Raw genomic sequence first — 242,624 nt, forward strand, 5'->3', positions numbered from 1 at the left:
AGTAGGAAGAATAAAGGCCTCTTGTTCTCGGAGTCTGTTCTGAGAAAAATGCCAAATCAGGATCCTCGGGGTGTGTGCTGGGGGGCTGGGATTCAAGTGGAAGGGAAAACATCGGTGTCTTCAAAGGGAGGGGAAGGCATCAAAGGATAATACTATATAATATGACTTAACTAGCATCAGGGTGGGTTTTGTTTGTTTTGTTTTTTTAAAGATTCTGGTGTATCAAACCTGAGAACAAGTATTAGTAGAGTGTAATATCAGTGCTGGCAATAAGTATGTCTACACCAAGTTAAAACCCTGAACAAATGTGGGGCTGGCTAGGGAGCAGCTGACTGTAGGGACCCCAGCCTGGGAGCTGCCAGTGCGATCAGCAGCTTACCAGACAGCACAATGTGCAGAGAGAGCTGCCAAAATCAACACCCCAAGGGGTATGCGGTGCAGATTAGGCAGGTAAGGCAATGGGATAGTGAGGATGAATGAACAAATGAACACTGTGTGCTGGGGAGGTACTACAGCTGGGGAGTGCTTAAATCCAGCTGTGCAAGAGGTGCTGGCTACCACTGGTTCCCTTCACTCTTAGGAAATGAGACCAAAGCCATGCCTGCTGGTAATTCCTATTCCCTGTGCAGTCCAACAATTTGCAGAGCACACAAAATTGGGACCTCTGAGCTGCCTCCCAGCTCCCTGGCACCACTAACCACACAAATGTGCTTGGCTTCACCTATAGTGCAGTACAACAGCTTGTCATCCTATAGGAGTCATTATGTGATCCCTGGGGAAGGAATTTTTAATCCCCCCTTAAGGTGTTAGCCAGGTTATTACTCACTTTGGACACTGGTGGTGGAGCACTGAGAGATGCAGGCTCCAGTGCTGATTGCTGTATCGTATGTGAGGCATGGCTAGCATTTTCTTCCCAGATCTTTGCAAGCCTGCAGTAAAATGAATGAATGGAGGGAGGAAAACGTAAATATCCCTGGGATGCATTTGTCCTTTACTAGTGATAAACAAGTGAGCCATGTGTGAGAGGCATGTTCTTGCTTCCTGTCTTTTGGGGGAAAAAAAAGCTTTGTTCCCTTTAGGGAAATGTATTTGTCCACCCTACTGAGCTGCCACCTGGGGGTTTCCATCCCTTTCCCCTGAGCTCTGGCAGTGAGCTGTGCTGGGTTCTTTCCATGCTTCCACACCACTGGAAAGTGAGGACCGTGCTCCTGACCTGGAGGGGCTGTGCTTGAAGCTTTCCAAATGAGCAGTAACCTCAGTGTTTGGCTCGTGCTGAAGAAATGGACAGAGATGCAGAATTCCCTCAGCCACGTTAAAACAGCAGTATTTTTTAATGGGCAGCTTCTCTGTGTTTACCAAGGATGGCACATGAGGTGTTACGCAGTGAAACACAGCATGTCAGCCTCTCAAACGTCCTGTCTCAAGGTGGGAACCTGGAGGTAGAGGAGATGGAATGAACATTTCTCAGGGAAGACAAATCCATTCACTCCTGTGAGAACCACTGCTGAAACACTGTGCAACTGGTGGCTGCTCGGCAGCTTTAGGAGCTGCTGGTGAAGGGAAAGGGAGCACTGAGTAGAGAAAAATTGGGATCCCATGGATAAAATAAAGAACATGTATAACTAAGGACAGCATCACACCATCACAGGTCAACCACTGTTTTTTGCTCCAGACTGAGTCTCTCTAACTGGATGTTGATCACCATGGCACGGGATGACCAGGCTCCTCCATTCCATGCTCTGGTCTCCATCCGCCAGCAGACTTCACAGAGAGAATGCTGGTCGCTCTGCTCCCCCTTGCCAGCATCATTTTCCTTCCTCGTGGAGCCTTTCCCCCAGCATCCTTGCTCAGCCACCCCATCCAACGTTTCCTGAGGGCTTTCTTTCCGATACGGGCTTCCCTCCTGTTCACTGCTGGATGCTGGTCTTGCTCTTCCCCTTGCAGCTCTCCCTTTTCTGCTGCCTCACAGTTTTATCCTGCCTGTTTCCTGGCTGCTTATCTCCCTTTCTTCCTCTCATTGTCTGCTGCAGCCCCGTTCCTGCAGCTGCAGCCAGCCTCCCACCGCTGACTTTTGGGCACTGGGGACGTCCGCTCCCTCCCTGCAACTTGCATCCAGTTTCAAGGTGGTCTGCGGGTGTCGCTTACAGGGGAATGTGCTCCATCTTCTGGGAATTTAACAACCAGACCCATCTGAGGAATGGAATTGAAATGTCAAAGAGCTCTTGGTACGTTGTTGACACTCACGATTTAATGTCAAATTCCTCCCCTCCCAAATCGCCGAGAGATGAATGTGCTGGAGCTGCTGCATGGAAGGACTGGCTTCTCCTTGCCTGTGTGGGTGGGTGAAGCTTTCTTCCCTAGCTTTGCCCCTGGAAATGACTGAATCTGAAAACCAGAGCATAACAAACAAACAAACAACAACAAAACCCCAGCCCCTAGCCAGCTGCTATTTAATATTTCAGGCTGTGCAAATATGCAGTGCTAAATATTTCAGCTCAGGAGGAAGGCTGGAGGAATTCTGGGCACCCATCAGCACTGTGGTGTGCAGAGCCCCCCAGGTGACTCCTAAATCCTGAGCAGCACACTGCCCAGCTTCCTGAGCGCAAAAATCTGGCACGGGCTGTTCTTAACACGCTACTTCAGGGGGAAAAAAAAAGATGTTAAAGAGTTTGCCAGTTGAATTTGAGTGGGCTTTAGCACATTTATTCTTGCTCAATGTCAGCATGTGTATGCAGCTGGAAGGAGGGCCAGCTCTGAGAAACACTAGGGAGGCTCCTTGGGCTAACAGCCCTGTTGCAGAGAAATTCCCATCAATCCAGCAGCACGTGGCTGCTGTGAAAACCACTCATTATCAGCTGGATCCCAAAATGTTCTTGTGCATTCCAGATATTTCTGGGAGCAACTGGGAAAGCCAAGATGTGCGTTTTACCTTAAATGGCCCTGAAGATCAGTCGGACTTTTGGGCCTGCCCCTGCTTAAAATCACATAGCAAAGCGTAAGAAATGCTGATGCCCACATTCCTGTCATCATTATCCTGAGAACAGGTTAGCTCAAAGGTCTTTAATCCTTGAATTTTCATGCCGAACCCCTGGTAACCCTCTCTTAGCCATTGTAAAGACTGTTAATTCCCAGAGCACTGATTGACTGCCTTCAGCTAAAACTCTTTTTAGCTTTTGATGTCCTTCCTAATGATTTACATCTTTGTCTTCTTAAGTATTTAGATGCCTCTGGAGCTTGATTTACATTTGCAAATAATGCTTTGTGAGTCCTGCTGGTTTGCTCCCATGGGCTATGCGTGATGGAGCCAATGGGAAATGGGTTTCGCAGGATTTTGCCACAAATCTGTACCTGTCCATGTGCTTGGAAGTAGGGGTTCTCTGCATCCCCATCCCTCTGCAGTCTGCCAGATGTTTAGCTCCAGGAGAGCTCGTTTGTCTTCCTCAGACACTGCTTGTTTGGGGTAGTGTTTCTCCAGCGGTCCTTGAATCAGATGAATAGAAATAACGGGAAGTCTCTGAGCATCAGCTGCATGAGGCTGATGGGGATGCGATGTGCTTTCAGGCCTTTTAGTGACAAGAAATGAAGGCTGGGCTTCATTGCTCATCCCAAACACCACTTGGGCATGTCTGTAAATCAACCTCTTGCCTCAACCTACAGAGGAAGCCCTGCTCTTCCCCCGCTGCTGCACAATATTTTACGAATGATACCAGACCTGTCGTATTTTATTTGAAGAACTCCCTCATTCCAAAAATCAAACTGGATGCAGACCCTGAAGACTGTTTGAAGTTTCTTTGCGCTCCTGCTGGCTGAATGGCTCTGAAATTCAGTGTGTGAAAGCTGCAGTTTCAGCAAGGAAGGAGTTAACCTTTCCTGCCTGGGAGCAAGGAAATTCTTGGTTTCAGTGCAGACATTTGTGCAGGGTTAGAGGGTTGGATCAACCATGGGGAATTAATTCATACCTTCCACACACTAGCAGAATGGTACAGGCAGTTGCTGACAAATTTGCCAAGGACAGTTTCCAAAAGAGCCAGGAGACATGTCTTTGCATTCAGCTGCATTTTTGAGTGTTTTGTTCCTGAAAGGTTGCAAGGAAAAGGTAAATGTCAGGGTATTTCTTCCTTTGCCAGCATGTTCTTGGAAAATCTGTTTAACAACCAGCTTTCCCCTTCACTGCTCTCAGTCCATGCTCCCTGCCCTGACCAAAGGCCACCAAGTCCAGTCTTTATGGGGCTGCTCAGCCTAGTTGTGGTGCTGTGCAGAGTGGGGAGCAAACGGGGTGGGGAGGCAGGAGTGGGCCCTTCCGCAGGCTGGGGAAGTCAGCAGGGGCTCGGAGGAAGAGTCCAGCAGCTTCCTCTCTTGTCCAGCAGACAGCAACAGTGAGTGATGCCTTCCCTTCAACTTGGCTGAGGGTTTGTGTGTGCTGCTTTCACTCTTCTGATCATCACACTGCACGTTTTGCAAAGGTACATCAAAGGAATTGTCTCCTTGTGTGTCACATCCATCAGACATGGTAGGCGAGGTCATTGCTGTTATTTTCCCAATCACCTTAAACTAGTTTATTACAGTTATTATAGTTATATTTTTACCTCTGAGGTGTTTCTGAATGTCTCTTACGGCATCTAAGACACACAGGCATGCCTATAGAAGGTAACTGCTTCTTCTAGTATCATTATCCACAGATATCTTCAAAAATGCCATTGTCACCTATGGGTAATGGATCTCCTGGACTTTCTGTAGGAAGCTAAACATGCCTCCTTGTCAAGGGCATGCTTTCACTGGAAAATTGATTCAGCAAAATGTTGAAGGTCCTCTTGGGTCTCCTGGCATGCTTCGGGTAGGCTTTCCATGCTGACATACTTTGTCGAATCTGAAGTGTGTTTGAGGTCTGATTCCTGCTCAACAGAGAACGCTGCAGTTTTTTTTTTTTCCTACTTGCATTCTGCTTTCTAAAGTAGCAACCCCAGCATCTAGTAAAATGATAGATATCATTTAACAGCACATTGTAAAACCCTTCTGGATCTCTATCACATTTTAAAAAGCATTTTGCTAAAACATTTGAGAACAGGAAATAGTCCAGGAAAGTTGCTGAGCTTACACTACAACCAACCCTGTGTTCAGCCCCTTCAGAATAGAGGCCTGATTTACATCTGATGTCAGCTTATGATGACTTCCACATGCCCCCTACTTTAAACAACTTAATCTGATCATATTCTAAGAGTGTTTGTTTGGACTGTGACTGATTCCAAAACTGTTTCATATCAGGAGTCTTGTTACATGATATGCTTCGGTGGTATGTGGAAGATGGTTGTGTGACCTACAGACCTATTTCTACCTATAAACGAAAATGATGTAGGTGGGTTTCATGCTGTTGTGAATTATGTGGTTTGGATTAATCTCCCCTTGCATTCCACACTCCCGATGATAGACTTCAGCTTTTGACAAAGAAAAAAAAAATATGTAAAGCATTGAAAGACTCATCTTCTGCAGTAAGTTAAGGAGTATGATGTGAATGACTCAGTGAGAGAAATGTGGGTGATCTCCAAAGTACAACAGCCAAGGATGTGTGAGAGTTAGGCATGGAACTCCCTGATGAGTGCATATTTGTCAGATGAGGGGTCCTTTACTTCTGGTGTCTATACTTTTTTGGAGATAGGAGAAAAACATGACTTGAAACAATGCAGTCTGGTCAGAAACTGAAGAAGGAATTATATGGCGATGAATTATTCCAGGGATGCTTGAGAGACAAAAAACTAAAAACCTCAAGTTGTTTGTTCTTCACTATCTGTAACAAAAAGGAAGTTTCAGCATGCCTGAAACCGGCCACAGCATCATTGTGCGTAAGATATACTTTACAAGCACTTCTGACTGTGGTAGTCATTGGGTTTTAATGTTGTTTTGGGGAAAGGCACGGGTTAACAACTAGCAGAGCTCTGCTGCTGGACTTTAGGGCTGAGGAAGTAAGGTTGGGGAGGAGGTGACTGTAGCTCAGAAGGCAAAATCATTTACGGTGAGTTATGCACTGTGCAGGCAACTTTGAGATAAACGGCAGCCAGCTCTGGGTGGGATAAAAGCTCAGGGTTGCAGCCTAATAAAGCAGGGATTTGTTACACCAGTGTCTCAATATATCTTGCTCCTTTCCAGGGAGACAAACAGTAAGTCAACATAATCAACACCAGCAGCACAGCCAAGCCTCATGGCCTCAGACTTTGCTTAAGATTTGCAACAGCTTTTGACAGAAGGGTGGTTACACTGAATAAACCCCACAGGAATTTCTTCCATATCGCTGTTTCTTCCATATTGAGCCCTGTTACATTCAGCTAAGACAGCGCTGAGATGAGGACTGCTCACATGTGGCATAACACATGCAGTTGGGGACCAGGTGAAAACAGCTCAAATGCCACGTTTTAAAAACCTCGTTTCCCAGCCCTCCAGGCTTCCTGCAGCCCAGAGGGGCAGGTCTCCTTTCCTTTGTTTGCTGGCTTGGTCTCAGACGGTTTTCTGTGGTGCAGGTGAGGCGAACAGGCTTGGGCAGGAGCCCGAGGAGTACCAGGGCATCCCAGGAACACGGCAGGGGTGTGAGCATGGATACTTGTTCACTCCACAATTGTTTAAGGACAACACTTGTATATTAGGAGAGGTAGTGCTGGTCTTAAAAGCAAACAAACAGAAATTTCACAAAGTGACCCGTATGGGGGAAACATCCCCATTTCCAACTGCTGTCGAAGTGCAGCTGAAGCTTTCAATTCCTGTTCCAGGTCCCTTTCTCTCCCACTATTTAATTTCCAAGAAATGCAATAAATCATAAAAAAGACACCTCATTTTCTAATTTTCCTTTAGTTAGCCCTATCTATAGGGCACTACTGACCCTTACTGCCAATCCATTTCAACCTTGCAGGCTTCCTGTGCATGGTCACTGAGCAGTGAGGAACAAACCAAGAAAAGCAGACACCTAACACTGCCCTTTTGAGCTACGGAAACTTGGTGGGAAGCTACCTGCTGCTTTTCCCAGGGCTGCCAGAGAAACAGCTAGGAAAATCACTTCATAACCCCGCAGGCAGCAGAATCCAGGGAAAGCCAAGCTTGTGAGCCAACAAAAGACACAAGAAGACAGTCTTCCCAAGATTTTCTGGGACGAAACCACGCAGTTATTCTTGTGACAATGACTGGCACCGCTACTGGAAAATCACTTGCTAAGGGTTGCCAGCCTTCTGCCGCCCAAGCTGATGTCCCACCTCAGGCATCTCATCTCTGACTACTTGTTTAGCCTAGGTAACAGTGGCATAAGCCTGAAGCCTTTACCATTTCTGTGCCGTGTATTAAGGATATATGTTGGGTGAATACACGTGGCTTTGTGCTATCACTCACTCGGTAAGTGGAAACAGGTATTCCATTGCCACGTGCCGTGTTAGAGGCTGCTAAAGCTGCTTTGCATTGTGCATCACCCACGAGGACAATGGCTCATTTCATTGCAGAAAGGTTGAATAAATTCAAAGTCTAACATAATCTCTTGATACAAGTGCTGCTGATTTTTGTTGGCCTCCTTTGAGTTTTTTTGGATGCTAAGCAGGATGAAAGCAAATACAAAATTGGAGTAACATGGACCAAGCTCTAAGCTATACACACACAGGTTTTTTAGACATACATGGGTATATAAAGTTTGCAGTGTTTGCAAGTGAAGAGTTTCTGTTTTCAGTGGAAAAGTTCGTAAATATTAGCTCAATGCCACTTTAACTAAAGAAGGGGGATGCAAGGAAATCTAAAGGTGGTATTTAGAAGTGTAGAGCAGATGAATCCTGACAAAGAGCATGTTACACGCAGTAGATTTACCACATCAAAAATGTGATTTTTTTTTCAATTCACCATGATGTATGTGACAAGAACTAGCTGTCACAACAAAGCTACTAGTCTCAAAAAGAGGCAGTGCAGATTCAAAAGGCAGTAATATCTTTGCAATGGACTTCCAAAGTGAAAAATAGAAGCTGAAGCTTCTGATGTTATGATGTTACCTCCAGTTAACCAGCAACTGAACTATTTGTATATGAGGAAGTTGTATGCTAACTTATTTCTTCATAAAAAAAATACTTTTTTAATCATTATTATGTTTTTTATGATAGATACATCCAGTTTTAGTGAAAATTTTGGAACAAAATGGAAGCATATTCAAGCAGTGACCTTTTCACAAGGCTGTGACAAACCATTATCAGGGAAAATTGCCTCAGAATAAAGTAAAATTGGGTAATGAGAGAGAATTATATTGAAAAGCCAGTAAATTGGATACCTTTTCTCACTGGGGTTGTCTTTTTGACAAACAACTGATGTTCTCCTGGAATTACATATTTCAGACGGTGCCCATTTGGGACTGTCAATGTTCAATGCTATTTATTACTTGACAGCTTGCTTTACAAAGAAAAAAGTTTGCTTATTTAGTTTAAACGTATTTTAAATAGAAAGACAGCAGTTTGCTAAAATATTTATGTTAATTTAACCAGGTTTTTGATTGTAGCAGTAATTTGGCTTTTAGGAGGAATGCTAACTTGTGCCAACTTTGTGCTGTTAGCTCGGGACTCCTAGCAGCTGTCCACAAAGCACAGAAGAGGTAACTCATTCAAAAAGGCTTCATTTGTTCATTCCACGCATGCGGCTTTTAACTTCATTGTAGGCAGCAGTATTTTCTGCTCCATCCACGAATGTAGAAGCAGTAACAAAGCAGGATGTTTTCCTGTATGATGATATATTTAGTCACAGATGGAGATGTCTTCAGGGATGCTAGGTACAGTCAGTTCTTTCCCAAAGGAAGCAGGTAGGCTATAATTTGTTTGGCATATTTTAAAGTCAAGTTAAAGAATTTCATTCAAATGGTAAGGATTACTCAAAGTGGGAAATGCTTTCCATATCTCTGCAATGATGATAGAGCCATTGTAATGGTATTTTTCAATATTTCCAGCCTGTCTTAACAATTATGAGCTTGATTTTTTTTTTTAAAACCAGTGTTTTGCCTGTGGGTTTAGATGGCCCGTACTGTGCATTTGACCAAAATGCAAAAAGCCTGCTCTGGGTTTACATTCCGGACCTCAAGCCTTGTGTCCTACAAGAACGTATGGTTTGCATCATCCCTCAAGGAAAGGACAAGCTCCAGTGACCTTTTTGGGACACTTGCCTGATTTACACTGTACAATTACGAGCAGCAAAACTTGAGCTTGCTCATCATTAACCTGCAAACTCTGCATCAACTCCCATGCCATAAAACTTCTCACAAAAAATCGTTGTGCAACTTAGGCTTGCTTTAGGTTACCTGTCTTCCCTTTTAATATGGGAGCTTTACTATTTCTACCCTTTTCACAGGGAGAGACAAAGAATACTCCTGTCAATAATTATAGAAAACAATAGCAACAAACAAAAGGCAAAAGAGAGAAATCAACTTTAAGCTGTAATTACACCCAAAATATCACAGCTAATTAAAGTTGTGCCCATGAAGCCAGGGCTCCAGCTGCTGGGAGCAGTGTGACGTTAAGTGCTACCAGCTTTGGCCAATTACTGGCCCTCCGAGTAGGACAGAAAAAGAGTAATTAGAGCAGTTTGCTAAAATGTAGATGGTATGGTGTGGCTGGCTTTTGCCTGTTACAATAACACATAAGGTATTGTCTTACTTCGTAATGCTGATTAGTTGCTGTTTGTTTGCTTTTTGGTGGTGTGTTTGGACCCTGTGTTTCCACAACTGTAATCTGTGACAAAGGTCTGTAAAAATGCAAGTCCCCTGCAAGAGGAGTTGTAAACATTTTATCAAGCTTGCAAATATTGTTCGTGAAAGTTATTCAGAAATAAATGCCAGGCCTTGTAGAAAACTGGCAGGTTTGGCTGACAGTCAAGTAACTTCTTGATTATTTTTTTTCTCAGTTTTTTAGATTTTATTTATGTATTTCTTCCTTTCTGTTGCAAGAGCTGTATTCAGTGTTAAATGATTTGTGTATGTGCAACAGAGCCAGGGAATCTGAATTTAAGATTTTGCTCTAATTTCAAGAAGATGCTTATTTTTGTGACTGCTGCTAAGAAACTGTGAATATACTGAATTTAATAGAAGGGGATTTTTCATTTGGGTTTTTGTTCTTTTTTGTACTGTCCTGCATTTGGAAAACAGTATTAGCAGCTTCTCCCTTAACAAATATTTGTTATCCAACCATAAAACTACAGAATTGTAAAGAGCTGACAGCAGGAGGGACTTTCAGAGGCATCAAGTCCAATTGCTTCCTGCACTTAGGCTGGGTTACAACATCAGATCAGGTTCATTGCAGCTTCATCTGGTTGGTCCTTGAAAAGCTTCAAGGATGCAGCCTGCTCCCCTGCCGCCTCTCCTCACGGTGGAAAAGATTTTTATATATCAGGGCCAAACTTCTTCTTGGGATAGGGGTCTGCAGGTTGGCAAGCCAGACTTCAACTTGTGTCTCTTCCAGGAAGTGGAGCAGAAGATATTTCCAAGGAGATGCACATAGCCCTGACCATGCTCAACTGCAGAGCACTGAAGAGTGATTTCCTTCTGGCTCTTTAAGAAGTTACTTCACCTATGCTTTGCAAGGGATGCCTAAAGTCTAGGGATATACACAGGCAATTTTTAGGCCATCAGTTACAAGGTAAGTTTCATATGAGCCAAGTAAAAGATATTTCTGCTATGTTCCTCCTCTGTCTGTTGCTTCTGTTTGCCACTTGTCAATATTCTTGGAATAGGAGGGTTGAGTTTTTGAGTGTTTTTTCCCCCTCCTTCTTGATCACTCTCTCACACACGCTCCCATTTGTTCCTCAAATATTTACTATTAGTCTAGTTTTCCCTCCTGTTTGGTGCTAACGTACCCAGAGTGGTTAAGCAGTAGTCCAGGTATCATTGTTATGCATGCAGAAGTCAGGTGCAGTATTTGAGACCACTTCAGAAGGTGTACATAATGAAAGCAATGGGAAGTCATGCTACCTGGAACAAATGGGCTGTGCTGTCCAGCTTTAAAGTGTCTTTCCTGACAGTGAGAAATAAGATCTGTACCCATGGCTTTTCTTCGTTTTTCCTGTTATTATGGCAAGAAAAAATGTTGTCACTTTCACATTTTAAGTAATTAAAGTTGGTTGTAATGGAAATACTCAAACACGTAGATCCACACGAAGTACACAGGTTTCTCCATTCATAATCCCAGAAACACTTAGGAATCCTACCTACTCAAAGGTCACCACCAGGACACATAAAAGAAATGCGACTTTTTAAACAAATAAAGTAACTTTTAGGTTAAGAATGCAAAGCAACTTTTTATTATGTGTTGTAATCTCTTCAGAGGAGAAATGAGCGCATAAACCAGAAGTACATCACCATTTCCAAAGGTTGATGTGATGCTGTTTATCTTGCATCTTTTAATTTTATTTGGAAAGATTGCTGAGGCCTCGGTGCAATGTGTGTCGAGATTCTCACTGGCTCAAAGTGGTTTTGCAAACAGGTCAGTCTTTGTGGCTGTAGTATGTCAGGTGTTTTTCTTTGCACATGTTAAATAAACAAATCTACTTTTAGGCATATGGATTAAAAATATGCTAAATATGCATTCCCAGATGACCTCATTAAAAGTTCTGCCCTTTCTATAAGAGGGGAGGACTGTAGGTTACACTACAAATTAAAGGCTTAGTTTGGAGTCAAATTTCCTTTCTCCCTGAACTTTCAAGGAGAATGACTCGCTTTGTGTTTCGTTTTACGCATCTGAATGGCTGCCTGTTTTTACATGTGTGATTCATTCTCTGAAGAAGATGTCAGAGCAGTATTATTTAACCAAATCTATGGGAATATGGCCAGATCATCTTGCTTGAGTCATCTGAGCGGTAACATTCCAGCAGGCAGACAGACTCGCAGTGTTTGGAAGTGGCAGAGAAGGGAGAAGAAAGGCCGAAGTTGAGTGCTCTTTGCCCCGTTGGTCCTATTGGTTCTTTGCTGTGAGCAGTGCTGTGGTGAGATTTTTCCCTGGTTTTGCTGTTTGCCACTAAAAGAAGAGGCAGGGGGAAATGTATAGTCTTGAAGAAATGTACTGGCTACTAGAAGTGCTTCCTACTAAGCTGCAGCATTTTGACATTACTGATATTACAGAGTAAACCACAAAATATCCTTTCTGAAGTGGATTATGAGTCCAGTAGCACAGACTAGAGCAAAATTTAGGAAATGTAGTTAGCTTTTTTTTTTTTAGTTTACATTTTTGTTAGATATGAGTTAACTTCTTCGATTTTACTTTCTTGGTTTCACTACAAGATCAGGAATTGACTGGAAGCCAAGGACTTGTCAGAAGTCCCAGGAAATTGGGCAATTCCAAAGCCAAAAATGTTCTCATTCTTAACTCCCTTCGTTCTTCTGACAGTAATGCAGATATACACCCACTGGCAGCTTGTAAGGAGTGCAGAAAATCCATTTTTGAGATCCCAAAAAGGATGACTCTAGAAATTTGGAGACATCTTGCTGCACGACATATCTTTTGTCTCCCAACGTGTTCTACTAGGTCAGTTCAGGGACCTATCTAAATAAAGCAGTTGTGATTTTTCTGCTTGCTTAGCTTCTGAGTTCCCTTAGTAAGAGTGTTTGGGTGATGGTCTCCAAACAGAGGTAAAGGAACTGTCCTTGTAGGGGTGTGAGAAGATCTAGGATGATTTTGGCTTGTTTACCTGCAGCAGGTGGGATGCGTAAGGGACTGGAGTGGGCTAGTAGGCTTACCACAGCTGAGCCGATACAGAATTACAGCACCTCTCTGTCCCCAGTTCCCAAGGTGGAGACCAGCTGAGTAGGCACAGGTATGCATAGGAGAAATATGGAGTAGGTTAATTTCAAACTGCGGAAGTACAAGAAAAGGGAGAAATGGTTCTAAAATCCTCAAGAACAGTGGTGCACACAAGCCTGCCAAGTCTGTATAGGACTGTACGCTTGAGAACAAAGACCCAAATCTTTTAATTTTCCCATGTTTCTCTGTCCGCTATGGTGACATGAATTTTCACAAAACATTTTCTATTGGAGCTACACTTGAAGGGAACATGAAAAACTTCGCCAACTTCCTATTTACCCTTCTAATGAAAACAAACAAGGAAACCCAACATTTGGCTGACCAGGACAATAGGGATTTTGTAAATGATTTTCTGGAAAAAGAGGTCACTTGTTTGCCAGTGTGTGTTTTCAGTATCCAGAAATATTCTACATATCACGCCATGTCATGTAGGGTGCCATAATGTTATGTAGACATCTTCACTTCTTCAAAACCTGACTGGAAGGTGGTGGGTTAAGAATTTGCCAGCTCTTTACAATGAGATAATTCTTGCAAAAATTGCTCTTATGACTTCTGGCATCTTCTACCGATGTCTGAATGTATAATTCAGATCTGAAAGGACTGCCTGAGGTCATCTAAGTCCCTTTAGAGTTTGCTCAGGCATTTGTCCACTGGAGTTTTGCTGTCTCCAAGGCGGGAGGTCTGCAGTCTGCTCTGGTATTTGACTACCCTCAAGGTGAAAACAGTTTTGCTCTTATCTAATGTATATGTGATTATCTGTGATCTTCTATGGCCTGCTGAAGCCTACATCTGGTCTTAATGCTGCAGTTTAACAGGATCCATAGCAAGTGGTGGATGTAAAATACGTTTGTGAATAAGTGAATGCAATATTGAAAACGCCCTACCCCAAAAGGCAAAGCAAACATGAAACTGGAGTGATTTTTTCAAGCAGTGGGGCAATGCAGTCTGTTGCTATCATTCGACATAAGCAATTCCCTTCAGTGCACTGGAAAGCTGTACAAGCAGCATGAATGTTCCTCCTACTTTATCCTGAAATACAGACCAAGATAATGGTATGATGGCTTGAGGGTGGCAGCAGTTAGTAGAGCTTTATTGTACATTCCTCTTGGTGCTGAGAAATAGCATGCTGCAGGAGGAGTTTGACACTGCACGGTTGCTGAAGAACTGCAGGTATTTATCCAGGCAAGAAAGTGGCATTTTTTTGATATGACCACTCTCTGGAATTCCAGCTATTTGCATAGAGATGCAAGCTACAATGGGCTTATTAATACTTTTAAGATAAATTAAGACACAATTGTGCAGACAAATAACAGGAACTAAAGAGAAAGGGAGGGAGGTGGAGGGGAAGCACTTGCAATCTTATACTTCCCTCCAGCATTTCCCAGATGAATTCTGTATCAGGCTGCTGAAACAACTTCACTCTTGGAGCAGGATACAGATACATGAAATAAAAAAAACCAAGCACAGACTGTGCAAAAGTTTGCTTATTTACTTCTAAAAATCTGGTGTTAATGTTACAAATATCCTTTAGTTGGTAACTGGTAGCTTGATCTACAATTTCAGGTGATAGATATAAATGAAGTGACAAAGGGATGAACAGTTTGTTATTTAATTAATGTTGTTTGAAGTTTGAATATTTCCTGTATCCCTACAAACATGATTGTGGCTCAAATACTTTGCCTGCACTTGTGTGCTAATGTGCCAAACATCTGTATTTATGGTTCTCCTGGTTGTAGAAAAACAGATCTTCGGTTCTTGCCTACTATTATAGTCAGAGTACTTGAGCCATTTCTTTCACTTCCGAGATGCCCCTTCTCTCTGTATTAGGCTGTGGATCCATTTACCTGATGTTATTCTCACGACCCAGGAAATCTCCCTGCTTTCCTCTGAAAGCTTATGCTTTCCTGTTGTCTGAAAAGATGATGTCCATCCAACCCTGCTGTCCTTTATCTATATCCAACAGATGCTTAAATTTGTGTGTGTAAATGGTAACCACCTTTTTAGTTCTCATGCAAGATTGTTTATTTAATCTGAAATAGCAGATGCTCCTTCTATTTTCATTGAAATATTGAGAAAGAACATTTCTCTCATTTGTTTTTCTTTATTCATAAAGTTCTTATTAGTCTGGTAAAATTTCTGAAAAATTGCATTAAAAATGTACCTTCTTTTTAAATACTCAAACACTAGTTTTATCTTAGTACTTGGTAGTATTGAGTATTTTGCACAAACTATATTTTCACCATCTTTTCCAGCCAATGGAACTGGATCCACAACCCAAAATGAGAGCAGTAGGCTACCTGCTCCCAGGCTGCAGGGTTTATAGGGTAAACTTCTAGGAAAAGGATAGATATGTGTAGTAAGATCTAACAGTAATGTATAATCAGCTAGGTAGAATATGTAATCCTAAAAAGCTTGTAACAAGTCCATGAAGTTAGGGATGTTTATGATTGACAGTAAGTTGTGCAGGCTTGCCAAGTGACACCGAGGACTTGGTTCAACAGCATGTTGCATGCCTTTGTCTTGGTTTCTCTGTTCCTTGCTTGTAAAAATCTTGTTTCCTTTTTCCCACGGAGGTGGGGAAAGGGAGAGAGAACAGCAGTGGTTACAGGGGAAATGACACCGGCATCGGCTCAGGGTAGAGGTCATTGATGTCAGCCTGTAGAAGGGGTACAGAGTTTGAATAGTGGGGGAGGGAGAAGTGGCAGGGTCTATCACCAGGTGATGTTCACAGCCAAACACAGGTGTAAACGACTCTTGCATGCTCTGCTTGAGCAGACAGCCATGGCTCTCACTGTAATATGCACAGTCTCTGGACTGACTGCTCTGTAGAAGATTTTTCACCTCCTCTGTAGCATGGGCTCACTCAGCTGTGTAACTGCTCCACTTCACCTTTGCAAAGGCAGTTGGGGGTCACAGTAAATGCCTTAATCTCCAAGGGATGAAAGAATTAGCTCAAGTGTTGGCCTGAGCAAGTATGATTTTCTTCAAGTGCTTTATGATCTTTTTTTTTCCTTGGAAACTGGAAGCTGGTTGCCTGTGACAGGCAGCCCCACAGATGAGGAGTCTCAAATATGGGCTGGACCTTGCTTTTTTCCTGCTCTTTTGTTATCAAGGCTGGAAGAGCTGGTTCAAAGTGTCATCACACATCAACTGCACCAGGGACCCCAAGGGGTGGATGTATCTCTCTTCTTGACACAACTCGTGGCTTAATTCCTGCTCTGTGAAGGGTGGTGGATCAGCCCATGGGGGATGCCTGGCTGCAGGCTGTGTCTCCCACAGTATTTCACCACTCACCAGACAAGATTTACATAATTGCACAAAAGGGAATCATCAGTGCTCTTCCTTCCCTCCCTTTGTCTCAGAAGTCTTACCTGATGCTCACGGCCACTTCAAGTGGCTGTGAAAGTTGGCTTTTCCTTCCACAGTTATCATTTCAACCTACGTCAGTCTTCCCACAGGCTAACTGAGTTTTAGAAAATAGCAGGCTTCTCTTAGATGACAGAACTACAGTTTTATTTGACCTGCAAAATTCAATGAGCAAATGCAAAACAGTACAGGAAGCTTTCCTCAATGCTACTTAAATTTTCTAACTATTGTTTAGCCCATACAAAACTGAGAGCTAGAGTATAAATATTTTGATGGCTAAGAGCTGATAAAGGGAAATTAACTGTCTTTGCTTGGAGCAAGCATGTTATTAAATATGGTTCACGTCGTGCAGATTTAATAATGTAGCTAATATCAAAGATGATATGATTTCTGTTTCAATTCTGCAAGAAAAACTCTCTAGGACCTATCTCAATTCATGTTTAATGCTGTGAAGAGGTGGGGATGGTGGTTTATGAGGAGGAGGAGGAGTTGGGCTTCATCAGCTGTCACTACGTGATGCTGATCCCAAGGAAAAGCTAAGAGAAAAGCTCTGGGTACCAAGCAAGATAACGCATGGTGAGAAGGACAGGACAGGGTGACACAGGCTTTTTCTTTGGCCAGAGCATGAGTCTGTCCTCCTAAAGCAGCTGCAGTGCTGGTGTACCTTGTGTTGCTGACTAGAGCCTCTTGGCCAGGTGTGAGGGCTGCATTTACACTAATGGGGTAGGTGGCACAAGGGCAGAGCCCCTGCAGAGAGCAGTGGTGGGCGCTGAGGACCTGACCTGTGCACTGTGTGTTTTCCAGGCTTTACTCAGACTAGCTCTAGTCTGCTCCTGGGGTCTGAGCTCACCGTGGTGATAGGACCAGACCAGTCAGTTTAATTCCATCCTAGAAGAGTCTGGTTTAGGTGCTCTGAGGCTGCCCTGCAATGTGAAACAACGTGCAGGAGCTGAGAACAACCAGAAGATCTGCTTCAAAGGTGGGAGCAAGAGAAGATGACCGCTCCAAATGCGTCCTGGCATTGCTGCTCTGTGTCCTCTGAATTTCAGCCTCAGGTGATGAACTTCCCCGCTTTTCACTTTGTCTCAGTGTGCTATAGTTTCTCTAAATTGCTAGTGGAGAAAAGAAGCCTGCATTGGTTTAACCCATGAATGTGAGGGAGCAAGTAAAACTTCTCATGCTCTTATGTGCTCACAGTACGAGGTAATTACCTTTTACAAAACCTTGTGACTTAGCTTTTTTTGTTCTTCTCTCAACCATGGCATTTCCTTGATTATTATTATTTTTTTTCCCCTTGTTCCTTAACAGGCATTTTTACTACTTAGCCATTACTGCGATGCCTTTTATAGAACAGTCCCAAATGTAAGCTGGTCCAGGCTGGTTTGGAGCAATCGCTGATCTTGATCTTGCCAGCAGTGAAATGGGACATCAAAGTAAATGCACTTTGCTTGCCACATTTGCTGTTTCAGCATCTAGTCTATGAATGCAGGTGTGTGAGAAGCAGAGAGAACATTGTCATGAGTTGGTAGAAACTTCTCTCCCCCCCCCCCCCCCCATACATACTGAGAGTGAAGACTGGTACTTCTTGAAAGAGAAGTGGGAGCTTTTTGTTGCTGTTGCTCTGTACGTTTCACATTACAATGGGTCTCTGCAAATCTTACTCCCCAGTGTGACTACTGCTATGGTGTAATTTGGATGTCCTTCTCACTCTGTGCTTCACTCTATTCATGCAGGTCTCCCTCTCCTGTCTGTCATTTGCTGATGTCTTCTCCTGCAGCAGGTTGCCTTGCCAGCACACAGGCAACAACCAGGACCAGTGTTTAGATCAAATGGAAATTTACTTCCACTGTTTTTGCACTTGCCAGTTCAGTTTAAACATTTTGTTCTGCTGGCTTCATTAGAAACAGCGCACTCTGCCAGCGTAATTTGGGACCCAGGAAACCCAAAATTTAGTTAGGTCTATCAGATTGACTCCACTGTGTTGCCCACAACCACCTCCTCTTTGGTACAGTCACTTAGACCTGGGGTTGGGCAGGCTACACACACATGGGACACCTTTATCAGCAAGCCAAGTTAGGCTATAGGATGTTCTGCACATACAGGAGAGGACTGATTTGACACTGCCTGACCTGTGCTTGTAAATGTGACACGAGCCCTCTCCTTGCAAAACATGGGAGGAATCTGACATCCCAATAAATGGTCTTCCTCATTTTTATTTCTAATATATCATTTATGCATGCATAAGAAATAATAAACTGCTGATACTGCTTAGGCACACTTTACATGTAAGCATAAGTAATATTTAATAGTCAAGTTTTTTCAAAACAAAATTCATGTTCATGTGGCGCCATCTATCACTAAGCATTGGTAGCTGCATTTTATAGAAGTAATGTAACCTTTTCGGCAACACTTACAAACTATTTCTTTGGGGGGGAAAATAATTCATAGATTTTAGTTTGTAGGGTGTTTTGTAATACTGTGTGCATTTGCAAGAACAGCAAGTCAGTGAGTTTGGTGAAGCTTATCTGGGTATGTACGTGGAGAAACCGGGCAATGGAGGGTGGGGGTCAGCAGAGAAACTGGAGAGCTATTTTGGCTTGCTCAGGGGACGGGAAGGCTCGAGTCAGCTGGAGATGGGCAATGCAAGCTATGACATGTTAGTGACTTCTTACAGTGTCACTGACTCATGGATCTATAGAATTATATATAAAAAAAAAAGTTGTAGGAGCAGATTTCCATAGTTTTCTGCCCTATCTTTTTGACCTACCCATTGAATTCTGACATTAAGTTTGTTTTTCCAAATTTTTATCTCAATTGACTACTGGGCTGCAAGTGCATTTCTGGTGCACCCAACCAAGGTGGCCACATGTACAACTGCTTCCCTGCTTGCAGCCCAGTGCGTGCCTCCTGGGGGGATGATCCTCCTGCATTTCAGGAGGCTCAGGCTAATTTCTGCCTACTTTCCAGAGGTGTTTGCAAAGCAGCTAGCTTGGAGGCATGTTCTCTGCCAGGTGTTAATCATTGAATGCTTAGTAAATGATTGGTATGGGGAAGTCATGGGTGACATATTAGCTCTCTGGTTTTTAGGTATAATAATTTGGTGAAAACAACAACCACCAGTGCCAAATGTTTATATCCCACGATGTTACCAATGGAACCTTTTGTTTCAAGACTTAAGAGGGGGGAAAAAAAAGGATTAAGTTGAAGAGGATTTGATTGAAGTTTGCTCACTTCATCATTATCTGCCATAAGTCACATGAAATTGTGGTTAGATTAGCTCTAACTCATACACATCTGGTGATTTTATTTACTTTTTTTCCCCTCATGCTTAGAGGTAAAGAAACGGATGAATCTAAACAAATGAAATGAGGTGTGCTGAGACCCCCATTCAAGGTCAGTGGTGGCAGAAGGCGTTTGGAGGTGCCGAGTGTCTGGCTGCATGAGGTTGTGGCCAGGAATGTGGCAGACGTGTCTCCCTCTAGGCACTTGAGTACAGTGGCTGCTGCTCTCCTCTGCTTAAGTAGCACCAGAAATAAGGAAGATGCAAAAAGCAATGTGATGGAGCACAGGAAGAAAGGAAGGGATATAATTTGCTTAGTATCTATTTGGTTATCAGTAACTGGGCCACCCTTAGCCCTTATGCACAGGCTGGGAAAGCAGCAAGGTTTCAGACTATTTCCACCTGCTGCTCAGTAGCTGTTGTGTTGCAGAACTTGCCGCTTCTCAGCAAAAGCAATCCAGAATGAGATCGAGAAACAGCAGGGTTTTTGGTCTTATTGCAGCATCCCTGCTGGGAAATCTGGCTGTGCTGACTGACTTGCATCATCCTTAGAGCTAATTGCCTTTGCAGGGCACGGAGGCATCTGAATTGCAGTGCAGCCTTCTCCAGCAGAGGAGGAGTTTGGTCCAGGTGTGGGTAGGGAAGGGTCACGTTGCAATAAAATGAAGCAAAGCTTTCAAAGTCCTCTCTACGAGGCAGGTGCTAACTACATCCTGCATTTCCCAGCTGAGCAAAGCTTTTAAATGCATGCTGACTTTAAGCAGGTTAATTACACACTCCCTGATGTGTGCTGCAGAGCAGAAGTGTGCTTCCTTCCATAAATACAGCTAAGTCTGCCCTTGAGTGCTTCTCCCAGCAAGTCCCTTAATATATTACTGGAAGGCCCGCAGCTACCATGATGCCATTGGCAGAACAGAAAAAGGGCTTATAACCAGTAACAGTGACAGTTATCCACAGTAGTCAATAAATAATGTGGCCTTTACTATGATGGACTCCTTTTTTTCCTGTCCAGCTGGCTGCACCATTAAATGCTAGAAATAATTTTCTTATTTTTTTTTTTTTTAGCTTTGCTGCTCATGGATGGTCCTGAGCAGAGGGGGAGGAAGGCTCTTGCAGTGATCTGCGTGCTGCCTGTGGCCCTGCGTGTCACCAGAGGTCAGCAAAGGACCTCTGTGCTGGCTGGCAGCTTGTACAAGCTGCGCACTGGTTTTGGTCCCCTCCCAGGGTTTGAGAGGAAGTTATTACTTCTTTCCCTCTGGAAAAGGGCTTTTAAGCACGTGAGAACAGATTTAAGAATAATATAAATCCCCAGTTCACCAAAAAGTGCGCTGTTCTGGGTTTAACAATGATTTTTTTTCCCCCCATGTGCTATACAGTTTAAATTATGCATAGCTCAGTATATTGCAGTATAATCAGTGCTAAGTACATACGCATACACAGAGCACAATAAATTATGGATCTTCCCTTAATATTTCATGAATAAGAACCATGGCAGGTATTGATTTTGTTTTGACCTGAGCATTCAACAGAGCATTTAAACATATTTCTATTTTTAAATCCATGAGTCATCATAATGGGACTGTTCACATGCTTTCTGTTAGGTAGGTACTTAACAACCTTGCTGAATGTGAGCCATAATGGTAATCGGATTAATATTTTGAATGAGTGCCCGAGGAAGGCAATAGGAGCCATTTCATCAACTTTATTAGTTTCTTGGCATAATCTTTTTGAGAAGGATCCTTTTTTTGGTATATATGTATAGAATATATGTGTGTGCATATATATTTAATGAAGGAAAATTCAAGGTAAAGCTTCTCTGAGGAAGAAGACTGTCTCTGAGTGCTGTCTGTCAGCACTTCCATGAGAACTGAAATCTCTCTGGCAGCCCAAAAGAATGAGGGCTCTGCTTGAACACTGGGGATGGCTTAGCTTCGACCAGACAGTAAAATTACAGCTTCCAGCTGTTTCCTCGTGCAGATGTCCAAGCTGCTTGGGAATAGTTCAGGCACCATAACAGTTTATAACGCGGTTATGCTGCACAGATATTTTTCATATCCTGTATCTGCAGTTTTAAACTATATGCTATGCCTTCTCTAAGACAACTCAACCACTGAGACAGAGTTATATCTTTTAATGGAAAAGTCAGAAAGGATAAATAAATCTGATCAAGCAAGTAGTTGTGTTGAATAGGTCATTTAATTTGGCCCAGACTGTAACCCTGTGGAAGTTGTACCTTCTAGAATGAGTAAGAGAGTTTTAATTACATGATAGCTGTAAATTGATAACATGGACACACAGTGAAGATTTTTTTTTTTTTTAGTATCAAATTTACCTCCTTACCTGCAATTGTTAGGAGTCATTCAGGACTCGCTATGAAATGTAATAAAGGAGATTTATAGCTGTTTCCCAAAGTAAATTTATATTCATATTCACCTTTTTTTCCCTCTTTCTCCAGGACATAGACAAAGGGTGGCGGCTGGTGGTTTTATCTTTAATATCTGGAAGCTACAGGATATCCTTGCTTTTTCTCTTTAACTTTTCATAGGTAAGTAATAACAATGGTTAATGGTCCACTCTGAAACCATCCCACGCATGAACGAGCTCTTACAAATTAAATAGCTTATGATTTATTGCTTTATTATTATCAATATCTATTAATAGCAAGGTATATAGGGCTTTTTTATTTTTAAAAGCCAACATAAATAGTTGAGTCAGTGTGTTGACAAACATGTTAATATATAAGCAAATACTGAGCCATTCTGGGTAAAACATCACCTCTAACGGATCTTTAATAATGCTGTGCTTTGCTTCCACAGGTGTTTTGGCAATGAACTGAGAAAACTAGCCCAGGCCTTCTCTACTAAAGTTTAGGAGTTGAGTGTTTTTCCTTGCTGTTGGAAGGATCAAGTTATATTAGGGTGGTACGTTGGGTGTTAGGGAAAAAGTAATTTTCAAATTGTGACTGTCAAATTCCAAACCTATGATGGGTCCCAAGCCCTCTGCCCTCTAAAACTCTGTTGTTGTATTAATCAACTGTAACTTTTGATATGCAAAACTAATTGATTTACCAAGACATTTTTTTTAGCTGGATAGGTGATATTAATGAGATTTAATGATGATATGACAATAGTTAATCTGTTTCATGTTCTGTATTCTTTTCATTTCTGAAGAAAACCTGGAGAGTTCTGTTTATCGTCTCATATAAAAAGGGAAGAAAACTAAAGTTAATTATTTTTCACTTACCTGGAGGAGTTTAGAACTTGTGGAGCTCACAGAGTAGAAAACATTTAGCAGGTTTCCATATCAAGCAGCAACTTTTCTTCCGCTCAGTTCTGTAGATTTTTAAAAAATGGTTTAGATTTTAAGGATATATTTCATATATCAGTAGCTGTTAAATGTCCAGTAGGAGAAAATCTCAAAAGACTTCCATTTGTAAATATAGTTCTTCTTATGTGGGGCAAAATACAAAGGCCTTCAAGCAAGCCAACATTTAATTGTATGATCTAATGGCATCAAAATTTAGTTATAGCTCCCTTTAATAAAATAAATTTGGAGACTTATATGATAATTCTAAAATCAGATCATGCTATACCTTATGTCTGTCAACTTGCTTTGCAAGATGAGGAAAGAGCTTTGCACACGGACAACAGAAATGTCTCTTTATTTCTTCTCTGGTGTTATTAGTTGAAAAGACTTTTAAAGAAACAGCTCAATTTGATGCATTGTTTAAATCACATTTTTTTTAAGGTCTCCCTGGTAATGAAAGAATTGTTCAGTCTGAAACAGCTACAACAGCCCTGTAGCAGACAGACAGTAGAAAGGAAAGCACTGCATGCTTAGGGAAAGAGTTTTTAAGAAGCAGAGGTTGCTTGCAGAGGTCCTATTCACAGCACCCCTTACAGCAGTTGGCTGCTCAGTGATGTCTGAGTGAGATGTCGAACCCCCTCCTTCATCCCTCCTGAATTTCTCTGTACTTTGGAGCCATCTAGGTTCTTCACCTTCACAGAGTCCTCTGTCAGTGAGTTCTGCGAATCATGTGTCCTCATAAAGATGTTTCCCGCTAGGCAGAGAATAGCCTGAGGCTAATGTCCCTGTTAGATTCTGTGTAAATCCTGATGGAAAGCAGGGAGAGCTGCAGAGTCACTGATGATAAAGCTAGTTCCTAAATTTGGAGTCAAGAATCAAACTTCAGGCAGCTCTAATGGGAAGTTTTTGTGATTTCCACAGCAAGAATAAAATACCAATTTCTCAACTGAGGTAAGATGAGCAAAACTGAATTCAAGTGAGTGGTGAAGTACAGGATCTTATGGCGCTGGGTTGGAAATCTCTGTGGTTCTGCATCTGCTATCAAGTTTCTGCCCAACCCTAAAATGTCTGCCTGCCTCCATCTGAAAGAGACAGAAATATTACTTTTAACCAAAAACTTATGCAGCTCCCAGCACATGGGGGCAGGCTACTTGTCACGTATCAACATATTTGTCCTCACTAATTTGGAGGACAAGATCTGTGACCCTGTCTCAGGTGGAAACAAAGCCATTTACCCAAGGTCAGCCTTTGAATCAATGCTCTCAGCTGCAGCTTGGTTTCTTAACCACTGGGCTGCTGTGCCTGAAGACCAGCCCTTTTGTAAGGTGTGACTGTGTTGTGAGGCTTAATTCATAAATGTTTGCAAATGTCTTCAGAAAAACAGGGTGATATTAGAAGAGAAGTGCATTAGCGCTTGGCTGGGCAGCAGCAGCTGGAATGTATCAGGGCTGCAGTAATATTTGATGGTGCATGTACTTCGCTACAGGAATGCTGCCAAATGGCATTTGATTCATACCTTGGAGCTCTGTTCAGATGAAAAAAAGTTAATTTCCATGCTTACTTGGCCAAAAAGTGCCTGCAGGTCTTTATATGGCTTGACCATGCTGGGACCAAGGGCCTGACTTGGAGCAAGCACTGTTTGGGCTGAAATTGTTTGTGCTCAGGCTTGGGGCTCTAACAAGAGGCTGTGACAAGGGTGAAGGTGGTGCTTCCCCAGCCCAGGACTAAATGAGGGGATTACAGCCTGACCCCCACCCCATGGCCCCAGAAAGAGAGAGCCTTCTGTTAAATGTTTGTTTATGTTAATAGAGGTTTTGGTTTGCCCTTCCTAATGATTTCTCTTCAGTCTCCAAGTTCAGTGCAGCAGTTCTGCGACCAGCTGTGGTTGGATTAGGGTTTTTCTCTCTATTTTGAGTGTTTAGAAAACTTTCCATATTTCTTCAGCCTTGCTGATGCTTTTCCACATTTCTTGTCCCAGCAAATGGAAGGCCAGGAGTTCCCCGCCCTGCAGATCACTTCTCTGGGCGAGACCCCTTCCATGGGTTTGTTTCTCAGCCATGGTGAGTGTGGACCTGCTCTCTTATCCTCACTTGCTGATTTTGAGCTTTAGGAATTTAATCTGAAGCCTGCTGAAGGCAGAAGAGGTTTTCCCAGCATGCTTAATGCACCCAGCTTGGAAGCATTGCCTTCCTCCTGAATTGCCTCCTGCACTCAGTACCTGTCGCTGCTATGTGCTTGTTTGTGCAGAGGTACAGCTCATTTTATTCCCGTTGCAGCAGTCCTCCCCTCAGCAGCACCCCCAGCGTCAGCACTGCCTATTAACTGCCTTGTTTCCCATCTGACGCTTTTCAGAGCCTAAATTTCTTTAGCCAGCAGCACACTAAGATGTGGGCAGTCATCAGGATTAGCTGGGGCCAGCGGTCCTGGTTGAGAGGACAGGTTTCAAGCGGGATAAATCACCCTTGCCACATTGCTCAGGCTGCCCAGCTGAGGTTACTGTTGCTTAGCTACAAGGCTCTATGAAAACAGCCCAAGCTGCGGCAGAGCAGGCACTGAAGCATTTCAAATATGACAAGACCCAAAGGATGCTCATCAGAGGACACGCAGGAACATTACAGGTCCCATATGCTGAGGTTTTAGTGACCGTGACAGTTGGCCTCTAGCTTACACGGTGCTGATTACAGGAGTGCACTGCCACTAGCTCTGCTTTTGCTGTAGCTGGGGTGTTTGCAGGCTGCGCCTGTGTTTGGGGGGGAATTATCAAATAAAAGCCCTTGAAAGGGGGAAATGAGATAAGAGAGGGACTCCTTGGGGGCTCCTGCAAGGAAAAGCCCTAATGATCTCTGCAGTTGGTTTCTGGTACCTATTGCAATGCTGTGGAAATGTCAGTAGCTGCATACTCCTCTGACAGGGCTACAAAATATTTGGGGGAAAGGATAAAGACTGCTGAAGAGAACAACCTGCTGTAGCCTGTTTGCGTTTCTGAGATTGTCTTGGCTTACACAGTCAGCTCTGTCGTTGCTTTCCAGAAATCAGTTCAAACATAGTTGGAAAAATAGCGAGATGTACAGCTTTTGGCTTGACCCGGCACCTCCCCACCCCTTCTATAAATTCTTTTATGAATCATTAATTGGTGGAAGCAGGTTCCTATGGCTCAACAGCAGAGCAGTTAAAAAGCAGAGGTCTCTAGGATGAAAAGTGAAGTTTCTTTTTAAGATGCCTTTTAAATTTTGCAGACTTAGAGGAAAATTTGCCCTGCAACCCTCCATTTACTTTGCTGCTGACGTACAACTCCCAGTAGAAACATTGATTCCCAGTTAAACCCCGGTTACTGGAGCCAGGCTACATCACGTGCTGGCAACGCGAGCTACAGAGCTGCCCTTACGTGTTGTGTGCCTATCGGTCTGTCTGTACACAGCGCTGATGCCTTTCAGCTTTTCCCTGCCAGTTTGCTTTGGTGTTCCGTCTTATAGCTCTACTAACCATGGCTGCGTTTTTGCAGTGTCATGAAAACGAACATCTCTGAATGCCCCGGATATGTTTCTGGGTCCCAGAGTGGCTGCATGCAAAAGACAGGAGTGTTGTGCTTTGAACACTAATTAACAGTCTGGAGGTGAGGTCTCAGCTTGACAGCTAAATTTAATCACAGTTATCTGTATGCAGGAGAAGGCTGCTCTGAACCTCCACGAGGATCTGGGAGGACTGTGAACACAAGGACTTAAGCGATAATCAAGATTTTTGGAAGAGATGCAATTTGTCATTTTCCAGGGCATAAGCCAGCCTCTCAACAGGAAAGGGCTGCGTGAAACTTGCACCGCTGAAAATTTTTTTAGGCATTATGGCATTACGCACGGTTCTCACATGCCTGTCTGTCTGTAGGGAACACGCACCAAAAGAGTGCTGACTACTTCTATCTTGAGCTTGCCCCTTATTTTCCAAGCTTGATCTTGTCCCTGTGGACACCAGGACCTCCTGTTACATTGCAGAAGCACTTGCTGACTTCTGCCATAGTGTGCTCTCCAGGTGGCTGAGGAGAGATGCTGCACAGATGAGACTGAAGCAGAGCTGTGCTCAGACAATTCTACGTCTCATTTATGCCGGAAAAAAAAAATAAGTCAAGAGAGCCATAAAGAGACAGGACATGGCGATTGATTTGGCATCAGCAGAATTACGTTGGAGAAACGAGAACAGACTTGGGCCTGCTATCTTTCAATGCCAGCATAACGAGAAGTAAGTCTTATCAAAATGAAGAGATGTACTTCAGAGCTCCCTCCTGCTGCAGCTGGGAGGGCAAAAACCACCTGTCTGCGCTCACACTTCCCCTCTGGGGTGACCGCAGTGGCTGGTGTGCAAAGCGTTTCTCTGGGCTCAGCTGTCTTCTGTGTGAGTCGGCAGCAGGAGGTAAAGGAGTGGAGCCAGCACCCTGACAGAGCTGTGCTGCTGGGCCTGTCCGCAGAGCAAAGCCACGAGGAGAGGCTCGAGTGGCTCTGGGCTGGAGAAGCTTCCTTAGAGCTGCTGGCCGTGTTGGTCTAGAGCTGGAAAGACACCAAGTCTTTGTCCACACCTCTGGAGAGATGCCAGACCGAGAGGACTTACAGGAAGGCCAAGGATTGGAGTTCTGGCTTTCTGCTTATCTACAGCTTCTCTAAAGATTGTTCTTGGTGCTTCCATTGCAGATGTGAGTCTGGGAGGACACTACAGCTGACTGTAGAACTGGCCAACTTTGTTTTCCCTGATTTATGGCAGAGAAACCAAGTGGATCAAACTTCATCGGTTAAGAAGAGATCCCTATAAAACATTCTGCATTCTATTTCTGGTTCGTATTCAGTGATGCAGCCCCACTGAGAGAAGGTACGCTAAGGGTGACCTCATATTATTCTTCCTTCTTATTGGTAACAGCTATTTACCTTAAACATCCATGTCAGCAGTGGGGAACAAACCTTCCCTCTGAAAGTTTTGGTGCTTGACCCCAAATTCAAAGGCGAGAGAAGCTCTCAGTGAAATGCACGGTAATGTGCCTAATCTGTGCAGAGCTCCCTTTAGAATAACAGAGCAGAAAATGAAAAGTCATAATCAAATTAAACAATCTTATGTTGTTGCCTAATAATAATAATAAAAAGCCCTGCGTGAATGTATGGGAATTCAGCTCTCAGATCTGTGCTGTTTATATGAGATTGTTCTAACACCAAGAAAAAAGCAAAAGTTTGAAAACAGACTGGACTGCTGCCCGGGTTTTTTACTTGATTTCCTGTGCATACACTAGCCTGTCACTTCTAAACCTGTTTTGCCTCTCACTTAGCAGTGGAGCTGTGCCTGGATAAAAGCATTAAGTGTGTGCTATCTAAATATTAGCTTTATAATGTGGATCTGTTGCTTGCTCCCAGGGTATCTCTTAAAAGCAAGTTGCTCTGTTTTGTTATGTTGTCTATTGATCACTCCTTTTCGCTTTGGTATTTTTGATGTTGCCGTTGTTGATTTGCCTTGCTCTTGCAGAAAGTGTTGCCAAGCATTAGGAAACTGAATTATTAAACCTGATTGATTTTCCTTGACCATGTAGTTGATGCTATCATGTAGGGACCTTTGCCTTAAGCTATGCAAGCAGGGTTTTGGTAAGTGCCTGACAGCTCTCCTCATCCCTTGGATTCATTATCTTCCCTCTCTTTACTCCACCATCATTATGAAGAGGAGGACATTCTGAAAACCATTATGCGGAGTCACTTTGTTTTACTGTCAGCCTCCCTTTGCTAACAACTCCACAAACGATGGGATTTGTCTTTCTTTTCGTTCTGTAGGTGCACAAACAGATCAGCCCATTTACTAACGGCCTCAGCGCTGACACCACTGTATCCATGGCAACACAGCAGCCTGCGCAAAGCATCCACAGACACTTTGAAAATCAGAAATATCAAGTGATGACAAGGAGTCGCTGCAGACAATAGATGTTGATGCGTTTCACAACCACCTGAAATGCTTCTCTCTCCACCCATCAGGTCTTTGATTATAACATGCTTTGCATTTCTCTTACAGCTCCTTTGTCAGGATACAAGACTCAAGGCAGAATTAATCCCAATTCTGACCTTTTTTTTCATTCGAACTGCTGGCTGAGGTAACTTACAGGAATGAGCACCCCGAGTTGCTCTGTTGACTCTCCTCTTTGAACTGGACTGGAGCACAGGCTCTCCGAATGAAAAATCCAAAGTACTAGTTGAAAAAGATGTAGCTTCTATTAGCCCAATGTGTTTCAGAGCTAACGCAGGTAGCTGTGTGACTGCTAGGCTGCTTTGTGATCTGCCCAAGAGTTGCGTGAACTACTGCTTTCTTATTGTGACAGCAGATTTAATAAGATCTGAACCTTTTTATATAACTTCATCTACCTGCTGGCATGGCAGAGACTATGCTAAAGCAACTACAGCTGCTTCTCTTCACAGATCCCATGGGTTCTTCAGCTCTGCTTTCAGTAGAGATCATTCAGGCGCACAGGCTGCAATTCAGAAGCTGGTTGCAGCAAATGTATCAGTTCATTAACGCAGGGGCTTACATGGGGAAACATCTCTAACTCAGACAGATAACTGCACATGAAGTACTGATTTGTGCTGCTAGATAACCATTGGCAAATATATGAGCAGAAGCTAGCAGGAATTTACAGATGTTTTGTACGTGCTGCCCTTTAGGGGCACTTCATCTCCACCCCTCATCTTTCATGTACAAAGCAGACCTTTAGAGTGATGTGCTGGTGATGACCCTGAATGGGGAGCCATTTCGTAAGACAGCAAACCCACAGGCAATCTTCAGGTATTCAGAACCATTTTCCTCAGGCCAGGGACTTCTTTCAGCCACACGAAGACATAATGGGCGTGTTCATTGCTCAGACTGAGGCCATTCTCAAACCTAGACTACAACACCACATTTGTTGTTTGCACGGAAGCTGAGTTTGAGGCAGAGCTTGAAGCTTGTTGATGGGAAAGAGCCCAAACATGTTTGATGTTTAACCTCTAGCCACAGTTCTGGCAAGGCAGAGTGATGTGACTTACAAATGAATCTTCTGAACTTGAGTTTTCCTGAGGACTGTGATCAATGAGCCTGAAGCACCGCTGGGCTAGCAGCCAGTAGGGCCTTTGGGAAGTGTGTGGTGTCCATGAGGCTACTTCCAAGTCCCTCTTTTTCCTTTGGGCAGACCCTGCCTCACGGCCTTTATGCTCTTCTCATGGCTGATCCACATAAGAGGGTGAGGTCTATCACAGCCCTCTATGAATTGCCTTAATTCTTCAGTGCTTTTAGGACTGCAGAACATGGACTCCTGTGCTCACTCCAGCCCTGGCCTGAAGGTATGCAGTTTTGTCTTTTCCAAAACTGACTGAGGACTTGTAGCAGCAAACTGGCAACGTATGTAGCCTATGTGAATAAACAGCCCCTCATTCTGTCTGTAGATGCCTCCCCTCTCTCAACAAATAACAGCGGTGTTTTATTCGTAGAAAGGGGAAAAGAAATATGAACCCCCAACCCCAAGATGAACTATGTTGCCCTGTATTGTAGTGTTAACTTGATTAGGCTAATTTTTTTCAGCTGATAATTTAAGCTCTAGGCATGGAAAATGTAGTAACATTTACATGTTTGAACATAAGATGAGCATATTAAGAAGTAAAAAGCCTTATCAAAATTCCACATTAATAAAACAAGCTATCAGTGCATCAGAGAGTTGAAGAGCTTCCATGTGCAAGCATGCAAGCGTAGTAATAGACTCCTTCTGAGGTTTTAATTCTCAGTAGATACTGTTGGAAAAAATCAGACTTTCCACTAGAACAGGAAATTAAATATCAAAAATAGGATACCCCTCATGTTCTAACCGATTTGAATATTTAGTAATTTATACATCCTTTTTACTTTAAAATGCAACTTTTCCATATAATTTCCTACAGATGCAATGTGCAAAGAGATTTCACTACTTAAACCTTAATGTGTGTTCTGTTCATCTTTAGGTAGGCAGTGGCTGTTTATTTTCCTATTGCATTAGCAGACCTAATAAGGCTGAATGGGGCAGTAGTTTTATTCCCACAGCTTTCATGCTAGATAAAGAAGGCAGTGCTTATACTAGTGAGAAGCTAGAGATGGCAAAGTGAATAAACCAAACTCATAAACTTGCATTTGATACTTCCTGGCAATCAACATTCCCTGCTATAACTAGAAAATGTTAAGAGCAACAAACCTTATTTTCTGGAGAGCCTTCTTTTCCTTTCTTGTGGAGATGGGAATTTAACAGATGAAATGTTCCTCTCTACCCCAGAACATGGGTTAAAGCAGTGAAAAATGGCTTAGGGTAGGAACTTTCACCATCTGCATTCTGCCAGGATCGGTACACCCCTCACTTCCTTTTGAATACATTTACAAAACCTCCTGTGAGATGTCCCTAACATGACAAGCCTGACATCTGCTTTTTTCCTCTTCAGCAAAGGCAAGCAGCCCCATAACCAAGATGTCATAAAGCCTCAAGAGCTGAGAGAAAATGTATCTGGGTTAGGTAAATGACAGGGGAAAAAAGGAGGCTCTGCACAGACCTGCGTCCTCAGTAAGGGACCTCTGCTGTGCATTTTTCACTGTCGCGTGTATCTGGGGACCCTCTGCTTTCAATCACAGCACTGAGAACTGAGGATCCAGATGCCCCCTGGAGTGGAGTCTCTACTGTAATTCTTGTCTCCTTGTGTCCCCAAGAGCAGGTGCCAGCAGTATTTAGTACTCTGCTTGCTTTCAAATCTTTCAAATCATTCTAGCTCTAATGTAAAAACTGGCTTTTGACATCTAAAGCATTTAGTAAATGAGAGCGTAGCTCCCTAAAGCTAACAAATCCATCATAATTCACGTGGGAACCTAGTTCCCTCAGACAAAAAGACCAAAGATAGCGAAGGTCTATAAGGCAGAGCTGCTCTGGTGACAGTTCTGCCACTGTGGCTAGATCCTTGCTTAAAGCTTTCCCGTGGTAACCTGAGGCATTCATTTACAGACAGGTAATATCTCCAAATAATCTTTAGAAGGTAGATGTTATCAAATGGAAGACAGGCAGAAAAAAGAGGTCTCTTAAATGGAAATTTTACCATATGAGCTAATGACACAATTGAGTTTCCTGTCCAAGTCAGAAGCAACTTGAACATAGTCTCTTCTGTAAAGCCAGGGACAAATATGTAATATTTTCAGTGGATGCTTTTGTTTTGCTTTGAGGTTGGTGACACATTTTAAAGAGCTATTCAGCTCACCTTTTTTTTTCTCATTGCCTCAGCAGGGCACTAGGGGGACCCTAGAGCTCTGTCACTGTGAGAAACATCTCAGCCAAACCGAGGCAGTAATCATGCCTTCACGGTCACCTTAGCCTAGGTGCTTCCAAGGGGAAAGGTGGCAAAAACTGCTCAACCGGTTGTGGCACATGCCCAGAGACTGAGAACATGCTACCGGGGAAAGTGCACAAAATACCACAGAATACTTTCCATCGCTTCATAATTCTCGTTTCTGCTTGTAGCGCTTCCGATCACGAATAAGTAAGAGTTGGCTTTGACTTGACTGCTCTGTTCACTTAGCTAATGCTGTGACATTGGCACCAAGTCTTGGGTCATACTGTGTTTTTGAGAGATTAAATGTTTCCTTCTCTGCTCTGAAGGGAAGCCAAACACCTAAGTTGCCAACAATTACAGCTTGATAAACTGGCAGAGGAGAAACAGGAGTTTGTTATAGCTATATAGTCTAAAGAAAAGAACGTATATTGACGTGGTCCCTTTTGGAGTGTGGTATTTCTCAGCTGCTATTTCAAATGAATCATTTTAAAAAAGACTACTATGTCCTTCCTTCTTTTAGCAGGCAGGCAAAAATCCTCTATTTCACATACTAGACCTTCATATAGACATTCATAATTCAGTGTGTCAAAGCTTTACTATAAAGCCCATCATTTCTGAGGTTATGTAAAAACCTCCTTTGTAAAAAATATTTCCCCACTATCTCTTAGTGGGATGATGCTTTTTGATCTCTGCATGAATACTTCTAATAAAGATAACGTGTGTGTATCTTAACATCTCTAACATAAATTATAAGAATTTTCCCTGTCTTAAAACGTCTAGTGTCAACACCATTGCTGAATATTTAATGTAAAGTATAATGTAATTTGACTAGATAATTATCTGGTGGAAAATGGTGAATGCCACATTGTTTTTTCTGTGTTTATTTTTCATCATCTTTGATGACTGTTTAACGGAGAGCTGCAGCTGAATGACTAACTTCCAAGATTCACCTTTTCTCTCTGCAGCCTGCTGCTGAAAAGGGGCTGCTAAAGTACTGCATTGGAGCTAGAGGCATTGATTTCTCCACAGCACATGGAATATTCTGAGCCTTTCTCTGGTCGGTTTTATCACCGTGAACTCTAGGATCATTTGTAGACAGCATGAAGCCTATTTATTGTGCATGGTGTCTTTCCACTGAGAGCTCTCTTCCATGATAGTCATCACAGGGCTTATTTCCCACAAAAATATAAGCTGTCCTTTCCTTTTTTTTAATTTTATTTTTTTTAATAGTGTAAGCTCAAAATAAGCTGAGCTTGTGGGGAGAGCTGCTCTGGGGTCTTTGTATGGCTGTGTGGGCCTTCAAAGGGAGGCACTAAAGAGGACAGCAGGGAAAGGCACTACCGTGGCCCTGGGTGCTGGGTATGCAGGTACACTGTCCTTGACAGTCTTCACTCCCGACAGTCTGGAAGAATGACTGCCTGCAGCAAATGTTTCCTCTGGAAGCATCTCCTCCGGATGGATATACATCACTGACGGTGAGCAGCCAGAGGGGAACATGATGGCTTTGTCCTCTTGGCATGATTCTGCTCCCTTTGCATGCCACTGATTTATAGATGAAATGCTAGACCAGGGAAGTGGCAGTGGTCAGAAGTTCTCCCAGATAACTTGAGGAGGGCCAAGGAAAAAGGACTGGAAGGGAATGTCTGTAGCCGTAATTTACGCACTCAGATCTTTAAAGGAAAAAAAAGCACGATATATAAATATATTTAAAAAAATACTTCACAGAATAATTTGGCACCCTCAAGTCCCTTTATGGACCTTGATGTGGGACTGAAATACAACCCAATGCAGTAGTTGAGGGATTGCCATCTCAAGATGGCAGCCAAAGAAACAGCTATGGCAGTGAGGCCTGTGCTTTCCTGAGCCTGTGCCCTGACCACCCTGTCTAAGAGAGCTGAGGCCCAAATTACAGAGCTGAAATGTTCCAGATCACCTGCTAAGGTCTGTGAAGAAAAAGAGTGCTCAGTGCTTCTCAAAATCATGCTTGAAATTATGCGTGATTCATGGTACCTGGAATTAGTGAAGCTTTGGAAAAAATAAAGACGGGACTTGCTCAGAGTGCTGCAGCGGAATTAGACAAAACTGAAGTCACAGTTTAAAGGTTTTGCACTGTCATATGGGTTGAGATTAGTACATATTCTGGACACCCAAATGTAAAGAGTAGGAATATTTATCTTTAATAGAACAAAATACACTACCTGTTTCAGAACCTTTCCACAGATTAATACTTATAGTGGGAGTTGCTGGTTAAGGCTCTGTCAGACTGGCTTTTGCACATTCATTAAAAATAAAAAACAACAAAGAAAACTAATTTGTTTAGGAAATAGAAAAGCTAATAGAGTCCTATTCCACTCTTTGATCTCCAGCAAAGGGAACTGAAACCAGGGGGCACTGACTGAAAGGTGAGATTATGGTGTCTTTTACTTTCGCCAGAGGACCAGGAAAGTATTAAGGGACATATCCTGAGGGGCAGAGGAGGCCCGTTCAATTAGTTTGGGAAGCAGGTAAGTGACAAACGGGATACCTTTTACTGTCGAAGTCAGTGCGGGGAGCAGTTGGAGGGTCTGTCACCACACAGTCTGCAAGCCAGCGGTGCGGTTTCTGAGGTACATCTCCGTACCTATCTCACCGAGCCGCCTCCTAGAAGGAAAAGAAAATCTGCTCGAGCATCACTGCGAGACCCCGAGGTTAGGGACCTTCGGGGCATCTCCTACCGTGGCGGGGGCGATCCCTCAGAGCCGGCCCCGCCATTTCGCGCAGCGGCCGGGCCCCTCCGCAATGCAGGGGCCGCTGCGGGCGCCGGGCTCGGGGCGGGGCGGGCAGCGAGGGGCCGGCCCCGCCGCCGCCGCCACCACCACCTCCACCACCTCCATCACCACCTCCACCACCGCCGGGGGGCCCTGAGGGAGTGGGGCCGGGGCCGGGGCGGAGCGGGGGGCGGGCCGCGGGGCTTCGCGGCCCGGCGACAGCCCCGAGAGCGGCGGGGCGGGCTGAGGCGGCGGCGGCGGCGGCGCCTCCTCTCTCAGCCCCTCGGCGTCCCAGTGCCGGCGGCCGCTGTGGCGCTCAGGTAAGGGGACGTTGGGGACCGTTGGGATCCGTTGGGGGCGCGAGGCAGGGCGAGGCAGGCGCTGACAGGACGCGAAGTTGGCGCCCGCGCAGCCCCGCTTGAGGTAACCGGGGGGGTGCCCGCTGCCCCATAACGCTTCTTTTACCCTCGTAGGAGCCCGTCGGCTTTCTGCCGGCTGCCTTTAGGGTTTCGAGCATCTCCAGAGCGTAAAAGCCTGGGAAGGATGGAGCCTTGCGTCCCCGCCCGCCCGCCCTAAGCTCCTCTGAAGGGATCTGCGAGGCTGAACAAAGAGCGCTGGGGGGGGGAGGGGGGGGGGGGCGAGATTTCCCCCTTCCAATTTGCACCGGGGAAACAAACAAATAAAAAAATAATTCCCTGCATTGACTGGTTCTGCCACGGAGAGGAGGCAGCCGTGCACGGGGAGGCTGGTAATCGTGAACAAAGCCTTTTTATGTGAGGAAAAAATGATGCAAAATGCGCCCCGCTCGAGGTGCTGCAGGTACGGTGAGTGTGTGCAGCGCGCGGTGCCAGAAGGTTGCGTGGAGTATGATCTGCAAATAAAGACTGCTTGCCTCAATTTGTTGTGTATAATGTTTGAGACACTAATTGCAACCTGCCATTTGAATAAGATGTGCTTTGTGAAACACCTTTGGGAAAGAAGGGGGTGTGCCGCATGCTGGCAGAGCTGCTTTCGGTGTTTAAGATACAAACGTAATGTATTTCCCTATGCTAAGCTGGAACTTTCAGTTTTCCTCTGAATAAAGATATTCTTTGCGTTTCATGTAGGCTTCTTCCTGATATAAAACAGCAGGCTTTCACACAGGAGTGATCATTAACATAAAATCCTGCATTAGAAGGCGAGGTATACATACATATTCTGTAAGTCTTACTTATTCTAGGCTTCTGTCATCCCTTTTCACAATCTGTCAAGCCATTGTGGCTGTGTCAAGGAACCTTTCTCAAAGAAATCATTTGCTGTCCAGCATCTGTGCTGCTCCTGGTTCAGCAAACCTACCCCTTTTGTTTTCAGACAGGTTCTTCCTCACAAGGTTGAAGCGCATATCCTTTCTGTTCTGGCTCTCCCCCTTCCTCCGCAAACCTTTGTCTTCTCCTTGTGAAGGAGCCTGTTTATTTCCACCCGTGCTGGTTTAGGCTTGTGGGGATGTCTAGACTTGAGATGTCAGAACCGATGCGCCCAAGAAGAGGTTCAGCTGCAGGATGTATTTGTTTTCTATAGCTTCTCTCCCTTCCCACCCTACTGGATGACGTGATTACAGCATCTCAGCCCTTGCTGAGAAGAGAGGGAGAATGTGCTGAGAGAGCATTACCTAGTGAAATTGCCCCTGCCATTACTTCATAGATCACGAAGGAGTGAATCACTAACAAAGAGAAAATGGGCATCTCCCCTGCTTGTGATAGAAACTCCCTTCTGTTAGCACAGAGGCAGTCCTGTTCAGTTTGTGGATAATTTCTGCTGAGAATGTTTCCGAAACATAAGATGTATGGCAAACCTCAAACTCACCACTGTAGCACCTAGGTTTGGGAACCACTGACTTCCTCACTGTGCATTTTATTTCTCCTGTTTGCGAAATGATGCACTTGGCAGTGGGCAGGACCCCAAACTAGATGTGGTACCAAGTCTCACGGCACTCAGGCCACAGCCCTGTGGAGCTTTCAGATGAGTTACACCAGCACCCTGCACCCCTTTGGCTCAGTGAGAGCATTCACAGAGCACAAATAAAGCACACGAGTGAGCCCTCATGCAGCAGGGCTCCAGGAAGAAAGGTGATTTCAGCAGTCAGGTGCAGTGGTGCAAGTTCTCCTTCTTCATCTCTTGTACCAAGGGACAGGATTTGGTTAACGGCACTTTACAATTTGTTGCACCCATATTGTGGATTGCCTTTGGTGTTTGAGAGAAGCCGAAGAGCTGTCATCCTGAGAGTAAAAAGTCACCATTGTTCTGCGGAGAATTTTAGCCCACTTTGAATGCGGAGGGCAGTTCATTAAGCCTGTAACACAGTTTGTTACGTAAAGCAGCATCTGAACCCTGGATTTAGGGATCTGATGTAATTTTTATGGTATGTTATGTCAGTGCCCAGTTGGCTGTGCTCTTTAAATATATTCTGACAATAACAAAAATAGTCGTCATTTAGTGACCCCTGAGGTCTTGTGCCTGGGCATGAGTGATCACAGTAGTCCCTAAATGAATTGCTGCCGTCTGGGTTAAGAATTCCCTTTATGCTTGTCTTTTCGGAAGCATGCCTTCCTTTTAGCCTGCGTCATGCTACTTTCTGTATGAGTTAGTGTTTGCTAAGCCATATACCTGGCTTCATGAGAGGAAACGTTTGCTCTGCATACTGACACCAGAGCGGTTCCTGGCCCCGTTCTTGGTGAACAGTTGGCTGAGCTGTGGAAATTGCTAGAAATATCTAAACACAGAAATGGGTGGGTGAGGCCCATTGCACGGTCTGCTGGACTGTTTCAGCAGTCACCCCCAAATGTGGCATTTCACATATATATGTTAGAGATGGGTTTGTTTTTTTAAAGGGGTGAGAAGAGGGAGAAGTCAAAAAGACTTGTGAGGACTGTGTGATAATGGCTTTCAAAAAGCTGCCTTTTTATTACTACCAGCTCTACAAACTTGGAAGGTCCTGAGAGAACTTGTAATGCAGCTGCAGCATCTGTCAGATCTGAAATCTGATATGCCATGATAAGACAAGTGACAGCTAGCTTAAGGGAGGAAAAACTAAAAGGAAAGCTCTGATAGCAGTACTTCTCTACAAACTGTGAGATGCTCCAAAGCCCTGAGTGCAGACCTCTTTTACCCTATAGTACAAGGTACTGGCAGTGACAGAAATTTGGAAAACTGTAATATGCTGGGGTCTCGGGACTAGGTGACTTTCCAAGGTACCTCCTAAACTGAATTAGTGGGTGAGCTGGGTGTTGTATTTGTGTGCTGCTTTAAACTCCGTGCGTGTACTTGATTAGGAAATAAAATTATGTGTGTGTTTATATGTACAATTGTTCCCCAGGACTCAGAGATGCTTGCTTTGGTCCATCTGGATTTATTCAGTTGTTTAAACATATGCTTAATTGCTCTTGAAAGTGAGCTGTAAGCATGCTTTGAAGTTAAGCATGTTTTTAGTGGTTTTGCTGAAAAGAGAGAGTCTAAATTCAGGGTACATAGGCTCAGTTGTGGAAAACCCCTGGTGATGTTTGGTGGTGCTGAGGACCTCTGGAGAAAGCACAGAAGTGAACAATGTTCCTTGAAATGACTGGATTGCTTATTCTTCCCCAAACACACACTGAGGGACAGTATGGGTCTCCTTTTTGCTTCACATACAGGTGTGCTTATTAGCAGCACTTCTGTAGTGTATTTTAGCACCTAAGAAAAAAAAAAAAACAGCAAGAGACTGATTTCCACAGGGTAGAGATGATTTAGAGGGACACTGATGGAAACAAAGGTGGTTTCTTAAGCCATCTGCCTCAGCAGAGGAAAAAGCTTTTCTTTCAGGGGTAGATTTAATCACTGGTTATGCTACTAAGCTGTAGGAGAGTGTTTTAGAAGGACATTCAATGTGGCATTTGTAATTGCTTTCTAGGTGTTGGAAGAAGACTGATGCATCCAGGGGGTTAATTTGGGTTTCTGTGGCCACATGGGTTAACAGTGCTAGCTGTTAAGAAGATTTGAGGTCTTGATTGACCCATTTTACTTTAACTCTAATTGTTTGCTGCTTTATTAGGGAGAATAGATGAGCTAATGCAGTTGCTCCTTATGGTTTTACACTCACTAGTGTTTTTTCCCTACAGGAGATGAAACTTAGCTTTGCTCTTTTGTCTTGATTGGAGAGGTGGGGCCTGTCACAATCATTCAAAATGCTAACGAGGCAGCAGTGCCAGTGTTGGTATGCAATATCCAGTGTCTTTGTTAGGGTGCTAATTCAAAGGGAGTTGCGGTGAAAATATGAGACTTAGGCAACCTTGATAATGTAAAGATTTACTAAATCTTTGATTCCTCCAATCAGTGAGACAGTCATGACCAAAATTATAGTACGTGGTTTTTCTTCTAACACTTCAAAACATGTTGGTTTTCTAATTTTATGTAGTGTGGTAAGTATTTGTTTATTTTAGCACATGGTGTCTATCTTCCAGACAAAATATACATGTGTATTTGTATGAGGAAGATGCTGACCCTGTTATTACCAGGGGTGTTAGGTAGAGAAAATCAATATAACTGCATTGACTTCATTGAATCTGCACCTGACTTGCACCATCTGGAAAAAGATAATTCCCTTTTCAGCTCTGTCTCCGTGTTAGTGAAAATCTGGGATACTTTTCCACTCAAGGGGAATAATCTGTTTATACCTGGGAATTCCTGGGTTGTGGATTTGTAGGTTGAATTCAGCTCTTCTGGTGAATTCTCCTCCTTCATTTGCAATTGATGCTTCTGGATACAGGGATCTGAGGAATATTCCTTGCCTTCTGTTGGTCAAGCCCCCTTGGGAAGAATTAGGAGGAGATTTCTGATAGTAGCACTCCCTAGCCCTAATGCAGTTAGATCTCAGCAGCTTCCAGTGAGTTGAGTCTATGAAAACTTGCTATTCTGTTTGTGAAACATGTCATTTGCTACCCCTGAGGGAGGTTTAAATTAAATTTCCAGTATCTGTTTGCAAAATTAGCTGTATTTAATGTGTATGCAACCTCTGGATGAACAATATTAAAAAAACCAACACAGTAGGCCAATCATGTCAGCTAACTTGGCAGCATTTAATTATAAGACCTATTGATTCAATCAGCCCTATGTTTTCACTTTATTTTCTGGAGAGAATGATAGGGGCTGGTTTCTGGTTTAAACCTAGAAGCTGTCAGCTCTGTTTTGAGGAACATGCATTATCTGGTAGAGCAGCCGCCTTGCCCCGTGAAACTTGCCTCTTTTCCTGAGCTTCTGATCTCGGGTGCAGTTTTGATGAATGAGGTGAGAAAACGCCTCAAAATGCGAATGTAGGGCAGGGATGTTACAAAAGCTCAGAGCAGAGGTAGGTTTGTGCTTTTGAAACGTCTGGCCCCAGGCCAAATTTGATCCTGAGATGAACAGCAGAAGTGCTGCAGACCTTCAAAAGTGACCTGGGTTCTTTACTGCTGGGCCAGAAACCCAGACCTGCTGCCTGTGAGAGCAGATCTGCGTTGCTTGGCCTCCTTCCCTGCATAACTCAACCGTGGCCTTGTCCAGGCTGTGTCCGAAGGAAGCCCAGCTGCCTTTGAGGTGGAGCTAAGTCTCCCTCTTTTCTTTCCTCCCATCATTTTCTGTGGAAGCTATCTGTAATATGTTGCTAAGCCCATGCAGGCAAATTGCAAGGTGCCGTGCCTCAAGTGTAGGGGCCCTCTTAACCTCAGGGAGGCTTAGAAACTAATGGGGGCTGTGAGGCCAGCATGTTTGCTCTCTGCTGTGTATGGTCTGAAACTGTGTTCAAAATTTTCAAAATGTGTCCTGAATTTTAAGGAGGGTTCAGGTCTGGATCGGAATCCTTATGCTGTGGGGCTTGTGTTTGCTACCAGCTCTTTCTGTGCCAAGCTGTTCTGTTTGCTGCAGCAGCCTTGCTGTGACCACCAGGGCAGGACAGAAAGATCTGATCCCCCCGATGGGGGCTGTGTCAGGGCTCTGGACTCAGGACTCTGGACCCAGGACTCTGGACCCAGGACTGTGCACTGTAGCACTGTGCGCTCCGAGCACTCTTAGCCCACACTTGTAAAGGTCAACCTGATTCGCCTGTCCCCTTGCTGACTGTGGGAGAAAGGGACCCCACAGCCTCCAAAAGCCCCTGCCCCGTTCTTTCATCTGCTTCCACGTGATCAGGTAAGATGTGTTTGGGTACCCGCTCCTGCTCTGGCCATGTGGTATCGCTCAGAAGGCAGGGCTGCTACCTTTGTTTGAGCTACTGTGACTATAGCTTGATTAACAGCAGCTGTACGTGTGCAGTCATCGTGCCTCTCACTGGGGGATCCCTGTTTGCCGGTGCCTGACGTGCTTTTCAGGTGTCTCAGGCTGCTGCTTGGGGGTTGTATCGCAGGGTGTGGTGGGCAGGCTGCTGCTGCTCCTGTTTGCAGCGAGTCTGTGTTCACACAGCTAGGCATTTGCCTGCTTTGCTTGAGTCATGCTGAAATCAATACCATCTTTTATTTCCCTCAGCAATTAGAAATCATTCAAGAAGGCTGAGGAAAACATCCAGGGGCTTTGAGAGGAGAGGCACAGGTGTGTAGCTGAGTGATTTGTGAAGGAACACGGTAGTACAGCTCGCTCCTCAAGGGCTGCTCTGGATGCTCAGTAATTCATATCCCACCATGTTTAGGGTGGACCAGAGCTGAAGCTGGGTGTGCCAGTCCCGTGCTGCTTTGTGGCCTCCATGGTTACCCTGCTGTCCTGCAGCACTTCCCTGCACCTGTATTCCCAAATCTGTGGGAGACAGCCACAAGACTAGGAGGGAGGATTATTTTCCAGCTAAATGGACAGAACCAGAAGATGTAACTGCTTGCAGGTGCGGAGGGAGATTTCTGCATGGATTGGGTAAGCTCCTGTACACTTGGATTGGAGTTGCTCTCAATTTGCACTGGTACGAGGAGAGCAGAGTTTGGCCCTCAGGATGCTCTCCCAGGCTGTCGGTGTGTTCAGAATATGCTGGGGAGCTGGGGTCTGCCTGCCTGGGAGTCCAGAACGGACCTGGTGGAGAGGCTTGGCGTGTCAGGAAAGAAAGTGACAAGCTAGGTGTTTTTGTCCCTAGCACCTCCCCCTCCTTTCTCCTATGATTGATTAGATGTCCCATTAAAAAAATTTCCTCTGGGGAAATGATGGAGAAACCCATAAACCACGAGGAAGGAAACTGTATATTCCTTCTGGTTTGGAGAGAGAAAATATACATATTTTGTGGAATGGTAAAGGGAAAGTTGGCAGACACACACGAGAGTAATTAAAAAAAAAAAAAGGAGAAAACCACACAACCCTCTCTCTGTGGGGGGGAGCAGTTAATAACATGATTCATTCCAAAGAGAGAGGGATGGAGCATGGTAAATAAGGGCTTTCATGCCGTGGTGTTCCGCAAAGTGAAGCTTTTCAGGATATAGAGAGCTGCTTGTGTTTTTGAATAAGACTTAGCAAAATATTGAATTTGAGCATTTCATATTACCCAGTGCTATCTGTTAGAGCAGATAATAAATCTATGTCTGAGATGTTGAATGCAAGGCATTTGATAATATGACAATATCTGTAATTTAACAGTCTGCCAAAATTAGCAGCAGTGATTTATAGCTAATATTTATAATTCTTCAGTTAGATCACTTAAATGGCATGCTACTAGTGTTGCTTAAAACGGTGTCAGTATTTGGATTGCAACATGAAAACTAAAAAAATATTAAATGTGTATTTCAGTGTGAATAATTGAGAACTTCTTTTCATGGAACGCTTGGGGGGAAAAAAATATCTGTAGTCAAGCTGCATTTGCTTACAGCGACCTCTAGTACAACACTTTCTATTGGCGTGAAAGCTGATTTCAGTCAGGTTTTCCCTTCTCGTTGTCATCTGCTGTTAGCAGTAAGTGGAATTAATAATATGTTGCAGAGTTTTAATGAATTAATGGCTACCATCACCCTCGAGTTAGAAACACACTTGATCACCTTTACAACAGCTTTATTACATTGATCCTGCACATGCCTGGGTGGCTGTGTGTGTTTGTTTAGATGTCTGGGGATTTGACACACGTGTGACTTGGCGGGAGGGGGCCAGCCCTGACCGGGATTATCGCTGGGATTTGCCAGCAGGTGCAGGAGCCATGCGGGCCGTTCTGCTCACCCACCTCTGTAGCCCTCGTGTCTGTTTCGTTGTCTTCTGGGTGAGGGATGACTCGTGCAGGTGCTGCCCATGGTGCTTGATGTGTAATCATGGTGCTTTTCAGCTGTCTGGTTTGGCTGGACTAAGTCATCTTGGAAGCCCAGATTGCAAACTCAAATTAAGGCACTGCCAGCCAGCCAAGGAGCGCCTGCGGGAGCGATGCTGTGTCCAAAGCTTGGGGAGGTCGGCAGCCCCAAACGGAGTCTGTGCTACCCGAGGGGCTTAGTGCGGTGTTCCCAGGTCTGTTCCGTGCCTACTGGCTAAGTATTAGTCTGTTGCTTCTAACTTTTGGAGTTTGTTGGTTCCAGGGATGCTTGAGTCAGTCACAAAATCTTGCTGTGAAATCCTCGCGTGAACTTGACCCTGCTTGTTGCCCTGTAACACCAGCGGATATGTACGCTACTGACGAGAGAGTAGCCTTTGTAACTGACTTCTGGAAGAGGCTGACAGCAGCAGTTTGTTTGGTGCGGAGTGAGTACCTTCCTGTTTTGACAGGTCGATTTGATTTGCTAATCCTGAGCCAGCAGATAGAAATGCTGATGACTGTTACAGGGCAGATGCTCCTTTTTTGGGTGGGGTCACGCCTTCTGTTTGCTTCAGGTGCTGGGACAGAGCATCGTGGTGATGGTAGTACTTAGAGTAAGTTACTTGTTTACACTTCAAATTAAGTGTTTTAGGACTAAATTTATTTTACAGCCTATTACAAGCAGGCAGAGGGAATAAGAATTTAGGAAAAAATATTGGGCAAACCTAATGGTTTCCATACTTCAGGGTATGGAGCTACAGTTAGTGCAGAGCTGGCTTGATGGGTCATTTGTCTGAAATATCCTTGTGGTCAGCACCAGGCGATGGGTTTGCCCCTCTTGCCCTGCCATTCTCACGTGAATTTCAGTTCTGAAGCTCCAGTCTTTTGGCGAGATCTGACTCATTTTTGTTTCTAATTTGTTTTATATCTCACAGTAAGATTTTTCTGAAGAGGGTGGGTTTTTTTTTTTTTTTTTTTTTTTTTTTTTTTTTTTTTTGTTTTTTGCATTTTAAGCTAGTGCAAGATCAGCATTGGTGGCATTGCTTACCCAGTGTGTGATGGGGTAAGTGATCTGATGCTGTCCTGGAATGAGCAGGAGGATTTTATGATGTACTTGTGCTTCCAGTGGAGCCACCACTCAGATAAATACCAAACCATGGCATGCATCGTGTAGTCACCTGTCTGCACTTCCCTTGGAGAATTACTACTTGAGGTGCAGTATGGTTTTTCTGTCTCTCATCTGGCAGTGTTTTGGTGGTTTTGTCTCACGTGCCGAAGGGAGAGGAACGGTAAGTGAAATACTAGCTTTCTTCTGGCAGGGGAGTGATCTGTGCTTGTATTTAAAAGGCAGAAAGTGAGGGCTGATGCATGCATTACATTTTTCTTTGAAAAACTTGGTGTGGAGACTAGTTTCAGCTGTAGCTTTTGGGTTTGTTTTCAGAGTTGATGCAACAGTAGGAACAGAATTTGCCTGTCCAGGACTTTTGGACAGACTGTTGTACAATAGATATAAAGAAGCAGCTGTCTCCATATGCACCCCTCTTCTCGCCATCCAAACACGATCCAAATACAACTTTCTTTTGGGCTCTGTTCCCCTCGTGTGTTTGCAGTTTGAAAGTCTGGTGTACCTACTGTCTGCTCTGCTGCCCTTACGTGCAGGCAAGGCATGATCTAGATCGAAGCGTCGTCCTCCTGGATTAGTAAACAAGCCCTGCCCCACGCGTGTGTCACCAGGCAGATGAGTAGCTCCCTGAAGAATGTTTTGAGGCTTGTAAAAATAACTTTTATACAGAGAGTTTCTGCTATAAAAGAGATTAAAATATGCAAATAGTCAAATGAGCAAGCAAGTGTGCCTCAAGACTAAAGGTGCTGTGTCTGTGGTCACTTGTTAATATTTCCCTTTCCATGCTGGATTTGCTTCACAGCTGAGTTTGAAAATGCTTCAAAACTGGCAGTGGAGCTGAGCTATTTCCCCTGGTAGTGTAGCTCTGGTTTCCTATAAGTGTGTCTGTCTCTCCATTTGTTGCTTTTCAGTTTAGTCACTCATTTTACATTGAAACAGCTCTGGGCAGAGCTCTGCATAAATAAGCTCATGATAAAAAAGTTGGGTTCACTTTCCAAATAATTAGATGAAACTATGGAAGAAGAACCTGTGATATTCTCCCACTGGACCCTGTTTTGAGATGTGGAGTTGCTCCTCCAGTAACTGCTGGTTTTTTTTTTTTTTTTTTTAACCCTGAGGACAGCTGGAGCATCGAGGCTGACTCTCCAGAGCTCCCCAGCCCTGCGTCCCTTTCTGTGTGCTGGAAGCAGTCCGCAGGCCTTTTCTCTTTGCTGTAGCAAAATTCAGGAGATGCTCTGTGCACCCCGAACATCAGTGCAGCAGCAAGGTCCCCTCTGGCCTGTCAACCATTGGGAACCTGGAGCAGCCTCCCCTCTGAGCAGCCTGGGACGAGGTCTCTTGGCAGCCCGGACTTATCTCAGCAGTGCCTTGGGGGTCCTGCCCTGCCTGCTCCCACGGCGCCTGGTCCTTGCCTGACCCCGTGGGAAGGCAGCTCAGGAAGCGGAGCCAGGGCAGCCCCAGCACTGTGCAAAAAGGGCTCGCTCGCTGCCAGCCCGCTGCTCTAAAATGCTCCAGAGCGCTGGCGAAAGGGATGGGCAGGGGTTTGTATCCGGGAGCTGGAAGGCCTTTGCTTGTCTGAAAGACAGGGACTTTAGGGAAGTTAATGCCCCCTTTTGAAAGTAAAACCCGGGGTCTAACCTCCCTGCATAGGCTGTGTTGCTCCTTGAAAGATGTCAGATTACACTGGCTGACAAGCTTATCCCGTACTTTTTCAATCACCTCTTTACATGAATAGTTCTGTTAGTTCTCAAACACTACCCTAGTTTTTTAATTTGTTTTTTTGGTTATAAGTGAAGGGCAGAAGATGTGGGGCCCCCTTGGAAATGTTGTGCTTGGCTCCCTTCCTGCTGACGGTCAGAAATACACTCGGTGCCGTCTTTTGCTGGTAGTCACAGGGAGGTGTGTGTGGTAAAAAGCAGCCCTTCCAGGCTTTCTGCTGCAGGCAGAAAAGCAACCTGCTTGCAAGAAAGCCCTTGCCTGTGTCTTTAATGGAGGAGTGTCCCGAGGTGGAAATTGCCGGCCTTAGAATTAGAGGAGGGATGTGTGCCTCAAGGAAAAGCTAAGCCAGGAAACACCTGGCAGCCAGATGGCCCCTTGCGCGCTGCATCGTACCCACACCTTCATTAGGGATTACCCTGGCTGTCTCCGGGTAATAGATTTAGAGGTTTGGGGTCACCGAGAATTAGAAAATTGTGGCCAGTTGCAATTAAACCTAAGTTATTTTTAGAGGACAAAGAGCCGAGCTGGAAGCTGACTTAGAGCTACTTGAAATGTTAGGGCTTGCGTGGTGTTTTCCAGGTGCCCAACAAAAGAGCCCGTGCTCTTTGGTCTGACACAAAGCAGCCTGGGGTGGTGGCAAGTGGGCCAGAGACAGCACTGTGGAACTGGTATTATTCCGCTCCCTTGGGGCAGCTGGCTTCGGGGCTTTCTGAATAGTTATGTGAGCAGCACAGAAGGGTTGCAGGCTGCCCAGGCCGTTAGCAGGGTAGGAACGTGTGCTTAGCTCTGTGATTTATAGAAGCATCACTCGGTGTCTTACACTAATGTTTGGTCTGTATTTCATTTTGTATTTCCCCTTCAGTGTGCCTGCAATTCAGAAAGTGCAAACTCGTGTAGTTTTTTTTTAATTGTGCTAACATGCATCCTTTCTGTGCTGCTGACCAGTCGGCAGCAGCAGGTGGAGGCACGTGGTGGGGCAGGAATTCAGGCTGGCCCCATGCAGGTGCTCAGAAGTGGTTGTGAGGAAATTGCTCTCCCTCCTACAGCCCCCGTACTTGCCTGCCTACGCGGGAAGGTAAAAGAGGCACGGCAGGACTGACATGTGTGGGTGGGTTTCGGCTGCCTCACTGCAGTGCTGGAAGATGGGAGCCATTTCTGGGAGTCCGTGGCCCTCATCTTCAGGTTCTGGCTGAGTTTGGGGCTGATGCAGCCCTTGCCAAGCAGGGACCTACCTCTAGGTAGGTTGTGGGCACGAGATGCCAGGCACCAGCTTTGGTAGTCTTGTGGCTGTGCGAGGTGTGATTGCCTTCCTTACAGACACTTTGGGGCATCCGCAGGAAGCTTGAGTGGGTTGTTCATTGCTTCCGTTCTCGTGCCACTGATGGAATAATAAGAGTATTGCTGGCTTTTGTCCACTATATTCCCTGAGCATCTTCTTTGCAGACAATAGATCTTGTCTCTTTCATTTTAAAACTTGCTCAGCACAACTTGAAAGCATTTACCATTCAAATACCACTTTAGTTAGCTGTTGCTGTTTATATTGCAGTCTGTTGTGAATTTCCTGCAGTGAGTTCTGAGGAATCCGACTCAAAATCCATGTTTTAAATGTAATTTCAGTTCTCAGGTTTCTACCAGTGGGGTTAGTCCTGCAGCTGAGATCCCTGTTAAAGACAAGGTAACTTGCATTACGCAATGGAAGTGTTAAGTATATATTTTTTAAGATGAGCCAGTAACACCCTACCACATGATGTGGTGCGGCCACATGAATATGGAACAACTCTGTCATGAAAGGGTGGATCAAGTTGTCCAGTAAGTCTTTTCTTTTTGTAATCTCTGTGAATCTGGAAGACTATATGGCATTTCTTATTTTAGCCATGGGAGAGGAAAAATAAATCTCAGTTTTTGAAAGCTACTGCCCCAGGTTAGACAATCTTTACATTAACAGTTTGTTATCCAGAGAGGTTTGAATATGTTTGTTTATTTATTTATTTATTTTTTAGTGGATTGATTGCGTCTTCGACCTGTATAAAGCCCCACAGCAGCATCTTGGAAAGAAGAACAGGGAGAATGTGCCCGGAGGATTTACTGTGCTGCTGTTGTTTGTCCCCAGAGAGGAACCCAGCTGCTCTGAAGCTGGAATAAAAATGTAAATTATGAGAGAGGCATAATTAGGGCAGTTCCTTGAGACAATGTCTCATGCAGGCAGCTTCAGTCCTTGGAGGGTGTGTGTTTTAATAGCAAAGAGGTGTTCGAGCAGCAATGAAGGAGGGGGTGAGAAGCAGCTACGTGCTGTGATGGTGCTCCCCGGCTCGGGAAAGTTGTGACAGAGCAGAGAGCTTGTGCTTTTCCCCCACCAGATCTGCTGGTAATATGAGTAAACCTGGTGAAGACTTAAGCTTCTAAATGTGAATTACTGCTCCACTAACACTGATACTAACAACAAGCAGAAGATGCTGGTATGCATCCTGTGCCATACATTTTGTATGGCATTTGTGGAATCAAAATGTCCTACTTGGGGACTTGAAAGAGCAAACCTCAAGCTAGTCCTTAAAGGGGCATACTTTGCAGAGACATAGAAAGCAGAAAACCAGGCACACTAATTGTGGTTTTGGTCAGGGGGTTTTGAGTTAATTGTAGGGCAGGAGGCCTGAGCATGTATGAAGTGGTAGGGAGAGTGGGAGCTAAGCTGTGGTTGGAACGGGCCTGGAGGAGCGGGCTGGGATGGTTCCCGGCTGGAAGCTGTCTGCAGTGTTTGTCGCTTTTCTCTATTAGGTTTTTGGCACCTGCTTTCACACTGTCAGGAGTGCTGCATGTCTGTGTAGAGGTGCTTAAAGCTGTGTGTGTGTCTGACAGCTTTGGGATATCAGCCTGATAGGTGTGCAGCTCCCTTTCCTTGTTTCTGCACACTTCTTTTTTTTTCCAGTAAGTCCTGTGATGTAATTATGTATGGGATGTTAATGGTAGAATAGTTTCAAGACTCCAAACTTGTACCCTCTTAAGTAGTAGTAACTAAGGTTTATAATATTACCTTGCCTAGGGAATGCGGTGAAGTACTTTGCCTTCTTCGGGTAAGTTTGATACAGATGTTCATGATCTAAGGAGATCTTAAATGGTCTGAGTTTTATTGCTAGGGCCAGCCTACAGTTTCAAAATGGAGAGAGATCCCTTTCAGCCTGGCTTCTTAACAGTGCTATGAAGCGGTGGTGTGTTTGATGTAGGCATGGTCTTGTACACTGATGTTTAACTTTGAAGGCTAAGAGGCATGAATAATGTTAGAGCGGTGTTTTTAAAAAAGCATTTTTTTCATATTATCTAGCTTAATACGTTAAATCACTTTAAACATTGAAGAAGAAAACAAAGCAGATTTTTTTTTCCATTCTAAAAAGGCTGTGTGTGGTTTAATTTTGGTTTTGCCATTTAGATTTCTGTGGTGACAATTGGTAAAGTCATGCTGCTTGTCAGATGGAAAAGTACATGTTTGTAAAATGTCATTTAAGATAACTGGAAAATGCCTGGCTGGGCTAATGCCCATTTTATTTTTTATTAATTTTATTAATTTTATTTTTTGTGATCTGCTGGAGTCATATAAAGGTCTGCTTTAAATCTTGTATATTCAGGATTTATTATTTTTTTTTTTTATTTTGGGGATGAGACTGGTATATAGAGGACTTTCCAGAAGAGCCTAATCCTGAATCTGACAATTTTGTAGGGATAGCTGCATTTCTGTCAAAGTTTTAAATCAACACCTGTCCCTTACTAGAGAATTATCTCCGTTCCCCAATGCCATCTGTTAGTTACCAAAAATTCTGCAGAAAGAATTTTTTTTTCTTTTAGAGTGCTGAGGGCATCAGGATTTCTTACAGAGCTGAGCTGCATCCCTCTGAAGTTCCCCAAGGCTTTCCTGTGCTGCTCAGTGTAGGTGCCTTTTATTAATTCTCAGCGAACTTCCCATTTTACAGCCTTGTTCTTGCAAACATTTAGGCATGTATATGTATGTAAGCGTGCACATATATAACTCCACTGGGCTGAATGGAACTTGTTATCCAAATACCACTGGAGGTGAATACTCGGACAGTGCTAAGTAGGAAGTGTCAGCAATAGGGCCGTTGCTGTCCATACATGAGGGCTGTCACCTGGGCAGTTTCCAAGTGAAACACGTTTCACTTGTAGTCATCAGTGCTGCTTCAGCCAGTGTGCTGCTGAGGCATGTGAATGACTAACTCTGCGTCCCACCTTCCCATGCTACAGCAATAGCTCCTCCACATACAGAAGGACCATAAATAGGAAGCTTTTCCTATGACAGTAATGACTTCTGGGATAAGAATAACTTAGTACTGTACCAAAGGGAATAAGTTGTGGGAGAGAAAATATTTGGGTAATCTGGCAAACGTGGTATGTAAGAATGTGTATGTAATCTGTCCCATGGAAAACTCTGAGATACGAAGGATAGCATGTGTGTTGAAATACGAACATTCATCTGGTAACCATCTTGATAATCCACTGACAAGAAAACAGCTATTAACTCATCTCACTTGTTTCCTGTTTTGCCCCAAATTGCCATGCTGACACCTGGGTGACTGTAGTTATTGATAAGTACGCCCCTTGCTCCTCTCCCTCAGTGGCATGGTAGCATTTTTGGTTTTACAAACTGTAACTACGAGGACCTTAGTAGGCAGAAAGAGGTTTTGTTTGTTGCTCTGAGAGGGGGAAGGCTCCATGGTCTGTTCCCTCTGCACTGGAGGAAGGTCTGCGGTTGTAAGGTGCTTGTCAAGCACTGCACTGATCTGAAGGAAGGCAGCTGCTGTGGAGGACTTCAGCAAGGGCCCTGGCATTTTAGCATGAATCCAACTGGAGAGAAGGACTAAATGATAGCAAAACGATGATATGTGGTCTAGGTTGTGTTTGATTCAGTGAAAAGAGCCATGTATTGTTAAATAGCATCTTGCATTGAAAAAGTTTCAGAGGGCAGACTGTCTGTTGTGGAAGAGCCCGTAATCCTCACAATCCTCACCAATGTGGTCTTTGACTCGCAGACATTTGTTATATGGGACTCTCAGAAGAAATCAAGTAAAGTTAGTACAGCAGCTGTTTTATAACCTGGTCATAGCTCTTGATTGTTCTCCACAAACCTGGAGCAAGGACGATAAAGACTTGGATGAGATTGTTAGGGATTTGCAGTTTTTTTTCTTTGTCTTTATTCATTAAACCTATTGGAAATAGTAAATTTTCCATAGTTTTCTAGAATGCCCTATGAGCAGCATATAGACCTTGCTAAAGATGGTGTCTTAGTTGTTGATGTCTGGGATTTATGATGAGATTCCCTGGGAGCCGAGAGCAGTGTGTAACAGCATTACCCCTCTTCAGAGGGGGAAAGTGTAGATCCCTCGGAGCATCGCTTGCCAATTGCTGCGTGTAACTTGGGGCAGTGACTTTTGGGGAGGAGGAGGGAGGTCTCCCACTTGATTGGGCCATGAATGTAAGCAGGCAAATGCATGGAAAAATGTAAGTGCATATGTAAAGGTAAGCATTCATATTGCTTTTCTGTACACTGAAGTAGCAGGGAGAGATCAGCTTGTGCTAGTTGAGCCTAACCACATTGTTTTAAAGAGAGGTGATATTTCTTATTACCCTTGCTTTATGTAGTATGCTGCAGACTTGATGGTACAACAGTTGGGACCAGACGGTAGAATCTGGATAGCTTGTTATGAGTGTGATAGTTATTTTCCAGTAAAATAGCTAGCAGGCTTTATGGCTCTTGATGTGTCAATGGAGGGTCACCTGCTCAAATGCTGCCAAACCAGGCTGCTCTTTGGGTGTAAGTGAAATCTTTGCCCGAATTACTTGTTGGCCATTAATTAATCTCTAGTTTACTGGATTAGAATTTAAGTTTGGCATTTGGTAATGAAAGCCAAAATTTTTTGTTGTTGTTTTTTGGGTTTTTATGTTTTTTTTTGTTTTTTTTTTACACTGGTGATTTGAGGCCCAAGTCTTCTAGCAAAAGCCAGGCTGTCTGTGGCTAATCAATGCAGGCATGTGAGGTCCCAGTGACTTCACTAGGGGTGAGGAGGAGTCTGCTTGTAGGCTATGTTGCAGGATTAGCAACTAAAGCATGATTATGTGCTTACCGGCGTGATTATTTCCTTTGTTGCCCTTCGGACAGTGCATACCCTGCTGTCGCATTGTCCTTAGACCTTTCAGGCCTGTGGGGTAAAACTTACTCTGTTCTTATGAACTTATGTGTTCCGACTCCCCTGCTCCTGGCTTCCTGCATTACTTCTGAGGCAGAAGGAGGCTGCCTTCTTCTGGGCAAATGGTACTTTGCATCTCCTCTGTCGTGCAAGGATCTCTGTGTCATCTTGTTGCCTTCTTTACAGTTTTTGAGCTGAAGAGTGTTGCTCTAAGCATAGGGTCTTAAAGCCCTAATGCTCTTCCCAGCGGCACTGCTGATAGCACCGTGCACTGCCCAGGTACTGACCTCCCGATTCATAAACTTTCATCAATGCACATCCTAAACTTGAATCCCATGAGCCAGCTCCACTCAGCAGCTGAATTGGGGCCAGACTCATTAGGGGAACCAACAAGTTTCTCTTTGAGTGCAGGGCACACAGAGGAGAAAAGGGCAGGTCTTAAATCAGTGTATGGTTTGATTGTTGTTATTTTCCCAGAGGCCCTGAAGCAATGTAATGCAGGTTTTTCAACGCTGACATCACAAAATGCTGGGACGTGCTGCCAAGTTCATGTGGGTGGAGAAGAAAGGTGGTGTTCTCAATTCTTACAAACACTTGTGCTTCTGTTCTCAGGGAAGAAAAAAGGAACAAACTTTCCTGATGATTCTCTGAGAATGTAAATGCCACATGAGCATTTTGGCTAAAGGCAGAAATGGCATTTCCTCTGCTGACTTCACTGCTCAATTGTCTTGTCCTAGTTATGTAAGTTGTGTTTTATCAACTGGAGCATGTGTATAGAAAACCAGTTGGAGAACTCTGCGAGTCATTTATCACCTCCTCACAATTTCCAGCAGAATTACTCATACTCGTGGTTGCACTGAAAAGAGTGTTCAGGTATTCTGCGTCAAAGGATTGAAGTTGCATCCCTTCACTGGTAAACTGAATATTTTTTTGTTACTACCTCGGATATTTAGGCTGCAAAACCTGAAAATTAGCATGAAGATCTATCATTTTCTTTAAGAAAGCAACTCAAAAGCTTTTTGTAATCACATCACTTCTTGATAGAGGGAGAATTGTTGGGCTAAAATCATTCTTGATGAAACTTCAGTTCTCTCAGTAGATGAGAAATTAATCTTCACACTTACATTTACATCTGCTACAGATTGCGGCATGGGAGGGATGCTTGTCACCAGTTTACACGCATCATTTGCTTTAGAACAGTATACTGACAAGCCTGATAGACTGTTTTCTTTATTGTAACCAAATCTGAAGATGGTTTTCATTCAGACCTCCTTACGGAAATGAATTATGATGCTTATGTAAAGGGTATGCAGGTGAGTTCATTAAAAGAGCACGGACAGTCACTTTCTGACTACCTGAGAGTGCCCAGCACAGCCTGAAGGTGGAGGCACTCCTCAGGGGCTGTTCAGTCAGGTGGAATCACAGCAGGAGAGGTTTAGGGCTGCCTGGACTCTCAGGACTGTCTGGCTTGCTCTCCTTTTGTCTGTTGTTAAGCACTTGCACTTTTGCTGCGCTGATATGAGATGGTCTTTTAAAGATGCTTTGTAGTTTTTCTTAATCTTGTTATCAAGTGCACTCTGTAAAACGAGTGTTTCACTGTTGCAGAGCTCTGAGATGCTGCAGGGCTTGGGCAATGTTACTTGAAGTAATAATGACCAACTAAGTTCCTGGCAAGCAAAGGAAGGGGCTGAGGGAAGAAGACAAACAAAAAGCCTCCAGCCTCAAGTGGAAAAGAGGGCACATTGTTTAGTATAGCTAAATACGTGTGAATCTAGAAGGTCCTCCTGAAGTTGCATGTATCTGTTGGAGTGGGGAATTAAATTGTGTAGTGGCTTCAGCAGAGTGGAATATGAACGGAAGGACACGTTTGGCTTTGCCTCTTTTTGCATGCCTACCCTGAGTGTGCTTGCAGGTGGGAGCTGTTAGCAGTAGAGCTGTTGATCACAGCAACAAAACCGGCTTGTTCTGCTAATCACTGGGGTCAGTAATGGACTGCTAAATCTTGTTTGCTGTAATTGGCCTAGTAGTGCTTTTGAGTCAGTGGGGCAAATAACATACTCAAGATTTGTCCTGGGATCTTCCTTGCAGGCCACAGGTCTTAGAACATAAACTATTAAATTACTGTAGATGAAACACCAGGGAGATTGGTCTCGGAGTCCCGTGGGGATTGTGGAATTCTAAATGAACTCCTTGTAATTTACTTAATCAAAGTGTGTGTGTATTTTTTCAGAAGACATTCTCTTGTGAGAACGCTTTGTGAAGCAGCTAGTGGAAGTGAGGTACAGCTGGGGCTCCCAGCTTCCTTCTGAGAGCGGCAAGCTCCTTCTGTATGCTTCTTTGCTTGCTCTGCGTGACGTGTGGGTACGTAACGGCTTCACATCGAACCTCCTGCAGGGGCAGGTAGGCCAGAAACCTCAGCACTCAGTAGGGAGGGGGAAGAAATAATTAGCTTCAAACTCTCCCTGAAGTCCTAGCAGGCAATAACTTCTTAACATGACACAAAAATGTCCATGGGTCAGAATAACTGTGCTGATACAGTGCCTTGTGGAAAATGTGCTTTGCTTCCAGTTTCCAGCATTCTCCTTGCTCTTCCCTTTATAGTTAATGCTGCAAGAGTTCTTTGTTAGTCATTTTTCTTCCAAAACACAAGTGGTACTCTGCTTTGCAGTAAGTTTGTATGTTTCCCAGCCCACCGGATCTGTGGTGTAGGCTACAGTTTGTGCAGTTCAGGTTGAGCAGCCTTTGAGCACTGGATCTTTCCTGTTAGTTTGAAAAATGCAGGTTCTCAAAGAAAATGACTACAAACATTTGTTTCTTACGTGGTTTGATCTGTTGCCTTCCATGTGCTTGCAGATATGGACGTGGGGCCAAAACTTGTAAGACTGATATTTTCAAAAGGATCTAAGGGGTTTCGGCATGCATGCCTCTGTGAAATGCAGTGGGATGAACACAAATCCTGATTTTTACTTTATTTTTTTGTACACAGTCCCATGAAATCACAAGACAGCATGCACACAACTCCCCAGGGCTTGCTGCTGTGTGCTTGGCATCCCCTCATATATAACGCCAAGGAGAAGGTTTTCCAGTTGAGGAGCTCCCTACCTGGGTAGGTGGCTGCAGGGGGCTGCGTGGGATGGACCCCTGGCTAAAAACCCTGCATCCCCAGCTGCCTTTGAGATGTCCCAGGGGACCTGAGGCCCTCTGCTGGAGGGGAAGCAGAGCACCTGGGCGTTGGTGGCGGTATGATTGTGGGTGGCTCAGTTCCCTTGATGTGGCACAAGACCAGAGGAGGCGAAGGCCTTTAGGTCTTGAGCAGGGGGGGACTGTGCGTCTCCAAAAAATGTCACCATTTCAGCTCATGAAAGAGGAAAAGAGCCTTAGTGGTCATAGGCACCTTTTTTATTTTAATACGGAGAGCACGTGTGAGCTTTTTGCTCAATTAACTTTTCCTAATGCTCTGTAAATTTGCCTTCAGTGCATTTGCATTGTGTTCAGCTTATCTAATCAGCTTCCAATGACTCTTTTCATTTTCTCCCCCATTTCTCATCTGTGCTATTGTGATGAAAGTCAGTGTTCTACAGCAGTAGGTTTTGCGGTTTGAAAAGACAAGAGCTCTGTTTAGTGGAAGTTGATTTAGTATCTAAAAATAGAAAAGCCCTGGCTTGTCTCCTGGATCAGGTGGTTATAGTGGTGAAAACCACCTGTCACGGGAGGTTTATGTTTTGCTCCCAGGGAAGTAAGTATTCTTCTGACAAAGAAAAGTATGCAACTTCAGGAAAATGGGAATTGTAACTTCATTAGCATCTGATGTCAACTGAAAAATGTATCGAGCGTGCTTAGATATTATAGAACTATTTTTCTGCAATGAAGTCTGTGTATTATAAAGACCTTCCTAATTTTTAGGGATTATAGGATAATAATAACTTGGCAGTTAAAATTATTTAGGGTTGGAAGCTGGCTTCAGATATATTCTCCTGAGAGTAGACTTCTTTAACCACATCGTATAAAAAAAAAAAAAGTTATATTTAGAGTGAGATTTAAAAAATTCCTAGCAGTCTATCATCTGGGGCTGGATCTCTGTGATGAGAACTGCTAACTTAAAAGGAGAAATGCAATTTTGTAGAAGTCTTACGTTTTGTGTAGAAATTCTTAAAGTTCATTGGTGATTTCTGGGGCTAGGGTTTTTTTTTTTACGGTGTTGAAACTTGATGTACTTGCAAATAGTCCTGGTGTGCACAGATTTGAGCTGATATTGGAGGTGCTGGGAGGTGAGGTGCCTGAGTGGCAGGGGTAAGTTCCAGCATGCACCTCCTGCCTCGCCAGAGACACATTTGCATTTATGGCTCTGTCCCTGCGTGCCACTGGCTTTTACTGGAGCTGGCTTCTTAGGCAGGCAGGCACTCTGTGACCACGCACATTTGTGGATGCAGGTCCTGATCCACACAGCAGAACCTTTCTGCTTTCACTCAAGTTTCTGGAAGAGGAGCGGTTTACTCTGAGAAGCCATGCCTTCACTGTGACTCTGTGGGGGACGGCCCTCCCTTCTCCTGCATCTCAAGGAGAAACGATGTCTGGCACAAAACCTGAGTGATCTCCAAGAAGTCATTCTAGCCTGCTTTGCAGTAATTCTCTCTTTAAGTCCAAGTGTTTTGTTTGGCAAACCAGCAGTAGTGTAAGGCATGTTGAGTGCAGTTTCCTGAAGGAAAAACAAATACCTCCCTTTAATATGGAGAGTTAATCGGTGGTTTTGTTTTGAAAAGAAATTGTTACGCTTTTCTGAAAGCTGGATGGAAAGTCCTGGAAGCACAGGAGCTGGAATAGTGAATGTGCAGCATGAGTGCAATGTTGGAGATACTGTCCTGCTGTGCAGAGACAGACCTGGAGACGCTGCCCTGGGATGTGGAGGTGCTGAAACAACTCCCTGTAAATAACACATCTTGGTGACTGTTTTGCTGTTTGAATCATTCTTGCATTATTCGTCTAGCCCCAAAGATGGAGACATAACGTTTAAGGAATTAGCACATGTTTTTCGATCAATAACTGAATAAATTACTGGGGAGCAAGTCATCCTTTTCCATCTGAAATATGCGACCATTCAGTCCTCGGCCCTTCCAGGGCCCTGCACTCACTAACCAGGGTTGTGTGTTTGACGTGGCAGCTGAGGGCAATCTCTGCTGACATAAACCAGTGGTGTTTCACGGCTGGAAGGATCGTGTAGCTCCTGCTGGCAGGTTAGGGATGTATGCTAGCCTTTGTCCCCTCTTGTGTTGCTAGGCCTTCTCTGCACTTAGACTTGACTTGCCCTTACACAGCAGATGCTTGCTGGCAAAAACTGAGTGCTTCACTTTTTTTTTTTTTTTTTTTTAAGAGGATTGCAGTCACTTAAAAATGTGAGGGATCAGAAACGGTTGAAAAAGGTTCATCTTCCAGACTTTTGTTTAGCTGAGAAAATCACGTGCCACTAGAGCATCTTCCTTAGCCATTTAAATGCTGTTGCTGCACAGAGACTCACGTTGGTTTCCAGGACTTGGTGAGGGTTTTGCCTTTCACTTGGGCTCAACTTTGAGTTGCTTAGGGAAGTTCCATTAAGTTTTTTTTTTTTTTTTTTTTGGTAGGAAGTCCCTCCACTGGGAGCTCAAATGGCTTTTTTCTGTGTGAGAAGTACAGTTTGGCCCAGCTGGCAGTGCTGATAGACCTGAACCCTGTGTGTCCCACCGCAGCTGCCCAAAACCGGAGCTTTTACCCATAAAGTAGCTGCTTTTGTGAAGATAAAATATGTTACATTGGTGTATAGAGGTGAGCTTTCAAGATGGAGGAAGCGCAGTGGAATTTCCAAAACACTTTGTTCCAGGAGCAGAGGTCTCTCTGCAAAGTGAGTTAAGAGCAAAGGTTTGCCAGAAAATATGCAAAACAGATCCTCTAACTTACTTTACTGATTTTTGTGAACTTCACTCTTCAGTTTCTGTAAAAAAAAAAAAAAAAAAAAAAAAAAAAAATTATAATGCACATAAATAAGATAGGAAAGCACTGTTTTTAGCTGGAATGTACAACTTCAGGCAGGTCATCTGTAGAATCACAGCTGAGTCCAGGAGCTCACATCTGGAATATTCTGTCCAATTTCAGGTTCCCCAGCATAAGAAGGACATCGATATGCGCTGGAGTGAGTCCAGTGGAGGGCTGCTAGGGTGATTTAGGAGATAATGAGGTATGAGGAGAGACATGCCTTTCTCCTGTCTGGAAGAGAGAAGCCTACAGGGGAGTATTATTGCTGCCTTCTGTGTGAAGACTGGAGCCTCACGAATGGAAACTGGTGCCGAAGATCACATGTGCTGAGGGCAGTTGGCTGTGGGGTGACTGCAGCCGTCGGCTGGAGTTGTGGCATTGACTGAATGCAACAGAGAGTAACACAGTGTTCACACCTCGCTCTGTCCCAGTTCACTCTCTGCTGACATTCTCTCTTGGGGAGTTTGCAGTAAGTTGTTGAACAGGGATATACATTTAAATACGAGTGGAGTCGTGGAAGTGAAGAACAGTGGAGGAACATCAGGGGATGTGCAAAACTAGCAGTGTAGCTTTCCATAACACAAGGAATTTTCCTCTCCTGTCCCTGCATGAAGTACCCAATTTCTAAGAGGAACCCCTCTGTGGGATGTTCTTGGCCTGGGGAAGTCCGGCTGATGTGCCAGGGAAGAAGCTGTAGTGTTGTTGTGAAGAGAGAGGGCAGACAGGCCAGGTGGGTCAGCAGAAGATAATAGCACAGATAGGAAGAGGCAGCTTCTGTCTCTGACACTTACAGTTCAGCTGCTGGACAACCACAGGGTCTGCAGACAAATGGTGACCAAAATAGCTGTTTCTGCACTGCAGCTATTCTCTGGCAGCAGCAGAACATGTCTGCCCCTCGGAGGTCACTTTTATTCTCCTCTGGCCAGTCTGTGGGTGACAAACGCTTTTACCAAGATAAAGCTGCTGGCTGTCGCTGCAGCTTGTGCCAAGGTTAAATCTCACCTGCCTGGTTAAGGTTGGCTTCTGGAGGTAGGACGTGAGAAGTGCTGGATAAAAAAGCAGGAAGCAGTCCTGGCTTCAGGTGTGTGTAATGGTTGGACTGTAAGATTTCTTTCTTTAAAAGTTGAGAACATCTTTCAGGAGCCCTTAAGAAGTTCTTGAGAGAAGCAGCGCGCTTTGTTTGTGGATAGTATCAGATGATTGAGACATATTGCTTTGGTTATGATCTCTTAATCGTTGTGCGTGAGTACAGTTGGGCTTTGCCAGGTCTGAGCAAATGAGCATGGCAGGTGAACATCCGAACGTGGCATTAGTGTGTGCGTCACCCTAACAGAGCAGAGATCTTTCTGACCCCTGCAGTTTTATCTGGTGGGTTCTGATGAGACAGAATTAGTTTAAATCTTGCAGTTTGAGGCAGGCCTGAAGGCTCTGTCTTAGTGTGATGCCACAGCTGGTGATGTCCCCGAGTCTCTTACATCTCCCGAAGACTGCAGCCAGCAGCTGTAGGTTGAGATGCCCCTGCTCACACAGGGGCTCACAGAGGGCTTCAGACGGGGGCCGAGAGAACTTAGTAAGTTCTCTGGGAGTAAAACCTTTTGTTTCTGCTGTCCCAGTGTTACTGCTACACAAAAAATGTTGATGCATCCTTTGCAGTTGTGCTTGAATAGATGGATCGCGCACACAGAAATAAACATTGCAGCAGCAAAGGAAGACCAGCCAAACCAACAACAAGCAAAGGAACAAAACAGCTCTGTCTGGCTAGAGATGCTTAATTGGTTCTCCTGTGTGGTCTCCCTTTCATCCTGCTAACACTGCTTGGGTTAGGATTAAAAATAAATACATCGGTATTTCCAAAACATGTCGTATTTGGGTATTGCCCCTTTGGGGAAGGGGTGGCAGCTCTTAAAATGAGCAGCTCTCCAGAACAGAAGGCCTTATAAAATTTATGATGCAACATATAACTCTGTGAGGTCCTTATTTCATCTGTGGCTCCATGACATGTTTGGTATAAAATAAAAATGGACCGATAGCATTTTATTTTAACACTTGGTAAGTTGTTGCATCCTGTTGACTTTTTCTTAGCAGGGTGGTAAGTTTGTTTCCACTGATGATAATCATATTATGATTTAAAAAACAAGTTTACTGCAGGCAGTAAGTGGTCTTCTGTGAATGGTTTAAAAAAGAAGTTACATTACACAGTTAATGTTTTAAAATAGTGAAAACCAAGTATATCACTGCTGCCACTGCAAAGCTGGAGGTGCTTCTTACCCATTCAAAAATCAGTATTGAGGACTGACTGCATTATAGGCTTCTTCCCCCATGCTGGGTAATAGGCTGAAAATATTTGGCAGGTTTTTTTTGCAGGTGTGCCTTATAGAGCTATTGATTGCCTGGACCTGAAATCCTTCAGGTTATTACTGTTACCTTAATTACAAGGTGTGTCTATAGACAGATAGTCTTCTGCTGACAAATATATTTGTAGATTTTACATTTTTGGCTAAGATTGATAGGGCTGTGCCAGATGTGCATCAAGACAGCAAGAAGATTTATTTTCCAAGGAGATAACTAGTTTCCTTTGGGCCTCTGGTATTTGGAGCCATAATCCGTGAAGCCACTTCTTAATTGGGCTTAAGGGCGTAACTGTTATTGCGAAGGAGGCAGTAATACAGGTCCTAGGAGAGAAGTTGAACAACAAATTGACAATTGTTAATCAATACTTTTCTTCCCTTCCTAAATAGAGTGGAAAACAGAGCAGTGTCTGTCAAGTGAGTATGGAAATTACTGTTAATCCTTCTGAAGGGCCTTCTGGTGGTAATGAAAACAGCATACACAGTTAAGAAGAAATAAACATACGTGTCCAGCTGAGAAGCCATGAGGAGGAGATAAGCAAGGCGACAGTAATGGGACTGTCAGAACCATCTGAAAGCCAAAGGAACAGAGAAGAAAATCAGTTTTGATTCCAGCAGCTAATTTAGGACAAAAGGTTATGGAGGGCAGCAAAACCCAAACTTTACTAGTATTTAGAGTATGTTCTGATACATGCCAGGATGTGTATGTATATATTATTTTTGTTACTGGACTTGAAGATTTTGTTTAGCTCCTAAAACAGAGCTTTCCCTCTTTCATTCAGCCTTGGGAGAAGTGAAGTAGCTCTACGGAAATCTTAGTGCCCGCAGAGGGATGTCAAGTGGAGCCTGCAGCAAAGCTGGGAAGTGTTCAAGTGACTCTAGAAGCTGGGGTTTAAGTTCTCACATTGCTTGCATGGATGCTAAGTGTCCTTGCTATAAAACTGTTTGTGCTGCAGTAGCATCTGCAAGTGAGGCGTAAGATATAGTGCAAGTTGTGCTGGGCACTGACTCACCCAGACGGGGTGAATTGGGATTCACCTTGCCTGGGATTCGCTGATTCGGGGTGGCTGGCACGATACTCGTGTATCGACTGGAATTCAGGCCTGCTCACTGCCATGCCAGCGTTCCCAACACATCTGTCAGATGTTTCCTTTCTGGTGTCCCCCAGCCTGCACATGTTGGGGGGTGGCTGCCTTTGGAGGACTTTGCTTTGAAACAGAAGATAGTATCTTCCCTGGGCTGGTTAGGGCTGGCTCTTCCAGGGCTTGCTTTCAGAAGGACAGGAAAATTACATCTTTGGCTAGCAGTACTTGTAACGAATTGGGTTGCAACAGCTCCTGTGTTAATAACTGAACTGTGAGCTCTGCTCCAAAATGCCTGGGACCAGGTGTGAGGTGTTCATGTTGCTGTTGGTGGGTAATGAGGTGTGAGGCTGTACCAGCTGCTCAGCCTGCTGTATTACACCTCCTCTTCTCTCCTTGTGGCATTATCTTTCTCCTGAAAGGTGATTTTTATCAGAGGACCTGCAGGAGTTGGTTCCCTTCTGCATCATTTTTGTACATTTTTTTTTTCTTTTTGGATTGTTCTGTTTCTGGGTGTTTATGCCCTGCTCCTGTCCCCAATTTCCCATTGTGTTGTGTTGTTGGTCCCATCCTGTTGAACAGCGCAGTGTCCTGTCATTCCTGCAGGGCCCAGGAGCATAGCACATGGCTGGGCACTCTTGAAAAGAGAGGTCAAAGAGTAATAAATGATGCTCGTTAGGCTAAGTATGTCCGACAGCCCTGGACACCCAAAGAGGACAGTCGTGATGTTTTAACCTAACTATTATGGGGTCTAATTAAGTTTAAATTTGTTTTTTTCCTCTGTATTTGAATGGGAGAGGATTTTTCCCCCTTCGAACACGCCATCTAGTTCTTGCCTGTGAACTTAGAATCACAGGCTGTCTGAACCTCTTAGCATCACCAAGGGTAGTATATGTTGGCAAGCAAGAATATATATCTCTATACTTATTTGTGTAGTTGGAGCGCCATGTAGCTGTCTGTCGGCCCAGACCTACTTCTTGGTGAGAGCCTGGCCCAGCTGGCAGCAGCAGCAGCAGGCTCCCTTCCTGTGTCGCACAAGTAGGTCTGAGCACTGTGCAGCAGATGTTGCCCGCTGGGTGACAGATGCATTTAAAACTGATTGCGAAACTGGATTTGGGATTTTGCAAATTACATTGAACAAGGGCAAGTGCTATTTAAGTCTCTGTGCTTTCACAGGGAACCGTATTTCTGTTGCACTGAATTTCTGTGTAGTAATAAAAGCTTGGGGTGCTGCTCTAAGAAATCTGACCCTGAATTGCACCCGGAAAGCCAGGCTTAGGCGTTGTTCAGGGGATGGTGGGCATGTGCGGTGAGCCAAGCAGTGTGCTGTATGCTGCAGAGATCCCAGCTGCAGCCTGAGACCCATGAGTGGGGATGTTAATGGAGGTGTGGAGGCAGTTAGCCTGTGAGTAACTGCTGTGCTAATGCGGCTGTACAGCTCTGGGCTGCGGTGCCCAGCGGGGTTTTGGGCTGGGAGATCCGAGCAGCTGCCCCAGGAGTCTGGCACAATGGGCTCTGCTCTGGCCTGTGGTGCTGTCACACTGGCCTGGTGGCAGTGCAGCAGCTGGGCACGGTTGTGGCTAGGGCTCTGAAAGCTGTACCAGCATCCATGCGGGTTATTTTAGTTGTCTCAAACCTAGCCTCTGGGATCGTGCAGGTGCCTTCTGATACCAGTGTAGCTTATGCAGCAGTAGCACTGCTATTTCAGAGCTTTACATGAATGGGTAAGACTGACTGCCCCAGTGGGAAAACAATGGTAAGTTCAAGGAGCGACTCTGAAATCGAGTATCCCAGCTGTCCCGAGCACCGAGGCTGCAGTGTAGGATCGCTACAGGCAAAAACTCGTTCCTAAAAAGAGTAGACCTTAAAAGATGGAGCAGTTAAATGTAAAATGTGAGGTAAATACATGCGCTTCTAAGAGAAATCTTTCTGTACGTTGATCCTCAATGGAGAGGTGAAAGGAAGGGGCCAGTCAGGTTCCCAGCTCTGCAGTGCTTGCTGTGAGCAATATCCAGATTTCCTTGCTGTGTGGTCTGGGTGGAGTGCCCTGCTTTGTCCTCGTCCATTGCCAAACTGGTAGAGTTGTCAGAAGAAAGAAGGCTGAGGAGTTAGGATCATCTCTACCGCTCTACCCTTGTACTGTGCTGAGACTTTTTTTTTAAGCTGATGAGGTTTGCTGCTGTGTAACGTGCTGCAAACATTCATTGAGGGGAAAAAAAAAAAAAAGTGCTGATCTTCTCTGGTTTCAACACATTTCTTGGGGGTAGAGGGCAAGAGACTTGTCAAGCAGCTATTTGTGCTGATTTAAGTGGCATCGACAACAAAGTGAAAACAACAGCAGCGAGTAAAATACATTTTCCCAGAAGGCTGCTGTTTTCAAATGAAACTCCTTCAGCAATTTGAGCATGCAGTCTCCTTTTAAAGCTTTGATTTCCATTGGGAAAACTGAGATCTGAGGAATCACCTTCAGGAACACTACATAAAATAGAAAACTTAAGATTCTGAAAACTCTGATTCTTGTATGCAAAAAGCTGGCTGAAGGAGAGCATGCGGATAGCCTGCTTTGCTACGTCTGACATCTGCACTGCTGACATTGTTTTCACAGTCTGTCATGCTGTTATAGGAGTTAATTTAGAAAAGAATCTGAACCATTTGTTTCTGATGGACAAGTCTCAAAAACAGTGAAGTCTTTTTGTGGCACCAGGATCTTATAATGACTAATAAATATCTTAATTGTGAGATCGGGAACAGCATCACTGCTGAAATCGATTTTATGTAACGTAATGAGGATGGCTTGAGTAATGTAAATAAGCATTACTGCCCAGTTGAAAAGGATGGCAAATGATGACTGGCAAAACTTAGGGAAAATGGCTTTTTTATTTTTGCAAGTTTTTCTTCTGAGTGAACTACTTTCATATTGTTTTCTAACGATTTGAAATTAAGAAAATCTGTCTCTTATTGCTGGTCAAAGAAATGCAAGCACCCTGTAAATTAAGGAGGCTTGAGTCAAAATGGAAGGCTTTTCTTTTTGGTCTCACATTACTGAGTAGCAATTTTTTCCCAAGATTTTACCTGTTGTAGTCTGTAGACAAGGCAGAACTGAAAAGGGGTGTGTTCCCATTGTTGCTTTTTTTTTCCATCTGGATAAAACTAGATTTAACAAAAATTCACCCATGTGTATTTATTCAAGTTTTAAATAGATGAGAGCGCAATAAGCCTGCCCTCAAGGCAGTATTTTTTATATGACAGCTGCTGAAGCAGCCCCGTTAAATGGCCTTCTTGGTTATGGCATGACAGTGAGAAACGTCATTTTCTTTTTCCTTTGCAGAAAAAGGAGTACTCTGTGCACCTTCTCCCAAAGACACTTAGAAGCATGATGACTGTTTTTTCCCCCTGTACGTTGTCTGGAAAACAACATTGAAGGCTATATTATTGTATGAAAATTCTTTATTTCCAGCCGTAGCACAGTTTGAACTTTTGTATTCTGGTTACTCCAGCTATTCTTCCATAGCCTTAGTTGTCTAAAAGTTTAATGCGGATAAACTTCAAGCTTTTATAGAAGTATTTTAAAGAAAAACTGAAACCTCTTGCTTGCAGTTGAAAGAAAACATTAAAATTATGCCCAAAATCCCAGCAGAAAAATAGATTTCCCTGATAACTTTTCACAAAAGCCACATACTTCTTCCGCCAGCATTATGCACCCCCGGAGAGCTGGTAAGAGGTCATTTGATTACAGGATTAGCCGGGCCCCAACCACCTCCTCGCTTCGTCCTTACTTCTGAGGATGTCACTGCAAGAGGGAGCTGCCATCCCATGGGTCAGCGTCCAGCTATGTGCGGGATGCCTGTTGGTGCTGGCACAGCCCAACTCCATGCTCCCCTGTAGTACCAGGAGAGGGGAAAATCTCAGGGCAGGGCCCCCACGCTGCGATTCAGGATGGTTTTCCCTGGCTCGAGTGAAGATGTGTTTGGTAGGCATCCAAAAGCCGCTGCTGTGTGTTTAGCAGGACAGCTGCGGTTTCTGCTCTTGGAAATCCATCAGGGTTTTCCAGACGGCTGGGAAGAGAGGAGGGAGTGGGATATCCAGCTTGCACTGCTGCGGAGAAGCCAGCACTGGAGTTTGAGGTGTGTCTCCATATTTTCTCAGTGAGTCAGTTGTAAAGTATTCAAACTAAATGTATGCAAGGAGAAGATCCTTGCTTTGCAGCACCATTTAGGTTTTTCCTTCTTAGTTGCAGAAGTCTCTTTGATATTGCTTGATGAATTAAGAGAAGACAAAGACTGTGGTTGATAATCCCGAGTTCTAGATCTTAGTTTGGGTATATCTAGAGCCGTGGCACCTGTTACCTTCTTCTAGGAGGTCTGAATGTTTGAAGCTATGCCTTTTTTGGAAAGTGTTCTGTAGTCAACCAGAAACTTCCATGTTTTCGGAATTTCTACCCTAGATCTAATAAATGTAAAGAATAGTGTAACACATCCATTACCTTGGAATTGCAGAGTAATTTTATGAGCATATTTTCTTGATATCGCAGTACTAGTATGACCAGAAGATAAATTCTTTAGTGAAATGGGTTCCATATATGCGAAGGCCCACATGTTTAGCAAGTCTTCTCTAAAGAAATCTGTATTATAGCAGATCACTGAAAAATTGAGATGCTTCAGAGGTTAACAGGGATAGAACATATAGGAATAAATTCTTTACTAAGAGGGTGGTGAGGCCCTGGCACAGGCTGTCCAGAGAAGCTGTGGATGCCCCATCCCTGGAGGTGTTCAGGGTCAGGCTGGATGGGGCTTTGAGGAGGCTGATCTGGTGGGAGGTGTCCCTGCCCGTGGCAGGGGGTTGGAACTGGATGATCTTTATGGTCCCTTCCAACCCAAACTGTTCTTTGAATCTGTGATATAAGCAGGCTAATGATTTTAATTCTTGGACCTGAACCAGAACTGCTGGCCTGGACAGGTATGAATGGTGAAAGCAAATCTCTCTGTTCATATTGTTGCAGTTAACTCTGAGTATGATGAAAATATTATTCTGGTAAGCATAAACACGTGGAAATTAATAAAAACTTCTAGCAACCATTGGTTTGGTTTTATGTGCCAATCCATTATCCTTCCAGGAAAGGAATACTGAAAACAGTGTTCACTGATGGGTGGTGGTGAGGTCTGTTCTCTTTGCTTGTCTTGCTTACCTTGCTTAAATTTGTATTTATGGGCTCAGTTGGGAAGTCATGTTTTGGTTCTTCACCTGTTCTTAAGGCTGGTACTTTGAGTAAATGTGAATGAAAGAAAACACAGGCTGTGACCACGCAATCCAGTCCCTCTTGTGTGTTGCATGCATGGCTGGTGGTTGTACCTGTACTTGTCTGCGGTGCTGCTGGGTCCTGCTGCCGTGGTGCTGGGTCTGCTGCGCGTGGCTTCCCCTGCTGTGCTGGGACTGGGTGCGTTGTCAGCCTTTGGTAAGATCTGATCGTGGCGCTCAAGCTGGAGCTTTCTCTTACCAAGGGTGTTGTGGCTCTTGAGTCACCCTGTAGCAGCACACGCTCCCTCCTCAGGGTAGAATTATCCAGTTCTTTGGTTCAGTTACCGTTACTGCCGGCGTGTTTGCATTCGAGCCGGAGGCAGTGCGAAATTGGCTCTAGCCTTAAAGACCTCATCAGCTCAATGTACTCCTGTGCGGAACCGTGATTGTGTTTGACTTGAGTGCAGTTAGCTGACTGTTGCTTGGTAATTTGCTCTACTGAATGCTCTTTTCCTTCCACGGTCAAGTGCAGAAGAGTCCCATGTAAAGCAATTACAGCCATAGTGTTATCTGTAGGGTTTTAGCACAAAAAAATTGCCTCGAGTGAATGCATCCCATGCCTGCCTGAGGGCTACAGATGGCAGGATTTTGCTGCAGCCTGCTGATAGTCATCTCTGTGCTGAAACATGAGTGGTTTGTATCTTGAGCTTCGTCAGGTGGAACAGCTGAGATGATGTCAGATGTTCCTCTGGGCTTTTGGGAGGGGTAGAAAGAAATGCTGACAAGGGTGCCAGTAGCTGGCCTTACACCAGCACGTTAAGGTGAAGTGATGCAGGGGTAAAGTACCCAGGGTTTGCAAGGAGACAGCGGGATATCAAAGGGAAAAGCTCTGTATTTACAGAGCAACCTGCTGAGGATTGAAAATTGAGGAAGAAATTCTGGAATGGCATTAATTAGGGTACAGGCTGATGACAAGGGGTACTTGAGCACCGAGTGTCCTAGCCAAAGGCAGCTGATTTTAAATGCTGGTGTGAAGTGGTGGGGTAAACACCCATACCAGGGTCACCTAACAGTGCATGTGCCTACTGATGTGTCTGGTGACTTTATGCTGGGCCTTTCAAGGCAAGTGGTGGAAGGAAGACACCGCTGGGAGTGATCTGTCTGCGCGGAGATGGCAGGATGCTGCACGGTGAGTTGGGAGCGGCAGAGCGGGGAGAGTCTGAAACAAAGTCCCTGGCCCAAACATCCAGCAGGGTGCAGCCCGGTTTCTGGACTCAGCCTTTGAGGGTGCCTGCCACTAAATTTAGGTAGTGCACCTACAAAAAGGTTTGGCACATCTGCGGTGTGTTCTTGCAGCTTGTTGACTTCCTACACCTCTGATTACATACGGGTAACTGCAGTGGCTTGACGCTGATGCCCCTGGGGAGATTGCAGACACTAGTACAGGCTTTGCCTATAAATGATTTGGTATCTGACATCCCTTTCTTGTTGTGTTGTCCTGTGCATTGCTGCACTAATAATGCTAGTGGTGCTTTCTGAAACCTGCAATTACACTGAGCTCCATGATAGATGGGAAGCAGCATTAAGGGATTAATGAGTTGAACTGAATATTTTGTGATTCCTTCAAGTGTCAACATCAGCATGCAGCAGCACACTGCCGATTAGCTTCATTCAGCCTTTGGCAGCCAGCACAAGGCATTATCCTGAGATGTCGTGCGCTTCAACCACCATGGAAGGACTCAGCATCGGAGTTACTGTGATACAGGATTTTAAAAAATGTAAACTTCTTTAAAAGTGGGACCAAGTGGCTACATCCTTTGCAAGTATAAACTGACATAGCACAAGGCACTTGCTCACAAGTACTTTGCTTGTATCTTCACAAGTGTCTTTGCTTGTATCTAACGTAGCTGTCACAGTGGTCAGTTTAAGGCTGTTGGAGCAGTTTTCTGGGTGTCCACATGGAGTGACCAGCCCCTATTAAATCAGCCCCTTCTGTTCTGAAGGCATCTTAAACTTTTGAAAACGTCTACCTTTTGAAGAAGTGGGGAAAAAAAGTTGGAGACGAATTATATAGTGTAACGATTTGAAATGTACTAAGACAAGCTTTGTACTCGGCACCTGTAATTATAAACAGCATTTTGATCCTGAATAGGGGGTTTTAAAAGGAGGCTATAGTCAAAGCTGCTCATTAATTATGTTACTGAGTGTCAGCCCTTTTAATAAAGCAAAAAGTGCCTTCTCCCTGGCTGAAACGCAAATACAATAGAGATAATGTCACTTGCCAAGGAGGGATTGTTTGAAATGAGAATGACGCTTGTGTCTACTAATTAAAAGTTAATAAATCTGTAAGAAATGGGGCCTCTGAGCCAGATTTGAATCAGTTTGCCGTTGCTCCTTGTGACAGGTCTCAGGCTGAGGCATGCAGAAAGCCTTGCTCTGTGTTTGTCTTCCTCAGTTCATCTTCAGACTGGCTTGTGTTGCTGCTGTGCTCTTTCTGTAATGCCACTGTCCTTCATACAAGGGACTAAGAGGCCACCAAAGACTTAGCATTTCTATTTTGTTCAAAATACTACTAATAACCTCCTGATGTAGACAGTTTATGAATTCCAAGTGCTGTACAGCATGTGTGTACACGTCTCTTGTATGGCTGTAGAAGCAGCCTGTGTGCTAGTCAACCCGTGCAGCTGAGACAGTGCCTCTTTTGTCATGTTGCTGCACAAAATGTTACTCAGATTCTTAATCCACTTGACCTCAGTTGCATCTAGATGATGTATCGCAGACCAAAACATCTGTTAAAGGAACCTTTTAACGCTGCTGAGTCAAATGGCTCATTTCAGGAAATACTGGAATAAAGGGTGTTTGTGCAGCCTTTGTGGCTGCCTTCTGCATGTGTATTATAAAGCAGGCTTTAATTATGTGATCACATTATTACTTGTTTCCACAGAACTCCTGCCTCATTAAGTGCACGGTATGGATGTTGCTCCATTTGGGAACAGCTACTCAGTGATTTTGTTCTTTCTCTTGTGTTTTCAGTGCACGTCTCCAATCTTTTTTGTCTTCTGCAGACTGCATACGACTGTGTCCTGTAAATACTGGCTTTTCCATCAGTCATTCTTGCATTACCTTGCCACTTCACGTTTAGGACTTGGTATTTCAGAGCCCTGCAGTGAAATAGAGGTGCACTCGCACTTCAGAGGTGGTAGAAACATTTGAAGTCCAAGCATCTCTCCTGGTAGGTGCCCAGCAGAAGCTGCCCAGGCTGTCTTTGCAGCAGTCCATGGTCTGTCCTGACCCTGTGAGCGGTTTGGGTGTGGTGATATCGGTTGGGCACCAGGCCCTGGGTGCTGGGTTAGAAACAGTTGTCGAGGATTTCTTGCTTTTGCTTTCAGGCCATCCTTTTCCCACCTCCATGCTGATTTCCCCATCCCCATTTGAGTGTTTCTGATCTGAAAGGCTTCTATAGATTGAATTGATCTGCTGGCCCATTAAGAAAAATTCATTTCCACAAAGTAAATCTTCATAATTGCAACACTTAGAAACTCCTGAAAAACCCTCATTGATTTCCAATAGAAAGCCTTAAGTCAGACTGATTTTTAGAAACATGCATAATTTGGCTGCTGTTTTGATTCTTCTCTCTTATCCAAGCTTTGCTTTATATCCTTCTATAACTTGCTGCTTGTTGAAAAGAATCTGCCTCTGGTAGTTCTTGAGGAGTTTTTTTTTTTCTCGACAGCTCGCTGAGAGTCACGGAGCAGCTGGGGTCCCCTCCTGTTGTTGAGGCGGTGATGGGTAGGGTGCTGAGCGGTGCTGAACAGAAGGCAACCGGGGTTGTCACGTGCTGGAGCACGCATCCCTTTCCGTTCTGAGAAGTCTCCCAAAGTTTCTGGTGCCTGTACCTGTCCTTATTCCAGCTGATTTTTAGAACTCATTTAAACTTTTAATTTCATGAGTTGTGGTAAGAGCCAGTATCAAAAGTATCTCAAAGCTTCTCTTTGTTTCTTTGACTGATCCTGTTATCCTTTCACCATTTTTAAGGCTTGGACACGTTTGCAAGATGTGACTCAACACGCTGCACGTCCCCCTGAGTCTGGCTTTGTTGGTGTTTCTCGCTGCGAGCTGTGGAGGCGGCTGCGTGCAGCGCTTTCCTGTGCCCTGCCCTGGGGCAGTGCGGGCAGGTGCAGCGGGTGCTTGGGCACTCCGTGCCTCCGTCATAGCAGAAAAGGGTTTCTTGTGCTGTACATGCAAGTTCAGTCCAAATCACTCTTCCGTGAGCGAAAAGCATCTGGCTGTTGCTGTGGTCTGGGGGATCTTTCCCTTTGAAAGGAAAGAAATCTCTGTAAAATTGCTGTGCCCCTATCCTAAAAGTTTTGGCATGACTGTGCTAATAAATTAAGTCACAGAAATCCCAGATACCTGGTTTGGAAGCAAATTTGCAAGCTTCTTCCTTGTGTCATCTGTAAATGAACTAAAAGTTGTGTGGTGTTTTTTCCTCTTGCTTTACATTGGTAGTGCATCTGTTTGTAAATAATGGTGACTGCTGAAGGGTGAATGCTGGCAGTTCAGCCTGGATCCTCAGCCATGAGGACAAGCACAGTCCTCTGCTCAAAAATACTTGTTTCTCAGAGGTGTACCTCTCATTTAAGTTAACAGCATTTAAGCTTTCAGCAGGAGGGTGCTGTGTTTGTTCAAAGGCACTTAGTAGTGTTTGACTGCTGGTCAAGGCTGTTGTGGCCACAGCCATCTGTGAAAAAGTCAGCCAGCATTTCTTCCTGTGGTTCGAGATCTAAACTCCTCTGTTTTCACATTGCCTGTAGGACAGAAATGTTCATTTCGTTGCTGCATGCCTCTTCTGACACCTTAGGCTGTGTCTGTCCTGTGGTCCAGGTGTGTGTCCTAGGCTGGTTCTTAGCAGCTGTGAATCTGTGGCATTGGGCAGTTTGAGCTTCGCTCATCTGTCCTGGCTCCAGGTCAGACTTCTGGGTGTTAAATGCTATGGAAGAGAAAAAGGTTTGGGACAATTCCCCTTTCACTGAAAGCTTCCAACTGCGTTACCTCGTGCAGTGTTAATGCCAATAAACTGGGAATTGGCTAAGCAGGTAATAAAAGGATGTGGTTAAATTTACTTGCAACCATATAAATCCAGGATAAGCTCCCTGGAAATCATCAGTGCTATGAGGAAGATGTTGCCTATGAATGAGAACTGGAAGCACTTAGGAATTGGCAGGTTCAGATTATCAGAAGTGCCTTGTCACAAGAGGATGTAGGACTCACTTGAATAGGAGAAGAGCTGGAGCAACACTGATTGCTCTTGAAAATCAAGTCATTCCTTTTGTTACATATTTTCTTGCACCCTTTTTTCCCTTGCAGTGCATTGAGTCACATCTTGAAAATGTGTCCAAGCCTCAAAAAATGGCAAAAGGATAACAGGAACAGTCAGAGGACCGAACAGAAGCTCTGAGGTTCTGTTGCTGCAGCAGCACAGACAGCATGCAGCATACTTTTGGTGAGAATTCCTGTCCCTGAAACCGGGAGATGAAAGCTGAAAGGGTATGCGTGCCATATAGCTCCTGGGAAACTAGGCTCTCAGCTTCCATTAACCGTACCCGATGTGTGTCTGCTCCTCTTCTGCACAGCAGGGAAGATGCCCCACATATCTGCTGTGTTATTCACCTCTCTCGCTCTGAGCCATAGATCATTTTTCATGTGTAAACAATCTGAAATATTCTGGGATTTTTAGAACTCATTTAAACTTTTCATTCTGTGAGATGTGGCAAGAGCCAGTATCAAAAGTACCCCAGCAGATGAGGAACAGTCCTGCTCCAATTACAGATGAAATACACTTTGAAATTTCTGACTTTTTCAAGAAACAAAAGATGCATTTGTTCTCTCCTCACACAGATTGCTCTAAGTGGGCTGCAGCAATGTGCTTCAAATGTGAACCTCAGTCTGAAATGTGAATTAACCTAGGGTGTTGCGAGGGACGAGACCTTCAGAGTATGTCTACAGCTCCTGCCGCTCGGCTTCATCACATGCAGGCAGAGAGCAACAAAATCTCAGGCTGTCCATTTTCTGCAGCAGGCAGATGAAAGAAAGGTAAATGTGCGAGGCAGGAAGGAATCACAAGAAGACAAAGCAGACCTCTGTTGTGGAGGCAGGTTCCCTGAGATATCCTTGTCCTGTTTACCTGGTTTTTTAGACTGCCCGGTGAAGGTGGCGTACTGTGCTTCAGTATCTAATTTAGTTAGATTAGCATCAATCTCCTTTGCAAGTCTTTCCGACATGTTCAACAACTGCTAGCTTTATGCTTCGGAGGATTATGTCCTGTGTTAAGGCATGTCTGTGTCACAGATCAGCGGTACCAGTGCTAGGGTGACAGCTCTGACAGAACAACTCTGGAAAACGTCTGTGGAAGCCGAATATCCAGTTGCTCGCTTGGCTTTCCTGCAGGATGTGACTTGTCTCCGCCTAGGAGTAAGCACAGCGGAGGAGTGTGGGTTTGCACCCCAGCTGCTCCTGTGTGAAGTCTTGTACCTGGGCTCAGCCTCTTGGGCTTCAGCTAAGATGCTGGTGGAAGAAGCTGTGTACTGAAACGTGTCTTCTTGCTGCCTCTGCTAGGGCAGTTCCCTGCAGCGCAAGAGCAGGAACATTTTGTATCAAGACATTTGATTTTTCCAGAGGTTGCATGTCCAACGTACTAACAAGCTAGCTGCTCTGTTGGCAGCAAGCACGGCAGTGGTCTCGCAGGGTTGCTGTCAGTGCTGGCCTCCCCTCTCGTTTTCTTCTAAGCACTGCAGTGCTTTGCATCACTGAATTTTGCAGTGTTGATTTCTGACAATTTAGTGAAATGCCTGCAAACTCTCGCTGCTCGGTGCTTTCAGCTGACCCGCAGCCCAGCCCCTCTGAGAAGCCATTCAAGCCCCTGCAGAGCATAGCATGTTTGTGCTACACTTTTTTCCAGTAAGTGTTACACTGTAAAAGAAAACCAGAGTAGACCAGTTTGCGTCTTTTAATAAAACAGTTTTGGTTTTGATTGTCTGACCATCTTCTGAGTATTTACAATGGGGTAACAATTTGTTTCAGGAATCTGAGTTAGGCTGACCAGTCTCTAGGCCTCTGGGTTGTCACCCTTCTGTGCCCTGCTCAGGTGACCCTGTGTCACCTTCAGGCAGCACTGTGGGACTTCTCCCATCTCTCGTGAGTTTGCAGTAGTTCCTTCCACGACAGTTTTGGTTTTTAAATAACCATGGATAAACTTACTGTTGTCCAGCTAACTTATCAGCACGAGTCTCTTCTTAATATTCCTTACACATCTCCTTCTCTGCTTTGGTTTGCACTATAATTACTTGATCCCAGCTTTCCTGTGCCACAGAGTAGTCTACCTTTGTGTCTTTATTAGTTCTTCAGCACTCGTCTGGCCTCTCATGAGGCACTGCTGACCTGTGCAGAGCTGCTTGAAATCTGTCTTTCAGTATCCTGAATCAGCCGTGCTTTTCCTTCCTCCTGTCGGAATAGCTGGTGCTGCCACTTCATGATCACCGTTACCCAGTCCATCTTCTGCCTTCAGATGTTCAGAGTCCCTCATTTAGCCGTAACTAACTGCACCTACAGAAATGAAATGCACCTAGATGTGAGATGTGGTTGATGTGTCCAGCTGGGATAATTTGGATAAACAAACCTCCCTTCGTGGTGCACGCACATTTCTCAGAGCTTGTGTAGGCTGAAGGATGGATTGTGGCTAATGAAAGACTTCGCTACCCGCCTATGGCAGTGGGACTCCTTGCAGGAACACTGACTTCACATAAAAGCTGACACCATTAGCAAACGCCACTGTAGTTACAGGAAAGGGGTAGATAATCTATTCAATACAGGCTTATCATTTAAAAACACCTGATTTTATTAGCCAGCAAGCATTCAGAGGACAAAATGCCAACATGTAGCAGTGCTAATAGTTTTTTGTCTGAGTCAAGCAATTGGCACGGTACTTTTATTTATTAGCAGTCTTTTCCTAAACGTGTCCTGGGTGTTCACCGCAGGCTGTGCAAGTCAGGGCTGTGATTCTAGAAATCCTGGGGTTTCCAAAGCAGGATTTACAGTGTAACTGAACCCAAGGAGTATGTCTGGTGTGTGTGGCACAGCCATGTTACCTTGCTAGCAACACTCTGTATCCCTTTTATCGTTACCCAAGATACTAGGATAAATCTAGAGTCTCTGACATTGTGGATCAGTCCATAAAGATGCTGGAAGTTCTGCTTGCTGGAGACATTGGCCTCGCACTTCTCCATCATATGCTCATCAGAAACTTCGCAGAAGGGAGCCTGCTGGTACTGGCCCTACTCTTGTCTCCCTTTGGGCATGGGCTGGGGGCTCCTTGGAGCTTAGGAGGTGCCAAATGGGGTTTTGCTCAAGAAGGGAATATTCTGTGCAAGGCATTAGGTGGTTGCGTGCTGCTGGCCATTAGCAGCAGTGTCTGGACAAGTGGCATCTTCCTAAGAACACCGAATCTTTGGTGCGTGACGCTGCACCTGGGCGTGGGGCTGTAGACAAATCTCATTTAGCAAGTCTAACCGGCTTAGGGCTGATTGCCTTCTCAGACATACGGAATTAACCACAGATAATAGGGACCACGCCTGGCCAGAGCATTGTAAGAACTGACTTTTTATTTTCTGGTAATGGGAGGAAAGAAGAAATAGCTGAGCTGTTTTCTTCCACTTTTCTCCTGATTTTGCCTTCATTTTTTCCTCAATTATGACAGCAGTGTGCAATACAAATTTTCTTTGTTATCAGAAAGTCCCCATTCTTAAAAAGCATTCCCCATTCTTAAAAGCAGAAGGTGGGGGGGGGGGTCCTTGCTTTCTGCTCCTGATTCAGCCCATGCCTTGTGCTAAGTTTGGCAAGGCAGGCACCGAATGTGCCTTTAATTTTCTTTCTTTATGCTTTGATTCTGAGTTTGATGGAGTCATTGGCAAGGCTTCTGTTGCTTTCATTGACAATTCTACACTCATGGGTATAGTGAGACATGGCAAAGTTGACTAAAAGTACAAAGTGTTACATCCTGCTGGCATTTATCCTCTCCCTACCTTTTCCCTGTCAAGCAGTGAATATTGAATATAGCTTTGTTCAGCTGCGATTTGTTAGCCTTGTTTGGGTAGAAGTTAATCCTTCAGGTAGGGTACACGTCGATTAAGAGTGATAGCACTGGAAAATGGGCTTTTTGGTTGCTGTTGGCTTGAAGCTGGGAAGAGAATTCTGTCTGCTCACCCTCCTGCTTAGGCAGTTCAATGCACTTTGTAAATAACATTTTGCACTTTATAGGTGCTTCACCCCTGCCCAGCCTCTCTCAGGACTTGCAAAGCAGTAATTAATCCTCATTTATGCTGCTGCAATAGTATACCCAGTTTAAGATATGGTAGCACCTAGAGCACAGAGTAATTAAGGACGTGCCAGAAACAGCTGTAGCACCAGAGTTCTCTGCAACTGCTCAGCAGCAATTCCCCGCTGCTGCTTTGCTGTGGTCGGTGAACTCTGGTTTATAGGCCCCATCACACTGGTCTGCAGCTTAATAAGCATCTCTTCTCTTATTGTGTGGTATAACTGGGATTCCTTGGGGAAAAAAAAATGAAGCTTTTGGTAAACTGTCATATTATCTATGCTCTTTGTTTGCAGATTCTCTGTACTTTTGGGTTTTGGTGTTACCATCTTTGTTTTTTTTTTTTTTTTTGGTGAATCATTGTTGGTAAACCCAGATACATAAGTCTTCTGCTTGCAGATAATCTCCTTTCTGTAAGAAGGGATTTAGTTTTTTATGTGAAACTTTGGTCCTAATAGAAGCCATCAGTGTAGCCCATGTTTCACTGGAATCTGTTTTTCTGTGGATATTGACTTTATACAAGAACAGGCATTCTGAAGAATCTAGCCTCCTCAGTGGGATGTGCTCTGATGCATATCAAGGAATGTCATCTAAGATGGCAGGAGTGGTTCTAGTGGCTGGAAAGGTGAATTTGGTGTAACTTTGGATGTTACCAAGAGCAGGGGAGGAAGTTATTTTGTTAATCACAGGCTGCAGTTCACAAGTCTTTAATTCATTTAAAAAAAAATCTTCTCCCTTTAAAAGATGTCACTAACCGGAGGGTTTTCTTTGTTTCAGATTGTGGAAACCTGAACTAACACATCCTGTGACTGACAACGTGACAACTACACCAAAAGGTGGGTTTTCTGTTTCTGTTGGTTTCCTGTCAGTTGTTCAGAGCACTGGCAGTGGTGCACATCTCTGACTTTACCAGATTGGATTGCTTAGCGAGTGTCTGTGGCTTGTTCAAGCAGCAAAATAGTTTGACAGGATTCCTCTGCCCGCGTGCGTGCGTGTTAATGTATTTTGATGGTGGTTTAAACAAGGACAATGAGTACACTTTCTGGGCTGTACAGCGGAGTTGGTGGCGCAGAGGTAGAGAACTTAAGTGAAAAGAAAAACTCACTGAAGTGTTGCCAACTTTTTTTTTGGTGCTGGTGTTTGTTTTCTGTAGGAAATGACCTACTTGCGGTGCGAGTTGAACTATCCAAATGCCAGTGCTGCCGAGTATAAGCACTGCGAGCTCAATCTGATGTCGCATTTTTCTCTTCTCACGTTTCACATTTAGGGGTTGTGGTTGCCAACAATGTTCTCTGCAACACGGGCTGGTTACTTGTCTGTCAGTCCCCACGTGCTCACCTACTTTGAGGAATTGTTCCTCTGCTTTGTTGAAATGTTTTGTTGAGGTTGCAGATGTGAATATTCCATAAACAACACGGCACAAATGGAAAAAAAATGCTGATACATGGATTTCCCACTGCACCCTGGTATTATCTGTTTAGAGGAAGGCTTATGTAATGGGTGCAGACAGCTTTTGGTTGTCTGAACAGCACAAGTGAAAAATAACACACAGAAGTGGGAAATACCATTTTCACTTTATCCAGTGGTTGTTGCAAGCACAATTATTTGATCTTTTTTCTTCAGCCAAGAATACTGATCTACTTGAAGTTTTCAAGCACCATGCTTATCTGGTGACACTGCATAGCCATTATTAGGTTAGAGTTCTGTGTTACTTTCCCCTGGAGCTGCTTCTTGCTCTCTTTCTTGCTAGGGGGCAGAATGCAGTAAAAACTGGGGCATGTGTTGCCTGGGTCTGTGTGCTGGGGGCAGTTTCTTCTGGCTACAGTGTTGCTCCTCTTACTGTAACCCCTTTTTTCTCTCTTGGAAGTCATAGATCTTTTTCCTACGTCTAAGGGAATGGATCTTTTTCTTTCTGTAGATATCTGGAGTAGGCTGACCTCTGAGACTAAATGGCCACATGTGAGTTGGTCCTAGCAAATCTTGGGGATAAAAGTGTCTCTGGTTGTCGTTTGCTGTGACAAGGAGATTTCAGTGAGTGCAAGGTTTAGTTGCTTTTTAGTTGCTCCTTGTCAGTCTCTGCACGTCAGGACTTTTCAGTGCATTGTGTGTGATGCATTAGGAGAGAAGGTAAATGATTAGTGAGAGCTAGGACTTTGAAAGCTGTGATGAAACCTCCTAGGAGGTTTCTGGAGAGCGTGGGAGATAGCTTCCTGACGCAGCTGGTCAGTGAACCTACCAGGGGTGGTGCCCCGCTAGACCTTCTCTTCACAAACAGAGAAGGACTGGTGGGAGATGTGGTGGTCGGAAACTGTCTTGGACAGAGTGACCACGAAATGGTAGAGTTCTCTATTCTTGGCGAGGCCAGGAAGGGGACCAGTAAAACTGCTGTCTTGGACTTCCGGAGGGCTGACTTTGAGCTGCTCAGGACGCTGGTTGGCCGAGTCCCTTGGGAGGCGGTTCTGAAGGGCAGAGGAGTCCAGGAAGGCTGGGCGCTCCTCAAGAAGGAAATCTTAACGGCACAGGAGCGGTCCGTCCCCACGTGCCCAAAGACGAGCCGGCGTGGAAGAAGACCGGCCTGGCTCAACAGAGAGTTGCGGCTTGTGCTTAGCAGAAAAAAGAGGGTTTATAATCTTTGGAAAAAAGGGCGGGCCGCTGAGGAGGACTACAAGGATGTAGCGAGGCTGTGCAGGGAGAAAATTAGAAAGGCCAAAGCTCATCTGGAGCTCAACCTGGCTACTGCCGTTAAAGACAACAAAAAATCCTTTTACAAATATGTCAACGCGAAACGGAGGACTAAGGAGAATCTCCATCCTTTACTGGATGCGAGGGGAAACCTAGTTACTAAGGGTGAGGAAAAGGCTGAGGTGCTTAATGCCGCCTTTGCCTCAGTCTTTAGCGGCGATACCGGTTGTTCTCTGGATACCCAGTGCCCTGAGCTGGTGGAAGGGGATGGGGAGCAGGATGTGGCCTTCGCTATTCATGAGGAAATGGTTGGCGACCTGCTAAGGAGCTTGGATGCGCGCAAGTCGATGGGGCCGGATGGGATGCACCCGAGGGTACTGAAAGAACTGGCGGAGGAGCTGGCCAAGCCGCTTTCCATCATTTATTGGCAGTCCTGGCTATCGGGGGAGGTCCCAGTTGACTGGCGGCTAGCCAATGTGACGCCCATCTATAAGAAGGGCCGGAGGGCAGACCCGGGGAACTATAGGCCTGTCAGTTTGACCTCAGTGCCAGGAAAGCTCATGGAGCAGATTATCTTGAGGGTCATCACGCGGCACTTGCAGGGCAACCAGGCGATCAGGCCCAGTCAGCATGGGTTTATGAAAGGCAGGTCCTGCTTGACGAACCTGATCTCCTTCTATGACCAAGTGACGCGCTTGGTGGATGAGGGGAAGGCTGTGGATGTGATCTACCTTGACTTCAGTAAGGCTTTTGACACCGTTTCCCACAACATTCTCCTCAAGAAACTGGCTGCTCGTGGCTTGGACTGGCGTACGCTTCGCTGGGTTAGAAACTGGCTGGATGGCCGGGCCCAGAAAGTTGTGGTGAATGGAGCCAAATCCAGTTGGAGGCCGGTTACTAGTGGAGTCCCCCAGGGGTCAGTGCTGGGGCCAGTCCTCTTTAATATCTTTATCGATGACCTGGACGAGGGGATCGAGTGCACCCTCAGTAAGTTTGCAGATGACACCAAGTTAGGTGCGTGTGTTGATCTGCTCGAGGGCAGGAAGGCTCTGCAGGAGGATCTGGATAGGCTGGACCGATGGGCTGAGGTCAACTGTATGAAGTTCAACAAGGCCAAGTGCCGGGTTCTGCACCTGGGGCGCAACAACCCCAAGCAGCGCTACAGGCTGGGAGATGAGTGGTTGGAAAGCTGCCTGGCAGAGAAGGACCTGGGAGTAGTGGTTGATAGTCAGCTGAATATGAGCCAGCAGTGTGCTCAGGTGGCCAAGATGGCCAACAGCATCCTGGCTTGTATAAGAAGCAGTGTGGCCAGCAGGTCTAGGGAAGTGATTGTCCCCCTGTACTCGGCTCTGGTGAGGCCGCACCTTGAGTACTGTGTTCAGTTTTGGGCCCCTCGCTACAGGAAGGACATGGACGTGCTCGAGAGAGTCCAGAGAAGGGCGACCAAGCTGGTGAGGGGTCTGGAGAACAAGTCTTACGAGGAGCGGCTGAGGGAGCTGGGCTTGTTCAGCCTGGAGAAGAGGAGGCTCAGGGGTGACCTTATCGCACTCTACAGGTACCTTAAAGGAGGCTGTAGCGAGGTGGGGGTTGGTCTGTTCTCCCATGTGCCTGGTGACAGGACGAGGGGGAATGGGCGAAAGTTGCGACAGGGGAGTTTTAGGTTGGATATTAGGAAGTACTTCTTTACCAAAAGGGTTATTAAGCATTGGAACGGGCTGCCCAGGGAGGTGGTGGAGTCACCATCCCTGGAGGTCTTTAAAAGACGTTTAGATGTAGAGCTTAGCGATATGGTTTAGTGGAGTACTTAGTGTTAGGTTGGAGGTTGGACTCGATGGTCTTGAGGTCTCTTCCAACCTAGAAATCTGTGTCTGTGTCTATGAAGTGAAGTCCAATAAGTCGGATGGGGAGAGGGGCCTGAGGATCTGGACTTAAAGCGTAGACAGAGCTATTTGTTTGGTGCTCTTTGCAAAGAGCAGCAGTGAAGTGGAGGAGAATTCATTCTGCTTTTTAATTCACTAGTGCAAGTCTGAGCTTCAGGAGTTCTGGTGGCAGGTGTCAAATATGCTGTCTACTCCCACCAAAGGCTCTTCACAAACAGTGGTGTCTGTAACCGGGAAAGTCAGTGCCGGCAGGTGAGCTGTTGGCTGAAAGGGTTAGGTGAACTCCCATCCTCCCATCTGCTCTTAGAAAAAAGTGGTAATCCAATTCTGCCGGTGACAAACAGCAGAACACGGGTACTTCCAGCTGTTTGAGCTGCTCACAGGTTACAATGGGGAGAAGTTGTGTTCCTGCGTTAAGTGGAAAGCAAAAAATCTTTGCATAATTAGTTGCCTAAATCCCATTTTCGTAAGCTGATCATAGAATCATTAAGGTTGAGACAGTGCAGGCTGCAGGAACAGCCCCAAACCAAGGCTGAATAAACATTTTAAATGTTGAATTTTGGTGGGGGTTCTCCTTGATACTGTTCTTTCCTTCTGCCAGGTATATCTAAGCCATGTTCAGATGATGTTACTTTGTTGTCACAGCATGCTAAGTGTTCAGCTCTCACTTTCATCTTGATAGCCTTCCTTATGATGCTCTCTTAACCTTTTAGACAGCCCATGTGATAGCACTGAAAAAATCTTCAGCCGTTTCTTGGTCTGACTCTCTCATTACTTTCCGGACTGCCCCAAAGCATCTTCCTTCTCCTTGCTTGTTGTTGTATTTCTTGCGCAAAGGAATGAAAGCAAGACAGTTTGTCTCAGGCCTGTCTCTGCAAGCTCAGGCACAAAACAAACCTAAATGTTACTTAATTTTTCATACTTGTGTGGCAATGAAACCCACAGCTTCAAAACAAAGTGTGAAATGTGTGACAGCTGTGTTTGACTGAGAATCTGAAAAATAAAATCGAAGCATGCAACAAAATTGTATTTTTAAATCTTATCAGAACATTTAACTGGAAGAATGTTAATATGCATAGGAAATAATTTCCAGACTTGTACTAATTCATGGTTAATTTCCAAGTGGTATGGAAGAGACTTTTTACAGAAACTCCAAGACCTGCATAACCTAACTTAATGTTAGGCCCTTGTGTGTAGATACTGCTTGCAAGGTACATGCTCACCTTGCTCTCCTTCAGCTGAGAGCAGTCTGCAGATCTGCACCTTTGGAGGTCTGTTGAGGTCATGTGCGGTTGAACCTTTCTCCTTCCATGAATCTAAAGAAAGATTTTGGTTTTCACAGACCTCTTCTCTGTCAGCTGTGAAGTATGAAGGAACTGAGTGAGCTGGTGTTTTAGAAGTCCTGTAAACAGCAGGAGAGGTAGCTGAGTGTTTACCCCTAGGCTGTGAAGAGTGATACGTCAACTGTGATCACCACTAATGCTATGAGTCTTTTCGGCTTCTGTCTTGAAAACCACTGCTGTTTGGGGCCATTTATCTCGTAAAAGTGGCCTGCCTGTACTGCTGCAAATAAATGATTGGAAGAAGGTACCCGCTCTCTTGCAGACATCCAAGTGTCATCGCTCCAGAGTGTACTGGGTCTCTAGTTGCCAGTGTAGGATAACGCACCAAGTTGTTTTATGGATCTCCTAGCGTAGATTCATCACTACCAGTCTCTCCCACTCTACTTCTGGGGGCAGAAACTGTGAGGAGGCTCCTGTAGGAGGGTAATCATCCCCGTGTGCTACAGGGGAGTGGGGACAGTCCAACAAGGATGTAATGCTCAGGCCGACTCCTTTCTCTCTTACGCATTTTATGTGTGATGTTCTCTGTGCCACTTTAAAAAAGAAAAGGAAAAGAGCTTCCCTGTTGAAGTCATTACCATCTTATTCAGCATCGCTTGGTTTGATGTTAAATACCTTGGCTAGAAAGAGAGTATGCTTTCTGTCATGTGAGGCAGGAGCTATTTAAAATGAACCTTGGCTGTGCGTGTAGAAGTCACAAGGAACTTGAGCTTACAGGAAAAAAATCCAGTTGATAGGAAGTGCTCCTTATATTGTTGTTCCCAGTGCTCCTCTCGTAGGAACTGTGTGGGGGCAGAGAGGCAGAGTTTCTCCGTCTGGAGGTCTCGCAGTGTCTGCCCCCAGCAGCACGTGGCTGGGACGTGCAGCATGCTGCAGGAGAGCCGTGGTCTGGCCAGGACCCTGACGGGTTAGACAAACGTGTTCTGGGCCGCATCCAGCGGGGCGCTCAGGAACGAGGCCATCCCGCTGTGCCGTTAACCAGCCCTGCCTTGCGGACCTGTGCGGCGCTCCCCGTGGTGGTACCTGGAGAGCTGGAAGGGCCTGAAGCCTGCCTCCTGGGAAAGCTGAGGGTAGGATGGGGACCAGGGACACCCGTTTGCCCTAGGATGTGTGCCAGGGAGGAAGGCAAGTAGGAAGTGTTGAAGGAGGGTCATGGATGTAGGATCTTTCCCCTCTGGTGCAGGGAGGCCAGCTGGCACCCATATGGCTCAGAACCAGCTGTGCTCGCAGGATGGGCTCTGATGGCTTTCTGGGTGGCGTGGCAATGCTGAAGTCAGCACGAGTGTGTCACTACTGCTCAGCAGAAGCACGGGCTTGCTTTTGTTCTTGCAGGTGCCTCTGGGCCTTCAGCCTGTCCAAAGCCCTGTGCCCTGGTATCTTCAAGGACTGAGGTTATATGTACACAGAAATAGACGTGGCCTCTTTTTAAGGCCAGCTTTGTTTTTCATTGCCTGAGATTACGGACAGTATATAAAGAGGCAGAGTTGAAAAAGCAGCAGTCTTCTGTGTGATGGCAAATGCTTGAGTTCGTATTCTACCAAACACCAGATGTGAGACGCAGAGGCAGGGCCAGAAAAATATTTATTGAGGGAGTATCCGAGGAAGTTGTTCTTCTTGACACCAGCAGCTCCCGAGTGCTGGTTAGTTAACCAAGTAAGTGGTTGTGGGCTGTTATTAATGACTAATTCCATTGCCAGCAATGTATTGAGGAGGAAAAAAAAGAAACAACAAAAAAAACCAAAACAGCAAATGGAAGGAGCAGGTGGTACACAACATGTCCTTTCTTTTTAAAGGAAACAGCATATTGTAGAACTGCAAACATCTGCTTCTGCTTAATGCTAAATCTTCACTATCTGATGCAGTTCACTTATGTGGAATAAATTACTTGACCAGCCAGTGGGCCCTTACTATACTGTTTTTTTTTTAATCCTTGTTTTATTAATTCAGTGGGGTAGAAACCTCCCTTGTTACCACGCGAGCCGTAGCAGGAGGTTGGGAGGCAGTAGGGGAATAGTCTTGGTTAGGACCTTCTTCGTTGGCATGGTTGGGACTTTGGCTCTTCACTCCATTGGGAGCAGGAGCCAGGCCGTTGCTGTGTAATACAGCAGTGACGTCTTCTGAGCCAGTGTTAAAGAAGAGGTGTTATGCCCTTTAATTCTAACCTGGAAAGTTTAAATTAAGCAAGACAAGTTTCTTCTGGGAGGGAAAACATCTTTAATTAGATTATCTGATAGAGCAGGAAAAAGAACAGCCAAGTTTGTATGTGAGTGGTGTAGACCTGGATAAAGGTTTCTATTCCCAAAAGCTTTTCTTAGTTCTTTTTTTCTTCCAGCTGTAGATGTTATCTTTATCTACAAGGCTTGCTTCACTTCCAGCCTTTGAGCTCAGTGACTGTAATGCCTTTTATGACTCGAGGATGTTTTGTTGTATGTGGGGAGAGCATTTCAGTGTGTACCACTTATGAATGGAAGCTTTTCTATTACTTACAGTCCCGGCTCATATCCTGATAGATTTTTATCTCCGTTCCTCATATCCTCATACCTTTCTGAAACTATCACTGGTCACTAGATGTTATGTCAAGAGTCTTTCATTGTTCCCATGAAGTCGGCTCTAGCTTTTTTCCACTGATAGCAGTACCAACAGAACCAGGGTCAAAGTTACATCTGATGGGGCACCATGAAGGGTCTCACAGCAGCTCTGCTGAAGGTAATGTCAATTTTTCCTTGTGTCCAGGCCTATAAGTATCCTTCTTCATTAGAAGAAGGGGTCATTTTTCTTCTTTCAGCTGTTAACTGCTGCTGGCATAAGCAACGTCTCACTCTCTGGAGGTATAACACCATCTCTTTCAGTGTTGGTGCTCACCTTGGAAGCACAGGGAATTGCACGTGTGAATGGGAGATGTTCACCAAATGCTTATTTCAGACTTGAAAGGTGGATTGTAGAATTCAGTTCAATTGTCTGAGCTTTGGCTCCCTTGTCTGAGTTATGCGTAAGGCCAGGAAGTACTTAATTGTATAACTTTCATGCGAAACCCCACTGTTTTCACTTGGAACTGATTTATCCTTTTGCTATTATCATCATCTGGCTATTTTACTGCATGAAGAACTAAACACACAACACACTTGAGGATACACAAATCGTACGTTTTCTGTTACCTCCTCTCAGGATGTTTGTGTGTTTCAGAAGCATCTGTTTGTCAAGCCACTGGGTTTATAATTCCTAGTCTGTTTAGGACTGGTGTCTCAAATTCTGATGAAATCAAGTCAGCCCTATGCTTCTAGGGAACGCAGGTTGATTCAGCAGGGGGAATATAAGTGTAGGAGCTGAGACACCTGGGAGTGATCTTCCTGTCCACAATTTCCCATCTAGTCTTGGCCAAGTCACTGCCAGATGGAAAACAAAAGTAAAATCTGGGAGTCTCCCCCTGCTGCAAAGGAACGAAGGAACTTGGGCACATCTGAAGTGTGAGTCATCCCACCTGGTTGGGAAGGATGGTCTGATTTTTGGGGACTCATGTATTCCTCTTCCCGCTGGTGGGACTGTAACAACCAGTACAGAGTGTGTGTCTGAATCTTGTGTGGATGAGAGAAGACAAATCCTGTTTTAGCTCCCTCTATGTGCCTTTCTGTGGTGTAGCAGGAGCTAAAGAGCCCAGGAGAGGTCTTGGCGTTGCTCTGTTGATTTCCACATACGCACTGTGCTCGGAAAGCTCTCGTTGTGCTTGAATGGGACCTCCTAATGCTGTGCTCCTGACAAAAGAGAAGAGAATATTTGGTTAGGAGTCTGTGTCCTTCTTTAACCACTGTTGCACAGGGGTCTGTGCTACAATACATCCTAATTGCCAGCATATCCTGACCTAACAGCTAAGAAAAAGCTCCGAAATGCAAACAGTCACAATAAGGGCACGTATGTGTATGAACTTGTTTGTTTTATAACTAGAACAGGTGCATGTGTCTGAGTTGCGTTATAACGTGCTCGGAAGGAGAAAACGTGAACCCCAACTCATCAGGTAGGAAGCGGTTGCTTTGGATGAAAAGCTGTTGTGTTGCTCAAGCAAGAGCAAAGGTAAGTTTCATGGGTAAGCTGTGGGGTCAGGTTGAGAAAGCTCGGACTTCTAAATACTGGCAGGATCAGTCAGAATTGCATTTCTGTATTCACTAGTACACATTTTCCTGATAAGAGCTGAGACTGAAGGTTGCTGTGCTGAAGCTCTTTATGTCAGAACGCAGTTGTGTGCGTTGTTTGTGCTAGGAAGCTAGAAGCATCGGGCCCAGATGCTTATTTACCTCAGAAATTGCTGTAGCTCCGCTGGTTTCCGTAGATGTGCACCCACATGCATTCATAACAGCCGGCAAACAGTCTCTCGAGCCTCAGAAATGCACATGAGAGGCACCGAGCAACATCTGTAACGTAGCAACGGGAAAGGCTCCGTGCTGGTCTCGTTCCTGCTGGTCTCAGATGGTGGTGGTAAGAGCCATCGTGTGCTGGCGGGGTGCTTTCTTCGGGGGCAGGCTCTCGTAAGGCCAGTCAGACTGCTTGGGAATGCAGTGCCCACCAAAGGGAAACAAGAGCCGGCTGGGCTTGTGGTACCAGGACCCAGCTTTGGTTCACAGGGGTCAGTGCATCAGATCTCCACAAATTGTTTTTGCTTTCCATATGGCATTCATGTTTCACCGTGTGAAGTCTGGCCTTCCTGAAGCCCTCCAAAGCTTTACCAGCGGGGTCTGGACCTCCCGTCTTTTTCTCTTTGCAGTACCTCTGAGCTCTGTTGCAGACTGTGTGGGCAGCGGAAGCCCCTTGGCTTTGCCATGTTGCGTGGGGATGAAAAGGAAGCCCCTTTGTGCAGAGAGTGAGGTACCGGGCCAGCAAAATAGTGGGGGCTACAGGCAGCGTTTGTGTATTCCTTGGGACCAGCATCTCTGCCAGTATTAATCAGCACCAAGGGCTGGGATCAGCGCAGCACCTGCTGCTGCGGCTGCTCTTTGCCTGCTGTCAGGTGTCTCATGGACTTATGCAAATGAACCACTTAAGAAAATGAATTACAACGGATCAAGCCGTTCTATAAAGAATAGCACCAGACCCTGTACAAGCCAGACAGATGCCTGAAAGATGTCCTGTGTTTACTCAAAACGGAGCAATTAGGTTTTCTGCTGGTGTCTTTTGTGTTTTTCACGTTGTTTGCCTATTATTTCTGCAAGGGCAGAAGGGGAGGTAGCATTAGTGTAGTAACTGCTGCCTGTAATTATGCAGCCAAGACAAACAGAAAAAAGCCTTCTGGGTGTTTTCTGCATCTTGGGATTTATTAGGTGTCTCGGGTGCTGACAGAAAGAGATGTAAAATTGCTTTCAGCATTCATTTGTCAATGTGTGTGAGACAGAAGCAGAAAGTCTCATAAAACTACTGTAGTGTAGGGACTCTTGTCGTTTGGTTCTGCCCATCATTGGCTAATTCCTTCCTTTTTATTATTTTAATGGCTGTCAGGTCTTCCTGTGAGTAGACAAAAATTATTCTGTTTTTACAAGTGCAGCAGAGGGAAGAGCACATTTCATTTTTAAGTTTTCAAACCCAAACCAGAGTTGTTCATTCTGTTTCTATAGCACTAGTAATCATTGACAAAAAATAATAAAACCACTTGCAGTTCAGAAAAATCCTGTAGCCTGTTTTTGCCTGCAGGGGGTAGGGACAAACCTGTCTATTTTATTGAGACAGCAATCAGGGCCAGGATTTGTTTCTTCGTGCTGACTTCACCCCCCCATCCTCAGTGAGTCCTGCTGCTGGGGGAAGAGCAAAAGACTCGGCTGGCATAAGGGGCGCTTCTGTCACGTGTGGAAATGCCTGCTGCCTTTGTGGCTGAAAAGATGAGGTATGACGATGCAAGCGCTTCTTTTGGGAGCAGCATTTGTCTGACAGATCCCAGACGCCGGCCACTGACGTACTTGTAGCAGGCTTCTTTCAGCTGCAGTTTCTTCAGGCATACCCCAGCACAAACGTCATCTGTCTGCTGCTTGAGCTGCGCTATGTCAGGCAGTCGTGTGACCTCCTCGTTGTGACCAGCCTTCTTGGAGGCTTTTGGAGCGCTCCTCTGCTGCCCTGCCACCCAAATGAGCACCTGCCTACGAAGGAAGTGTGAAGGGCTCCCTGAGAAGGGTCCAGCTCCATGTGATGTTGCCAGAGCTCCTTTCTCCGGCCTGTGTCTGACGACAAAGATCGGCGTTGCAAAAATGTGGGATCTTAGAGCTGCTCTGAGTGTGCCTGGGTCTTGTTGCTGTACTTACAACTCTGTTAAGGGGAGAAACCAGGCAGGGGAGGTGTGAGGGCAGCAGCTAGCCCTTCTGGGACCTGCCTCGTAGGTACAGAACGAAGCTGAGCCTGGAGGTCGCCCGGTTCTCGTGAAGTCTGTTTGCAGAAGAAGCAATTTGCACTTGATTTTTAATCTGCAGAGTTAGTGTCAGTGCAGAAGAGAGGAAAAGCCTCAAACAACCTTACTGTGGTTAAGAATCGCATGCCTGGGCACAGCAACTGTGATTTGTGGGTTTGGGGCATTTTTAAAACGCATAACTTTGTGGATTCAACTTGCTCTTGCAGGAAAAAAGAGAAGTGGATGGCCATACAGACAAAGCGGAGTGACTGAGAGTTTTCCAAAAGCTGGGGGCTATCTTTCTGTGTTAAGTACTGGTTTGGAGATGTTGAGTGGGGGAAAAAACAATCTTAGCCCTACAGGTCTCAAAATATTGCTGTCCTGTCTGCGGATCCTGTGTCTGCCCTTTGCACAGAGCCCTGCAGAGCCTTTGGAGCAGGAGCAGGGGGAGCATCTTGTAGAGCCTTCAAGCAGAGGGTGCCATGGCTCAGCCCGGCAGCCAGCTGGGTGTAGCTGAACCCTTGCTGTGAGGCGAAGGGGTGGTCTCTATGTCTTTCTCTAATGACACACAGACACTGCCCTCCCTGTATCTGCCTTCATTAGGAGGTAGAAGTGCTTCCTAATTAGCTTCATATGGCAGTTGGAAGATAAGATTCAGGTACAGGTTCAGCAATGATGTGTGGATTTGGAAGCCATGGGGAAGGGAGGGAAGGAAGTCCGAGTTTAGCATTTGGAGGTGCACATGTAATGAAGAGACTCTCGGGAGACTTTAACCAACAATATTTTCTTCCTATCAACTTTCACAGGATTAACAGGTGTCAGGAGACCATCATCTACCTTAGGACTCCGAAAACAGACCCCTCTGAGCAGAGCAGAAACAAGTTGTTATGCTAAAGAAAGCGCTTAGGACCTGGTCAGGTCAGATTAGTCCTAGCTTGTTCTCCAGGCAGATAGAACAAAATATTTGAATTGTGAAGTAAATCCACGTTCCTGAGGAGCGGCCCCATGGCTCTCCCCGCAGCCCTGCCATTGCGGCTCTCAGCTGGCTCTCACGTAACGCGGTTGTGCTGGGACGTACTTTTAAACTGCAGGGCTGCTGATTGCAGATTGGACGGGAAGGATTGCTTGGATTATCATCAGGAAAGCAGTGGAAGGCATGACCTTTCCTCTGCTCCTCGGGGCAGAGCAAAGACCTCTGTAGCATTCTGCTTTTTGGGCAACCTGGTAAATAGCAGGAATGTTCTTACGGGTTAGCTGCGGAGGCATCTGTAGACTTCCTGAGTGCTGAAGGAGATGGGGTGGAAAAGACAGAGATAAGGACTCAAAGTCATGCAGAGATGAGGAAATAATTTATTCAAGACGGAGTAACAAAGTTCAGGAAAATCATGTCAAATCAGGCAGCGCAGATGAAAATTTTGCCTGAGCACAGAGCACAGGCTGTGACTACTCACCATTGGGGGGTTAGGCTGGGGATAGTGGCAGCTGCAGGGAGTGCAGCAGCCAGGAACTAAAAGCGACCATAAGGTCAGTGCTCAGAGTCAGGTAAATGAGCCGTGCTGGAGGACAGGGGCAGCGAGAGCCCTGATTGTCATCCCAGAGGTGATGTGTGCTGCCGTAGTCCTTGACAAGGAGAATTGTGCTGACAGTGACTGGCTGTTCTGATGTAGGAGCTTGAATTCACAGGGAATTTGCTGCGATAAAGTTAGTATGGCACGGCCTGCACGTAGAGAACTAGTGTAAAACTTCAGTGCTCTGTCAGGATGTTCATTTTAACAGCTTTCTGGCTTTACTGTCTCTTGTAGTGGCTCTAGAGCCTCGTATGATACAGGAGTAGAGACAGCATGGCCCTGGGAGCAAGGGGGAGTCCAGCAAACGTGAGCTTTGCAAGGGTCTGGGAGCCTCTGGTCTGCCTTCTGATGGCTACATGGGTGCAAAACTGTTGGTGAAGGCTCCTTAGAGCCTTTCTGTGCAGCACTGGCTTCTGTAAACGCGTCTGTCTGTATACAGGGAGCAGTGCTGGGGCAGGGCTTAAATGCTGGTGGAGAGCCAAGGGAGAGGTGTTGTGTCCTAAGCAGCTGGGATTTTTTGTCGGCTTTTCATAAAAGCAAATTTCAGATCACCTTCTCTGTTTGCTGACTGCTGACAGCTGAAGATTTCATCAAGCAAAATTATGACCTGATTATTTGTCCCGAGCTGTCAATGTAAGTTTTATGGTGAGTGTTTGGGGGAAATACACACTTTCGCATATTATGGGATACATCTTTAAAACATTTTTCTTTTAAAATACAAACGAGAAAAGACGCTTGTTTAAAAAAAATATATATATATATATATATAGGAGCAGTTGCTGCATGACAGTACCATGAAGGATGTAAAATCAGCATATCAGTGGTCTTAAAACTTAATTGTTGCAATTTTCTGCCATTATGTAATTCTGGGAGCAAGCACTGAGAGAGGACAGTAATGCTGCATCTGGCCTGCAAAATCAGGTAGGGAATGTCAACTTACCTAGACTTCCTAGACCAGATGTTTCACATGTTATATGTTTAAATTCTGCAATTTTATGTAACTTCTTCCCCGGACTGGTCCATCCTTATGGTCCAAAGCTTGGCCTTTGTGTCAGTGGCTGCAGCCCCGTTAAGTTTTGTAGCCAAGTGCTGGTCCTGCACGGCCCTGCCGGCTGCACGAGAGCCGAGCTCTGCTGCGGTGCCCCCTGTGCAGTGCATCGATGGGAGTTTTTGGGGAAGAAGGTGCTGGTTGGTGTGCATGTGGCAGGCGGAACGTGCTCTGTAAGAGGTACAGAGAAGAGGTGCTGGGGATGGGGGAGTTAACGAGTTCGTGCTGCTGAGTGCTTCTTCTAGGGATGATAATTTTGAGCCACGTAGTGGAAATAAAATGAGTCAGTGAGCTGATGGAAGCTTGGCAAGTGTTGGAAAGCAGTCCCAGCTTTTATTGCTCATCGGCGTGATGTCAGCGTTGATCCAAAGCTGGCTGTGGTGGTGGAAGGACTCCCTCTGTGCCCATGCAGGCTTTGGATGCTGCGTCGTGAGGCAGAGCATGGCACGACCTCTGTGTGCGTATCAGCCCTGTAACCAACACAAGGAGAATAGCGTTGGGGTTGGCTGTGCTCAAAACCCAGCCCTGCTACTGACTTCCTGGGTGACTTCAAGCTGTACCGAAATCAGGCTAATGATGCACTTACCGTGCTGTGGGGCTGGTGTGCTGCTGCTACACGTGTATTAGAACAACTGCTTGCATAAACAAAAACAACTTGTCAGGGAATAACTTGGTACGTTCTGAAAGAAGCCTACGCTTTGCTGCCTGCAGAGCACTGGGGTGTAACTAGTAAAAGCTGCTTGAAGTCCTGGCCAGGCATTAGAGCCAAATTGTGATTGATTGCACGTCACAAAAGCTGTCTGCTGGGGAGGGGACTTAGCTGTTCATTCACAGGTTAGACTCGATCGTGGAAACCACGTTTGTGCAAACATTTGCTTACTCTGTGACAAAAGCACCATATTGGCAGGTTAGGAAATGTAGCATTTCTGTATTAAAAGGCACTAGGTAAGCTTTCCCTGTAGCTGCAGACCTGCTTAAGTAATATGTTATTAAGCTCAATTGGAGTGGCACAGTGAAAATAGGTGTAATACTTCTGCAATGAACTGGCGTGCTACGACTTGAGCAAACAAGGCATTACCATGAATAATGCTCCCTCGTGGGGCCTCTGAAGTCAGTGGGCCTACACCTGTATTTTGGGGTGTATTTGTTACTGTTTTGTTGGCTTCTTTTTGATGCTTTATGTTGGCCAAAGTGTTTTATTTTGCAATTCAGTAACTGCAGCTTGCTAAGGCACCGGACGAAGCATCTTCTGTGATCCTTTCTCATTTGCTGGTATGGGCTGAAAAAAACCCAGCAGCTGTCTTTCTCCCCAGCCATACAGGACTACAAGCTAGGTTGTCCCACAATAACGCACTTCCATGTGTGTACAACCATCCTGTCTCTGCGTGATCCATGTAATACATGGGAAAAAATTTCCCATCTAGTAACTGATGAGGACAATTTCCTGTAAGCCAGCTCTTCTTGTGGTCTCTGGTTTCCAGCCAGTTTTATTTTTACCACCTTTTTCTTCTTTTTATTTTTTTGCCTATTTTTTTTCTATTTTTTTGTAAAGGATGTTTGTTTGGCATAATGTTCCTCTGTTTCCTGCACCCAGGCCAGGGTACAGTTTTAAAAGGCACCAACAAAAGCCACGAAGGCAACACGTGTCCTGATCCTGTTTGATTAGAGCATTACTGCAAACACCTGTGTTGGTGCACCACGTTTCTTGTGAATAAGCACGTGTGCATGTAAGTAGTTGCAGTACGAGGTCTGCTGTTCACCTGGCTCTAGCAAATAAAGCTGGGGAGACTTACAGTGGGGGTGCAGGAGGAATCCAGCTGTCAGTGAAGGCGCTGAAAGAGATCCCAACGTATGGGGGAAGTGAGGAAATGAAAGGAGAGCCAAGGAGGGTAGAGTTGTGAGGGGGGGCTCCTTTAGAACAGTCACTTTCTGTTAAAGTTAATGAAAATTCTGGCTGCAGTTACATCCGTGTCATCCTGCAAGGCACGTGTGTGTTTAATCCCAATCTCAGTCTGTTTGAACTTTCTTCCAAGGAATCTGGGAACCTTTTGGAAAACAGCTAGCGTCGTGCTGGAGAGTGGGCTGCTTGGAGGTACTACTGGATGTACACACTTTGCTTGAAGGACATTCAGACGGATTCCCAGAAATACAAAAGGCAGTGCTGTGATGGTTAGTGTTTCACAGGTGTTACTTGGAAAAGATCAGTATTTTCCTCAAGCACGATTTTTTGCCCCCTGGGTCAAGAAAGCTGCATGTCCTGCAGTCAGATACTAGCAGAATGCAGCATGCACGCAGAGCAAAGGGACAGTTCCCTGACTCCAGGAAGGTGGCTGTGCATTCTGGTGCTTGCAGTCACCCTGGTTTGTGCCCACAGTAAGGTAATTAGATATTTAATTAAGAAGGTGAGCAGCCCTGGTTTCTCATAGATAGTAACAGTTGACAAAAGATGCAGAGAATTTAGCCCCAGCAGTCACTTAGCATGGGAAGCTCGGTCCACACAAGTCAGATCTAGCAGCAGTTGCCTATTTCTCCCACGGCAGCGGTGTTGTGAACGGTTCCTGGTTTGTTTTAAGCATTTATTAACTCGGCTGCTCTAGGCTGAACACATCTGGTCCCCTGATCTTGGGAAGGGGCTGCGTTTGTCCAGTTGCCTTCAGGATATTTTCCTGATCGCTGGTACTGTTCCTTCAAACTGCTAAACACTTGCTTTCAGTGAACAAATGCTTCCATATATTTTGAAGAAATAAATTCTATTCAGCAAGGCGTGTGCCGAAATGGCCCTTTTTCATGTGAAATGTTGGCAATTTTTTCTGCTACCATGACAGCAACACATCAGAGCAGCGGATTTGCAGAGGTGAGACTTCTGCCCTCCTGCCGAGGTGCTGGGGGGCACTGCTGAGGCCAGGGCACCTCCTGTTCTTTGTTAGGCACAGCTGCAGCTTGGGCTCGGGGCTGACATCTCCTTGCTGGGAGTCATATGGTTCTTTCATATTAGTCCTGGGAGTTGCCACATCATTTTGACTCAGTGCTGCTGGGGGTAGGCTGGCAGTGCAAGTGGTGTTTGCTGTGAATCATCCTCGCTAATGGAGAGTATTTGATAGAGAAACAATAGTTGTTAGCAAGATGACATTTCTGTTCTGAATCCCTTCTTTTTCTTCCTTTGTGTCTTTTTTCCCCTTCCATGAGCTGTTTTGCAATTTACCTTTGAGCTGAAGGGCCTCATTCCTTTTCAGTCTAGCAACAAATATTCTGGTGTGTGTGGAAAACATGGTAAAGAACAGGAAGCGCTTTTTGTTATTCGTGAACTCCAAAGGTGTTCTGTTTTATTCTGTTGTGGGTTTTTTTGTTTGTTTGTTTTTCACTTAAATAACTGTGGATGACTGGAAAATGTTGAATTAATCGAATAGCTAGTGCTGCAGGTAGACTGTTTAAAGGCATTTAGTTCTTAAGTGCTAACCTGAGGAATGTGGACATTAAATGATAAAGTAAATAAAATTGCTTTGGAACGCTGTTATTTCCATCGCTTTAGGAAATCATAGAGTTCCTCCCTCCAGAAAAATAATCAAGTACAAGCTTAACTTTCAACCCCTTAAATTGATTCTGGGGGATTATGTACATGGCTACAATTATGTTCCTGCATCAGACTTTTTTTTTTTTTTTTAAGGCTGTGGGCAGAACTCTTGGGTGTTAATGTTGCTGTTTGCTGTCTGTCAGCTCCAGTGTCCTTCTGCTCTGGATTTTGGATATGCAGGAGCATTACTGACCTCTGCTCCTGTCCTGTGAAAATCAACCTTGCAGTAAGTGGAGGGGCTGAGTGAATGGAACAAAATATGCCAAAAAAGGAAACAAAACCAAAAACAACCAACATATATACGTAATGGAGATGATTTGCTACAGCGTCTAGTAATGGGGTACAAGCTTGGTGCAAGCTCTGGTCCTTTCCAGACTGGCAGAGTCTGCAGTGCTGTTATCATCTGCCCGATGTGCTGAGAGCATAGGAGGGACACTAAGCCCTTTTTTATTAATCCCTCTCTTCTCACATTTGGGAAACATAGATCACATCTCTCTAAAGAAAAAGTGTATTTACACTACCCAAATAAGGAATCGACAGGTATTTAACAACACACCAGATAAGAGCCCATTGTTTCCCTAATCGCAGCTCAAACATTTAAACCTTCGCATGGTGTAGCCTTGATGTGTGTGTGTGCACATTAATCCCTACAACTTTCCTTAGCAAAACCGAACAGCTCACTGCTATTCCCATCTTTGAAAATGCACAGATTTCTTTCTGCCTTTAAACTGCCTTAAGCGGTAGAAATTCCCCCCACCCATACTTAATCAGTACTGGTTAAACGGCTGTCCTTCTAGTGTAACAGTGCTGAGGTGAGCATCCTGTATTGCATTTCTACCCTTTGGGTGGCCAAGGCACTTTCCCTGCTCTCGTCACACAAAGCAAGGAAAGATGCAAGACCCTTTCCAGGCAGGGGACTGCGGGAGGCATCTCTGAGGGTCCCCGATGTCATCAGGGGGCTGCTGCAGCCTATTTTCTTACCTGCTGTGCATCTCAGTCTTCTGTCTTGCATCCCTTGCATCCTTTTCCTTTTTTTTTGCTTTCTTTTTCTCCTGATCCTTATAGCACGTGTGTGTGTATGCTGGTGTTGGTAGGGATTCAGAAAGGAGCTACCTAGGTTTGCATTTGCGTGGAAGACTTTTATGCCCTGTACTTTTGGTGTTGCTTTTGTATTAGGACAGAAAGGATGGCCTAATAAACAGCACATAAAACACTCATGGTTGTGTGAGCCTGTAATGGCATGCACTGTTTTGTGCAAGCAATAAAACATGATCCTGCGTCTTCTACTTAGAAGGCTGTGTGCTTCTCCTTTCTTTCTTTGATGTAATTAAGTTGACAGCAGTGGGGCTGTTCCTGCCTTATACCTAGATAAATGCAAAGGGAATAAAGAGCAATAATAAATAGGGATATATTATAATAATAAAGGGAATAAAGTACAAGTTCACACACAGTGTGTGCTGACTCATTTGCTCAGACTTGTGTGTGTAGCAGAAAACACTCATAGGGCGCTTCTGTGGAACGCATCACAAAAGTGGCTTGGGTACCAAGCTTGGGTCCAGGTATGAGTTTAGATTAGGGCCATGTAAGGCCAGGGACTGGTCATACAATTCATCATGATGATGAAAATCGCTGTTTTCACATAGGAAATTTCATGTTAGACTTAAGTCTAACATCCACTGACCCGATCAGTTAACGCGCAAGACTGTGATTTTTCAATTTTTGCAAAACCAGACCAAAGGGTTATTTTAAATTTTTTGCTTCTGGAGAAATAGTTGCTGAGATGAACAGCTTTGAGCAGAGGGGTTGGAGTGAGACCATCTCCTGAGGTCCCTGCCAACCTCGGGCAGCCTGGGGTGCTGTTCTGGGAAGGCCTGAGGACTTGTGCCTTTTATGAAGTAGCTTGCTTGTTTTTTTAGGTTTTCCGAGTGTTTCATTTGGGATGTTTCCAGTCCTATGAGTTACCTTTTCTCAAATTCCTCCTTGCTCTTTCATCCCTCTGCACATGTTGATACTTCATCACGGTGGTCTAGAAAACTGTGGCCTTTTTGTGGTCCTTCTTGCACCCCTCTTAGCTCAGGCCCTTCCTGCAGCAAGGAATGTGTCTGGATCGAAGCAGCGAAGGGGGAACCATCTTCTCCACGCAGCCCACCAGCAGACAGTAGCATGCTTTGCCTTGCCTGTGCAATCGTGAGTAGCCTGGGCCCGTGCTAAGATGCTGAATATGACTAATCTCTACGTCCACAGAGCTTGGGTTGAAGCATCCTCTTAGTACGAGCCAGGGATTTGCAATATGGATGGTGGGTGAGGCTGATCTGACAGCAGGCTCTTAACTGCTGGTGTAACCACGGCTTCTGTTCCTCGGGGCTTTCTGAGGATGGCTTGGTCCTGCCCACACAGCTTGCTGGCTCAGTTTTCTCTTCAACCAGTGTTCTGTTGTGTTATAGTTAACTTTTTCTTCTGTGTATGCAAAAACAGGGTTCTTCTGAAAGAGAAACATCTTGCTGTCCTGTCTACGGCATTTCTAGGCTCATAAGTACAAGTTTTGCCATCACCTATGGAAACTCAAGGAAAAGGGTTGTAAATGCTGAAGGTGAGTCCTTGTCATTTAGGTCTCTATTGAAAACTTCCAAACTTAGGTGATAAACGGTAGATAATCCAGAGATTGATATTATTGCCTTGGAATTCAGAGCCATTTAAAAAAAAAAAAGATTTTATCTGATCAGATGAATGGGAACAGCAGTAACTGAATCAGTAGGAAGCTTTCCATTTACTCTGGTGGGCTTGTGATGAAAACTGTTAAGTAATTTACACACAACTCAACTGGTGTGCAGAAATCAATGCCAGAAGTAAATCATAAAGGCCATTAACTTCGGGATCTGCAGAGGGCAAAACACAGAGCCTTGCTGGTTGGAGCACCTGTCGGAACTCAGCGTTTGGAGGTGAGCGTATCAGGGAAAATTCTAAATAAAAGCCACATAAACAACTCCACATCTGTTCGTAGTTGGCTGACGGAAGGGGAGAGGGAGGAGCAAGTATCCCTTGGCTTTAGATGTGTTTCCATGGCGGCAATAGCTGATAAAATCCAGCAAAACTCGGATTTATCTGTAGCTGGAAATCATGGCAGAAGCAGAGACTCCAGCGTTGCTGTTTGCAGGGAATCGGGTACGTGGTGCTGAACCTGCTGCTGTCACAATCCTGTCTTCGTGCAGAAGAGTACTTGTATATATACAGCTGATTTCCAAAGCTTACTTGACGCAGTGTATACTTTTATTTCTTAACAAGTTCGTGCCCCCTGCCACACCTGGTCCCAGTCAGAGCTCTTTCTGCAGTGCCCATAGCAGGCTCATCGTACGCACGCTCTCCCTGTTAACCACGCTGTCTTCGCAAAGCCCAGCCAACGGGGACTGTAACTCCTGGAGCTGTTGGCTCTCTATTGCAGTTGCACTGTGGAAGCTGGAATATTGAAGCCGTGAATCAGGGAAGCCACCAAGCGCATGATTTACTGTAAGTGCCTAAGTGCTCTGCTAAGTGAGGACGGATTGCCAAATGCCTAAATAGATGCTTAAATGCTTTGTAAACTCAGTGTTTAAGGACTTTATCCCAAAGGATGCTGCACTAACTTCCACTGAAGTAAGCAAAGATGATGGGGACCTGCTGCAGTGCTCAGAGGCTACAAGAATCACTAGTGCAATTTAGCCCTCAAATGTTTTACTATGAAAACAAATCACCAGGAAGTGTGATTTTTACTTCTGTGTGTGTGTGTAGGTGTACACACAGTATAAAGAGTTTGGACAGTTCAGTCAGTATTAAAACAAAAACTGACTTGAGTATAGAAGTAGTATAGATGGAAACAGGACAGGATTTCTCAGACAGTCCATCCCTTCAAGGTTGTGAATAATTCTTTCCTTTCTAGAGATAGTTTAGAAAATGTTAAAATAGGAAGGGAATCTTTCCACTCAAGCTCATATTTATGATCCGTCACTTATGATAGTTTTTAAACTGAGGGTAAACACTCTGGGGTGCTTAACTTTAAATATATTTGTGGGTGCTAATGGGATCGTGAATGTTGTTTTTACTTGCGTTTAAACAAGAGAGATACTGAAGAAAAAAAAGGGGGGGGTCAAGGAAAGGATGGTCAAGGAAAAAGGCTGAAAGGTTTTGTGGATGCTTTTCTTTTACTTTCTTTTATATTTTTCCAGTTCAGGTACTATGTATCCCTTGGACTTGAGGTTTTTACCAGTACTTGTGAGGCTCAGAGCTATATGCAGGAGAGGGGAAAGGCCATGCATTCTGTCCCTCCTGCCCATTCCTCCTTACTCTGCTCCATCGCTTTCAGTGCTCATACAAATAAAAAAGAAGATAATTGGTCTCCTCCTAACCTTGCTCGAAAGCAGCCCTCATTAAACCCTGTGCCGGGAGCAGGGCTGGATGGGCACCAGTGTCTCAAAGGGCTCCTGTGTCCGGCTGGGGAGCACCTTATGTAAGGCTGAGAGCGTGGGGACAGCCGGGGTCTTGTAGTGTCCCAGTACCGTGGTGCCTCGCAGCATGCCCCACAGCACCCTGTCGCTTGAAGGAATGACGGGTCTTTTTATGGCATGTGCAAGGTGGTTTCCTTTTGCTTGCCTAGGCTGCGTTGTCTCACCAAATGGCCCGGCCTTTGGGCACTCGTGGACTGCTTCTGGATTAAAACTTTCTGCCGCGTAGCGATGTGCACCCCATGGTGCACTGCGCGTTGTGGAAAATGGAAGGTTACAATCTGGCAGGAAGGCTCTTTGCTGCCCCTAGCAGCAGGGTGTTAGCTCAGAAGGAACCTAGGATGAAATGATGGTGTGTTAAACTGAAAACCACGGTAATGGAGGGGAGAAGCAGCCGTGTTGGGAGCTGCCGAAACTGCAAATAAAACTGTTTGGTTGGTGAAGGGAATTGGTTAGCCAGGAGCTGGAGCTTGTGCCCCCTTTTCACTGGCTCTAGCTCAGGGATGCAGTGTCTACGTTGGAGGCGTAGCTGGTGCTGCTTTCTTTTGATTCAGTGTCCTTACTGACAGAAAGTTTCTTCCCATAACTTAGATTTTGTTGCTTCGATGGACTTATTTTCCATACCCACTGTGCACGTTCCCTGCATGCATGGAGATCTTTAAATGTTTGGACATGCCACTCCTAGCATCTCTCTTCTCAGTTCTCTCCAAACTTAACTCCTGTTGATTCAGCCTTTCCACACAGGTCTTGCATTATTGAAATAGGGTTATTTTTATTGCTGCAGCGAAGTAGGCTAGCCAGAGTGAATGAACTGCATATAATCCTTACGGAGAAATGGCCATCAGTCGGGGGTTGTTTGCGGAGGGACTGCATCGGCTTTGACAGCTCTGCTGACCTCGGCTGCGGCTGCACGGCACAGGTGAGGAAGGGGAGGCTGCTGCTGCTGCACAAATTAAAACAAAGCATGTCTAGTAATGTTCTGCAGTCCTGTCTGCAGTTGTGTTCGGTTCAGCGGCTCAGCAATTGATTGCTTAAATCTGAGTTTTTTTTTCTGCCCTGTCAGCTTTATCCCTGGCCACATCAAGTACTTGGAGCAAGTAGCCTTGGAGAACTCAGCCCTTGGCTGCTTCTAATTCAGACGGCAGATTTTCTGGATTGTGAATAACATGTTTGCATCCTTGCTTTTCCCTGCGGTTCTGTCAAACTGGAGCTTTTCTCTTTCAGCTTAGGGGGACAACGAGCGGTGGAGAGGGACGAGCTGACAAAGGGGCAGAACTGCATTTGGTTCAGGAGGAGACGCAGGTCTCTGTGCCATCCTGGCCTTCTGTGTAGGATGCTGTCCTGCAGGGTGGCACCTGTTCTGGTGGCTATGAGCATGAATGAGCACCCGCTTGCCATTGAGAGATTTGTCTTTCCATACCGTGAGTGCAGCGCTTCTTTGGCCATATAGCAAACCTACCCGGATCCAGGCATCAGGACTTTTGCATCAGCCTACAGACTTAGGGATATTTAGGTTTGTTTGTACATGTAGCCACACCTCACTGTCCTACAGAGAGGAAGGAGTGGGGATTTAACAGTAAGAAGGCAGCACGACCATGCAGTGATGACCGAAGCATGCAGGTTACCTTGCGATGACAGCTGTTGTCATCCGGCTCCTGTCTGCCTGCTGCTTTTCAGTGCTTCTTCTCCTGTTTCTTGAAGAACTGTGTAGATGTTGTGGTTTGTTTCGTCTTGCTCTTAACCATGAGATACATGTAATGTGGTAGAAATTATATCCTATTCCCTGGTTCGTTTGCTGGCTTCTCGTTTGTTTTAGTAGTGACTAAATCTAGCAATTCCTGCTTCCACGCAGAGCCCACACCTGTGGCTTCTGTCAGCCGTGGCTATAAGAAAATGGGTGGGCGAGGCTGAGACGTGAGAGCAATCTATAAATGGCTTGCTACCGGAGCTGTGTTTCCGTCAGGAGTCTGTGGTGGTTTAAGCTAGAAGGACAACGAGTTTTGTGCAGTTCATGAGACACTAGAACAGAGCTGGTTCGGGCGTGCAGCCTTGTAAAGCACATAACGCTGCCTCTGAAATACAGTTTTCCTAAGTGTTCGTGGATTGGAGCTTGCTTTTTGAAGGAAGTTCAGCTGGCAGAAACAGAAATCAGGTCCTGGGGCCCACCCAGAAGCAGCACGCAGCTTTGCTTTTTGCCACGTGCTGGAGGTGAGCAGGAGCCTGGAGCAAGGGAGCGCTGCTTCGCGGGAGCATGGCGAGTTTCTTGGAGGTCCCACGGGTCTCTGTGTGGCTGCAGACTGGAGAGGAGGCAGCAAGCTGGCCAGAGTCGCATGTCAGCATTTGAGGGTCCCTTTAGGTAAAGTTTATTCGGCTTTCTAAGAAGCTGCAGTATTTAACATGACCTGAAGCAGCAAACAGATGGCGAGGTATGGTCTGTGAAAGAGAGATCCGTATTTCTGGCTTTCACTTCAAGCAAGAGGTTTCTAGGTGGCTTGCTTAGCGTTCTATGAATTCAGCGTGTATTCTATGTACTGCTGATCTGGGCCCTTTTTTTGTAAGTAACATACAGAAGTTTTCATCCTCCTTAAGCTTACGCAGCTTCGTGGCCAGAAGTTAAAAGCAGGTTGCTTCACAATTAGCTGCCCTGTCAGACCATGCGCTCTGGTGCTGCAGCGAGCAAGTCATCCACGTCGCCTTGCCTGGGAGCTGTTTATGTCCTGCAGTGGGATCGTGCGTTTCACTTTACAGATGATGCATTCTGGTCTTGTGTTTACTTATCTGAAAGACAGGATTCTTGGGGGTTCTTTCCTTTATAAGACTTCATAGTGATCAGAGGCTTTTTCCTGTTAAATCAAACCCAACTTCTCACCGGTGGAAATCTCCCCCTCTCCCTGACACTGTGTCCAGTTCATGGAGGGGAAGCATTCTTCGGAAGGTTTGCTCTCATTATGTATTAACTTTTTCAAAAACGATAAAATGAATTTGTTGCAATGTGACTTAGCTCAATGGCAGTAGAAGTCGGTGGCTCGGAAATAGCACGGTTCTCCCTTTTCCAGGGCAAACCATTCAGCATTCCTAACAGACTCGTGCTGGGAGAAGCAGACATCACCAGCAAGGTATTTCCTGGATCCTCTTGCCAAATGCTAATAATAATAATAACAATAATAATAATAAAAAGACTCGGATCTGAACCGAGCCACTTGTGACTTCATTTGGCAGCGTAGGCCTGCTCTACATAACTTCTGCCTTTATTTTGTTACTCCTGGCTGCCAAGAGCTTCTGAATTAATTCGTCCCCCTTCTCCCTCCCCTCTCCCCCTCGCCTCAGCGAAGGCATAGCGTATCGCAGGTTGTGAGCCAAAGGAACATATGGGCTGGGGGAGCTGCAGCAGCCCAAGGGCTCTGCTGGGATGTGAGGCACTGCTCCGAGTGAGGGCAGAGACCGGGCTCCATCTCTCGTGTGGCACCTCACCCGAGCCCTGCTGCTCCCCTGGGGTTTCAGTTCTTGCTGCCTTTTCCTGCCAGTTGTCTCCCAGCTCGGGCCACCCTCCCAGCCTCGTGTAGGAAGAAGCATGGGCCCACCTTTTTCTCCCTAGCCCTCCTGGAGGAGGCTCACGTCCCAGCACTGCTTTGAAAATGCTTCAGGTCACTTCATCAGGCTTACATCAGGGAAAGGAAAGTAAAATGCTGATGGCATGGAGTGGTGGAGAGGACCAGGAGCTTGTATGCGAAGGGTGAAAGTCTGATCTGCTGATATGCAACAGGAAGGCAGAGCCTTGCCAACAAATTTCCAAGTCACAGGGAAAGACATGAGAGCATTTCAAAAGCTTGAGTCCTGCGGAGAGTAACCAGGAAGGAACGGCTGGGGATTTCTTTTTCATTGAGGGACATCTGTGAAAACATTTGTGTGAGGGTCTGAGCTGCCTCGGCTTAGGAAATGGTGGTGCCCTGAAGAGGCAGGCTTAGATTTGTTATCCACTAAAATGAGGTAACTGTTTCATGGTAATTGATGGTGTTTTGTGACACATCAGTTCCAGTTTCTGCTTTGTTAAGCGCTTTTAAAGCTGCTTCAGTGCACCCAGCATAACTTCCCCAACTGCTGGGAACTCTCCGAACCACTGGCTTGTTCGTCATCGCTCCGGGCGGGGCTGGAAATGTTGGATTGGTCCTGGTCTCCTGCTCTGCCCAGACAGCACCTGCATTTCCTCAGGTAAAATCTAGTACACAGCCGTGAGCATCACTTCGGGAATCAGTGAGAAACTGTGCATCCATGTGGCTGGGGGGCGGAGCTGCTTTTCTTTGGGTGGTTAGATTCACTGGGGAAGAAAACGCTTCCAGTGAAGCTCAATTCCTATGAGCCTGTATAGCTTTAAAAATAATAATAATAATAATAATAAAAAAAAGCAGCAGCTACTGTCCAGAAACTGCTTTCTTTAGACACTTGCTGTTCCCTCTAAGTTTGTAGTGCCTCACCTGAAGCCTTTTATCTGCCATTGGTTTTGGCTTGACTCTGCACTGCTGATGGTGCACTTGGCTATAAAGATTAGGTTGGGAATGGTTTAACTGATTTTTCGAGGGTATGAGAAAATGCAGTGCTTGATAACTGCTGCGATTTCAGGTACTGTATGCAGAAAGAGATGAATGGGTTGCTCGGAGCTAGCAGTACCCTGCCTGCCTGCCCTGCCTTTAGATGCCTAGTAGGGCTTGTTGTGGCTTCATATAAAGGCGTGGTGTCTGCAGCTTGAGCAGCTCTGAGTCTCCTGGCTCTACATCAGGATTTAATTATCGGCATGTAAACGAACCTGGTTGCTCTGATTATTTCTCCTGCTACGACTCAGACCGTGCTGTTGTGGCTCCTCAGGGCAGAGGGGCTTTCAGTGAGGGACTGAAAAGGTTTGGTCCTTCCTTGTACAGGGAACAAAACTTGCAGAGGCTCTGACTCCGCACTAACTCTCACCTGACCTGCTGCTCCTGCAGAGCCTCCCCGGGTAACTCAGAAAGGAGACTGAATTCAGAGTGCCGGGGGAAATATTGACGAGTTTGGAGATCCGTTGTCAGCACTGGAAGCAGGGATTGCCAGAAGTAGTGACAGACCAAGCTCGTAAGGCAAACAATGCCGCACCATGGACTGACAATACCCCCCTGCAATCCACGTTAAAAATAGGCTTTACAGGCTCCACTTTTAGCATGATCCATTCAGTAATTCATATGGCATTCCATATGTTAGGGTGAGAGGAAGGTGGAAATAGTGGGAGTCGGGGAAAAAGCCACTGCCTGATCCAGATCCTTATGCCATTTTGGTTCAGTTAATTGCATGCACTTGGAGTGTCGTAACGTGAGCAGATGGGGTGTTTCACAGTTATGCGGTGTGTGTATATATATACATACATTTATATTTTTTATATATATATATATATATATATATATACACATATGAAGTTCTCTAGCACTTGATTCCACAGGGCTGCTCTCAGGCTTTACCAGCCACCCAGGCTGGGCGTGCGTGGGGGAGAGGATGCGGTAAGCGGTGGTGGGATGGGATGAGTGATCGATCTAATATTGGGATCCCCTACACCCTGTGAGATGTGCACATGTTCGACAACCGGTCCAGTAGCTTGCAGCTTGGTTGCGTTTGGTGGCAACCTCAAGACAGCCTGCCTAAAGCAGCTGCGTCTCCTGGTTCAGAGTCGCTCTGAAGTCGGTAAGCAAACTCTTCAGAGACCTGGGCCTCGGCCGTGCCTGGCTCCCCTCAGCAGCAGTGTCAGGATGGGTGCTGAGCCACTAGGCTGTGTGAGGAGCTCTCTCCTTCCCTTCCCTGGCTCCATCCCGCCAGCAGCCTCCCCTCTGAGCCAGGCGGGATTGGGGCGGCAGGAGGATGGCAAGCAGGCTGCCTTCCTCTCGCAGCCGCAGCCTTTTAAAGGATAGAGCAAAGCAGATGGCGCAGTGCCTGGAGATAACAAACAGCAAGCAAATGAATAAGCCTGTTTGTCAGCTTGGGCTCTGCTCTACACCAGCTAGCCTGTGTTGGCGAGCGCCTTGCCTTTGGAGCCTCTGCTCCTGCTGGGAGCTCGCTGGGGGAGAGGTTTGCCGGGAGGGCCACTTGCTGCGGGTTTTCAGGCTCCATCCTTTTTGCTTTCCATCCTTTTCGCTTTCCATCCTTTTCGCTTTCTTTCCCACTGCCCCTCCATGTGTACGAGGTGCGAGGAGAGTCAGCCAAGCCACCGTGCTGTCCCCAGAGGATCCCTGTGTCCCTTGGTGCCAGCTGAAAATGCATCAGTATGTCCCAGCCGAGAGGCTGCTGGCAAATGTTGTCCGTCAGCATCTCCCCTGTCATTTGTTCGCAGAGCAGCTGATGAGCTCGCTGCAAGCAGGTGCGTTACCTAGTCCCAAATGTATGTAGCCCCAGAGTACTGAGGCCTTACCTATCAGGTAAGATCAACCAAACTGGCCAAAAAACTAGCTAGGTTGTAAGAAATCTTTCCTCGCCCTGTTCCTGGAAGTCGGGGCAGAGCCCCTTCCAGCCTCAATCCTCCCACGTGCTGTCTCCTCTCCCCCTTTGTTCCTCAGCAGGTGTTTGCACAGAGCCTCGCGCCGAGAGGGCTTTCATTCCTGGAGGGTCTTTGTGGGCTTTGAAAGGAAAATAACAATAATTGGCTGGGCAGGCAAGTATCAGCTGCCACTGCCCCTGGTGTATCCAGGGGAAATGAGGAGATTCAGCTCGGTGCCTTTCATTAATGGAAGATAAATCCGGGACAGGGAGGGTTTAGTGGCCTTTTAAAGGGGCAAAACCTTGAGCCGCAGAAATTAAGTGGCACCATGAGGAGTAGTTGAACAAAAACAAAATGAGATCAGAAAAAAGCTTAAGCTTTTTTGCTTATCTTGTTCTCTGGGTTCTCCATCAGATGCAAACACCTGCTCGGTGCGTGGTTATAAGGCACGTGCTGTCAGGACTTTTGTCTTGCAGTGATACCTGCCTTCTGCACCCTGTCTTCTGCTCCCCGTGTTGCATGGAGAGGACAGAGGGCGTCTGCCGGTCACAGTGACTTGGTTTTGAAGGTAGCGAAGTGTAAAATCACTTTTACCAAGGCATTAAAAAATAAAACAATGTTCAGTTATTTCTGTCTCAGCAGTATGTTGGAGTCAATCTGAACATATGTGTGAGTGTATGCTTATTAATAAAAGATAGCTTTTTGTAGAGCAGGCTGTACATGGGGCTTCTCTCTTGTTCAAGGGGATGGGAAGAGACAAGGAGAAAGGCTTTGAGGTTAGCTGCAGAACCTGGAGAGAACACACTGCTGCATTTTGATCGCCCTGGTGGCTCGCTCCCTGAATTTTTGGCAGCAGTTTGCCACCAGAGCCCAGCCCACATCGTGACCGGCTGTCCCTGGAGGGCTGTGGCAGGCGTTGCAGAGCGAGGGCTACCTGTGCCTTTGGGCAGGGCGCGAGGGGAAGAGGGCTGGAGGTTGGAGCACTGCAGCCAAGGATGCACCGGGGATGCTGTGCGGGTTCGGGGCACAGGGAGGAGCGAGCCCTGTCCTAAGGAGGGCTGGGGGACCTCAAAGAGGGACAAGGTCGGAGGGAAGGCATGGTTTGCAGGAGTGAGGGTGAGCAGGGTGCTGTGGCAGGGCTGACACAGGCCTCGAGGATGTGGGTGGTAGAGACGGGTGGGAATTGAGTGGAAGAGAGCTTTGAGATGGAAAGGAGCAGCAGAAAGGGGAAAGATGGGCAGAAGCCAGAGGGTAAGAGAATTGTTAAGAGGAAGGAAAAGATGGACTAAAGGGAATGCTAGTAATGTGTGCGTTTTCCACGTTTATCTGATTTTAGATATATTTGTTTACAACCGCTTCTGTTTTATAGCACAGAAACGTTTCAGAATTACTCCTAGATCTTTGAGCAGAAGACAGCATTTCCTTTGCCTGGCTCGGAGAGGGAGAGCTGCTGTTTTCTTCCCCACCAGCAGGCATGGACCCTGAGTAGTGAGTCAGGAAGCAGAAATCAGAGGATAAGATAAGCTCATGCTTTTTGTTTATTTTTTTTTTTAAAGGTTGAATACTTGTAAGTATTCACAGCTTATAAGTGCTTTTAATGGCTGAAAAATCCTGTTAAATTGGGAATTTTGGGAAAGGTGTGAGGCGAGACTCAGCTGGTCTGCTTGATGGTCAGCAGATGGGACATATGAAGAGATGTCTTTTTTTTCTGAGAAAATATTCTAAACCTCCCCGCAAGGTGTAAGGAAAAGAAAGGCCTTTCGTTCTGCCAGTGCCTTTCGCTGAACCTTGGCATATGTTCCTGACGTGATTTGCCTCTGTAATGGTGACCCCTGCCCTCAGGAGCAGCAAGAGAAGGGAACAGAGAAGAGATCAGTGAACGTGACTGTGGGGAAGGGCAGCAGGAGGAAAATTTGCTTTGAGAAGGCTGGTTTTGTTAGGGCCTCTCCTGAGGGACTGAAGGGGTCGGCAACTGGAAGTGGCCTAAATCCAGCGAGAAGGATCAGCAAAACCGATCTGAGGGAACAAAAAGGGCTGGAAGGGAGGTGTGCTTCCCAGTGGTGTAGTGGTTAAAGCTCGCGTGACTTGTGGTGCTCAGGTGTAACCAGTGGAGGCTGTTGGACACACACTTAGCATGAATTTTCCTGTAACTTCCATTCCTTTGACAGCTTCAGCAGAGAGTATCTTGCAGCAAAGAATTGAAATATTCTGGACAAATATCAGATGTTCACAGAGGCTCCGGCAGCCTTAGCAGATGTGAAATTTCTGACTCTTGACCTGGTGACTTGCTGCAGCAGGTGTAGGTTTCCTGTGTTTTCTTTGCATGCTGGTTTTTTAATGTGAATTTTTTTTTTGGCATGGCCTTATAGTTTTTGAGCAATAAAGATGTTTGTGATTTATTAATAACTTTTTATGGTTCCCTATCATTAAGAAGTGCAATAACTATTTCTTTGTTCTTCAAAATCAGTCTCTCAGTAGGAAGGAGGAAGAAATTAAGTTGGGAGAGGGTTAGTAGTTGTCAAATGAAAACACAGGCTGATTTAGTGCTTTAAAAATTCCACACATGCAGTGGACAGACAATAAATCCTATAACAAAAGCCCATTCCTTTTCTGCTAATCTGTTGTTCCGCGACAGCTGTCAGGCAGAAGATTTACATCCGTGTAAGCAATGAGATGTTGAAGAAAGGTGTTGCCAGTTGTCCAAGTTTTGAGGTTTTCTTTGGTTTGCATTGACTGGAAAGCAGTTAAAAATGATTAACGAGAGCAGGATGAAATAATGGGCAATTTGCAAGTCGCAGGGCTGTTGTTAAATGAGGTGAAGGCCAGGCTGAACGCCCTCAAGCTGCCGGGTGTAGGTGTGGCAGCTGGACTAGGGAGGAGAGCAGGGCTGGGAGGTCGGCGTGTGCCTTGGGGTGCCCGTGTCCTGCTGAGGTTGAACAGGGTGGGATGGGATGGCTGTTCCTTGTCCACCAGGTGATTCCAGGCTCATAGCAGCAGCAGGAAAGTACGCGCATCCTAAGGAGACTGGAGAAAATAACAACGTGCCCAAAAGCCAGCAGGTATGAAGGTCGGCTCTGCCTGTTAGCATCCTCCAGTAGCTAAAATAAGATAATGCGAAGAAAAAAAAGTGCTGTCCTCCTAAAATGGCTTCTGCACGTTCTGCTTCTGTGGCTCCATGCTTGTGACTGCAGAGCAGAGCCAAGAAGAGGCTCTGGAGGGCCTCTTCTGCTGCTCTTTCTGGGGTTGAGGAACTGTAGTAGAGCAGAAATCATCATCTTCATGTGGAGTTAGGAAGAAGTCGTCTGGGGGCAAGCAGTCATAGCGGGTCATCCTCCTGCTGGTTATTGCTATGGTTTGTGTGGGATTGCAGGGGGTTTTGCTGTTACCTGGTGCTCTGCTGTATTTTCCGTCTCCTTGCAGGGTAGTAGGATGGGCCTGGCTGGTCACTTCCCCTCCGTGTCAGCTGTGGTGAGGGATGTTATAAGGTGATTCTGTAAAGGCCTTCGTGGTTTGCCCAGCCATATTCCTCAGGCCTGGAAGGGCTTGTGAGAATAGCTTTTCGGGGCAACACAGCCAGTTATTCTGGAGGTGGTTGGCCTGATAGTGTGAGCTTTGGTTTGTGGCTGGTCGCTACTAGTCTTTTCCGCAGATGATGCAGGGTGGTTTTTGTTCTCCTAGGAAGTTCATCTAATCTGATCTTTTCTGTAGTGTTTTTTAAGTTGTAGGCTTTATTCTTTATGACTGAAGCAATGCTTTTTATTCCTTCTGAGTTTTCATGACCATCTTTGCCCAAAAATATCAAAGTGAGTCAGTAAAATTAACGTTCCCCTTGCTTGTCTCTGTGCATGGTTTGATTGCTCAGAAACTGTCCTGTGCAAAACCAGAGGCAGACGTGAACATGCCTGACGTGCTTCAGCTGGTCTTTGGAGGTATGGTGGAAATTCCTTTGCCTGAGATGTGGCTCCTGAGAGGCGCTGCCCAGCATCCATCCTGCGCTGGTGCTGTCTGACCTGACGTGGGCTGCAGGGCTGCCTTCAAAGAGCACTGAAGGCTCAAGCTGGCCTAAATCTTCCACCAGCTACGTGCAGGGAATCAGCAGAGTTGAGAAGCAGCTCAGAACGCTGGGTGCTTGTTGATATTCATCCCTTAATGATTTATGAGGCTAAAATCCATAAACAAGTGACACTTTATATTTGCTACAAGTCTCATATCCTTGTTTAATACTGCTAGTGGACAGCTAGTGTCCAAAAGGGTGTTCAGTGACACTCTCAGCTGAATAAGGCCTTTCAGATGTGTCTGTCTGCATTAGGAATGAGTGCTCGCTCTAATTTTACAAGGGACCATTTCTTTTAGATGTAACACCCTCCTTCCCAGCGCCCACATAAGTGATACCATCATCTCGTTCTCATTACAGCCCTCTTTCATCCCTTTGTCTCCTGTTGGCTGAAAATGCCTTTGTCTTCCAGCTCCTTCAATGATTAATGAGTCACTTGTATTCTTTTTGCCAATTGGTGCAGAGAGAACCTTGGAGCAAATGCGTACCAGAGTTATTCCAGTTACTGTCTCCTCTTCTTTCCTTCTGCAGACTTTTTGAAGTGTTGTGCTCCTGGTTTTTCATTTCCAAGTTCAACACGATTGCTTGGGGCTTTTGCTCAAACATGAGAGGTCCCAAAGGCTGACTTTGGTTCTGAACCGTGCTAGAAAGAGGTGGGAGCCTCCTTGCAAGCGCTGGGAGCAGCTGCCTTCTTCACCCTCTGTTGTGGTGTTAACACGTGGGCAAACAGCTTCATCGGAGCCTGTCCCACCCCGGGGACCAGCTGGAAGCCCGGAGGTGGCAGGTCACCACCTCAGTAAGCTCCTTGCTCGCAGACCCAAAGGTAACCTCCCGGGGCACTGCGGAGAGATTTGGGTTCTGGGGAAGGCAGCTGGAGGATGGGAGGAAGGCACAATAAGACACACCGGTCCTGTGGCCAGGTGGGTTTTGCTGGGGGCCGTACAGACTCCAGCCTCCCCGTGGGATGGGTTGCAGAGTTAAGGAAAGCAGGCACATGTCAGGCAGGACAGCAGGACCCTCCTTCTCTCCAGGGAGGATGCCAGCACGTCTGGGCCGTGTCACTGCCACTCTCTGTATGAAAATAAGTACATTGTTTGATCTTCCTCAGTACCACTTGCGTTTTCTCTAATACTTCACCAAAAAATCATCTTTGCTTTTAGTTAGCTGAGTGAATTCTTCTTTTAAACCCCTCCATCCCAGCTGACCTAGGATGAAATTACTCACTTTATCTTCACAACTTAAACTTTGGAAGATTTTTACTGCTTTTCTGTGCTACAGAAAGCAACGTAGCAACGTGGAAAACCGTGTTTTACAAGGAAAGATCAGAAGAATGTTTTCCCAAGCTCTCCATCTTGCTGGTGTCTGGACTCTCCCTAGTTTGCCAATATCTTTCTTACTGTGCAAAACCCAAGTTTTGGCAATTCTCCAGCTGAGACATCACCACCGACAAAGAAAAAGGAATAATTATTCCAGTGTTTTAGGGACAGCGTCCCCATTAAGATAAATAGAACTGTGATTTGTCTTTTTTTGCCCGCAGAAAGCCTTTTCCTGCCAAGCTACTGCCTAGATACTTGCTCTCTATTTGTCTGGTTGTGTCTGAGGCCTCGGCTCTCGGTGCACTCTTTTCTTTTCTGATTTCCTGCTCCCAGATTCGGGAGGTGCTCTGTAGTTGCTGCAATCACCTTGGCTTTTGAGCGTGCTTTCCTACGTGTGAAAAGCTCAGCCCAGCTTGGGGTCAAAACCAAATTTTAGAAATGCAAACTAGGGAGAAAAAGAGATCAGTTTGCTGGGATTTGTTATTGACAACCTTAACTGCCCACAGGAATTTTTCAGTTCTCCTTCTGTCCTGTAGGTGCTTAGAAATTGCTTCTTTGGGTATTTCTGCCTAAATGTTTGCAGAGATGAGACTGGTTTGTAATTTCCCACAGTTTCCTTTTAAGAGAGGGTGCGGTGTTTGGTCTTCTGTAGCATCATCTCTGAAACCTTAAATGCTCTTCTGGAGTCAGGAAGGAATCATAAAATGTTTTGCACTCTGGCTAGCTTGTTTTGAGTGTTTTGTATGCTGCTCTTTCCCATTCTGACCCAAGGTTTTGCTTCTTTTTAAAATTAATTGCATGCAGTGTTTGCTCACAGTTGATTTTATTTGTGAAAATTGAGGCAAATGTTCTGTTGCACCCTACTCTACTCTGCACCGTCTTTGCGGTGCCTCTCTGCTGAACCATGACTTGCCCGGTTTGCTTTTCAGATCGCATTGCATCTTTTTGGTTGCCTTTTATGTTTCGTACTAATTGTAATTCATTTTGTTCCTTAGCTTTTCTGACTGCGTTCCTGTGCTTTTGCTGTTCCTAAGTTACATGGCTTTTGTCTCTGCTTTTTTGTATGATTTTGTTTGATATTCAGGCTCTTAAAGTGGCTCTTAGACCAAAAAATTGGCCTCTGACTATTCCTTTTAAGTACTGATGCAGTTTTCTGTAAACCAGTGTTGGGATCGTTTTTGGTAGCAAGAGTTCCCCTGGAGGTGGTTGGAACAGTGTGAGAAGCTCCCCAGCTTAGAGCAGCGCTGCCGTCTGAGCCTGTCATCTAACATGCCGCTGATAGAGCACCTCTTCCTCTAAAGAAGGTCACATCCCTCGAGGTCCGTTCCAAGATCCTTCCTTTCTCCAAAATTCCATCTTGCCAAATGACTTTCTCATCTTCCAGCTTGCTCTGATGAGCCAGGTTTGACCATAATCACCTTCCAGCTCCCCAGACCTCCCCACCGATGGCCATGGGATGTGGCAGCCTTCGCTCCGTACCCCGAGCTCCTGGGCAGCTTGGTGGAGCGCTGTGGAACGGAGCGCTCTACCTGCCAGAGATGGGGAAGCAATTCTCGTGCACGGAGAGCTTCAAAATCACCTTGCACAGTGCTGTGAGGCCAGGCTAAACCTACGTGTGAGCTACCCGCTCCGTCTGCAGTCATTAGGCAGGGTTTAGCCTTGGTGTAGCAACTGCTGTGGGCTCGGTGGAGCTGTAGCTGATTTGATGTGTGTAAGCAAAAGGGGGATCAGGATCATTACGCTAACCACAGGAAATGGGCTTTTATGGTGATGAGAACAAGAATCAATCACAAGTAGCTAATGAATTAGCTGGCAGTGTCTGCGATGTTCATTTCGCAGTAAATGCAACAGTCGAAATCCATTAAGAAGCCCTTGCAAAGGGGTCCTCTGCGAAGAGGATGTCTGCAACGTGCAGTACGCACGCTGCCCTCACCTTGCCTCTATCTGAGGCACGGGAGTGTGCACAAAGTACAAGTTCTGCTCCAGACGTGTGGTAGTCAGGGAAGGGCCTCAGTTTTTTTTAGCAGGGTTTTGTCTTAGAGGTCACCGTGGCTATTGATTATGGTTGTTTTTTTACTGGAAACCTGTGGTCTGCGAAGGGCAGCTATTGGAGAGGCTCGCCTCCACGCAGAGCACCCAGGTGCCCGTGCAAGGAGGTTGTAAGCGGTTGCAGCAGCGTGGCACGGTGTCACACCAGCGTCCAGGTGGGTCAGCACCTTCCTCACGAGGCAGCTTTTGGCACCTCTCCTCTTCAGCGAGCGCGCTGCGGCTCCTGCTCCGCGTGGCTGGTAGCTCTCGCACGGGTTTCTGCCTCGCTGCCCTCGTTACATAAAGAGCCGCAAGGGAGAAGCTGCTCTAACCCGTCTGCTGCACGCTGCTACATGGTGCTGCCATCCCTATCGCCTGGCTCCCGGGCCTTGCTGTCGAGGAAAAGCGGTGAGTGAGTAGAGCTAACCAGTTCTTTCAAGTTGCTGAAATGAATCTGTGGGCATGGGGGAAGATAACTAGCTGGCCGATTTTAGGAAGGCTGTGTTTACCTGCTTAGAAAGGTATCTCTGAAGACAGGGGGATCTTGAAGTTGCTTTATTAGCACTGCAGAAATGAAGAATCAAGTGCTTTTTCCCTGAAGGGGCTCATGGATACAGGCCCATTTCAGGAAAACCTCCATTTGTGGTACTGCGTTTCACTACGTGCCAGCATCCCACGGAATTGAACTGAACTTAAGCGTTTGCTTACACATTCTCCTAAATATAAATGGAATCGAAATGCTGTCCAAACCCCCTGCGATTAGGCAAAACAGATAAACTTGTGTGTTTTACATTGCAGTGATTGCTTTAACATATTTAAGGCTGTGCCAGCTCAGAGGTTATATTTTAATTGCATGTCATGCAAAATCTGATTCAACAAATGAATCATGAATTTAAAACATTTTATTTATAAATTTAATGCAGAATAATAACCAAAGCTTTTGTGATGAGGTATGACATGACAGCTAATTGAAAACCATTAGGCTACATGGTGAAATGAAGTACAGATTGACATTTGAACAAATTCTGTCACAGTAGCTGTGATATTTCACTGTAAGCAAGTTTTTGCCTTGATTCATCACCCCACTGGTAGGCTAGGAGAGAGAGATGAAGAGAAGAAACTATAGGGTCTGCATCTGCAGTATTTCCGTAGCCAGAAATCCCCTCAGGACTGCAGAGAAGTGCTTGGTGAGTGCCTGAGATCCACACTCGCTGAGCATCATTGAAATTGAAAATGAAATTTTGGGTTGATCCAGGCTCCCTTGGGCTGTACCAGGACAGGACTGTGCCACCAAAGCCCTGTGGCCTAGGGGCAGGGCAAAGCTGGGGCTGATGGGGCCAGCACAGAGGTGTGTGTGAGATCGCCTCTTGTTCTGGGTGCAGCAGGGAAATTGACCATAGTTCTCAGCATTAACTGCTGACTTCTTGGGATCCTACAGCTTTAGGAGCCTGCTTTAAGCATCTCTGAATCAGGCTACCTGTGCAAACAGCCAGGTAACGGAGGGGGATTTGAGAACTGGACTTACAAAAAGCAGTTTGGTTAGCTTGTAGAAGTGAAGGCAACACCACCAGCATTGCTCTTAACCCTGGCAGTTCACATTTGCCTTTTCAGACACCCTCAACCCTCGCCTTGACTCAGCTCGGTGCTGTTTCTGAGGGGTTGATTAATGATCACTTCTGTTTTGACTGCAGTGTGTGCCAGCGCTGCTCTCATAAGAGCAAATACTTTTCCGAGAAAATCTGCTTTCCCTCGCTTCCTGTCTTGCTGTGGCTGCAACGCTGCAGCTCCTGCGTTGTGGTAATGCGGAGCCGTGCCACGTATCCCCAGGTGGGTTATGGAATTAAAGGCAAAAATATGAAAAAGAACAAACTCACCTGTTTCACCTACATGTGTATAACAGCAGCGACTCTGTTGTAGATGGTATCTACCTACAGCAGCTCAGGACTGTGTGATCGAGCTTGGTGTTGGCTCCTGTCGTGTTTGAAGCTCCTGATGCAGCGCGTACAGAGCAGTTCCCTACTGCTGCCTCCAAAGAGGCTGTGCACGTGTGCACGCACAGTTCAGGGACCTGGTTTTGTTCAAAGCTGAGACATGCTTCAGTGGCATTGGTTTGTGTAGCAGTGCTGGTGCAGCTGACTATTTCTGATAGTTCAGGTGCCAGGAATTGACTGGAAATTAAAATCATCTTCCAGGGGTAGTGGGGAAATTTCTGGGCCCAGTGTGTTTGGGACGAGGCCCTTTGGGGCTGTGCTATGAGGGTGCATCAGATGAGCTTCCAAAGAGCAGCGGGCTGACTGAGCAGAGAGGCTGAGCACTTTGTCTCCCCGTGCTGTACCAGGCAGAGCTTCTGCTTTGTTAGGGGGTGGCCATACACAAGTTGGCAGCAGTTGGTAGCAACTATACCACATCTTTGTACAAGGTCTGGGGGCTAGTAAGCAGCTATCACGAATTGTGGTTTCTTACTCTTTTGCTGTCGTCAATCTCTTAGCTGGAAACCAAGAATTTTCTAAGAAAAGCCAGGGACATGTTTATCTGGCAGCTTCAAAGGGTTCTGAGCAGCACTGGGCCTTCTGAAAAGCAGGCCTGCGAGGACTTGACCAGCCCCCATCTTTCAGCGTCATCTCAGTGACACGCTAGCACGGAGCGAAATGGAAATGAGGTCCCTTTCTAGGTATTCCTCCAATCTATTATTTACTTGAGGAGTCAGCTTGGCTTCACAAAGGAGCTCGTGCCTGAAAATACTGACTGGCGGTTTTAAAACAGCGCTGCACAGGTGGGGAGCTTGGCTGTTTGAGGGGGGGGAAAAACCTAATGAGGAGACTAAAACCAAAGCCAGCCCCCCCCCTGCACCCTGAAACTTCCTACCCTGCTGGAAATCCTCTGCACCTTGCTAACCGGAGGAGCTGCAAGCTCAGCCTGCAGCTTTAGCTAACTCCTCCCCAGCCTGCAGCGCTCCTAGCAGTAACCATAGCGATGCAGGCACTGGCTCCAGCCCCAGCATCCCCACCGTGGAGACCCGGTGAAGGAGCCGGTGTGCCATGCTGCATGTGCCTTGCCACAATGAATGGGTGTCCTCCCTTCTGCTTATTTCCTCCTCGAGGGAGGAAAGGGAAGAAAAGCAAGGTTCTCCCTCAAACGGCTGATGAAACGGGATGCTCTGGCGTTCCTCACTGCCGCAGAAGAAGAGGCAATAAGTGTGGAAAAGCACCTGCCTCCTCTCCAGCAGGCAGCCGTCCCCAAGACTGTCGTAAGTGCTAAGACAATGAAGGATAAAAAGAAAATGCCTTGTTCCAGGGCTATTTTTACCCGAGTGGTGCAATTTCTGTTCAGCAGGCTTATTCCTCTTCATCTACATCACTGATCATATTAGCTGCTATTTCGGGCGTTGCATAAAATGTTCACCCAACCTCTGGTGGAAAAAAGCAGGAGCCACTCCCCGAGTCCTTTGTTCAAGGCTGGCTGCACCATTTCGGTAGGGCCTTGGGTGGAAAGGGCTGAGGTGGATGTCTGGAGAGGGTCTGCCAGCTGGGCTTGGCCACAGAGGTGGTGTGACCCTGGGCAAGCTGAAGCCCCGTAATTGCTCTTTTTCCATCATCCTTAAAATGAGAATGTTGCCACTACACACACACACCCCGTGTTTTGGCTTTTTTAAGTAAAAAGTGGCAACAGAAATGGTCTCCTGTTTTCCCAGCACCTTGCACAGTGTGACCCGGGATGCCAGTGGGTTTTCTGAGCACTCCCACGGCTGGTAACGAAGCTGAGTGCCCTGTCCTACATCAATCCTACACGAATGTCGGCATTGAAGAGAAAAACCCACCTGAACGTGCAGGATCTTTCAGAGTTTAGACCAGTAGAGTTTGGTTGGTCTCACCAGCACCTCTGCTGGGACTGGCAATGTCTGTGTTACTCTTTGAGAGGTGACAGGGTGAAGAAAATGCATGCTGTGTGGCCCCGGGTTCATAACTGAAGCATTTGCAGTCCCTTGGTGTGTCAACATACTAATGTTCGTGGCTTTTTTGCTCACAAGTTTCCTGGTTCAGCATGATGGGTACAAGAGTTTTGTGGGCTGAGTTTGCTTTGTGGCTGCCTCTGCCTTCTCGGCTGGGCCAGGAGGTCCTGGGGCCAAGTCCCAGGCAGGGCTGTGTCCCCTGAGCTCCAGCACGAGCAGAGCGGTGCCGGTCTGGGGGGCTGGTGGGAGACGGAGCCGTGGGCTCTGGGATGCAGGGCCCAGCTTGGCAATATGCATCAGCCCCTTGTGAGCCATGCCAGGAACATCTGAGAGCCATTTCAGGATGGTTTGGGGGATCTGTTGTAAGCCCTGCACCCTCCCAGCCCCATGGTGGTGTTTTGGGACTTCCTGGGCGTGCTGGGGGAAGAGCGGCCAGAGGAGAGGAGCCGTGGAGGTGCGGGGGGCTGGCGGCACGGCTGCGAGCAAGCACCCACTGTTACCAACTGCCTGTGGAGCTGAGGGGGGCGAGGGCCGGAGGAGAGTTTCCTTGGTTTCTGCAGAGGATGAGCTCTGCAGTGGGAGGCTTGGCAGCAGCAGGCGCCCCTTCCGATGAGTCACAGGAGGCTTTCTCAGAGGGAAGGTCCAAGAACTGCGCTAGTGCTGCTCTCACTCGCTCCTTCCTTTCCTTCTGGAGGCCTTTTTGCTGCCACGCGGTACCCGCTCCACCATCATCCTTGGCCCGTACAGGCTGGCTTTGGGGGCTTCCTTCCTCCTTTCCTCCTCCTCCTCCTCCTCCCTGCTCGGGCGATTTAGGGAGTGGGAGGCAGCGGGCAGGGCAGGGCAGGTGCTGCTAAGGCACTGGGACCTGTTCGCAGGGAGGAAGGTGGAACTTCTTGCTGATGTGGAGCGTGATGGGTGTGTGAAATGTCGTCTTCTCGTGGCTGTGAGGGAAGGCGGGAGGAACTGATTCCCTCGCGAGGTTTCTCGTGGCTGCTCCATTGCTCCAAGCCTCTGTGTGCCTACCCTGATATTTCATTCCAGAATCACAAAACTCAAAACCCCCCAAAAGCATTCATCTTTCACCTCATGCCTTCATCCTCCTCTGCCCCTCCCCAGCCATGCCGTGCCCCCTCCCGGAGCATGGGGCCGCTTCTCAGCTCCCGGCTCCCTCGTCCTGCCAGGGCTGGGGCTGTTTTGGGGCAGCCGTGAGGCACGTAGGTGAGGCTGGGCAGGGCAGCATCAGTCCTGAGGGGTCCCCGCTCCTCCCGGCAGCACTTCTTGGTTTTCCTCATTTTTATTTCCCATCGGTGTGAATAAGCAGATGCAAGGCTCCGATAGCAGCGTAAAGGAGCTGCCCGCAACACGTGAACACGAGTGCTGGGTAGCAAACTAAAGGGGGAGAGCGCGCCGCCCTCTTAATCCGTAATGCAGAAAGCGCTAAATCCCTCCAGACCTCCTTTTGGGCGCGTACCATCCGTAAAACCTGTGTAGGATTTGGATCGGCAGCGCAATGGAAACCGCGCGCGCCGCTGCCTGCGCGCCGGGCGTGCTCGCGTGTGCTTGGCAGCAGCACAAAAGGAGCCGGTTGATGAGATTCACGGGCTCAGAGGGCTGCTTCCTGGGGACACGCTTGGTCGGGGGCAATTAAAATGCCCGTCAGGCGCTGGAGACCGGCAAGCCCTTGACAAACCGCTTAGGCAGCCGCGAGGTGCGGCATCCTATTGTAAGTGGCTGATGGCGGAGCCGGCTGGTTTGTCATCGTTCTGGAAATTTCTGTGGCCAGTGAACTCCCTCTTCCTCTCCCACTCACCCTCTTTTCCTTCTCACCACTGCGGGGACTTCTTCTAATTTGCAGTTTTCCTTTTCCTGACGTACACATGGTAGATACAAGCTGGTGGCTTGCAGACTGCGTCTGTCTGGAGATAGGCAGCGAGCCGATGGATAACAGCACGCCAGGAGAATGATTATGCAGCAGTTATTTAAGGATAGGCTTTGGGGGTATGGCAGCCTATGAGCCGGTAATGATTTTCTTTTAAAAATGTCAGCTTTGTTTGCTTTTTTGAGGATTTGCAAGAGTTGTTATACCTTTGTGCTGGAGCTTTTTAAATTTAGCCTGCTGTAGATTAAATTTTGTAATGGTGCCCACCGAATGAATTAAACTGCATAGGTAATAAACCTCTGTGGTTTTGCTTATTAATTTATTTGATGCATACATAATATATTATAAGCACACACCTTCATGCACGTATACTGGGTATTATATGTATGCATCTTTGCATCGTGAAAAAAACACTTTTCTTATAGCTGGAAACTGTTTTTCATCAAAAATTAAGCATTTTCACTTTTTTTTCCCCCCACCTTTGGTTTATTTTAACAGATTCTCCAGCATATAGCCTTGGACGTGACGCACTGATTGGAATCGGCTCGTTCACAGGTCGCAAAGGTAGGGCACCTCTGGAGCTGAATGGGGGATTGAGTCTGATGCAGGGAGTGGGTTTCCTTTGTGGTTTGTTTTTTTGTGTGGGTTTTTTTTTTTAACAACAGTTATTCTTCGTTTGGTCAAACTGTGCTGTGTTGCAGATTCGCATAGATTTTCAGATTGCTTTGGCAGGCAGTCTGAAGTTATTTTTGATGTGCATGCATACGCTGCAGCTATGTAATTAGTCTTCCCAGCTGCAGCTAGCGGAGGGTGAACAGAAACCCGCGTGCTCACCGGTTGCCTTGGGTCGGAACAGGCAGGGTACAGAGCCCTCGCCTTTCCTACCCAACCTGGGGGCTTGCTAATATTGGTTTCAGCTTCCCTGGAGTCCTTGCAGGCTAGCATGAACAGGGTTAAACCCCCTGCCCTGTTCCAAGCAGGTACAATCCATCAGAGCAGCTGAAAGCAGAGGGCTGGCTTCATGCTGTCTGGCTCTCAGGGAGGAGGGAAACTTCTTTTAACCCGTTCACTGCTGCCTGCAAGCGCGGTGCTCAGCTCAGGGCTTGATACACAGCGCCCCAGAAGCCTGGCAGGGCGGGGCGGGGCTGGGAGAGCTTCCATCTGACGGCGTCTGGAGGCATCACCAGCACTTCAGAAATCATTTCTATCTACCAGAATAAAGCAAGCAGACTTTTTTTTTTTTTTGACGTTGTCATTGGTAGTTCCCAGGAGAAGTTTATTCTCTTTCCCCTAATGCCCTTTGGCTTTGGTTGCTCTAACCCTTTAAGGCTGGAGGGGAAATGGGGGGATAAAGCCCTGCAGAATAGAACACACGAAGCAATTTTCTTTGGGTTGAACTGTCAGATGTGTCAAGTGATTAAGGAATATTGATCTCATTGAGTTGCAGCAGGGACTGTGCCTTTAGAGAAGAAAGGATTTAAAAAAAAAACCACCAAGCAAGGCAGGACTGCAAACCTTCTCCTTTCACCTTGGTGGAGAGAAGGAAAGGCAGTGTTCATCTTGTATTAACTTTTCAGGTGCTTGTTCTCACCCAGTACCTTTCAAACCAGGCGTTACCGTGCGTTGTTCTGCTCAGGTGTCATACAGCTCAGCGTACTTCTTAGCTCTGCATTTAGACCTGAAGGCAATAAGGGTGTTTGTAGGGCAGGAAACAAAATCTGTACGTGTCTTTAGTTTGCAGGAGGTTACATTTCTAGTGAGGGTATCCCAGGAATAATGGTAACTCTGGGAGGAAGCCTGCTCTCATGACATGCCCCCTCTGGGTCCCAGACAGGCAGCAACTGCAAGCCAGAACTTCAGCACAGGCAAAGCTGAGGGCCACTGCTAGCAGCAACAGATCCCCAAAATTTTATCAATCATCAATTTCATTGCAGTAAGAGCTTAGTGATATGGTTTAGTGGAGGACTTCATAATGTTAGGTCAGAGGTTGGACTAGGTGATCTTGGAGGTCTCTTCCAACCTAGATGATTCTGTGATTCTGTGAAGTTGCTGAGGCTGTGTTCTTTCTGGGGGGAAAGCATTACTGCATTTTTCAGGACATTTTCCTTCGTGGTCATCTTACGTGCCATTCTATTCCTTGTTGTTCTGTTCTACATGTCTTTCTGTTTTCCTGGCCCTTGCCTTCTTTCTGTCTTTGGCAGAAGCCTTCTTGCCTAATAGGCTTTCCTGGCTAAATAAAATTCTTCAAAAGAGTGCTTTACTAGTTAGTTTTCCTTAGTTGCTTTTCATATGTTATTCCTCCTGGTATCAATCATCACTGGACTCACTGAAATAGAAAAAACCTGAAGTAAATAGTGGATAAAATGCTTTAATTCTTGAAAAATGTATTCAGCGATGTCTCTTTAGCGAAGAGCAGGTCCCTTCTCTTCCCTGTACTTTTAATTTCACTTCCATTATAGAAGGACAGCCAGCCAAACTGCAGTCTCATTCTGATTTCATTAATGTTTTGCAAACTGTCTCAAGGACTAATGCTGCTTGCTGGGCTTGATGTCAAAATCCAAGGTTTTGCTGCAGCACTGGAGAAGGGAAGAGGAAGGATCTCTGACAAACAGAAGTGATGGCTTTGTTAGCAGACAAGCAGAACCGCCTAGTTTTTACAGTATCAGTGGATAACGAGTCAAAATTGTTGACAATGCGATCCCTTTGGGTGAATGGTTTTCGTCTCCTCTGGAAATGTTTCTTATCTCTTGTACGCAGCATCTTATCAGACCTCTGCGGTCTCCAAAAAACAACAAAAAACAAAGGGTGTCAGCTATATGGTAATGAATCAGAGTTGGTGTGGAGATGGCTTTTTATTTTATTTTAAATAAGCAATAGAAATACGTTTCTTGCACCTCTGTTTTATCAGTCATTTTAACCTCCTCCCTTGATCTGGGCTTTTGAGATGCACATTACAAATCATTCCCTCTGGCTGCAGAGAGGAAAATGAGATGCTATGCTGGCAAAATTGGAAATAATTTCAAATATCACCGTTTTCTTGAAGTAGAGGTAAGGGGCGCTTATTTTGCAAGAACAGGATTAATTGTAGATTGACAGGGTTTAAAAACTCAATGGCCACAGGGGTAGAAAAAGATGGCTTGGACTGTCACAAGGAAAACCTTTTATTAGCTGATACAGAAAGGCAGCAGAAGCCAGAGCTTGCGGTAGCGCTGAGGTGTGTTGGGTTACACTCTGTGGCTCAGGGCAGGCACCCAGAATGACGTGATGCTTGGCACTCTCCTTCGTTGAAACAAACGACACGGTGACCAAATGCGCCAGAGGCGCTCAGAAGTGACACGCCGTTACTTCGTCCCCGCGGCTCTCGGGCAAGCAGCGGCACCAGGAGCGAGCCTGGGCCCCGTGTTTGCCTCCGTCCCAGGATCAGCGTCCAGTTTTAACCCTGTTCTCTAGGCAACCCTTCCTCGGCACGTGCGATGGAGGTAAGGAGGAGTTTGGCTGTATGGTGTTCCACGCAGGGGCTTCACGTCCCCAGTTTTCTCACTGGGGTTGGGGTTAGACCACCAGTATTAATGCAGTCTTCTCAGTCTTACATGAACCGAGCAGTTTTTGGTTGGTTTTGCTTTTTGGTGCTGACCTTCGTGTTGATTTATGTCTTGTGCTTGATGATGAGTTCTCAGTGAAGATTTCCCTGCTATTTTACTGATTAGAAAGGCTGTCTCCTAGGTATTTTTTCGCTGGCAGATAAGGGTCCTATGTCATGGCTTTCCTTTCATTTGGGGCACTGAAGTGGGGTCCCTTGTAGCGTATGTGTCATCCACTTGGATGTCTGCTTTCATGTGACTTGAAGGAACATAGTTGTTTGTGATTCTGCACCAAAACAGGCTAAAGTTAGCCAATGGACTCAATTTATTAGCTGGGAAGAAGAAAATCCCCAGAAAACTTGTTTCTGTGGGTTAGCTGGAGCTAATAGTTCATGGTCCTAATGGAATTTGCTTTCATGTGGGTTTTATCTTTCGTGCCTCTTCTCCCCACCGTATCTACCATTACGTTTGCACCAGAGTATCCCAGTTTTTCCGTGGCCCCTTGCTGCCCTCTGGGCAGGGCACAGTGTATGCTAAAGCTGCTCTGGGCTGCTGACTGGCATGTGCATGTACTGCCTGGATGGAGGAGGAGAGGCAGCAGGTAAGTGGTGAGCTTGTGTTGGTGTTTTCTCCATGTGAGGGAGGGGAGGGCTTGTTTCAGCTTTGTTTTTCACTTCTAGGACATTTCATGTCCTTTGCTCTCTGTCTGTGGTTAAATGTTAAGAATTAAGGACACACAGACGTTCACAATGGCAGAAGTTTGGGTTAGTAACTGTAGGAAGGATACCCTGTGTAACCTGTCAAGAAAATTGTCGAAGCACAGAAATCCAGCAGAGGAGGAACTGGCCAGGAGCTCAGCTCACGTGGCCCTGGTTGGAGGAAGAACTGATTAGGTGCAGGCCTGCAAGTTTGTGTGAAGGGCTACAGGCTGCCAGGCTCCTTTCGGAAGCTTGTGTCCTCAGCTCTTGGTTATTTTCTTTGTCTGTATAAAGCAAAATACCAATGCATTCCTCAATAGGAATTCAAATTCATCAACTTTGCAAAATAATTAAGATCTTTAGCTAGGGGAAGCTATGTATGTGCAAATTGCGGGTGTGGGACTTAGAATGGTGGCTTCTGTCTTGGCTGCAGTAACGAAGGTGGTTTTGGTATTTATGTCATAGCAGGAACAGTAAAAAGGTTAGAATGCATTTAGTAAAATACTCGATTCCCCCCACCTTCACCCGTCAGCTTAACTCTTCCTTCCTGTAGAGCTCTTTGCTATGTAAAATTGTTGTGGTCGTACAGATCTGTGGTGGCTTTTAACGTGATGATGGTGGAGATGATCAATCAATTCACCTGTCCCACTTGATACAAAAGGTGTCTATTCTGTGGTGGAGAATAAGCCAGCAGGAGAATAAGCCAGGAGGGACTGTGTTGCTGGCAGCATGGTAGAAAAAACAAACCAAAACAAAAAAACTACATAACAGCAATGCTGCTGACTCACACTTTGCAAACCTGGAACATTCCCCCAAAGGCCAGAGATTGACTTCCTTTCCCTGGCGTGGTCAGAGGACAGTTCGCTGTATTATTTGCCACTGACTGAAGCCTCTAGGTAGTTAGGCACTGCTGCATTTTCACTGACGTTTTTTGGAGTGCATTAGCATGGACCTTGCGAGAAATCATGGGCAATTTATTTTAATGCATTGGGTGTCAGTCAGTGCTAAATCACAGAAGCTATTTACATTTGTTTTCTGAGTCATCCTGGTTCTTGCGATAAGGTGATTTTTCAGTGTGTGTGGTTAGTAAACTGGATTCGCTTTTTCCTTTTCTTACTTCGCATGTGTAAATGTTCTTAAAAATGCAAATGCATTCCTTAATTGGCTAAAAGAAGATGAGTCACACTGAAGAAAGTGTCTTTCTTTAGCCTTTTCATCATCAAGGGGTAGAGGTTCGGGAGTGCTAGAGATAGGGATGGTGAGCAGTGGGGGAGAGGTGGCAGGGCTGTGTATGTAAATGTCAGGGCAAAACTCCTGCTGTCGTCCAGTCCCCTCAGGAGCCGGTGTCTGCTGTTCCCCAGTCACTTCCAGCCGCGTGCCTGAGGGCACCCGAGCACTGTGCTGCTCCGCATCATAGCGTGTAGGACTGACAAGTGTCATCATGTGGTGGAAACCTCAGACCTGAGACTGGCTGGGGAGAGCAAGGTATGTGTGGCAGCTCTGGGGACGTGTGCGTGGCACGTCCTCCCCTTCCCCATTCCAGTGTTTGGGTTGTGGTTGGGGCCCGCAGGCGGTTGCGGAAGAAACCCACAGCACGTCCCGGTGAAATGTTCCTCAACAAATCACCGACACCTTCGTGGACAGGACAGCACGGTCCGTCGCATATGCAGCACAGCAGAGAGGACATGGTGCGAAACCAGTGTCTGCTTTTGGTGCTCGGGAGGGCCCCTGGCTCTGTCCTGCAGCAGGGAGCTCTGCCACCTGCCCCGTGTGGCCTTGCAGCAGCGTTGGGCAGAGTGCCTCCGGTCCCGGCACACTGCTGGCAGCAACGCTCAGGCAATGCCTGCTGCTCTCCTGCAACTGTACTTTGCATCCTCGGTGAGCATCAGGAAGAATGCTAGTGTCTGATCGTTTCTGTGTTGGTCATTTCCAAGAGAAGGTGGCATTGGAGTTAATTTGGAGTTCCACGTGGCTAGAATCCTCTCTTGCCAGTGTGTTTTTTTTCTGCTATTTATTTCTTTTTTAGATATTTGAGGCAGACATCAAGGAGAAATTGGATAGCACAGGGCTGCAAGGATTTGGAGGTGGATCATGTTCTGCCTTAGGATGTTGTAGGCCTGGAGACCCTGCTGTCACGTCCAGGAACCGGTACTGCAGCACCTCGCTGTCAGCCCTGAGCACCCAGGGAGCAGCCCCGCTGCTAGCACCAGCTTGCTTTCGTTTCGTCTGAAAGCCAGGATATAAAACCCAGTGCGCAGTCACAGTCCACCTCAAGTGATCTCTCTGGGGTCAGAGCAAGGACAAAGCCAGTGGCGTCTAATAATTCAGGACAGACCTGCCTGCTTTGGGATGTCTCTCATCACAGCAGCTGACCTGAAATCTGTTTAAGGGGGGGATTTACTCGCATCAATCCCAAACCCTTCGCAGAGTTTCTTAGCGTCACTGCAGTGGCTCGGCTGTTTGCTTGCCTTTAGGGTCTTCCATATTGCCTTAATGCAGCACAAACCAAGTTTATAAAGACTCGAGATGGCTGATAGCTGTGCTGATAACTGGATGTTACATCAGGGCACGGCTGCAGCTGGAGGTGTGCCAACAAGCCCGTGTGTCCGGGCGCCATCCCAGTGCTGCAGCGGGCTGTAACCCTGGGCAGCTGTGGTGGTGCTTGCCCAGGATTGGGATCTGCTGCCCAGCAAGGACGCATGCCCAGCCCCATACTTTTCTTGTGGGGTCTGACTGTTGCTCTTGTGTGTTTCTAAAGAAATTTTAAAATTCTTTTAAGAAATTGGAAGCGCAGTGCTTTATTTTGAAGGTAAGCACAGTGTAGGTGAAAGTGCTGTACGGTGGGCTCCTTGCTCAGGACACTCTGTAGTGGGGCCAGCGTGCTGCTCCTGCACCCTGTGCTCTGCATCTCCACTAGGACAAGGCCGTGGTTGAGTTATCTTGAGCTTAGCAACACGATGATAAGACTAAAGGAACATTAGATGCCAAAGAATGACTCAAGACTGCACTGATGGATTTTATTTTTTATCTTTCCTGGAGTCCTGTTAAAATAGAAGTTAGAGCAACAAATTGGGATGCTCAGAAATCTGATCTGTACATCTTTGTGATCTTTGCTTGCTCCATAGCCCTCCACATAGAGCAAAGAGGCCTCTGTTTTTGGCAAACCCACCGGGATCCCCAGAGGTTCCGGCTCTCAGCCCTGGTGCCATGGGCGCGCTGTCCCTAGCGGTGCCGTTGATGTCCTGCTGAGCAGGAGTGCGGCTCCTCCTTGGGTGTGTGCGCAGTGCCTAGGAGGACTGAGTCCTTCTTGGGAAGTTGCCACGAAGTACTCCTGCAATGCAACTAAGCACATGAATAATCATTAAACTAAGAACTGTCGCTATTATTTTTAGAGGTGGCGTTACATAATTAACAAGGAGAAGAGCAGTGTTTGTAACAGCAGCCATGAGAAATGGACAGAGCTGCTTACTGCAGCAACATTTCCTGCAAAACACAGGGAATGCCCTCGAGTATTTTAACGAATGTGCTTATTTCTTACGTTTGTTGTTTGGTGTCCATTAGTGTGAAAATGTCTTTCAGCGAATACTTATGAAAGCAATTATGAAAGGTAAATTCTAGACTCACGTATAAAACTACTAAATGTAGTTTTACAATTGTATCATCTGCAAAAACCTTATACAGTTGTGTGCCTTACACACAAGGAGGACACTTGAGCACTTCAGTGATAAATTACGGAACATGAGGGATGGAGACTGTGCTCCATGATACGAGTAACACGTCCATGTGTCTTGCAAACCAAGAATAACTCACTGAAAGAGTTTTGTGTTCTTGCCCTATAACTCTGTCTCACCTTGGCTGTATTTTACAGATCTGCCAGTGCTTAAACCCAGCTTGGTGCGGCTTTTGGATTGTTTTCTTTTCCTCTATCATTCCACAGTCATCAGAGTCTCTCCCCAGCCAGCCCTGCTTTAAAGCAGTGCTCGGGTTCCCCGTACCAGCTGCTGTCCGAGGGCCTTGGAGGAGGCAGCACCATCATCCCAAGCCAGCTCTGTTGTGCCATGCTTTGGCTGGCAGCGATGAAAGACAAGCAGGGAAAAGGGACTGTGCCAAAAAGATGCATTTTGAGACCTTGGGCACATAATAGGGACAACCCAGATCTGGTGTGGATGTGACTGTTTGTTGCAACCTGGCATGCCTGCCGGCGCCAGCCCACGGTGATGCTGAAACTATTTCTGGGAAGGAAGTCAGGGGGAGGTGTCTGCAGCCAGCTGGGATGCTGTGGGTAGGCGCAGGGCAGGGTTTTGCCAAGCACAGCACCAGCACAGTGCTGTCCCTGTTCCTCAAGGGCAGCGTTTGCCCAGGGGTTAGAGGAGTCAGGGCCGACATGAAGTGGTCCTTGCTCCCGTGAGCAGGAGCACCAGCGGTTCAGTCAGGTTTCATCTTTTGAGCAAGGTTTAATCTGCGCAAACAAAAGTATTTGGCAATGGATTCAGCTTTGCAAAATATTTGTAATTTTTCCTTGCAATATACCAACCTCTAATTGAAAATGAAAAAAAATAAATAAAACAAACAGTGAGACCTAGGGCAAAGGGGTACAGTCAAATCATTGCATTTGTGTCCATGGGTTCACTTACATCACTCGAGTGTTTGCATATGTTTACTGAAGCTCTCTCTTACGTTATATTAGCCCTCGTAAGAACAGTTTGCCCCATGAAATGCCTTCAGGCAGGATCCAGGTGGGCAGGGGAGATGTCAAATCAAACTCTTCTCCATGTTGTCAGTGGAGGAGCGCTGGAGTTAGCAGCAGTTTTATGAGGGGCTGTTGGGATAAAGTACTGTGGATAAACTGATTCCCGGAGCAAATCAGCTTCCTTCAGAAACCAAATACGAATTTAGTCTGTACATACGGGTATATAATCATATAGAATAAAGAGAAGCAGATATTAAATCTGTGATGTTAAGGGAAAAAAGGAATGTACCTTTCTTCACTTGTCTGAAATTTCACTCAGTTTTACAAACTCAGCCTTTGGGCTGTATTTTTTTGAGCAATCCCAAACCCAAATACAGGCTGGGCAGAGAAAGGATTGAGAGCAGGCCTGAGGCTAAGGACCTGGGGGTGTTGGTTGACGAGAAGCAAAACACAAGCCAGCAGTGTGTGCTTGCAGCCCAGAAAGCCAACCGTGTCCTGGGCTGCACCGACACGGCGTGGGCAGCAGGTGAGGGAGGGCACTGTGCCCCTCTCCTCTGCTCTGATCAGACCCCACCCGGAGCCCTGCACCCAGCTCCGGCTTACAACTTAACTTGAGGACTTACAACTGAGTGTTTACAAGCACTGAGCCCCGAGCATTTCTGTTTCCCAGCAAAGCTCCTTGCAGTGCTCAGCAGAGGTGAGGAAGCAAAGCAGCACGCCGCGCAGGTGGAGGCCGCAGCGGTCAGCCCCTGCGAGGCACTCTGGCAGCCCTCTGCCTAAGCCCGTGGGCTGGAGGAATCCCTACAATAGCAAAAGCCCCCGCCTTGCCCTCTGTGTGAGGGAAGTGCTGTCACACTCCGAGAGGCTCGTTGGGATGCTCTGTCCCACCGCCCCACTGCCTCCCCTCCGGCTTTTCCGCTCATCTCTGGCTGCTGACTTGGCTCGGCAGCGCTTTGGTTTCGGGGCGCTGCTGCCTGCAGCAGGAACTGGCGTTGGATCTGAAGCCCTGGGCTGCTTAGCGGAGCTGAGTCTTTCGCTGATCCATATTCAAAACTCACTGCAGCCTGCCCCCTGCAAGCACCCAGCTGCCAGCAGTTCTTTCTTGGCCCCTTTTCCCCATGCCTGCTGCTGGTTCTCTCCTGGCACAGAGGCTGGGCACTGCCTTTCTTCTGCAGCACTCCCCTGCCTTCCCCAGAGCTGTGCTGCTTTGTCCCAGGCTCCTGCACTTGTGCTTGCGAGTCAGAGGCACAGCTTATCGCTGCCGGGCAGGAGCATCTGTCCCAGCTTTGCTTCTTTCACACTTGTCGGGGAGAATGGGTGAATTTGTAAATGATGGTGTGGACGGAAAAACCGTGCCCCCTGCACCTGCTCCAGGTTAGAGGGCTCCACGCACCGAGAGCTGCGCTTTGAATGGCACGGCTAGAGCTGGGCTGGGCGCAGGGAGAGAGAGCTCTTGGCTGTTTAAATGGACTCGATGGCTATTGTGTGGCTGCCATCTGTCCTGATCACGCAGCGTGACTTGGTTTTGTTGTTATCTTTACCCGAGTCTTATGAGCTCTCTAAACCACTGGCCAGTCTGCATTCATTGCTGGATAAAGGATCCGCTGCTTTTCTTCACAGAAAGTCATGTCCCTCTGTAATGCTAGTAAATCTGCCTTTTCCCCCCATGTTTTTGGCATGAGTGACTTACTGCACGAGAAATGGGGTTGATAGCAGGGACCTTACTGCAGCATTTGCCGTCCTGCTCTTTAACGGGGTGCTGTGCTCTGAACAGAAAGCAGGAGCTATATAAGCAATAGCTGTAGCATTAGGCAAAAAAGCTGAAATACATGTTATGATTTAATACAATAGCAGGGAAATCAAGGTTTTGAGAAGACAAGGGCTGGACGTGGAAGATGCTCCAGGGAACATGTTGCAAATTTTGCAAGCAGGAGTTGAGAGGATCGAAGGAGCTCAAAGGGGGCTAACAGCACTAAAAGCACAAGGGTAAGTGTGCAGCATAGTGCCGAGACTGGTCTTTGTGCCTGTTGGCATCAAAGTCAGTCTGCTCACCTGCTGTCAAGAGATGGTAGTGATTCATAAGCCTGGCAGCGGTGAGCAGGCTGAGGTTCTTCGTGTCTCTGGGCCGGGTCCAGCGCTGGTTACGTGCAGCAGCTGCCCAAGGTCTGCAGCAGCACACGCATGCGGGAGCAGGCGGGCTGCAGCCGATGTTTCTGTGATGTGTTTTAGCCAGATGTTCTTAGCAGCGGTAATGGAGGCTCCTTTACAGGGCTGCAGACACTGAAGCACCCAAGTGAAGTTCTTCCCGTTGACAAGCTGCCCAAGCCACGACCACTTCAGGGGGTGCAGGGAAGCAGGGGTGTTCTGGGAGGCTTCTGCGGGTGGTTGTGGTCCCCAGAGAGGTCAGCCAGCACGAGTTCGGAGCCCCCCAGAAGGAAAAGATTATCTTCTGTTTTGGATTCTTGTTAAGCCCAGCTTTTAGTGTGGCTTTGGTGTTGTCAGACACAAGAACAAGCACCTTTATCCCCCCTGCACCAAGCACCCCCCTGCATTGTCGGCATTCAGGACGGGAGGCGAAAGGACTGCGTGACTGCTGCAGGCTCACTTAAGCAAAAGTATGAAGCAACTAGGAAGCAGATAGGCTGTTGTAAAAGCAAATGTGAGGAATTGTAGCTGGCTAGGCACACTGAATAAAACAGTTTGAGAGTTGTGAAGCTGGTGTGGGGACACTCAGACACAACACAACTGCACGTATGAAAATGTATTCTTAGTTACGAAGCGCTCTTCCCTGGTTGTGATTTTTAAGTTCAAAGCAGCAAAATGTATCAGTACGTTTAGATGGCAAAAAATGGATTGAAGAAAACATATTCAGGTATAAAAGATGCTGGATGCCTGTGGAAATGGGCACTTGGGGTTTTGCTGTGCCTGCGCTGCATTGCCCTGGCTGCAGTTTGTCCAGCAGCAGTTGTGTGTTTGCTGACTCGTCTGGGTTGTCCTGCCTTTCTGGTTGTTCCCTCTTGTAGGGTTTCAGGTCTGGTTTTGTCTTTCTAGGCTTCGATCATGTATCTGGTGATTCTTTGCAAGCCCTGGTTTTCATCCTGCTTCCTTGGTATCAGCTGCAGTGTCTGTGAGGGGAGAAAGAGGAGGATGGGGATGAGGGAGCAATTCATGAAGTTTAAGCAGCTCACATGATGGGGCAACTCTGCAGTGCTTCATGGAAAGAGTGTTCTGGATGTTCTTGCAGAAAATTGCTTGCATGAAGGCAGTTCCCTCCCAGATCTATTATTGATTGCTCTGCAACTTGGGACAAGTCATTTAATTCCCGACCTCGCAGCTGACTGCATTACTTGGTTTTCTTGCCTAAAAAATGTGAAAAAATGAAAAACCTTCCCATATCTGGATGCTGTGAGGTAGATACTGAAGACACATGTATTTATATGGTTATCTAAAGCCTGTGCGTGCCCTATATCGGATTGAAGCTAGGGTGACCAGGTCAGTCCCTTGCTGAGATGGGACCTGGATCTCACAGAAGAGTCGCAGCCCTCCTGGGGGACAGGCAGGTTGCAGGCAGGGCTGTGCGAATGTGCTGTCGGTGGGCAAACACAAAGAGCTGGGAGATGGTGCTTTGTGGAGCAAGCAAAGCACTGCGGCTTGTAGTGTGGCACCTGCTGCTTGTGGCAATGCAGGGGCAAAGCTAAAGGAGAGGGTTTGGGGGATTTTAGGTGTGTGTGTGCATGTACCTAAAAATCCCGAAGCCTCGACATTCCTGTCCAGAAGCATGACCCCAGTGTGACTATGCTGGGATGTTTGCTGTAATGCTGTGAGTGGCTTTCCCTAAGTGGTTATGGACAAATGTGCATTTTCTTTTCTTTATTACGGTCTTAAACTCTGAAGTTAGCTTCATTCAGGACCGTGCCTCTCCTCTTCTTTTCAGTCTGTTTCTTAGGTGCTTAGAGGTCCTGATGTCGCGTGGTGCCTCGTTTGGTAATAGCACTCTGCAAAGAGTGCTCTCAGAGAGATGTGCAGGGAGAGCTCTCACTGCTGAGGAGAGGTGCAGGGGCTGGGGCTGACGTACTCAGGGACAAACGCTCAGCCCCTACAATAGCCGCTGTGCACGAGTCTCTTCTAATGGCAGCCATCGTTGTGCCTGGCATCGCCTTGTGAGGGATTTCTCGCCTCCTCAAGCCCCCTTTCACTGCTAAGGGAAGGTAAGGCACCCCACCTGCATGCCAGGGAGCAAGGTGCAGGGCACGGCAGCTTGCACACCGTGCAGAGCCACTTACACCAGGTGGAGCTACGACGGTGTGACCTGCCTGGCTCAGGTTAGCGTTTCACCTCTGCTGCAGTTGGTCTGGTTCTGAAAAAAAAAAGTTGTAAACATGCGTTTTTTAGCAGGTGACCTGTGAGATAAAGATGGGGAAACTTAATTGAAATTGTCACTGCGGAGCCTCTTGCCAGAGGCTATCGTTATGCTGAAAAGTGACATTAATGAAGTTGGCAGAATGGGACAAATTATTGTTAAATATTAACGACTGAGATTCACCTTCTAGTTATTCACTCATGTTGAGCTGCTAGAGCTTTGGCTTGCTTTGGTTCCCACATTGCCCTTTCTTCTACGATGCTTATGGCTGCTAGCAATACACTTCTAATGCAGCCCTTAAACCTGAAAAGCCCTAAGCCATGTCCCAGGTTTGCTGATGGCGTCTGTTTCTTGGTTGATCTTTAGTAAATTGGTATAATGACATCCCATACGTTGCCAGTCAAGGTGTAGTTGTGGTGTGAATGTGGAGGTGTTCAGATATATGCTGTGTTTATACCAGTGGAGATGTTCTAATTCCCATCTACATGGCTTTAATTTATATGTAATGTTCAGTATTTGTGGTGACCGTAACAGGCAGTCATTGTGATGGACTTAGCTGAACATTTAAAGGTGAGGACAGTGTGGGGCAAATATCGAAAAGGCTGTCGGAGTTCGATTTCTTCAGGGTGGTTTAATAACAGCACGCGCGGCTGTGTGGGCACAACCTTAAAAATTAAACTCACGTTGAAATGCTTTCATTTCCATATTCAAACAGATTTGTGTGGTTTTATTGACTGGTTGCAAACAGCACATTAAAGCATATGCCATCAAAATTAGGGCAGTGTTTCCTACAGCATAGTTCCTTACTGCATTTTATTTACTCTTTCTGTCTACGGAAATCCCAGTGGCAGAAGTCCCTACATATGTTCTCCATAAACCCACCGAGGATGTGTGTTTCATACAGAATGGGGCTCATTAACAATGTGAACACGGAGCAGACTTGGGAGATGGCTTTTAGCTTCCTTGTACACATTTCAGGATTTCAGATCACGTAAGAAATGGTTGGTCCCTATCTGGGCACCTTTGCAGCTGGTGGAGCGTGGTGGAAGTTGGATGCAAGAAAAATTATTTTCTGTTGGTTGTTTTTGTTAATAATCAGCAGTAAAACAACTTTCAGTGGGTGAGGTTTTTTGGCTCAGTTATAATCAATAAACTCTTTCCTTTGGGATGGGCTTGGATGGGTAAAAAGGTAATGAACACGTTGTGCTCAGCAGTGCTGTCCTGGGGCTGGGACTGGATTCCCTTCTCAGTCCAGATGATAAAAGAGTTTCTGCAAGACCTTTTCTGTGGGCAGCAAGATTAGGGTGGATTATTTTAACCATTACCTAATCTAACCGCTACCTTATTTTTCTTAAGAAGTAATTCACAACACACTGTTTATCGAGAAGACCAAGCCCTCTCTTCCAGCCTCTTGAGCACCCATTGGTCTCTCGGCATGGGAAGAGCCACGTGCAGTAGTGTCCGTTCATCGACTGTTAATCAAGAGCTGAAGATGGCTGGAGCAAATCTATCACAAGTACACACACATACAAAGAATCACTTTGAATTTAGTAGTAATATTTTCTTGCTTTAAGCAGTTACCTTTACACCAGGTGTTTGCTCAGTCTTTACGTCAGCATCTCTTTAGTTCGGTTTCCCTGGAGTGCTGTTTGTGCCGATGGACGAAATCCTCTCCCCCCGTTGTCACTTGTGGCACTGTGGATGAAGTATGCCCTCGCTTACCTACATACAAATTAAAAATACCCTGGCTCATTCACAGAGCGAGCCCCTGTGATGCAGGGATACAGCAAAATTAAGGTTGTATCCAGTAATTCCTGCTGCGTAAGGGCTGGTCTCACCTTGCCGTGTAGTTGTCAAGCAGAGCTGTGTGGCAGGAGGATGCCACCCAGTTTAAGGCATCAATTATTTATCTTCAGCCTTGTGGCACCGAGCCCATGTACGGAGTTACAGGAGATTCGTCTACTGTTTCCCAGACAAGTGGGGTCCATATTTACTTCGGGGTGGAGCCTGGTGTTGGCTCACTTTCTCTTGGGCCATGGGACGGAAGGCTGTAGTTTCCCTCAGGTAATTTAGGGCTGATGCCTTTGCCTCTGCCCTGACGGAGGCAGAGCAGGGGCACAAAGCCCACGGCAGTCGGTAAGGAGAGCAAAACACGGCTTCCGCAAAGCGTGCTCGGCCAAGAGGCAATTCATTCTGAAAACTGTTTTAATTGGTTTGGAGTAATTTGGGGTGAGCTACTTCACATGGCATATGTTTTCTGGGAACCTGGCCAGCTCAGCAACAAGAGGCCACCAGACCATTGGCACCAACCATGTGGACGCAGGGGCCTTGAAGGAATGGGGAGCTTCATAAAGGCATATCCCATCCGAATAACCTCATGGGGGCTCAGGACAGATGCCCCCTGGCTCCCAGGAGTGCTGGGGGTTCTGCTGTCATGACCGGGGGTTGTACTAGCATCAGGCTTTGAGGTCTGCCTGAACTAGCTGCTCAGCCATACGGTCTGGAGCTGTTCCACTTAGGTCAGTGGCACAACTTATCGGGTCAGGCCAGCTGGGAATACCCCTCTTTTGGCTGCCCAGCAGCAATAGGTGAACTTGAACTCCTTCCTTGCCTCCGTTTTGGCTGGTGCTCCCCCAGGTTGGGGGCACATTTTTCTGACCGCTCAGCCTCGTGCACCTGAAAGGAGGAGAGCAGAGCTTCCCCACAAGAGGAAGGAGGGGCCAGACAGCTCCCTGCCACTCCATTGCTCAGGTCCTGGTTTGGTGCATTTCCCCAACTCACACAAAACCCAGAGAAATCTGCTTCTTAATGCCAGAGAGTAAGCAGCAGTGGGATTTCTTCATTTGCATGCAAAACACCGTGTCTCCTAATAATCTCCAACAGCCGTGAAAGCTCCTTCCAGAGAGATGCCACAAAAGGTCACACATTTTCCTTTGAATGATGAGCAGTGCTTTTAAAGGAGCTTAAGATAAACTTCAGCCTATGCCCATATGATGTGTTTACTGTAGGCAGAGGCTGCAGCCCTTGGCTGAGCAGGGGTGGGGATGCTGTCCTCAGAGCTCAGACGGAAAGTCAGAAGCTGCCCGCACTGCCCTGCTGTGCTGTAGAGCCTGGCTGTGATTTCAGGGAAGGCATTTTATCTTCCTTGGCATCAATTCACAGTCTTTTAAAAATAAAAAAGGGCACAATGCAGTGCATTTTTTATTTTTTTTAGAACTATTTTCCTTGAAATTGAATCCACAGATAACCCTAAGAAATGAGAGGCAGGGAAGAGGAGATGGCACAACAGCTGGGGAATAGGAGGCAGGTTATGGAAGACCAGAGGCAGATAACGTTGCTGTGGTATTACTTCCTAGGAACATAGCCTGTGCTGATGCTGAATTACAATTTTTTTATTACAGAGAGCCTCTGCGTCATAAATACAAGTACATGGCAATAACCACGTTTTCTTTTTCTGTTTTCTGTGTATTGGGTTATAAACTCTTCAAGGACCAGCGCCTCTTCTCAGTGCCTACAGTGACAGGTCCCACTCAGCCAAAACCCTCGTGTGTTATGGATGCGCTCAGCACTGACACCTATTGCACAGCACTACGGCCACTGGCAGCTCCTCCCAGCCGAGGAGGATTTTGATGCATCGCTCACTTGGCTTGTGCTCTGCTAGCTCAGAGGTTTGTTCCCAGCAGAGCTCGCTGCCTGACGGATGCTCAGCCAGGAGCAGCCCCCAAACTTTGGGCCAAGGGCTACAAGTGTTGCCCCGTCCTCTTGTATGTGATGGGATGAGCAGAAAATGAGGAGAAAATCAGGCTTTTACCCATGGCATCATGCTGTATCCCTAAGCAGAGTGGTTCATCCCCTTCTTTTAAGGAGATCCAGTATCTCTCTACCTTTATGGAAATAGGTTTTGAGCTATAAGGATTGTTTTTTTTTTTTTAAATTATACCCTCAAAATAGAAAGTATAAATTTTGTTAGCAAAACATCTGTGTCAGCGCAGAAATGGAGGTTCTCCTTGCTGTGTTGTTTTGGGTTTTTTTGCTGCTATACGCAAATGTTTTTAAACCAAAAACGTGCTTTCTATTGCTTCATAACATCGTGTGTGAATCCATTTCCAAATGTGTGAATTGAAAGTGGATCAGGAATTAGAAAAAAAAAAAAAAAAAAAAAGTATCTGGTGAGTGGGCAGAACTGCTGCTCTCTGGATAACCGCCTTTCCTTTAGGACTTTCCATACTACACATGTCTCACTTGGCATCAGGTTTAAATCGTGCTGAAGTACCTGAAATACCCTGCTACAGGAGGCTGCAGCCCTTGGGGTCAAATGGATCGGTAATACTTGGGTTTTCAGTTATTTTCTTTAGTCTCATTGCAGGTATTTATAGAACAGAACGGTGTTTTAAGGAAGCTATTATGCACTTCTGAGTAATGAGTTTCTATTTTGAATTTTCCCCAAGACTTAGGTGGGGGTTCAAAAAAAAAAAAAAAAAAAGAGGTAGGTTTGCTAGATGAAGTATGAAAAAACTTGGTTTTGAAATTGCTCAAACAAGTATTTGGTGGTAATGGCTTTGCTGTGACCCACGAAGTCCATAATCTTAAGGTCGAAGCACTATTTTTGGCTCGTTCTGTCTTGATAAGAGTGTTGAAATCAGCGTTGCCTTTTGTTGGAAAAAGCGTGGCGCTGCGAGCCACCGGTGCAGCCCAGTACTTACGTAGTCCCGGGCAAGTGAAGTGCAGCTTTCATCCCCAGATCATTTCCTGCGATTTGGTCAGCTTAGGAAAAAGCACTGTTATTTGAATGCATTTCAATACAATCAGAAGCATGTGGCGCTGAGAGAACAATAACTTTCTTTACAGGGATTTGGTTTCGAGAGGTTCGAAATCTGTATTTACCCTGTTTTTCTTCTTGGCTCGCCACTCACAAAGTGTTTTCTGAAGCACCACACGGGTCTTTTTGAGGGAGGAAATGGGGCAACTAATGCTTTCTGCTGTGTCGTGCCATGGTTTCTCATCTCCTCACCACTGCCTCATAATTCCCTGAATAAAGGGAATTATCAGAGACGGTGTGATAGAAAATAGAGCGGAGGAACAGGGGTCTCATCCCGGCTGAGCAGACGGCTGTCAAAGAGGAGGTGGTGCTGCTTGCTGGAGGAAAGGAAGCCACAGGAAGTTTTCCCAAGACTGCAGAACCTCAACACGGCTTCTGGCTCGTAACAGAGGTAGTTACTCGTTAGCTTCGTTTTTTAATGAAGTGAGAAAGCTGTGCACCAATTCCTTGTGAAACCACAAGATAGTGGTCTCCTGCTTCTGGCAGCTTCTGGTCATTTTAAACACTGTGAAAGATGTAGTTTTCTCAGTAAAGTCAACAAAATTGTCTGAAATGAGTGCTCAGGAGAAAAACATTCGTGTTTTTACTAAATCCCTTAACTTTAATAAGGATACACAAGTGTGTATCCTTTATGGGAAGGCTGGCCTCAGCTTGACCTCAGCTAGCCATCTGGATCCCTATTTCCTACTAACATATAGCCCGCTGAATTTGGCTTTTATGACTTATAGCTTAAGCTGTTAAATACAGAACATTTGGTTTCACAGGAACCAGAGAATTTTCAAATAAACAACTGGCTGGGATATATACATGACATGAGAGAGTCCTCAGCTAAAAGCCTTGTGTTCCTGCAAGGCTCACGGGCTCAGGGTGCGGGGTTTGCACCCAAGCTGGGCTCCAGCTGCTGCAGGAGCCGATAGGTCCCCGCAGCATGCTCTGAAGATGCTGCAAGGTCAGCCCGCTTACCAGCACGTGGTGTTTCTTTAGAATTGAGAGAATCGTCAATTTTTTTAAAAAACAAAAACACGTTTTGGTCATGGTCAAGTGGGTAGCAGCAAGCTTGTCGTTAGCTTTATTTATGGGCACGTTGTTCCGTTCTGCCCCTGCTGCCCACGTCCTGAACAGAAAGCCCTGGAAACGAAGCAGGATCTCTGACAAGCCCCGGCAGACAGGCGGAGTGGATTAATGACAGGATGCACTCCCGAGTGCCCACGAACCTTAAACACAGCTGGGAAGCACAATCGCTGCTCCCAGCTGCGAGGCTGGCCCTTTGTGCCGCGTGTCGCGGAGATGGCAGCGTCGCTGCCGGGGCCTTGGGTCCTTGGCAGGAGGCTCGGGGGGGTGGGTGAGCAGGACAGGGGGTGTTGGTGGGCACCGAGATTTCCTACTGTCTTAACTCTCTGGGGACAATGTGATTGTGGCACTTAAAACCTCCTTTAGGCATCACTGAATCCTCCACAAACTGGCATTTCTTTCCACATGCCTGGTGCTGGGCAAATAACGTTTCTCTTTGCTGCTCTCAGAGTTTAGCAAGGAGGAGGGCAGTCACGGGCAAGCAGGGGAATGAGGGAGGACAGGAGGAGGCAGCGAACAGGGTGCGGATGTGCTGGTGCCCCCACCTGTGTCAGCACAGCAGTTCCAGGCCAAACATGTGGCTGCTGTGAGCTCTGTTTCACGGTGGGAGCATCTCTTCCTGGTGGTCCTGGTATCACTTTCTCTCTGGTGAGGAGCATTATTCATTTATTGAAGTTAGCAGCAGGTCGCTAGTTTTTCTGCAGAGCAGGACCCAGCTGCGTGTGCAGAAGAGTTTTGGTGCAGGTGTGGTTGTTTCAGTGGTGCAGAGCCAGCGCAGGCCCTGGGCTGGGAGAGACAGCCTGCTTTTATCAGCACTCACGCTGGTCAAGCAGAAAATAAGGTGATGCTGTATCTCACATCTGGGGATTGATGGCATCTGAGTGAGATGGAGCTGAATTTTATCCAAGATTGTTACCTCTGGTTCCTCTGAGTGCTGCCCTGGCAGGAGAGGGAAGCTCGCACCCACCAAGCTGCAAGTCCAGTCTGGTGAAGTCTCTTTGTGGCCACTCAGAGGCTTCCTTGACATTTCTGAAGCTGAAGGAGGGAGCTGCACGCTGGGCTGTCCCACTTACCATCTCCTGAGCTGCTGTGACATGGCCTTGTTGGGCTGCTGGCAGCTCATGGAGGCAGTGCCTGTGGGATGGGAGCCCGCGGGCGTCTCTGGGGGCAGTGACAGTAGGGGACGTGCCTAAAGCCCCAGCAAACAAGTAAAAGCTTCTAGTTGTCGACTGCCGGAAGACTTTGCTTTCCTCAGTTCCCCTTCACCCTGTGACAGGTGATTTGTGCGTTCCAGCTTGCTGATGGAGATAAGCAGTTTAGGGGTGGTTTAAAAGGTGAAAGGCTTAAAGCCTCCGGGCTCCGCGGCTGTGGAAGCGCGTGTGCTGCTGGGATGCACGGAAAGGGGGACAGGCAGATACGAGCATTAGCAAGGCGACATGGCTCCTTCCAAAAGTGCCAGGAAAAACAATCTTCCTTCATATATCATGGGATGCAATCAGTGACTAGCTAAGGTGCTTCGAAATGGGGAGAAGGGAGAAGCAGAAATCCAAGTTCTCACAGTGGGGTTGTCTGACTTTGTCATCTCAATCCTCTTCTGCAGCTAAATTGGCACCCTTACGTTGTGTAATACCCCACTGACGGGAAAAGCAAACCCAACCCAAGCCAAAAAAAAATGACATTTTTGTGTCTTACTTGACATTTCCATCACACCTCTGAAGTACTGTTGACTTCTAAGATGTACTGTGAAATTTTTCTGCCTGCCTACTAGAACACAGGGAAATCTGCAGGATGGATAAAAGCAGCATGTTAGGAGAGGATCCTCAGGCAGGAGGATGGAGCCAAGCTGGTGCAGTACCTCTTGCTGTCTGCCCCCTCTCTTACATCCTCCTTTATTTCCCAGTTGCGGAAAGACCCCCTCCTGCCTGCTTAAGAGCCACAGTAATGGGGAAGACTCCTGAGCTGTGCAAGGCAGTGGCTGCAGCTGCCTTGCCCGCCCCAGCTGCGGTTCCCCGGTAGGACAGGACTCCACGACGTGCTCTCCGTGCTGCTGGGTGGAAGCACGGCCCTGGAGCATCGCTGGAGGCAGCAGGGGCCTGCCCTGCGGTTGGGCTGGGCTGTGGAGCTCCTGCCTGCTCTGGGCAGCGCAGCTTCCAGCTTCGCTAAGGGCTTTAGGGAAGCTGGAAGTGGCTCTGCCCAGCCACCGGTCTTTTCTCAGGGCGATGCTTCATCCTGACGCTGTGTCCCGGCTCCTCAGCCCTCCTCTTCCCACGCCTCCCCCCAAATTAGCGCAATAGCTGAGGGAGAGAGAGACTCCTGTGCAGTTGGTTTGCAACAGCTTGGCTGTCACAGCTTTTGTAAGTGCATGAAAGGCAGGGGCTGAGTTTCTGTGCCGTTGGTGTCTGTCACCCATGACTGAGACAGAAAGCCCTCTCCAGTCTTGGCACATCCTGGCTTGCTTCACTGCAAGCACTCTGCTTAGGAACAGCCTCGTTTCAACACATGCTTTTGGTTTTGCAGTCGTGAGCTTACTGCAGGCTGTGGGCTTGGTTTTGGAAAATGCTGTTAGTCTAAGGACAGATTAAATGCAGTGCTTAATAAGGTGCATGCGGTACCATATGCTCTTCTAAAGTCTGAACTAAAATGACTCTAGCAAACAGTCCTTGTCCAGCAAGGATGCTAGTGAGCTTTTCCTCTCCAGCCTATGAAGGATCTTGTGTCTATGGTACAGTTTAACGTCTGTCTGAAATAGCTGAGGTTTCTTGAAGCTCATGGCGAAAGATATGGGACGTTGCTATGCCAGCACCTCTCAGCAGTGAGTTTTATGATGCCCTTCTCCTGGAGGCATCCAGCTAGAGCCATGGCTGCAGGCGCATCTGGGAGCGACACATCGCAGGCGGGGGGAGCTCAGAGCGACCGCAGCTCTTCCCGCTTTGCTGACGAGCTGAGAAAAAAATAGGCCAGTGACTTGTTTTACAAGTCTCTTAAGCTATCGTAAGAATTTATAGAGTTCATTATACAATAAATTATAGATATAAAATAGCAGGTGGCACATCTTTCAAGCAGTATGCATGAAAATTCATCTCGGCAAGATCAGGAAAACAGCCCCCAGACCTGCCTTCACTGAGCAGCCACAAAGGAAGTGAGTTGGTGAGTTGTAGTTAAGAGAAAAGCAGTGTTACCGACAGGCCTATGCCAGCAAACGGCAAAATGCCTCTGTGGTAATTGCCATCAGAACAATTTCTTTCCTGCTAGTTATGAAATCAGCTGTGCTGTTAGAGACACCATTTGTAAAACCCAGACACTGTACGTTTTCATTAAACTTAGCGGCTGTCTCCATCTCCCAGGCTCCTGAAACACAAACCCCCTTGGGGTCCTAGCTGGGGTGCTGCATGCAAGCTGTGAAAATATTGATGTGCTCGTTTTATCCTTTGCCTTCCTCGTCCTTTGCTGGTTCCTTTCTTTATTCCTCACTGGCAGCCACTGGCGTAGCCAAGTTACTTCTGTGCCAAGAGGATGAGGAAACTCTTTCCTCCCAAGCCAACTGTGCTGACACCGCTAACCCTGATTTCCATAAATGATTGAACAGTGTTCTGTCGGCAGCTTAGTTCAGGCTCTGCCTACTCAAGATGCTCGGATGCTGAGAGAGCTTTCAGTCTTCCCCATTTCTGCCTCCTGGTCAGGTTTGGTTCTGGCCACGTCCTCCTTCATGGCTGTGAGCTAGCAGTAGCAGTCCCGGGATGCTTATTCCCCATGAAAAGACTTTTCCCAAGTTATAGGGGCTTATTACATTTATTTTAACCCGCTGAAAATTGTGATTGTGTATTAGTATAGTGGGAAGGGGATTTCTCTGGTCAGCAGACAAGCAGCGCCGCTTAAGCGGTGGGAATTAAGACGTGTTAAGAGTATTCCAGTCATTTGTAACTCAGAGGCAATTTAATAGCGTTTAGAATAAACAAATTTGTGGCGGCACGATCAGCAGTGCTTGTTTTTGCAGCCGGGTAGAAAGGGAACACTTCCTACTAGGACAGCTAAGCCAGCTTTCAGAGGTCGGGATCTTTGGCAAGGGAGAGGAGAATTCAGACCGAGCTCTATGGCAAGCCTGCGGCGAAGGTTTCGGTGTGGATTTTCCTCCAGGATTTTCCTCTATCTGGACAACACCGGGTTCTCAATGTGCAGGTTCAGGTCCCCTCTCTGCTTTTAAGGCTCTGCTGCTGAAGGGAAGGGATGGAAAGGAGGAGGAGAGTGCTCTGGAAGGAGAAAGCTACTCGGAAAGCTTTGGTGCTAATGGATCGGATCCATTTGCAGCCTTCCTGTTTGCAGACTGCCATGTGTAATGCGTTGTTGGGCAAAACACTAAATGCTTCCAAGTAATTGGTGGCAATTTCAGCTTTATCATTGCTTTCATGCCGCTCTGGGGGAATGCGTAGCAGAAGACAAGCTCCCAGACCCACGAGTTAATAGTCTTCTAAGTGCCATTGTGCAGGCAGCGGGGTGAAGCTAATGGCTACCAGAGGCAGAGGCGGGCCCTAGGGTAGAGGGGCTGATCCCAGATCGACAGCGCTATCAGGGGGAGGTGGAACAGCCTGGGAAAAGTACGCCCGTAGTCCTTGTAGTTCTAATCACAGCAACTGCCTGAGGGGTCATGCAGGTCTTCGGAAAACACCCCAAAACTGAAAGGAGGAGAAACAGCTGCCGTAGAAGACAGGTGCTTTTTTCTATGGAATACAATGTATGAATCTATTAAAGGAGTTGGTTTTGAACGATTAGGAGGAGGAGAAGAAGGAGAAGGAAGAAGAGCTTTCCTTACCCACCGTGCTGCCTGGGCAAGTGAAAACGTTTGGGGTGAAAAGCAGCTTGTCTGTTCTGTGCCCTGTCCCCTGGGAAAGGGGACGCTCAGAGCAGCGAGGCGCCATCCCCTGCGGCCCCGGCGCCGCAGCACCGACGGGCGGTGTCTGCCTTCATCAGAGCACAAAACAGCTGTGAAGATTGCCAGTTTCATTGAACTCCTCTCTGGGACAGGTTCTTCGGGGATTTCTGCCTGAAGCAAGAGGGACGGGGGAAAAAAAAAAGAAAAAAAAATGTTTTCTAATGCATTCTGCGCTGTGATGGCTAGAAGATGCTTATAGGAAGTGGAAGACCCCATTCAAGCCTATGCTGCCGGATTCTGACCAGACACTTAAACGTTACCTTCTTGCTTTCTAGATAAATACCCCAAATCTGGTGCTGTTGGCTCCTCTGTGGGTGGGGATCTCGTGTTTTCTGAGAAATCTCTGAATGTCCTCTTTTCTTCCCGGTCAGGAAGATGTAGGAATGCCACTTACAGCCTGTCCCCAGCAAATTCCTGGGACGGCAAAACTGCTTCCCCCTTCTGGCATGCTGTATTTTGATTGTCTGGTATTTTTGGTATTCAGCTGCAGGCTAAGATCGCATTTATTATGGTAGACCTTTAGCAGAGAGATGATTGGGGTTTCAGTGCAAGCCACCAGAGCGTATGTTCAATGATAACAGACAATGTAAAAGTACAGAGCTCAATCTTTCTGTTTTAAATTCCCTAAAATGCCACCTAGGCAGCTGGGATGTGTGTTGCAGGTGCGTCCACCCTTCTGTTCGTGTTGAATGCTGCTCTCTCCCGTGTTTAGCCCTCCCAGGAGAGGCGTTTCCACCTCCTCGGTCTCTGCCTGCGTGGCGCGATTCTGCACCGGTGACACATCGGAGGGCTGCTGGGACGCTGAGTGCTGAACGCTCAGCTGCCGAGAGCATCCATCTTTCTGCTGAGCCAGAGCAAGTTTAATTAGCTTATTTACCATTCCTCTTCATCCAGCGACTGGGCAGAATTGATGCTGACTGGGGCTGCGTTCCCACACAGCTCAGCTCATGTAACTGATGACTGCGTGTGAGCGAACGGTGTGTGCCGCTGGCAGCCGCTGCAGGACGGCGGAGCAGTCGCTCCCCATTTGTTTGCTGTCAGAAGTGCCTGCAGCCCTCCCCTTTGAGGCAGCAAAACCTTTCAGTTCTTGCTGAGCATTGCCTGGGCAAACCAGTGAAAAGCCGTGGTAAGCACGGCCCCACGCTGGCGTGGGAGATGTACTCTGCGTGAAAAGAATGACTCGAATTAAAACCGGCCAAGTTAAAAGCAAATGGGAGGCAGCCTTAAGCACAGGTGATCATACCAGCTGTCCCCATCAGGCACCTTTGAGGATACTCAAAGGGGACACGTGGTGAAGAGGCACCTTGCTCCCTGACTGGCATCTGTCCCCTGGCATCTCCAGCTGCTCTGAAATGGCACGCTGGGGACTCGCTGGGGGGCTCTTTCAGGGGATTTCATCATCAGGAGGTGCAAAGTGGAGGGAAGGCAGTGCTGGGGGGCATGCAGAGGACAACGCGGAGCCAAGCACTTGAACTTGTCCCCAGATGGCTGCGAAGCTGTGGGAGTGTGCAGCACAAGAGCTTTAGGCGTGAGCTGCAGCACTTACGGGCCAAGGCAGATAAAAGGCAGTGGAGAGCACTGCTCTTGGGCTGGCAAGGAACAGACTCCAGGGTCTTCTTCCGTTCAGTGAGCTTCTCCAGCTCTTCTTCCATTACTTTGTGGGCATCTTTGCAAGCACCTTCCTAGTTCTTGTTTGCAGTCCTCCGGCGGCAGGGCTGTGTGTGGAGCAGCCCGGCCAGACCTCAAGTGGAGGGGCTTTGGCCAGGAGTGTGTCGTGCTCCATTTGCTGTCCCTGCTACGGGGATTTTTGGGGCCATCTCCAGCTGGCTGTCCTTAGGGCAGGCCTAGGGATTAAGGAGCCCCTTGGTGGTCCCAGAGCAGGCTAGACACAAGAGGGAATCTGGGTTATTGTGTCTCAAGTGAGCCTTGGGAAAGAAAGCTGGGAGAAAGTCTTGGATGTAGGTGTCCGTGTATGTACTATCCTATAGTCCTTGCAGTATTGAGTTAATGCTAAACTAACTGAATAGCGACTAAATAGCATGTATCTCTCTCTATTTCTTCATAGGAACAGAGAGTTTTCCTTGTTTAACAACCAGACGCGGCATCCTGTCATCCGCTTGAACAGGTATGACCTTTTTCCTTGTTAGCATATTTTCGCACGGAGGCTGCTTCACCAGGCCAGGGAGGCTTGAGAAAAGAGCAAGAAGAAAACTTCTGTAACTCCTGGAACACTTTATTTTTCTGGGGTTAGTTCCCACTTTTGTAATCCTCCTCGTTTTTTATTTTAAAAGCCTTTTATGTCTGATGGGAGCCACCAGGCCCCTTGTCTGGTTTAGCAAGAACCACCTTACAGCTCAGGGTGGAAAGAGTTAAGATGGTGTTGGTGCTAAAGGAGGGCATCTGAGAGGGGTGACGGTGTTGCTGCTACGGGAATGGATTTCATTTAAAAGACTTCCTACAAAGCATAAGGGAGAAATGCTGTAGGGCAGAGCGAATAGGGTGCCAAAGTGACCGGGTTTCTGCTGCCTTAACTACTCTTGAGCAGGTAGGGTGAAATATTGCTGTTCTTCTGGTTGTGCTCACCCTGGCCTTGCAGTACGAGCAAAACAAGGCTTTCAAGAAGATGAAGGGGATGCCGGTAGTAAAGTGACAGATGTAAGGCATACTGGGAGGGTGGGCAGCTTCCCAGGGTCTCCTGTCAGCTCAGCAAGCTGGAGATGGTTCAGGCTCTGTGTCCTTGGAGGAGTGTGGAAACAGACATTTTCTTCAGCTGGTAAAGCTACCTCCTCTGTGTTCCTTCTGTGAGATTGTACTTCGAGGGGAAGGGAGTAACAATTAATAATGAGTGATATTCATGAGCCAGTGGGCAGGCCATTCAGGGCTTTGTTTTACTGAAATTCTGCAAGCTGCCATTTTTTGATGTTGGAAAAGCATGGCAGCAATTTTGTTTATACAGAATAGACTAAGGAGTCATAGAGTATTTTTAAAGTTCTCATGTTTTTTCTGCTCTTTTCTGACCAAAACAAGTTTCCCCGATTCCCACCGAGTAGTCTGTGCCATGCTTCTGAGGCTGCCAAGATATTTAATGATGAAAAAAAGGGGAAACATCAAACAACTTTAAAGGAAAGCAAGCTGATAGTACAGAATGCAAAAACGTTGATAGCATGAGATCTGGCATCTGTGTATACGTGCACACATGCACATCTAAGTGTATGTATTGGGTCTGAGGCTGCTTTTGGACTGTTTCAGCTCTTACAAACCCATAAATGTACTCATTTCCTGAATAACCCCTTAGTTTACATCTGCATGCTGTCTCTCCTGGCCCTGTGGGGTTGAAGGAAAAGGAAATCAGGGATCAGATTTGTCCCTCTGGGATTTGAGGGTGCATACAGAGCGCACACAAGTGCCTGGCACTCTCTCTCTTTCTAACCTATTTATTCTCTCTTGCAAGCTGTATCAACCCAGACCCGAAAGTCAGATGAGAGCCGTGTGCCAGCCCCTCCTGTCCCCGAGGGACGTGCTGCTGGCGAGGGGGCACAGGGCTGCCCGCCCCGGCTGCACTAGTACTTGCAGGACACATTTTAACCCTAAACCCACAGGAGGTCTGTCTGTCTGGTGGCAGCATGAGTGCTTGGCGTTCAGGGCAGCCCAGCAGCTGGGTTAGGAGCGCTGGCCTCCCCATTGGGCCCGGCTGCCTGCCAGCCCCTGCCAGGGCAGCACAAGGCTGCTTGCAGCGATCCTGCGCACTTTAGGAATTGTCCCATGGCCCTGCGATACCCGTGCAGCCATATGCAAGTGTCCAATGAAGGATTAAGTGGGCTCTGAAGACTTAAAGTAATGGGCACTTCTACTGTGTTCACCATTTCTCCATTGATACTGTTCCACTGGTGATGAAATACATCCTCAGACTAGAGAAAATGCCAGAGCTAGCATTTTCCATGCAAAGTCACTACATCAGCAGATAGGGGGGAGAAATTTGATGGTGACATCTCGTGAGCATTAGCTGTCCTTTGTCACGCAGTGACTAACAGGGAAAGCAGTGTGGGGTAGTAGTGGAAATAGTGCGCTGCAGGTGCGTGATGGGTTCTGAGCATCCTCCAGGGCTGGGCTGTCAGGTGGGGAGGACGCATAATAGAAAGGTGATAAGCAGGCAGAGCACGAGATACAACTTGGTGATGTTATTGGCTCTGTCTTCCCTTTTCTCCATGCCACTGGCTTGCGTGTCTCCTGTTCGGCTTTGGGAAGGCTGCAGGGAAGTGTCCCTGCCTGGGTGCTGTGGCACAGGGCTGAAGGAGGCTCTTGGCGTGCCCGCATCCAAGCCACCTTCATCAGCTGCCCTCTTAAAAATAGTCTCCTCTGACCCGTAGGCTGGTCTGCAACCCCACTGCTAGCTGGAAACCTCTCCCTAGCCTCCAGCTAAAATTTATCGACAGCTGCAGTGTTCTTGTACCAAACTAGCCTGTGGTTTTAGCTGCCTTGTGTTTACCCTTGTCATCAACCTACCTGCTGCTTCCTCTGAGGGCAGTGCTCTCATTGATTTTATGATCAACCTGCCTCTTACTCCTTTCTTCTGATCATCTTAATAGCCATTTTCTGCACTCCCGTTTGCAAACACCTGTTTTGAACAGAAGCCATAAAAGCAGAACACCCTGTTACTTGTACTTATCCCGTCATCAGCATTTGCTACATCTTGAAAGGCCTCAAGTGTGGTTGTTAAGTGATGGAAAGGAAGGAGAATGTCCCCTGTCACTAGTAAATCACACTGATGGTGGTGGTGGTAATAAGCCTACCTGTTGGGCTGAGTCACTGGTAGATGCTTAACACTTGTTTACAGCCAAGCAACGAGAGTCTTGAGGTAGGAATTGGCAGGCAGAGAGTACATGGCTTGCTGCAGCTTTTTGGTGGGTATTTTGGACACGGGAGGTGGGTCGGAGAGACCCGGAGGGGAGAGGAAGAGGGAAATGTCGTCCTTACTTTCCCGTCTGTGATGATGAGCAGTGACAGGTTCATTTGCAGGAAGAGGTTGGTGAGGAAGCAAAGCTAGACCGCTCTGTGTGCTGAGTGCTCGGTGCTTTTCTCAGGTTCAGCAGCCGACCCCAGCGCTCAGCCTTTCCACTCCTGTGCCATAATAGTGCACTGCCTGCACAGTGGAACCAAAATAAGCAAGGTGAGCTGGCGAGCTGGTTTTTGCTCATGTGAAAACTTTCAGCAGATGAGAAGCGTATTTTCTTTTGCATCTCTGACAATAAAATCAACAGAGTGCTTCCTGCAGCTCGAGAACCAGTCCAGTGTGCTAATGTTGAACTTTCCCAGCTGCAAGGTTTGTCTCCTGAATCACATCTGGAGAGAAAACTCCACAGGGAGTAGGAGCTCAGCTCTCCTAAAGTCAGTTGAAGCTTTGCCATGGACTTTCTTTTAGAAATACATCATTTTCTAAGGATTATAGCTTCACATCGGTGTGAAGGAGGAGTTGCAGAAACAATGAGTTGCAAAACCAAACCTGTCGAGGTGCACCTGGGGCAGTGAGCTGGTGAAGAAAGCTTTGTGTTGCTTGCCTCCTCGTGTAGTCTGACCTACCAGGTGTCCCTTGTTTGTCTCCCACAGCAGACGCCGCTGCTGCCTAAAGCCAGCTTTATCCCCAGCTTGTAGTGCCAAGTTCTCTTGAACTCTCCTGCAAAGCATCTGGTTCTGGCTGGTGTCAGGACACGGGGATCTGCTCTCGCACATCAACACTGGGGGCTGGAATCACTGCTGCCTGCAAGGCAATCATGGAAAAAATGATCCCATCCCGACTTGCTATCTTTAAATGGCTTTGTAGTGCAAGTCCCCAGCTGCTTAAGCGCTACCAACCCCTTCGGGTTCAGTGCTAGAAAGCCCGATGCTCAGAGTTCAGCCCGAGTTAGGTGTATTTAAGCAGTCATGTTAGTAAACATGCTTTTGGAACAGCCAGGGGGAGGAACAGGAGTGCTGTGTGCATTCTAGCAGGAGAGGAGCCTGCGAGAGAGAGGCACAGCTTCGTTTGTATTGAGCAGCGAGGCTTATGCGAAGAGCAGATGTTTGTTCCTAATGTTCTTTCCAGCACAGTTGATGAAAGAAAACTCTTCATAATCGTGACCAAAGATATTCTAGTTGTCATCCTTAAGATGAGTCATTTTTTTCCCCTCGTTTCTAATCCCTCTGAGGCTTTGGTCCCTCCTGAAGCAGGAAGTTATCATTCAGCCCGGGCTCTGGCTAGGACATGGTGGGCAGCTGGAGGAGTTGCGCCGGGAGAGGGACAGGATGCACTGCACGAGTCACGTCCTGCTGAGGGCTTCACGTGTAAAGGGGAATCCTGGCGTCACAGAGACAGCTTGTTCTCTTCTTCGTTTTCCTAATCATCCTCCAATTCTTTATCAGAAGGCTTCAGGACATTTTTGTAATAAAATTGTAAGTTTGCCTGTTCTTCGGCCTTTTACCATGTTTGCATGGAATATCCAGGGCAGGTTTCAAGGCACTCTGCTCATCAGCCCTGTATCAACAGTTAATTTATAATGTTACCCCTACCTACATGCATAAGGCTTCTCTGCAGCATACCCTTAATAAAATCTCCCTGGTACCCTTATTTTAGTTACAACTTCTTTGTGCAAGAAAATATTTTGCTTATACAATTACCCTTGCGTAATTTTGCCATGAGGAAATGTAACAGAAGAATTAAGGTTCTGCTTTATGGGTGGAATGAAAACAAAATTAGACACAACAGGATCGAGTCTAGGGTTAATGGCGGGATGCCTGGGAGCTAGCTACTGTGTGCAACAGCTTTTGCTGTGACTCTTGTTAACGCTCTGATTCATTGCTGTAGCTACCATAATATTAGCGACTAGGTGTCCAAGTCTGGATTAGATCACTGCTGTGTTAGAAGCTGCGTGCTCAAACAGCGCGGTTGTTCCAGACCCCAAAGAGCTTACAGTCAGATCTACAAAGAGACGTGGAGGTGTGAGCAGCAGGCTGGTAAGACTGTGTTTGCTAGTGTAATTACTGGCTTAGAGACCCCATAGCTCATGCTGGGAAATCAATTCTCACGTGATGCAGTTCACCTGAGACATATCAGCACGAAAGCACATTCATTATGCATCTAACATGGGACCTAATTCTCTTTTACTTGTTTTGTTTTTGACTTAAAATTGAGTGTATTATGAGTTACAAAATACATGCTGCTGGCTTCATCTTTGTCTGTGCTGTTTAGCATGTTTTCCACTGGGAATATTTTTTCTAATACAGCAACAGAACAGTTACTAATGCAACGCTTGTAGCAAATGGCAGAAATGGACAAAACAGTTCAGCTCCATTGAAAACTGGTCCAAATGTTGGCCTTAAAATGGAATCAGATGCTACTCTTTTGCTCCCCTCCCCCCCCCCCCCCGCCCCGTTCTGAATGTTTAGATAACGGGCTTCAGCTAGCAACAAAAGTACCAAATTAAGGCAAGAAAAGCTATTTTTTTCTGGCCTGAAGAAAGTGAGGAAGATGTGGTAAAGCCTCCTTTCTGAAACGGAGCTGTTCCTATGCCTTTTAGGGCAAATCTGCTTTGAAATGCCTGGAGTTGGGTCTCCGTATTGGTTTGAGTTCAGCTCATTGCTGGAAATGGCCAATTAAACAGTTTTGTAAATTGAAGTGATTGGCATTATTTGGCAGTGTGAGTTGGAGCCTGGTGCCAGCTCTCATGGTTTGACCTTTTCCATTGCGCTGCCTGCAGTCTGTGCTCTGCTCTCCAGCCCTGCTGCTCCCTCCCTGGGGTACCACCGGTTTCCTCATCCCCTTGACTCCCCGTGGAAGATTCACACCTTCTCCTGTGATTCTTCAGACCCACAACACCTGGTTCTTCCTTTCATCCCTGGCTCTATTCCCCTATGTTTTTTCTGCTTGTCACCAAAATATCTCCATGTGCTATCTCCATTTACTCCCTGGACCATCGGGGTCCCCTGAATTAATTTCAGTTCCATGCAGCATTTCCTCAGCAGCTCTCCAAGACCTCTCTGCAGTGCCTTCCCTCTGCAGCTTAACCAGCACCTGGTTCATCCCCTACCTGTCTCTGCTCAGACAGGGAATTGGGCCAGAAGCAGCATATGATGTGGCTGCGTGTGAGCTCCACATCTGCTGAGTAGACCAGCAGGAAGCTGCCAAGCAGAAGGAATAGGGGTTGAGCTCTTCTCCTCCTGTCCCCAGAGGCATTAATGCCTTCCGTCTCCTCTACCCATCTGGAGGTTTCCTGAGGTGGTAGGTAGGAGCTTAGTGTCTTCTGTCAAACATGATCGAAATTGGCCACTGTGATTCACAATTCTGCATGTGGATAGACACAGCAGACAGCAGAGAAAGGCAACAGGAGCACAGACATCATGAGAGAATTAGGGAGCAAGTATTTTTGGATTGCTTGCACATTCACACATCTTCAGCTGAGCTAACCAGCACAATCAAGCAGGGGGCTGATGATGCTGCTTTAATGGCAGGGAGAAATTTTAAGGACCTGTTATGTAGTTGTGGAGAGAGGCTGCTATCAAGGACTTGGTGCATACCTTGTGATTTATGTTTGCTTAAGTGGGTTCTGGCACTACGACGTGTCACATTTTTAATTGCTACCCAAGGCAGTTCTTTGTAAAAGTATTTTTAGAAAAGAGCAGCCATCAGAAGGAGAAATGCAGAAAGCTTTATATAGCTCCCTGGAGGAAAGAGGGGGAAAGTGTTAGGGAGAGTCTGTGAAGGAATTAAGTCATTTAGAGACAATCCACTTGGCCAGACCAGCAGCCCTACAGAGCTGAAATAAGGTTTTGCATTTTCATTTTTTGTTGTTTTTTTTTTTATGCTAACATCAATAACAGGGGCTCCTTAATGTGGTGTGCAGGCTGCAACCTTCATCAGAGACTTCACACACATGTTTTTAAACTGTGGTTATTCTTGCCAGTCCTGGCTGATTTTCAAGGGTTTTAAGGGCTCAGGATCCCTTTCAGCAGCGCCAGGGGCCTGAGCAGACTTTTTGGGCTCCCAGGGGCTGGAGCTGTTGGACAGCCAAAGCTCAGGGCAGCCAAGGAGGCTGGTGGCATCCCGGCCTCCTCTGCTGCCCCAGCGTGCCCAGGCAGCAGCTCAAGCTCAGATCTCCAAGGCAAGTGCTACAATCCTCTCCTTTTGGGTTATTGCTGAAAAAGTTTCTCATGCTGCCTCCAGGCAGATGCTGTGTCTGGTCAGTGTCCTTCCTCAAACAAAACTTTCTGAAATCTGGATGTGAAGGCATTGGTTGGGAGCCAGAGCGTCCTCACACAGATAAAAAGAGACAGCCCTTGCCCCGAAGGGTTTGCAGCGCAAACAGGCAAGTAATGGGCAGTATGAACATTATAATCCCTCTTTTACAGTTGGGAGAGCTGAGGCACAGGCTTATTTTTTCATAAGTTCAAGGTCGTGGAACAGGTGAACAGCAGAGCCCTGGACTGAACTTTGATCTTGCAGCTCAGTGCCTTAAACATAGAGCCCTTGGAAAGATCCTCATGGTTATAGAAATATATATACGTTATACCACAGCGGTAGGAGAAAGAAAAACTCTATTTGAGATGATCTGATAGACATTTAAATCAGAGCATGGATTTCTTCCTCCTTTGGTCAATTTTTAGCGAACTGCATGCAGCTAATACCCACTGGAAGAGGACAAATTGCCAGCAAATAATAATTACATTAATCCAGAGAAGAGGTGGGACAATCATAATCTCAGCAGCCCATAGATAATAAAAGGGAAATCTCCTTATTCAAAGTACCTTATAATTGCTAACGATATTAATCTCCTGGAAAATACATGTCTATGAAAAGTAAGCCAAGCTTTTTCTTGAACTCAAAGTAGAGCGGTTATGTTTTCATCACCAGGAGGTCTGGCTAATCGTGCCGTTCTTCTTCCTCTTTTTGTAACCCTATGGGGGCATGGTCCCAGGTTTGCTGCAGTTAGCTGCTGGATCATGGGCTCCTTACCTCCCCTGGTGAAGAACGTGTTGTTGTCTGCAGTGCTTAAAGGGCTGGAACAGCTAATAATGTATGAAGATATGGGCGAAAAAAAGACAGACCTTCCTGCTCCTCCAAAGTTGTACCAAAGGACCATTTTTCCCCTTTCTTTCAGCTCTCTGTTTCCCTTCTCCTAAGATGGTAGCTGGGGTTTCTGGCTTGGTGCATGCCATCCCTCTCTGGGGGATAGGTTTTTGCTCCTCAGGCTGATTCGTGTGAAGTCGTGCAGAGGATGCCTAGTGCTGTGACAGGGACAGTGTCCTCAAGAGGGTCATCAGTCTTTTACAGGAAGGTTCATTCTGTTCCCATCTCAAATGGGATGTGCTCTGGCCGTTCTCTTAATTAGAATAACGGCAGTTTCTGTCCCATGGACGAATAAATGAGTGTCTTCTTAAAGAGTTGCATGAGATGACTCCTTGAGTAAGTGGCTAGTCAATTATTCTAATTTGAGGTGTGAAACTCTTCCCCCTTCTCGTGCCGTCAGCATCTGCATCAGCTCCTGCATTTAAAACATACCCTACTGAACAAGCTAATTTATGCAGCTTATTACTGGCTCTTGATTGAGCCACAGTGCTAATTATCTGCTCTGAAGTGGCTGCAGGCTCGGGGTGCCTCCTAGTCAAACTGCAGTAATGGAGTGTCCATAGCTGTTAATCCAAAGGCCATGGGGCTGTGAATTTCAACACAACAAACAGACAGACACAGTGGTATCATAGGAATGTCCAGAAACATATATACACATAAAAATCAGCCTAATTTTATACAACTAGCAAATGGACTAAATGGAGAAGAATCCAGAGTGCTACATAGCTTTGATTTGTCTCAGATCTCACCAAAAATAAAATCCTGTCCCAGGTGGCTGTCAGGGTTGCCTCTGCCTTGCACAAACACGTAAATCTCTGGTTTTCCGATTTGTAGCATGGAACAGAACTTGTAGATGTGCTTTATGTTCCTTGAATGGAATATTGTGTAATAGTAGTGGGTGACAACCATACTGTCAGCTACATTTTTTCTAGAATAAAGCATTCAGCAAAATATATCTGTCTGGGCATCTCTGCTGCCTCTTACTGCAGGAGGTTGTGGAGCTTATGAAAATGCTGCAATGCAGCAAGTGTACTACCACTGATTAAAAGTAGATTGTTGTTGTTGTTGTTGTTTTTCCCCCCTTTCTGCAAGCTTGTGGGTGGCGTTTTAATCAAGTTCTCATGGTAACAAACATAATTTAAAAGCACTGAAGCCTACTAAATTAGTCTTTTTCTGTATGTGCTCGAGGTGGGTGTTAAGTCATTACAACTGCAGCGATGCTGGTTATTTCAGTATTGCTGGTGCAGAGATGACAAGGGAAGGAAAATGGAAGGAAGTGTTGCTGAATGCAGAAAATTGTGGTCTGTTTTTTACCAGGTTCTATTGTTGTCTTTTCTGTAAAGAGGGCACAATTAAAGCGATTTGTAAGGTGCTCCTTATGTTGCTTTTTCATTCCTTCAGCTGTATTCTGGCATCACGCTTCTGCTGTGTCTGTAATCCTGAAAGAGGCAGCTCGACTGACAGGTACTTTGATTCACTACTGAGAGCACGACCCTCCATCAAAACACCCATATAAAGCTCAGGAAGCTGGGGGGCGTGTACAGGGCTGTCATTTATCGTGGTACATGTGAACAGCTGCAGAGAAGAGCAGCAGGAAGGGGTTAAAGGGAAATCAGGGAGGATCTGAATCGAATGGTTCATTGCTGTTAATGAATTGATCTTGAAAGCACCACACGTCTACAACATGCGAACTCCTGGAAATGGGGTGATAGTGTCTGATCTCTAGATGGTCTGCTTGGCTGTCCGATGTAAACATTTCCATTGCATTTTGTGCTTTGTGTGCTACACCTAATGAATTTATACTGGGATGTGTCTGTAGTCTGGCATAAAGGCAGGGAACGCGGGAACGCAGGTCAGTGATTCTGCAGGGTGTCAGAAGACGTAAGCTACAACTTGCTCTTTGCTGAACAAGAGGTTGGTTTACAATCAGAAACTGTATAGGCTATTTCCTGCTGTTAAATACTTGTGGAAGTGAAGTGCTGGTAACTTTTGTGTTTTAAACTACAGCCTGCCTGCAGGAGGCTACTGCTATTTCCCCACGTCCTTGCCTAGCTTACCTGCAGAAGAATTACAGCCTTCTCTGGGGAGCTGCCTTTTGGGGAAGGTTAAGGCCCACTGGTGACCTCCCATACCTGGCTTTGTCAGTAAGGCCAAGCCCACACCTCCAAAGAAGCATTGAAAATAAAATTTAGAGAGGTAGCAAGATTGCCTGTAAGACAGAATGCTGCAGTTAGGCTTTGGGAAAGGACAAAACTATCTCAGCAATGTAGAAGAGACTTGGTGTCTCCCTGGACTTCCCCAGTTATTTATCTGCTGTGCACTTAGGCTGCTCTACATCCTCCTCAAGAACACATCAGCTGCTTAGACCTTTTGATGCAAAGGGGCTAGTTATTTGTTGTGGTGTATAAGGGTTCAGTTTTACCCTTTGCTGTCTAATTTGGCCATGCATAAACACTTCCCAGTGGTTAGAAGAAATGGGACAGTCGTGGGACCCTAACGTGTTCTCTAGTATGGCTGCATCACTTTGCTGCTGCCCTCTCTTTCTGTGATCTCGTAACTTCCTTCTTCAGCAGCTGCTGAAATGGAGAAATGGATGTTAGGAGTCAAGTCAGAAGGAATTTTTAATCTGGATTTTTAAGACCTGGAGTGAAAAGTGACTTAATGCTGTGCCATCAGAATATTTTCCCTGGCCATTTTCTATACCACTGACTGAGAACTGCTCTGGGAATTTCAGCAGGAGACTGGATGCTGCACTGATCCACCACAAGACCAGCTCCTCCTGCATCCTCCTGTTCCTCTCTCTTGCAGCAGGTTGTTTTGGCCTGTTAGGGGAGGCATTGGACAGTGTTCATCAATCTCCCAACAGACTTTGGAAATCATTCATGTTAAAGCATCCTGGGATTCTGAACAGGTAAAGCAGTAGAGAAAGGTCAAGAGCCAAAGAAAATATACCCACATCCTTTTTTTTTTTTTTTTTTTCAGTAATGGAGCAATGAAGTAGTAGCTATATGGAGAGAACTTATTATACGATCACTTCCTGTCACCATCGTGTGCAGTTGGTATTGATAGAAAGAAGCCTTCTATTTAAAAACATGTTGTCTCAGTAGTCATTTCTTGCAGTGCAGAGAGGAAGAATGCCACCCTCGTTTCAGAAGCTGCAAGTGGCTGTGAGCAATGCTCCTTGGAAGCTGCACAGCACAGTAAAGCTCAGTACCTTCTTCAAAGCAGCACATCGTTTGAATGGTCGATGTTTGAAATACCAACCCTACCTTTTAAATGATAATTTTTTGCACTTGATCGTGGGCTTTATGTCAAATATAATGATTTGGGTATTGTAGTCTTTATTAGCCTGATGTTAACAATTCCCAGTTCACCAAGGAAAGCCCCTCTAAAATGTTCAGAAATGCAAAAGACAACTGAAATGTAACGAGAATTACAGTTTTGGAGTGTCCTTTCATATCAAGTCCTTCTGTGTCAAATAAAGTGCCTCCTTGAAGGACAAGTAAATATTTGCTTCAAGAAGAATTTCCTGACTGTTGTAGTGTTCCCAGAGAGCCCTGACAAAGCACCAGCATAAATCCTTCCTGGAAATCTCCGCTGGCTGGCAGGCCCACAGTAGGGTTTGATCTTAGCAGTGCTTCAGGAAAAGGAGCTCTGGGGTTTTATTCTTCTAGTTTGTGCTGCAGCCTCGCTCCTGTAAATGCTTTCAGATTGGAAACAGCCACGAGGGCAGCAGCAAAGGCCTCCTTTATATAATATATAGGTATTGTCTTAAAAATTCTTTATGGATGTGTCTTCACAGCTCTGTAAGGATGCTTCGTGTTTGATGTGGGGTAAGTCTCGGTGCAGAGAGTGATGGCAGTTTCTCGCTTCAGACCAGCTTTGGATGTCTGGACTCAGAAGCAAGGCGCCCCTCTGTCCCTCATGCCGTCCATCCCTCCGTGCAGTGCTGCTCCCTGGGCTGCGAGGAGCCTCAGGAGGATTTTTAGGCAGATTGTAGAGAAGAAACTGGGCAAGAAGTTCAGGAAGGAAAACTGGAAGGTAACAGAGGAATGGGAATGAGGAAAATACTGCTTAGGATGAAAGCTGCAGGAGAGGACTTGATACCTCCTCCTGGTTTGAGGAGGATAATACATGTAAGTGTGCAACAGTGAAATGTTTAGTCTGGACAGCAAACGTGGACAGGCCTTGGGTGGGGGACTGGAGCCCCAGGGCTGATGCCCAGACTGGGATGATGTAGGCAGAGGGAAGGGGAAGAGTAAAACCTGTTTACTGAACTAGGCTCAAACCTGGAACATATGCACAAGGAGACCCAGTTAGGACTGTGCCGTCATCTCTAATTTCTTCCGCAGCCAAACTCTCGAGGTGTAACCTTGCAACCCCAACGTCCTTGCAGATGGCTTCATATGCATGATGTATGTTGATGCACCTCTTGACAAAATCTGGTTTGTGACAGAGGGTTTATTTTTTTAGCCTTTTTGGGCTGTCTTTAATGTTCTTCGTCAACAGAAGCAGAACAAAACTTTCCGTTCCTAAACAAATAAAGTTCAGCACTGTACAGATGTGTAAGTAAGCGGCTGCCATGGCTGGCTTTCATTGCTGCTGGATAGACAGTGATTTATTCTGTAAGTTCTGCGCCCTGAGCCTTCAGAAATTTTCTTCTTTTTGTCCTGAAGTCTAGCAGTAATAATTAGCAAGCCATAAAAATCGACCTGATTTGTGGGAACCACTGAAGGATGCAAAGAGACGTTTCTGTTCAAGGAAACAGGAACAAAAGCGCGTGGTTACTGACCCAGTCATGTCAGACCTAAATTTTGAGGGAATCCCAGGCACTAAGTGTCCTGCGGAGTGAATAGTGCCTATTCATCCAGCCCTTCTAGCAGAGTGAATGAATCATCCTCCTGAGCAGAGACAGCCCCTCTGGGTCGGAGCTGAGGTCAGTGGTAGGGCATGTGTTTCAGACTGCTTGCCCTAAATGAAAAAGAAAACATACAAGGCGCTGCTTACGCTGCTGCAGCTTTGAGCATCTCGTCTATAAAACATTTATGTTTGGTATCTCGTGGGACCTCTTAGAAGTGGCAGCTCTGGATACATAACCAGGTCCTTCTGGCAGGGCCATCTGTCTTCCTGTCTCCTCACACGCTTTTTGTCTTCACGGGCACCCCTACCCCAACCTCTTCCCTCAGCTGATCCTCCCATTTGGCCCCAGCCTAACCATCATCTCCGTGTCAGTGTTTTGGCTGCAGAATTTTAGCAGGAGGAGGTCAGGCTGATTCTGCAGGACAGGTTGAAAAGGAGCACCCCCTTTCCACCAGCCCCAGGCAGGTGGCAAGATGTAGCCTACAGAGCTTGTTTGGCTGCATCAGCAGAGTGATGGACATGCATCCGAGCTGTAACATCCTGTTTCAGTTAGAAACTTAGGAGACCAACAAAGCTGTTCATTGCTAGCAATAGGTGTTTTTTTATTTGCAGCGTGATACACTCTGTGCTGTGCAATTTCCTTCACAGTTTATTAAACGTTGTGGTGCTCAGCAAGGAGCTGTGATATTCCATCCCTCTTGGTGATATTCCATCCCTTCTTTAAAAAGCAATGACAAGAAACCACGCAATTATTTAATATTCATATTATATTAGCAAGTAAAGGCCCCAAGCCACATTTGATCTACATTTTATTTATGTGGTAAAAACAGTCCTCTGCCAGAACAGGCTCTTGAATTGGAGAAACCGTGAGCAAATTAATGGACGGCAAATTCAGCAGGTGCCTTTTGAACCTCTGTGAACTTTTATCATAGGAGCTTTCTGCAGCAGCTAATCCCAGAGTAATTCCCTACAGTGGGAAGAATCCCCTCTGGTTGCTGCACTGTTACTCTTCATGGAAAGAGGGGTCGTTTGTTTTCTCTTCTTGCCTTCTCTATGCTGCATGTGTTTTTTAAACCCATCCCATTCCCCTCTTTCCCAGGAGGAAGAGCCTCAGCCTGTTTAGCCATTCCTTGCACAGAAGCTTCTCTGGATCTTTAATCACCCTGCTTGCAACTCTCTGCACCTTTCCAGGCTTCCTGTATTTCGGTTGTGATTAATACTTAATGCCTTCAGACATTCTAAACCAACAGCAGTATTGGTGCTGCTGAAAGACTGCAAAAGACAAAATCCAGAGGAAATCAGAAGTGGCCTAAATCATCACGTTAGATCCTGGTACCACTCAAAAAAGCCATCAGAAGCACCCGAACACACAAATGCTTTTGTGAATTTTCTGTCCATCTGTGCTCTGCCATCTTCTATCCCGTTGTGCTTTTTGTTGCCCTTTGAGTGGAAATTTCTGCCTGCAGTCTGGGCAGGAGCTGCCTGGCAGATACGTTACTCCCCATGGCTAGAAAGTGACCTTGAGGGCGTCTTGTGCGTGCACAGCCTGGAAAGCACATGGTCATCTGGGTCCTCTAGGCGTGTAGCCCCGGACTGTGCTGGAAAGCAGCAGGTTGTGCCACCAGGTGGGGACCACAGGTGGTGATAACATGCTGATGTGAGGCTGCAGCTCCGTAGAGCTCCTTGCCTCTTCGTGTGGAGCAGCGCATGCTGGCCGCTGCTCATGGCCCGGGTCTGGGCTCAGTGGTTTGATCAGAGATGGCAAATCCTAGCTTTCCTCCTTCCCCTTGGCTGTCTCTTTACATGAAAACGACACTCATTAAGCCCCATGGCTTGTTTGTTTCTAGACTTTTTCCTCAGTTACTGAACTTGTTCATCAGTCAGTCTTATCATTCGTGACACACACTTTCTGCACCCGGTGCAACTTTCTTGCACTTCCCTGGCCCTGGGCTTGCTTCTTGCCTCCCACAAAACTCATTCATTCCTCGTCTTATCCCGGGAGAACACCACTGACTTCACACACGAACGTCAGCCCCTTGGCACGGGGTGGGAGCAGTGTGGCAGCAGAACAAGGTTAAACCCAACCTGTAGCAAGAAGAAGGTAATTGCACGCACCCGGGGGAGCCCGGGGAGGAAACGAGGCTCTGAAATAGGCCTTTGCTGTGACAGCAAGTCCTGCAATTAAGATTTCAGAAAGGCTGAATGACTCAGTGAGTTGGTTCCTCCTTACACATTAATACCTTAATTTTCTTAACTCAGAAAAAAAAAAAAAAAAGGATTCAAAATTAAAAAGAAGCCTTGTAGTTAAAATACAAGCCAGGTCACATAAACTCCTGGTTCCGTTTCAGTGCCCATCCCAAGATCTTAACCGAAGTCCTTTCAAGGGGAAAAAACACCTCTGAAAGTGAGGGCTGCAAAATCAACACCACGATTTTGGGTTCCTGCATTACCTGTTGTGTCCTCCCTGCCCTGTGTCCCCTGGGCCCAAGCAAGCTGGGTAGTGGCTGCTCCATTTCTTTCCTCTTGTCAGCAGTAGGGTTGGCTGAGTAAAGATTTGGCAGGGAAAAGCTATCACGTGATAACATTGTATCCCAAATATTGTGATTTCGCTGTCTGAAGTGTTTAAAGGCACAAAAGATTTCTGGGTGTTCTCATTTCCAGGTAGGGAGAGAGTGTTTTATTTGCCTGGGTATAGAGCCACGGGTCAGAAAAGTGGGTGGCTGGATAGCATATTTTTAAGTCTTGCAAGCATGAGGGGATATTTAAGTTAATAGAATTATTTTGTTTGTACCATCGTTAGTTAGCAAATAGGATGAAGAGATGAAATAATCCTACCACTTGGGTAGGACCGAGGTTTTGCAGCACAGCAGTCACTGCTCAGACGTTCCCTAGGAAAGAACTTGAGCGCTAGCTGCCCCATGCCAAGTTTGCTGCAATCATAAAAGCAAGCAGGTTTTGCAAGTAACCTCTTTTCCCATCAGCTTTGCAAGCCTTTGTCCCTTCATTTCTATTTATTTATTTCCAGTTAGATGTTTTGTTCTGCGGTTAAAAGCATTGGTTTGTGTTGGCTGTAATGGGTCCTGGGCCTCTGCCTCCAAGGTTTGCTAACCACGACACGGAGAATCAGAGATGCTTAAGTGAGTCTGGACGGAGGGACCTCCGAACAAACTTTCTTCTGTCTGATGCTCTTTTTCAGCATGAATAAACAATGCTTCTGCTCAACAGTAAGATGTTTCTGCTTCCGCTGTGTGCCTGACGTGATTGCCTGGTGTGTCTGAGCATTGTGAAGTGAAGCTAAAAGCACTCTCAGCAAAAGAGTAATCTGCCCCTGACCTGGGGAGAAAACCTTCTTCACGTGAGCCAAGACTTGCCCATACAAACGGGAGAAGCACATGGCCTTGAAGATCCTTTCCTGTTACCATTTCAGTGCTTCATTTTCACGTCAGCATCCTTGTGTTGCTTGCTCAGTTGCAGAATAATGACAGCGTTCCTTAACCTCAGCGCATGGAAGGGCAGAAATAAGCTGAGAGTGTGGCTGGATCAGGAAATCTGCCTCTGGAGGTACTGAACTGTCCCTCTTTGGGGCTCCGTGGGCCTGGAGAGGTTACAAAAGCAGCGTTCCAGAGTCTTGTCTATGGGCTGGTTCTCCTGCGTATATTTACGGAGAAGAGCCTGCCTGAAATTAGCCCAGGACATCCGTCTTACCATTTCTAGGAGCTGACGTGATGATGTTCCAAAGATAGCATCTGGGTATTTCAAAGATTGTGCTGCAGCAGGGACGGAATTAGTTCTGAAAGTTAGGCAAGACCTTTGAAAAATCAAAAATGCAGGCACATTTATAGAGGCAGCTTTTTTTTTATTGTTTATTAAAAGTTCATGGAGTAAAGTTAAGATCATGTGAAAACGTTGTCATGTTTAATGAGATCTTGGCTCGACTGAAAGAAATAAGGGATATGGAAGTGATTCACATATGTGGAGAAGGACAAGACTCCCCAGTGTAGATGATGTGCTTGTTCTGGGTGAGATTCTGCTTATGTGAGTTTTGCTTAGCAGTCACCAGCGTGGCACCTCCCTGCTCAACAGTCCAGCTTGTCTCACCAGCACGCAGAGTGGCCCCGCTGATGTCGGTGAGAGCACCGACCTGTCCTGCACGCCCAGTATGCAAGTCACATAGTAGCAGAGTTAATTATAGCCCTTGCTACCTAATTGGAGCTGTCATCCATCATGGAGCCTCTCGAGAGAAGAGATGCAGCATCAAATCAATGTATCTTAGCAAGGTCACTGCGGGGAAAAAAGAAATCTTGCAAAATTGGACCCTCGCCTTGTCGTGGGCTTTTAGATGGAGGTATCATAGCATGAGCTGAGAGCAAAGCAGGCACGTAGCTCTGAAGCCTGTTTGCAGCAGCCATGGCAAGTACACGGTTTGGTTGGCGCTACCTTTTTTCCCCAGGCTCATTCCCAGGCTGCAGTGACTGTATGAAGCTGTGTGCTCCTGGCTGCTGAAGAATTGTTCCCTTGGTGCTGTTCTGGACATCAGTTGGCTTGTGCAGCCCATCCTACAGCTCAGCTGTGGTGTGTTAGGCCTTTTAAGCTTTCTTCTTGCCAAGGTTTGGAGTGACCACTGTGGTAAGGGGGAAGTAAGAAAAGCACAGATCTTACTTTTTATTGGAGACATACTCCCTGAGTGCTTGCTGGGAATTCCTTTGCCCTTTAAAATCATCTTAAGCTAAAGGTTTCATCTGGCCTTTTTTGAAACCTTATGTGTGATAAGTGAGGCAAATCTGTAACAATTCAGTAGAGAGAAGCAGACCATAAAAACTCAAACGAGGACTGTGTTGTGGAGACAAGTGTTCATTGCACTAACTCCTTAATATACAGTTGCAAACCTCCATTTGTTTGGAGGAACCAAAGCACTGCACATGGAAAGTTTTGATTTCAAGAGCTTTCAGCAACAAGGAGGCCAGGAGAGGAAAGCTGCTCAGAGGGTGACACAAGATTTTTATGGGGAAAGGCCACTTGAGCGCTGCCTCCTGAGCATCCTGGTGAGTGGCTCCCGCTGGAGCACCTGTGGGCACTGGCTAAGGGCTGGGGACCCTCAACAAGCCTGCCAAAGGCAATTCCTTCCCAAAAACACGAGGAGAGGCTCCCAATGCCTACTTGGTAGAAAAAACAGGTGGGGAATTTGGCTCTGAGATGCTCCGTGGGAGCAATCCTGGCCTTGCTGAGAGCTGGCTTCAGGGGGAAGCACCAGGCTCCTGCGGAAAGCTGCCAGTCCTCTGGCTTTACCCGTCAGCCCCTTAGGAGGGCGAGGAGGAGGAGGAGGAGGATGTCAGCAGGGATGGAGCGTGGCCTGCCCTCTGCTGCTGAGCAGGAGAGGACAAGGTGCTCAGGTGCCTGAAACCCACAGGGCTGGGCGTGATTCAATCCAGCGTCAGCACCTTTACTGACTGCTCTGGCTTCTTTGATGCTTTTGCCATCCTTAGCAGGGACCAAATTGATAGGTAATAAGTTTTTTGCCTTCTTTCTCGTTGCAGATATCTGTTATAGTTGTCATGGCACTGTTGTCATGGTTACCAGCTCCTTCACCAGCTAAAATACCTCTCCTCTCTCCTGCAGGAAGCAATCATGGCTAGTGATAGATGCGCGCCTGGGAGCGTATTTGATGAATGGTAAATGGTGTAAAAATGCAGCATCCTGGATGGAAACTGTCAAAAAGGGGTGGTGTTGGCGCAGGAACGGGTGGGTGAGGATTCACGGAGCTGTTTAACTAGAGCTGAGCCCCGTGGCGGATGGTTTTTTTTTAAAGGCAGAAGCTGCTGGTGCCATTATTGCACAATTGCAAGAGGTGCCTGGGTTTAGATTTCTGAAGCCTGAGCGAGTTTGTGCGGTCCCTGGGCGCAGGAGCAGGGGCCGCCACGTGTCTGGAGGGCAGCAGCCGATGGCAGCCTGGCTTGGTCATGCTCTAAGCTCCTTTCCAGCAGCCATGGGGAATTAATACCTTCCCCAGCGAGGAAGAGCTGTGTCGGTCAGGAGTGGCAGTTGAAAGACTCGTCCTCATCCACTCACCTGCTCCTGTGTCCCTGCAGCGGGGAGGACCTAGCTGCTGCCAAAGGAGCTGCAGTCCTTTCTGTGCTGCACTGCAGGGAGGAGCCAGAGCATCCTGTTCGGAGGTACTCACCAGGCAAAAACCTTTTCTTAAAATGTCTTCCTGCTCCAGTCACCAAGGAACAGACTGGTGCAGCGTCTCGGCCCGCTTCTACGTCATTTGGGTGTCCTGGCTGGCCGTGAAGGGCTTGGTGAGGAGCAGGGGGAATTTGTCAGGAGTTGTGTTTCTACAGGGGAAATTATTCCCCCACTTTGTGTGCCCCAGCAAGTGTTCTGCCTGCAGACCAGTACGTACCGGTTACCTCGTACTGCTGGTGATGGGCTGTCTGGCTGCTAAATCAAGGGGCAAGGAGGAGTGGGGAAGCTTGAGCAGCTGCTCTGGCTCTCTGCTCGTCCTCTGCAATGCCAGTGCTGGAAGTCAGCTCAGCTGCTGCGCAGGCTGGAGCCTTCCTTCATTTTCAGTGCTGGCAAGGATGCAGGTTGCAGTACATTTTCTTGCTCTTCCCACAGCGAGCTGCCTTTGTTCTGCCTGTGGTCCAGGCACCATCTGCTCTTTTTCATCAGTATTGTAACTCAAGGTATGACCAAAAAAGTGAGTGAAGGAATTTTCTACAAAAAATGCGTGGCTGTTGACTAATGGTCTGCAGTGTAGGGTTGGCAAAGCTTTTAAAAGCCCTGAAAGCTAATACAGATGGGAGCAGATGAACACTGCCTGTATTTGTAACAGATGCAAGGTGGTATTTAAGAGGATTGTCTTGCTCGTATTGTCTAGAAAGAGAGATCTAGCTGCAAGCTAATAACTCAAGGAATGGGCAAGGAAGAAATAAATCAGATTTGTTATAAATTAACAGAGAAACCTATTTGTCCTTTATTAGGCTTGAGAAGTAGAGTGGCTCCAATTGAGAGAGAGGTTTAATTTGTCCTGATAATACATTATATTACTAGAATTATGGTACTTACATGCCTAGGATCAACTGGTGAGTGTTGTTAATCGCCCAGCAGCTCGTGGACTGTGACTGAACGTTTAAGCACGGGGGAGGCGAACATGGCTCCTGCCAGACGCCGCAAAGCTTCCTCCCGGTTCGTGGTCTGTTTGCTGCCCTTCTCTTTGAGTCGTGTGAGGCACGCAGCTCACAGCTGCAAGGAATTCAATTAGTTTGGGGAAAGGCGTGTGTTAACGGTAATGAAAGGGTGAAATTTGGTACAGATCTCTTTGTGTGTTGGTGTGGTTCTTAGCGGCATCCAAAATCAGCCCTCCTGTTTTCTAAATACTCGGAGATTGCACTTAAAACAGGAGCACTGGCAGTGTTCATGTCCTATGTGCAAAAGCTAAGGCTGAGCTTCTGATAGTGGCAGCAGATTACCAGAATTTGTCCTCCCAGATTTCCCACCCCCTCTCTCATGTTTTTGTTCCTGATACCCAACTGCTTTCCTCGGCTTCTCAAGGCACAGCTGTCAGTAAGGTAAATTTAACAGCAAATTCTCTTGGGACCCTTTAATCCGCTCTGCCTGATATTTAGTATGCAGGTACATCACCCCAATTGGGCAGTTGGTACACAGACAAGAATTTAAGGTTTTCCCTGTTATTTGCCAGTATGAGCTAATTTGCACCCTGCAGGAAAGCAAGGGCTTTGCAAAATCCTCCAATATTGGCCTAATTCATTTCTCTTAAAAAGTGATACTCTTAGAAAATTCATCCTCTTACATGCCAAGGCAACGTTAGTGTAATGCTAAGCTGAAGTCACGAAATATATGGAAGGGCAGCTGGCACAGCAAGTCGTGTAAATCAGCATGATGTTGGGCTTTGCACATCACGCCCTTGTGCTGCATCACAGTGGGTGATTTGCTGTGCCTCCAGCTAGCGGCGCTCAGGCTCAGGTCAGCCCAGCCACGGCAGCAGGAGCCGGTGTCACACCAAAGAGCACACGGGGGGAGAAGTACATGTACAGCACCTCTGAAAGGAGGAGATAGCTGCAAAGCTGGACTGCATGTTCCCTGTGAGGTTTGTCCCTCTGTCTTAATTCCAAGTTATTTTAAGTGTTTCCCTTCCCTCTACAGCTCCCAAATGGCTGAAAAGGATGAGGCAGTCAGTTTTTACCCCCATTCCTGTACAAGCTATTAGTTTAGAAGGCAGAATATCCAGCTCAGATCCATAATGCCATCCCAAGTGCTCTGCATGAGTTAGGAGGACATGAATTTCAGGTAAAAAATGGCAGAAAAACAACTGACCTGATGGCGTAGGGCCCACCTGTGTGCTGGCTGTGAACCTGAGCCGCGAGTGAATGACGCCGTACAGCAGAGTCATTGCTAGATTGCCGAGCACAAAGATGCATTGTGTGACTCACTTGCAGTGTTTCTACTACCATTATAAACTCTGAGAGCACTTGATGAATAACAGAGAGTCAAGAATGAATTCATCCATGTTTCACTCTGTAACGGTCTATTATAAATACTGAGCCAAATTCTGCCTCCAGATACATACAACTCTCATTGAAGCCTGCCCACTGTATTTATTTTTAAAGATAAAAGCACTTCTGTTGCTTCCACAGAGGACTTCTGTGACACAGTCCATTGTAAGGATGCGAATATCCTTTCTCAAGAGCTTGAAGAGAAGCGGGGAGTGTCTGCCACGGACGGGGAAGGGCACTTCAGAGATAACAGGCTGCAGGCTGCGGCGGTGGGGTCAGAACCATTACCTTCGTCCAAAGGATTTTCAGAAATGCGTTTCCCCATGGTCATGTCTTACGTTACCCTCTCGCTCCCCGCAGAGGCTCCGGGCTCTGTTTGTGTTACCCAGGGGCTGAGCTGCTGCAGGTTCACGCTGCTCCTGGGGTTCGAGATGCACGGGGTGGGTGGGGGAAAGCTGAGCCAGGGATTGGGTTGGGGGGGTTGTTTTCTGAGCCTCCTTGAGGGGTGTAGATGAGAATCTCACTGGTCTGCCCAGAACAGGCTCCATCCTGCCCTCGGACCCCAGGCATCAGTGGCTTTGGTTGTGTGCTGCTTGCTCCTGTACTGAGGGAGACATCTGTCCTGTGGACGAACATTTTGGAAAGGTGAATCAGAGATTGCGTTCTGATCTCATGCGGTAAGCACCTAGAGGCAGAGCATTGTCTCTTTGGTACACGGGAGAGGGCCTTTTGCCCAGCTTGGGCTCCCTCCTTGGTTATCACCCCTTCATCTCTCCCGGCTGGATTCCAGGCGGCTGCATCGAGGCTCTGGCTGTACGTGTGGAATCGCTCCCTGATGGCCGGGGTAAAGGAGGCAGGGAAAGCAAAGGGGTGCGGATGTGTTTATGATGTCTGCAGCCCATGGGGGCACGTCTCGGGGCCACCGAGCTCTGTGACACTGCTCAGCCCACCGTTTTTGTTACAGCTCAGACAAAATGCTGGGTGTGAGTTTTCACCTGCTCCTGCAGTCTTCATGCAGTTGTATATCCCCAGGGAACAGTGCTGGGTGGGTGTGAGAGCAGAGCTGCACCTCCCAAACCACAGGGTTTCACTGGGTGGAGAAAGAGTTGTTATTCCATTTTGGGGTAGAATTAGAGTTTGAGTCACACCTTTATTATGAATGAAATACCATATTCATGATTCACCGTGATTTTTAATTTAAAGCAGCACAGAAAGCCATTATTATTAAACAATATCTGATCAGAAGGGGGTTGAGTTATCAATGGTGAATAATTATAAGACAAATAATAATAGTCTTTCATCATGCTTAGATACCTCCTGCAAATTGACCTGGCTCTGTGCAAACCGTTGTTCTGTCATGGTGGGATTTTAATTCAGTGTCTGCAGAATATATGCACTGTGTAGTCTTCTGCATTTGTTTCTAGACTGCTCAGCCATTGCAATACGTGGTTGCTCAACCGCATTCAGCTGATTTCTTTTAGGTGTTTTTTTTCCTCCCAGGAAAAAAAAAAAAAAAGGTGGCAAGTGCTGTTGGACAAGGCCTTCTGGTTTTTGGTTCTCACTTTGATGTTGCTGGCAGTCGTCAAGCCTTTCTGTCCCCGCAGAATTTACCTTATCATGGAAACACAGGTTAAAATATGCTGTCTTCCTAAGCTTACCTACTGAGGAGCTACTGGTCCATGAGGCACAGCCAAAGCCTGTGGCTTGTGCAATGGCTTCTTTCCTGGCTTGGACAAATGTGAGCTAATTAACAGCAGTGAAACACATGTGAAGTAGCAAATAATTATTAGTTTTGTTTATGTATAAATACTGATAGTCATAGGAGAATGCAAACACTTGTATGGGAAACAAATGTTTCCCACGCACTGTTTGGGACAAAAGCAAATGGGTGCGAATGCTCCCAGAACAGTAAGAGGGGATGCACGCAGGGTCAGACAGCACATATGTTCGGGAGCCCAGTGAATGTTCTGAAGTGTTGTCTCTGCCGCAGATCGCAGCAGGCTGCAGATGCTGTACAGGACGGATCCTGGGCCTGAAGAGCTCCCTGTTAGGCGAAGGCTGAGCTCATAGCTGCACCCGTTATTTGTGACTGCAGGGGGAAAATGTTACTAGCAGCTTCACGTCTCTAAGCAGTTACTGCATTCTCTCTGCCCTGGAATATCCTCTATATCTATCCTGCATTCCTTCTGTCACCCTGGAAGACGTCATTGCATCCCGATATTGATTCACTTCTCATCAAGGGTTTACATTTCACTGTCATTAATGAGTTAAAATCAGATCAGCAAAAGGCAGCCCTCCAGAAGTCAGTGTTAGTGGCACCTGGGAGTCAGGGAGGATTTGACCCATGATTTTTTACCACTCATGGCTTGTGTTGGTTTCAAAGCTGGCTCACTCGTGGCCAGGACAAGCAAGCAGAGACACTTCTGCATTTAAGCCCTCTCTCATCTGCAGAACAAGAGCTGCTGGTACCACTCCTGTGCTGTGCCTGGTGGCTGTGTGCTGGCCGGGGCACAGTCGCCCCCTCGGTGCTGATCTCTCCTGCTCGTGTCGTTACAGGACAAGCGGTGAAGGAGGGGAGAAATGGCGGAGGATAGGAAAGACGAAGCCAAGGCACCGCACTGGACTTCGGGTCAGCTAACAGAGGCTTCTTCACACCCACATTCACCCGAAATCAAGGAACAGGGTGGCGCGGGTGCCGGACTGGTCAGAAGTGCCAATGGGTTTCCCTACCAAGAGGACGAGGAGCCCGGGCTGGGCGGCCGGGAGCAGCCAGGGACGTACGCTCGGACCAAAGAGAACGGGATCAACGGAGAGCTGTCGGCAGGGGACAGGGAGACCGCAGGTAACATACCTCAACAACCTGCAGCTGAACACAGCTGAACACTGGGCAGTGCTCTGAGAAGATTTTAGGAAAGCCATGAGGGCGGCTTAGGGCTTCCTGGTAGATGCAAGGATCCCTGGGGATGGGGAGAGCAGCCAGTGCAGAGGAAGCACATGGCTGCTTGGGGCTGGGAGCAGGAAACCACTCAGGTGCTGTGCACTGATAGTGTCCTGCTCTTGTGTGTGTGTGCATGCAAAGTTTGGTTTCTGCTGTTACTGCTCACAAGTAACAACATCTAGAAACTCACCGACTGTTTGCAGAATAACCTGTTGATCAGTCTGGCCAGGAATAGCACATTCAGCATTTATTCGCCATTGGCTAGGCTGGGATACTCTCTGGGGCCTTGTCTCTTTGTAAACTATGTTAGGATTTTAGGATTCAGCTTGTTACTTGGGGGAGAAAAAAGTGTGACTGTGTTAAAATGAAATATGCAAAGCAAATTTCCTGTTTTAGAAGTAAATGCTAATTCACTCTGTGCAGAGCTCCCTCTTTAAACCCCAAATGCACAATGCAAGAGGAATGTCTCTTGTACAGGCGCTAGTGCCCTTGATGCATCCATCCATGCATGCTAAAGAGATCTTTCTAGCAATATTTGTTGGCTGTTGACAGCACTTTGAGATGTTATCCATAATTTCTCAGCAGTTGGAGAATGTTAAGACTCTCAGACCCTAAAGTCATTTCATAAGCAATTCTACTAGAAATGAATACTTCTGCTACAAGGAAATGGGTTTGGATTTTAAGAGTCTCTTTTTGTGGATAGCCAAAACTAGAAAGCCAACAGTAAAAGAAATCCTGTGTAAGCATTCAGGTGAGCACGTTGTTGGTGATAGTTTGGGAGGATGATAACAAGATCTCTTTCCTTTGCTCTAACCTAACTTTGTACTGTGCTTAGCCAGAAAATTAACAGGAGCAGCTGTACAGGATCACAGAGGTAAGATGCTGCTGTTCTTAGGGCTGTGGAAAGACTGGAGTGTTTTTCTCCTTTGCCACAAATGTTTCAAACAACCTTGGACAAGTCACCCGTACACATGGAGAAGTAATAACTCGACAGAATGAAGAGGAATTTCCTCTCCTTATAAAAGGAGAAGAGAAATACTCCTCCCAGATGCTCTCAAAGCTTGGGGCAGTGTCTCAGAGACATGGACATTTAATTGGGGAATTTGCAGCTAATGGCTGAGAGGAAGCAGGAACCCAGTGCAGCAAATCATTGGGCATTGCAGTAGTGTATTTTCACAACGCTTTTTTAGATGAGGAATTAAAGAGCAGAACGAATCCAAATGTGGCAGCAGGACCAGAGAAGTGCACTTACCGAGGGAATGAGACTGCTCTTGATCCGTGTGAAGTTTGCTTCGATCACCACTTTGTGGCCTCATTTCCTCCTCCCCTGCTTTTTTCTCACTGTCTACTTAGATTGCAAGATCTCTTGTGTGGGGACTTACTGTCAATACATGCAGTTATTGCTAGGGAGTCTTAATATAGCTTATTTCATGGCATCTTTCTTTGTCCTTGAAAACCAGAAAAGTCCCTAAAACTGCTTGCCTTCACGCCTGAATTTCTAGTTCTCTGGAAATTCAAATCCTTGAGCTCTGACTTAGAGGAACGTTAATGCAAGGTAAAACATCTTAGGGTACATAAAATATATTTTTAATCATTTCACTCCTTTTAAAGGCCATCAGGAGAAACCTGTCAGCAATTTAGGGCAGTGACAGAAATGAAGGGGGGCATGGGTTGCCAAAGCCACACTGGTGTTTGCTAGCGGGACATACTTACAGCATCATGAAGCAATTTGATTCAGAGTTTGATCTTGAAACCAGGATTGCCATTTGCCGCTGACTTCAGCCATCTTTGCTCTGTTTGCTTGTAAATTGTAACTGCAGTGGGGTGTTGTATCAGATACGACATTTAAATGCCACTGTGATACACATAATTACCAATAATGCAAATCATTTAATCATTTGTAGTAGCTTTCTGACTCCAAACAGCTGAGGAGAAAATGCACAGGAAGCCAAGGTCGACCAAGATAATTAAGCCAAACTGAGTTTCTGTGGATTTATAGGGATTTTATTTTCCCTGGTGTAAGTCCAGACCAATAACCTAGGCTGCTCTGGCTTCTCAGCTTCCGTGTCAGAGTCCATAAATCCCCAGTATCAGCAAGAAGAAGCTCATCCGAATGGAGCACAGGTACGAGCAGGGCATTTCCCTGGGCAGCTGCACGCTGCCCGATCCCTGCTGGTGAGATTTCAGTTGTGGTTCGAGGCATTTCGCATCAGCTCCCCGGCACCAACTGACCCACAAGCTGGGATTCGTTCATGAAACAGGCATCCCCCAGAGGGAGGCATTCAGCAGCAGTGCCATATCACCCCGGGGGCATGGCACAGTTTGCAGGGCTCGTGCTGTACAATCTGTGTGTTAAAGGGAAGGTTAGAGCCACCAGGACAAAGGCACCTTATGCCAACACTGATGCGGAGGCGAGGGGTGCTAGTGGGGGAGGAGAGCAGCAACACATCCAATCTATCACTGCAAGTGACGTTTTTAGGTTTGCACAGTTAAAATTTGCCTTCCTGTATAGATGTGTGTCTCTCTCTCTCTTGGCGTCTATCTAAGAGTTATTGAGTCTGGCCTCAGTTTTGGAATCCTCTGAATCTGGCTGTTGTGTTGCCTTTGATTGATCTGCCTCTGTGTCGTGCTGGTAAGGGCTGCATTATGGAGGCACATCAATGCCCTCCTTTCTAATGGGCCCACGGGAACGTGGGAGAGCGCACAGCGCTGCGGAGAGGGCAGCCTCGGGGCCTGATACGGCATCCGCTGAAGTCAACGGCGAATACGTGTGAGAGAATGGGCCTGGTTTATTGGCACAATGCATGCGAAGCTGTTATGGATGTGATATAAGAAAGGGTGCTAAAGCAGATACTCGTTTTCAGTGTGTGTGTGTGTATGTATACGTATTTGGGCTACTACAAGTCCCACACTGCTCCCGAGTTGTTCCTGAAGGCACCTTGCCCTTGGGCAGGCTGCAGCACCCCACCAAGTTTTAACGTCCTCTCCCTGATCCCTGCCTCTTCACGTTCTTGCTCACGTGTGTGTGCACACACAGAGCATCTTTGGTGAGGATCTTGTGAGTCTTAAGCGTGGAGGATCGGGGCTGTAGCTTTTGTCAAGCCAAACGTTTCCACGTCACATGAGATGTGTGCTGCACAGGGGGCGTGATGGTAGAATCTCTGGAAACTCACTCCGAAGTGGGCTGATGTGGAAAGCTTTGGATTGGAGCCATGGTAGAGCACAGGATGTGTTGGGCTTGTGAAGAAGTATGAGCATGGCAGCCTTTTCTTGGCATACTGAGAAGTTGTGGTCAACTAGTTGGGAGGAAGCAACGAGGAGCAGTGCAGAGGTGCTTCAGCAGCCCCTGGGAAGCAGTGCTTCAACACCATCCATCGTGTTTGACTTGCAAGGAGCATCAAGCTGCAAAGGTTTGTTTTTCTGCACTTAAAATGCATTTATTTTTCTTTTCAGTAATGTAATGACTAACCTGTCAAATTGATATAATTAGGGGTGAGAGCAGTTAGCTGTATTGTGGAGCTTCTTCTCTGCTCTGTCTGTGTACAGTGACTCAGCTGATTGAGCGCTTTCTTCATTATATTCCAAATGCAAGCTTATAATCGGAGGGGGGGTGGGTTACCCACACAGTTATCTGATGAATTATTTTTCTGACAGATTAAGGGAAAGCATTTCCTGAAATCCTATCATCAGAGCCGCAGGACAGTGGCTCCATCCCCGTGTCAGTTGATATTAAGGACAGTAACGTGCCCTGCCAAAGTGACAGAGCTCTTCATTAATTGGCAGAGTACCCAAACTGCGTGGGATGCAAAAAGACTGCTGGAAAATTGGAGCAGACTTCATGAGACAGCACAGAGCATCACAGGTTGAGCTCTCCTGCATTGTTTTTCAGAGCCTTTGAGTCATAGGAAAGGTGGATGTGAGGAAGGCCAGGCCAGATAAATGAGAGAGGCAAGTGTCTTTGGTGGCTGTGGAGACCCAGAGATGGGTAAGTGTTAGTCTGTAAGAGAAACAGAAAGAGGAGAGAGCCCTAGACCCATAGAGAGGGATGAAAGAGGGGCAGTGCTGAGCTGAGGGAGGCATGAGGGACCAAGGAAGGGACCAGACCCAGCACTGGGAAAGTTAGGAGAGGTGGTGGGCAGAGAACTGGTGAGAGGAAAGACGTGAGGGAGCAAAGCAGGGGCAGGAGGTGGCAGGGAAAGAAGGAAAAACAGAAGAAAAGGAGAGTGGAAAGTGGTTCAGTTTTATCTGTTCATCCGAAGCCAACACATCCTTTGCGTGATGGCAAGTATTGCCCCAGAGAAGAGGGGACTCAGCAGGGAATGGCACCGTATAAAAGGAATAACCGAGGAAGAAAGTGGGAAGGGGTAATTCAAGTTCCAGCCCTGGATGTAGTCTGTCCTGATTCAGCCATTTGTTTTAAGGCTTTGTTCAGCCAGACTAACTGGGCGTCTGCAACAAATGTGTTCCTGTGACCAACTACTCCTTAAAAAAGCGTATTGAAATAAGCTGCAGGGAATGTCAGCCTGAAGGAGTGCCCTGTCGTAGCCAGTGAACAGATGAGCAGAGATGCGGGGTCCCTTTAGTCTGTGCAAAAGAGTTGTGGTGCAGGTAGGGATTGTGCGTGTTCCAGCCACCTGGCAGCACAACAAGGAAACCATCCGTGTCCCATCATCTTGCCTAGCCTGGTAGCAGCCCGTCTCCAGGCAGAGAGGCTCTTCCTCACCATCCTCACCACTACTGCACGGTTAGAAAATCACTGTGACCCCTAGTTCTGCTGGCTCCAGGCGCTGCATCCACTGGGGCAGGACCGGAGCTGTGATGGCTGGCTTGGGGGCAGGACTGCGGCGCTGTGCACGGGGTCAGCAAACACAACGGCCTCTCCGTGCTGAAACTGCACCAGGCAGGTCAGTGCTTGGTCCTGGGATGTGTTAGTGATTCGTGTCCCCTGCCAGGGACTTGTCATTTAATCTTTCCTTTGCATGTTTGTCTTTCTCTTTTTATGATACAGATGGCACTGCCAGTAAACATATAAACAGGCCTTCTTCATCCAGAGGCCTTTTTAGCCTTTCTTCCCAACAGCACTGCTTTGTCACAGCTCTCCTTTCATTTGGCTGCTGGCACTGGCTGTCCTGCTGCTGCCCAACGCCCCCCAAGCTCCCTGATCGCCTGTTCCCTAAAGGTGCCTCCCTCAGGTGGGCATTTTCAGCAGCCAGCACATCTCGAGCGCTGCAGACAAAATGTATAGAAGGACGCAAAATGAGGGATGTCGAAGGATGAATGCGATTGCTGTGCTCATCCCGTATCAGTTTTTTGTTTTGCAAAGCTTGAAGAACGCATCTTTCCATGTCATAGATAGCTCCCGTGGGACAGAAGCTGTTAATTAGGCATTTTGATCTCCCTCCCTTTGCCCAGGAAATGTGACAGTAATTACTGTGCACCATCATCTTTGCCAATTTAGAGACAGGCAAACATACCAGACTTCGGAAACTTTTCTTCTTTATGTTAAGAGTAATACAAGTGTCATTTTCTGGGACTCGTTACTGGAATATTTTAGACGTGTTCGAGGGGCGTTGCTGGAGAGAGCATCGGTGGAGGCAGCAGAGGACCGGGCTCGAATGTGGCTGAGAGACGGCACCGACCAGCTCCTTCCTTCGTGCTCCCTGTTCTTTCTGCTGTGTTTTGTTGTGACACCAGGAGCTTTGTGAGAGGGAGCTTTTCTGTTCCAGCTCTGATCTGAGGGCAGGAAGGTTTGGAGGAGGATTCTTTAACAAACAACAGAGCCTTGTCTTGCAGGCACACAGCCCCTCTGTTTCAGGCGCAGCTGAAATGGCAACTTCTTCCCCAGAGTCACCTTGAAAGGGAAGCAGCAGGTTCTCAGGTGTGACAGCCCGTGCTCTTCCTCACTTTTCCCGTTACAGAGCCCCCCGTGCGTGGCTTGGTGCCCAGCCGTGGCTAAGCTGAGCTCCCCCTGGCTGTGCCTGCTGGAGGCCGGTCCCATTCCCTGCAGGCGTTGCGGGGCTGACCCTGGTGCCGTCAGAGCAGCTACGAAGACGCGAGTCCGCTGCTACTACTGCGAGGAGTGCCAGGCGCTGCTGGCTGCCTTTTTCCACGTTGCCATGCCAACTGGTCCCTGTGCTGAGCCAGATCTCTTTTTAAGCTCCGCTGAGAGAGAGTCTGTAGCCTGGGAGCTTATTTAGCATTCAGGAGTGCACAGCCTCTCTGTAACGGCTCCGAGGCACAGTCAGGCTGTCTGACAAAGGGAAGGAGCAGTCTTCTTTTTTGGTTTTCCCTTCTCCTCCCAGATTTGCTTCTCAAGACGGGGTAGATGGGGAGAGAGACAGGGAGCACCATTCAGTGGGACCTCACTGAGGTACAACTTCCATGAAAAAGAAAGGGACGTGTTGCTTTGGGGGGCATTTGTGGTGCAAGATAGATGTGTGAGATTATATAGATGCATTTGTATAGAGATACATGTATATGCACACGTTTCTTGGTTCAACTAACCCTAATGAGCTACTCTGTATTAAAATGGGAAGGCAAAGCGAGCTGGGTTTTAATTCAAGCAAGGAGCTCAAATGAAAGATGAGGAGGGAGCCAGGGATAAAACACCTGTCTTTGTCTTCCCTGCTGTTTTAAGCTGTGAGGTTAATATACAGAGAAACAAGTAATCTTGTCTCACACGACATTCATATCCTGAATTAGGACAGCAAAACCAGTAGTTATGTACTGGTGCTTTGGCTTGGGTTCCTCCTGTTTGCTACTGGTAGATCAACTGCTCGCTTTAAGTCATTATAATGATAATTAATACAGGTTTGCTTGCCTTTGCCAGCCGAAGGGATGGAAATCAGCATAAAGCGGCTGGCATTAGCTGACATGTGAGCACGGCTAATCCAGTGCCTGTCCGCACCAGCTGTGAAAAGGTTGATCTGGAAATTCAAAGGCAAGGTTCAAAGCGAGAGGGCTGTGTTCTGGTTTTGACTCCATCGCTTGTTCTTCAGGAGATGCTGAGCAAAACATTTACATTTCCCTGTGCTGTTGTGCAGACCGACTGCGGAGCAGAGCCAATGGTGCTTGGAAAGCTCATTTTGAGGTGATGGTTTGGAAATGCAGTCTTGATTGTTTGGGGGGTTTTGTTGTTATTGAGTTCTTACTTGAGACATGCAAACAATGCAGGAAACTCAAGTCACCCCAGCTGTGTACGTGAGATCACATGCGTGAGCTCTTCTCCTGCATGAGGCAAATACTGGCTCAAAACTTCAGCACTTCATCTTTAACTGCATGCAGTATGTGGAAAAGAATTGTGAGATGCCATTATCTCCAAGGCAGGAAAACCTGCTAACTGCTTTCCAGAGAGTCATTCTCATTCAGGACTGGCTAAATTGAATACTTCATGGAAATCAAATTCACTTAGAAGGAACATATACTTTGGGAGGGGAACATAAACCCCAGGTATTTCATTTTTTTGTTCATATTTCTTTCCTTGAGACTAATTCGTAGCAGCACACGACTGGTTTGGTGCAGGTCCCAGCAAGCCCTGCTGCCTGCAGCAGTTAGAAGGAAACTCGCTTACAGCCCGCGGGCTGCCCAGGCAGGTGCCTTGATGCAGAGGAGCAGGAGTACCAGCTGCCGGTGCTGCCTGGACGTGGCAGTCTGGCTGACTTAGCAAAACCGCTTGCATCCCCGCATGGGAGAGAAGAAAACGGCTTCAGCTGGAGCTGCAGTTTTTTCCCCAAAAGCCAGGGTCTGTGCCAAATCCAGGGCAGTGAGCCTGCACAGTGTTGGTGAGCTGGGAAGCAGCTGATCCTTTGCTGTGTCTGTCCAGGAGGTGCTTTCTCTTCCTTTCTATTTAAGAGTATATTGTCCTTCCAGACAATTGCTCTGTCAGCTCTTCCTCCTTCTCTTTTGCACCTTCAGTCTAGAGGAGTAGGCGCGTCTCTTTCCCAATCACTTCATACAACCAGAGGTGTGGGCTGGCGGTTTCCATGGGTGGGCAGGCAGCAGGAGAAGACCATGGGAAGGGTCAGGGCTGGGACCTGGTCAGAGGTGGTGACCTGGCAGGGACAAGACTTGCTTCTGCTGGGATGCTGCCAGAGGAGACAGGGAGCGCAGAGCTTCTAAGCAGGGCTGCAGCTGCTCCAGCAGTTCACCCAAATCAAGAACTTTGGGATTAATTTGGCTGTGACATGGGATCTTCTTTATTTTGCCTGCCTCCAGGAAGGTTCAGCATCTTGTGTGAGTACACAGGACCATCCCTTGCAGTCGGCAAGGGAGAGATGTCTGTCTGGGTACAGGCAGGGGCTCGGCCGGGAAGCGCAGCCCAGAGGAGATCAGCAGCACAGCTGCTGCTGCATTGCAGAGCTGCTGCTGGGGCAGGGTTTGACTGGCAGCGTGAGCCGTAGGGCGAAAGTGCACCGTATTGCTGCGTTCGGTGTTACCAGGTCCCCTAACAGGACGAACCTAAACTGTGTTACACTGGCAGAATGGTCTTTGGTTCTGCTGAACTGGGCACAACTGGAAGCCTCACACAAAGCATGCACGGGTTATTGTTAATGTTAATCTTAAATTCAGCAGAGCTTGTGTAGCGTACTTTGTTGTGTTTTGTGTTTTTTTTTTCCCTTCTATTTTAAAGATCACAGAAAGCACTGTAAAAACTGTATTAAAAAGGAGCTGAAAAAGAACTGTAGGGACATGTCCTCTCCTGCTGTAGGTTGCTGTAGCTCTACTGGCTTCTGTGCATTGTTCACTTATACTGAAAACAATTAGTTCTTAAAATTGTGCTTATTTAAAATGTTAACACGTACTGAAGTCCCAAACAAATACCGAATTAGAAATGAGGTACCTGTTCTGCATATTTACTCACACTCAAAGGATTAAATATCCGGTGCTTTGCTTTGAACCTGAGGTGGTTTCTTCCTGCATGAGTCCTACAAGGAGTTCTTTTTTTAATGAAGGATAAATATATCTGCTTATTTCATGCAAGTGCTGCTTTTTAGCTGTTAGCACATCCTGGGAAAGGCAGTGGGAGCTCTCTGCATCACCCTGGCTGGGGGTCTCACGGTGGCTGCTTCAGTATTGCACATCAGCTGTAAATCGCATTGCTGATGCGTCAGACAAACCAGAAGCGATTAGCTTTTCCCACCTCTGGCTTGGTTGGGAAATGCTGACAGTAGTAAATACTTTGTTCCAGACAGTAAACTTAAGAAGATACGACTCAGGGGATGTGCAGGGAGCAAGTATTTGCAGTAATGAGGGCTCATTTATAAAGCGTTGCTTTATTGTGCTGACATTTGTATAGCTCCTTTTTAACGACATTTCATATTTAAAGGGTGTGCATGTGCAGGAAGCGATCCCTTGGCGTTTGTTTTACAGGGGCTAGACAGCGTGGCAGAGGCCCCTGCCTGCTGCACGTGTGTTTGGGAGCTGGAGGAGGGCTCGCTGGAGCTCGGAGGTGCTCCCAGCTCCTAGCACAGATTTGCCGTTGGATTTTGCCACTTGCACACCGCTGAGATTTGAGCTGCCTGTTCAGCTCTCGCTGGGAGCGTGATCGGGAAAACACCGTGGAGCCGAAGTAAAGGCAGAAGGTGTGGAAGCGGTTCAAGGATGGGCAGCCCCAGCCCTGGGCTGCTGCTTTCCTGACCTCTGCAGAGCAGCCGAGGCCACACGGCTCCTGCCAGCCATAGCTCCCCCTGTGCTTGCTCTTTTCACGTAGTCACTGCAGTGCGTCTTCCCCCAAAGGCAGTCCTGAGCCCCCATACCTTTGGGGTTCAGTGTGTCACACAATCACGGGGTTTTCTTTCCCAAAACATGAGCCTTTTTTGACCTGTTCAGTTGGCGAGCTGCTAAGTCCTGCTGATTAATTTAATCTGTCACCACCCTCTTTGATGCTGCAGCAGCTTAAAGTCAATGAGTTTATTAGGGAAGTGATGCTTGTCAGTTGTGTTGTGGTTTCGTTTAATTTAAAAGCTGTTGTTCCCATTATTTCCCTTCATACCTCCTGCCAATTACAGTTGATATTGCCAACATCAAGATCAAGGACCTACTTGCGGCAAAATATTTGCACTCACAAAAGCCATTGGAGAGCAAATATTTGAATTCTGTAAAGCTATGTTACTGCTTTTTTTCCTTCAGCCACAAGCACTAATCTGCTGGCATTATTTGTGTTTTATACGATTTATTCATACTGCTTCGCTTGCTACTGTGAATTTCTCTCTTAATCCAAGTATAAAAGGCAGTGCTTAGAGGTTTTAGGAATTGCAGTAATAAAGTCCAAGGCGTGTCTTCAGATTTTACATTGGAAAAACCACCAGCTGAAGCCCCGGTCTCTTTGCCTGTGTTTCAGCAGTCCCACCAGCCTCAGCAGAGCTGAGAGAAGTCAGGACTCGTCCTGAGGGGACTGCCTGATGCCTCCAAACAAATCCAATAGCTATTTGGTTTGTAGTCCTGCAGCACTGGAACTGCAGCACCCAGGGGAAAAAAATCCATAGGCCCTGTTAGCTTTTCAAATTGTCAAAGATAGCAAATAGCCAGTGTTGGATCTTTCTTTTCTGCAGGGAATATGGTTGGGGTGTTTTGCCTTGCTAAGCAGCACAGGTTCCTCGGTGCTTTTGTTGTTAACTCGAGCCGGCTGTGCCAACAATTAGTGCTGGTTACCTTGGAAACTGCTCTGCACCCTGCTGAGGATTTTGACAGGCACATTTTGACTGAAATTGCTTTGTTTTCCCAATTCTGCAAGCACACATGTAGCTAATCCTTTTGCTGTGCCCTGCCTGTGTTCCTTGCCTAAAACGTAGCAAAATTAGTGAAACATATTATTTTGTCTTTCCCATCTGTTTGCATCTTTCTTTCTCCCTGTTTTAGCCTCAGCCCTCCGTGAGCATTAATTACCCTTTGCTTTAAACAAGCTCACTGTTAATTTTCTTGGTCGGAGTCTGAGGGATGACATTGTGAATGCCTGGGAAGTTTCGACACAATTTTCAGTCTCCTCCCCTCTGTCCCTCCTTCCTGTCATCCTTTTCCTTCAGTTTTCTCCTGGAGCATTTGGTGTGCTGTGCAGTTCCAGCACGTCAAACCTTGTTTATGCCCTGGACGAGTTCTGCTTTGCAGAGCCCAGCTGGCTCTGAAGATCTGCTGCCACCGTAGCGGGGTAAGATAGAGCTGCTGGCAAGATAAAGCCTTGAGGGGCGATGCTGCTCCTACCTGGGAAGGTGAAATCATGGGGCACCTGCCTGTGAGGCAGGAAGAGGCTGTGGGCACAGCTCTTTGGGAGTTTCTCCCATCAAACCCAGCCTTCAGAATAACACCACTGCACTGCAGAGAGAGACAGGGGAGGTATGGAAGAGGTACTGGTGGATGGGAGCTGTCAGAGCCTGAGCAGTTCCATGTAGGAAGGGGTGTTCACAACCCATTTCCTCGATGGATTGAGCCTGAGGTTATGGTAGCTTGGAAGAGGAGAAAGTGCCCGAGGCTGGAGGTGAACCATTAGAAAGGGCACAAAGGGAACAGACACAGTGCATCGCTGCGCAGATCTGTCACAGATCTAATTTTTGCTCTTGCCATTACCGTTTCCAGATATTTCTAAGCTTTCGGGAAATACTTGGTGAAAGCTCAGACACGTTTTTAAAAGACTTTTGTGGCCATCCATACATCTGTCACTGGGGCTGGTAAATCTGTGTGTTAAACAACTTAATGGACTGGAAAGGTTTCCTGGGAAATGAAAGTAATGTCAGTAATGGATTCACGTGCCAGCGGAGACATCTGCAGTCCCTTGATGACTGCAGCAGCATCAATAAGAAATGAAGGAGGGCTTGGAAATGAAATTTTGGCCTTCTACAAGGTCTGGTCCCAGATCTCTGGCTGCGGTAGCCATCCTCTGGTCTGTAACCTTGTAACCGAGGGCCACCTAGCCTTTTGGGTGCTGCACTGGCTGTAACCGATGTGGGAGACTCAGTCTGCGTCCCGTACCGTGAGCAGCTTGGTAAAAAGGAGCAGCATTTCACCCTGCAAGATTGCCAAGGGAAACTGTGCTGCTGCTCCTCTGTTGTGCTGGAGCCATAGCTGGGGCCCAGGTCTGTGCTGCCTTTAAGAAACATACTTTTGGTGTTACTTTCCACTTGTTACTGCTGTTTCTGTGGCACAAGGCAGAATCAGCCAACATCTACCTGGTTAAAGAGGGAAAATAAAACTCTACAAAAAAACTCTCTCTAACGAAGCCAAAGCTTATAGGCTGTGAGGAATTTGCCTGGCATCCAGGCTGGCTAACTCTCCTTTTTCTTTTTTTTTTTTTTGTTCTTTTATCATTAGGCTTCCTTGAACTTTAACTGAACCATAAGGAAACTATGAACAGTCTCAATAGCTGCCCTGTGAGGATTTGACTTACCCATTGGATCTGCTATTTATAGTGTCCATTAGTACAGAAATGTCTGTCCTTTTGCAGCAGTCATGTATAGCAAAAACACTGCTGTTCTGGCGAGCTGCCTATGCCTCCTGTGTCACCCAAAATATCCATCAACAGAGTGCTCAAAGTGAGCCTTTCTTGATGTTAAAAAGGAAAAAAAACAAAACAAACAAAAAAAAAACACAGGCCATTATATTTTTATGTGTGTATTCTGCATAGTCTGAAATGACCATTTTTCAGGAGGCAACCTCTTACCCCCAGCAGCTTCTCCCTGTTGAACATAATGTTTGTCCCAGGCTAATTAAATCGGGAAAAGAGCTGAGAGGGCCTTGGAGAGCCCATCTGCACCCCAGAAGCAGGCTGGATGCAAACAAGTATGAATTCTGTAACAAAAAAGATCATTTTTAGTAGAGGTTTGTCTTACCTTGCTGGGAGGAGGCTTGTGGTAGCTTGGGGGATGGAGAGCAGGTGACCACGTGGGTTTTGTCTGGACATACTCCAAGGTACTAAATCCGGTATGTGTTTGCATATTCTGTATCTGAGAAGCTAATTGTAAATTATTGAAATTAAGTATAATTTTCATGTGAAAATAAGCTTACAAATGGACTGGCGATCAGCGTGGGATCTTTCGGAGCTGTGGCCTTCCCTGTGAAGCTCGCTGCTGTCCTCCACCCTTATCAAAGCAGTCAGGGCGATGCGCCTTCCTATTCTGAAAGAGCAGGGCCAGAGCAGGGGAACGCCACCTTTCAAAGGATGCTCTGTGGAGGGGAGGCTCGTTTCCTACCTGCACGCCCTGCCCGGGCAAGGTGCTGCAGCGCGCCAGCTGCGTGGTGAGGCATGGGAAAGGGCAGAGGCACCTGCAGGAAGAGGAAGGGCTGATCTGCAGGGCACATTCTCCCCCTTTTCTCCTGTGTTGCTTGTGCTTTGCAGTCTGCGTCTGCCTCGCAATACAGGAAATTGCCAGGACCTGTACGGATGGCAAGGAACTGTTTGTGTGCGGTCCGTGTAACAGTCCGTGAGGGTTTGTAAAGTATCTGTTCCCTGTTCCTCACAAGAGGAACCGAGAGGTGCCAAGAAGCACACCCAGCAAGCATTTAAGTGGGAGAAATTCAAAACCCGTATGTGAGGTACAGGACACTAAAAGGCAGCCGGGGAGATTGATGGGTTTGAATCGACATGGCTGGTCTTTGGTGCCTACGACTAGCTGCATGCATGGCTTGATTAAGTTGCTTGATTCGATCTACATAACAACGAAGTGGAATCTCATTAATTTACTGAGGGCACGTTGTGCACCAAAGGGACAGAGAAGCAGAGCTGCCATGCCCAGCCTCCTGCTGATGCAGACATCCATATTGTGTAGTCCCTTTCGTGAATGTACCGAGCTCCATCTCAAAATCAGTCGAGTTTTCTTCCTTCTATGGGGAAATCTATGCCAGAACTTCACACCCCTGAGAGCAGGAAAACATCTGATTTCTAGTCTGAATTTATCCTTGGCAAGTTTGTGCTCATTTATTCTTGGACTAACAGTTTTCTAAATCAGCTTATTTTTTTGTTGCTCAGTGGTGGCTCTGACATATTCATCCATCAACTCTCACTATTGACTGCAGCCAATAACTCTGTATTGCAGTCCCTGCCCTCCTGGCAACCAGTCAAGAGGGAAGTGAATTGTAAGATATAAATACCAACAATTATGAATGTTCTTTGCTAGTGGGTTGGTTTTTTAATATCTCATTACGTACTCAGTTTGTGCAAAAGAGAGATTAACGTAGCACTTTGTTTTTAGACAAACATGACCGTGAAAGTCGAGTAACTTGCATCTATGCCTCCTGGGAGAAAAAAATCAGCTTTTCTAAACGACAAATGAAGAGGAATAACTTCACGTTAAAAGCACCAAGGAATTCTGCCAGAAAGAAATCACTATTAATGTAACGGGCAGCGTCCATTGTTAGGATGGTTTCTGTAAAGTTACATCTAGGGCATTGATTTAAATATACTTCCCCTTCCTTCACCTGAAGGAAGCAGTAATGGGTGAGCAGAGAGCTTTTGTTTCTGTCCTTGGGGGGTTGATTAATGGGGGCTCTGTCCACCCGTGGGGTGGAGCAGCACCAAAGGGTTCTTCACCACTCCTGGACCTGTTGCACACTGATGGTGGTGGGGAGGAGCAGAGCACAGGTCCCCTGGCAGCCAGCTCTGTCGATCATCCAGCGACTGGGAGCCACGACAGAGTCCCAGGTCCAGGTCTGCAAACCTGTCCTATGCTGCAGATGTTACCCACTGCAATCCGTTTGTGTGCTATTCGAGCTTTCCGTTGAAGAAAGCTTTATGTTGCAGTCTTAAAAGGGGTGAGGAGGACAAAGCCTACGTTTGTATCATATTGAAATGTTATTTGGCGCTTCTGTTTCAAGTCCCTCATCAGCATATCCTTAGATGTGTCTGGGAAGTGCCTTTATTGCCTCTTAACTGCGTGCTGATGGGGAGGAAATATCATCCAGAGTACACGTGAGAGTGACACTGACTCCATACGTTAAATGTCAAGAAATCCCATTACTCAGCGGGCTGTTCTACCCCTGTCTGCAAAACAGTACATGGAGAAAAAAATTGCAAGGCACTTAATAAATGATCACCTTAAAATTTTGCAGTCGCTGCACATTGTCCCTAACAGACATAAGAAAGAGCATTTAATAATGATTTTTTTTGCATCTTCCTGCAAAGGGTAGCGTCCTGGTTTTCATAAATACTCAGCATTTTCCACTGATTATTTGGTCCTTCTATTTCATTTTTAATGATTTGCTTATATTTCAGGAAAAAGATTAACTTTTTCAAAATTGAGTCAGTCTCCATTCTTTATTTTTTGAGCTAATTTTTGCAATTTAAGAAAAACATTCTAATTAGCGTATTTTTCTTTGTTTTCTTTTTTCTGTTTTTTTTTTTTTTTTTTCCCTGCTACCACAGAAGAAGTGTCTGCGAGGATAGTACAAGTAGTAACAGCTGAAGCTGTAGCAGTCCTAAAAGGTGAACAGGAAAAAGAAGCCCAGCACAAAGATCAGCCTGGACCACTACCTATAGGTAAAACAAGATGAAACGTATTGGAAATATCCTTGTGTCTGCAAATGTTATATGTATTTTAAAAAGAAAAATACAAGTGTGTATTCAAGTAGGTTATAGTCGTGAGTAAAGTAAAGGACCACATAATAGTGTTACCCTTGTTGCCTCAGTTCTTCATGCCCCTTTGGCTGTCTCATTCACTGCTCATAGCAGCAGCTTTCCACCTGGTGTCTGACTCGCGAGAGGAGCAGCTGCGACTGTAGTTGTCGTTGGTTTTGTTATCGTTGTGTTTGGTGGGACCAAGCCATGCTCAGAGCCCCTTTGTGTTCAGCCCTGAGAGAAGAAGACTGATGTCCGAAGAGGCAAAGATTACGGGAGGGGCATGTAAAAAGACAGCGAGGTTTTGCTGGTTGTTGGTAGCTGCTCCAGAAGATGGAGGAAGAGCATCTCGACAGGAAGCAAAGAGGGCACCATAGAAGGGGATGGGAGAGGGGATAGTGATCAGCGGGGTGAGAGGGAGGGAGTGACAATGGATGGAAGCAAATGCCAGTGGTCCAGACTGGGAGTGGTACCACTGCCACTGGTCTGTGCTGCTTCCTCGTCCTCCTGCTGTCTCCTTTGTGGAACGTCTCTCCGAAATCCAAGTGTGTATGTATATGAGTAAGTATTCAGCCCTTCATACCTACAGTGCTTCCTCACTGCCAGAAAACTTCCGTGGTAGCCCCGAGCATGTACACCAAAGGCCAGAGAAAGGCCATACACTGTCCTCGGGTAGTGAATGTCTTGCAAGCCTTCCCCTGGGATAAGTTCTGCTGAGCGTGTGTATGTTGTGATCAAATCAGAATAATACCTTGTGGTATTTTCCCCACAGGCACTTCACTTTATTTGGTGCAGCAGCTGGACCCTGCTTAGGAATGAATTAAAGTCAATGAGTAATTAAAAATACTTGTTGTAAATCTGGTTCCCAAGGTCTTCTGCTTCGTTGAATTAATTTTGAGCTGAAAGTACAGCAGAGAGATGTGTAGCTTGATAATTCCCTTCTTTACAAATGCTCGATATTACATGAAAGACCCCAATTTCACAAAACATTTCATACATATTTAAGCCTTGAGTGCTTCACTGGGGCCTACGTGAAGCAAAATGAGTATTCAGTTACATCTGGTTAGGTAAGAGATTTTAAACATATTGGGAGAAGTACATCTACAGTTAGCAAATGCTGGTGTTACAGTTCCTGTGGTCAGTCACTATTACATGAATGCAGCTGAAATTGCACTGTAACGAAGATAGAAATACTCTGTCCCAGGACAAGCAAATCTTAAGGATAAGTCACATAGGTCTGTCTTCCAAACCACATTGACATCAATAGAAAGGAAGCCAGGACAATTCTTCTGCGGCTTCTGAAATTGGCCTTCCTATGCTTGGAAAGAAGCCCTGAATCATAAACTTAGATGTGCTTGTTGAGAGGTGACATTTGTAACACAGGCTGTAAAACAGACTTGTTACGTTTTTTTCCCTTTTATTCTTTTTTTTTCTTTTTTTTTTTTTCCAAAACATAGGTTAATTCCCAGTAGTGGATTTGGTTTTAAAGAAGAAAAAAAAATCTCAAAATGATTAGTATGAAATCAGATGCAGAGATTATGCTGAGTTCATTTAAGAAGCAGCTTGTTCAGGATTTGTCGTGCTTCTATTGCAATCATTGGAAACTCATCATCTGGTTTCAACATCTAGCCTTGTGACTGGGAATGAATCTAAAATGTAACCTAAGTGAATCTAAGATTTCACAGCACCTTGTTCAGCTGAATCATTAATAAGTCATGGCTGATGTAAGTTCCTTGTGCTGATGTCTTTTGTATTTAGATGAGGAGTATTTGCATGTATTCTGTGATTAACCTTGAACTCAGTATCAAGAAAAGAAAAAAAGCTTGCAGAGTGTTTCTTGTTCATGTACTCAAGGTAAACTGAAGAGATTAGTTTCTCACCGTTACAGTTAATCAGCCTGAATTTATAAAATCTCTCCTGCACAGATGCTGTTTTGTTGTTGCTTTGAATAACTGAAGGCTTTTTAAGTGGCAACACTGATCTAAACAATGATTTTGTACTTCATTTCTGTATTGTACTCTGTGACAAGAATTTTGAAAATAATGCATTTCATCTGAAAAAATAAATCCTTTTAATATAGCTTTAACAATCCAGGTAAAGAAGGGTCTCCTCCTGAAAATCCCTGGTGCACCAGTCCCCATCAACTAATTCTCTCAGCTGGGCAGCACAGGCTGACTGCAGCTTGTATCAAGCATTGATCTCCTGGGAATTAATTGCTGTATCTTGTTTTCATTGTTTGATTTGCAGCAGTCGAAGAGTCAGCCAACCTGCCTCCTTCCCCGCCTCCATCACCAGCTTCTGAGCAAACTGGAGCTCTGGAGGAAGGTAAGGGTCTCCCGGACCTTGCAGTGTACAGCTGTCAGCAGAGGGATGAGACATAAGTCTAAAGGAGGGGGAAATCAGAAAATGGTGATACTTACTGCAGCTTCATATGGAAAGATAAGGCATTCCCCCCAATAACTCCCCATCTGCAAACCAACTGCAATGCATGCATGAGGTAGACACATATGCACAGAGGTAGCTGACAGCCAAAGTTAAGTACATCCATATTAAACAACAACAACAAAAAAATGGTGATGATAACTCTCTTATCTGTCACATGCAACATGAGCAAAGATGTGTGCTATCCCAGTGTGCTCACCAAAACTGTGACTCAATATAGGTAATTTTTGTTTTCTTAGGGTTTGTTTGGCTTTTTTTTTTAATAGTCATTAACTTTGTATTTAGAATCTTAAATGCATGAAAGTGAGGAGATTCAGAGTTGGATCATTTTGTTGGTCTTCAGCCTGTAATTCATGCTTCAATGCCTACGTGTATTGGGGGTTCTGTACGCAGAGTGTGGGAGTCAAATTCTAGTCTCACTAAGCAAATTTGTACTCTGTTCTGCACCATGAATATTCGGTTTCAGTAGCCCATGATCTCTGTGTTTTCCTCCTGCTAAAATCCCCTTCAGCAAAGAACTTAAGCATTTGCTTAATTTTAAGCAGAAGTCTAAATCCCAGTGAAGTTGTCACATTGGTAAGGATATATGTCAATGCTTTGTTCAGCAGCAAAAGAGTGCTGTGTCAAGGCCATCAGTATAAGAGACAGCAACATATCAATACTGAGCCATGGCTTGTCAGTCTGAGGAAGGTATTTGGGTTCAGAATCTCCAGGGGACTGTCAGCTGAACTCTGCCACGTGAACAGCATTTTTGTGTTTCCATTTACTTCCTTCTTCATTTTCTTCTTTTTTTCAATAAGAGCATGGAAATAATTTATCATCATCTGCTGACCAAACTTTGTTAGTATTTTAACACAGAGCTTCTATTAATCTTGCAAGTGGATAGTTCCTGCTTCGTGTGCTAACATAGTCTGACTCTCAGTTTATCAGGGCACTGCAATTCAGCATTTTCAATCCTTTGGTCATTTTTGAGATAATGCAATTACAGACTGTGCTAACAACAACATTTGACAGTCCACTGTATTGGAAATACCCAGTGTACGTGGTCAGTAACCAGGATATAAAATTTGATTCATTGTGTGGTTGGTTTTTGTGTGTGTGTTTTGAATAAAATACTCCAATAATTCTTGACTTATCACCAAGAAGTAATGGCAATCAAAACTACTAACTGAAAAGGAAGCTAGTAGGGCATTAACAAATGCTTTTAGGATTGTTACCAAGGTTTTCACCACTGTTTTCTGTTTTTGTAGAGTTCACTTGAGTAGTTCAGCATATGCCTTTTGATTTTTCCTATTACAATAAAGGGTTTGTTCTTCTGCTTCAGGCAAATGTCAAGGTTCTTCCATTACTGTTAGTTTAGGGTCAGCTTTAAGTATTGGCAGTATTATTTGTATGTATTTTAGGATTTTATAATGCAAACATATTGATTAATTGACAGGAGGTTAAAAACTGTCCCCTAGCACATCTTGCTGCTTAGTACCAAGACAAGAAGGTGGCAAAAAGCTATGTAACTTGACTTTATTATCAACTAGCTACAGGACTGTGGTGTTCCCAGTGTGTATATGACTCAGCACGTCACTTAATGTTGCTGGTTTTCTCCTTCCTTGCATGTAGAATTAATATAATAGCACTTCAATTGCTTTTGCCCAAAGTATCAGTGTTGTCAACTTTTAGTGTAGTTAGTAAGCCAGAAGAAACACAAAATCTTGTGTTCTGCTCTGTGTTAGAAGATGTCATCCTGATTTTCTGTGGGTAAGTGGAGCTTTTGCTGACTTGAGGGAGCCAGTCCTGTCATTTTGATTCAGGCAGAGCTCCCATTCGGGAGAGTTTACCTCATCAGGTTTTGACCCAATTTGTACTGTACCTGCTTCAGCCTTCTGTTTCCTATACCATCTGGCTATCCATCCCCATGCACCTTTACATTGTCTATCTTTCTGCTCAGTAGCATACAATTTATGAATTTAACTCAGTTCTAAAGTTGTTGAACAAGAAAAGGCGAGTATTTGATGTGTGTATCTGTCTCAGGCTTCCTTCATCCCTCTTCTCTCAGAGAACGTTTTCCTAACACGCTTGTCAGTGTGTGTTGCATTGCACTGAATCCAAAAGAGACTTCCTTCAGTCATAGTCAGAAAGAAATCACTGCTGTAGACATGACAAAGGTGGATGTGGCCAGCCATGCAGCAAACACAAATTAAAAGGAAAAAAAAGGTAGAAAAGACAGAGAGGTTTGTGGGTCAAGTGTATTTCATGAGAGTAAGGAGTAAGGGATGTAGGTTTCTTTCTTTCATTTGGCTGCAGAAAATCATTCAGATGAGCCTGTTCCTTTTTACTGCTGCAGAAGGTAAGATAACTAATTTGCCCTATTGACATTATTTCATTTATTTCACCTACTGTAACATAATTTTACTCAGGAAATGAAATTTTCCCTAGCACTGTCTAATACTTTTATCGGTTGTATTTGCTCATTCAGGGCTGATGCAGTGTTCTCTTGCAAACTTGGCATTTCTTTTGTGCTGCATCTTTTGACAATGGTTAGAAATGTCTTCATGTGAAAAATCTTCTAAGTGTTACAAGATAGCAGGATGCCTTGAAGGACTGCCTTCCATTTTGAAATAGGTGTTTCAGGATAAGCTTTATGTACCAAATAAGAACACTGCAAATTGAAAGGAACCAAGTGTCCTAAAAAAAAATCCATTTACAGTAAAAATTATTTCACGAAAGGCATTTTGAAAAGATACCTGGAAGCTCAAGCTGAGTTATCCTTTGTGAGAAGTGATTTTCATCTTGGTCTTTAGAATACACTGGGAATTTTTCCCACACTTTGACATGGAAACTATTAGAAGGGACTACAACAGCAAAGGAATTTTCTTGTTGCAGAAATAAAAGCATATACATCTTTAAAGAATGAATTGTCATGTTAATGGAATTATCTGCAGTAAGTTTGCAGATATCTTTACTGAAACTGATAAACGATGTAGATGTGTGATAGACACAGACATAATAGCTCCAGCTAGACTTTGCGCTACTAATGATTTTGGCCCATCACATTTCTGTGCATTGTGAGCATCTTTACTGTTGTCAGTTGCTGTAGTGTTAAGGAGCAGAGGCAAGGCTTGGTTGTTTTTGTGTGCTTTTTTCCCCTCCGCAACCCATGCAGAAGTAATTTCCAGCCCTGTTTGCATCAATATAGAGAAGTCCTGGAGTTCCGTCTTCATTCTTGGTGCATTTTACTTCTGAAGAGTCCCTGGATAAATGCGACCTACAGCTGGAAAGAGAGCCTCCCCTTTTCCAGTTGCATCTCCGTCTCCATAATGCACCGCCTCCTCCTTCCCTGTTCAACTTCTGACCTCTTCAACCTCTCTTCTTTCCTCCACAATGCACCAGTTCCAGCAGAAGAAATGGCAAGTGCATCGCACTGCTTTCTGCTCTTGCTCGCAGTGATACATAAACTAGCACGAGGGCACCCTGCACAGAAGTGGGAGTTGTAGTCTTGAATGTTCTCAGGTCTAGGAGGGAGCTGACTTCTGGTCTGTCACATGCTGAGACACAGCTTCACCCTCTGGAATGAGCCTCTTGCAAACAGTGAGCCACCTCAAATCCATCACTGAATTTTATAGAAGCTTATATAGAAAAGAAATCTGCAGGTTTTGCATTGCAAGTGGATTAAGATGTGAAGACGCTTTGCTGCAACCTTATTGCTCACTCTTAAGTACTAGGAAAAAGGCAGGGAGCTCAGGTTCAGTCCTGTGTTTAGCATCTCCTATTTCAGTGCTCTGCAGGGCTGCCTGCTCAGCAGAGACAGGTGATGGCTTATCTTTCCATACCTAGCTTTTAAACATGCATCAACCACTGAATCTGTGGTTTAGATTCCACTACAAGGGTGAAGCCTCTAAATTATCTGTAGTTCAAGGCGCTCTTTGTCCCCTGAAAGAAATTGTGAAAATAGTTCCCTTAAGTTCTATGGGGCAGTATTTGTGTATGTGCATAGGTGTGCATAGCATACATTCATTCCTGGCCCACCTCCGGGCTGTCACAGATTCTTAAACATGGATAATCATCCTTTGGCAGCGCAGTGAGACATGTTGGAGTTTCTAATATTACATTTGATGAATATACATATATTTTTCTGCATTGATTGAGCCTAACTGGGTTGAAGTTACAGCATCCTTTTCCAAGGCAGAAGAGGCAGATGTCATTACACTACAGGACACTTGCTGCCACATTGCTGAAGAAAGCAGAGGGTGCCTTTTTATTGAAAGACACAGATGCTGTCTTGTTCTGGTGTGCTCTAGAAAGAAACTTGAAACTTACTGTTATATTCCAGGAAGAAGCTCAGAGCTCTTATAGATGGAATTGGTTTGGTCACAATATGCAACCCGATGATACAGATGGTTAAAAATCACCTTCCAAGACTTGGGTAATGGTAGTAACAGCAGCAGTCATGAGCTTTCTTGGTTCGGGGTCTCACAGAGATGTGGTTAATGTCAGTTATACTGTCTGTGTTAGAGCCTTGCTTTCCGACTCAGTGTTTTGGATCTGAGAGGAAGGTTTTGGAAGCTCTTTAAGTTGTAATTGCTTGGAGAAAGGCCAGTCCAGAAAGGAAAGATCCACTGAGCATGGACTCCTTCTTGCAGCTAGTAGGAAATCCAGAGGGTTAGCAGCAGCAGCTGCTAAAGGCACCAAGAAGTCACAGAGAAGGGAGTTTAAATGTATTTTCTCTAGGATTAGAAGTTTTTAGTTTTTCATGGCTCAGTTAGTAGTCTGAGAGCGCCTTAGCTTGCACAAGCTCTCAGGTCTCCCCTTCAGGTGTGTATGGGTCAGATGGCAGGCCATTCACTTTAATTGTGCTCTATTTTTTTCTTTGTCTTAGAAAAACAAACCCAAGCTCCCCCTTGCTGTAGCTGTCAGTAGCTGGTGTAGTCCTGAAATGATTAAGTGATTATCTGTGATGCTGTAGTGACAGGTGAATAAAGCTGTCATTCTGAAGTATTGGCAAACTCAGAGGTGGGAGCTAGTTGACCAACAGAAACATGACACAACAGCATTAAATACAGGACTAACAGCGTGCTGTGAGCAGCTCTGCATGGCCTTTTTCAGGAAAAAAGGTAGCTAGCAATTAGAGGAAGGGTTGCTTGTTTTCTTTCTTTGTTTAAATGATACTTAGTTACAGGAAAAGGAAAGAAGTAAGTTTGAAATAGATATAAATGAGAAATAAGATCGTCACTGACAAAAAGCAAACCACTTCCAATTAAAGGACTTTTTTTTTTTTCATTTACGTCTTCAAGTGCCTCACCCAATGACTGCAAAGGATACAAGCGTGTCAAGATACTTCAGAAGTTTCTAAAACAGTCACTCCAGCTGTAAAATACATATGATTCTCAATGCAAGTTGTGGTTTGTGTACAATATGTATTCCTCTAAATACTGAGTGAATAGTCTTGAAATGCATTTATTTCAGTAGGTTTCCAGTCCCCAAACCCTGCAGGAAGTGCCACACACACGGCCCCCATGTTAAAATGCACTGCCCATGCCTCCATCCAGCATCAGTTTGCAGCTTGCCTGGTTTCATCCACTCTGCAGTATGACACAGTGGCTAGTGTTGCTAGTGCATGCGTCCATCCTGTCTTGTCTTGTCTCTGTCTGTCTGTCTGTCCTGCAGTTTTTGTCTGTGTGTGTCTATTTGTAGATGAAGGGGCGGAGGATAAGGTGGGACCGCTACACCACTGCCCCGGCTGCGGGCCCGCTGCCAGCAGGGAGTGGCGTAAACGCCTGGCCCCCTCCATCTCAGTGTCTGTGCCTGATGATGAGCCCTACAATTCGGATGAGGAGTACTATGAACACCCTTTGTTCAGCTCCGAGTGGACTGGCTCTAGTACACATCCCAGTGCCACAGTGAAGAGCACAGAGGTCTTGTTGGGCCATGATGAAGGTGAACTGAGCATGGTCCCATTTTGTTCCTCTTCCCCTCTCCCCACCTGCCATCCATTCCATTATATATGTGCCTGGGGTTGCTGCTTTCTGGGGAGGGAAGATGTGTGTTCTCCCCACATGGAAATGATGCCCCTCCAGAGTCTCTCCATCTCAAAGCAGAGCTGCAGCATGAGCCATGAATGCAGCTTTGGGGCCAATGAAACCATGTTCCCTGCTCAAACAGGGCTCTCAGGCTACTGGCCTGGCTTAGAGCAGACGCGAAATGAGCAGCTAGTTAAAAGAAGCATACGATCATTTGTTCTGTCCAGAGAACCACTGCCAAGAACAGTGTGCAGAATAGGCCAAAAGATTGTTACTGGAGGTAAGTCAGCTGAGTTGGTAACACAATGGGAAAAACCTCATGCCTATACCAGAGTTAGCAGTGGAAGATCTTTAATTCTCCGCTAGGCAAAGGAAAACAACATTTTCCCCACTACACACTGGTGACTTAAGGCAGTGCTGGGTCATGTTTGATCTCTGGTTATTTTGTGGCTGCACCCAGTAAAACTCTGTCAACTGACTGCAAACAAGGCAGACATTTTAAGAAGTTCACTGTTACTGTGTTTCTGTACCCCCTCTTTCTATGGCCTGAGCACATCAGTAAGTATTATTTTAGCTGTGGGGGTTACATAAAAGTCAAATGTTTTTTGAGGGATCAAGGGAGAATCTATTTCAGTGACTAGCAGGAATTCTGACTTCTTATCCAAGCAAAATGGATCATGTTTCATCACACAGCATTTGATTAACTCAATCCTGGGACACAGGAGGTTAAGTTAAAAACAGTACTGAATTCTGCAGGGATTTGTGCCTCAGGACAGTAGAGGTATGTGACTCAAAGAGCTCAGTGGGGCATTTCAAGAAAACCGGAGTTGTCCAGAGTTAATAGGATAACGTAGCCCAGCACTGCAGCAGCACCAGAATGAGATCAATGCTAATAACTGCAGATTGTTCGTGTCAGGATGTCTGCCTGAAGCTGGGGGAGACAGAAAATGGCAGGACGGCCTTGCTGTAGCTGGGTGCCTGTATCTGTAATGAAAACTTTCCTGCACTGTTTAGTTCAGGAGCAGCATCGATTTCAGTCATATGCCTCCATGTCTAGTGAAATTGGAAAATAGGAAATAAACTGGTTTATCAGTGAAAAGGTAGGCATTATGAACCCAACCCCCCCCTCACTTGCTGCTTGTGCGTAAGCAGTCTGTTTGGCACAAAAGAGTCTGCTGTCCAAAGGGAGTCTCTGTAGGATTCCTTTATTAAGGCACCGATAGCTTACTGCCATAACATGGAAAAAAAGGATATGATTCAATTGGTACAAATGAGGTAAGTATGTTTTCAGGAGAAAAATATCATTGGAATACTGAATACTTAATCTAAGGTGAGGCAGAGCTAGGAGCAGGTGCAGGGGAACGTGAGAAGGATGTCCAGCTCCGATCAGCAGTCTGCCTAGGCAGTTAGCTGACGGCAGCCAGCAGCATTTGCTTAGAGAAAACACAGGAGCAGTGCAGTCATATAATGATGCTTTCCCCAAGGATGCGCTGAGATTCCAGTTTGCAGCTTGGAGATGATGTCTTTTTTCCAGTTTCTGAGCTCAGGCAAACTTTTAATATCCATAGCAGTGTTTATGTGTGTTTAGTTGTTTGCCTCTGTAGATGTGTGCTTATCCATTCTAGAAAACACTTTCATCTGCAGCTATTGCCAGGGCTTTTACGGCAACTGCAATGAAGTCCACTTACTTCATGCAAGTTCTTTTTCAATGTTTCTTTTCTTTTTAGTGTCTATATTCTCAAAATGTTTATCTTATGAGCTGTAATAATACTGAGAGAATCACAGTGTTCTCTTTGCATTGGTATTCAGGATGGGATTAATTTCTCCTGATTTTAACCATTTCAGAGCTCTGTACCTCTATGTATAATAACTTGCCAAAATGGGTATCTAACATAACTAAGATGATTTGCCCTCCTAAGGCTTTTTCTTCCACCACGCTAGAGGAAACCTAGACAATTCTTTGCAACTGGATGCCTAACCTTTAGACATTTCAAACTAGGTATGCAGAGCTTTCAGCTAATAAAAAAAAATTGGAAGGGAATTATTTCTGCTTTGGTGAGTAATTAGTTATAATCACATGGCATTGAGTGAAGTAACTGCCATAAAGATGAGATAAAATGAGACGCTTTATTTATTTATTTTTAACTGAAGGGAATGCACACAACTACATAAAATTGGAAAAAGAGAAGTAAAGCAAGTTATTTGAGTAGGGGCCTCTTGTAGCTGGATACCTGCTGTTGTGCTAGGCTGCTTTTACAGTCTGCCTTTGAGTAAATATCCCTGTGACATTCAGGCATTGGTTCAGTTCTGATTCTGAATCTTTTGGCTTCTGTGCATTTAAGATACGGCATCTAGCCCTAATTACATGTTTACATGTTAATAATATTGTATTTAACAGTGGTATTTTCTTAGCCTCAGATAGTTTTTATGTTCTGTTAATCACTTTCTAAAGGCCATAACTGAAGTGGGTGGTTGATTGGCTAGTTTGAGCAGCCACTTCATTCGCAGTCTGATTCGGCAAAATCCTTAAACATGGGACGTACTTAAAAACCCAGAGAGGTCATCAGGTTGACTTCAGATTGGCTGGTGGTCAGCTACTTAAGTATTTTGCTGAATCAAAGGTTTCATGCTTAATACTACTTTCCAGTCAGAGGGGACACCAATGGAGCAAAGTACTATTCAGTCTGAATAGCATTGACAAGACTTCAGTCCAGAAAGGAGACTTTTTGCCATGGCGAGAGTAGAATGAAGACCACTGTTGGCACTAGTATACTGATCCTAACAGCCTGTAGGCTGAGTAATGTGTTCCAGAAATTCAGATGAACAAATAGTTATATTGCACTCACTGATTTCTCTTAATTTAATTGGTGATGAGGAGCCTGGGGGCTAATGAGGGAGACAGAAAAGCAAATGAAGAGTCCTTGTGTTAAACCTGTGATTTGCACATAGAGTTCAGACCTCATGCAGCCTAAGGGAGAAACGGTTTATAAACCCATTCAGTGTAAGAATCTTGGCTGAATTCTTGTGAAACCGTTAGTTACCAGCTATGTTCAGGGCTTATTAAGGCTGTTCAAGTGGCTGAATATTTTGCCAAATCCAGGACAGACTTGCTGGCATTTAGCAGTCATTATCACCAAGGTCAATGGAAAGAAATTAATGACTCATACCTTCCCCCACCTCAACTGAATGTCTTGTACTGGATTAAACAGCACATCTATCAGAAAAAATCAGCATACTTTCTGTGTGCATTGATGCACTGGTGTTGTCAGAGCCATCCATCATTCAATATCATCTCCATTTGCAATGAATATTTGACTCACAGCCATTTTTGGAAGAGGTATACCTATAAAACACTTTCAGCTCTCATCTTAGAGCATAAATATGCTTTGCTGGGGGAGAGGGCTTTTTTGTGTTTTTTCTTTTTTTTTCCCTTGGGAAAATTCAGTTCCATTGTGATTAAAATGGGCTGGATTCTAGCAAACCTTTGACACACGAATCTGAATTGTTCAGAGCTGAAAGTGTTACGTAAAACCAGTCCTGTTGAGCTTTGTGCTTGGTGTTTACTGTTGGTGTTGATGTCGCCTCCTTTTTCCATCCCCAAGAAGAAGAACCAGTAGAGAGTCCAATGGCTGTGGAAGCGAAACCTGCTGCTCTTCCTGGGAAGCAAGTGGGGAAAGAGCACGGGCCTGTTGAGCCTTCAGACCAGGCCAAGGGCCTCGGTGAGGGTCAGCCGGAATCTGGTTTGGAGGCCAAAGTGTGTCACGAAGACAAAGTGCCAAGTGTGGCATCCAGCAGGGCGAGCGTAACAGTTGTGGCGGAAACGCCTCTGAAAGACACATCCCCTTCCTTGGCTGAGGAAGGTGTGTCCTCCCTAGGATTGCATGCGTTTGCTGCCAGTGAATCCTCCAGCTTTCTCCAGTGCTTTCTGAGGCTGCTTCATTTCCTGTTCTTCCCATTAATCAGTATGATTGCTCTTGTTATTATGCTTGAAGAGTGTGTAGCAGATATTATGATTGCATAGGTGCTGTATGACAACATGGTTTCCCACCACTGCAGCTGATTCCTAATTTTTTTTTACTTTGCCATGATACAAATGCTTTGCAGCTAAGCTGATTCCTCTGCGCAAGGCTTTTTCCCCCCCATCTCAGGTGTGTTTGCCAGTCACATTGCTAATCTGTGTATATTTTTTTTTTTGGTGCAGAGATTCATCTGCTTTTCTTTCAAAAAGTAGATTTATTGACTTTGACTATGACATAAAGAGGCTTAAACTGTAGAAATGTTTTCATTTGCAGCGTGCAGTATTTTTTTGTGTGTGTGCTTCAGCATTCTGGTTTAGCTTCCCTAAAGCTATTGCTTCTTATGTCATATCCTTGCCATTCATTGCAGTCCACCCCTTCTCTCCTTGATCATTGCCAGAACTCTGATTTTTTTGTGTGCCTTGCCTTATTACAAATGTTTAACTTGGCTGGAGTGCCCTGCTCAGGCAAAAACCCATCACTTCCACGGAGATATTTGCCTTTTGTATGAAGTTCAGGATTGGGTGCATTAAGTTCTGATCTGGTTCCTAGGGCAAAACGTTTACTCCGAGCAATTGTTTTTCAGTACTTGAGAACTAGGCTTCAAGATAGGCCTTTCAAGGGTGTTTCTCATTAGTCAGTGCAACAAGGTGTAAAGACGCATTGTATGGAGTAGTGAAGTACCTGACTAGGAAGTGCCATGTTTGGGAGGCTGTTTTTTGGGCTGGCCCAGCTAAAGAAGATCAAATTCCCTTGGCAATCAGAATATATTTTGATGCCATTGGTCTTGTTCATTGGCGTTACATTAGGAGGCATGATAGATAGAATACATAAGAAAAATCAGTATGTAGCTCATTAATTTCTGTGAAACAAGGATAAAATCAGCTCAGTGGCCTTGTTTCTATACTTCATGAGGTTTGCAAGTCAACAAATTTGAAAGCATAAAAGATTAAAATTACTATAGTTGTAGAATTCTGTTGTTTTTTTTTTTTTGGTAACCACAGAGTGCAGAATGGCAGTAGCTTTTTGACTAAATGTTAACATATGCAAATATTTAAAGAATGACCAATATTTTGATATTAATTGTTCTTAAAACTTCATATTCGTTTGAGTCAGAAGATGGCTCCATGGTCTTTAAATCAGATATGAGGATATTCAGATTTGGCCTAATGCTTATTGTGACAAGTTTTAGGGGAGAAAAAATCTTTTTTCTTTTTTCTTTTCTTTTACAGATTACTGCAGAAAGTTCTACCACATTCTGTAGTACCTCTTTGTGTTTCTTATATATGATAGGAATCATTGTTTTCCATAGGATATTAAAAAAGAACATGCTATTAATGATTAACAAAGCATGGATAAAAAAACTTAACTAGGTATTACTCCATACAAATATAGTGGCAGGTTGTAAGTATAGCATTTTTAGTTTTAAATTAACTTGATTGGGGTCTGTGCTACAGTCATTGAAACATGCCCAGTATTCTTTGACTGCAGTTGAAGATGGCTGACAGTTTTGAAGATGAGGCCTTTGAGATCTGTGACCATTAATGGCTCTGCTGATGATTTATACATGCCAGGTTCATTACAGACCTTACTAAAGCAAATCTAGCGTAAGCTTCATAGTCCAGTGGAACATACCAATGAAGTGAGGATTATTTCTGGTTTTATTTTTGTACACAAACCGTGAAGATGAAGTCACATGAAATCATCTCATTTCATTGGTCACATATTTATATGTGTACAACTCACATTTTCACTGTAGGACATCATATATTGAAAGGAAACTAGGACTTAATGCCTTAGAGCAGATTTCTATGTGGAAAGCCTCGCTGCATGTTTGCATCTTTCTCCCTCTCCTTTCCATCATTCATACCAAGATGTTGTGTACGCCACATGACTGCCTGCCTGTAAGTGCTTTAAATAATTGTGTTATAAAACCCAAACAAACTACTTCAGATTTACTTGCAGCCACGAAGATGGAATTCCGTGTCCAGGAGGGCACATGCCCTTTCACAACAGAACCATTAGACACAAAACGACAGGAATCTGGAAAAGACAGTAAGACTGAGCAACCTAAACATGATGCCTTAGTTCCACAGCCAGCAAAAACAGAGGATAAAAAGGATTCACAGAGCAAAGACAAAGAAAAAACGCCTTCACATCCAACAGAACAGATCTCAGAAACTGATTCACAGAAGAAAGGGGAAGCCAGTTTTGCAGAACCTGCCTCCAAGCTTCCTGGTTTTCAAGAACAAAAGGACTTGCCATCTGAACTGCCTGAAGGGAGCAAAACAGAAGAAAGGACTGCAGATGTGCCCTCATCATCCAACCAAATTATGTCTATGACATTTAAAGATGACCTTAAAGATCTCCAAGATCGTGCCATCAGCCATGAGGGAAGTTCTCTGATGCTGTCAGAACCCAAGGCAGAGGCAGCCAAAAGTGAACTACCTTCAGGCCCATCTCATGCTGTCCCCCAGGAGCTTCCTCTCAAAGACAGTTACAAAACAAAACAGGAACCCACTGACCAACTGTTTGCCAAAGATCTCGCTAAAGATGAACAGATCCACAGAGACATGACCCTAGCTCTGCATGAAGAAGTAGCTGTAGATGGCCTGAAAACACCAAGCGCCCAGAAAATCCCTGCATGGGGGGAGGAAAAGGACATGACTAAGGAGGAGAGTGATGAGGAAGAAAGGTATGACTTCTATGATAAAGGGGAGGCTCGAATATTAGATGATGGCAAATTTACCACAAAACCTGAAGTTAAGACCCTTTCCCAAGACAAAGCAGACTTTCAAAAGGATGCTGAAGCTAAAATGTCATCTGATCTTTTCAAAGCAGAAAAAGAAATGGACCAAAGTGGGCTTCCAGCAACAGTAGACATGAAAAAAGATGTGCAGCCAAGCACAGAGGTATCCCCAGACAAGTTAAGCCCTGAACTGACCCTTGAGAAAACAACAGAGCACCCTGATACCACACAGTTATCCCAAACAACAGAGAAGACCCCTGAGGCACAAAGTTTAACCACAGATAAGGCTTCTTCTCTAGAACCTTCTCAAGAGAAAGATGTTAAAAAGGATACCAAGGATGATAAGACAAGTGTTTCGGCTACTCATGAAATGAAAGCAGAAGTGGATCGATCAGGAATGTCGAAGTATTTTGAAACCTCTGCACTAAAAGAGGAAGCCTTCAAAGCAGATGCTCTGAAACAAGGCAGTGATTACTATGAGCTAAGTGACACTAAAGAGAGTGCGTATGAGCCTTATCAGACTGGTCGTCTAATACCTGAAGACAAAGAGGAAGAAGAGGAAGAATTACAGACAGAATTGGGCCAGCAGCAAGGTATGTCTGCTCATGAAATAGGGTACAGTACCCTGGCTCAGAGCTATACACCAGACAAATCTGAAGAACCAAGTTCCCCAACAGAACGAATGTTCACTATTGACCCCAAAGTCTATGGGGACAAACGAGAGCTCCACAGTAAAAATAAAGATGACCTAACTCTGAGCAGGAGCTTGGGACTTGGGGGGAGATCTGCAATTGAACAGAGAAGTATGTCTATTAACCTGCCCATGTCCTGCCTGGATTCTATAGCTCTAGGATTTAGCTTTGGCCGCGCACATGATCTTTCTCCCCTGGCTTCGGATATTCTAACCAACACTAGTGGCAGTATGGATGAAGGTGATGACTACTTGCCAGCAACCACGCCAGCATTAGAGAAGGCCCCTTGCTTCCCCATTGATAGTAGAGAGGAAGATGAGCACATTGAAGAAGAAAAAGCAATGGCAGAAGAAAAAGTCCAGCCTGAGACTTCCGTTGAATCACCTTTCCCAGCCAAAGATTATTACAAAAATGGGGCTGTCTTGGCTCCTGACCTGCCTGAAATGTTAGACCTTGCAGGGACAAGATCTAGATTAGCATCTGTGAGTGCAGATGCCGAGGTGGCGCAAAAGAAGTCAGTTCCTTCTGACACTGTTTTGGAAGACAGCAGCGCAGCCCTGCCACCTGTGACAGATGAAAACCATGTAACTCTAAAAGCTGAAAGCCAGCTAGAAGACTTGGGCTACTGTGTTTTCAATAAGTACACAGTCCCACTCCCTTCTCCAGTTCAGGACAGTGAGAATTTAACAAGCGAAACCTGTCCCTTTTATGAAGGCACAGATGAAAAATTGAGACGCAGCCTAGCTCCTGACCTGTCCTTAATAGAAGTGAAGCTGGCAGCAGCTGAAAAATCCAAAGAAGAATTCCTCAGTGAAAAAGATTTAGCTCAGCATGCCGCTGGTGAGTCCGTTCTGGGGAGGGACTTTGAGCAGGAGAAGAAAGAGAAGCTGGATACTGTGCTAGAAAAAAGTGAAGATCAAGTTGACTCTAAAGAGGTCTATCCCATTAAAGGTACAGAGTCAGAGAGGACAAGACCTGAGGCAATCTTAGAAATGAAAGAAGAAAGTGTGGCTGACAAAGTTCATGTGCCTGCTGATACAACGTATGACAGAATATTGTCTACAGAGGTAACAACAGAAAAAGATGCTGTTTCTTTCTTGATGGAGGAGAAGATTCTTAGTGTTGTTCCTGAAATGGCTGAGATAGAAGCTCCAGTAAAACCAGATTACAATGCTATAAAGCATGATTTGGAGGTGGCTGCAAGGAGAGCCGACCAAGAATATCAGAGTCAGTTAGAAAGTAAGATCAGTGAAGGTTCTCTCCCTTCAGGGAAGGACAAAGCCCCTGTTAAAAGAGCAGGGCCTGAACCCAAAGAAACTCAACAGAAAGATCAGACCATCTTGTCCAGAGAAGCAAAGGATGCAGATGTACTTTCCAAGACTGAGCCTAGTTACGTGAAGGACAGCACCAAACTGTCTGAAACAGAAATTAAGGAAAAAGTAGCTAAGCCCGATCTTGTACATCAAGAGGCAGTTGATAAAGAGGAATCTTATGAATCTAGTGGAGAGCATGATCAAGCCCAGGAAGGTTTGAACGGAGAACCCTTAAAACAAGAGGATATCAAAGGAGAACCTCCAAAACCTACTGTGTCTGGGGAAGAGGTGCCTGCACAGTTGCCAGCAAAGGAGCCTTCTCTGGAGCTCCTCCTTCCAAAAACTGAGCCTCCCCAAGAAGAGCCTGCTGAGATTCAGATGGAGACCATACCACAGCCTACAGAGGAAATTGAAAAGATTCCTGATACAGCTGTGAAACCTACAGAAATCCAAACACTGCTGCCATCCGAAGTGACAGCTGGGGCTGCAAGAAGGGAAGAACATGAGGAAGAAGAGGTAGAAGGGGGACAAGAAGAAAAAGAAGAGGATAAACAGCATCTTATACCAGAAATGCCCCAAGAAATGGACCTTGGGAAACCTACCAGTGAAGAAATGCTAGCCAAGGTTTGCCCAGAAGCACTACCTGAACTCAAAGGCATTATTGAATCCGTGGTGACAGTAGAGGATGACTTTATCACAGTGGTGCAGACAACCGTTGATGAGGGTGAATCTGCGTCTCACAGTGTACGCTTCGCTGCTACCCAGCAGGAAGACATCGAAACTGTGGACTCCCAGGCTGAAGAGGAGCTGGAGGTTGAGGAAGTGGCTGACATTCAAGCTGAGCCCAAGGAGGGCTCCCCAGAAGCTCCTGCTTCACCCGAGAGAGAAGAAATCTTGCTCACTGACTACAAAACAGAGACGGGTGATGATTACAAAGATGAAACAACAATCGACGACTCCATCATGGACACAGACAGTCTCTGGGCAGATACTCAAGGTGTGCATTATCCTTTTTGTTTTGTGTGTTAAATATTTTTGCTTCCAAATCATAATGATCAAAAAGCAAAGTTACTGTAATAGTAACAGTAATCTCAGCATGTTTCAAAAAAATATTAAATAGCCTGCTTTTTCTTCTTTTATTAATCCGTCTGCTCGGTCTTCAACTATTTTTACGCTGCATCCGCTGCAGTATTGTTAACATTTGTTGCTAATCTTTTGTTTATTACAATTTGCTCTGATCCTACAGATGATGATAGGAGCATCATGACTGAACAGTTAGAGACTGTTCCTAAAGAGGAGAAGGCAGACAGAGAATTGCGAAGACCATCTCTTGATAAGCATAAAAAAGAAAAACCTTTTAAAACTGGGCGAGGCAGGATTTCTACTCCTGAAAGGAAAATAGCTAAAAAGGAACCTAGCACACTCTCCAGAGATGAAGTGAGAAGGAAAAAAGGTTCATTTAACACTCCCTATTACAATATATTTATATATTTTTGTACTATTATGCAGTACTGTCAGGTTACTCTGTTGTAGATGCACCTTAACAGTATTAAGTGCGGTGCTTTTTAATGAGACATTGTACAATTATATGAAAAGCCATGTGCAAGGCTCACTGCTCCACCAGTCCCGTTTTACTCTAGGCACCCCCACAGATCACTGGGTAGCACACCTGAGGTTGATGCACAAGTGCTCACTCTCTCCTGACTTAGGATTTGTCTGCCCCAGTAGAAGCAATGCTTCAAGTTGCAATTGTGGAGCAGTGGGCCTGCCACTTGATATATTGTCATTTGAAACTTTGCTGGTTTTTTTTCCTGATTGTGTGTTTTTGTGTTTTCTTGTCCATAGCAGTGTATAAGAAAGCTGAACTTGCTAAAAAAACTGAAGTTCAGGCCCACTCTCCCTCCAGGAAAATCATTTTAAAACCTGCTATCAAATATACTAGACCAACTCATCTCTCCTGTGTTAAACGGAAGCAGACAGGTGACTGCATTCTGTTCAGTTTATGCAATGTGGCTGGCAAACATAGACATTTTTATTTTTTTTTAAATCTCATGGCTATGGCAGCTTCTCTATTTTTTATTTTTATTTTTTATTTTTTCCTCCAAGAATATCTTCACAAATAGTATTGCTTTTTTAGTGTTTCGTATCATTTTTCTTTTCTTTTTCTTTCCCGGTATTTGTTTGTTTATTTAATGGAGGCCATGATCATGTATGCTTGTCATTGCTTGGACCTCCAAGTGCTGTGGTTGTAACTTGGCATTGTGCTTACAGTGTGTTGTTGTAGGAATCTCTGCTCATCATTTTGTTCTTTTTTTTTAATTATTTTTATTATGCCTTTTTTTTCTGGTGGGAAAATGTTGACAGCATAGTATGCATTTCCATTATTTTGCTTTTTACTCTCATGCATAATAAGAAGTGTTTCAGACTTATATTTTGTCGATTGATGTTATCCACATTCACACGTCACAATCTGTTACTGATGTTTATGATGTACAGTCAAAATCCACAGGGGGAATCCAGCCACATGCAGCATGGAGATGAGAGAAGAAATCTGGGCTCACACTGCGAATGGATTCCAAACAAAAAAATAATAATAATGTTTAGTAGAGGAAGGTGAAAGGAATTAAAATTTAAGAGAGATTAAAACAACAGTTCCTGCTATCTTTTTTTACTGTTTGCTGGAGCACAGCTTCATCAGCTCAGAAGTTATGACTTCCACTATTCTTTCAAAAGGGGGGTTGATGAACAGTGGGAATGGGGAGTTGATTCTTCATGTCACAAAAGAGTGTTGGTTTTGCAGCTTTCTAACTCCGACTGCACTTCTACAGCTATGTGGTCAGTGTTGTCTTGCCCTCTGATACTCTTACCTCCTCAGAACTCTCCTGGCCCAGCAGCATCTCAGAGACCTGAGTCACACTGATAGACTTGCATAAGGACATCTGTTCAGTGCCTGAAATGTGTGCTGCCTAGCAACAGTCAGAGCTTTTTTTCCTCTCATTCTTGATATGTAGTGATGCAGATGTATTAGTTGAAGTGAAAAATGTGATACAAGAACAAACTCCCAGTGCATTTTAAATACTGAGACAGAGAGCAACCAAAAAGAGGGACTCTGATCTTAAAATTTGCAGCAATGTTGGTTTGGGCTCTAAAGCAAAATAGCTTGAACCATACCACAAAGTGAATAAAAATATATCTAAAAACGTTTCACCATACTCAGTGTTGCTGGAAAACTCAGTTCTCCCTTATTTTTTTCTATGTTCCTCCCCCCACACCCCCCTTTTTTTTTTTTTTTAACTTACTGAGGGGACTTGAGGAGACACCATGCACAACTATATCACATAGCGCTGCACACTGAGAGAGTAGGCAGCCGTATGTTAACCTACGTATCCCTGAGCCTGAACCAGTCATCCAGTTCTTTTCAGGATCTAGAACTTACAGGGACGTTATAGTGAAGGTCTTGTTAGTGTTAGGTCAGAGGTTGGACTAGGTGATCTTGGAGGTCTCTTCCAACCTAGATGATTCTGTGATTCTGTTATTTCCCTCCCGTTTTCCTTTTATGTAATACAATTTATACAGCACCATTTCTTGAAGCCAGCTGTCAGTATGTCCTATTTGGAATGGTACTGTTAACTGTCGTGATGCCTAAGCTCCACCAAAAGTACCTCCACAGTGTAGTCTACAACTTTGAGTATATTCGAGGTGTTTAAAACCTCCGTGTTGCATTTTCTGCATCTTTAAAATGAAGTATGTCCAGTCATAAGATAGAATATTCTACAACAAGAAGTTAGTATTTGCTCATATTTTCTACGTAGTTGTCCAGGAAATGGAGTCATTCATCTATTCCCCTCAATATCAGGGAAAAACTTCTCATGTCACTGTGAGGTAAGCACTGGCAAATACTGTTAACGTATGCTGCCATATCCTCAAGGGAAAGACCGCTGTTTGAGATTCTTCCTTGCCATTTGGAAAAGAAACTGCATGGGCAACTCCAAGGAGAGAGTAGTGAAATCTTTGCCTTGCCTGATGTAGTTACGGGAGCTCAGTCCAACTCTTGCTTTGTGGCTGTGAGATGCTGCTGCTGTTGTGCCATGAGAGGAGTGGTTACAGGGGCAAGGCCAGGCCAATTGCCCGGTTATGAGCAGGAGTCAGTATGCAATATGCTTCTGTTCCATGTCTGCAGTTCTGGGGTCACCCACTGAGGTAAAACATGTTTGTTGTGTACCTAAACTGGTAGCAGAGCACAGAGAGATCTTTTGTTCATATGGAGAAGTTGTGGCGCTTTCAGGTAAGTCAGCATGAGCAGCACAGCTATGCTTTCCACTTCGTAGTGGTGGCTGATTTGGGTTCAATACCGAAGGAAGGAAGGAAGAAATATATTATTTGTGATTATTCAGAAGAGATGCGAAACACACCAAAACCAGCAGTAACAGATGGGGTAAAATGTGTACCAGGCTTAAGTACAGCAAAGCCCTCCTGTATCAAATTCAGAAGTGTCATATGCAGCCATATATATTAATTTCCTCCTGAAAAGTTTTCTCTCCTACTCCTTCAATTTAGAAAAGCAGCAAGGAAATTATATTAAGAGGGCAGAACTACTGAGTGGGAAGTGTGGCAGAAAACCAGAGATTCCCCTCACCATTCCTGGGATACAAGGAGAGGAGAAAATCAATTGGTTGTGTCCCATACACTGTGTTAGGGCTGGTTTTGCAGTTAGAAGACATCCTAGAGATTGTCATCCGTGTCCACTATCTTGCTTCTTTATTTACTAAGGGCTGTTTTGGCACAGATGCCAAAGGATTTCACATCTAGATAGCTTTTGTGTAGCAAATCACTTCCTGAACAGTGGTGTTGGAGTGGACCTAATAGCCTGTTTTCTGAGAAGCTCCCTTGTTCCACAATTTTGTAAGGAGAGAATCTAAGTCAGAAAGAAAAATCTCATCTCAAATCATGTTGTATCAGATAAACAAAATGGTGCATTATTATACTTGATGTCCCAGGTATAACGTGAATGCTAAAGTCTGAGGGCTTGGTTGAGCCATGACACACTGACCTTATTGACACAATTGCAGTGGTAATTCAGTAGTCAATCGCTCTCTTTCCATTACGAATTTTGGCTAATATTTTAAAAAGCGGTGACTTCAGGGTCCTTTATTTTAAAATTTTCATTTGTTGATTGCTTAAAGGAACCTGATTTTTAGAGGACAGTTGTTCAGAACTTTCTGAAAATCAGGGTGATAAGGTGTCTTAGGTTGGACCTTCAGAACTAGAGTCTCTTACACCTGTCAGCTGTTCTTTGAACTTTTTACTGTGGTTCCTAGATTTCCAGGGACATAAGTACAAAACTTGGATTTGTTTGAAATACATAGAATGCCACTTTACCTCAAGTAAAATGAATACAGGACATTTTTAAGGTAAGCACATTTCTACGTACAGTTCGCTGAGACTACTTTACAAGGTAATTGTTTTGCATGGTAGTTCCAAGGTATGTGAGTGTTCTAATAAGTGTACCAAGTGGAAATGCTTATTACTATTATTTTTAACCATCAAGTCTTTCTTTGGGTCTCTCAGCAGCAGGTGGTGAAACAAACCAGGCTCCTGGTGTATTTAAACAAGCAAAGGAAAAACTCTCAGTGAGTAAAATCATCTTATTGCCCATCTTTATAATCTCCTTTTGTCCTTATTTCAGATCTTCCTGTGTTAATTCAGTACTTCATTGTGTGTTCCATTTAGAATTTGTTTGACATATTCATTATTCATTTAAAAAGGTAATTAAACCCACCTTTCCTGAATAATAACTTCTACTAGCTCTGACTTAGAGCCCAGGTAGATGATGATGACAGCTTGCAGATCTATAGGGGGCACACAGACTCCAAGCTGCAGGAGTTGGATGTTGTTCAGCATTTTGAACAAGGTCATCCTCTGGGATAAGCTGTGTCCTTTGGACCTTTCTACAGCACCCAGCTCGTGCTGCCACCTTGCTCTATTGCCACCTAGGCAGAAATCCTCCCCAGGACTCACTGGGTATATTTTGATGCACCATTACATACGCATGCATTGTGCAGAGGCCCTGCCTGTGTGGAAATTATTGGCCAGTAGCATTTTACACGTGAATAAGTGCTTTTGGATTGACTAGTTCCTGGACCACTGATTTCTGTCTGTTTTACCCTGACAATCCTGTGCCCTGCCTTCAGCTGCTCTGCAGCCTGTTCTGCTCCCTGCTTCTGCCTCTCCTCTGCTGAGTTTTCTTCAGGAAATATTGCAAATACTACAGAAATACAGCAGTACTACAGCAAAGTGTCTCTCTGCCCTGCTCCTGTGCTGACCCTATGCTCTTTCTATCCTACCATTCCAAAATCCCCAGCAAATCGTCCTTCTTTCACTATCCCCTATGCAATTCTTTCTTTCATGACACTGACACAAACTAACTTACATCTGCAGTGTGACAATACTTTGTCATTGCTAGCCATCGTTAACAGTGTGGCTGTTCCTTAGGATTCCCCTGTATTTCCTAATATATTCCATGGCTGATTTGTTTCATCTGTCTAACCAGATTGTCATTTATTTGGGGAACACAAAACTATGTCTTATAAAGTGCTACACATTATTTATGAATCATAAGAAATTGTTCATGATGAAAGCAGCATAACTGATTTGAGGCTGTGAAGCAGCGCTGAAATTTAGACCTGAATTCAGCCATGGATTCTAGGATTTCATGTGATTTGAGATGTCTGGCCCATTTCAGCTCATAACTGGGAAACTGTTAGAACTTCTTTCCTAGTACAATAAGTAATATCTGGGTAGGCTTTGCTCCTTAGTCAAAAGTATGGTTTGTGACTGTCTTTTCTCAGGAGCTGATCAACACCTGAGTGAAGTCGATACTAGCCCATTTTCAGAGTCTTCTGTGATCATGGAGTGCTCTAAGGACAAGCACTGCAAAGTCATTCTCTGAAATGATCTGTTTTCCATGCACCTTTCTTATTCCCGTCCTTTACCTTATGGCAAAGATTAGAAGTCTAGTCCCTCCTTACTTTCTCTCCCTGTTGCTTCCCTTCTCTGATTGCCATGTTCACTTATCTCTTGGATGTTTTCTCTTTTGTGCCTTGTCTTCACCTCTGCTTTTGTAAAGTCCTCTTCCTTTTTGTTGTTGTGTTCCTTCCTGATTTTCAGCTTTTATGTCCTTCAAGTGCAGCCTTTTCCTCTCCGCTGGTAATGTTAGATCATCCAACCCAGTCAGTTTGTTATCCATCTTCAAACTACATTTTTCATAGTGCTTTGCAGAACAACTTCAGGAAAGGCTAAGCAGTTCCATCTGCTGGAAGGAGCTGTGTACCTGTAGTAGTGAGATGCTGAGAACATTGGCCATGCCTTAGCAGTGCCTCTGAAATAAACTGAGATTTCTGCATCCCAGCTTCAGCAGTCCCTGAATCACTGGGTCTTGGCCAGGGTTACATAGATGTTTGTCCTGTGGACAGCTGGCATGTCCAGCAGTATGAATTACAGCAGAGGTTAAATGTAATCTATTGCTAACATAATGGGAATAGTGTTCTGGGTAAGGCACAGGCAGGGATTGAAGCATTTGGTTTCTTTGCTTGCTCTAGCAGTCTTGAGCATGTCACTGAAATATGTTTGGGCCAGACTCTGCTGCTATTACTGATGCTAAAAAGTGCCTTGCTTGCTAAGTGACAGAGGGGATCCAGATTGTATTAATGGCAGAGCAATGTGTTAGCTCAGGGTCATGCCTTTTCCCCAGGCTTTCCATTGAAAGATCTCGGTCTCGTCCATCTTTAGCATCCCCATTAGATGCACATATTCATGGAGGACACTGTGCACTGTGAGTGAAAAGGATGGGATCTCCTAGATTGCACTGTGCCTAGGATCTAAATCTGCAAGGATTTTCCAGTCTCACTGGGGTCTTGTTGCATGACCCTCAAGTTGGAAAAGTTGAAAATGGCTGAATGAACATTTGGGCCTCAGACTGTGTGTGCTTAGTTATATCCCAAGTTCAGAAACCCTGGTGAAAAGTGCTGGCATAACATCTGCTTTTTGGAGCCACACAAGATAGATGCTATGCTTCCACATAGTTTCAGCTTTAGTGTTCAGAGAAATATAGCCCAAATTTTCTCAAGTGGATGGTGCCTGTAAATTCAATTATGACAAATCATTCAAAACCTGGAGAAGCCTTTGTTGTGACAGAAACACACACTGTTCAGTTTCTGTTTAAAATAATTATTTTCATTATTAAAAGATAAATATGTTGCAGAGTTCATTCTAGAAATACTTTCTTGCTAGTGAAGCACTCCGATCCTTTGAATGGATTTCTTGTCATGGCCAGTAGAGCTACTGGATAGGGCTAGTGATATCTGTAGACGTCACAGCTGTACTGTAGGACTGGAGTTGTTAGGGAGCTCTGTAACTCTTAATCATGCTCATTAGTACATACACACTGTGGATGACCCCAGCCTCAGTTTTCTTCAGGCTGGCTATGTAGCCTAAGCCAGATGCCAGTCCATAGGGGGCTGAGCTGTGAATTATGTTTCATCCCATTCTTTTCTCATTTTCTAAAAAAGACAGCTTGAGGAGTAACTCGTGCATCTTTTCCAAACATTGAGGACATCTAGATGACTGGCTGAGATCAAATGCCAAATTTTTCATGGCTAAAGTTCCCTACTAAATCCCATACTTACAATAAGATTGCTCCTATTAGTAACTTTATGCTTGTATGAATACAGAGAGAATCAGGACTACATTGCCAAGACAACAGCCTTGCAATTGTTCTTTGTCATATCAGTTATCCTTGTAGGAGAAACAACAGTGTTGCTTAATCAAGTAGCCCTCTTTTCTTCCATGGAAATTTCTTTATGCAGAGCAGCTAGGTCTCCTAAGCATCAACAAAGAATTTGCAGTCTGCCTTGTTGATGTCTAGTTGTTCCTTCAGTGGGATATTACCATTATTCAGAATCAGAGCAGTACCTGACCAAAATGACACATGATGTCAGCCTTTCAAGAGTATAAAGCTTTCGTTGTCCCAGGACCCCACATTGTCAAGACAGGTTTACAAATTCCTGTTGTGACACCAAATGCACAAAATAGAGTGTTTGTGGTGCACTGGGGATTTTTGTGTGCATGCAGTGGCATAAGAAGCACTGCTATCATGTCCTTCTGCCATCTTGGGAATGCTGCTGTAACCTTGTTCTAAGACTCCCCCTGTTTTATTCCTGAGTGTAGCCGGGAGGGATATATTACAAATGCACAACTTAGTTTTAAAAGACCAGGATGTGTTGGTGCTCCTGTAGTTTTGCACTTGCTTCTAATGCAGCCAGCCAGCAGTTATACCAGCTAAGTGCCATGCCTGGCACCAGTTCTGTCCTATTAACACATGGCAAAAATAGCATTTACACAAAAAGGCACTCTCTAGAATCAGTAAATCTGTCCAGACACAGATGGTTTCAGTCAAACAACACAGAACTAAAACTTTGCATGTCAGAACTGCATAGACACCATTACCAGACACAGGAAAAGTATTAATTCATAGTTTCGCATTTTTTTTGGTCCATGTTGCATGTGTTTTCCTTTTGTCCAGCTTCATGTTGTGTTTTCTTTTGTTTTCTCGTGACTAGACTGCCTCTTTGTCAAAGATTCCTGCCTCAAAGTCTAAAGCAAAGTCATTGCTTCCTCCAAGACGCAGCTCAGCTTGCTCATTAACTACTAAAAGGGCCACTTTTCTCGATACAGACAGTTATTATGTACGGCCCTCCTCAGCAGGCCCAAGAGACTGCCTGCCCTACTCAAAATCAGATGCTAAGGTAAGGTAGCAGAGTTGGTAGAGAGAGTTAGCTCGGAGATGTGTAGGTAAATTCCCTGGATCACATTCTCTCCCCACTACATCTGGGTAATTATCTGTGAAGTTTACCTGGGATTAATTTCCAGTGGCAGGAAAATTTATTACCAGGCTATGTGATTTGTGCCACAAATAGGTAGAAATGAAGCAAAGTCTCCAAAGGAAACATAAGTGAAATTTATTATAACTAGCAAGAGATGTCTTCTTTCTATTGATGATATGGATGGTCCGTCATTGACTGCTGAGAAGTTGCACCCATTTTGCACATGGGTAAGAGCAAAACCAGCGGTACTAATTCATCTTCCAGGAGAAAATTTTAAAAAGTGATTTTCAACCAGTTAATACTCTCTGAAAACGAATTAAATCCCCAGCATAAGAGTGTACAGTTCTTATCACCAGCAACAAGGGCAGAAGCCAAAGGCTTTAGGACCCAAATTTGGTCTGTGCCTAGGACCAAGTTCAGGAAGTTGCGGTATAAATTTAAAGAGATGGTTGGCAGTTCATCTGAGCTTCCCCGTGTTTACTGTTCACTTGTCTTGCAAATCTACTTGATGCTGAGCTGATGACTATTATGTCATTTGAAAGCTGTTTTCACTGTGCTTGGTGTGTCTCGTACTGGTTGGGGCCATCGTTATACTTCATCATCATCAAATCACACGTCACCAAATAATATAGAGTGGTGTCCCAGTATTGCGGGTACTTTGCAGGTGAATTCACATAAGAATTTCACACCTGAGCACCAGAGGAGTTCTTTTACTTTCTGTTTGTACTAAAAAAAAGCCCTTACTAAGGAACCAGATGCTGAACCCATCCATAGTTAGATCAGAAGTTGATTGCCTTTGTTTTGATGGAGATGATATCTATGATGGCTTCACAGGGATTTAGATCATAATCCAGTAGTCCACTAGCATCCTCTGCAGTCACTGGGAGATACAGCTTTGCCTTCAGTGGGAGTAAAACCAGTCATTGATACATGCTCAGTCGAACCTGTAGAAAAAGAAAGGCTTTGCCTGCTACAAAGGGAGGGTTTATTTTGAGGAAGCAGTAGATTGTTCAAGATAGGGTGAGACTGGCAAAATACCACATTTGGGAAATTCGCAGGGAAATATCTCAAATATCTCTCCAAAAACGGAGTTCTGTCTGTACTGGGTATCAGAGCCAGACTTTTCCTAGTGAGCATTTTCGTGCAGTAAAGAAGCACCAAGGAGCTGATCAGAGCATGGGAAGTGGCTAGATCCCACAGCTTCCTGCATGAATAGTAAACTGGGCCCAAAGAATGAGGCTTCACCCTTTGTATATAGGTTGAGAGAAATCACGGGCTAGAGTGGGACATTTTGAAAACTAAACCTCTTTTTATTTTGTTACTATTAGGATGGAGTAAGCAAGAGTCCTGAAAAACGTTCCTCTTTACCAAGACCTTCCTCTATCCTTCCTCCTCGAAGAGCTGTATCAGGAGACCGAGACAGAGAGGAGAACTCTCTCTCCCTCACAACATCCCTTTCCTCTTCAGTACGACGGACCACACGTATGTTTTTTGCATGTTACCTCTCTCCTACTGCTGTGGGTGTCTTCCATGACAAAAATGAGACGAATGTGAAGTAGGCAATACAAAATATTCTGGTGTATCTTAGAAAAGTGAACATAACAGTTAATGTTATGAATTTGTTGTTTCACAGTAACAATCTCCCTGTGCCTCTAGTCCTAGGGTAAAAACCCTCTCACGTGACAAATGCGAAGATGTTAGCCAGTGGAGTGACTCACTGGAGGAAGCGAGGATAGTAAACCAGCCAGGTCCTTTTATCAGGACTAATTATATTAACTCAGAAGCCAAAAGGAATTACAGGACAATGAGAATTTTAATAAATACTCCCATAACTTTTTGCTAGATTGATTTCAGCCTAGGCCTCAGAAATTGGATGTGACTCCCTACTTTCCAGTGGGAATTCCTGTAGCTTTAGAAAACAATTTCAGACCTTTTTAAGAGAACCTAAGGGAAGTAGATGATTAAATTCTACCAAAAAAGAAATCCTTTGAAATCCTTGGGTGATGCTCCAAGAGTAAAACAGAGTGACTGCCAGCTGGCACAGCAGCCCATTCTCTAGACTGAGAGGCCATGAAGTATTTGGCAATGTGGTGAAGGGCTGAGGAATGAAAATTAAATATACCAAAACTACAGAGAATTGGAAAAAAAGATTCCCTTTCTATCTCAGTTGATGTAGTGAAAAAGTTCTGGTTTAAGGTTGGTTGGGAAAGGGAGAAACTGTTCAGGGAAAACTGAAGGTGAGATTGGAGTATGCTCGTTCTATCTGGTGAGTCATGTAAAGAATTTGCATTTTTTTGTTGTTGTTTTTGTTAACTGGCATGAAATAAACAGAATGATTAACAAATCACTTAACTGGGATTTTGATTAGTCACACTGCTCTAGAAAGGCCCATTGCATTTATAATTCCCAAACCTTTTAAAGGTGAAAACACGTAACACCTGTTCAGTGCTGGGGTTCACAGGTTTTGAGCATTGGTTTGGTCTTTCTCTCCCTGAGTATTCTTAGCAAAACTTTCCTTTAAGCAGCTTATGGCGAGATCTCAGCTTCTGTTCATTTGCCTTTGAGAGTTACCAGCAGAGCTGGCTGCAGAAAGCACAATGCCGCTATTAAACTGGTTTTTGTCCTCAGTGAAAAGGACTGGTAATGCTATTAACAGGGAATGGAGCTGCTACAAAATGTTCCACTATTGATATATTTTTAACTTGCTTGTCAGTGTAACTAGAATATGACTTTTAATCAAGGTTGGCTTCTGTAGCTGCTTTGTTTCACTGCACTACTTGAAAATAGCAATTGAACGTGAGGGACATCTGCCCATCCACACAACAGACTTGTTCACCATCAGCTGAATGCTTGCCCGGGGCTCAGCTGCAGAGAGCGGCTGCCCAGTGGTGGTATGTGACCAGAAGCAGCCTAGAGTTTCGGGATTACCATCAAAATTTTCACCACTCTGGTTTAGCCCCCAAATCCGCTGAACTTGGTGACACAGTTCTTACTGGTGAGTCAGGCTGTCAGGCCAAGTCCCGAAGGCTGGATTCAGATGGTGCTTCTAGTGCTTTCCTAAGAGGGAAATCAGTGCGGTGATACTGTGCCTTGCATGAGCTTTTCAGGAAGAGTAAGCGTTGTGGGAAGCACATCAGTGTGGCAGCGTGGAGAGCTCAGCCACCATGTGGGCGCTTTACCAGCTGAGCCACATGTGACAAGGTACCTCCTAGCAGGGCTGATAAGCAAAGGAGTCCCACAGGCAGACCTCCAGCCTGCTGCTCAGCACTAGCACAGACATCTTAGAGCTGGGTCTTGCGTGGCAGACAGGGTTGAAGTCTTGGGAGGTACATAAAGAAGCAAAGCTGTGTTTCTGTAAGTCTAATGCTGTTTTTCGTGCATGTAGGATCAGAACCAATTCGTAGCAGAACAGGAAAAAGCGGAACTTCTACCCCCACTACTCCTGGCTCCACTGCCATCACTCCAGGGACACCACCGAGCTATTCCTCCCGTACGCCGGGCACTCCAGGGACACCCAGCTACTCCAGAACCCCACACACTCCTGGGACCCCCAAATCTGCCATACTGGTACCAACTGAGAAAAAAGTTGCCATAATTCGCACTCCTCCTAAATCTCCAGCCACTCCAAAGCAGCTGCGGGTTATTAATCAGCCTCTACCTGACCTCAAGAATGTCAGGTCCAAAATTGGATCAACAGATAACATCAAATACCAGCCTAAGGGAGGGCAGGTAAGGATTTTAGTCTTTCTGTTTATCCATATGTTATTTAGCCTCACATGTGCACCTTCAGGATGGGTATGGGACGGGAGCCATTTTGAGTTTCCTTGTAAATGCTGTTTCTGTTGTCACTGCCATATACACTGGTTGTTTAAGTGACGTTAACTTGCAGGGGTCAGGACTGTCTTCAGAAAAATTATCTTGCCACCTGAAAACTAACAGTGCCTCACTGAGATCGGGGGAGAAGTTTCAAACAAGAGATTGTACTCCATGTCATAAATATGTTTTAGCCTGAGTATGAGCAGTTGTTGCTTCTTTAATCTTCATCGATACCAGAAAATTAAGGAGGTTTGCTTTAATTCATGCAAGTTCAGCTTTGACCTAGATAGACGTTAGCAGGATTGCACAGCACCATGACCCTTCCCTGTGTCATTTTACATGCCATGTGCATTGTGTTGGGCAGTGTTAATGAGACTTGCAGCCTCCAACATGGTAAATCCACCCCAAGTTAAAGATGACAGGAGGGGACAGGTATTAGACTTAGCTGTTTTTATTGCTTCAGGGTGTGAATGAGCAGGCACAGGACTTAAATTGTATAAACTGGAGAAGGCATATAAAATAAGAAAAGGAGAACGTGTAAGAAGGCAGATGGCAATTTTCTGTTCTCACTTTCTGAAAGCAGAAGAATTCACGGGCGTGTTGATGCAATTAAAAGCTGAAAAAAGGATGAAGTTTTTCATACCTTGCACAGTTACACCCTGAAGCACATTATCGTGAATATTGCTGTCAGCTAAAGACTGAACATGTATGTAGGGTAAGAAAATCCTGTTACTACAGACAGATCTTACTAGACATTGAAAAGGACAGTAAACATATAGGCTTTCAAGGTAAGCAGGATCTTTTGAAGACTGAGGAAAGAACAGATAGGGAATACCATAGATCTTCCTTTCATATTGATTGTGGGCACAACCTGACCATGAAAACAGTGTGTCCCCAGCTCCCTTTTATTTTCCTTGGACTGCTGAGTTTCAGCACTGACAATGTGAGTAGATTCTGGGCAGGTTCACTTCTCAACCACCTCCAGGGACAGGACATCAGGGTGATTAACATGCTTCCCCATTCATCTGTCTTCAAAGCTCGTCATCCTGGGAAGCTGGGTTGCACAGTGTTTCCAGATCAGATACTTCTATAAATATCTGAGTTTTGGAATACACAGTGAAACATACAGAACAGTAAGGTTTGCCTAATGCTGCCTCAAAAAAAAAAAAACAAGCAAATGAAAAAAAAATTTTTTTGATGTTGCTAAGCTATGCCTATGGCAGGTCTTCCAGAGGAAAAAGCAGGCTCATGTGTTAAACAGTAAGGTATCTCTTAAGTATCAATCCTGTTTTCACAGTAAATTAACACATTCAGTGCTTTCCAGGATTTGGACAGTAGCCAGTTACTCAGATAAAGTCGAGAAGATAATGCCTCAGCAAAGGTTCTTCTGCCTTTATTTTGACAAGTGTTGGTGTAACTATTTTGTATGAGGTCAGCTCTCACTTGACATACTGCATAGTAGATGGTCAGGGGGCACAGGGGCTTGGAAGACAAGTTCAGACAGCGCTTCTGGATTGGCATTCCTTGTAACAAGCCCAGCTGCTGGACATGGGGCTCAAAACCAGCACCACGTTAGCCTAACCTCCTCCTTCCTGTTGCTCTCTGTGGATCGTGAGCGCTAGAGGACCACAGTGAATTGTATTCCTGTGTAAACACCATGCCCAGACAGCTTAGCAGTTCTACAGTTGCCCACAGTCTATGCTGCGTAGTGAAGAATGGCACAGCAGTTGGCATTTCACTCTTCTGGGAATCACAGGGGAAATCTGCTGAGTGGACATAATGTCACTGAAGCTAAAGCATTTTTTAATTCCCACTGCTGTGTGGCCACTGAGCTGTGGGTTGGGCAAAGGAAGACTCATTGAGTTTTTGCTTTGTGTTTCCTTTATGCCATGGTTGCTCAGTCTAGACAAAAGGTTTTAGGACTAATTCTTTTCCAATTTATGCGGTTGAATTTTATATGGTCTGTCAGAGGAACACATGAAAGCTAATTTCATTTCCTTGTGTCTGCTCGCTTCCTTAATGCCTGGTGGCAAATACTGCACTGGCTAAAATGAGCTGTTATCTGCTATCTGCTTTTAGTGATGATACACGAAACAAACAGAAGGCTGCTCAAGTTTTATAACCTGAACTGGAAGTGCTGATAGCAGTAACCACAGGAAAAACTAGCAGACAAAAAGCCAGCATATATCTGGGCAAGTTAAGTACATAAACATGACATGCAAATCACTAAAGGAATACAGATATGCAGCCCAAAACTGTCATTTGGAGACAGACTATCCTTTTACCAGAGGCATATCTTAACCTAGCACAAGGTCTTTTCCTAGCTTACAGCTGTCCTAGAGAAAGCAGCCGCACTGTGAAACTGCCAGAGGCTGAGGTGCAGAACTGAAACAGCAGGGGAGGTTTGAATGCTAAATAAAAGAAGTGCAGTGCTTCAGCCTTGAATTTCATCAAAAGCTTGTCAGCCAGCAGACTCATTTTAATTCAGCTTTAACTTGCCAGCCACAGAAACAAAGAAAAGGAGAGAAATTACTCCACCTGACAGGCAAAAAAACAAACAAACAAACAAACAAAAAAAACACGTCTAGGGGAAGAAGCAAGCCAACATTGCGGTGCATTAAGCTCCTGTGAGGAATAGATCACTTGAGATGTGTTTAATTGCTGTTCTGCAGTCTGGAGAAATGAGGGCTTCTCTGCGCTGTGATGCAGCCAGTAGGTGGTTGTCTGGTTTTCTCTTTATAGTAAAGTATGGTGAAATGTATCATTCTTGGCAAGGCTCAGAGGCGGCTTGCTCATGGGTATGTCTGCTGGGCTTCAGATGGATTTTAGCACTGCATCAGCTGTGGAGGAAATGCTGTGCTTTCAAAAGTAACCCATTTGCATCTGTTATTTCTCAGACAGCCCAAGGGAAGCATGGGGGGAGCTGGGGGAAGGCTTGGAAATCTGTTGCACATGCCAAGACTTGGGTTTTGCTTTTCTGTTTGATTTTTTGTCATCTTGAAATTCTGCCTATGGATGTGGTTTGTGCCATGTCAGTGTACAAAAGTCTATCAATTGAATCTTTTCATTACTGACCAGGTAGCGTATTTATAAAGCATTGTAGGCCAGCAACCAAGGATAAAGCCAACTTAGATTTCTTTTAATTTAATCTTGAAATGTATATATAAAATCTCAGCCATGGGCAAGAATTTCAGTGGTTGTGAATCAGCACAGCCCCATAAAAGTGCATGGGGCTGTACAGACTGGAACGCTGTACGTACGGTCTAAAATATCACTAACTATGGTAACAGCCAGGGGTCTTGTAAGGAGTAAGATGACGTATTAAAATGAAATACCCAAGCCATGTTGGAGAATGACTTGTTCCTTGAAGGTTTTTAGGAAGATTAAAGAGAGAACTTCACAATTTTCCCTAAACTGTAGAAAACAAGGTGCATTGAGTTATGGGTCAGAAAGTCTGAATAAATTGATGATACCACTCTTCAGCAGAACCTGTCTAGAAACCACAAAAATGCTGGCAAAAATCAACAGGCATCAGCATTAAATGATAAAAGAAACCGGCATATGGAAGGATAAGACATCTCAGAGCTGGGCAGAAGAGGAGGCTTGAATAGATGTCATTGTCTTTGCACATTTCTTTTTTGCTTGAGTCCTTCCCTGTTAGCTTCAAGATCCATTTGGTTGGCAGGAGAGATTACCCCACAATGCACAAACACACATTGCCCCATCATCACAATTTATGACCTGGTCTGCAGAGAACAGTGGGCTCCTGACGTCTTCTCTGCCTTAGCTGCAAAGCCAGAGCAGAGACAGACATGTTGGTGGTCCACCAACAGCTGGACCATTTCCTGGGAGAGCTGCAGGTCAGAAGGGTATTCAGCAAGTTCCCCTTGAGACATCATCTTGTAAGTCCTCTTCCTTCTGCTTCATGTCTTTGTGCCAAGTTACAAACACGGATGATGGCCCAAAAATCAATCTAAAAATCTAGATTATGTTCTATCAGTGCATTGGCTGATGAAAAGCATCCTATAAGACAGTGGAGAATATAGGCACAGCAAAAACTGCAATCTGAACTGTTACTTAGTCCCCTTCTCTCTCACCTCCTTCTGGCACTTTTTCCTCTTATCTGTTGCAGTCTGCTACGTAATTGAGTCAAAAACACTTTGGCTCAAGTTAAGAGAGTCTCTGTTCAGGACAGAAGTGATGAACATAAATGAGCCCTAAGGTTTAAGGTAATCCCAGGCATTGGTGCTTTCCAAAACCAGGGCCACAGGAGGCATCTGCAGGGAGATGTGGGTTGGCTCCCTGCACATTATAACCTGGCCATTGGTTAAGGAGTTAGCTAATGAGGGACTGGTAGGCAATTGTTTCCACACTGTTAGCTGCGTTTATTGAAATTAGTTTGTGAATTTACCAAATCAACAGTTCTTAACTGTAAGGTAATTTCATCTCTGTCAGTCTGTTTTCATTTCCTTTATACATTCCACGTTTTCCGGATTTAGAAGACATTTATAGGATTTGTTCTGGACTGAAAATTAGGGGAAATGTAGGAAATGATGAGTAGTTGTTTGTCAATTTGTATGTTTGCTGTTTATGTTTAAAATTAGAAACTAATCCATCCTTGTTAATTGCAGATCTACAAATGCAAAGAGAAATTAGGAGTTTCAGGCACAATTTCAACACTCTCTCATAGCTCAAAAACATAATTTTTAAGTTTTTGAAATTTATAATTTTGGCTGATCGTTGCCTATTGTACAGAAATAACATCTTGCAGCTCCTGTGTTCAGATTACACTCATTTAATGGAAAGCTTGCCTGTATACAGTTTGTACAGTTAAGCCTTGAATTATTCTGGAAAAAAACAAGATCCTTTTTCCTGACTCACATTTTAGGAAAAAAAATGTGGCAATCCCTGCCAGGCCTTAGCAAGTTTCAGAAAGTTTATTTGAAGATTGGTGTTTGGTTGGTAGAAATGAGCAGGGAATTGGGACTTTCAGTCCAGATCTGACGTTCACTCGATATACGGCTGGAAGAGAGTAACATCGCTGCCATGCCTCAGCCATCTGTAAAATGTGCATCAGGTGCATGGAGGATGGACTAGGAACCCCAGTCTATCTTTCCACCTACCACAGCAGCAGCTTAAGCAGCCAGTTCCAACTCTTAGCTGGCTAATTAATGTTAGAGACAAATCCTGGCCATGATGTACCATACCGTGTTGGTCTCATTAATAGCAAGGGGAGAAGCTGTACCATTTTCTGGAGTAGGTTGAAGGTACCAGGACATACATTCCTCTGAAAGTCTGAGTCATCCCAGCAGCAAATTCAGCACGGGAGGCATTTTCAGCTCAGCTCTAGGGAGCCTAGATTTTGGCAAGAAAATGGAGAATGTTGTTCTTATTGGGAAAATGTTCAGGCAATACACAATCTGGACCAGAGCTGTTTAGTTATCTAATAGTGTTCTATCTTGCATGGGAAAATGAAAAAAAGTTTAATGCTGGATGGGAAGGGACAGGAAAGGAAAGGATAAAAAACTTAGTTTTTATCTTGGAAATTTGGATTTGGACAAGGAAAAGAAATGCTAAGGGTCTGCTTAGCTTTGAGAAAACCAAGCTTGCATAAAAAAATAAAACACAAGATGTTTTTCTGACTTGGACTGACCAGCCTAATTTTCTCCATTATGCTGGAGTAAAGAAAACCCAGGCACTGTGACTCAGAATTCATTTCTTAAAGCTGTGGAAATGATTTAAAAACCTTGATACTTTTGATACCTGAGGTTATCAGTACTCCTTCCATGAATAGCAACCGTTCCTTCTAAAATTTAAGGATCAAACACTGTAGTCTAGCAAAATCTGTTTTAATTTGTGCTTTTTTTTGTTTGTTTATGTCAGTACTAAAAAACAGATCTGTGGAATCATGGGTTTTAGCTGAATTAATTTTCCTCCTATGATTTTTTTTACTTGCAGTACATGAATCTCTTTCGATTTCCTTTTCCATTCATTTCATCAGCTCCCCAGATTTAGTGAGAAGTATGATCACAGAGCAGTTGTTAAAATGTATCTGCCTTGGATCTTGCAGTTCCTTGAGCTGTCTGTTAGATTGAGCTTTTGTCTCTTGACTGTAAACTCTTCAGCACAGGAAGTGGTCATTTTGCTTTGCATTTTCTAGCACAATTACACAAAACCTCTCAGTATTTCTACCACAATCATGCAATCAGAACAAAGTTTACCATGCTAGATGTTAGATTTAAAGGTAAAATATTAGTTTCTGTTTCAGTGATTAATTCTTTAAGAGACAATCATATCTGTTTTTTTTTTCTCTGTGATAAATATGAAAACATCTTCTAACAGAAATCTATGTGCTTGGGGCAATTAGTAACATATATGTCATATTAATCAGTGGGCATAATATAAATATGCCCTCAGAAAATATTTCTTTTGCTCTTGTGTTATGCTGATGATGGCTTTTCTTCCCTTTACTTACACTGACATGCCTAGATCAATGTGGCCACCTTATTAATTAGATGAATCCCGTGATGTGCAAATGGGAGGAAAGAAGCTTGCAAGTTCTTCACAGTGAGAGATGTAAATCAGCCATCATTATCCTGTGCAAGTACTAAAGACATGGTTGATTGCAAGGCATTTATTTTATTTTATTGACACTTCTCATCGAAAGTTTCTATTTTTAGTTTCTAATTGTTTTATAGTTCAGCTGTTCAGGCCAAAATACTATGTGGCCAGTATCTGCCTCTGGCTATGTTTTTAAAAGTCAGAAATGAACCTATTTTGCTCACCCTTTGCTAAGAATCAGATGAGGATGGTACATCATTTTCTCCATGCAGTGTCCAGTGCAGCCTTTTATTTTGAATCTCACTAGTGCTCAGGCTGGCAGCTTCACTGGTGCGTGCAACCAGCAACTTCTTGTGAATAAATTCAGTAACAGAGGCTGAATATTATCTCAAGCTCTGTGTGCAGAGGTGGAAAGTCTGGGGCACACACTTTCTTTTCAGGAGCTTTGCTAGGTCAAAGAAATACCCTTCCCCTCCCTTTCCTCTACCTGTAGCCTCTGCCAGGAGCATCAGAACTGTAGTATCATCTGTCCTTGGGAGCACAGGGATGTGGAAGCAATTAAAACTGCTTCTTGATTCTAATCAGGCGTTAACGTTACCCTCACTTCCTATGCACAGCAAATTCGTGTCTCATTCAATCCCTTTGTTAACCAGCAGAGCAAACACTGAAATAATGTCTGGTTTCTGGGGTGCAGCTGTGTCAAATGACTGTGATGCTGTGCTAAGTAGGAGGAACCTGCCTTCTTTGATAAGTTGTTAGGAGCCTGGGAGCTTTTTCCAAGATCACAGCCCCACAGCATGTTCAAATGACAAGTGGAACCAGGCTAAAGTAATTTTAAATGCTTTAGGCTCAGTGTTTGTGGTAGAACTCCTCAAAGACCATAATTGCATGGCAGGGAGAACATAAATCATCAGCTTCTTGGAAAATGCATGCAGAGCCTGTAATTTAATCAGCCTCTCAATGTTTGTTCTTTGAGTATCTTCGTTTTGGTGTGCACCAGTAAGCCACAGGAGAGAAGTTTTTTTATGGATTATCTGCCCAGACACTGATAAGTTATGGGCTTCCCTTGTTCTTGGGAAAGTTGAACTGAATGATTAGAGGCAGCAATGAAACTTAATTCTTTGTCTTTCATAAGCTGTTTTCAAACATTGATTTCTTTAGCAGTGGGGCACAGCTGAACTAAATTCTCTCTTGCATTTCTCTGCCTTCCACTCAATGCTTCCACAAATTCCTGCTCCTGGTGAATATAGAGATGCAGGACTGACAGAGGAGGCCTGCTCCAAGCCCCCAGCAGGAGGCTGTTGTACATGAAGACTTTGAAATCCAAATTCACTTTCTGTGAACAGCCATAGGGAGCCGTATATCTCACTAGGAGATTCATAAGTATTGCCAGCGAGTTGCTTCTTGTCCCATCAGTCAGCTTAACCCAAAAACATCCCTTTTGGTCTGGTTTAGACATTGCCCTCAGACCACAGATCCTTCCTGCTTAGATTGCTAGCCAGGCCACTATATGTAGGGAGTTGAAGTTTACCCTGCTGTGTGCAGGTCAACATAGGCCTCATCTCAGTGAACTCTGAGAAAGATATCTTCAACACTTGGTTTCTTAGCTGCCTATCCGTAAATGCCATGCATCTCCCAGCACTTGGTCAGACAACTTTCAAACAGCACAGAAGGCACTGGAGCACAGTGGCTGATTTCTGCTGGGGACCTGGAAGCAGTGCAAGTCCGAGAGGCTGCACTGTGTGCCCATCGGCACAATCTGCCCGGAGCTTCACTTCTGGAGCACTGCTGAGGAGTCATCAGAGGCCAGAGTGAGGGCAAGGGCTGTCAGTCTGCCAGGGCTCCAGACAGAAGCCAGCTTTATCCGTGGACAACGTGGTTTTGTGGAATAAACCCAGCATTGTCTATAAGGCTTAATTTTTCCACTGTGGTTTCACTTCACCTGGTTATGACAAATGCTGAGGAACCTCACCTTGTTCTAATTAAAATACTACCGTCCAGCCCCTGTGCAGCATATTTTGATAACACAGCATCAGATCAGTAGAAGAGAATTTACCCATCTCAGACCGGTGGGGCAGTGCATGGGTTATGAGGGAGTCTGTCAGGATATTAGCCAGTTGAGATGTTTAGTGGGTGTGAAGAGAAGGCAGTCCTGTTCCTGATGCAAAGTAAAATGTTCCCTTTCCTGAATGAGAGCACAAGCAGGCTTGATCTTTCATTTAATGTGCGTGTATATTAGAATATAGAATTATACGTACATCCCTACCACACCTCCACCCCCACACAAGATGTACATAGGCATTCAGGAACATGGAGACCTTCCTGGTGAGTCATGGTATTTCTGCTGTCTCCATCCCAGGCAGATGCATCGTTTAATTCCTTTTATCAAGTGCCATCATGAAAGTTTACCATTTTCTTTTTGTAGCTCTGTTCCCTTGGGAGGCAGTTCAGAGCCTCCCTGCTCTGATAGTTAAATTTCCCTCTAGATTCCAGCTTCAAATAATTCACAGTCAGTTTATGCTCTTTGTTTGCAAGCCAAAGATTCTCTTTAGCCTAAATGGTGCCTGTCCCTCTCTGGTACTTTCCCTCTGATGTTTACAGTCTGATTTCCCAAAGGAAACAAAGCTCATGCAGTCATGCTGTCTGGCTGGCAGTCCCAGCCATCTTCAACTCATTTGTAACTTGTTGGCCAATTTCAAATAGTGCTGGCAGGGGAGCAGGGGTTACAAACACATGCAGTCCCTCCAAGTTTGGTGATAGTTGTTGATTGATACAAAACAGACTCAGCATCACACTGCCACTGGGGAAAAGGCAGTGATAACTCAGCCCCTGCTGCACAGTCAGAGACGTTGGCTCCTGCTTGCCCAGCCTAACAGACCTGAGAGAAAGCTGGGTGGGTATTGCTGGCAGGAGGGGGTAGGCCTTGCTCAAGAATATAGGATGGAGGGATTACGTGGTTTAAGGCATTAATCTGTAGGATTAATTAGTTCATAGAATGCTTAGTTATAGAGGGCAGCTGTGAAGTAAACGTGCAGGGATATCGATGTATTCCAGGGAAGGGAGAAACAGATCATGAGGAAAACCCTGGCTCAGCGTACTTCCTGCCTGTGATGGGTGACCAGCACGTCTACATCACTCATCTCACTTCAGCCCTCAGCACAGGACATAAGTGGTACATAGGTCTCCTGCTGGCCCCTCTACGCTTGGGCACATTTCACCCAGTGAGACAGAGAGGGTAATTGAGATGATTGTTCCATTGCATATCTGCTAGCTGGGTCCATGGGCCATGAGACTCGTAATCTGTCAGACTTCTGGGTGCAAATCAACCTTCAGGCACTCGATCAAAGGTGCCCTCTCAGCTTATCACCTTGCTTTGGCTTCCCTTTTAAGCTACAGGCCCCCAGTCCACAGCACAGAGGTCTTGTCATGACCAAAGTCAGCATTTTCAGAGCAAATGCATCCCTGTGGCCATTGTGAAGAGGTGCTGCTGATCCATTGCTGAGAGAGATGTGCTCAGATAAGTGCTAGGGAGGCTTTCTGTTTTGCCCAGTTCTGTCTGGCCCGAAGCTCTCTGAGACCGTGATCTGACTGCACATTTGATGTGTGTCTCTGTAACTAATGTGACACCTATCTCGTATGGTACCAGGGTACGTTTTTTAAACAAATGGTGTATTGAAGTAAAGCACAAGCCTAAAACTCCAGTGGCATTTCCTTTCATATTTCAGTGTACATTGGTTTACTTACATGTATTAAGCAGAGGGGAGAAAGACAGAAATCAGCTTGCCTACTGAAGATGCCCTTCTGAAGGGCTGAAGGTGACCTACCAGTTGTGGAGCTTTCTGGTGCTGTCATCGCCCTCATTGCTGAGTGTGCCATTACCAAACTTGACCAGTTTAGGCCAGGAAGCATTTAATGTCCTAATGGGTTTGACTGATGTAGTGGTTACATAATATGTAATGAGGGAGACCCATGGAACAGCTTGCTGTCAAGAAATCCTTTGCATTAGCTGCAAAGTGTGGTGGCCCTCTGGAAGTTTCTTCTTGGAGTTTACTGGACGCAAGTTAAGAGTAGCACTCCAGCTGCTCATGCCAGAGGATATTTGACTCAGCATCTAGGTGTGGCATTATCCACACTGCAAGAACTGCAAAATCTGATGTCCCTGTAAGGCAGGCAGGTTGTCCTCTCCTAGTTTGTAGAGGTGAGGTACAGAGGAAGTGAGTGATTTCTTTCAGAGATTTAACAGGGAGCCTGGGGCAGTTTGGGGACCTGAAACCAGGAGGCAGAAACTGCATGGGGTTCTTTCTTCCTCCTACTGAGCACTTCAGCTGGTGTGCAGCTGCTTTGTGTTTCCGGAGTGGTAAGAAGCAGGAAGAAGGTAACCCATATATCTGTGCCTGTCTCTTACCTACATATCAGTTAGTCTGTGTAGTTTTACCTAAAACAGCAGCTGACAGAACTGTGCTAAATGATATTATTGAAGGCAATAGAAGTATCATTTAATAATGAATAGATAATGCCCAAATGAATATGGCTTGTACAGGAAAGAGAGTATGAACTCATATTGCATATTAGTAAGATAAGAATGAATAAAATGCACCATAATATGTGAGTAATGACCTCATATTTAACCCAGAGAAGAGAATATGCTGCACCAGCAGCACTCTGAGTACGTAAAAGCTCCTGGTACAAAGAAGGCCGGGGGAGCCCTGGCTAGAAATCCTACTCACATACCTGAAAAGCCTAATGCAGGTGAGCACAATCCCCTGCCCTTGCTCAGACAAGAGCCCAGAGGTGGTGTCACCTGGGTGTGTGCCCAGGTGCCTCTGCCTCCTGGTAACTGCCACCCAGCAGCACATCGTTCCCTGGGAAGACAAGTGTTGGTGGCACCTGAGATCTGCTAAGTGGAGGGACTGGTTTGATCTGGGGGTCAAGTGTGGGACAGCGTGGCTTGGCCTGTCCTTCACAGAGTTCCCTCCAGGCACTGTCATATGCCTGCAGTGCCTCTGTGACTAAGGTGACACAGAAGAAATGCAGGCTCCTGGCATCTGTAAGGGAGGCTGGCACCATCAAGGGAAAGTCAGGTGGCATTTCTGCCAAAAACCAAGTCCACGGGGGACGAGAGGCACAATGCTGCTAGCACCAGAAAGGTGTTGAGGCCACCAAATAGTACAGGCAGCGCTGTGAATCAAGAAACAGGGGCTGTAGCTTGAAGTGTCCAGGTGTTGTTGTTTTCTGCACTGCCCTTTGGTAGAAGACAGTAGAGAGAGAGCAGCAGTGAGCCCTGACTTCAGTTAATCCATTTGTCGGTCACCTTTAATGGGACACACTGAGATCAGAGGTCTGTTGTGTGAACGCAGCCACTGTTAGGGCTGTGTGACAGAAGGAGGGGTGAGATACCTCAGGATTTCAGCCAGTGCCTGAGCTGGCTGGATCTCAGATTGCTGCATTGAAGGCTGGAGTGCTGAGCCATGAGAAAGAGGGTTTCCATCTTCTCATGTCCAGTTCAGCAGAAACACTGGCCATCACTTTAGAGAGCCTATAATAGGCTTTTCAAGGACTATGTCCAGGCAAGTAAGGAATTCTTTGAGCTTTTCAGGGAAAAGCCACCTCTCATCTCTCCCAGTATAAAAACTCTCCCCTTTGCATTTAACTACCATTTCATGAGGTAGAAAAAGAGCATATGCTGCGTTAACATCCTAAGCACAGAGATTGGTGTGACTGACTTTCTCACATTTCAATACAAGTGTCAGAAGAAGGAGTCACAGCAGGAGGCAAAATTACTCTGGCTCCCTTGTCCTGCACCCCGATGGAGTGTGTGTATTATATATAGTAAGTTACCTCCGATTCCTTTTAGGTTAGGATTTTAAACAAGAAGATCGATTTTAGCGATATTCAGTCCCGGTGTGGTTCCAGAGATAACATCAAACATTCTGCGGGGGGAGGAAATGTAAGTAGTACAGACAGCCTGTGAGCAGGCATCTCCACTGTGGTGACCCACCTTGCACAGCCAGTCCCCCCCCTCCGTCTCCCTTCCTCTGAGCACTATTTTCCTTCTTACTGCTGTTTCACATGTGAGTCTGGTCTGGTAGCCATGTGAGCCCTGTGTTTGCAGTGGTGGCCTTCTGATCTTCCTCCACAGAGCACAACACGTTTCCAGGACTTGGCCAGGAAAAGAAAATTAAAAAGTTTGGTTATCTCTAAATCCCCAAGGATGCTGTCAGTAGAAGTCTAGTGTGAGCCAAAATGGTTCGGTGCCTTTCATAGGAGTGGCCTGAGAAAGTCTTTTCCAAAAAGACACTCTAGCTCACAGTTGGACATCCTCCAGCATGTCAGTCCTTCCTCAGCTAACCTTGTCGGTTACGTACAGTCATCAGAGAGAGAGAAAAGAAAACATGAGGACAAAGAAAGCTCAGAGAATGGGTGTGATCAATTAGCGTGCTGCGTGCTAATACTGCAGTATTATTCCAGTATAACCAGCTGAGGTTGCTCAGGGTGCGATCCAGCAGTCACATTGGAATAGCATAAGGAGGATTTGACCCCTCCTCAGATAGAAGAGCAAACCAGTGGCTTTGCAGTCAGCTTGGAGCTCCTGCGTGGCCTGGCCTGGAAGGGCTGCAGCTTCTTAAGGTCTGCTAACACAGCCACACCTGGGAGCAAAGCAGGAGCCTTGCTGTAGCTGTTCCCAAGCTGGGTTCAGTGCAGCCATGGCAGTGCAGGGCACAGTGCTGCAGAAGGACGGAGGGTGCCTCTGTTGCTGCCTGGCTGAGCAGTGCAGTGCCACTACTCCTGGTGACTGAGCACCAGCTCAGGTGCAGCTGCAGGAGTCGCATTTGTAGATTCACCAGGCTCTCTGCAGCAGATTGAGCTGAAATGCATACTCTGTTTAGCTGGAGAAAAATATGAAACAGATGGCCAAGAAAAAAGCACTCACCAAAATATTCCTAGTTGTCAGGATGCATGTTCAAAAGCAGAACCAAATAGGGCAGATCCTGCTGCGTGCAGGGCTTTGGAGCATCTGCCCTGAAAGGAGGCTCGGGAACATTTTACAAAGAACCTACAAACTGATCTGCTTCATCCTCCTCTTCATTTTGCTAATAGAAAAGCTTAACCCAGCTCTGTGATTTTCCTAGGTGGAAAGGAATCTTGCTGTATTAATCCAGGTGTTTCCTCCTTTGTGGCATGGTCTGTTTTCTACTAACCATCTCTCCTTTTCCAGGGGCTTATAGGGGCCTGGGCTCTTCCTCTGCAGGCCTTGGGTCTTTATTTATTCTCTTCTTTTCATTCTTGTAATCTGTGTTTGTGCGTGCTTTTGACAGGTACAGATCGTAACCAAGAAGATTGACTTGAGTCATGTGACTTCCAAGTGTGGCTCGCTCAAGAACATCCATCACAAGCCAGGTAACATAGGAATTTATGGGATGTGAGACAAAGGAAAGAATAATATTGTATGTGAAAGAAAAAACATGGATGATACCATTCTCTTTTATAGTCCAAAAGAAAATAAATACACTTAGGTAATACAAATAATGTTCTACTTAACTAAATGTATAAAGACAAATATCTGGGACCACCTACTTCAGAGATGAGATTAAAAAAAATAATGCAGAAGGATTCTGCTGGGACATGATGTCAGTTTGAGAACATACTGATACACAGACTGAAGTTGGCAAAATACTTAAGCATGTGCTTAAATCCTATGAAAATCAATAGGACTGCAGCACACGCTTGCAGTTTGAATATGTGTTGAAGAGTTTATATTTTACTTAAACGTGCAGTGTTTTAGAATCATAGAATGGTTTGTGTTGGAAGGGACCTTAAAATCATCTAATTCCAACCCCCCTGCCATGGGCAGGGACACCTCCCACCAGCTCAGGTTGCCCAAAGCCCCATCCAACCTGGCCTTGAGCACTTCCAGAGATGTGGCATTCACAGCTTCTCTGGGCAGCTTGTGCCAGTGCCTCACCACCCTCATAGTAAAGAATTTCTGTTTTTCCATGTTATTCTGTGCTTCTCTAAAATCATTAGATCCCAACTAAAAGGGAACTAATCTGAATGCACCCATGTGCATCATGTCAGACTTTCTCCTGAGCCATTCCACTCTTTATTTCCTTTTTCTGTGTAGGAGGTGGGCGTGTGAAAATTGAGAGCGTGAAACTGGATTTCAAAGAGAAAGCTCAGGCTAAAGTTGGTTCACTTGAAAATGCCCACCATGTACCTGGCGGTGGTAATGTCAAGGTAAGGGGACAGCCCTCAGGGAAAAGGCTACCACTCTGCCCTGGCCCAAATTCTGTGGTGAAATTACAAATTTCCAGAGCTGTGAATTCAGTGGTGGCTCTAAGCTGAGTAGGAAACGTTTGTTCTGCATCAAGCCCATTCACATGCCATTTGCTCCCTCTGGAATTTGGAATGATCAAGCTCACATCCACATCTAAGATAAATTTGAACCTTACAGTGAAACCTCCTGTAGTTTGTGCACTGGCTTTCCATCTAAAGAAAAACCTTGCTTAGGACTGCTGTATAGAACAGGCATGATATAATATTTTATAGTGTGGATATCCCAGAGGATCAGGACTGCTGTGTGAAATGTGAGGAAAACATCTTGAAAGAAAGATCACCCCCACAAGCATGTGAAAATACAGATTTCAGAAACAAATCACAGTGCCCATAAAATGTCTATTAAATTCATACAGCTAAGAACAGTGGTATTGCTCATTAGAGCATCCATGAGAGACAGAAATAGTAAGAGAGGATGTAACATAGTGAGCCAGTTATGCATTAAACAAGGCAAAAAAATCTTCAGTTTCAATCCTTCTAGGGACTGAAGAAGCTTCAATCCTTTTAAGGGTTCTTAAAAATAAACAAAAGGAGACCCAAATGATAATCTATAATGAGAAAATGTTGTGAATATATAATGCATTAAATTCTTTGCTTTCCTGGAACAGATTGACAGCCAGAAACTAAACTTCAGAGAGCACGCTAAAGCCCGTGTTGATCACGGAGCTGAGATCATCACACAGTCACCAGGCAGGTCCAGCGTGGCTTCACCACGCAGACTCAGCAACGTCTCATCCTCTGGAAGCATCAACCTGCTTGAATCGCCCCAGCTTGCTACCCTCGCTGAAGATGTCACGGCAGCCCTTGCTAAGCAGGGCTTATGAATTTGCTCATTTTGCATTGTATGAAGTAATAATATTTAGGCATGAGCTCTTGGCAGGAATGGGCTCAGAGCAGGTGTTACATTCATTCTTTACCATGTCTAAAACTAAGTCACATCCCAAGACTTGTAGTTATCATACCGTTAAAAAAAAAAAAGAAAAAAAAGAAAAAAATAATTAAATAGGTGCAGAAATTGGCCTGATCTCCATTTACAACAGGAAGACACTGGCTTTATATGGGTATACAACTGCAGTATGTTACATTGGACAATTATTGTTGCTCTGCTCTGTCTTGCATGGAGTACCGTACTATGATAAAATGCATACCTTTCATGTGCCTGAAGGCCATCCACCTCTTTCTAAAGAGCCTTGTTAATATCCCAAGTTGCTCATTTTGCTGTTCTGTTGATAGATGGGGGAAAAAGAAAAAAAAAAAGTTGCCCATTGTAAGTTATTACAGGTTAAATTAAGAGTCTGCTTACCAGAAGGAAGGGCATATAGAGAAATTCAAGTTTAATTAAAAAAAAAAAGTGTTATTTTGTATAAATAAGTAGAACAAAAGTTGAATTAAGTTATTAACTTTTTTTTTTTGGACCTGGGTAATTATGTCAGTGTATAGCTGAAAAGCCAATAAATTATTTAACTAATAACTAAAACTAGTAGTTGAAAACATTTGAACAATGCTTGGGGAAGTGACGTAAAAAAGCTACTGAAAGCAAGCACTTCCACCCCAATGGACTTGTGTCTGATTAGAAAGTTGGTTAAGCGGCTAGATTTGTGTACGCACCACCAGTTTCACATCCTTTCCATCTGTTTAATACAGTATTATAGATATATATATTTCTCTGTAGTCATTTGTGATACGCCCTCCTCATATACTTGAATATTCTACTTTATTCACAGTATCTGTGTCTCTTGCACCCTTTGGTGTTGCAATTTTAGGTATGTAAAAGTAGATGTTAGCAGGGTTTTTTTTCCCTCTTCATAAAAGTACATTTTAAAATGATGAAAACTTTTAGCATGAAGTTGCTTTCTGTAACAACTAAAAGCCGTGACCCTGTTTTAGTGCCAGATGCAAGTCTTTTCTGTGATGCTAGAAAAATGATTCCTTCCCTCTTCCCCTCCCTTCTTTTTTTTCCACAAAGTTATGATTTTTGTGGGGTCCAGAAGTTTGTAAAACGGTCTCCAAAGATGGTTGGGTTTGGATTCTGGATTTTTTTAAAATCCAAAATAGTTGGGCTTTTTTTTTTTTAAACTCCTGTAGTAACAGTGAATGTTAGATTTATTTATTTTTTTCTTTTGCTAAAGTTGAAACACAAAAACAAGTATTAAGGTGTTGTTTCCACTCCTTCAGTGATGTCTTATGTATACACTCAGGCACTCAGATAACAGTGATAAGCATAACAGAGATGCTTGTAAATTATAGTACATGAATAAATAAATTGAGGTCCCTAAACTGGGTTGCCATAGTGATTAATCAATAAATAGGGCATCTTAAAATCTGAGCAAAGTGGGATTATATTGACTATAAAAAGTATAAGAAAAAGTGTGCATAAAATATAAAGGGCAGAGATATATAAACATCCAATCTAATGGAGTTACCTGCGAGAACTCCAACGCTGTCTTATGGACACTAAGAGAACACTGAAGGTAATATGGTAGTATTACTCATCAGCAGATAATAATCTGCTGATACTATATGTACAGTAGACATTATGAAATGACCAGTTTACATTCTTGCAGATTGTTTGATCTTTTCCTTTTGAAATCTCTTAACTAAACTTTGCACTGTCAGTTGAGCTATATTTGATACATGTATTAGGTTAACATTGTGTGTTGGAAGCTTTTGATCTGTTCTTTTTCTTCCTTAATTTGTATGTGTGCGTGTGTGTTGGGGTTTGAACCAAAAAGACTCATAGAGAACATTTTTATGTCTGTGGAGAAGGATTCTAATAATTAATAGCACAGGATTCCAAATAATTCAGGTAGTAAATGCACAGTTACTAAGCAGTAAATCTTCAGTGGACCAAATGAGGATTTTGGCTAAGCTGTCACAGCAGTACAAAGACAAAACAAAGTTATTAAATCTCTATAAACTTTACTGAAAATGAACTCCTAACAGCCACACACATGACATTTCAGCTCTGCAAAAAGCTTTTTCACACTGTAAAGTACCTAATACTGTTGGTAAGTCAGCTGTTTTATACAAAGGACAGTGAGCTTGGAACCATGCTAAATGGGTTCTGATTTCTGCCTTGTATTTGTATAGAGTTAACTCTTGCATAGAGTTAATTGTATGAATTCACACGGAAACAAGTCAAGAGAGGTGCTTTAAAAGCCTCTTCCCATTTTTTCCAGGAGAGCAAAAGACAGAAGAAGAAGAACAAGGAAAACACATCAAACAGTATTTATATCACATTGCTCTGATCACATGATATAAATTAGCCTTGCAGTGGTTTTTTTTATGCCTTTTGCAAATGTGGGTGAGAGAGTCTATGGTACTACTGAACCTCAGCTTCTCTGAAGCTGAACACCAGCTAGTAAGAACAGTGTTAACCTGTGACTCGTAGTTTTTTGCCTTTTTTTTTTTTTTAATTCTGCTTTTAAAATTGACATACTCTAGATAACAATGCTTAGATCATCCACCTATGAGTCCAAAGTTAGAGTGGTGTAACCCACCAAGTCATTTATTTCATGCATTAAAATGAGCTTTCTTGTCTTGATTCGGGCAAAGACCTCTGTAATCGTAATCATCCTTCCATAGAAAGAATCCTAGAATGCTGTGGAGTTAGATGAAGGTAAAAGAAATCAAGAGTTTTGTGCTGTTAAAAAAGAAAAAGTTATGTTACATGACTCTAGATGTTCACTGAAAAAGCTCATATTAATCTTAACTTCTCAAGAAGAGTGTTGGTTTAAAACAATAATGTTTTGTAAATATGTAATGTCCACTAAAGAAGATAGAGCCAGCTTCCTGGAAACTGCATCCATTGTGTTTCTTTTTGCAGGCATGTTGAGCCAGCAGGTATGTTGGGTGTTTGAGACCTAACTTTGTAACAAAGCAGAGATTATCCAGATAAATGGAACAGTAAAACCTGTTTGGATGGCTAGGGGAGAGCCCCAAATTAATAGTCTGTGAAGTTGTAGAGACAAAAGGAGCTTCTGCCCCATCTGCAGAGTTCTGTTCCTATGTAACCACAAGCAGAAGGAAATCAAAGTTGAGCAAACCTCTGTCCAGCAACAGTAAAGGAAAAACTAATATTGATGAGGGTAATTTTGTGCCCACCAGGGCCATATATATTTTCACTGTACAGCAGTAAATGGTATTATCCATTCAGTGTTATGCTAAAGGTACAGTAGTAACCTCATCGTGACTGCTTACAAATAGATGTTTGCCTATATACGCGACCCAAAGGGAGTCGAAAGGCAGCCTGTGTGCAACCACATGTGAGCAGCAGTTTTTGCCGTGCTGGACCAAACACCGTTTGAAACCCAAGCACCCATGTCCCTTCAAAGGCAGATGCCTTGAAGAGTAGAACACATTTGCTATAAAAACCGAAGCAGGTAGAATCTAGCCTAGGTGTGTGTAGAGTTCACCCTCTCATCAGGTTGCTAAAGCAATTCCCGCTCAACTCAAGCAATTCCCACTGCAGGAAGGTAAATTAGTTTCACACTTGGAAAAGTCAAGCATATAAAAGCCACTTCAACTTTAGCAAAGAGAAAAAGCCAACGAATAAACATGCTGTATGCTGGGATTTCAAGGAGTACAGTCTGCTGTTACAAACCTGTGTTTTTTCTGATAATTCTAGAGCCTGTTACCATAAGAGGCATTTCTTGAATGGCTGGTGGTAGGTAGTTCATGTTTTTCAATCCAATTTGCAATTGTATTTGTTGCTGTATAGTGATTGTTTTGCAAAATAAAACCGCTTGTCATCTAATTGCTTGTGTTAGTTTCCACTGTTCGTGATGGAATTCTTTGTGCGTTCAACCACTGCATGAAAAACCACTGCACACACCTGCTCACGTGCTCTGCCAAGAGAGGCCAGAGCAGATTAAGTCATATTTTTCAGCCCTGTTATTGACAGAAGATTTTACTGCTAGCACCCTCATCTGCAGGGCTGTATCTTCCAGGTAAATACATTATCTCATTGTGGGGCCCTAGCCTGGAGCAAGGTTCAGCACAACCACGTGTGGAGACAGTTACGCCCCTCTGACAGAGGACCGAGCCCACAGCTGCGCCACTTTCCCCTTCTTGTCGTTACTCGGGCTGCCCTCAGAGCCGCGCCGAGGTGTCACCCATGGGCGCAGCCACGCCAGGGCCCCCAGCCGCTGCCCTAAGATGGCGGATCCCAGCCCCTTCCCTCAGCGCCAAAATGGCGCTGGGCTGCTTCGCGCCCGCTGGGGGGCGCGCGCGCTCGGGCGGGGCTATAGCGCGAGGCCGTTAACGGCCGCTGGGCGACCGTTGGGACGCTGAGGGGAGCCGCTGAGGGGATGGCGCTGGCAGGGACAGGGGCTCGCGGTCTGGCTTGGAGAGACGGGTGAGCGCCGCTGTCTTCCGCTCGTGCTCCGCTCCCTGCAGCCTGCTGGCGTTGGGGTGGGTGGGAGATAATGGGAGCAGCGGGTGGTGGGCATTTTGGGCTGCCCTGAAAGGTATTGAGGGAACGGCCCGAGGTAGTTTGCTGCTCTGGGGCTGCTGGTGGGGGTTTAAACCCTTGCCTCGGGTCGGTGTTGCAGGTGGAACACTCCAGAACATGGGCCAGGACAGCTGTGTGTGTCTGTCGAGTTGCCTTCTCACCGTGGGGCTGTGGTATGGGGAAGCAGAAACCTCTCCTCACAGGCTGACCTGCACTTGTACGGCCCACATAGGGCAGCTTCTGCTGCCTCCTCCTGCTCTGATGCCTGCCCAAGATGGGTTTCAAGCCTGTGCCATTCGGGTATGTCACGACACAGATGAAGTGGGACCTTTAGCATCAGCTGCTCCTTGAGTTCTGCGTGTACCACAGGCTTGGGTCTCAGTAAGAAAAATATCCTCTGAATATTGTAGTCCCAGAAGTAGGAGACTGAGTGGATTACCTACAGTCTTCCAGCCTCTGAGTGAGCTGGACTTTTGACGTAATTGTGCAATGTTCATAAATAAATGCGGTCAACCTGAGAGAATCATTAAGTGCTACTAACTATCCATTAGAATTGTTAGGCACAAGGCAAAGCTAATGTATCATCTGCAAAAAGGAAAAGGATTAAAAGGTTGAGAACAAAAGCATAAATCCTCATTTAAGCATTTATAGCTAGAGTAATGGTTGCGGGCAGCTGGTAAGAACCCATGCCTTCCTTTCAAAGTGAATGAAGAAGAGATGGTATTTCTGATGCTCCTTGTGTTTTATTAGCAGCACGTGGTAAGTGGTGTATTTTATGATTTGCTAGCAAGTTGTGATGTTGGAGCACTGTGGTCAGTAGCAGCTGCAAATCAGATCTCAATTTAACTACAGTTATTGTAAGCCAGGGTAGCCCAGGAATACTGCATCAGTATTTACTAGATATACAGAGGGTCTTCCTGTCATGTGTCACAATTCATGTATCACAATCCATTCCTGGCACTGTACAGGAAAGTGGTAGAAAAAAAAAACACATGGGGAATGGTTTGGTAACTGAATGGAACAGGAGATTCCCACTTCTGGAAAAAGGTGATGGACCTGTTTGGGTCTTCTTTTGTGTTCCTTTTTTCTTTGTTTGGGTTCATCTTTATTTTTTTTCCAAAACAAAGCAACAGTTCTTAACTACCTTTCTGTGTAATCCTGTGTGTACATTCACATGTTCGTGGTGCAAGGATTAAATGCCAGCTACAGGCATGACTGGTATGGATGCTGGGCCAACAGCTGGAGTCAGACTGGTGATGTAGGTACCCATGAGCTGGTGGTGCCAGCAGCTGGAGACCGAGAGAGTGAGGGTCTTAATGTCAGTAGCTGGAGGGACCACAGCTCGTGGGAGCATCTCCACAGGTCCTGTAGACAGTGTGTCCAGAGTGCCAGCTTCTGTGGGCACTGGGGCAGCAGTTGGAGTCAGACTGGGGACCAGATGAGTGAAGCAAGTGAGGGGCTCGGCACCAGTGGCTAGAGTGGGGCTGTGGGTCACAACCCCATGGGCTTGCCCCCAGGCAACAGGGCCTGCGTGTTTGTCTTCCCCAAACCTGGAAATTTGGGATGGGTAATTCCCTAACACACTTCCAGCTCAGCAAGCTGGTGAATAGGAGACCCCAGGTCTGGGTGGGGATATCAGAAGGGTGGAGGGGCTGTGCTTTTGGTGGGGTACACAAATGTGGAGTGTACATGAGAAGAGCACATGGGTGCATGTGTCTGCGGGCAAGCATCAGGGTGGACTGCCTGGCAAGGAGGAGAGCTGTGAAGAGGATAAGAGGGCCTGGGATCTGGGCAGTGGTATTGGATGGTCGGATGGACTGTCCTGGGTACTTGAGAGGTGTACAAATGGGGTGTGCTGGTCAATCTGGGGCAGGGCTTTCATGAGTGAACTTTGCCAGCCGGCAAGGAGGGAGGGGGCTTGGCTGCCTGTACTGAAGTCTCATGAGAGCCCTACAGATAGGTGCAGTTGAAGGCAGCATCTTGTCTGCAGCAGTCTCTGTGGCTGTCTGCGTTGGTGTCTTGTGTATAGTGCGTGTCTTTGGGATGCAAGCTTAACTTCACTACTGACTGAATCTGCGAATAGGAAAGCAGCAGCCTTGTCCGTTGTCCTGGGATGGATGTCCTAGGTCTCTGGGATCCAGTGGCCAGGCAGGAGGAAACCCTGGGCCCAGGAGTGGCTGGAGGAGGCAGCTGCTTATCCCTTCCCCATCTGTAAAGAGATTGTGATTCTGATCTCTTCTCTGCCTTTCTCCTATTGTCTCATGCATTTATATTAGCCAGAACTTACTTGGAAAGTGTTGCAAGGCACAATCTTGACACAGCCATGATAGAAATAGTTTTTCCTGAGCATAATTGCATGAAGAACAAATTAAGGTCTTCTGCTTATTCTTGCTTCTGACCTACTCTGTCTATTTCCTCTGTTAGCCCTTTTTTTTTTTCAGGTAGCTGTAGCTGTTCCCCTTCCTTGCTGTCTCTGTTGATGTGATGCTCTTCTCTGTGAAGGGTCGGAGACAAGGGAAACAGCTCTGTGACGTTTGTTGCCACAGCCAGTCTGTCCAGACCTCCAGGAGACCCCTCCGTGTTCTGGGGGGCCTGAAGCAACAGAACAAGTTGGTTGTTTAGTGTTGAACGAAGTGGTGGTGGTGTGGTGTTGGGCTAGGGAAAAAACATGAGGAGGGACTCCAGAAAAGAGCTGTCTGCCTCACTGGAGTTCTGCAGACTGAGAAGCAAGTGGGACATATCTGGTAGGCTCTTGGAAAAATGCAGAGCCAGATGCAGGGACACCTCATGCATGTGCTGAAGCTGGGATGATAGTGGAGCCAAAAGCAGCTCTAAAATGGAGGGTGTATTGCACAGACAGACTTGAAAGCACTTGTGCAGACCTTGGCTGTGTTTAGCAGGGTTCTCTGTGCTCCTCAGAACAGTGTGCTGTGATCTCAGAGGTGCAGCTAATGTGATCATTCTACTCGATACCTGTGAACCACCTACCTGCATTTCCTGTGCTTCATGAAATTAGGCAAGTCGATCTTCACTGCTGCACTGTGCCCAGGAGTGCAGGCAGGTGTCATAGCAACTGCCCGGCACTCGTCCTGGCCTCCCGCACGTCTCATCTGCAGAGCAGCTCTAGTGGGATGTGCTGTTTGGTAATACGTAACACAGAGGTCTTTCTGAGGACATTTTTTGTCAAACTTAGTGTGCAGTATTGACCTTCGCCTCCTATTTTTCATTATTTTGTGTTTGCATCTTTTTTGTTTAAACAAAAGCCATATATACAATATTAGGAACTAAGGAAAGCAGGGGACTGATCTGAAGTTCTCTCTTTGTGGCACCACTGGAGTGCTAGTACTTGAGTGCTATCAAATGCTGACTGCAAATCTGAGAGCCTCTGCTGCAAACAAAAGTTCAGTGTAGGTATTTAAAATCTTCCAGGCTATAAAGTTCCTTCTCTTAAACTTGCAATTCCCAAGCTGCAAGCTGTTTCACTTACTTACATGGGTAACAGAGAGTTTGTGTGTCCCTTGTGGTGGGGCTGGGGGCATTGTCTGCAAAACAAGGTGAGAATAAAATTGGCCTCTAGATGCTATCGAAGTAATATAACCACACTTGCTGCCTCTTGGGTTTAGTGCTGGTCACAGCCTGGTGAGATTGGAGAATCTGCACCTTTGTAAGTGCCGTTTTTAAAAGAGTGACGGCTGTTGATTTGCTCTCCGATTTGTTTTTCATCAGTGTGTAAAAAGTTCTGTAGCCTCAAATCCCAGTACAAGTAGAGTCGTTCAGGTGTCTCTGTGGCAGTCTGTTGGAGAGCAGTGCTCTGAACTCAGTGGCAGCTTTGTCCAGACCTACAGGCAGCACCGAGGTTGCTATTTATATTGAGATGTTCCAGCTGGAGTACAGTGGTTTCAGCTCGGTCTTCCAGGGTACACAGGGTATTTGTCACATTAGGCTTGATGTTACATTCCCTTTTTTTTTTATTTTTATTTTTTTGCATAAGATACACACTTGACTCTTTAATCTACCTGTTGTCATAGGAAGCTATTAAAAATTACAGAGCTACAAACAGCTAACTTGGAGAAGGCCTTTTTTGGCTCTTGCATCAGTTAGATGAATTGATACCTCCTGCATGTATTTGTCTTAGTTACAGCTGCAAATTAACCCAGCCCTGCAGCTGGCCACCTTGGGCCCTCCCTGCTGCCAAAGCGGCTGAGGTGAGCTGGGTTGTTGCTTCCCAGCTTGCCTGGCTCCGGCTGTGTTGGCCCTTCCCCATGGGTGTCTGGGGCTGCCCAAGCTTGACTTGCTAATGCTGGTGTGACAGCATGAGGAGCTGGCTGTGCATGGGGAAGGATAAAGGTAATGCTGTACTTCAAAGTGATGCTTTTCTCCTGTAGAGTCCTCCGAGGATGTAACAGAAAGCCAGGCAGGTGTACTGAAATTAGTCTTCCTGTGTTTTGAGCAATGGCTGGTGTTGCAGGGTGTGGAGCTGGCACCCAGTGACCTTGTGTGTGCCCCAGGCCTGCTCTTCTTTGGGCTGAGAAGAGGACTTTTGGATTCCTCTTGGAGCTTGGGGAAGTGCTGCTGGCGAGCTTCCAAACTGCCCTCCCTTGGAGTGCCTCCCTTTGGGGCGGCAGTGATGTTTAACGGGGGGCTGAAAGCAGTGAAAGTCCCATAGTTGTTGTGGGGAGCTTTGTGTCCACGTTTTTGTCCCTCTCTGTTTACCCCTAAGTGGCTGGCCTCGACTGACCACTGAGTGCCTCTGGTGTCCCCGTCAATCGGTAGCAGCTGTAGCAGTCTGTGAGTAAGCTGCAGTGCTCCTTCTGCTCTTGCGTCTGTTTCTGTGTAGCAGAGGATGGGAATAGTAAGCTCACAGTTAGAGCAGCAAGTGGGAAGGTGGTGTAAGTGGCTGCTTCTAGAACGCAGAATAAGGAGAGATGCCAGCCTTGCACTTGTTGAGGCCTTAACAAAATCAGTTGATTTCTTTTTCTTTAATTGCAAATGTCATTAAAACTTTCTTTGTCGTCATGCTGTTCTTTGAAAGGGTGATTGTCACTGCCTAATAATTACTAAAACTCAGACTAAAATTAGATTTCAGACTTGTTGCTTACTGAAATTATGCTATATTCAATAACTTTATAATATATTACAGGACTAGAAAAAGCATTGTCATTCCTAATGCATTGTTTCACTTCTGACTGTCAAGAGGCATTCTGTAAGGGATTAAACTCAAATTCACTTTCCAGACATAAAAGTTTCCATGTAGAAGTAATTTGTTTTAACCAACTTTTCTCTGCAGTTAGTTCTTAAAAGATTTTAGAAATCAAGGTTGTTTCCTCCTCCTCCCCTCTTTCTGACCTAACTTGAGAAAAAAAAAAAGAAAATTAAAAACTTTTGTGTTTGAGCGAGCTAATCCTGAAAGTAAAGAGGCCTTATTTCTACTCACCAGCAGAAAAAGTTAGTGCTAGTCAAACAAAAAGAAACAAGCACACACAAAAGAAAAAAATCTTTATAATTTCTTGGTTGTAAACATATTCTTTAGGCTTTATTTAACAGATTACCTCCCAAATAACTGTTCTAATATTGCTTTTGTGCAAGAGGAGGATTTTAGCAAAGCGTAGGCCCCATGGGGTCCTGTTGTCCTTGAGTGGAGAGCAGGGCCAGCTGAAGTCACTGAAGGGAAGTGCTGGCTTGGGCACCCAGAAAAACCTCCAGTAGGAGTAAATGCAGGTTATTGAAGTAGTGGCACCGGCTTTTCAGCAAATCTGTTCCACCACATACCTGTAATCATAGAATCATAGAATATCCCAAGTTGGAAGGGACCCATAAGGATCATTGAGTCCAACTCCTGGCACCACACAGGTCTACCCAAAAATTCAGACCATGTGACTAAGAGCACAGTCCAAACGCTTCTTGAACTCAGACAGGCTTGGTGCAGTGACTGCTTCCCTGGGGAGCCTGTTCCAGTGTGCGACCACCCTCTCAGTGAAGAACCTCTTCCTGATATCCAGCCTGAACCTCCCCTGCCGCAGCTTGACACCCTTCCCGCGGGTCCTGTTGCTGGTGACTAAAGAGAATAGATCGGCACCTGCCCCTCTGCTCCCCCTCGTGAGGAAGCTGTAGGCCGCGATGAGGTCTCCCCTCAGCCTCTTCTTCTCCAGGCTGAACAGGCCCAGTGACCTCAGCTGCTCCTTATACGTCTTCCCCTCTAGGCCCTTCACCATCTTCACCAGCCCTCCTCTGGACACTCTCCAACAGTTTTACATCCTTTTTGTACTGTGGTGCCCAGAACTGCACACAGTACTCGAGGTGAGGCCGCACCAGCGCAGAGTAGAGTGGGACAATCACTTCCCTCGACCGACTAGCGATGCCGTGCTTGATGCACCCCAGGATACGGTTGGCCCTCCTGGCTGCCAGGGCACGCTGCTGGCTCATATTCAACTTGCTGTCAACCACAACCCTCAGATCCCTCTCTGCGGGGCTGCCCTCCAGCGTCTCATCGCCCAGTCTGTACGTATAGCCAGGGTTGCCCCGTCCCAGGTGCAGGACCCGG

General features: G+C 45.6%; 1 protein-coding gene and 1 long non-coding RNA gene across 5 annotated transcripts; both read left to right on the forward strand.

Moving 5' to 3' along the window:
• Positions 1–21,880: 21,880 nt before the first annotated feature.
• Positions 21,881–27,560, forward strand: LOC118243061 (uncharacterized). The gene is made up of 3 exons (XR_004777169.1): positions 21,881–21,973; positions 24,713–24,794; positions 26,398–27,560. It is a non-coding gene; the product is annotated as an uncharacterized LOC118243061 (long non-coding RNA).
• A 7,431-nt stretch (positions 27,561–34,991) lies between these two features.
• Positions 34,992–231,597, forward strand: MAP2 (microtubule associated protein 2). Of its 4 annotated transcripts, XM_050711703.1 has the most exons (18): positions 35,006–35,118; positions 76,865–76,923; positions 119,224–119,289; positions 144,937–144,996; positions 168,897–169,182; positions 184,625–184,738; positions 187,064–187,141; positions 196,872–197,129; positions 199,251–203,036; positions 203,286–203,492; positions 203,885–204,019; positions 207,611–207,669; positions 213,249–213,402; positions 215,306–215,649; positions 228,152–228,244; positions 229,614–229,695; positions 230,420–230,532; positions 231,240–231,596. In XM_050711703.1, the coding sequence occupies exons 5-18, from the start codon at positions 168,921–168,923 to the stop codon at positions 231,453–231,455; spliced, it is 5,901 nt and encodes a 1,966-aa protein (XP_050567660.1). In that variant the 5' UTR covers positions 35,006–35,118; positions 76,865–76,923; positions 119,224–119,289; positions 144,937–144,996; positions 168,897–168,920; the 3' UTR covers positions 231,456–231,596. The 4 variants fall into 4 exon arrangements, with proteins under 4 accessions (XP_035392670.1, XP_050567660.1, XP_035392672.1 ...); XM_035536777.1 differs by lacking the exons at positions 196,872–197,129; positions 199,251–203,036; positions 203,286–203,492; positions 203,885–204,019 and having other exon boundaries at positions 34,992–35,118; positions 207,608–207,669; positions 231,240–231,597; XM_035536779.2 differs by lacking the exons at positions 196,872–197,129; positions 199,251–203,036; positions 203,286–203,492; positions 203,885–204,019; positions 228,152–228,244 and having other exon boundaries at positions 207,608–207,669; positions 231,240–231,521.
• The last annotated feature ends 11,027 nt before the right edge of the window (positions 231,598–242,624 follow it).

This window comes from Cygnus atratus, chromosome 6 (genome assembly GCF_013377495.2).
Source record: "Cygnus atratus isolate AKBS03 ecotype Queensland, Australia chromosome 6, CAtr_DNAZoo_HiC_assembly, whole genome shotgun sequence".
In the NCBI taxonomy this organism is placed as follows: Eukaryota; Metazoa; Chordata; class Aves; order Anseriformes; family Anatidae; genus Cygnus; species Cygnus atratus.

Bases quoted from the DNA above. Each gene is read 5' to 3' on its own strand.
- MAP2 (XM_050711703.1), top strand. From the start codon at position 168,921: ATGGCGGAGGATAGGAAAGACGAAGCCAAGGCACCGCACTGGACTTCG. The intron at 169,183-184,624 runs GTAACATACCTC...CTGCTACCACAG, and splicing joins AGGGGACAGGGAGACCGCAG to AAGAAGTGTCTGCGAGGATA. The intron at 187,142-196,871 runs GTAAGGGTCTCC...TCCATCCCCAAG, and splicing joins AACTGGAGCTCTGGAGGAAG to AAGAAGAACCAGTAGAGAGT.